At 40.8% G+C, this 256,357-nt stretch overlaps 5 protein-coding genes across 7 annotated transcripts; 2 read left to right on the top strand and 3 right to left on the bottom strand.

Annotated features, from left to right (window-relative positions):
• Positions 1-16,533: 16,533 nt before the first annotated feature.
• Positions 16,534-71,704, bottom strand: lrch4 (leucine-rich repeats and calponin homology (CH) domain containing 4). 2 transcript variants are annotated; one of them, XM_030076044.1, is made up of 18 exons: positions 71,298-71,704; positions 45,683-45,827; positions 44,615-44,744; positions 42,646-42,751; positions 41,270-41,516; positions 39,535-39,631; positions 38,640-38,754; positions 38,363-38,457; positions 38,202-38,254; positions 35,743-35,895; positions 33,598-33,666; positions 33,342-33,396; positions 33,169-33,232; positions 32,855-32,956; positions 32,668-32,765; positions 30,540-30,677; positions 30,027-30,104; positions 16,534-16,859 (listed from the first exon to the last, which is right to left on the bottom strand). In XM_030076044.1, exons 1-18 carry the CDS (start codon positions 71,467-71,469, stop codon positions 16,704-16,706), a joined length of 2,073 nt encoding a protein of 690 aa, XP_029931904.1. In that variant the 5' UTR covers positions 71,470-71,704; the 3' UTR covers positions 16,534-16,703. The 2 variants fall into 2 exon arrangements, with proteins under 2 accessions (XP_029931904.1, XP_029931903.1); XM_030076043.1 differs by lacking the exon at positions 16,534-16,859 and adding an exon at positions 26,309-29,398.
• A 10,001-nt stretch (positions 71,705-81,705) lies between these two features.
• Positions 81,706-84,032, top strand: LOC115377081 (histone H2A.Z). The gene is made up of 5 exons (XM_030076956.1): positions 81,706-81,836; positions 82,158-82,235; positions 82,971-83,084; positions 83,216-83,345; positions 83,688-84,032. Exons 1-5 carry the CDS (start codon positions 81,834-81,836, stop codon positions 83,747-83,749), a joined length of 387 nt encoding a protein of 128 aa, XP_029932816.1. The 5' UTR covers positions 81,706-81,833; the 3' UTR covers positions 83,750-84,032.
• A 20,382-nt stretch (positions 84,033-104,414) lies between these two features.
• Positions 104,415-162,417, bottom strand: mllt3 (MLLT3 super elongation complex subunit). 2 transcript variants are annotated; one of them, XM_030076680.1, is made up of 14 exons: positions 162,277-162,417; positions 161,136-161,316; positions 136,416-136,498; positions 135,965-136,108; positions 133,934-133,972; positions 132,071-132,199; positions 127,761-128,336; positions 115,321-115,390; positions 113,871-113,924; positions 111,881-112,019; positions 110,231-110,330; positions 108,746-108,814; positions 108,487-108,558; positions 104,415-105,467 (listed from the first exon to the last, which is right to left on the bottom strand). In XM_030076680.1, the coding sequence occupies exons 1-14, from the start codon at positions 162,286-162,288 to the stop codon at positions 105,336-105,338; spliced, it is 1,800 nt and encodes a 599-aa protein (XP_029932540.1). In that variant the 5' UTR covers positions 162,289-162,417; the 3' UTR covers positions 104,415-105,335. The 2 variants fall into 2 exon arrangements, with proteins under 2 accessions (XP_029932540.1, XP_029932541.1); XM_030076681.1 differs by lacking the exon at positions 113,871-113,924.
• Positions 162,418-165,149: 2,732 nt separating this feature from the next.
• Positions 165,150-233,311, top strand: focad (focadhesin). The gene is made up of 44 exons (XM_030076322.1): positions 165,150-165,267; positions 168,599-168,670; positions 168,911-168,985; positions 170,408-170,562; positions 176,707-176,805; positions 191,572-191,673; positions 192,541-192,766; positions 193,721-193,930; positions 194,682-194,769; positions 196,747-196,940; positions 197,631-197,891; positions 203,583-203,687; positions 204,638-204,739; positions 205,596-205,723; positions 208,004-208,130; positions 208,344-208,478; positions 209,824-209,874; positions 210,857-210,940; positions 211,359-211,494; positions 213,353-213,541; positions 214,434-214,555; positions 214,644-214,736; positions 215,028-215,116; positions 216,051-216,092; positions 217,822-217,930; positions 218,240-218,356; positions 220,124-220,362; positions 220,907-220,996; positions 221,514-221,661; positions 222,826-222,945; positions 223,517-223,639; positions 223,937-224,014; positions 225,126-225,197; positions 225,647-225,749; positions 226,151-226,231; positions 226,792-226,920; positions 227,000-227,115; positions 228,220-228,480; positions 228,953-229,042; positions 229,481-229,658; positions 230,571-230,668; positions 231,331-231,582; positions 231,981-232,056; positions 232,951-233,311. Exons 2-44 carry the CDS (start codon positions 168,614-168,616, stop codon positions 233,022-233,024), a joined length of 5,424 nt encoding a protein of 1,807 aa, XP_029932182.1. The 5' UTR covers positions 165,150-165,267; positions 168,599-168,613; the 3' UTR covers positions 233,025-233,311.
• A 10-nt stretch (positions 233,312-233,321) lies between these two features.
• hacd4 (3-hydroxyacyl-CoA dehydratase 4) lies at positions 233,322-240,034 on the bottom strand. The gene is made up of 7 exons (XM_030076323.1): positions 239,980-240,034; positions 239,140-239,246; positions 238,208-238,335; positions 237,994-238,103; positions 236,679-236,785; positions 234,611-234,742; positions 233,322-233,769 (listed from the first exon to the last, which is right to left on the bottom strand). Exons 1-7 carry the CDS (start codon positions 239,982-239,984, stop codon positions 233,687-233,689), a joined length of 672 nt encoding a protein of 223 aa, XP_029932183.1. The 5' UTR covers positions 239,985-240,034; the 3' UTR covers positions 233,322-233,686.
• Between the last annotated feature and the right edge of the window lie 16,323 nt (positions 240,035-256,357).

Here is a 256,357-nt window from a genome sequence, read left to right as displayed (position 1 = left end):
ATCTTTCATAGTCATTTTTTCTTCCATATTATGGGATATTGGTTACGGGGGTAGATCTATAGAAATATTCATGGGGGAGGTTACGGGTGGCAAAGAAAGAAATAATGAAAGAAAAACACAAAGAAAGAAGAAAATCATCACATTTGATTCCACAGTTTGATTCCAGAGCCACCAGCTTTACTGAGTTGTGATTATTCTACTTTCTTCCGAGTGTAAAGATCAAAATGAGCTTATTCTGGTTTTATCAGTGGTTCTCTCTCTATCTCTCTCTATCTCTAAAAATGAGAGGAATGGGACCTGTCACTATGGCATCTATTTACACTCTTGTAAGTTTCCAACCAGCAACAACACCTAAATTTTGCCCAAACTTGGGTGGCAGCTGGGGTGGCAAGGCTTATTTTTAGGGTGGCAGCTGCCATCCCATGACACCATTGTGGATCTGCCACTGATATATTTTTTTTTTTTTCCAAGATTTAGTTTACTTCCACTTAGTGTGAATCACTTACTGTTTACACTTTATTGCAATCTTTTTGCATCCCTCTTGCGTTTATGTACAAAGCCTTAAATTGTGGGGTAGAAAGCCACCCACGGCTGGTATATAATTCCAGTTGATGATATGTTTGTCAGACCCTGGAGAAGACTGAGAGTCGATACGCATTGGTCTGTCTGGTTGCCTTGCCAAGTTATAAATTATAAGATGTTTTTTTTTTTTTTTTTCATGGTTGTCTGCATCACCTACAGACTGATATCCAGCAAGACGTCCAGGATTCTGTCTGCCTCTGAAAAGTAAAAATACATAATGTGTCAGTTCCAAACTTTGTAGCTGCCCCTGAGTCAGAACAGGGTGACGCATCATCGAGTTATTTGTAGTGTGGATGCAGGCTTTGGGCCCAAACAAAGAGTCAGTGTTTTATCAGTAGCATCTCCATTAAACAATCGCCTTCCTCAGCTCTTCTCAGCCATGTATCACTGCAAGCCAATGAGGCAGGCCAGCAGATAAACCGGTGATATCAGTCCATTTCAGAGCGTGGGGGTTCATACCCGTCTTCAATTACATCCCATAAATGTCAGGCTGGCTCTCCAATCCCCGCTTCGGTTAGCAGTAGGCCTCACAGGGGCACCAGCTCAGACGTGAGAGGAATCTGACCAACGCCATTTCCATGTATAAGTGTGAGCATTCATTAAGTGTGTGAGTGTGTAGTGTGTGTGTCTTATCAAAAGGGAGGAGATAAGCCAGCAGCAGACGGTCCTACAAGGCGGAGCGTGATAGAGCAATTACAGTGATAGTCAATTAAGCCGCGCTACTAATTGACTCGTGATTAAAGCCAGAGCTGATTAATAAAGTGAAGGCCGCTCCCTTCCTCTTCCTCCTGGCTTTGATAGAGAGCCTGTATGTGGTGCTGCATAGAAATAAACAGGCACACAGCTGGGCTCTTGTGCTGCGCTCCATGCTTGGCACTTGAGCGGTGTTCAAGTGCAGTCAGGAAACCGCATGATCTGTTCTCATTTTTTCCCATAATTGTCATATTTTCTCCATCTGTAAATGGAGGGAATACACGCTCAGTTCCCTTGTTATTTGGTACACCAGTTGCACTCTACAAACTGCTCACTCCCCAACACAGCGAGTTACATATAATTACAAGTAAGCACAATTTTTACCGCCCCATTACATGTGCCGGGGCTCGCTGGGCCTGTTCAATCAATACCAATGACTCAACCATTACTTGGCTTGCTGCTGAGGTATCTATCTTTCACATCTCATGTTCCAGTCTGCACCGAGACCTGCTGGAGTGGTTGCAGCTCCTGCTGGTTGTTGATGGTGTGATAAAAGTTATAAATTACTTACTTAAAGGATAGGTTTGGTATTTTTTCAGCCAGGCCATATAATCATACAACCTCCCACTTGCTTAATGACAACAAACTTACCACTGTAGTGCAGCTTCTTGCTCGGCTTCAACACATTGCAGTAGGGTAATTGCTTTCAGCCTCTCAAAAATCATTATAACTGGCCTTTTTGAAAATGGGAAATTCGCAGCACAGTCAATACCGTCTTGATTTCAGACTTTTTCAGCCATTTACTGCATGTCATCTACCATTTTTTTTTTTTTTTTTTTTTGTGGCATCTTGTCTCTCTGCTGTCAGAGACACGTTTCCCGTTTTTGAAAGGAGAATTATACAAACCTTCACTCTACCAACGTCCAACTGAAAGCTGACTTATGCTTTAAACTTATGCTTTCAAACATCTGTCAATAATGTGCCCTTTTGAAATATCGTTTCAGCCAAGTACCCCTGACCAGTGCAAAAACAGCTTTTATGCAAAGGGTCAGACCAGCTCCATCAACAAGCTGATACTGAGGAGATTTGGTTGTTTCTGGCTTTGCTTCTTTTTCTCTCCTTTCTCCAGCTGTATCTCTGCTACGCTTTAACCACTAATCCATTTTCTGGATTTTTTTTTTGTCTTGTCTTCCCGGTCATAGTGAACAAATGTCCTCACTGGACAACCACGGCAGCGGATTTAAACCACAAAAACACACATCTGACACCTTCAGGAAACCCGGAGGGAAAACTGAATATATGCTTTATTAAACTTACATTTACATTTTATTATTGAACTTATTATATCATAGGCTAATTATTTTAGGAATTATGCATGACTCATATTTTTTAAATTAACCTTTTTTAAAAAAATCTCACGAACCAGATTCAGTACTCCAGTGTATCCCTTAGGGGTACACATACCTCCATTTGAGAAAGACTGCTTTAAAGTCTAAGTATACAGCATTCAAGGTTGAGAGGATTAGCTCCTGTTTGACTGACAGCTCTTTCACACCCAATAGTCCGCTGCTTTGGTCCGATTCAGGCGTTAAGTTGTTACTTTGGTCCGGTCAGTTGTTAACCGGCCATGTGTTAATCAGACCGACATTTGTAAACAAAGGAAATGCAGTGAAGCAGGTTCTCTACTTAGTGGACGCAATTTTTACAATGGAAACTCCAGTCCCTAGAGAACAGAGTATTGCAGCTACAGATCAATAGCACAACGATGGATCAACACCGAACTGCGATGGCAATCCGCGTATGGATTTAGTGTTTTTAAATAGGTTACATGCCTCTATATTTTAGGTTAAGGATATAGTACACGTCCTATAGTTTAGGGTGGATTACCTTCTCACATGAAACAAACTGTGACGTGGTTCAATTGCAACCAGACAAACCGCACGATCAGAGTAAACGCACCACGTCTGAGAGTTCGCAATGAATGGTGCAATGGTACCACAAATGAATGATACATATGTTCATGTTTGAACAAAGGGCATGCAGGCAGCTGCAGGGTTAGGTAAGCACTTTGTTATCAATATACTTTATTAGTCCCTCAAGGGGGAATTTAAATTTACATCATGACAGATATAAAACATAAACGTTATATAACGATATAGGACAAGATATAAGAGACATAAGATTTAAGGACATAAAAGTGCAAAGACATAAAGTGCAAGTGTGAGATTTAAAAATTGTCAATTTTTATACTGGTAAACTGACCATTTCTTACACTGTGGTTGTTCACCAGTCTAATAGCTTCTGGGATGAAACCAGACCTCCTCCTGTTGGTTTTACATACAGGGAGTCTAAAACGCATTTCTGATGGCATCAGGTTAAACTGATCGTGTAAAACATGTGAGGGATCATTTATGATCTTGTATGCCTTCTTGAGAATTTGCTTAGAATTAAACTGTGTTTGGGATCTTTGTGTTTTACCAATAATTTTTGAACCGAGGTTCACAACACCTTGCAGTCAGTTGGGAAAGGGACAAGAACCAGCATATAAACGAAAAAGTTAAAACACTTTCAGTAAAGGAAGAATAAAAAGTTGTCAGTATTTTCTGATCTGCCCCAAAGGAATTTAGCTTACGAAGACAGTAGACAGACGCTGCTGGGCCGTTTTTTCAATGACATCTGTCCTGTCGCTATATCTCAATCTGTCCCAGACTGATGAGATATACTGATGAGAGAGGCTCAAGCTGACAAGAAAACAGCAGCTCATTACAACAGCGGTGTAGAGAAGATCTCCCAACATCCACTCACAGTTAGCCCATGAACTCAGAGTGCTAATGCTGTCCCCTGTCCCTTATAATATGGAATCATCACTTAATGAGGAGCAACATGTTGCAATCTGTAATGAATCAGCTTGTACATTTGCTCTAGTCTCTATTTAAGGGATGAAAGTGAAAATAATACAGTTACGAATAATAATGAAAGCAGGTAATTATAAAATTGGACTGCAGGGTACATTTGATTGAAAACACCTGAGTTGGTCACTGGCAGCAGCTCTCTCTCTCTCTCTCTCTCCTCAGTAGTGTGTGTATTCACTCGGTGTGTGTTTCTTCACTGGCCATGTTACTGATATAGGCCTGGATTTACAGCTTCTCATAGTCTGTTTTAAGCATCTCCCAACACGTAACTGACTTTTTTTTGTTTTTAATACTTTATGCTGTCATCACAACAACATTCCATGTGCTCCAAACAGTGACAAAGTTTTCACTCCTTCAAAATAAAATCAAGAGGTCCCATACTGTTTTCATGGAAAAATAAAAATAAAATTACTGCTAGAATTCATGTTTTCTACAATAAGCCAGAGATCCATAAAAGCCAGGCTCATTCATCTGGCTGTTCTTCACACTTTCAGGATCAGTGTGTACCTGAACATGACAGCACCTGCAGACATGTGCTTCAGCCTGTTGGACTTCATCAGTTTTAGGACAAAGTCTCACTGCTGGCAGATGTTAGTAACCACTTGTAAATTTTCTAAAAATCATGTCTTCTGCTTCTCTAAACCCTCCTGTAAAATACAGCTAATTATAAAACGACACACTTACTTACATTTTAAGGGTGACAAATGTAAATTAGCACTATGGCTTAGGTGTTGTAATTCTCAGCAGCTCAGGAACAATATTTTTATGTTACTTTGGAGGTAAATTTCTAAGCACCAATTAGAGTCCAGACCTTGAGGTGGTGAGTACGGTAACTCCTCACAATTTTAGGAAGCAGCAAGTGAGCTCAGTTAATTGTGGCTTCCCCCTCTTCCAGGTCCTCCTGCCCCTTTGACCGCTGTTGCTTTTCCCTTTGCCCTTTTATTTCCCCTTTTTGCCCTCTTACTACTCTTTATTTACTGTTTTGCTTTGCCTTTATTTGCCCGTTTATTTGTCTTTTGTTGTGCCCTGTCGCGTTGTATTTGACATTTTGTTGCCCGTTTATTTTGCAGCTGGTAACATGTTATATATGTTTGGTTTCCAAATGAGTTTTTGTGAGTTCTTTGTTTCAGGAGTGGAGAGCCATATTGGTAAGGGGCTAGGCACCCGCGGCGAGGTCCCTTCACTTTTGTGTGTGAGTAGTTGCACTGGGACACCATAGACTGCACCATTTTTGTTTGAGGATTGCTTTGTTTGCTGTGCCCACCATGGTGAGTCATAGTAGCACCCCTAGGCACCCCTCTGTGTAGTCTGCCTCTCAACCAGTGGCCTCTGCTCAGTTCTTTAGTTTCTTCAGTTTTGCTTAAGTTGGGCTGTTTTACTTTTGCAGTTGGCTTTCTTAGAATTATATCCAGGCCTTTTTAATGTAAAATGTAAAAGTAATTTTATAATTGTCAGTTGTAGTGGTTTTGTTTGGTACTCTTCTTCCTTCTCAGCAGCACCAGCCCCTGCTTATTGCTGTGATTATTTTTCTTAATTTCAATAAGTTCTTTGTTTAAATTGTGACGACATGCCTCTGCCTCTCATTTGGGAACGAACCTGAGTGCCTCTCTATACTGATTGCAATACATTGCTTCCTGGGGTGAAATTCCCCAGGTGCTGTTGTCCGGCTCACTTGCTATTTTTCCCCTGTCACAGTAACGCCATCCCATCCAAACCTACCCTCAGCACATCTAGGATAAATGAATGATGACTTATGGCTTCTATTGCAATAAGAGATTTACCAACATGAACCCTGGTTTCTATTGTGATACGTTAACAACATGAGGCCTGGTTTCTATTGTGACACGATAATAACATGAAGCCTAGTTTTTATTGTGACACAATAATAACATGAACCCTGGTTTGTATTGTGACACAATAATAACATGAACCCTGGTTTGTATTGTGACACAATAATAACATGAAGCCTGGTTTCTGTTCTGACATGTCTACATCATGACTCCTGGTTTCAATTGTGACACAATAATAACATGAAGCCTAGTTTCTATTGTGACACAATAATAACATGACTCCTGGTTTGTATTGTGACACAATAATAACATGAACCCTGGTTTCTATTATGACATGTCTACAACATGAACTCTGGTTTCTATTGTGACACGATAATAACATGAAGCCTAGTTTTTATTGTGACACAATAATAACATGAAGTCTGGTTTCAATTGTGACACAATAATAACATAAACCCTGGTTTCTATTGTGACATTTCTACAACATGAATCCTGGTTTGTATTGTGACACAATAACAACATGAACCCTGGTTTCTTTTGTGACACAATAATAACATGAACCCTGGTTTCTTTTGTGACACAATAATAACATGAACCCTGGTTTGTATTGTGACACAGTAATAACATGAACCCTGGTTTGTATTGTGACACAATAATAACATGAACCCTGGTTTTTATTGTGACACAATAATAACATGAACCCTGGTTTGTATTGTGTCACAATAATAACATGAACCCTGGTTTCTATTATGACATGTCTACAACATGAACCCTGGTTTGTATTGTGACACAATAATAACATGAACCCTGGTTTCTATTATGACATGTCTACAACATGAACCCTGGTTTCTATTGTGACACAATAATAACATGAACCCTGGTTTGTATTGTGACACAATAATAACATGAACTCTGGTTTCGATTGTGACACAATAATAACAAGAAGCCTAGTTTCTATTATGACATGTCTACATCATGACTCCTGGTTTGTATTGTGACACAATAATAACATGAACCCTGGTTTCTATTGTGACATGTCTACAACATGAACCCTGGTTTGTATTGTGACACAATAATAACATGAACCCTGGTTTCTATTGTGACATGTCTACAACATGAACCCTGGTTTGTATTGTGACACAATAATAACATGAACCCTGGTTTGTATTGTGACACAATAATAACATGAAGTCTGGTTTGTATTGTGACACAATAATAACATGAACTCTGGTTTCAATTGTGACACAATAATAACATGAACTCTGGTTTCGATTGTGACACAATAATAACATGAAGCCTAGTTTCTATTGTGACATGTCTACATCATGACTCCTGGTTTGTATTGTGACACAATAATAACATGAACCCTGGTTTGTATTGTGACACAATAATAACATGAAGCCTGGTTTCTATTGTGACACAATAATAACATGAACACTTGTTTCTATTGTGACACGATAATAACATGAACCCTGGTTTCTATTGTGACACAATAACAACATGAACCCTGGTTTCAATTGTGACACAATAATAACATGAACCCTGGTTTGTATTGTGACACAATAATAACATGAACACTGGTTTGTATTGTGACATAATAATAACATGAACCCTGGTTTGTATTGTGACACAATAATAACATGAACACTGGTTTGTATTGTGACACAATAATAACATGAACCTTGGTTTCTATTATGACATGTCTACAACATGAACCTTGGTTTGTATTGTGACACAATAATAACATGAACCCTGGTTTGTATTGTGACACAATAATAACATGAACCCTGGTTTCTATTATGACATGTCTACAACATGAACCCTGGTTTGTATTGTGACACAATAATAACATGAACCCTGGTTTGTATTGTGACACAATAATAACATGAACCCTGGTTTTTATTATGACATGTCTACAACATGAACCCTGGTTTCTATTGTGACACAATAATAACATGAACACTGGTTTCTATTATGACATGTCTACAACATGAACCCTGGTTTGTATTGTGACACAATAATAACATGAACCCTGGTTTGTATTGTGACACAATAATAACATGAACCCTGGTTTTTATTGTGACACAATAATAACATGAACCCTGGTTTGTATTGTGACACAATAATAACATGAACCCTGGTTTGTATTGTGACACAATAATAACATGAACCCTGGTTTTTATTGTGACACAATAATAACATGAACCCTGGTTTCTAATGTGACACAATAATAATATGAACCTTGGTTTGTATTGTGACACAATAATAACATGAACCCTGGTTTCAGTTGTGACACAATAATAACATGAACTCTGGTTTCCATTATGACATGTCTACAACATGAACTCTGGTTTCTATTGTGACACAATAATAACATGAATCCTGGTTTCTATTGTGACACAATAATAACATGAACTCTGGTTTCTATTGTGACACAATAATAACATGAATCCTGGTTTCTATTGTGACACAATAATAACATGAAACCTGGTTTCTATTGTGACACATCTACATCATGAATCCTGGTTTGTATTGTGACACATTAACAACATGAGACCTGGATTCTATTGTGACACAATAATAACATGAACTCTGATTTCTATTGTGACACAATAATAACATGAACCCTGGTTTCTAATGTGACACAATAATAACATGAACTCTGGTTTCTATTGTGACACAATAATAACATGAAACCTGGTTTCTATTGTGACACATCTACATCATGAATCCTGGTTTCTATTGTGACACATTAACAACATGAGACCTGGATTCTATTGTGACACAATAATAACATGAACCTTGTTTTCTACTGTGACATGTTAAACAATGAAAACATGAACCCTGGTTTGTTTGGTTACATGTTAACAACATGAAGCCTGGTTCTTATTGTGACAAGTTAACAACATGAACCCTGGTTTCTATTTTGACATGTTAACAACCGGATGCCTTGTTTCTATTTTGACATGTTAACAACCGGATGCCTTGTTTCTATTGTGATATGTTAACAACATGAAGTCTAATTTGTACTGTGACACGTTAACAACATGAACTGTGGTTTCTATTGTGACATGTTAACAACATGAAACCTGGTTTCTGTTGTGACACATTAAACAATGAAATCATGAAACCTGGTTTGTATAGTTACACTTTAACAACATAAAGCCTGGTTCTTATTTTGAGAAGTTTTCAACATGAGGCCTGGTTTCTATTGTGACATGTTAACAACATGAACCCTGGTTCTAGAATGCTGTTAACAAGTGACAATTCAAAGGTTCTAGAATGGTGTTAACATGTGACAATACAACGGTTCTAGAATGGTGGTGTTGGTATTGTGACAACACAAAGGTTCTAGAATGTTGTTAACGTGACAATACAAAGTGTTTAAAACAGGTGACAATACAAAGGTTCTATAATGTTGGTGTTGGTATTGTGACACGTTAACAACATGAAACCTGGTTTCTACTGTGACACGTTAACAACATGAAGCCTGGTTTCTATTGTGTCACGTTAAAAACATGTAGGCTGGTTTGCATTGTGACACATTAACACATTAACAACATGAACCCAGGTTTGTATTGTGAGACATTAAGACATTAAGAACCTGAAGGCTGATTTCTAGTGTGGCACATTCACACATTAAAAATACGAAATCTGGTTTATATTGTGATGAATTGAAAACATAAGTCTCAGTTCCTGACATTTCAAGCTCACACATTAACAAAATGAACCCTTGTTTGTGTTGTTACATGCTAATATATTAACATACAGTGACCAAACATCCTGGTTTCTCTGGTATCATCCCAGTTTCAAGCTGGATGTCTCAAGTTTTGACAAATATCTGAGAAACACTTAAACATCAAGGTTTTCAACATTCATAATCATAACATCCCAGTTCTACACTAATTATAAAGACATACTTACTGATGTTTAAAGGGTGACAAATGTAAATTAGCACTATGACTTAGGCGTTGTAATTCTCAGCAGCTCAGGAACAATATTTTTATGTTATTTTGGAGGTAAGTTCAGTCATGCAACACAGAGCTGAGGAGGAAATGTTTGTGACAGCCCAAACCCTAACCACCAGTTATTTTTGGATGTCCAGGATAAATAAATGATGATTTATGGCTTCTGTTTAAATAAGAGATTTACCAACACAAACCCTGGTTTTTATTGTGACACATTAACAACATGGAGCCTGGTTTCTATCGTGACACTGTTATATCCTGAGGACTTCTTAACCTCACTTGCATAACATTACTGCTTGGACAACAACTGCTAGTTAACCATTTATTTAGCCAACAGCATACAGCCAAACAACTCAGCCTCACATGGCATCTTCATTTTTCATATCACTGTACATCATCAACTACGGCAACAATAAAGGACAAATACACCACAGACACGTTAACAACATGAACCCTGGTCTCTATTGTGACAAGTTAACACATTCAAAACATGAACCCTGGTTTCTATTGTGATAAGTTAACTACATGAACCCTAGTTTCTAATGTGACATGTTAACAATGAAAACATGAACCCTGGTTTCAATTGTGATACGTTAACTACATGAACCCTAGTTTCTAATGTGACACGTTAACACAATGAAAACATGAACCCTGGTTTCTTACAAAGGTTCTGGAATGTTGGTGTTGGTATTGTGACAACACAAAGGTTTCAGAATGTTGTTAACATGTAACAATAGAAAGGTTCTAGAATGTTGGTGTTGGTATTGTAACAACCAAATGTTTTAGAATGTTGTTAACGTGACAATACAAAGGCTTTTAATATGTGACATTAGAAAGGTTCTAGAATATTAGTGTTGGTAACGTGACAACACAAAGGTTTTAGAATGTTGTTAATGTAAAAGGAGTGGAAAAACCCTGACATTAACATGTGACAATACAAAGGTTCTAGAGTGTTGGTGTGGGTACTATGACAATACAAAGGTTTTAGAAGGGGATAATACAAAGGTTTAAGAATGTTGTTAACTTGTGACAAAAAAGGCTTTTAGCATGTGACAATACAAAGGTTCTAGAATGTTAACGTGACAATACAAAGGCTTTGAACAGGTGACAATACAAAGGTTTTTAACAGGTGACAATACAAAGGTTCTAGAATGGTGGTGTTGGTATTGTGACACGTTAACAACATGAAACCTTGTTTCTATTGTGACACGTTAACACACTGAAAACATGAACCCTGGCTTCTATTGTGACACGTTAACAACATGAAACCTTGTTTCTATTGTGACACGTTAACACACTGAAAACATGAACCCTGGCTTCTATTGTGACACGTTAACAACATGAACCCTCGTTTGTATTGTGACTAGGGATGAGCATTTTCAGTGATTTCACTATTCGCGTACTCTAATTAGCTTATGAACAGATTATATAAATCTGTTCAAATTATATATTTTACCGTAAAAAATAAATACAGGAAGTCCGTACTTAATGTTGGTTCCAATAGTGTGTCCAGTCGGACACGGACATCCCTGACATGGCCTATTGTTTAATAAAAAAGCAGACTTGTGGCTGTCAGAGAACATTACTACATCATACTTAACCATTTATGTGGATAAACAGCCAACACTGTAAACCAAGTACAATTCCAAATGCATTTATTGAACAACTGCAACAGGTCCTTAAATCACATTCTTGTAACATTCAGCTGCCAAATGTCACAGTGGTATGAACTTCTGCTCTGTGTTGCTTAACATGTAACTCAATCAACAGCTTAAATCATAAACACCAAGTTCAAATACATCTTTTTGTTAAAATAAATTTAAAAAATTAAACTTAAATTACGGCATTTAAGCCTACGGTTTCCCTTGGGAAAAAAATTCACACTTTGATGAGTCGTGAATAATAGCTTATACTCAACTTAACGATAATGATAGTAAAAATAGGCTAACAAACTACTATTAACAGCAAGATTCAAATAACTGTCCATATCTTTACCTTAGGCTTTTTAGTAGACATGAACTGGATTCATTTACTTACTCTTGTTTAAGAAAATAAGCATATTCACGTGCTCAGGCGATTTAGAATTAGTCCCGCTGTTGAAAATTCTCTTTTGGCAGGTACAGAGGTGGCAGGAATGCTCAGGTACTGCTTCGCCAGCAGATTGAGTTTCCTGTACCTGGTCTTGTTGCTTTTCCACCACTGCATGGGGTTTTGGTCAGGTGGGATGCAGGGCTCACTGAAGTACTCATCCAACTCGTTGCGATCGCTCTCTGCGCCGGCTGTGCAGTAATTCTCTCTGAAAAGTGTCAAGTGCTGCGGTGCTTGTGATTTGCGAGGATGTTGGGCAACTTTCCTCTATGTGGGGCAAGACATGATGGTTGCTGGTGGAGCTGGGCTGTTCGGGGACGACGGGGAGGCTATCATACACTATATTACCAAAAGTATTCGCTCACCTGCCTTTACTCATACTATGAACTGAAGTGCCATCCCATTCCTAACCCATAGAGTTCAATATGATGTCGGTCCACCTTTTGCAGCTATTACAGCTTCAACTCTTCTGGGAAGACTGTCCACAAGGTTGAGGAGAGTGTTTATAGGAATGTTTGACCATTCTTCCAAAAGCGCATTGGTGAGGTTACACACTGATGTTGGTCGAGAAGGCCTGGCTCTCAGTCTCCGCTCTAATTCATCCCAAAGGTGTTCTATCGGGTTCAGGTCAGGACTCTGTGCAGGCCAGTCAAGTTCATCCACACCAGACTCTGTCATCCATGTCTTTATGGACCTTGCTTTGTGCACTGGTGCACAGTCATGTTGGAAGAGGAAGGGGCCCGCTCCAAACTGTTCCCACAAGGTTGGGAGCATGGAATTGTCCAAAATGTTTTGGTATCCTGAAGCATTCAAAGTTCCTTTCACTGGAACTAAGGGGCCAAGCCCAGCTCCTGAAAAACAACCCCACACCATAATTCCTCCTCCACCAAATTTCACAGTCGGCACAATGCAGTCTGAAATGTATCGTTCTCCTGGCAACCTCCAAACCCAGACTCGTCCATCAGACTGCCAGATGGAAAAGCGTGATTCATCACTCCAGAGAACGCGTCTCCACTGCTCTAGAGGCCAGTGGCGGCGTGCTTTACACCATTGCATCCGACGCTTTGCATTGCACTTGGTGATGTGTGGCTTGGCTGCAGCTGCTCGGCCATGGAAACCCATTCCATGAAGCTCTCTGCGTACTGTACTTGGGCTAATCTGAAGGTCACATGAAGTTTGTAGCTCTCTAGCAATTGACTGTGCAGAAAGTCGGCGACCTCTTTGCACTATGCGCTTCAGCATCCGCTGACCCCTCTCCGTCACTTTACGTGGCCTACCACTTCGTAGCTGAGATGCTGTTGTTCCCAAACGCTTCCATTTTGTTATAATAGAGCTGACAGTTGACTGTGGAATATTTAGGAGCGAGGAAATTTCACGACTGGATTTGTTGCACAGGTGGCATCCTATGACAGTTCCACGCTGGAATTCACTGAGCTCCTGAGAGCGGCCCATTCTTTCACAAATGTCTTGTTTCACAGTCTGCATGCCTGAGTGCTTGATTTTATACACCTGTGGCCAGGCCAAGTGATTAGGACACCTGATTCTGATCATTTGAATGGGTGAGCGAATACTTTTGGTAATATAGTGTATCAAGTTGAGTCAGTCTCTCTCGGACAGCCACACAAACGGCTGGCTCCAGGAAACGGAGATGCTTGTGCCTGGGATCCAAAGCTGAGGCAATAAGTGCTGCATTGCCTATGAAAAATAAATTGTAACTATTAAAACTCAATGTGTAGACTAATAAAATGCAACTGACCCATCACATGATGAGACTGCATCAGATTCATTGCAGCCTCATGATGGCAACAGCACAGAAACAACGAGTTGGTTCACACTTGCTACCTTGAAGCCATCATTTATTGCAAGTTGGAGCGTGTGTGTAAAGCACGGGATCGATTCCCACTCTAGGAGACGCTCATTTGCTGCCACCATATTACTGGAGTTGTCATGCACACAAGCACACACCTTCCCCAACACGCCCCACTCCTCGGCAGCTGCTTTGAGGTGGTCCGCTATGTTTTCTGTGGTGTGCCGCTCATCAGTGCTGCGTGTCTGCGGACAGCGGTATGCAAATCCCAGTCCTGAATAAAATGACAAGTGATGGTAACATATGACTCCGTGGTGAGAGCTGTCCAAGAGTCTGTAGTAATAGCCAGCTTGTTTGACAGGTTGCAAATCAGCCCTCAATTCTGCTGTGCTTTCCTCGTACAACTTTTCTGGTTGCTGTTGCTCGCCGTGATGGTGGCTGATCCTAATCCTGGTTTTTATTCTGACATGTTAAGATCAGAAACAATATTTTTATGTTATTTTGGATGTAAGTTGTGTCATGCAACACAAAGCTTAGGAGGAAATGTTTGTGACAGCCCTCACCCTAACCATCAGTTATTTCTGAATGTCTAGGATAAACAAACAATGGTTTGTGTCTTCTGTTGAAATAACAGATTTACCATCATGAACCCTGGTTTCTGTTGTGACACGTTAACACATTAACGTTTTGTTAGCATAACCCTACAGAAACATAGGTATCAATGATCCATAAAAGCCAGGCTCATTCATCTGGCTGTTCTTCACATTTTCAGGATCAGTGTGTACCTGAACATGACAGCACCTTCAGACATGTGCTTCAGCCTGTTGGACTTCATCAGGACAAACTTCAACTGTGGACAGAGTCGCACTGCTGGCAGATGTTAGTAACCACTTGGAAATTTTCTAAAAATCATGTCTTCCGCTTCTCTAAGCCTTGCTGTAAAATACAGCTAATTATAAAAACACACACTTACTGACGTTTAAAGGGTGACATATGTAAATTAGCACTATGGCTTAGGTGTTATAATTCTCAGCAGCTCAGGAACAATATTTTTATGTTACTTTGGAGGTAAGTTCTGTCATGCAACAGAGCTGAGGAGGAAATGTTTGTGACAGCCCAAACCCTAACCACCAGTTATTTCTGAATGTCCATGATAAATAAACAATGACTTATGGCTTCTGTATAAATAAGAGATTTACCAACATGAAACCTGGTTTCTATTGTGACACGTTAACAACATGAACCCTAGTTCCTATTGTGACACGTTAACAACATGAAGCCTGGTTTCTATTGTGACACGTTAACAACATGAACCCTGGTTCCTATTGTGACACGTCAGCAACATGAAGCCTGGTTCCTGTTGTGACACGGTAACCACATGAAGCCTGGTTCCTGTTGTGACACGGTAACCACATGAAGCCTGGTTTCTATTGTGACACGGTAACCACATGAAGCCTGGTTTCTATTGTGACACGTTAACAACATGAAGCCTGGTTTCTATTGTGACACGGTAACCACATGAAGCCTGGTTTCTATTGTGACACGTTAACAACATGAAGCCTGCTTCCTGTTGTGACACGGTAACAACATGAAGCCTTGTTTCTATTGTGACACGGTAACAACATGAAGCCTGGTTTCTATTGTGACACGGTAACAACATGAAGCCTGGTTCCTGTTGTGACACGTTAACAACATGAAGCCTGGTTTCTGTTGTGACACGTTAACATCATGAAGCCTGGTTCCTGTTGTGACACGTTAACAACATGAAGCCTGGTTCCTATTGTGACACATTAACAACATGAAGCCTGGTTTCTATTGTGACACGGTAACAACATGAACCCTCTTGTATACTGTGACACATTAACATATTAAAAACATGTGCCTCGGTTTATATTGTGATGAATTAAAACATAAGTCTCAGTTCTTACATCCACTTTTGAAACTACGACCCGTGGCAGCTGGTGCCGTCATGTCCACCATGTCTGTTAGCATATCCCCACAGAAACGTTTTGCCTGACAAGCACTTTATGTGTGTCTTCATTCCCATGTTATTTGTCATGTCATGTGTTCAATGTTTTCTGCTGAACCTAATGATGCCAGGGTTGAAACAGCTGCAAAGAGAGCATGTCACGGCAGCATGCACTTGTCCACACTGACAAACACCTTGTGCTTTGTTTTGAAAGGTATTTGATGATCAGTACATACCGTGTATTACATTACACCAATGCAATCCTTGTGTTTTGCATTTACTAGTGGAACTAAGCATATCTCGAAGGTGGACAGTATCTGTCTTGTAAATATGCATGGCCTGCTGTAGAACCTATATGTTGTCATCTTTAAAATCATATGTATGTATTGATATTATTATTTCATTTGAATAGTTTTCCACGTTTCCCATGATGCACATTGCCTTTTTCTTTCAGTAAATTGAAATTTAACTGCTGCTGCTTCATATTTGCTAGGCATATTGCCATTCATTTCTTCTTAATGGCATTTTTGGTGGCACTGTCATTTTACTATGGCTCTGTCTAACCCCCATTTGCTCTTTTTTTATTACATTATATTCTCGTTTTCTGCATCATAGCGCTGTTATGTAGCTGCTACAACAATCCAGTTCTCTCACTAAAGTCTCACCTAATCAAATCCATTTTCATGAGTGACAAAAAGACGACACAGTTCCAAAGCTTTTCAGTCATTTACAGTAGATGCAGTTCAGGTTTACAATTTGGAAAATGTATATAGTATGCTGAAAACTAAATACAACATGACAATAACAAATCAAATATGAAGCACTACAAAAACAAACACTGACTGGGTGGTCACTGTCTTTTCATATGATACTGTTAGGTATAGGTATGCAGGACTAGCAGGGTGCTGAGCTGTCAGCTAAGGAGTTTCCTGCCTGGAAGTCCAGCAGGGCCTGGCGGCGGGGGGGCAGCTCCACCAGCGCCTGGACCATCTGGGCCAGCCGACTCAGACCCTCATCCTCCAAAATGAGCGTTGGTGGACACACAGAGTCCTGGGAAGGGAGGGAAGAGGGAGGTCAGAGAGGTAGAAGGGAATGGAGGAATACACATTCACCTCATGCAGAAACAAAAATGACTCTAGGTTAGACTGACATACGGAGCCAATACAGGGCTTTTATTAAAAGTCAGTGTAGCCCAGCTTGAATCTGAAATAATGATAGATATAATGAACTTTGGATGATTACATGCAGTACTTGTTGTAGAGATGATTAATACTACATGAGATATCTAATGGCAAGACCTTAACCTGGCATTTTATTAAGACTCCCTGCAAGTAAAGGTGAATATGTTGTTGTAAAATATAGGCTATGGTTTTTTTTTTTTTATACATGTTCTTTATTACATTTTTCATTCTTTTTCTTTGTTTTGTCCAACTGAGACTGTGCTCCCACAAAAGAAGACACAACAAACACTGTACAGTAGTTCCCAAGCAAATCGAGAGAGACAGCCACCAGTTTCCTGCAGTGCAGTACAGTATTTTGTCCATCGGGGGCAGTGCTGAGCACTTGCTTAAAAGACTAGAATTTATTGTGGACAATGGGGCTACAAAAAATGCTATAAAAATATATTTGATTCCTAATAGTTACCAGCACTGGATTACTTCTGTCAGTGTTACTGATATTTATAATGAAGACAGAAGTTGAATTGCGCCGGATCTTCTTACATCTTCAGAGATTGGTGGAAGGATACGTGTGTTCAGTGGTCATAATTCCACTGTTTAACTTCTCCTGAAAACACTCATTTTTTTTTAAATAAACGTGTGTTTCAAATGACTCCCATAGACTTCAAGTCTTTATGCTAAACTAACAGGAACTGCTACCCACAGGATCTGAACCACTGGACATACAGAGGTCCAACATCTGGTCTCAGTCTGGGGTTGTCAGAAAAAGGGGATTTTGGAGTATTCCTTTAAGTTAACCACATGGCTTTATCGTAAACTGTAGGATAAATGAAAGCGTCACCCTCTATGGCTGGATTGTGGACCATATAGAACCAGTCAAACAGTGGACGTGGATGTGATTTAGAGGCACATCTGCATGGTTCTCATTACAGGAGTCTGCAGGATTGTATGACAGGATTGTATTGTAGTTGATTCTACATGGTCCACGTTTCAACCTTAGTGAACATGACTTTAAAGGTGCTCTGTGAAAAAAAGCCAGTGGGCGACTGAACTGTTTGTTTGACAGTGTGTTCAGACCAGACACAAAGGCATAAATAGATGAGAATTGGTGCCAGGCGTCACAACTGACATTAATTGTAGCTCCTGTGAGTACACAAATGAAGCAAATTTTGTGTTTTTGCATGAGCTGAAATGTTTTAACTCAAGCGACAAATTTGTGGCTGTATTTGCGAATATTCACTTCGCAGTCGGTCTGAACACCATTAGACTCAACTGGAGGGAAAACTGCAATGAGCATGTCATCCGGTGCTAGAGTTCATGGTCCTCATTGTTGGACCCCGTTCCCGTCAGCTGGCGTTTCTCTGTTTTCGTCAGTTGAGTCTAAAGGGTCCTCACTTCAGTCAGCCTGTGACGGTTTTGCATAGTGTTCCTTTAAGTGCTAATCCTCCAACACTGTGTGTCAAAATGACTCCAAAGCAGCCTCCAGACATTCATCTTCAATTCAGTCTTTCTGAACTTGATGACAGTGTCTTGACTATTGCAACTTATGAATGCAAACGTTTCATGTGGCAGTGTGTCAGGCAGCATTTCTGTTGCCATGATGATGAATCAGCTTCTGCTCTCAGTGTTGAAGGGTTAGTTCATTTTGAGAAATGTGATATTCTTATCTGTTTCTTCCTCTCATTGTTACTGAGTGCTGGATACTGGCTGGATGCTCCAAATGCTAACTTTTAGTCCTCTGCCATTGAAGTGGAGTTCCCCCCAGCTAATATTCTGAAAAATAACCACCTTAATATCATGTCTTCAAAAGAGGTGAACTATCACTCTAGTTATATAATATGTGATCAAAAAATCCATCATATCAGGGATGGCCCACACTGACAGAACTTCATGTTTAACAAAAGACTGGATCACCTCCAGTTTATCACTCTGACTTTTGTCAAAATACAAGATAAACATGGACTTGTCTAATTGTCTACACTACAACAGAAAAGCAGCTGAACGATGGGTGGAATGAAGCTATGTAATCGCTGTGCTGAAGTAATGACCGTGAGAAATTCCACAGCAGAAGTGTTTCCTCTGTAGTGCCCATTCCTTTTCCAAGAAAAACACAGCAATCTTTCTCCCACAAATAGTCCCTGTCAGTGGCTCTCTTGATTGCCCAGTATCTGCGGCAGGACTGGAATCCAATACAGCAGCAGCGGGGATGAAAACAGTCGATTCAATTAACTTTCAGTTAACTGGAGAGTGGAGCTCTATCTTTTTGTGCAACAGTGATGCGGAAAACAGGATTGGTATGCAGTCCGGCGCTGCCTATCTGACATGTACTGTTATCACAGAGTGTTTACAGTGTGCATCACCGTGATCAGCAGTCCAGTTTATGTTAAGACTTGGAGCTGATCAGCATTTCAATGCTTCATTCACCTCCAGCCAGTAGTCCTGCCGCTTCCCGTCAGTTTCCTGTCTAGCTCAGTTGTAGAAAAACAACACCAGCAATGTAGGTTTCAATTCCCACATAATCTCTGATAATATTCTTTTCTTCTGAATCGGCCCAAGTCACAGCAGTGTCTCTTCAAAGTCCAGATGCTGATGAGAATATTGTGATTCTGGGCTTTTTTTCCCGCATAAATTTGATATTTTAATGTCAGAATTTTTTTGTTTTTTGTTTTTTTTCTCATCAATTTTCAAGTTTTTTTTCCTCATACATTCTGACTTTAATCTCAGAATTTCAGACAGTTTTTTTATTGTAAATTTACAACTTTAATCTCGGAAATTCTGAGTTTTTTTACTTGGACTATTACTCCCTCCCTCCACTGGCTCTTTTATCTGCCTACATTGGCCGTCCCTACATTGCTGTCATAGTAAATTGCATAATTTAAAAAAACAAGGGAAAAAAAGAAAATATTCTTATAACTTACATAATGTGACGTCACCTGCATTCAAAGGTCAAACTGTTAAAATGCAGTACTCATTCTGTATTTTCTTTTCTCGTTGTATTATTGATTGATTCATCATAGATCAAAGACTGACATGCTGATATTTATTTGACATGTATTGGCAGGCTGTTATGTCACCATTGGGTGGGTGGGGGTGGTGGTGTCCCTCCTGAAATCTACACACGTGAACAAAATACTGAGGTGCAGCCAAATGTTCCTGTTAGCCATCAACCAAGTGTTTGTCTGTTTTTCTACTCCTTGGTCTCTCAGGTTTTGTTCTTAGGTTTGTGTCTCAGCTCAAACTGAATGTGTGAACAGAAAGGGCAGCAGACTGGTGAAAGAGTTAAGCAATTACTGTATCATGCCGGCTCTATGCCACTCTCTACCACAGCATGTCATTTCAATCTCATCTACAGTGGAAACCCAAAGTGCACACACTCTCACACACACACACACACACACACACACACACACACACCGTCAAATGTTCTAGTTTTTACTGCCTCGGGGCCTGAAATGAAAACCCATCAAAAAAGATGCATTTCCACTTTGCCTTGGATATATGTAGAAAGCAGGCAAATCAAGGCGCAAAACAAAAGCCTTTACAGACCTCAACCGCCTGACTACAAACGGTCGCCCAAATATGGAATTCCTGATCCAACACACTTCCTCTGTGGGAGAAATCCATGAAATTTTCCACATCATCACCCCTGTCACAGTCTGTGAAATTTCCTTTTGTGTGTGTGTGTGTGTTTGATCTAGTTTCTTTGTTCAAGGACAACAACAGGAGTATAAGGAGGAGTAGAGTCACTACAACACCACTGCAGTGTTAACCACTCAGCTGTTTGTTTTTTATAACTGCACTGATAGTGTTCAGGTTTTGAAAAAATGTTTGTCCTTTAGCTTTGATTTCATCTGGAAGTCTTGAAAACCAGAGACAAATGATGATATCACCTCTAAGGCCTATGGGATTTTTGAATGTTATTCCAATAGGTGAATACTTTGTCATGGCAACAAGTTGAACAAGTCATGTCATTGCTACTTTAAGAGGAGAATAATCCCTGCAGCTCTGTGTGTGTGTGTGACTGGGTCATCATGGGTGTGGACAAAGTTTTAGCTGTCAGCATTTTTTCATTGATTGTGACATTTAGACATCATATATGTCCAAATGTCATAAATTAGTCTGAAGGAATTAGGAGAATCTCTTTAATTTCTCCTTTATATGATCAGTTTCAGATGTGGAAGAGTCAACAAGGCCACGCAGTGTCATAGATGAGAGGCACCCCAGCTTCCTGGGCATTTTTTAAACCATCAAATCTGCCCGCAATAAAATGCAGCCTCTCTGTTCACCTATGGAAAATTATCAGCAAAAAAAAAATTATAAATGCTGGAACTCCCAGCGTGGTACAATTTGTAATTAAAATGTTGTCAGCCAAATGAGCAGAATCTTAAATAACTAACTGAACAGAGAACTGAACACCTGTACATGGCTCAACTGAAAAGAGCCATTGTAGCTGGATTTTAGATGCACGTGGGTTTAAGATCTCTTCCACAATGACTGGGTGCGCTCCAAAACCTGACCGGCACACACCAGTTTTACCAACCTGACCACACAACACATACACTGAATCACTGTGACATTCGGTGTGTTTAAAATCACTTTAGTAATTGGGTTATGCGCCTGCCGTAGGTTGAATTCCCAAATGCCGTGTAAATAAGACAGCCAATTTCCATGTTCAGGATAAAAGATAAAGAGCAACTGATACAAGGCAGCTGGATTTCTCCAGGAGAAACCGCACGTGCAGGAGGAGAGAGGACATAAGGAAACACAATAAACGGAAAAACGTTCTGCTCCACATTCATTGAAGAATGTCAGCGTTATAGTAGTGAAACTGTCTGCTCGGGGCAATTTCCTGTACAGTGTTGGAGTTCACATGACGACGCTGGCTATTTCAGGTGGAAAACGTAACCTAGCGACAAGGACAAGCAAAATCTGGGGCTCGGGTCAGGTTCAGACGCAAAAAAAAAAAAAAAGGGGGGGTTGAAATCGGGTTCAGACAAAAACATAGAGCCCAATCCACACTCTAACATGTTACCCAGTTTCCTTCTGAATGCCAGTGACTCACAATTATGTGAATTTGTGCATGCAAGCACAGTAACTGTCTTTGGATCATAATGCTTGCAGAGGCAGAAAGATCATTATGGTTTTGATGAAGAGCCAATAATGGTGAATGGGTTTTGTTTTCACAGCTACAGCTAAAAGTATCTCCTGCAGCTCTGCCTACACTCCTTTTAAAAAGTTTCCACTCACCACTACATCAGATTTGGTGAGGGGCACGTCCAAGTGGAGTGCACCTGTAGCTAATGCCAGGGCGTTTCAAATCTGAAAATGCTCAAAAATCAGAGACAAATGACATGACTCCATATTTCATCTACAAGAATATCTGGGCCACCCTCAGGGGGCCACAATGACCCCCTTTACAACTTGCATTAAAATGTGCTTTGGGGGATCAGATTGCAATTGGACAGAAATGCACCGAAGACGCATTGAAAATAGATTGTGATTTGATCGCCCAAAGCACCTCCAGAGCTGCTCAGGGACGCAAGGTGACCACATAAGTGTAAATGGACATGCGCCTCCAATCCATATGCAACAGCAACAACTATTATATATTTCCCCCCTGCATTGTGGGAACCCCCACCTTTCTCCAAATCCCTCCACAACATTTCAGAGCCTGTCTCCTCTTGGCAAACTGATGTGGTGGCTTTGCAGCGACCTTAAAGTACAGATAGAGGTGCTTGCTGTGTGGTTGCTGTTGCTGCATTTAACACAAAACAGACATTTAGCAAAAGGAGACATCGTTGCTCACTCCAACCTCGTTATAATGTGCTAAGACATATTTCACATCTGTGAGTTATTACAGGCTCTAACCGATCACGTTCAGGCTCAGATTATTTAATTATTCCAGAGGGCCTGAGAGGGATGGGTTCTCCAGTCGGGTGGATAAATCAACCTTTAACATTTCTGTAGTATTCCTGTAGCAACTGCAGTGCTGTGGCCTGTAATATTTAGTTATTCAATTGCATTTAGGGTTAGAAAAAATGTGTTTATTTTAGCAAGGCAGCAAGTCTGAATTTTATATGGAGGAAAAAGCCTGCATATAGAGTCAATACATATAGATAATCTCAAATCATGTCTTTAGCGGAGCTCATGCCTTCTGAAGGGGAGCTGAGCTCCTTCTGACAGTTTGTGTTTTATTCATTAACCAGCTGCTTTATAGCCGACCTGCACTTCAGTTTGCATTTGATCCATCAGCTGACAGTTCAGCTGCACTGGGCTGTCAGGTGGAATATTTTTTTTCTGTTGGAAAAATGACGGTCTAGCCGGCGTGAGGACGGCAGGTGAGGATGGACTGACGTTCCTCAATGCGTCCTGGGGCACGTGTGTGTTTACACCTCAAATGCGATGCAGACAAAAGCATCCCAGGTCACCACTGAATGTGACCTGAGTGATCAGAGCTCAAGATGCATTGAGGACACACTGGGTGCTGTTCACACCTGTCCTTAGTGTTGTCAGCTTGTTGATCGGTTCAGCAGGGATGGATTTTAATTGCAGGTGGAAATGGGCCAAAGTGTCACCGCGACCCTCGTTTCCAAGTGTATGGCCGAGCACAAGTGCATGTCTCTCCTGGATAAAATTGGCTACAGTCTTTGGCAAAATAAAATCAAACGTTTGACACTCAGTAAAGGTGCCCATCACTATCCTCTTCCCCCAGTCTTGACTACATTCCATCATCCAGATCATCCTCCGGACAGTGGTGCTACCAGCCACAACTGGAGTAAAAGCAGGTGCATGAAACAGCATTCTCTGCTTTCGTCTTTCACGTTCCTGTTGTCGAAGACAGCTTCCTGACGTCCAGAGAGTCCAAAAAAGTCTATGCAATAGCTTGGCTTTATGAATAGCTACCTTGTTTTTTTTTCTTTCTTTCTCTTCTTATTTGAACCCGTGGAAACAAGAGGATTTGACGTTCAGTTGTTTGACCTGAACAGAGTAATCGGATGTCTCTTGGATCTGAGCTTGGACAATGCCAGGTGTGAATGTGATCAGGTCAAACCCATATCTGGATGTAAAGGTGGCCTTTGAGTATTTGAAACTGCTCTTGATGCTAAAATAGGGCTTTTTCAGGAAATCAGCTGCTTTTTTTTTGTGAATTACAGAAAATTTGCAAATGTCATTAAAGAAGATACACGTTTTTGACTTTAGTTAAATGAAACCTGGAATCCTTCAGGGAGGAAAAAGGCTTTTCCCTCCTGCTGGGTATGCAGCCAAACATCACCACAAAGAAATCCTTTGCAAGTGTCATGATTTTAAAACCACGGTTTGCCTGTAAGCCTGTAATTTTGTCTTCATTATGACCATTGTTATTATACATTATTATAGACATTATAGGCACTACTTGTAAACACTGGGACATTAACAGTGATGTTCATTTTGTAGCATTTAACTCCACTAGCACTAGATATTGTACTGCTTAGCAAATGGCCACCACTGCAGCTGATGCCCACGAAGACTGTAGGTCTACTCCTCTCATTATATTTAATTTGACTGATTTATCATTTATTGGTTTATTTCTTTTCGTCTTGCTGCAGTAAAGGCCTGTGGTCCCGCATTTTTCTCTCTCTAGGTTTTGGTTTCACTTTTAGCGGTGGCTCTTTGGCCCTGCACATTGAGATTTAACTCAACCAATGAGATTATTTCTGCCTACAGAGCAGTTCTGCCTCCAAGAAATGCTTTCACAAGTAAAACTCCAATCTGTCTGAGTAAATGGTTCAGAGATAATAAAGGAACCCAGTAGACCTCAAGTCATATTCAGGCTGAGCGCTGGAGCAAGGCACCAATTACATCTGCAAATACACTGACCGTATCAGTGACCTGATCCTTGCATCTCATTTTACCCGGTTTCATGAAATGTCATTCAACTGTATGCACAGTAAAAGACCATTGAATGTGATGAAACAGGTGAAAGTAGACCCGTCGTATAGTGCATTTTTGTGTTAAATGCTCAAGGCCATGGATTGACTGACCCCGTTTAATCAGATTTAGTCCCAGAGATCCACATGGGCAGATTGTAAGAGTTACAGAATAATGCGAGTCATTTATACCCACAACTTCCTAACACACTCTCCTACCTCTGCCGTGTGTATGAAGAGGAGGGTGGAGGATGAGCTGATGCAGACTGGAAAAAGCAGAAAGGCAACACAGCACAATTTATGGAGTGAGCCCGCTCCGAATGCGGCAGTACAAACCTCCAGGCCGAGCTGGGCCATTACCTCGACCTTGGCTGAACAAACTCACCTCCTCCAAGGCAGGGCAGCTAGAATTTACCTCGGCAAACCTGCTGTTTGGAGAGCACAGAGGAGCTTCTGAGGTTAAAGCGCAGGGCACAGGGGATCTGCACACTGCTCAAAGCCAAAGTCAAGACTTTCTAAGGCCTTTTTCATGCTAGTTGGAGTTTGAATTTCAAAGGATTTTTAAAGGGAGGTCTTTATATTTGCCTGGCTGTTACGTAGGACAGTAGAGGTGCTATCCTCCTCTTATTTTATTTAAAATGTTACTTTAATTTAAGAGAATAAAGGTTCTATGTATACAGTGTCCATTTTATACACTGCAAATAAAAACAAAACAAAAAAATCAGGAAAATAGCAATAGAAGTACTAGCAATAGTAGTAAAAACAAAATCATAATCAAAAAGTATATCAGTAAAAGATCTAGAGAAGTAAAAAAAAAAAAAAAAAAAAATCCTCTCATTGTTACTGAGTGCTGGATACTAGCTGGACGCTCCAAATGCTAACTGTTAGCTTCCCGCCATTGAGCTGGACTTCCCCCCCAGCTAACAGTGTTAAAAATAACTGCCTCAAAACTCAAGCCACAAAAAAAGTTGATTTTGATTGCACCACTACTGTTCTACAAAGCAGCTGGGATGGGGAGTGAAATAATGTCAGGTTTTTTTTTTCTTCAAAAAATGGGTGAACTGTTCCTTTAAGAGCAATTTATCTGTTTTGGTTGTAAATAGCAGATCCCAGTTGCAAAACTGTGGATGAGAAAATAAGAAATGACACCGAGAAGTTGAAGTGATTTCTAACTCTGACTTAAAAAAAAAATTAATGGAAAAATTAGAGACACTTAACTGGACTGTCTGACTTGGTTGATAAGAACTTTGAAAGGCCTTAAATTGAGATCATATTTAAGACTGAGTGACTTTCTGAGCACTTGCAGATGCCCTGTGTACAGTTGAAATCTTTGGCTGCTTTACAATAAGCAAGAGCACAACGGCAGACAAACACACAAGCAGACAAACAACATAATTGTCAAAGTGGCTTTTCCTTTTTTAATAATTTCTTTACAGAAAGAGGAAAAAAAGACCCCAAAACTTTACATATAGATTTGTATAAACTCAAAAATTATTCTCATTAAATACAAGGGTATTGTATAAATATTATAAAATACAACAGATTTTTTTTTTTTTTTTTCTGGTAACATCTTTTAAGAATATAGTTTGGTCTAAGCCAGTGGATGAATTACGGTGCTTATCCAGTTTCACTTTTATAAAATATACATTTTGATTTGATTTTTGAAGCAGTTTAAATTCCATTGTAACAGCAGGTATTTTTTAAAGGTGTTAGACTGGAAAAAAAAAGTTATAGCAGACAAGTGGATTTTTTTTTACAGTGACCATTTCTACTGGTAGGCAATAGCGTGGATGTGGACAGTGAACATGACAGAGCGCTCACTGATGGCCAGTGTGCTGTAAGCCTCATACAGTATGATGTGGGACGGGGGCACCTGTGAACTTCAGGTGTCTGGGTTTAAAATATAAACTGTCCCTTCAACAAAATGACTTTAGAAGAGGAGAAGAAGTCCTGCTTGGGTGACTGGAGAGCAAGGTCAAACCGATATCCAAGTATCTCAATGGTTTTTCGTGACTTGTCTCATATCGGCCACTCAAGTGTCGTCTATTTGAATATGAGATTTAAAGTGAATTCTTTATTTAAACATGTGGGGTGGGTCACAGCTGCCAACTCCAAAAGAACTGAGTTGCAGTGGAGAGTTTTAGCATCATATAGTCCTCATTCTCCTTCTGAGGCTTTTCCCACTCTGACAAGAATAAAGTTCTTGCAGGAACATTTTGAAATGATGTGGCTGTGAAAATAGTTAAATTTTAAGATATTGAATCTCTGCTAAAAATATTGGCTCTCTGCAGCCTCAGTGCATCAGCCTTCCAATAGCCCATCAGTCAAACCCTGCTTGAGAGTGTTATAATCAAATGTTAGTTACCCCAATAGATCCCTTGTTGCACAGACATTGACCTCCTCTGAGCAATAAGCAAGACACAGAATGTGGTGGAATAAGCAGAGGCCATTTGATGCACTATTAAACTCAGCCTCCAGGGAATCAATTATTTAACACAGCGAAAGATAAAACTTTTAAACAATCAATGTTATTTTAACTCTAAATAATTGAATATTGACTAAATCCAATTCACCTGTGCTTGTAATTTAAGTTGGTTACATTGATTGAAGAAGGCTACGGGAGGCATTAACTCTATGTGGCACACAGCAGACCTCTGCTCTTTCACCAAGCAACAAACAACAAAAAACAAAACATAATCCAAAATAAATTAAAAAAACAAACAAACAATAATTTAATTAGTTGTACATTTATACAGACATGAAGCAAAGTAAGCCGGTCTAAGTGACCAACAACAGCAAAAAGGACTTTATACACACAACCTCTGCAGGGTTTTGTACCGTCACTTTGACACATGACGCTGGGGGCTGATGGATGTGACGACATCGCCCCCTGTTGGACACAGGTAACATTGCAGACAAGGAGGGCAGTCTGTGCGAGTGATCTGAGTCTTCAGAGGCACTGTATCGTTTTGTCTCAGCTAACCATTTCAGCACCACATTGTGACATTACTGTGTCAAACTGAATCACATTAACATCCAGATTCCACATCTGAGTAACCTGCATCTTTCACAAGGCTAAAAACATTCACAGTTCAGTCTCTCCCAACTTCCACAGCTTTCCTCTGTCAGGACAAGAGGCATGCAGTGTTTTAGTTCTACCAACATTTCTCAGAGGCACAGATAATCTCCCTGATGGAGTCAAACTTCAGTGGGCGGAGCTAAATAAACTGGACAGGAGGCCAGTGAAAAAGACACAAAAAGAGGAGGCCAAAATATTCTGAACGGACCATACCAGTGATTTTGAATATCTGCTCACATTTTACGCTGCAACAAACCATCTTGCAAATCATATGGGGATACAACATATGATCACAACATATAATCAAAATCCCTCAATTTTCAATTCTGAATTTTTGACTGAAACGGAATACTGGTGTGAGGAAAGTCTGAAGTCACTGAAAGTTCATTCTCGTATTGTAGTGGAATGAATGGAAACCAGTGGCTGAATAAAAGGAAAAATGATACAGGAGTTCTGAGATGCAACTGCTTGCTTTAGGAAAAGATCAGCAGAAATATGAAGTTAATACACTGAAGATACCTTTCAAGCTGACCTGTGGCTGTTTGGCTCAACCAGTGAGATTATTACTGCTGTTTCTTGGAAATGTTGGCAAAGCTAAAACCACTGTGCTCCAGACATGCAGTGCGTTCCAGAGTGAAGGCTAAACAAGGCTAAGGCATTGAAATGTTCATCTGCTCTCATATATATCGTCATGTTTTTGTCTGTTAAGAGTTCAACTGTAAATAAAGGGCATGTGTTGTAGCTTATATGCTCCAGTAGCGTGTTTCCTAGTGTACTTTATAAAGGTGCTCTGCGGCGTGCTGTGTGTAGCTCCCATGGATTTAACACATATGGCTACAGCTGTTAAGTCTTGACACACACTCTTTTGTTCTTATGACATCTGCTTTGCGGGTTATGGATGTTCTGCATACTGAACACACACACACACAAACACACACACACACTTTGCAGCATATTGTCTGATATAGCAACTGTGGGAGCAGCTGACTTTCCTCAGTGTGTCTATGTGTGTGTGTGTGTGTGTGTGTGTGTATTGAGTTGGGCCTGCATTCCCCTATTAACCTCTACAAATGCGTGTGTGCATGCGTGACACTTTTAGGCACATTTGGACGTGTGTGTACAGACCAGTTAAAGCGCAGACATGTATGTGTTTGTGTGTGGCCGCTCTCTGTTGCTCCTCTAGCAGAGGAGGTGGCAGTAGATGGCGTACAGCAGGGCCATGGCCACACAGTAGAAGAGCAGGAAGCCTGTGGACAGCAGCGAGGAGGAGGAGGAGGAGGGGGAGGAAGATGAAGATGTGGACGAGGAGAGCCGGGGCGGGTCCTCCGCCGTCCCCCCCCTCTCCACGGCCAGCAGGGCCGTCACACAGCGCAGCACAGCGGGCAGCTTACACAGAAAGACATCAGAGCAAACACACACCTCCGTCTGGACGGGAGAGGACAGACAGCAAAGATGCAAGGAAGGAAACATGGAGGCAGTGTGAAATACAAGGCAGTTCTATAGTTAACAAAAAGAGAGCAATATAACAGCATGTAGAATTACAGAGCAAATGAGGGTTAGACCGATAAACAGGGCTGACACTGTCAGCTGCTCTGTGGTGGGTTTTTTTTTCTTCTTTTTTGGCTATTTTGCCAGCTGCTTTTTGCCATGTTTTTGAAGGAAATCAAGTGAATTTACTCTGGTTTCAAAGGGTTTTCCTCTCTGACAAAAATATAATACTAGGGTAATGCTGAATAATTGATATGTTTTAGCATGAAAATGTTCAGAGTTAAACATACTGAACATATCAGCTATGAGCAGCCTCAGTCTGAAATACTGGTATCAGTGTTTGGTCATACCCATATCGGTCGAACCCTATAGTGACAGCAACACAAATGAGCTTAAAGCACATGACAAATGACAAAGTACTTCTTTCTCACGCTGCATTATCAGGCTGTTTACAAGATGACAACATAAAATACAGAGGTAAAAATATATGAAAAACTCTAGCAAGTGTTCATGAGAAGAGCAAAAAGGGAAGAGAAAGGGGGAAGTGATTGGTGATGAGTTTTACCTCAGGGACTCCCAGCTTCCGACACGCCGTGATGAAGTTTTCCACATTGAGCCGGCACTTTGCTGTGCTCAGTTTTGGCTGAAAGAGTTAGAGCAAACACAATATCAGACAACCAGAGGCAGGTAATAACACATTATAGAAGATTTATTACTATTCTTAGAAACAAGTAATATATAAAATTACTCATTCAGTTTCATTTCTAATAATAAATTTACCAGTCAAGACACATACATCAGTACTTTTCTTATCACCCTCTTCAAAAAACAGCAATGTTCACTTTGTCTGGGTGGAAATATTCCCACTGGTTTGATTCTGTCCAGTACAAAGGTGATATTAATTTGTTTTGGTTTTTGAATACTGACTGACTTTTGAAGGGAAAAGACGACAGGAATCATTAGTTCTGGGGGTGTAACAGAAAGTTAGTGTGACAAACTCCTAAAAAAAGTGACTAATTTTAATAAGACTGTTGTCTTTGGTCGTCATCGGCCTCAGTTCATATGTGCCGGGACTCACCACTGCTGGGGATGGAATGTGGATGATTGACACGGAGCGTGGTCGGATCTGATTGGCCAGCTGGCACAGGATGGTGCCGTTGGAGAGTGCCTCACCAAGATCCTCCGGTAAAGTGATCTTGAGCCGAGACTCCAGAGTCTGCCGGGAAGAGGAAGCGGAGGGAGAGAGGGAACAAGAACCAAGTGCAACACTTGATGAAAAATTCATGACAACAGAGGTGCAGAGAGAAGACTGGGAGCTGCATGTGGTGAGCTCACTGAAGGCCGATACTGACTCACACAAGTACAACAGCAAACATTTGATGCCAGTATTCAATACTTCTGAATCTGGCCATTTTCACTAAGAAAACATAACAGGTTTTGAGTATTTCTGTATTCAATATGTCTCTGCTGTATTCTGAACAGGGCGGAAAGCCATACTTATGCATACTTGGGTACATGATGTCACAATACCAGAATATTGGTAGTTGATACCATTTCCAGTAAAATCCCTTGATTTGTGATACCTAATTTGACACCATTGGCAAGAACAGAAATTCCATTCAATTTACTGTTTTGCTTCGAGCAAAATTTAACTTTGTGTGTGAGTGTTGGGTCTTATAGTTCCCTGGGCGTGATATTGCCTGACCATCTAGTCCTTATTACTGTTTTCCCATCTCTCCATTACTTCCATAGGATACCAAAGTAGGTCACAGCACCCATTTTGTGTGTGTGTGTGTGTGTGTGTGTGTGTGTGTGTGTGTGTCTGTAATTTCAGTTATTTGTGAAAGTAGGCCTAGTAGGTTTTTTTCCTTCTTGGCACAAGGTTACTATATGGAGGTTTCCTATAGACACTCTCAAAATGAACTGTCTCTTCCCTTCTAGACAGTGACCTATTTTCCAACCTTGGAATCTTAGTTACGGATGTAAAACCTGACATATACTTAGATTTGTTTTTCTCCAATCGACCTCCCTGAACTAATCAATTAGTAGGCTATGTATCACTCTCCTTTAAACTAGCGGTGATTAAACCTCTTCTTAAAAAAAAAAAAAAAAAATCAGCCTTAGATCCAGGTGTTTCATTTAACTAGACTGATTTCTAACCTTCCCTTTCTCTCCAAGGTCCTTGAGAAACTAGTTGCCAAGCAGTTGTGTGACTTTCTTCATAACAATAGTCTATTTGAGGACTTTCAATCAGGATTTAGAGCGCATCACAGCACAGAGACAGCACTGGTGAAAGTTACTAATGACCTTATTGCTTCTGACAAAGGACTTCTCTCTGTACTAGCCCTGTTAGATCTTGGTGCTGCATTCGACATCACTGACCATCTGATCTCATTACAGAGACTGGAACATTTAATTGGCATTAAAGGCACAGCACTAAACTGGTTTAGTCCTATCTATCAGATCGCTTTCAATTTGTACATGTTAATGATGAATCCTCCATGCGTGCAGAAGTTCTACAAGAAGTTCTACAAGGTTCTGTGCTTGGACCTTTACTGTTCATCTTGAATACGTTCCCTTTAGACAATATCAGGAAACACAATTTTCATTGTTATGTAGCTGATACCCAATTATATCTCTCAGTGAAACCAGATGAAATCAATCAGTCAGCCAAACGTCAATCATGTCTTGAGGACATAAAGAGCTGGATGACTCGCAATTTTCTGCTGCTAAATCCAGACGAAACTGAAGTTCATGTAATAGTCCCTAAACACCTTAGAAATGCATTATCTAATCATACAGCTACCTTAGATAGTATCGCACTGGCCTCTAACACCACCGCAAGGAATCTTGAAGTTATGACCAGGATTTGTCACTTAACTCCCACATTAAACAAACTTGCAAGGACTTTTTTCACCTACACAACATTGCAAAAATTAGACACTTCCTTTCTCAAAAAGATGCAAAGAAACTAGTCCATGTTTGTTACTTCTAGGTTAGATTACTGCAACTCTTTACTCTCAGGCTGCCCCAACAAGTCTCTGAAGACTTTCCATGCTTTCCAAGGGCTTTCCATAGACAATCAATATCTAATCAAACAAAGTGTCATATCAAAGATGGATGATACTGACTGGATGTGATCTGATCCTTAAGAAAAGACCAATATTAGGCCTTTATAAGTCAAACTGTACTATGTGATAGGTTACCTTGCGTAGTTGCATGACCTCCGGTCTCTCTTCCTTTGGAGAGCGCAGCGTTGTGCGGGACTCGCTCCGCCCAGACTCGCCCAGACTGAAGCTCGGCCCTGACAACCATGAGGACAGGATCTTTCATATTCATCACTGTAGCACTGACAGATATTCTACATGTGTGTGTGTTGTGCTGTGTGTTTACCTGTGGTCTTGACATTGCAGCGGGAGGAAGTGCGAAACAGGAAGCTGTTGGGCTTCTGGGCCTGGCCAGGTGGGGGGGATGTCTTCGGTGAGGACGGGACTTCTGAAAAAGCACATGTGAATGCTGAAGGTGTGTAAAGAGTTTTACTTTTCCTGCAGCACATTTCTATGCAAACTAATCTGCAGGACATTATTTATTAGTTCATATAAATAGCGCAGTATAGTTAGGTTTAGAGATATCTGACACTTCACAATAACCTGGACACATACTGGATTTGTTCCTTTAGTAAAGTTAAATCAACAGATGTGCTGTACCTGATTTGCTGACAGAGCGTTGAAGAGGTGCTGGAAGAGACACACTGCTCATCTGATCAGCACTCTGGGAAAAAGAGAAACATTTCAAATGTACAACAATGGCAGCATACTGCACAGTCAACCAGCACTGCCTCCTACTCAGCACAGATTACTGAAACAGAGATACCACTCACTGCACATCGATGCCGCAGGCCACTGTGGTATTGACTGTTCTCTGGTGAACTGCCACTAGGGGGAGACACACATTGCACAATCAGTGAAGAAACCAAGCCTTTTACAAACCCCAAAGCTTCCCCCATCTTTAAATTTGGCACAGGCTGAGGAAATGCAAGAATAAATGGAAGTGAGTGTAAGTGAGTGTTCACTCAAGGTCAAGTTTGTCACCCTTTCTTGTTCTACTGTGTGTATTTTCTGTTCTGGGGACCATACCCTGTGCAACTTCCCGTCTGCGGTGCTGTGGCCATGTGACTTCCTGTTTTGGTGGATGACTTCAGAAAACTGAAAAAAATGAGAGTTTTGACATGGAGAGCATATAATTAAATATGAAGGAGACTTGAGTCTCCCACATGAGCTCTACTGCACCGCCTTTCACAGGCCTGAGAGCTGCTCTCTCTGACTGGCACAGAAACATCTGTGCACTTGGAGGCAACCACACAAATTTTGACAACCAGCTGCTGAGTCTAAAATTTTTCTGTCCCTTAAAGGGATAGTTCATCCATTTTGAAAAATCTTATTTCACTTCCCCCCTAGCTGTTATGAAGGACAACAGTGGTGCTATCTTCCTCTCATTGTTACTGAGTGCTGGATACTGGCTGGATGCTCCAAATGCTAACTGTTAGCCTCCTGCCATTGAGCTGGACTTCCCCCCAGCTAACATTCTTCAAAATAACTGCCTTAATCCACTCAAAGAAGATTTAACATCACCAAAAAGTGTGCACACGAATGATAGTTTTTCTAAAATGATTGTTCATAACTGTATTTATCCTGTTAATATCCACAAAGATCTGGTAACTTCTCTTCTTGTATCTCTCCACAACAGAGGAGCAGTAGCCACCACAGGGATGGAGGTAATTATCTGGAGTTTGCTATCATTTGTTTTCTTCATTGAACACATGTACGCATGTTGGAGAACAATAACTTTCTCCAGAGTCACCATGTATTATATCATTCCAGGCTGTAAAAATTCTGCTACACATGATTAAACTCAAACTCCACCTAATGTCCACTAAAGTCCACCTAATGGCAGGAGGCTAACAGTTAGCATTTGGAGCATCCAGCCAGTATCCAGCACTCAGTAACAATGAGAGGAAGATAGCACCACTACTGTCCTACAGAACAGCTGGAGGGGAAGTGAAATAATATCACATTTTTTTAAGATGGCTGAATCATGCTTTCAATCATTCATGTTGTGTTTATCATGTGACGTCTTGGTACAGCTGGTTCATAACACATCCACGCTTCCCTGAGGCAGAGCTAAACGCCGTTTCGCTCTGTTCAACCAACAGCTGGGAGTGTGAGATTCTGAAGCTCCGCATGACTCATTTCACATCACAAAAGTTCTCAACTGTTTTTCATTGGCATAAACAAATCATTTTGGTGTTTACACTACATATCAAAAACACTAATCAATGAAAATCTCAAAGTGTTAGCTCACCAATTTCAAACACTGGATGTTGTTTAAAGGACTATACACATGATTTTGAAAGTTTGGCCCGTTTACCAAAATTTACCAACATTTTACTCACATGTTACACTGCAAAAAACTATTTTGCAAATCATGCAGGGGTAGTAAAGTTTTCACAACATATAATCAAAATCCATCCATTTTCAAATTTGGATTTTTGGTTGAAACGCCCATCTTATGATGTTGTGCTGTGGCTAACAAAATTGTTGCCATTTAGTAAACCACAAAACTGATAATTACAGCCCAATTTCAAGTCATCCAAACACAACTGCGCTGCTGCTTTTAGGAAAACTAATGTGGAGGATTTTATTACTTTGACTGAATACTGGTGTGAAGAAAGTTTGAAGTCTCTGAAAGTTCATTTTCATATTGTAGAGGAATGAATGGAAACCAATGGCTCGATAAAAGGGAGGAAAAATGACATCTGAGTAATAAAATACAACTGCTTGCTTTGGAAAAGATTAGCAGAAACACAGATTTTACACTGAACATGCAAGATCACTAGTATAGTCCTAAGAAAGCTTTTTGTTCAAACCTGGGATGGAATGATGTTTTTTTGAGGCTGACACTAATTATCCTCAATTATCCTCCGACCTGAAATAGCTGATATGGAGATCAATTTTGATTAAGATATTGCTTTTTAAAGCTGATAAGAGCCACAGCTGATTGTCTTTTGATAGCTGATATGTCAGTCCAACCCTAGTTGAAATGCGTTGGGTTTTGTGTACCACTATAGACTATTTTTCCTCTGTTGTAGTAAATTAATGTTCCCAGGTCAGCCAAGGATCCCAGGATCCAACTCAAATCCTCCTGAAATCCCTTAAAATACTCCCAGAGCCCTCTCAAGGGCACCCCAGGGCCCCTTAGAATGCATGCGTGCATCCCTCTACCTGGCCTTCTCCCTCTGTTGCTGCTGCCTTTCTCTCTCCTGCCAGATAAGCAGGTTGCCTGGCCTCCTCTTTTCCTCCAAGGTGGGGCTTGAAGGTGACAAGGGGGATGAGGAGGTCGACGATGGCAGGCCCAGCTCCACCTGGAGACTAGACCTAGCAGGAAGAGAGAGAGGGAGGGTATTAATAGTAGTAAACTACATCATTCTAAAGCAATTCTATAAATAGTGATCTAAATAAGAACCTCAAAAGATGACATGACTGATGATTACAGTGCCGCAAGCCCAGTCATCATTAATTCAGCAGCTTAGATTGTTTTCATGAAGGGTTACAACAGTGGATGAGTTTGCTTTGTGATTTTTGGATGATGGGTTTTCCATTTTGAGCCGCTCTATTCTATTTTCAGAACTCTGGGAGGAAGAGCTGTGAGTCGGAGCATCCGCTGTTGTAAAGCAGTGTCTGTGCAGAGCAGCTGGGGGACTGTGCAGCGACTTAACTAAATTTCCTCAGTCAGAGGGAACAGACTCAGTTCCAAATCTACCTTTTAATTGCCAAGGACAGGCTTTATGAAGGTTTGACCAATAGCTGAATAACAAGAGTGTGGGCAAGGTTACAGTTAAAAAGAAAAAGAAAATAAACATGTGGAGCGGTGGACCGTGCAGCTTATTGCTCCAGAGGTCAGAAACAATGGCCCTGCACCACATAATAACCTCCAGCCAACAGGAATGCTGGGAAATAAAGTTTCAACAATGATCGTAGAACAACAAAAGAGGCATGCTGAGCTTCTGCAGCAGCAGCCAAACTCCTGACCCAGTTGGTGCCGAAGATCCACCACACTCATGAAAATGGGCTTGTGTGTGAGACTATTAAAAGGACAATTACAGTGTGACTGGAGTTTTTGCTTATTTCTTGTATTCACTTATTGGTCTGCATCACTGCATCACGTCATTTTTAAAAGTAAGTAGGAAAAAAAACACACAATCTGAATAATACTTATTTTCTCCGATTTTAACGTCTTGCTTTGATGTGTCTCTTGGCTTGAATGGGTTGTGCTTGACATTACCTTCTAGGTTATTATAAAGTATTTGTATTACCCTCAGCACTTTATATTTGTTTCTTATCTAACTTTCTTTTTCTCTGCTGCTCTCTGTGGTGATGACCCAGTTTCCCCATGGAATTCATTAAAGTTTCATCTAATCTACCATAAATGTGAGGACTGGGCAAATTAGAGTGTCAAGATTGATGACGGGCTGCGGTTACCAGACCAGTGTGGACAACAAACCCTGGTTTCTTTACAAACATGAGTTCATCGCTCTCCTCTGGTTCAGTTTGAGCGGCAGTAAGTGAGTAATACTGTAATGGGAACTGCAGTCTATTGACTTTTCCCAGCTTTTCAAATACACTGAAAGAGTGACCTTGTAAAACAAGGGGAGGGAAAGAGAAAGAAAAAAAGTGATAAAAAGTTATCCATCTTGCGGCCGGCTGCCTGTGTACACAGTTCCTGAACAGCCAAATCAGCCCTGTGCTGAATTCAGACTGAAACGTTCGCAGAAACAGGCTGAAAACAATTAAACATGTGACGCATATGATTTTCAAACGTGAAAATGTCATTGTCAGTTGGTGCAAATACAATGAACAAATGAAAACAGAGACAGGTTGATCTGTGGCCTATTTCTCATATAAGTGGTTTTGTTGGTTTTACTGTTTCTCCAGATTAACCCTTTGAAACCTGAACAAAATCTCTTAATTTCTATCCAAAACATGGAGAAAAAAAATCACCAGAATGTTAGTAAAAAAAAAAAAAATGCAAAAAGAATTTAAGAATTTAAAAAAAGAAACAAACATCTGAACACCACCTTTGAAACCTTACAAGGAAACAGCCAGAGTCAGTTACAAGGAAATGACCAGAAATAAGCAAAAAAATACAAAAAACTATCAAAAAGTTTGAAAAAAAAAAAATCACAGAAAATTTTTATATCATTACTGGGAAATTAATTATCATAACCTATATTACAATTAAATTATTAGAAAAATACTACTAAATGACAAAAAAAAAAAAAAATACCCACAGAATTTGTAATAAAAACAAAATTACAAAGCAGCAACAAAAAAATTCTGTCCAAAATTTAAAAAAGCAAACAAAGTCAATTTTGTTAAGGGGGTGAAATAAACCCCTTCAGCCTCCTGTGCCCTGCCCCCTCCCAGGCATCTTTGTCTTTATTGAAGAGGATAAAGAGGAACAAGTTTTTCCAGCAGCGTTTCCCTCTTCCCACCATCTGTCACAGGCACAAACCTAAGCTCTGATTTGGAACAACAGTGCCCTCTTCCTGTTTTATGCCATAAAGCAATCCAAAGCGTGCAAATTCAAACAATACTGGCCAGACTGAGTGTGTCTGCATATCCATGTATTTCTACAGCCCATTTAGAGTGTGAATATAAATACATGTGTGACATACACCCACCTGCGTGTAGATGAGTCCTTGGTTTGCGAGGGTGAAGACTGCACCTTCTGCTCCTAGAAATCAGTCAATGACACCAACAGTCACTTCCCTATTGTAAACTAATACTCTAAGCAACATGTTGTGTAAGAACTGGACAGCAGACAACTGACGGTCATCCATACCAGAGGAGGTGTAGCTACATCGGTCCTGCTCTCCTCCTCCTCCTCCTCCGTCACGCTGCTGTCGATGAAGTCCACCTGCTCTGTCTCTCCGTTCACTGCAAACAGGGAGGGACGGCGGGAAAAGAGAGATGGGGTGATGACCATGCAACACTTGAGGGGTCATTAAAATACAGATTCCAATTCCCAGCAAAGAATATAGTCAGAAAAGAAAGGATTACTCATTATGGCTATGAGTTTTTCTCTTATCGTGTGTGTGTGTGTGTGTCCCCTTCCTCACCTCCATTAGCTGCCAGAGGGGAGTCTTCCTCCTCCTCCGCCTCTTCCTCCAAGTTCCTCTGATCTCTGCTGACCTCGGCCAGGCGAAGGGAACGCTCTGAGAAGTCATCTGCTGACTAGACACACCGATCAAGAGACATTCATTCATTTATTCATGGTTGAGAGGATGCCCTTTTAAAAAATACAATACAAATACAAATCTGAGCTGTGGTTGGGTGTGATGCAGCTGGATTACAATTCAATTTCACCTGACTTTTACTGTTTCAAACCTGCACAAATTCACGTGATTTCTTTCAAAAACATGGGAAAAAGGCAAAAGGAATTTATCACAAAACTGCTGGATCAGTTTAAAAAAAATTACAACCCCCCCCCAAAAACAAAACACAAAAAAATAACAAACAGAAACTTATTTAATAAGTTAATTAATTACAAATAAATGTTTAAAACAATACAAGAAACCTACATTTTTAATTATTAAAATTAATTCATTTATTCATTCATTGTCAATCTGCTTGTGGGGTAAAGGGGTGCTGGAGTGCATCCTAGCGCAAATCAGGCAAAAAATATTTAAAAAACACATATAAAGCTGCAGTATTTTCCTACAAGGTGTTGAGGGTTAAAAGAACCCTCTACTGGTGGACTTCCCCCTTAGCTGAAGGGAAGATTAAGCGCCCCCCCCTTTTTTTTTCAAAATGGGTGAACTGTCCCTTTAATAAGGCCAAACAGGTTCCTGTCCAACTTTATAGCAGATTTGTTTTTTGTGCGTTTTTACACAATCCAATACCACTTCAGTCACCCATAACACATTAATGCCCTCATGTACCTTATGCTCATCTGTGTGTGTGTGTGTGTGTGTGTGTGTGTGTGTGTGTGCAGGAAGTGTACAACAGTTTTACCTCATTCCCAGACCACCGTTTGCTGCCACTGTCTACACTGTTGAAGCCAGAGTCCAGCCCTCCATACTGACCTGGGAACAGCTCCTGATCAGACAGACTGCAGGGACACATGGAAAACACAAATTGGAAAAGGTTAAACGTACACACACACACACACACACACATAGCTAACTAAACACCACAGTGTTTCTGGCAAACTGTTGCATGATGGTTCATTAGCCTAAAGAGCACTGACTCCTGTATTCCCACAAGCAGACTGGGTCAAAGTTCCCCAGAAAACACTTTCAAATGTTCTGCCACTTCTGTTATCCCTGTCTTTGCTCCCATACATTTCATGAGAATAGGCCTTGCAGGTGAAGGAGGGTGATCCATTACACTTTATAAATACTTGATAGACTGTCTCCCTCTTACTTAACATACCCTCTCTGTCTAATCTTTCAGAGTCCATTCCTTTTCCATTCTTTGCCCCATCCATCCCTTTACACCATGTTCATGCTATTCCTCTTCTTTTGTCATAAAAGTGCTTCCTCACCTGCATTTTGTGACTGCAACAAATGGCCTGTGCAATACTCACTTTGTCTCCACAATGACTAGCTGTAGTAGCTAGTAGTTCAACAACTATCAAATGGTTTTTGTTGGGGAAATTCAGAAATGCATTTGAGGCATTCAGCATTTTACTTCTTCAGCAATCCACTCTAATAAATAACTTGTATCTCGGATCAGCGCAAACAGTGCAACCTGTTTGACTTGACTGTAAAAAGAAATTATGAACATAATTACTAAGTGGCGCTGGCTTATTTGTATTGCCAATACAATCTATGGGTAACCCCTGTTGAGTTGAGTTGTGACATGGTTGTATCAGCAAAGTGATGAAAATGTAAATAAGAAGATAAATTTTTGGCACCATGGAACCGATAACTGCTGTAAAAAAAAAAAAAAAAAAAAAAAAAAAAGAATCACAATCTCCACACTGAATCAATTTTTCCATGTTACTTATGTGGAATGGTCCATCACTTAGAAATGACCACAAAGCAGAGTAACAACTGCTATGCAACCTTCTGGTTTGCACTGTTACTGCAGTAAACTGTCATCTGTCTACATAATGTGAAACCTTGCCTTCCTCTCCCTCCTTGCTGACTCACAGGTTTCCTCTAGATTTCTTTTTCTCAACGCCTTTCACCAAAGTGATCACTCTCTGTACTTGAAGCCACTCCCCAGAAACTTTGATGAAAAAGCAGCAGTTTAAGACAAGCAGAAAAGTGTGAACACAGCCTTTCCTTCCACCACCCCTTTCTCTACATAAACTTCCCGCTGTGATGATGTCAAATCTTCTGTGACTTTCCATATTAAGTAGAGCAGTTGGATCATCTAAAACATGTTCTTCCCCCCTGGTCCCACAGCTTTGAGCAGTCTACAGTTTTCCATGACATTTCAGAAGTTCCATGGCTTCTTTAAAAATAGAATCTGGTTCAGTCGGTGTCGTTCTCTGCTATGATGTGTCTGATGCAGTTTGATGTATTAGCTATCTCTATTTCATCTTCTTCACAGTTCATATCTTTGTCACCTCTCATTATTTCTCGATGTCCATGACTTTTCCTGTCTCTAACAGATCTCTCAAAATTCCATGAAACTGCAGAAAACCCCATGACCAGTGGAAACCCTGCTCATTCTACCAGCTCTTCCTCGTTTCCCCCTAATCTCCCATCCACTTCTCCTGTCTCCCAGTCTTCCTCACCAGCTGTTGAAGCCTGCGGGCCTCAGGTGTCTCTCCAGCTCCTCATGGCTCCTCTTGCAGGCCTCCATGTTGAGGTACTTGAAAATGTGGTATTTGCCCTTGGAGCAGATCTGTGCCGGCGGCATCTGCAGCGGGTTGCTGTCGAGCGTGATGCTCTGGAGGTGGCGCAGGTGGCGGTAGCACAAGGGCACGTGGGAAATGCGGTTGCATGACACGTCAAGGCGGACGAGGGGAAGCTCTGAGATTTCTGGGAGGTGGCAGAGAGAAGGAAAATTGTTGGTCAAGCATATTAGTAAGAATTTACGGTTACACACATGGGACTGGAATTATATGAGGAATTATCCCCATCCTCTGTTTGATGAAATGCTCTCTCTTGGGATGATGAAATTTCCTGAATAACTGGCACCTTCAATAGTAAGTCAAGATTCTGAAATCTGTGCTAGAAATGTGATTGTCCTTTTTAAAAATATTTTGTAACAGCACTTATTTTGACTCCGGTACTGTGGCTAACTACATTTTAAATCATATATGACAGTGTAATTTTTGCAGGCTGTCCATGAGCATTTCTCTGGAGGATGGCCAGTTTATGATGAATGAGGGGAACAAGGTGAGGAACGTCAGTGAGTGTCAGTAGATCCAAACCCATGGCCTTGGCCTATTTAGATTTACAGTTGTACAAGCTAGGAGCATGTTGGAGCATTACAGGATCCACCACTAACTGGATTATTCATCCTTTACTTACTTTATCCTTTATCCACTTAATCATTATCATCATTATTATTATGAATAAAAGTAAACTACTTTAAACGATGTCCTCTTTTCCTTTTGAATTTCATGATAAAGGTAATAAGTAATGACATTTTTTTTAAGAAACTGAGTTTTTATTGAGTACTTTTCAAATGAGCTGTTTTTGCTTTTTTACACATGTGCAGTGTAAATTTTAGGACATCCTCACACCGCAGACAAAATTATGCTGTTCCTCAGAATAAAAGGCCTCAGGTCTCAGGAAAACTGTCAAGTCTCATGTCTGGTAAATCTGGACATCAGACCAAACTCCCTCAGAGCAGGCTCCCTCAGACAAAACAGTAAAAATTCCCGACAAAGTTAGACACTGAAGCCTATATTCAGACTTTACAAACAAATCTCTTTAAGTAGGCATGACATGGAACGACTGTCATATTCTGCGTCAGCTGGTAATTACAAGCAAATGTAATGCCTCGGTTGTTTTCCATCTTTGTCTGTGTTAACACTGGTGTTTACACTGGCTTTGTGAATCGCTGGGATAAGAGTAATATGAGCCGAGGTAATCAAACTGGCTGCATTTTGGTGCAGACACTGTGAGGAGGTGAGCGGTCGAACATCAAGCATCTGTGTACCTTCAGGCAGAGTGGTGAGCTGATTCCTCCTCAAGTTCAAATCCCTCAGACACTCCAACTGGCCCAACTCTGCCGGCAAACACTGCAGGTCATTACAGCTCACATCCTGAGAGAGAAAGAGGGAGAGAGGGAGAGAGGGAGAGAGAGAGAGAGAGAAGGTGAGTCAGACACCAACCTCCAAATTGTGCTCCCCTTCCTCATAATAATGTGAAAAGATCTCATAAGGCCAAAAAAAAAGCATATTTCACCCTCCAAGATAAACCCAATATGCCTTTGTGCAACAGAAACCGCTTGTTTTTTTAATCTGTAATTTGGAACAGCCAATAGGAACCTCTGATGTGGCTCCTATAGAGATTTTTGGCCTTTCCCACGGTGCTTTGTTTTAGCAGATGTTCTGGTTGTAGCCTCCGCACATCTGACACACAGTAGTTATGGATGCTGTTGCTCAAGATGCATCATGTCAGACCACGAAAGACCGCCAAAAAGGAATTCAGTCAGGGTTAATGTACAGGCAGCTAGTCTTTGCCACAAAATAAACCCAGACAGGGTGTTCAGGACCTTGACATTTAAAGGCACAATGGGTAGGATTTTCCCCAAAAAACAATGTATTGCCTCATACAAAAAGAATCCCTTCTCAGTCATCACTTCTGAGCCACTACAAGTGTGTGTTGGCATGTTTGTAGGCAGACCCTGGGCATGGCTTTCGGGCAGTGGGTGTGTAGCTCCCAGCCAATCACAGCACAGCGCCAGATGGACAGCACCATATCCACGAGGAAGTGTGAAAATTGCAAATGTGGATCGCCGAAAAAAGGAAACGTAGCAAGGCAAAATGCCAAGCGGACAAAAGCTCAATCCACAACGTGAGTGAATTTGGGATTCACTTTCATCCGCCGGGGAGAACTGAGGGAGAGGTTGAGGATGAAGAGCTATACGGAGCTGGCCTGCTTTGTGTTGGGCAAGGAGGTGTTGGCTGACGGTGAGCTTAGCCTGGGAGCAGGGGCTTGCTGAGGGACTGTTGTGTTTAAAAACCAGCTCTTGGACGCAGCCTTTTTAAGCACAAGAATTTTGACGTTGATCAAGCATCGCTGATCTGACATTAACAAAACATGTGATAGAACAAAGGATAACGGAAACGGCTAAAATTCATTATAAAATTAAATGGCAGGGCGATATGATGATATATTTTGGGACAAGAGAAAAATGTCTACTGATACAAATTTTCCTCTATTGTTTCAATCGTTGTCGCAAAAGCTGTTTTAGGCTAGTCTTTTACATCACTGAGTCTGAGCTCCCACTTGTCTTGAATGCACCATTACTACATGTGGACTCCAATAACTAACACAGAGAAGCGTGACACAGAATGAAACTCCCAGCAGCACACAATCCGACAGGGACAAGAGGAACTGGTACCTAAAAAGCGGGGCGCTTCTGTTGCACAGACGGCGTTTGGATATAAGAAATCTGACATCAACCAGGAAACGATACTTTGTAGAGCACACCGCGGACCAGTTCCTACATCAGACTCCAATGCAAGAAACCCTCTCTACCTCTTACAGAAGAACCAGAAGAGGCAGTGCAGAGAGAGTAAAAAAGATGCGAGCTACATGGAAGGCAAGAGCTGACAGCAAAAGCAAAACTCAGTTCTGTTCAGTGTCACTTCCACATAAAAGGAGAAAAGACAAAGCGCCTTTTCATTCACATTTAATGTCCAATACCCAATTTGCTATAGTCAGAAGGTATTGCTGTCTGTCTGCAGGTTTGCCTCCTGGAAGTCATTGTTTTCAAAAACACATTAAAAATAGCTTGAAGAGACATACTGTTAATCCATCATCATGAATCCCAACAGGTTTTGCAGTTTTTTGTTTAAAATGACACACGAATAAAGCTAGAGCAACCTGTCTTCTGTAAAGAAACTGGGAAAGATGGCTGTGTGTGTGTGTGTGTGTGTGTGTGTGTGTGTGTGTTGTACCAGCTGTCGGAGATGTGTAAGCAAGTGTATAGAGGCGGGCAGGGAGGACAGCTTGTTGTTACTGATGATGAGCACTCGCAGGAGGGGCAGCTGAAACACCGACGGGGGTAAACTGGACAGAAGATTGCGACTGTGGAAACACACACACACACACACACACACACACACACACAGAAAACAGTATTAAAATGCAATATGGACCAGGGCTTTTTTTTCATCCTGAAAAAAATTTAATAACAGCACAAAACCTCAAAAAACAAGTTAACAGTGACTACATTGTCCTCCATGATTAGTGTAGATAGCCCTGAGTGAATTTTATTATTATTACATTTTTGTGTGTGTGATGTGTGGCATATGAGATATTGCTTCTTGAAGCTTGGGGACTTTCTGGCCTGTTGGTGGCGCTGTGGTGGGCCAATCAGTAGGGCATTTTCGATGATGTTTTCATTTTCAAGAAATGTTACCAATAAAATGCACTGTGATTCACTGAAGCACATGTGGGGAAGGTGAAATGCATTATGGGATGCTTTTTGCCAGCACTTTTTGGGCTTAGCCTCCATGTGGACTGAGAGGATTTCGGCAAGTTTGCCTGAGGGTGAAGTTTAGGGCAATGTTGGCCTAGTGGTGACACTGTGGTGGGCCATTCATTCAAATTTATATTCAAAATGTCAGCCTGGCCAGCACTAGCAGAGGCTGTAAAATCCTGCAGGATGGACACCAGCAAAGCCATAGTCCTCAATCATGGGAGGAAATAACATCCACACGTGTCCAAATCCACATGCCAGCACAGATTTATATGTGAGAGGGAGAGTTAAAAAATATGTGTTCAGGGAAGAAAACAAATTTATTTTGTTTGTTAATTACAGTTGCAGGTAAAATCCAGAATTAATCATCATACCCACCAACTGGATACTCAGAATAGGACAAAAAAAATGGTGCTTCAGGAGGTCTGAGACACATTTCAGACAAGAATGAAATACAAGACTACTGAGAGATTTAAGTCTGTCTGAAACAATATACCAAGAAACAAAAGTGACCCGCAGATTCCAGCGTACGGTGTTGAGGTACCTGAGGTTGAGGTAGGTGAGGGCCTGCAGGTTGCCCAGGTTGGAGGACAGCGAGCGCATCCCATTGTGGTAAAGGCTGAGCGTCTCCAGAGAGATGAACTGGCAGAGGTCCTCCGGCAGCTCACACAGTCGATTCTTTGACAGATCTGCAAACAAAGACAAACATCAGATCGGGGTTTCTCCTATATGCAAACAAAATTAGAACAGCTGCAAAAGTAAAGTGATTTTAGCGCTTGAACCTATAGGCCGAGGAGAATACTGAGGAAGTGACATTAGAAAGTTCACTTCAACAGCAGGAGGCTAACAGTTTTTTTTTTTTTTTTTAGATTATTTTTGTTGGCATTTCTGCAATATTTGAGAAAGAGAGAACATGCAGCAAATGGCCTGAGGAGATAATATCACGTTTTCCAAAATGGGTGAACTATCCTTTTAAGAGTAAAACTACTTCCCACCACCACAGCTACATTAACAAGCCAGGACAATATGGACAAAGACCATCTCAAGCAATACTGGTGTAGCAGACAGAAAACAGCATCTTCACTGAAATTCATGGTACTGAAATGGTATTTTATGCTTAATCAGGTCATATGGGTGAATCCACATGGAGGATGTAAACATGGCTTTTCAAAACCACCGGCCTAAAATGAACAAAAAGCTCAAGGCAAAAAAACACAGAATCTTGGCGAGGCGTCCTGTGGTCCATTTTTGACCACAGGATGGGTGAGAACTTCCAAAAATAGCCTGCCTTTGGCCGCTTTCCCTTCCGTTTCCACAACTTATCTAGGCCATTCCCATCCACCTTGTTGGATGGATGAGTAACAGACGACCATAATTCCCTAATTAAGAATCCCAACTGGGCAATGATATCAAATTCCAAAACGTTTGATCGGTGGAGTGCTTCAGTGAACCAAAAATATGTTTGTCAATGCTGTTTTTCAGTCTGGTTTCCTGTCTAGTTTTCATGAAAACTTAATGTAATGAATGTATCAAACAAGTTGGGAAGTTATTACTCTATATTTCTGGACGTTGATCCATTTGTAAAATTGTTCCTGATATCCCTAAAATTCCCCGATGTTCTCCGAGTTCCCTGTAGAGTCCCTGACATCCAGTGTGTGAATTATACCTCAGTCTTTTTTCTTTTATTACTTAATGCCACTAAAAATCTGCCAGTCAGTGTCAGCATCCTCTAACGTGATGGATCTTACGTAATTTGTTTATTCCCTTCAGTCTTCCATTACTATTCATTCCCTGGTTTTTCTCTTCCTCTTTGTCTTCTCACCCATCTCTCTCTCTTTATTTTTCTTCCTTCCAAGTGTTTCCTCTCCTTGCTGCTCTGCCCCCCCTTCCTTGTAATGACAGCGTTACCGAGCGTACTCCGTAAAGACCCTGTAATTAACATATCTGCTCTCCAGAAATACACCCGCCTGACCCTGACTATACACGGGGGCATGTGTGCCTATGTGAGATGCAGAAACGTCTGAGGGTGCACCAGACACAACAAAGCGTGAGCTTCTCCACAGACCTGCACTGCTCCCACAAAGCTCCATTAGCAGGAACCTTTCACAGGCGGCAGCATCAGACAGACTGTCAATGTTAGACAGCCCAATGGCCATTTATTGATTGATGTTGTACCAATGGGCTGGGGGAGGATGCATCTGCCTCTCTGTGTACAGGCCCCTGTGGCTCTGCGGGGACTTTTGAAGCTAGAATCCAGAATTGAAGAGGGTACTGACAATGGAAGTAAGCTCAGTCTCAGTGATGGGTGGAAATACAAACAATAGACAGGACTCTCAATTCCAGAACTAAGAAATGGGGTTGGTGGTACTTTGTCTGCAAGCAGAGGACCAATACTCACAAAGAAACTGTAAAGTAATTGAAAACAGTATTCTGTTGTATAGCATTAGACTGATAGATTACTGACAGGCTTGCCTTTATTATTAAAAATAAGATACACTTAAGCCACTGCGTCCACCTCCGATATGATGGATAATGCAGTTTGATTGGTTACATATTTGTTGTAGAACTGAGTGTGCATGGATTTTTGTTTTATTAAATTATTTTCGACTACAAAGGAGAGTTTCAGAGTCACACCATGACAGCCAAAATACTTTTTTCAGAGGCGAAAACTGGAAGAAAAGATGAATACTTCTAATTTTCTGGCGTAAAACATGGCCCAATTTAGAAATATTGAATATTTGCACAAAGTATTGTCTATCAGCAGCTTCAGTAAAAAAAAAAAAAACAACCAAAAAAAAAAAAAAAACATATGGGCATCAGCCTTCAAAAACCTGTAACGGTCAAACTTTAATCCATACTTGGCATCTTCAGTGACACACATTCCTTTTTCGATTCTCAGTAGCAGGAATATTTTTAGGAGAGCACGGGTTTGGTCAGCACTAAAGGGCCATGTTATATTTGTTTCTTTCTATGCATCGTCCCGGCTTGGATGTGCAGGTTTCAAAAAGTTTCTTTTGCTGGATTTAAGACATTTTTAATATTTTAATGACCTTAGATTTCGCTCACTTACGGCTTTTCTAGGCTATTAGAGGCCCTGCCTGTGTGTCGGCTTCTCTGTCTGTTCTTCAGCTCTGTTTTAATGTCTGGCTGACATTAATAAAAGGTGTTTCATTATCAGGAGGATTTCACGTGGCTTCAATAAACGCAGCGGCATGCTTCACTGCCTGCCAACACCCACAGCTTCTCTGTATGTGTGTGTGATTTCTTAGAATATGTTGGCTGTGCAAAATCGTACAGGTTTTTGTTTTGTCTGTGTGTATGTGTGTGTTTTCTGTATGTACAGTAGATATGAGAGAGCGCAGATATGCACTGGGACAATGAAGCCTCATCTCTCACTGCCTCCACTGTCCCATAGCTGGAGGGAGGCTGTCTGAACAATGGGTAGGGGGTGGGGGTAGGAGTGAGTGAGTGTGTGTGTGTGTGTGTGTGTGTGTGTGTGCACTGGGGGATGGAGAGGTGGTCCTGTCTCCATATCATCTGCTGAGAATTACAATCTTGTTTTGAAAAGGAAATGATGGTTTGCTACAAAACCTAGCAAAACTGAATTATATAATAAAGATGTGCACACACGCTAATTTGCACTTTGCACTAGATACCTACATCCCATAATGCCACCAGGCTACGTCCAGACAAAAACAGGCTGTCTTCCTGCTGTCTTGTTTGTTTTTTAAAACAATTATGTGTACACAGGAGCATTTCAACAATCTCTCTGTGCTAGGGGTGTAAAACTGAACTGTAAACAAATGAAATGTTCAATACACACTACAAAGTTCTCACCAGTGACGGTTGGACCTGACTACTTACCTGACCATAAGTGTTCATTATATTTTGCTAAAATGTTAATTCTAAAAATTTAGACAAAATGCAGAGAACATTTGAAATACATCTTTGCAATATGAGCATGTGCAAAGAAGCTGAGGGTGGCTGAGTTAGCTACAAATGTTAGAGCAAATGCAGTTCAAAATGTCTTCTCAGTGTCCAAAACTGCTGGGAAAAGGAAGAGGAATGATCAAAACAAGGCTGAGAGATTTATATGGACAGAGGAGTGGGCTGCGCTCCTCCTAAAAATCACAAATTGGTGAAAAGAAATGCGTAAATAAAGTGGTGCCTGCGTTAGGTCAGCGTCCCACTGTGAGCATGTGCAAAGAAGCAAAGAGGTGCCAGTGACATTAGTGCTAAATTTATTCATTTTCACCTGTCCACATGACAGTAGGACAAAGGTATTTTCAAAAATATCCTCTCTGGAGAGTATTTCCAAAAGCTACGTTGTCGGTGAACACAAGTATGTTTTCCTAAAGGCCAAAAGTAAAAGAATAAGTCTTGTTTAAAAAAAAAAAAAAAAAAAAGTGCTAATTTTGACCTGGTCTCTTGAAGAAGTGAGGACGAGTAAAGGTCCTCACTTTGGAGAACTGTCTTCATCTTTCCATCCTTATGAGGACATCTGGCCCAGAAATACAAGGGCACACACACTCCACAACAGCTGAACAGTCCCTGGCAGCTCTGGTCTCTCCCTGCCTTCGTTTAATTCCCAAGTGGCACTCTGCCCAAATGTCCTGGTAGCTGCTCTAACAAAGCCAGACTGACTCAACATGGGCATCATGGGAAAAGCATTTGTTGTGGAATGGGAGCTGAGAGGCTCTGATACATCCAGCATCCAACTGGCCTTCCACAGGGCAGCGCACAACAGGAGGCTGGCTTTAAACAGGCCTGCTCTGTGCCGCAGTGCCAAGTCTGTTGGCTCGGCATGGCCAACATGTCATAATGACCAGAACAGAAACTCCCCCCTCCCTCCTCCCTCCTCCCTGCAGAGGAGCTGATTCACAGTGTGACTAGGTGCTTCAGAGAGAGAAAACATGCAAAAACATGCAGGGTGTTGCCCCGCCCACTCACTTTTGTTCCACTGCCATTCAGACAAAAAGCAGGTTTTACAAATTTCCACCTATTATTGAGAGAACATTAATAACACCTCCAATAATCAGCCAGGACAACACTGCAGCCCTGTAAAACATAGACTTAAACACCAAGAAAATACCTGCGCTGACTAATCCAGAGCCACTTTAAGATGCTGGATTGACCCCTGCTCAGCTACCATGGTGACCGTGCAGATTTTGTGACAGGCTTAAGCACGAGGTCAACTGTCATTAAGTTGAAGACATGAGCTGGTTGATCAAACACACAGCATAAAACCAAACTGGAACATGGGTGTGGATGAAAGTGTTTGTGTGTATCTTCTCTCTACTCTGTCTGCACATTCCAGAAAGCTAAAGTTTTGATTTTGAAACCTTTAGAATGCGATCTCAAATCTAATTTAAAAGGTGACGCTTGGAGCATTTTCTAGGCATTAACCGAGTAATCTATTAAAGGGTTATACAATTTGCTTATGACTGTGTGATCTACTTATGTGTTCACCTAGATAGAAGGATAAAGGTACATCCTGTCTCAATCTGGGTGAGTCTGAAAAAGGCTATGTTCCCCAAAATGTTGGAGTATTCCTTTAAGACTTCTTCATCTTTTTCTGGAGGTGTGGATACTGTGTGTAATCATGCAACCTCAGACAATGTTGGGAAGATTTCCAAGACTCAACTAATTGAGGATTGGTCTCTCAGAAGAGAACGTTGTCTCTAATTACAGCTCAGGTTGTGATGGAGGGGGATCAGCTAAGCCATTTCCATCCCTGGTGACCCGTAGACCCCTGAGAGTACAACACTCTGGTCAACAGGGCTCCTCTAAGCCCCAGAGTCTCTTAATAAAAGGGCACGGACTCGTTCATACACAGCACATAGGCAAACTCTTGCACAGACACAAAGGCCATACTCACAAAATAATTAACTAAGTAAATAATGGCAAGATACATTTCAAAACTTTTTCCACAGCAGCCTTTTTTAACATGACATAGCAGGTAAACACTGGTGTTGATGATGACTTTAAGGCTCCATTCAATTTAGGTCTATGGAATGGAAAGTTAATAAATGTTATTAATAACACCTGTATGCTATTTCATGTCAAACTGGCTGATGTGAAAAAGGTCTACTCACTGGAAAAAAATTAAGGAAATACAGTGACAACAGTCTCATATTACAGGTTGTATTCCAGTACCTCAGGCGTGGCTGAGACAGTACAGGAAAAAAAATAACAGCCAAATCTTTACTGTTCCAAAGTCTGGTGTCACTTTACAGCAGGTAGTACGGTCGTACAAACACCAACTGCAAGCTCAAAAAACCAAAGCACTCTAATTAAAGCACTGCTGTGTGCTGTCCAAGCCAATTAACCCCCTAATCTGTTTGCAACCCTATTAGCTTTCAAGAGTCATCATATGACTGGCTTAGAAAACTGATTGTGTCATAAGAAGCTACAGTCTGCTTTGCCTTATGGTGTGCGGTGATGAAGGAGGTAGACTGCTACCTGGAGCTGTTGTTGTCCTTTAAAAGGGATGGTGGTGCTACTATCATCCTCTCATCACTGATAGCCGTGTTTCCATCAACATACTTTTATTCACATTTTAGAGTATCGCATTAGAAAAGTCTGATGGAAACAGCAAAACTGGGAAAGGAAACACTTTATCGCATAACAATTAAATAACCAGGATTCCTCTGTCAGACAGAAAACATGACAGTGGAGCAGAGAACTGCTGTGAGCAGGTGTTGTGTCGTGGAACACCTGACAGAGAACACCTCCCTTCCAACAGTAATCATTAGCCTATACATTTACCACACCTATCAAAGAGCCATGATAATATGGACCACTGATTTGTATTACTAACATCATTTGACTGTATGCACCATGCAGCAGCAAAGGAGGGAGGGGTTTTGGGCTCTAAATAAACCTGAATTTGAACTTTTCAGGATAATTTGCATAATGTAGTTTATGGAAAACGGCATGAATTCACCTTTTCTTTCATCGAATTTCCAAAGTTTTGCTACTCAGTTCTGGCTACGGGCTGGGTGCTCCAAATGCTAACCGTTAGCATCCTCCCACCAAGGTGGGCGTCCTCGTGGCTAACACTCTTAAAAATAACTGCATGTCTGTTTTTGTGCGCGCCCCTGGAGCAGACCACAGCTTTTTTTTATATTCAACAATATACAAGAAAAAAAAAAAGACACTTCAAATACATTTTTATAACTTTTCCACAAAGTTTTTCCATATCATTTTGATAACTTCTTCAACAAAATACAATTTTAGAATCAAACAACTTTTCTAGGTGTGCTGAGAGTCTAGGGATGCTGAAATGCAGTTTCAGAAGCTTGTCTACACGTTACAACTTGTCTTTGAGTTTCATGCCAGAAAGGAAAAAAAGACAAACATTAAGATAGTGATATCAGTGTAAAATATCAACTATCAGCATCTTAAGTCCAAGTACCGTGTTATCAGTCAGACCTTGCCGCTGCAATGAAAATAACATGTGTAGCTGCTGTGGTTTGTGGCTGGGTGTTTACCAGCGGCTCACCTGGATGACGTGGAAAATAAAGTCCCCTGGGAGCCACAAGCGGCATCACTGAGACATTAGAGGCCACAAACACGTTAATAACGGAGCTCTGTGTTCAGACACAACCACCTTATACCAAAATACTCATTTATAATCTCCTGAATGTCACCTTGGGTGCTCACTCCTTTGTCTTCTCACAGAATATCTCTACTAGCAACATATAAAAAGGACTGATAGCTTCTTCATGCATCCCTGCTGAACAGTTGTGACTGGGTTCTGGGCAGTGAGATGAAGAGTGCACGAGCAAGTCTGTATTTTTCCTTGAAAATCCAATAGTAAACAAGATAGGAAAAGGTCTGCTCTTGATCACATAGAGAGAAAATGACATTTTGACACGTGAGCAACTGCCCAGGACACAGGCAGAACTAGACAAAGCCAGAAAAAGAAAGAAAGTGCGTCCATGCTTTTCTGAGAGGAATAAAGATGACAAAGAAGAGTATTTGTGAGGATGGAGGGAGAGGGAGAAAAGCATGCCACCTGCCTCTCTCAGATGCCCACTGCCAACTCCACCCTCATCCCATTTATGGACCAGATTAAGCTGCTAAAAGCTGATTAGCCAGTATACATGTTCAGACTGGCACCTTCTAATAGGCTCTGACCTGTATCAGTTTGCCACATTTTAGGTGAAGTATCTGTTGCACAACCCTACTATATAAGCTGCTCCATTTATCTTTATGTTCTGAAGTGTGTACTTTCACAGTTTGGATGACCTATCTGATGAGCATGTGTGTGTGTCAGTGTTTGTAATTTGTGCCTCTGTCTGATCTCTCATGCTGTGCGGTGTTGATAAAGTCCAAAAAAACATTGAGCTTAGAAATTCGTTCCATTTCACGCAGCCAAGAAACTTCACACTTCACTCAGCCCGCAGCGTGACACTGAAATGCAAGAGAAGAGGGAACCTGGGCCTCACTGTGTGTGTGTGTGTGTTTGTGTGTGTGTGCTCACAAAATGAGACTGTGCTCATATCAGGTTCTGAAGAACTTAAAAAAAGAGAAGTATAGTGGGAGGGACAGAGTGGATGACTAACAGGCAGATATTACCAGGGGTGCATGGACAAAAGAATGGAGAGCAGCCAAAAACAGGAGGGAAAAAAGGAGAGGCCAACTGGGAGGATGACAACAAAAACACCTCGAGAGGTGACTCAACTCAGTCAGGGGTGGCTCATCGCAGGCTGAAAGCACGGGACTGTTGGCAGGACCTGAACCACACCTCAAGCACAGCTGCTTACAGAGCCTCTCAAGCCGTCAAAAGGACACCCATTTTGAGAAAATGGTGTTATTTCACTTCCCCCCAGCTGTTCTGTAGGACAGTAGTGGTGCTATCTTCCTCTCATTGTTACTGAGTGCTGGATACTGGCTGGATGCTCCAAATGCTAACTGTTAGCCTCCTGCCATTGAGCTGGACTTCCCCCCAGCTACCATCCTGAAAAATAAACGCCTTAAGCCACTCAAAGATTTAACATAATTTTACAAGTGTTGGAATATACATATAACTCCCAAGTACTCAGATAATAGTTTTGCTCAAATTACTGTTTATAAATGTATTTCTCCTGTTTTCAGCATCCAGAAAGGTCCCAAAACTTCTGCATTTTCTGCATCACATCACACCAGAGGAGCAGCAGCCACCACACAGACACAAGTAGCATGTACACGTGTTGGAGGACAAACATAACAACTTTCTCCCTAAAAAAAAGACAGCTGACACATTGTGGTTAGCTTCTTCTTTTCCTTCACTCCCCTCTATCACATGTTTCACATAACTTTCAGGTACCTGCCAGCCACTGATGCAACTGAGGACCAGCATGGAGAGCTTAGACCACATGAGAAAACAGCTATACCACATTTTTTTACACCATTTCAGGCTGTGAAAATTCTGCTACACATTAAACTCAAAATTTGTTTAACAAGCTGAAAGAAAACTGCTGCTGCTACCAGTAGCAATGGCTAAATTAATGAGTTGGGGTGCTGGTCTTAGGGGGGGAGGTGAAATTATATCACACTTTTCAGAATGAATGAACTATCCCTCGCATGTCACAAGCAGCAGCCCTATATCCACAATCGATTTATGTGCGGCTGAGATCAAGGTATTATGCACAAAAGAAAACATTGCAGCCTTGCGTCGATTGAGTTTGCCATCTTTTGTGAGGCTCCCAGCCACACCCTTGCCGCAGCAGTTACACATCCCTGGCCTGGGTCTGTATTTACAGAACTGGCGAGGCATTGAACACTGCTATCTGATCTGATGCTGCTCGGGTTTACTTGAGTTGAAAACATTGCCAGTGACAACGCAAGTCTCCAGCGAGGTGTTGGTGTAAGACAGGATGTGGTGTTGTCAATTCCTGTTACTGTGACAGTGGCAAGCAGTCAAGAAGCAGCACTGTAGATGTAGGCCAGGCACCATGAATATGTTAGTATGTGTATGCATTCTCGTATTCCAGTGTCCTCCTACATTAGGCTGTTTCTCACTGCTTCTCACCACTCCAAGGAGCTAAAGGAGTGTTTGTGTTTGTGTGTGTGTGTGTGTGTGTGGGTTAGACTGGTGCTGTATGTCTAGACTGACAAATAATGTGCACTAAATGATGTCGCTGAAAAAGTGATTAAGATGTGCTGTGACTGTGACTTTGTGTTGGGAGTCGCCAAGTGCTCTTGCATTTAAATCAAATCAAGGCAGCCATATTGGACAGTGTCATCCCTGGACATTTGTGGGCCCTAGGCACAACACATTTGGGGGCCCTTGGAACTGCTTTCATGCGTCAAAGAACAAGAACAAGACAGAACAAAAAAGGAGTAGAACAGCCACTGATGATTTACCTGCAATTTCTCTGCAATTTTGTGGTAACTGTAGAGTAATTGTAATACAAATTGTTTGGGTATTTTTTTTTTTTAATAATTTGAAAGTTTTGATACTTTTTTAGTAATTCTGTTTCTTAAGATTTTTTTTCTGTTAGAGTAGTTAGAGTGGAGAGAGGACAAGACAGGCAGGGGGATGACATGCAGCAAAGCACCTGGGTTCAGATTTGAACCCAGGGCCCTGCACAGATAATTTTTTAATTCTCTTTTACTTTTTTGTAATTTTATGCTCATTTTCAGCCTAATTTCAAATAATTTCTTGCTAATTTTCTCATCATTCTTTTCCCCATGTTCCTGAAAGAAAACAAGTGAATTTGCGCAGGTTTCAAATGGTTAATTTCAATTAAAAGGCTTAGGCTTAGGGTTAGGGGGCTCTATATTGAGGAAGGCAGGTCCCAGGTGCCTAGTGGGCTTGCCATCGCTGATAATGGGTAATAATACAAGTATGTAAATGGACAGGATGAACAAAAAGCTGTGGCCATGAGCACAGAGCCAGGTTCTGCACCATACAGAGGGAACATGCTTACTGCAGTGTCAAGTCAACTCAGGGTTATTTACTGACTTTATGTGCCACGCCCTCTTTCTCTGCTGTCTCTGTATTTTCAGTTGCTGGACTTCATAGAAAAAATACTAATTAGCGTGGATGAATCCCAATCTAAATAAGCAATGCATTTATGGGCAAAAGTGTGTGTGTGTGTGTGTGTGTGTGTGTGTGTGTGTGCCCTTGTGTCTGGGCTCTGTGCAGGTTTCACAATGCTGAAAATGCTGAATAAACCAGCATTACCTGAAAGTGTCAAGATTAAGAAACATAACACCAGGAAATGAAATGTTACAGAATATCAAGTTCAACTGTGTTCAGTGAAGCAGATAGGATACAAACCACACTACTAACTCTTGTCTAACTCTTGTCTGTTTTAGTGGACGTACGTGCAGCACAAAGGATCCTATTGTTGCATAAAACTTGAAAGTGCATGTAAGTGTAGTGACAAATTTTGCCTGTGTATGTCCTTAAGCTCAATATACATCTATATTCTGACACTCAGGTTCACCGGGAGCTCTGCTGTAGAACACAGATCTTTTGTTCATCGTCCACTTTTGCCTCAAAACATAGTTCTGGCTACAATCTGAACAGGTTACAAACATGACTCACATAAGGAGGCAATGGTCTACTGCTGAACTTACAACTGTTGAATTTACAAAATATAACTTTGAAAGTTTGAGAATGTGGAGGTTCACTGGATTTACATTATGGATTTTTTGTATTACTAAACATTTTCTGGTTGCAGCCTCACTTACTTAGAGAATACTGGATTTTTACAGCAGCTAATCAGATGACAGAAGCAATATGAAGAGCTTATTTGGCATCTGCTAACTTGAGATTGGCATTTCTTGTCATTTTTCACTTCTAACAGATGGAAAGATTAATCAATTAATTGAAAAAAGGATCAAAAGATTTATCAACGGTGGAAAGCATCACTAGTTGCGGCCCTAAACAAATGCATGGAATGCCAAGTATGAAGAGTGCATGGAAGACGAACTGAAACTTCTATTTGAACTCTATAATCAACATGATGAAAAGAGACCTTACAATATGAGCCATGATAAGACACCCATTTTGGTGTTTTTTTCAGTAAAATGGGCTGCTGCGGCAGATTTATGTTCTCACTGTAAACAGTATGGCAGGAACATGGCGTCTGGAATGATAAAAACAAGACATTATGACCTGCAGCCCCGGGACATTATTTCCATGAAGCTGTGATAAAATTGTATATCCCAGTAAAATATGAGGCCAATATTGTGCTTTGGAAAAAATGATGTAGCCATTCTTTGTGTGTGTGATGATGCCTCACAGACGGCTCACGGTGTGTATTCACAGTCAGGCTTGAGCCGGTGGAGCTTCAGACCCGTGTGACCCGCTGAACTCCTGCTGAACTTCTCAAATATTTGTTCAAATCTCTTTTCTAACACTCATACTTCTACCTCAAGGCGGTCTTTTATATTTTAGATGTTCTATTTTAGGCATGCAGCTGGCCCCAACTCCTCTTTGTAAATTCCTCTAAAATTACAATCAATCAAAGAAAATTAGGGAGTGCACGGGTAAATTTTGGCTTCCTTTACTTGTGATGACCTTGATTCCTTGACTTGAAAACAGTCAAGGAATCGAGGTCAGTGACACAGTCCCAACAACATGTGAACAGAGGTGATGATGCACCTGACACAAGACACAGCCAGTATGATTAACCCTTTGAAACATCACTAAATTCACTAGACTTGCTTCAAAAACAAGACATATTTAGAAGCACATGACAAGAAAATCAATAACAAAAAAAATTAAAATACTTTTTTAAATTACCACAAAATTTGAAAAAAAAAAAAATACGACAAGAATTCCCCAAAATGTAAAAGACCATACGATAACCATAAAAAACACACAAAATTAGTAAAGAGAGAGATGAGATGCAGTTTCAGTCTACAGGGGTATTCTGGTTGACTGCACTTGGAAAATCACATCCAGCCTGATTCTCTTGCCCTCCCCTCAGCTCTCTTCTTTCCTTCCTCCTAGATCAGTTTCTCTCCTCTCCTACTTGCATCTTTCCACCACACACACCCCCATCCCCCCTTCTTCAACTCCTACAGATCGCCTGTGGTTTGTTTTAGCTCTCGTATGCAAACATGCTCAGTGAGTTCATGCAAAAGTGTAGCTGCACAGCCGGCACACCGAGAACTCCGATATCTGACAGGAACACAAAAGCTCACACTTCTCTCTCAGCACAAAAGCACCGATTTAGAGCCGTCACATGCAGATCACAGGCGTAACTCGTCAATTTGTGGCCAAAAATAAAACCAAATGCAACTTTATTGTCTACCCAAAAAAAGAAATAAGTGTTCAAAGCCTGCTTCTGCCTCAGACAGTCCACAGACAAGCTAAAAGCTGCATCATGTTTTCATCCGCAGTGGGAGGTATTCTATTACAGACAGTGGTGTTATTGCTTTTCCCAGCAATAACATAAATAGTAACAAATTGCTATTTCAACTGGCATTAGTTAATCATAAAGCATGTGCTGCTTTTGTAAACAAAATATCAAATTGAAAGGGAGCTATCCAAACAACGTCTTCCACCCACACACTTTGACTTGTTTTCTTCACAGCTAGTCATCATCGCTCTCTCTCACTGAGTTGGTCACCATGAGAAATGGTGGTGAAGTCGACTTTCACTGGGTTGATATACGGCTGGGTATCATTTGACGTTTTCAATACCAGGACTAATTCTGACCTTTAATCCAGACACCTAGTCAATATTTTTAGATCAGCTCTATAAGCTGCAGGTGAAACTCACAGGAACACAGCTGGCTACAGGTGCACTCCATTTGGACCTGCTGGCTTGGTGCTTCTTACATAACAGGGAGGGCGGAGAAAAAGTGGGCAGGCAGAGTGATGGTGATGTATAGAACATGTGCTGTCAGGTCAGGTCGGCAAAACTGGTGAGTGCCGCTTGGGTTTTGGAACATACTCAGTTATTTGGGACACACCTCAATTCAACAAGCATGTAAAGTCCAGCTAAAACTGTGCTATTAAGCTGAGCACATGCACAGGTTTCTCCCTGGAGGTGAGCCTTGCCTCAGCATAATAAAAACTGACTTTTATTTCGCATTCCAATTCTGTTTAATGCAAAAAACGGTTGATTTATGAATTAGTCTATTTCATGACAACTTGCCATAGCTCAATAATGATGCTGCAGTGGGGTTCAGCATCACAAGTAGATGGTCCTTTGAGGTGTATTCACTCGCTGCAATTAAAATAGCAAATATGTGTCTAAATGTAGCCTAGTTTATGGTGGTTTCTACACAGATATACCTCAACATTGTAGTCTTTTAAATGTATACATTTATATTCTGATGGCCACACCATAAACCACAGTGAAACATTTTCAGCCTAAGTAATTGGGCACCCCACTGCCCTTAGTAGAAGTAGAGATGTTTTTCCCGGCAGCCATTTTTTCATGAATTCCAGCTAAACACAGGTGTTACTCGTCATGACATTAAGGTGCCATTGTATTTAAGTGCAGCAGAGTGTTTCCAGGTAGCCAGCATGCACACCACCAGCACCCACCTCCGTTCCTGCTATTTTGGTGAGAAACTGCAGAGAAGATGACCTTTTCTAGTTTTTTGTTTTGTTTTGTTTTTATTATCGAGCAAGAACATTGAATGTAACCACATCCATTCTGCTTCCCTGATGACAGCTGAAGCAACTGAATCCTGGTTTATGAAGGCGAGCAGAAATGCTAGATAACATGCGATAACACAATGTGCCATCTGGGTAATGATGAATAAAACAATCAAGCTCCTTGTAGTGAGTAACGAATTACATTTGTGAGCCAAAAAAGTAGCCCAACACTGCTCATCAGCAACACCGAAATCTGACATCTCAAACTCTGTGAGACCAGGCAGCAGAGGAAGAAATCTAACAGCCCTCAAATCACCGTAGCAACCGCATGAGCATGGCATTGGTATCAAAATCAGTCACAGCAGGGCAGGCAAAAACACTGAATGTTTGTGTATGTGGGGGGGTGGTTGCGTGTGTGAACTGTCAGGTCGGGTGGTGGTGGGGAGTATGGGGTATGTGTTCATTGCAATGGCAAACAGATGTTCTGCCAACACACACCCACACACACACAGTTTGTCTCTACTGTGTTTTGATCAAATACAGTTTATACAGGGTTAAAATGTTTACAGGGGTTTGGGGTCTTTTTGATGGCTGGGGAGATGAGGTTGCTTTTTTGTTTTTGTTTTTTGTTTTTTTACACTGACATGAATCCTTCCCTTCATTTCAAACCTGCCACTTGTGGAGGTGCCGACTTGCCAAAACAACCTCACTTCACAAAAATGTCCTCACTCAAAAAACTCTGGTTTTCACAAGAGCAGAAGTACAACTCCACACACACACACATACACACACACCTCTTCATTCCCAGCCCCTGCAGGCCCCCCTGCCTGGCTGCATGTATCTGGAGTCTCAGTGAATCAGCCATCTGGACACCAAACACTGCGGGAGTTAATGGATCTGCTGGGTTACATAAGGCAGACAGAGCAGTGCCTCCGCTTTCATTATTCACCAGGCAGTCCACTCCGCACCATTAGATTATTTGCACACACACACTCTCATACAGCGTTACACTGTGGTGAGGGACGAACACAAAGCAAGGAGCGTTGGCACAGAGGCCCATTAACTGATGAGTGGCCTGTGAAGCCTGGGGGAGACCGCTGCTGAGTAAACAGGATCTTTACCTTGGCATTGGTATTTGGCCCTCTTTGTTTTGAATCTGTACTTTGGCCAGTATTACTTAGTATTACATCAACATTTTTATTATTATTTTAATTCTAGCTCGTCTGTGCCCTCTGTTTGCTTCTTGAGTGCCTGTGGCAGTTTTGGGGATGTCTGCAACCTCAGCCTGAGGCTACATAAAAACCGAACGCCATGAGTGCTGAGAATGAGGCTGAGGAGGAGGAAGGCAGGACTAACAACACACAGCCTCAAAGAGAAAAGTTTGAAGAGGAACGCAAACTAAACTATGTAATTTTCCCATTCAAATGATTTTGATTGTCATCACTGGGTGTAGAAACCATCATGAACAGTGTATCTCCTGAGTCAAATCTCCTGAGTCAAATCAGCGGTTTTGCTGGTGATTAAAAGTTACTTTCACATGAGTGGGGTGATTTAATCAGAATGTGACATCAGTTTTTAATCCTCCCGTCCCAGTTTGACTGACAGCCTTCAGCTGCTTCATCAAACGGTCTTGAAGAACAGGAACTGTGAGCTGTGCTGTTCCTGGACAGAAATCCACCAAGATTATTTTACCAAGCTCACGTTCTATCAGAAGATGTGAAGGCTAGCAGAGTGCTTCAGTCTGATAGATGGAGCTGTGCCTCTTAAGCTGCCATGAACTTTCTCACATAAACTCTGCTACTAAAAGTTCAAGTGTGTAGCAAATGAGCTCTACAGCAGTGTTAGCTAAGAAAATATCAGCTAGCTAACATGTGATAGCTGCACTAGTAAAAGCTGCAGCTCTTTCAGTTCCAACAAGCAGGATATTTTCACTTTGCTGGACAGATGAATCGCCCTACAGGGGGCCACCCAGTCCTGCTGGAGGGATTACTGTAGGAAATGCAGACCAGAAAAAAATAACTCAACTTTCTGAAGATAAAATTCAAGAATATTACATCAGAAAAATCTATTTTTCTATCAATATAAGAAGTGTGGATGGAATCTGGGGGTCAAGGGGCCAGAATAAGCCAAAATGTTAATGTTAAAAAAACAAAAAAAATTTCCAAGGGAGCATAGGCCTGGACCGGACTGTTTGAAAAGGAGACCTCAGAGTTGAACTCTGCCCTCACCTCAGCAGGAAATGTCCATCCGAGCCGTGGCACAGCAGTGACAGGAGGATGATTCATAACAGATCATCAGGGCGGCACTGAGCGTTGACTAGCTTGATAATCGGCTGTGTGTGGAGACCTTCATGCCTTCGCCCAGCTGAAGGCTGTTGACATCCAGTTGCCAGACAACATGGTATTCTCCTCATGACTCAGCCAGGCAGCAGCCAAGGAGGAGAGCACTAACCCCCCCGCCCCCTACTCCAACACTGGCAACCATGCAGAGTTAAAAACAGGCTGGGAGCCTGATGGATGGGGCCTTGCTGTGTATGGTACAGTGTATGTTTGTTGGCTAGTCAAGTCCACTGGCCGGAATACCCAACAGCCTCTCTATATCTCTGTCTTTTCTCTTGTTACTTCCCCTGGGAGTGCAGAGGGATTCCCCCTCCCCACCATCTGCTGTGCTCTGGGAGAAAACACAGCACCAGGTTTCACACAGAAACACACAGCCACACCAGACTGTACATTAAATGAGCCAGGCACCCAGCCATGTATTTTTATGCTGTTTGCCATGTACAGAATTCAAAAATGCTGAATGGCAATGACACATTTTGATGGATATTTTTATATTTGTTTGAGCAGAAATATTTTTGACATTAGACAAGTGTTATTGTAAATAGCAAGGAAAATGCTTTGCTGTCAGACCATTAGCTGGTAGACTGAATTTCATAACTGTGTAGCACATATAAGGTATGAACTTTGGGCCAACATTAGCTGACACTTATAACTTGCTAAATACTAGGGTCAATCCATCTCTGTTCACCAATTTTAAAAATAAGTTCCCACCTCACCTTAGAGTTGTTTATTTTTTAAGGTATGTAACAAACAGCACTCAAAAAAAATCTTGAAAAATATATGGCCTATTATAAAATAGAAAACCACCAATTCTATTTTGGAAACTTCATAAAATAAGAAAGCTTGCATGTGATGGTATTTGACATGCCAAAAAATACTACTAGTTGAGAATCAGTGGGTGAATTTTGAAGTACCTACCTTGAAAAAGTCAACACAGTCAATAAGATACAAGGACATACTCTTGATGGTAATTTACATGTAAAATTTCAAGGCTGTATCTCAAACAGCTTTTGAGATATGGTGTCCCAAATACTGGATGCTGGAAAGGGGCGATGAAAAACAGTACAACCCGCCACCAACAGCAATTTTTTTCTTGAGTGCTATTTTTAAAATTACAACTTAAATATTAAATTCCATTTTCTTACAAAACCTACAGGGTCAGATGGGAGCCGTGTGTGTGTGTGTGTGTGTGTATTTACACTTGAAGAAATCCAGCTGACATTTTGTGTTTTTTGACATTTTGCAAAACGAGGTGGATGGCTGGATGAGAACATAATGACTGACAGAAAGTGTGAAGCAACCAGAGAGGCAGACAGTGAAGACTGAGGAGGGGAAGAGACAGAAAGCAGAAGTAGTGAACAGGCAGCCCACATCCGCAGCACAGAGGAAACACAACCCGGAGGGGGGTGACACACTGCACAAGACACACACACACACACACACACACACACACACACACACACACACACACACTTGAGATACTGCACCATTGTGCATGCACACACTCTCGTTAAATGACACGGAACACATGTAAACAACTGACAAAGAGTGCATCCATATGTTGGGCTTAGAATGTGCACAAACACACACACACACACACACACACACACACACACACACACACACACACACACTGACATACATACACACTCACACACTGACAGTGAACTGAAATCATGGCTTGCTCAACATCCCCATTAAATGGACAGTGTTGCATAGTTGCAATCAGCTTAGTCAGAGAGCACCCCAGCTACAGACATGCTCAAAGCAGACAGTTTGTTAACCCTTTCAAACCTGAGCTAAGTCACTCCATTTCTTTCAGAAAATGAGGAAAAAGGATTAGTGAGATATGAAAACTAGCAAAAATTACTAGAGACTGATTACAAAATGATTTATGAAAAAGAAAAAAGAAAAATATTACCAAAAAATGTACCAGAAAAGAAGATGGTTGAACTGCTACAAAACTGCCCCAAATATTAAGAAATAAAATGAATTTTGTTCAGAGGGTGAAATAAAACCTTTCAAGGTGTTAAAGGGTGAATGGGCATTTTCAGGGTTTCATTTCAAAGTCCTAAATGGACTGAAATCTTAATGAATGTCATTAGTCACAGCTTTATTTACCCTGTTATTTCATGTCAGAATGGCTGCTGTGAAAAAAAGGTCAGCTGTTGAGTTTGTGCTGTAAAAATGAAGAACAAAGAGTCTAAATCCGTGACAAACAGTTTATCCCTTTCTAACAGTTTTGAAGCATGGTGAAGGCTTGGGAAAGAGAGAGGTTTTGATTCTTTCACTGCTGAGCAGAGAAAGAAAGCCCCTGAGTTAGGGGTTTTTTGACATGTTCCATGTCACTCAGCTTCAAGGACACAAAGATGGAAAAGATTGTAAACTGTCATGGTAACATTTAATGTCCCAAAACGGCTCTTCAATCAAGTTCACACAAAATCCCACAACAACAGTAACAGACTGCCAAGAAGAGCTGAAGTGGGCCATCCCTGTTTCAACATGTTACAAGATGAACGAGGAGATAACATGGGACACTACTGGATTACACACCGCTGTTTTGGATAGCAATTTATCATTGTTTAGAACCGGCATAAAACAAAATGTATGAAAGATGAACAGAGGCTTTTCAACTTAACTTCCAAGTCTCTACTGACTCGGGTCAGACCAGAGAGTTAGGCTGATATTGCTGTTAAAAAAAGAATAGCCAGTCTGTGACAAACACACACAGACAGACACACCAAGGCCTATTGTAGGGGATTTTAAACGTCTGCTCTTTTCCAGCACATCCTTTGCTCCCTGGCAATCCAGCCCTTATCAAAAGATTGTTTGATTACATATTGATCACAGAAAAGATCAGTACAACATGGGTTATCAATGGGATAACCTTTACCTGGAGGAATTCTAGTGATATTTTGATCAGATTCCACACAAATGTACATGAATATGCATTAGTAACAGCATTATTCTGGTTTTCAATGGAGACTTTCAGTCTCCAGGGGTCTAAACTCCTGTTTCAGGGGGCACCCCAGTGGATAAGATAAGAGACCGGATAAGAGTGCATACCATGTGCCAAGGCTGAGCCCCGATCGCAGTATCCTGGGTTCAAATCCAACCTCAGGCCCTTTGCTGCATGTCATCCCCTCTCTCTCCATCGCCTTTCTTGCCTTTCTACTGTGACTGTCAAATAAAACAACAATGCCAAAAAATAATCTTTAAACTGCTGTTTCAGAAGCTTTTCAACCCGGACCAAAAAAAGAAAAAATTGGAAAACATCAGCACAAATTAAAGGTTTTGCTCCACTTATCAGCTAGCAGCAGTGTTAGGCCAATCTACCAGTGTTGGCAACGATCATTGTTCATATCGGTTTGGTGAGCACGGTTGGACTGATGGGGTGACAGACCATCTTTACCTAGAGGTCTGAACTCAGTGTGTGATGCTAACTGGATATGTGGGACAGAGACATGGAAACAGAATTCATAAATTACTGTGAAGACACACTGACAGCTGGACTTTTCATTCCGCCTGGAGGGAGACAGACAGAAAACATATGTAAGTGTAAAGTGAAAAAAGTTCTAGTTGTTGAACCAGCTCTGTACTCTTTCAGTTTTTTTTGTTTTTTTTAAACTTGTTGATCATTTGGTCCTGGGTTCTAATGAGCCCAGCCTTTGCCAACTCTTCAGCAATTTTGAGAAAATCAGATGACCAATTTTTTTGGCGTAATAGACATAGCATACTGCATTTAAGTTTTAATTTGTGTAGTGAGTGTGTGGTTGAGACACAGATGGTGAGGCTGGTGACCAAAGCAGAGTATGAAGTTTGCTGCATAGCTGTGAATGCAGCAGAGCAACATGTGCACAGTTCAGGCTGTTTGTCAGTGAATAAATGCTACAACTGCTCAAGACCCAAGCCAAGTTCCCGTGCTTCTTGCTTTAAGTGAACGGATTAAGCCCCAAAGATAGCAACAATGAGTTAGGCTTACATGACCAGGCTCACTTAAGGTGGACTGGCCTTTAAGGTGGACCAGCTGTTCTCTTTGCAGTCACAATTTCAGCCACTTCTAAACAGAGAACAGAGGAACATCTGGCATGACAGCATTTTATTTTTCCGAATTTGGATGATCCTTAACATTGCTTTGCACCGCACGCATAAACATAGGTAACATAACCTAACTGCCTATCAGAAGTAATAACACAGCTTAAGTTGAGGCCTGTGTGAAGTGTTGCCATAGCGTGAGCGTTTGTTCTGAGTGTCACACTTCGCCAATCAGTAAAACACTGGCCAACAGTGTCAGGGTTTTATTAAATGCACTAATGAAGCTCAGATAAAAACAGGAGAACCTGTGGCTGCATTCACTGAAACAAAAAGTAGCAATGTTTTAATTTATTTCTCACTGAATTTAGTGACACCTTGCAGCCTACAGAATTTGGAGCTGAGCTGGCACCATCAGAGCAGATAACACAACCTTCTCAGTTCCAGCCAGTTGACGAGACCTGAAAAGCGGCATCATGTTGACTGCATCAACCAGCAAAAAACACAGGAGTACCAAGGAGTCTAGGGGACCGAAGCAGTACTGAATCGCCCTACAGGCAGTTACAGTTTTGGAGAGGAGCAGTCAGCCCCAGCGGCAGCAGGAAGCCCCGGCGGCAGCCTCTGCAGGAACAACACACATCTGTGGTATGGCTACGGTGGCACTGCAACAGTAAAGTAAATAGCCTAGGTAACTGACTGAAGAAATGTTACTCCATATGGCGCATTCACAGCACTATGGTGGCCAGGGAAAAAAAACTGTGCCAGCATCAGGAAGCATGTCATTACACTTCTATTTTACTGTCATATTCTATATTTTGTTTACTGCTTCATTGAAAATTTGTATGAAGGTTCCAAATAAAAGGAGAAAAATAATCAAATATGATAAGTACATTTAATTTGTCAAGTATATAATTCAAAATGTAATACGAAATAAGCCTTTCCATGTGGTCATTTTATATAAACCATTTATTCATATAATTTACAGAAAATGTGGTTTATATCATTATATGTATCGTTATGGGGATATGAAATGACCTACATCAGGATATGAGATGTGGGCCTAGCTCAGTTGCTGGGCTGCATGGTTGTGGTGTGAGTGTTTGGCTCTCCGGCTTCCTCTCTTTCCACCCCCTCTGCCCTCTCCCAACAACAAGCTCTTGTCTCTCAGATCCCCAGGAGGTCACATAAGAGCGGAGGTCCATTTATTAACTTTGTGCCCGCTCCCTCTCTCCATGCACCAACATTTTGATTACTTCTGCTGGAGAAACGCTGGCTGGGCGAGGAGCAAAACAAAACTAAGTCGTCTAGATGAGCTTTCGCTGGCCCCGGTGAGGAGGCCTTGTTAATAATGTACGTTTCCTCAATATCTAGGTTATTGCTTGGCACAGACATGTAATGGACTGCAGATACTGACTTTTTAATAAAAATCAATTATAGGCTGGTCAGTGCTGGCCGCCAATTCCTCCCTGACCGCACAAAAGTGGCATTATATTTGATTTGCATGTTTTATTTGCTCATTTGAATTGTTCAATCATGGCTTTTCATTATTAATTATTCATTTAAAAGGCAAAAATGAATTCCAGAATTTCATTCGTCTTAATTTCAGTGGAGGCTTTTAGTGTCCTGTGATGGTCTACATGCTCTTCCAGAGGCTTTTCCATGCTTTGTAACACCAGCGGACCACCACAATGAAAATGCTCAAATGGAAAGGTATTGAGCACTGGCATATAATATCATCAATTGGCAACCTCTGTCAATTATATTGGCCCTCAAAATCCATTGGCCTTGAAGGGTGTGGGGGGAGCTGTGAATAACCTTTTTTTTTATTATTAAATGCCACTTTGCAGCAACACACAGATTTCGGGGTCCAAAAGTCACATGCAACGCACACAGCTGGTCTTTGTTCCCTTCAATAGATCTGAGCTACTGAAAAAACACTCTGGAGGAGGCAAGCCAAGTCTCTCTTTGTGTGCATATGTGTGTGTGTGTGCGTGTGTGTGTGTATGAACCTTTGACCTTCCTGAAGGGAAGCTGCTCCGGTGGGGAAGAAGTGGAGGGGGGCTGTTATGATAAGCACCGCTGGGCCTCCTTAGCCCAGTCTGCTCCCAGTTCAACCACTGCACTCATCTTTCTCCACAAGTCAACACACCTTCACTTATGCTACACACTGGACCTCGCTCTCTTTAAGACGACCCCGGTCCACTACATGCCTAAAATGTACGAAGACGGAGAGACTCCTTTACGAGTTCAAAGCAGAAAATTAACTAAGGCCAATGCCTCTTTGAAGTTGAAATGAGAAAATGTGCGACAAACAGGCTAAAAATAACTGCAGGCCGGCATCAGTGTCTCTTGTGAGCAACATCCAGACAAACAGATTACTAACTGAAGCAGAAACACTGAGCGAGTTCAGCAGAAGTTCAAGGTACTTGAAATGAGATTCACAAGGATTTGTGTACTCTGAAAATGCTGGCACTACATGGTAAACTATTATTATCAGAGAAAAATATATTACAGAATTTAAACAAGTTGCATGTTTTGTCAACCTGTGTGTAACTTAGAAACAAGGATGATGTAATGCTCCTTGCTCCCTTTGAGCTCTCTCTCTCTCTCTCTCTCTCTCTCTCTGGCAGCTGAGCTTGGTGTCTGAACAGGACAAACATGCCTCACACTGATCTGTGTAATTAATGATGATGCAGTAACCCCTTGAAACCTGAGGAAATTCACTTGATGTCTGTAAAAATGTGGGGGAAAAGGTGAAGAGAAATGAGGAGAAAATTACCGGAAAAAAAAATGTATCAGAAAATGAGTTAATTACGAGTAAATTAGTCAAATAATACCAGAAAATGTGCATTAAATCCAATTAAATTCAAAAAATATAAGTAAATTACTAAAAATGTTTCACCTGCAAAAAAAATTAAAACAGATAGGCTATAACCTGAATCTTATGAAGAGGGTGAAATAAAACCTTTCCAAATAAAAGCCCATCCATGAACTTGGGTTTCAAAGGGTTACACTGAAAGCCATATTGAAAGCCATATTCTTTTCTGTTTAATGACGACTTCATCTGTGCTTCTAATGGGTTCATCAACTGCTCTTAATGTAGGGCAGAGCATTTCAAGTAATGCGTTAGTGGAGTCTGAAAGCGTCCATAACATGTGGATCAGTCCACATGTGATTTCCCCTCTCAGACCCCACGACAACCAACACCAACACCATGCTGCCGCCAAGCCTGTCCTGCTGGGTTTAGCCAGACACGCCAAAACACACACACACACACACACACACACACACACAGAGGACTGGCAAGACCATACCTGATGCCCATCACTGACAATTTGGTGAATCACCTAGAACAGTCATCATCCACACACACACACACACACACACACACACACACACACACACACACACACACACACACACATACAGACACTGAGGGTGCAGAGGCAGGCATTTCAGACAGGATTTGTGTATCTCACAGTTGTTATAGTGTCTACGACATAACTGCCAGGTATCCAACTGAAACTGAAAGCAACTCATTATCGTAAATACCAGAAATTATCACAAAGTGTAGGTGCTGGAAAAACATGTTTTCAAAGCTACAATGACAGACCACGACCCTAGAATTAGAGTAGAGAGAATAAGACATGAGAGAACGTGAGCTGGTGTGAGAGACAGTGATGTCAGCAGCAAGTCCCAATTTTTCAACTGGAACTCCCCCAGGACACATGAAACCACCAAAAGGACAACTTCTATGGCATGGATCCCCATCAAAAAACTCCTGGACATCCCCAGACCCCACTTGAGAACCACTGGTCTGGTTTGTATCGGCTTGCTTGGCTGGATTAGTGGTTTATCCAAAAATCTCCAATTGCACATACACAGCCAAATCAAATCAAAGGGCATTATCCTAGGTATGGGATACATTCACCACTCCCACAGTCATTACTGCTGGGTTGCTCAGATGGCAGGTGTTTGCATGCGTGCTCAAGGCCTCCTCATCCCACAAGGCCTTGTCCTGGGTCAGTTTGAGCAGATGGTCATAATTACCAGAGCACAGAAAGCAGCGGTGAAGGATGGAGGGGGTGCTGTATTAAAACGCTGGGTAGCCAGATTGATTTCAGCAACCTGGATGGGGTAATCCTCTTTTCAACAAGGCCAGGCAAAGGTAGTTCCCCTTAATCCCCAATGCCATCCACACCTACATGTACAGCGCTCCTCTGCCAAAGTTTGACCCCTCTGCTGATGGGAAATGTGCATGGGATCAATAGGTTTCTTCAAAGTGCAACATGCACAAACCCAGAGATCAGCTTCAGGAGGCCCATCCAAAAGAGGCTGCCAGTACCTATGACTGGCTCCTGCCTCGTGACACAAGTTGTGAAAACTAACGTACTAACTTAGTTTTTGAGTTTTTAAAAGAAAAAAAAAACAAAACTGCAAGCCATACACACGATATATTCAAAGACAAGCTCTCAATGAAAAGACAAAGCATGGCAACGTAGACACCGTCTGCTAGACTTAAAAAAAAAAAAAAAAAAAAAAAGACAAGCTATCTTGAGGAAGAGGAACACGCTTATCTGACGTTACTTTTTCAAATCCGACCGCCCTTCTTTGATGCCAATTTACTAGCACAACAGGGAAGCGCACACGGATAGACCCCGTTCTAAATCCTTTGGCTTCATCTGGTTTTGCTTATGGGCAAAAGTTTGTACCTCACAGAATAGAACCGACGACCTTTTCTGCATGGTTAGGAACCACGCTTCCATTCGGCTCTGCTATAATCCATCATGGAGTAATTCATTCCAATATAATTCAAACTAGTATAACTGGTTCACACTACTCGCCAACACCTACCTCTGTTTTGGTGGGAACAGGCTGTCATAATAATTGCTATAGTTTTATTAATTTTTAATAAAAGTGGCAATTTGGTGGAACCGTCGTTTGTTGAAGCGCCGACAGTCTCCTGATAATTTAAAAGCGGTTTTAACTTATACTTTATGAAGTAACGTTGTGTACCTTTGCCAATAACCAAGGAACCATAAAATCGCCACATTTTATAAAAGAACTTTGGCCTGACGTTCTCTTGACAAAAGAACCGAGGAAAGGCTGTCGCCGTTTGTAAGCAAAGCAGGTGGCGATAAAACAAAAGACGGGCTCCGCAGACTAACAAGCAGCTCGCCGAAATTGTCTGCAGTTTAAAAGTGAAGGGGAAACGGTGAAAGGAGGACCGACCTGCATGTGTAATGTCGGACAGGTCGTAGTTCCTGGCGCTCCGGGGAAACTCCTTCAGTTTTCGGTTCGACAAGTTCAGAGCCCCGCTCGCAGCAGCCTCCTCGAGCGCCTTCTCCACGCTCCGGCTGGCCGCGACTGTGGCCGGCAGCTGGGCTCCATCCCCAGCAGCCATCAAACACACAGCTCTTCCTCCTCTCTTACTTTGTTTGAAGCGTCCTCTCCACTCTCATACCCCGTCGACCGGTATCTCCTCCAAATCGGCGCCCTTCCGGTAAACGACTTGTGAAAAGCGCAAAATCAAATCCCAGAAAAATCTGTTTTGCGAGTTTTGATTGCTTCCCTCACACAACGGGACATACCGTCTCCACTCCACACAGCAGATAGGAGAGAGCGCTGCGAGCTGTCAATCTTTCGGGAAGTTGCGTCAATATCCTCACACTCGGCCAGAGTAATACCGGAAACGGGCGGGTTTTCCCTCAAAATAAAGTGTAAAAAAAAAATGTCATTTGCAATTAAGATATTAAGCTTCTTTTGGCTGATAAATCATAATTACCTTTACATAATAAATCATAACTCACCCAATTCCCCCTTGGAGGTCAAGAATGTATTTCTGATTCTAGTTTCTGATTCTGATAATGAAAGAGCTTTTGTTCACCATCAAGTTGAAAATGGTAAAGATTGATGAATCAATAAATTAATGATAAATAAATGATTAATAAAAACACAACATGCAGAGTACAGACAACAATAACAGACATGGTTCCAGTGTGAATCGGGTTTACCAGTTTAGCAGAGTTATTCCATTTGGCATGGAAGACTTTTCATAAATATTCTTGGTTGCTGCAGAGGCTCTACAGCGTCTTCTTGAGGGTAGCTGGGTGTTGAATTCTTTAAAGAGGGGAGGAACAGGATCAGACACAATTTGACCGGCTTTTTGTTTCACCTGCATTTTATATTATTTACATCCCAGTTGTCTCTTCTCTTTCCCTGACTGGCCGTGTTCATAATTCTGGATAACCTGTTTTTTAGTCTTAGAGCCCAGATGCCCACACCATGCACACATATTAAAAGTAAAAACACTTTCAACAAAATTTCTGTAATCAGTCTCTAAAATGTCCCTGCTTATATTGTATGAATCCAGTTTCCTGATTCGATACAAACATGAGATACCAAGCTGGTAGTAGTTGTTGAAAATAGAGAACGTATTGGTTGGAGAGCCAGAATTGTCCTAGTTGTTAGTGTGTGTTAAAAAGAGCAGTAGTAAAGTTGTTCTTAGGGATCAGCCCAACCATAATCCTGAAATCACTCCCACTATTAACAATAACAATAATTCCAGTATGTAGGTCTTCCTGGCAGCTGTCACCCTGCAGTCACGACTGTCAAGGTGATGAAACAGAGGGATGGTACAGAATGTCTGTTCAGTGGTCAGCTCACGTTTGCTGACAGCAGCTCCTCCACCTGCCTGTCAGGAAACAAGGTGCCGAAACAGAGTTGCACTTCCTCATTATCACAGCAAAATGTGGTTGAGAGCATGTTTTTTTTTTTTTTTTTTTTTTTTTTCTAAAAAGCAGAATCACATGAGTACACCATAGGGTGCACAGAACAACATGAATCAAGTTGATTTATCATGAGCTATATTATCAGCTATATGCTCCATACTTAAAACATTATTTTTCATTGTTAAACACTGTCTCATGGTGGGTATCTATCTATCTATCTATCTATCTATCTATCTATCCACACATTTTTTCCTAATTTATTCCCCTGAAATGTAGTCTTTAATCTAACCCAAACCCTTTATATCAAACAAAACATGGACAATAATACAGCTTTTATTTTGAAAGTTGCAACCGAAACTAATCATTTTCATTTTCTGAGAATTGACAGGGGGGTTTCGGGCGGGTGCAGCGCACAGGAGAGCAGTGAGAGTGGGCGTGGCCACACACCCCGGGGGGGCGGGGCCACTTCCTGCATATTCATCGCTGCGTGGATTTCAGGAAACACAAACACGCTGATGCTAAAATAAACCAATTAGCACAAGAGCACTGCGGACGGCCTCAGTGTCATAATCACAGAGGGAACCAATCACCAAGCCGGGTTAATAACGTGCAAGTCACCATGAATGACATGAAGTGAACTTGCTTTGTGTCTTCACAGTGGTTTTGACATGTCATGGTACTGTTGCTGTAACCTATACAGTGTTGATTAGCTCTGACATATGGCAGGAAGCCAGTCTCTGTATCAAATATCAGTCACCAACAAAACATAAACAGAGTATTTTTCTGGGCACAAAGAGGAGCAATGACTGATGACTGTTTTGTTTGTGTAAAAGTGGATCAATACGAAGAATATAAGAAAAAAAAAAAACCTTTGCATACCCTATAAGAGTAGAAAAAACCTACTGTCACACTGGCTTCAGCATTATGGAAAACATTGATTATATAATATATAATTCATCTTGTAAGTATGCATAGAGAGTATGCAGAAACACCTTGTCATACCCACCTGAGTCTTGTAATATATATTTATTCTAATCCTGAGTGTGTGTGTGTGTGTGTGTGTGTGTGTGTGTGTGTGTGTCTGCATGCACACACGGTTCTCTAAAGTGTTAATGTGGCGTCAGCAGGATGACATTGTCTCCTCTTGCCTCCTGTGAGCTCTACCAGCCTTTCTCTCTTTCTCCCATTCTGTCCTCCCTGAAACAGATGACCCCCCCCCCCTCACCCCCCACCACCACCACCATTGTCCCCTTCTCTCCTCCATCCATCCTTCTCCCTATCCCTTATTCCCTCTCTACCTCCCTCAACACTGTCCCATTGGGCCATCTGTCAATGTCCTGCTGGACGCGTGGCCCAGCTGGGAGGCAGAAGCGGGGGGTGTTCACTTTCACTGCATATTGAACACACACTGAGAGCTTCCATTAGCAGCCACTGCTTAACCCACCCTGTCCCATCCAGAGATTAACAGGAAAACATAAACTTAGAACATAACACACAAAGCCATGTTGTGTCCTTGTGAAATGAACCAGTCTGTGACAGAATAGCACAAACTAAATCATGGATTGGAGCACTGGATGTAGAAATAATTCCATTGGATGAGCCGAACCTCACTGGGAGGAGCTAAAGAACCACCACTTTTTCTTAGGGCAAGTTAGTCATAACAAATAACCATAAATATTTTTCAAAAATTCAAAATAACAATAAATGAAGTTAATTTTGCAGAGGATGAAAAAAAAAAAAAACAGTTCCTGGATTTTAAAGAGTGAATTACATTTTTTTTCAGTCAGCACACTAAGTTTCATAATATTAGCGTGATCTTCTCTTATTCCTTTCTTTTTTCTCTGGGCTTCAGTATAAAGCTTCTAATTATTGGACTGAAAAGAAACTGCATGTATACCAGTAGTTATCAATCCAGTACTACTGTTGTGGCCAGGGACTATTGATAGCTGCTAAGGAGAGAATACTGCTATGCAGGAGGGTACATTGCTGAGGAGGAGGTGGTAAACTCCCCTGTATTCAGTATTTCAATAGCTATTAGGCTGATAGATGGGTGTAATTGCCAGAAAAAGCAGTGGGTAGGCTGTACTCCATTTACATGCATATATCTTCCATTACAGCACCGACTGAGGCCTGGAGTATTTTATATATTATAGTATACTGTATTTGTATGGATTCAACTCTCTAATGATCCTGAATACATTTTTAGTAAAAGCCTACATTGTTTCAATTTAGCAGCAAACTCGTGTCGGTCTAACCGCTGTGCACCACGGTTCATGCATGCCCAGCCAGTAAAATTCAGTTGTGCATGGGTTTAAATGGCTTGCAACTCCTAGAAACATATGTCCATTTGAACCTGGGAGGACGGCCAGCCAGGAAACCAACAACATCTCTATAAGTCACATGGGGAAAGCCAAGAGGATGGGACAGGAAGAGAGGGAGAGCTCAGAGGAGGAAGGGGAGGACAGAGAGCGTGAGAACCGCTGATGTCAGTTGTCCAGTGAAGACTCAAGATGAAGTGGACAGTGAGAAAAAAATGTGGTGGGAAAACGCTGAACAGAGGACTGGGTTACTAGGTCAATGCTTTTCAGAGACCCTAAAAATAAACAAAGGCTTTGATGGCCTTTTGAAGGACATGTTGGGATTCAAGCTGCTGATAGCTTATATGCTGCTGATATCCAGTAATCAGCATCTGACTAATTGAGGAAGGAGGTGCTAAATCATTTATGAATTATGAGTATGCTATAGAGTCCTCTGATATTGATTTGAGATGGGTAGTACTGATGTTTTTCCAATGAAGATGCCAATACCTAATATTTTGTGCTGTCATTCAATATTTTTAACCCATTGCACTCTAATTTTCCTATAAATTTACTTCCTATAAAGCTACTTCAATAGTGTTAAAGTTAGAAAAAAATCCATATTGTAGGTTACAGCATTACATTGAAACTCCATCACACTTATATTGAGTGAAATACTCAAAGCCAAGAAAGATGTCATTGTTTTATGGATGCAGAGTCACATCAAATAGAAAAGATCTACATGTCTTGTGCATCATTTTATACACATTTCCCTGGATTCAGCAGGACATATTTGGGATCTTTGGGAAACCTCAGGATCTCCACTGCAAATTTCAAACAAAATTCTGTGTATTTGAACAAAGCTAGGCCATGCAGCGATGGCAAATCCAACTTTGGGAGCAGCAGAGTTAAAGAGGATAAGTTTGACATGCAAAAATCCAAGAAATCAAAATATTCCATGTTTACCCTAGAACTTTATTTATCAGGATGAAAAAGCCTCTGCCAATAAAACTGCATCATATCCATATATCAGAAGTGGATAGCACTGACTGGACCAGATCTAATTTTCAATAAAACCGCAGTATTGGCAAACCAATGAAGTCTAACCCCTAACAGCTCTTACTGGTTTTGGTAGCCTAAATTGGGACATCAGGTTCTTTCAAATGGTTGCAGTGCAAAATCATGACATCATTGCAAAAACATGTGGGTCAATGACGGTCATGAATATTCACACTCATTAGCAGGAAGCCTGAGTTTAGGTCGCTGCCTCTTTTGTTTTCAACTCATGTTGTATTGGCCACAATGATCCTGTGTGTGTGTGTGTGTGTGTGTGTGTGTGTGTGTGTGTGTGTATGTGTGTATGTATGCGTGTTGAAGCTCATCCCATCAGTGTCAACCATCTTATATGTATTTCTGTATTCAAATAAAATGAAACTTTACTAATCACCATAGAGGCGTAGGACCAGGGACAGGGACGTTGAAAGACTCATTGAATAATATCAGGGGCGCTACTCATGGACTCCCAGCACCTCCAAATGATACATAGAACCTCGTCAATAACGCATGGAGCCTATTCAAGGCTGCCTGGAACACGTTCAAGGATTTCGGAACCCCTTAAAGAACCCTACTGACCCACTTCAAGGTTGCCTGGAACATATTCCAGGACCCTGAAGGACTCCTTAAACCACCTTGAGGACCCCTGAGAACTCCCTCAAGGACCCCTGGCACCTTTACAGTGATACCTGGAACTTACTCAGTGAGTTATTGAGCCCCTTCAATGATGCCTGGAGCACATTAAAGCTCCCCGAAACCCCCTTAAAGGAACCCTGAAGCTCCTCCATGACCCCTGGCACTTTTTGACCTTCTCAAAGACACCTCAAGGTCCTTCAAGGCTGCGTGGAACACATTCAAGGACCCTAGGGTTAGGGTAAGGGTTAGGGTTGCAAAGATGCTTTGAAAACACTTGCTGAACCTGGAATCATTTAAAGACCCTGGATGCCCTTGAAGGACTCACTCCATGATACATAGAGCCAACTCAGTGACTCATGGAGCCCCTTCAAGGATGCCTGGAACACATTCAAGGGTTTTCAACCCCACCAAGTACCCCTGTAACCTCTGAAATCCATTGGTCCCCTTGAAGGATGCCCGTAACACATTCAAGGACCCTGGAACCACTTAAAGTAACCATGAAGCTCCCTCAATGACCCCTGAAACTTACTGTTCAATCTGTCAAGGTCCTCTAGAAACTCCTAACACCAATGGGCCTCTTCAAGGATGCCCGGAGCACATTCAGGCACCCTGTAACCCCTCTAAGGAACCTGGAAGTGCCCTCATTGACGCTCAGAACTTAATTTCCAACCCTGTCAGGGACCCCTGGAACCTCCAAAATCCATTGAGCCCCCTCAAGGCTGTCCATAACACATTCAAGGACCCTGGAACCTCTTCAAAAAGCCCTCAAATACCATCTAGGACCCCTGGAACTCACAGTTGAAGCCATTGAAGGACCCGCGGCTGTGCCAGGACCCTGAATTTGAATGAGTGATTGAGGCAAGGTAAAGACTAAGAGGGAGTTTGAGGTCAAAGCATGAACAGATGGAGGAGTAGTGAAGAGCAAATAGGGAGAGAAGCTCAAAAACCAAAAGACTTTTGGAAAAAGAGCCTTGAAACCTTGAGGATAGAAGTGAGAGTTGATTGACAGTGACTGAGGGAGAGAAAGAGAGAAAGAGAGAGAGAATGAGAGAGAGAGGTAAAGGTCAAGGCAGAGAGAGAGTGACTGACTGCTGAAAGAGGAGCGTGCCTGAGAATGAATGGTATGTGATTTAGACGTGCCCAGCCCACCACCAGCTGTGCACGTCATCTAACACACACACACACACACACACACACACACACACACACACACACACACACACACACATATACACACACACACACACACACACACACACACACACACACACCCTGGCTGGAGCCTGTTACACATTAACACTGCAGTAAAGCTAAATGAGAGGGAGGCTGGAGTCTCTTCACCCACTTTCTCCAACTGTCTGCTCACGTGAAATCCAGCTGCCAATCACTTATCATTATAAAGTCCAAAAACATTACTATCAAGTACATGTAAGTACATCAAGTACAAGTACATGCTCATACATTATACATTTATATGTTTTACCCCTGTAAAACATTATTCTTTTATAAACTAAATCAGTTTGATACTACTATCATAGTGAATTTGCTTAACTGATGTACTGCATATCAGCCTAAAAGTTTTACTTTTCTGATCTGTTTGAAGGTTCAGAGAATGCACACAAGAATCAGTGTACTTTCTGGATTTTGATTTTCTATTTTAATATATTTTTTATTTTATTTGTAATGAGGCATTCCCTTTTCTCTTTTTTATTTTATGTGGAATATACTGGCTAATTAAAACAAACACAGTAACATTTTTTTTTCCCTTGTCTGTTGTTGCCGGTAATTGCTTCTAGAGAGCATCCTTCAGCAACAAACTAACATTTTAGTATATCAAAAATAATGTATAAATAAAAAGGGAATCCAAAAGATATGGAACAATTTTTTTTTTTTACTAATTTCCTGCTAATTTTCTGGTCATTTTTTGTTGATTCACTCATTCACTCGTCATCTTTTTCCAAGTGAATCAGCTGAGGCTGTGTTCAGACACCTTTCACAAGCATTTAAACACGAGAACTCTGATGTTGATCCAGCTTCACTGATCTGATATTCAGATATATCATTTTAATAATTATAAATATAGTTTTCTTGTAATAAAAAAAAAACTTCAGATAATTTCTTGCTTATTTGCTCATCATTTTGACAGAAATCAAGTGAATTTTTCCAGGTTTCAAAGTGCTAAAGTGCTTGTGAGAGGTGGCATTCAGCTTCTGGCTAAACAAAAAAGAAAAAAGTGAAAGGAAAAAAGATGCAATAGGGATGAGGTGTAATGAAATCAGCTATTTTGTAAGTGGACAAAGAGGAGACAGATGGGACAGGTTCCAGTAGTGTCCCCTGCATCACCGTGTCCCCTGTGCCCCTGTGGCAGCTCAAAGCAAGCTTGGAACTGCAGCTCCACCTAGTGAACATAGGCTGTAAATACACTATTAAAAAGACAACAGGGAACATGTTCCTCTCGAATGATGAATGATGCTGTCCCTATCTGGGCTGGGCAGACAGACACATGCCACCTAGTGGGACGGGACAGGCTGAAGTACAGGCCTCGCTCATTGGAACCAGGCCTTTTATTTAACCATTCACAAATCACAAGAGAATAGAGAGGAGGATAGTATACAAGTGTGCAGGGGAGGCTGAGGAAATCCCATGCAGCTTATCATGTGGTTTACAGCAGTCCTCCCATAAATCAGATGGTGAAAGAACAAAATCGAGGCCAAACACGCCAACAGTGTTATTCTCTCATGACTGCTGTCTCTGTGAAGATTAGCACCGCGTGGGGGGTCATGTTGTCACCCAGAGGAAATCTAGCCCATTGTGCAACTGCACCGGTTTTAGTGCTTGTGGTTCTATGATTGATTCTGGGTAGGAACTGGGTGGAAAACACTCGCTTAAACAAATGATGCAAAGGTTTAAAGAGGATCAGATTGTTGTTTTAAAGGGATGGCTCAACCATTTTGAAAAGTCTGGTGTTATTTCACTTCCCCTCTAGCTGCTCTGTAGGACAGTAGTGGTGCTATCTTCCTCTCAGCATTACTGAGTGCTGGATACTGACTGGATGCTCCAAATGCTAACTGTTAGCCTCCTGCCATTGAGGTGGACTTCCCCCCAGCTAACACTCTGAAAAATAACCACCTTATTCCACTCAAATTGTTAAATGTTTGGAGTTTGGTGATGTTTTACACAATTTATATAGCCTGAAATGTCTTGAAAAATGTCAGCCATTAAAAAAAAATAAATTGAAATAAATTAAATATCAACAGTAGAAGTATTTCCTTGTGTGGTCTGAGCTCTCTATGCTCATCCTTGGTTCCAACAGAAGCTGGCGGGTGCCCTCCATCACAGCCTGGCGACGGCTATCTTTTAATCTAATCAATGAAGAAAACAAATGATCGCAAACCCAAGCAATCCTCTGTCTCTGTGGAGGCTGCTGCTCCTCTGGTAGAGAGATACAGGAAGCACAGAAATTGCCGGATCTTTCTAGATGTTGATAACAGGACAAAATACAATTCTAAAGAGCACTTTGAGCAAAACTTGTGTCCATGTGCACTCACTGATTGCATGTGCATTTTAGTTCAGATTTTTCAATATGTGTGAATTGTCCCTTTAGTGCTTGAAATACCAACCTGAAATGAGTGGGGAAACGCATTTGTGCCAGACTAAAACACAGCATGCTTTAAAAGTATATTGGCTTTAGGGATTCAGACAAATTCCTTGCACTTCATTAAAAAATAAGTGAGAAAAAATTCATGTTACTTTCTAATTGCACATCACTAATCATGAGCAAGAAGCAGATCATTTGAATTTAGTTTTAGCTTTAGTCTTCTCACTACAATGCATTTTAGTTTTAGCCACATTTTGAATTCGCTTAATTAGACTACAATTCGCTTGTAGTCTAATTGATGTTGACAGTAACAAGAGTGAGGTTAGGAGTTGTGTTTTCTCTCATCTACTTCCGGCAGTTTATTTGTATTCATTGACAAAAATGTCAAGATTTTCCCCTCATAGTTTTTGTCAGCAAAGCTTCATTTTTGTCCAGTTTACATCTTATTTTCATCCTGGAAAAAGTTTCATTGATGAATAGTTTTTGTCATAGTTTTAGTCAACAAATTAACACTGTCCGCGAAAGAAATTTCAAGAATTATTGATTTTTTCCTCTGAGCTTGTAGCAGGAAGAGCGGCAAACACACACTATCTTTTATCCTTTACTTAAAGTAAGAACTGGTGACATTTTCAGTAAAAGAATGTCTGTTGTCTTGATGTATGATTCACTTGATTTCCTCTGTCTAGAACCTCACAAACTCATGTAGTAGTAATAACTACATATTTAAACGACTGGTTTCAAACTGTTCAAGCATTCGCAAAAAAAATTCCATGACTGTGCTACATGCCACAAGTGTCATCAACAAGCTTATTCAGCAGAAGACGGGCAGTTCCACTCCAGTGTGTCTGAATCACACTTCCCTGACCATCAAGTGTTTTGCAAGATCTGTGTCTTTGTATTACTTCACCCTGCTGGCTACAGGACAGTTAAAACACTAATTCCACCGTCTTTCTAGACTGAGATCCTGTTTAATTATTACTGAATTACTACTAAAACCATATGATGCAACTGAAATACACAGTAGTTGTGAGTTGCCCGTGGAAATAGTTTGATAAAGCACATTTTGCTCACCAATATATTAAGTCAAATAATGGAAGCATTTTATTAAATGAACAGCGACTTCATTTACAAAAGAGAAAAGAGCTTCTTCTGACCGCAAACCAAGGGGGTAAACAATTAAAATGTAAAGAACTACATTTCCCAGCTCAGTTCAGCCGCTGTGAATTGCTTTCCCGCACAATGGGCTCTTCGTGTCCTCATTGGCTAAACGCCACGCCAACAAACAAAAGACGAGACGTGACTGGCTGGAGCCCAGCCCCCAGTTACCCGGATGAAGCGGTTGTCTATATATCCCCGGCAGCTCGAGGCGGGTGTTGTAGTTCAAACCAAATAATCAGGAGGAAACTACCCGTTTTGCGCTGCGGTATCGGGAAACTACTTGAAGATTTTAAACATGGTAAGGGGTTCGCACATGTTAAATTACTTACCAGAATGCAAGACAGTTCACCAGAAGGAGCGGCTGGCGGTATATTATCGTGCATAGCCGCCAACGAACCAGAATGAATAGCCGCTAACGTTAGCTAGCTGCTATCCTGCCTTAGCACGCTAACTTAACGTTGCCTGACTGCATTGAGCAATCGATAGGATGGCTGCAGGTTGGAGCCAGACAGGGCGATAAAAGTAGGCTGCCATCTGCTAACGTTACCGGGGACTGTTCTGTGTTTTACCGTCCAAAACCTGTTGTGGCAGGCTAGCTAACAATGTTTGTGTTTTGCAGGCTGGTGGTAAAGCAGGCAAGGACTCTGGGAAGACCAAGACGAAGGCTATTTCGCGCTCACAGAGAGCAGGGCTGCAGGTTGGTCAGCTGTTTCATTCATTTTGTCTCGCTTGTGCTGAATTGCATCCAGTTAATGACTAAAAAAAAAAAAGTGTTGGGGTCGACCAACCAGCGGTCGCTCTCCACTTCCGGCCAGTGAACCCTTTGTTACCCCTCCTGTTATCTTTGGGGTCAGTTTGACTCTGTTCTGTGTTTAATACATCGACATACATGATGAATAGCGTTTTTACTGCATATTTCGTGGCCGTTCCCAATGTAATGAAATTAACATGACTTGTTTTCAGTGTCCTGTATCAACATTGTCCATACATTAGCTGTGCTTGTTCTGGATGACACTGAGGAACTATAACATGCCATTTCTCACAGTCAGTAAACTTCCCTCTGCTTTCTGGCCCTCACCTAACATAACCTCACCTGTAGTAGTGTGAGAGCCACTGAGAGTTACTGTGACATTTGGGAGGGAAAGCATGATTCCCACATGAACTATTATTCAAAAGGCTGTCTAGGTAGTCAACAAGATGCAAAGTACATGGCAAATGATCTTGGAATTTCCATTTAAAAACTTTCTGCAGGTTTAAATTGCTGTAATTGACCCCAGTTGATAAATAAATGTCAGTAAATTTGAAGGTAACAGGGAGCTTAACTACAGCCAGTTAATATTACTAAAGTATAGCGGCTGACCATCCTCCACTTCAGGCCAGTGAGCCCTTTTGTTCAGCTGTGTTTACATTCCTTCTCATCTCATCTCTGCAGTTCCCAGTGGGTCGTATACACAGACACCTCAAGTCCAGAACCACCAGCCATGGCAGAGTTGGAGCCACTGCAGCAGTGTACAGCGCGGCTATTCTTGAATACCTCACTGCCGAGGTAACTCAAGTTGACATGACGTTACCTTACACCCTCACCTTAGACCGGCCAGCCTCAGTAAGCAGCCTCGGAGGGCCGGTTTGCTATCACGTGTCCTGTTTAATATCTGACCACTTGCTTTGCGCCTCCAGGTTCTGGAGTTGGCAGGAAATGCATCGAAGGATCTGAAGGTGAAGCGTATCACTCCACGCCATCTGCAGCTGGCCATTAGAGGAGATGAGGAGCTGGATTCACTCATCAAAGCTACTATTGCTGGTGGTGGTAAGTGCAGGCTGCACCTGAGCCAAGCTGGGAGCAGCATTAAAATTGTTCTTTGGTTGGCTTATGTATTCATTTTCAATATTCAGTGTGGTTTATAGTGGTGTTCAGAATAGTTATTTGCAACAGGAACTATGTGCCACATTTAATACATTTCTTTGTTGCTTTTCTGTTCTATTCCATGTTTTTTCCCCTTTGAACAAACATTTTAGTTTTACAAGTAGACAGGACTTGTAGTTCAGTTTAGTTTCCCAGGCTTTGTGTACAGCATGTTTTTTGTCTTGGTGTTGCTTCCAGTTAAAATTAATCTTGGCTGCAACTGTCTGTTTTTTTTTTTTTCCCCAGGTGTCATCCCCCACATCCACAAATCTCTGATTGGAAAGAAGGGCCAACAGAAGACTGTATAACCTAAAATGCTGTGAAGTTGTGCCATCTCAGGACGAAGTCTGCATCAAATGGTTCAATGTCTTAGTGTAGTACACCTTTAGGAGTTCTTTGTATGGTTGAGCTTGCATTTACTCACCTGGGGTATTTTTTTAAAGTGGCTTCAAAGAAGCTCGTTTGTGTTTTTGCTTTTTTTTTTTTTTTTAATTTTGGTGCTGCAGTTTTGTGTGTTCTGTTCAGTTTGCTTTTGTGGCATTCCCATGTTAAAGTGGTGTGTTTTAATAAAACTCAAAGGTGTATGGTGCATTTGCAGTTTGTCCTTTCAGTCCTCATTTTCAATTTAAAGGTCACATTTTCATATGAACCTTTTCAGCTATTTTTTTTTCCCTTTTCCTCTTAAACACAGGCCTTTTTATTTTTAAGTTAGCCATTCTCATTCTTGGGTTTGTATATAAGTTAAGACTCCAGTTGATGGTGCACGTGTTTGGCATTAGCTGTTCCTTCAGTTGTCATGAACTCGGCAGATCAGAGGCCAGAGCTGCCAGTTGAAAGAATCCAATTTGGTTCAACAACAAGCAAAGGGCAGCCGCAGCTTGCATGTGGTAATGTCATTGCATGCTTTTGCTCCATCTTTTCAGTTGCTGTATACATGTAAAATCCACCTTTTAAACAGCAGCCTGCTGTGTACTGGGTCATTTAAATGTCTATTAGCATGAATTGCAAAGCATGCTCAGCATTTGACTATCACTGGACTGAAATGATTTGGGGAAAACACTACTGTAGTCACTTTTGGATTCTTCAATAAAGATGGCTGGCACAATTAGTCACCATTTTTCCTGGAATGCATCCCCAGTTTTGTACAGAGATGATGAAAGATCTAACAGTTTTAGACAGAACACTGTCAGTTTCTGTTCTGACTGATCTCCAACAGCATTATAGTGACTTGCTTCATCTGTGTTTAACTGGCCTTTCAACCAATAATGATGCATGATGATATACTGAGCTGAAAGTTTCTGAATTTCAATATCATTTACCTTCTGCAAAGAAAAGCCAGACATATACAACAGGAGCTATGAGGAAGGTAATATAGATGAGGAAATACTGAAATATGGTTCAGATCAGAGGCATTCTTCAGTAAGAAAATGTACCATACATTATGAACTTAATGCCACTGAAAAGATCATTTAGTAAAACTACAAAAGAAGGGGGCAGACTAATTTTGAATATTGCATCAGAAAGTGCTATTGCTACTAATTAAAACTCATTCATTAAAAATCTTAGGTAATATCTTTGAAATTATAGGCTATTACTAACAACAAAACCATACACACAAACCAGAAAAACATTACACATCTCTTGCAAAAGTAAACGATTCTTGCATGTTTTTGCATCCATCCAGCACACAAACCACCATTTGACTAAGCACACAAAGCACCAACTGCACGCGTGTATCAATGAAAAACCTCTTCCTCTTGCTTCTTCACCTCTTCCTCTTCTTCCTCCTGTAGTTCTCACTCCTCTTGCTCTGTCCTGTATTTGCCTCCAGGCTCTCATCTGGAAGTGAACTCATTATCTAAAAGTGCTGGTGTAGAGAGGCAACTGGCAAAACAGTGCAGCAATGTAGACACCCGTGGTTACAATTTTGCCAAAAGAGTGTTACAAAATGACCAAGCGAATGTGAAGCCGCTTTCAGTTTGGCCGCTTGGTAAACGCATCGGTTAGAGTTTCTGTTAATGTTTAAGCATTCAGTAATTAAAAAAACAACAACTTAGTTCATAAGTCAGCAAAGGGTTACACCTGGGAACACTGGATATCTTTGAAGCCAAACTCCTGTTTTCTTTCAACTGGCAACTTTTGTACCAGCCACTAGGTGACACTATAACATCACCACCGTCTCCAACGATAGATGGCCAACCATCACCTCAGCCTCAGTCCAGGATTAGATACAGGCTGTGTATCGTAGAACTGATCCATGGTTGTCCTTAGAAACTGATTCCAATGAGACGTTTTGACCAGCTTCCCCACAATCGCTCTTGTCATGATGATGGTGGTGAGAGTGATGATTAAGTTCAGTTGAACTCTGGTAGGATGTTGGGTTGTTTAATTATCTGGGTGTGATGTGAGTCCACATAGTGGGGAAACCTCCTCATTAGTTGCTCTGTGCTCTCCTGGCCTGCTAATCCAAAATACTGGATTTCTATCTCTGCATTCACTTCAATAGCCAAAAAAGCTCCCAACATAACACATTCAGCTCATTCACACAGCAAACAAAGTGAATTATGTCGATATAAAAATCAACCTTTTTTTTTTTTTTTTTTGAGGAAATTAAATGTCTCTTTTCTTGTTATCTACCTGTTTGAATTGTAAAGTAGATCCAGCAAGTATCATTGGTAGTAAACTTCTGCATGGTAAAAGGGGCACTGGGTCTTATTTTTAATACCGGCATAATCCTTTTTGTTCATGTTTGTTTAAGTCCAAGTGCCCTTTTTCTCATGTAAGTACAATTAGTGCTATCAGGCTGTTTCCTCATAGTGCAAGCTTACCATGCAGAAGTTTGATACAAATGCAGCCTGCCAGCTCTACTCATTTAAACTGATTTAAACCTGCACTATGCAATTTCAGAGTCTATTAATAATCCTGTAGTGTAATTATATAAAGCAGACAATGCCAAACTTGTGCAGACCAGCCATGCTGTCGTTTTCAGGCTGAGTATGATTCACAATAAATACAGACCCAGATGTAATCATGAAATTAGACAATACCTGACATCCAAAATCCAATCACATTTACTGGTCACCTCACTGTATCCTGCTGAAAGCAAATCACTGGTCACACTTGGGGACACAAGTTATTATCAGTCCCATGGTCAATAATAAAAACACCATTTAACCGTCCTGCTCCAGCTCATATGATATAACCGTAGCAAAACAATATTTTTTTTTTTTCAGGATCCAGGATTACATTGATAAACAAAAACAATCCACTTGTGTAACTTATGATTTTTGATGGCACTCTGGTATGATGACATGAAGTTGTTAGACGTCTGTTTGTTTGCAGACCATCTGTTGCTTTATGTATTAATCTTCAGTTTTTTATGTTTTATATGGTTTTAGTTATTTTGCTGTTGTTTGTTTTTCACTGTTATAGTGGTGGTTCCTGTCCTTATTTTAGAGCTGCACCAAGGTAAACTCCAATTGGCTATGTTGACATGGCCATAAAGTGTTGAATCCTCCAATCTTTGATCTGACAGTATGAATAATGTCAGTGACTGTTGCCCAGATATTTCATATCACATGTATATCTCCCATACAAAGGGGTCAAAGAGTCAAATTATGTTGAACAATACAGCTTCAGTCTGAATGTACTTCTGCCAACAGCAGCAGCCGTTTGGATCCAGTCCCAGGCCAGAGGACACCCAAGGAGTGAAACCACTGGTTTTCCTGCTGGTCGGGTGTGGCCTGCACAAAACACGCCCACATTCATCAGTCAAGACACTGAGGTTAAGGTTAGGGAAAGTGACAGGAGGGGGCACATGGCTTACAGAGCGTTCGGCAAATTTCACAAAAAATCTGGAAGCACAAAATTCACATTTAGCTTTCGGCTAATTTGCAAACGCGTAGCGACTTCAAAACTGAGCTGAGTGAAACACAGCTACTAACTGCATATTTCCAAGTCCAGATACATATTTATGAATCTCTGCACGCATTTGCAAATGTGATTATACATTCACAAACTCAAATACAGATTCGCAGATATGGACTCACATTGCAAAGTCTCAGTACACATTTGCAAATCTCAGCATGCATTTCCAAATTACGCAATTGCATATGTCAGTATTCATTGAACATCTGGGTAAAAAAAAAAAAAAAAAAAAAAAAAGCCAAATTTGAATACATAATCTCAGTGTACATTTGCAGACATCATGTTATACATTTGCAATAATTAAGTCCTGATTTTATTTCCAAACACTCCCTCTCCCATTCTGAAAATTCCCAGTGGTGGGATCCATGAGGCCATGGCCATGTGGGGAGAGGAGGCTTTGCAGAGATACTATAAACTTGTTGTTGCATTGGATGCCACCTAGTGTTCATGTGAAATGACATAATGCACATTTAAATATGTACTACTCAACTTTGCACTTTGGCAACCCCATGTGGCAGCAGGAGGCAAGTCTGGATATTTTGAATGTTGGAAGGACTTCTGCTGCGATCCTTTGTACACAGAACTCAGGAAAAAAACAAAACAACCTCCGAAACACAAAAGTGTAGTCATTCAAGTCAGAACTCCAGCTCAGAAACTCTTATCCACCTAGCCGAGTAAACACATGATGTCACAGCGAATGTTCTGTGAAACATGTTATAACCACTTTGCAGTTGTCATTTCTATTTCCATTTGGTTGATTTTGTGCCTGACAGAAGTCTTTGCGAGCATGCAGCATTAGCATCCCCTCCTTTCTCCTGCTAATCTGTCTAAACAAATTTCAGTGGCCATGTTTTCCAAAGCAGATGCACTGGGACATGATTTAGATCGGAAGTCGGAAATACTCACTGGGAACTATCGACTTCCGACTTGCAGTGGATTGCAGCATTACTTATCCAGAAGGTGATGTCATGCAGTTCTCCACTGACTGTTGAAAGTGTTGGAGACTTGATGCTCTCTGCAATTAGGTAGGAAATAAGTGAATATATCAGTACTGGCATCGGCAATTAGGTAGAAGAGTTGGAAAATATTGGCATATTGGATACTGGCAAAAAAAAAAAGTCCAATATCACGCATCCCTACTTTAAAGCGTGATGCTCCTTTGCACTTTTTCCATGTAGGAAGTCGTATTTATCCTAGTTCTATGTTCACTATGGAAGGCTCCATCAGTGAGCCACAAGTGGAGGTCGTGAAGAGTGTCCAACTTTTTTTGGACAAAGCGCTCACTACCTGCTGTTCAGCAACACTTTTGGTATTTCACTTTGCAGTTTGGATTCATCAATTCATGCATGCAGATTGCCCACCAGAGATTATATCAACACCTGCATTTAATTTGAGCAAAGCGGGAGAGTCTCATTTGGTGGCTGATGACAGTTTGTATTTCACAACTTTTAGTTTTCACTTCAAAACCTGAACACATGTAGATGAAGGCTTTTAGACCGGAGCTGTATAGTGACTCTTTACGCTTTTAGCAACATAATACAAAAGCCACAAATGAATATTTAAGCTGTTTATTTCAGCTTTTAGCCCTGAGTTTGAGTTTTATTAGGTTGATTGGAGTTCACCCACTTTTTTCTAATCAGGCCTCCAGTCAAGGAAAAGAACTCACCAGTGGTTTTTGCCAATCAATTAGGAAAATAAAATTGCCTCCATTTCGCTCTTTGTGTAATGGAAATCTAATTTGACACACACACACACACACACAAAAAAACCTTTTCAGTGTGACACAGAGTTGGCATGCACGAGGCACCGGATCTGGGCTTGTTGGCTTGTCCAGACTAATCACAGATGCAGGGGAGGCTGAAGTTCTTAACTGGACAAATGAGTCAAAACAGTGGCTGTGTGTGGGTGCTGGCTCATCCTGACACGCTGTTTGAAGGACTTGTTACTCTTACAAACCACATATAAGAAGTGACTGAGCGGCTGCATGAAGAAATAATGGGAGGAACGGTTGGTAATCTGATGCCATAGTCTGTGCTACAAAACCGTCCTCATTAACAATCCAACTCGGCACGTTTCAGTGCACGACCGAGGATGAGATCTCGCATGTTTTCTCCGTTTCAAGATGTAATGTAATGTCTCGGGCACCTCCTCTTTAATCTGAGGAGGCAAAGGTTTACAACGTGTCCATATAAACGGCTATAAACAATGACATCAGACCCTTTACAAAGCCAGTTAGAGGTTGGCCATAATTTATGATATGGCAGAGGAGGCAGGCTATTAATGATCATTCTTTTTATGTAAAAAAAAAAAAAAAAAAAAAAAAAAAAACTAAAAGGAAAGGGAGAATCAGAGGCCAAGTGTGCTTACATATGCAAGGAATTTGACTCCAGTTTACAGAATCCTCTACTACTTGCATATATCACATTCAGTAAATAGATTAGGTAAATGTGACTAATAAAATAGAATATAAAAAATAAGCAATAAAAATAAATAGGAATATGCATATTCCTTTTCCCTTCATTTTAATCTAAGGAAATTAAAGTAATAATGAGCAACATTTTTGTTTGTTTTATCTCTATTGATCATATAAGCCATTAGTGATTCAACGCTTGTTGTGCTTCTGCTTTGCTTGGAGCAGGCAGCTGAAAAGTAAGGATGCATGACAATATCAGCACGCCACATGGCCGATATAGGCTTTAAAATGAATATCAGCATATCGGATATAAGAAAAAAAATCAATATCGTGCCTCTGGAATACATATAAATCTTGTTTTGCCCAGGAAATGTGTGCATTTTGAAAAGCATTGTATTTTATAGTCATGCGCATCTGCCAGTGGGCCTTCACAATAAGAGTAGGCATAATAAAATGTGAATTCCACCACAGGAGAGACTTGTTGTTCACTGCAAAGAGGTGGAAAAAAATATGTGCATATATCCAACCTGATATCGTGCCACAGCGTGATATCAGGTTGTAAGTAAACATTAGCTTCTTTTATTTGGTTAAGGAGAGGTTGGATTGAGGTTAAGGGTTAAGGTTAGGAAATTTTAGCCAGCGACATTAGCGGACAGTTTAAAAAACACTTGTGCTTGGACATTTTTACTATGTTACCTTCATAAAAGCGTGCACTGTTCACGTCGAGGTGATGCAAAACGTCACACTGACACACTTTCCTAACATAGACCAACAGGTCTGTCACACACTTTGCCCTGACACTGTGGTGATATATCAGTATTGGCATCAGTAACGAGCATAGGCGCAAATCCCGGGGGGGTCAGATGGTCAGTGTCCCCCCCACTTTTGAGAGATGTCCCCTCCACTTTTCAAAGATGTCCCTCCCATCCATGAGTTAGAAAAAAATATTCATACATACATGAATGAATGTCAAACTTTTCCACTTCTGAAATAATTTCTCACATGATTTTTGAATTGTAATAAAGATATTATGAACAGAACCTGTGCCCGCGGTAATGAGGTACAAAAGTTGGAAAGTATTGGCACTAAAAAGTTCTTGGAAAATCTTTGGAAAAACCAGACATACGGTGGTTAGAACAGCAAAGTAAATATATATATATATATTTTAACTTGATTTGCATAGGCCTTGCAGTGTTTCAAAGCCTTTTTAAATAAAATACAGCATAAGACAAGTTTTGAGTTATGAGTGTGACAACAACAATTTATTTTTAAAATCACTACAACTGAATTAAGATTTAAAGGGACCGTTCATCCATTTTGAAAAATGTGATATTATTCCACTTCCCCCTAGATGTTATGTAGGACAGTAGTGGTGCTATCTTCTTCTCATTGGTGGACTTCCCCCCAGCTAACACTCTTAAAAATAACCACCTTAATCCACTCAGAGAAGCTTTAACACCAAGTGTCTCTTTCTGAAAGTAAAATGCTCTACTGTTGATAATTAAGAAAAAATATTTCAAATCGTCATCAATCATCACACTGCATCTTTGTTAATTTAACACTTTGACTGGATTAAAGTGGTTATTTTTCAAAATATTTGCTGGGGGGAAGTCCACCTCAATGACAGGAGGCTAACAGTTAGCATTTGGAGCACCCAGCTAGTATCCAGCACTCAGTAACAATGAGTAGTAACGAGGTAGAAAAGTTGGAAAGTATTGGCACTAAAAAGTTCTTGGAAAATCTTTGGAGAGACCAGACATACGGTGGTTAGAACAGCAAGTAAATGTAATTTTTTTTCTTCATTCCTTTACTTCAATATGATTCATACTCCTTGGACGCCTTTTCGCTCCAAATCTGACATGGTCAAATCATTTTCTGTCGTGATTGTATTAGGGGCAATATGGATCAAAAGACTGTCTGAGAGTAAAAACGTGTGCAATGAACTTCTGAAATGTGGTCGGCTGATCCGTAATTAACCTTTGGAGTCTTTAACAAGCACATTTGTGCGCTGGGCTATTGATGATTTGTTTTGTAGGCCTGGTGAAAAGCAGAGTGCTAATGAGGCTCTCCTCCCAGCTCCAGCCAGGCAGGGCAGCACTCAACCATTAAGTCAATTAAGAGCAGAAAGAGTGGGGGTCTGGGGAAGGGCGGGGGGAGGGGGCCGTTTCATTTGGTTCTAATTAAAGGCCAGGAAGTGAAGTGGTGCACACCTAGCTCGAGGCTGGAGGTTTCTCCCGGGCCCTGTCTGGAAGCCATCAGCACATCTGGCCTCACCGGGAGGATTTACCATTTATTGGCTTTTACAAAGCTCATAACAGCATGTCATCACAAGTTAGATGAAGAATTTACCGTCTGCGAAGAAGAGCGCCGCCTCGATAAGACCTTGTGCAGCTGCCACACTGTGTTGTAATGACACTTATTGAGAATTTTAATGTGCCTGTAATGCGCCGTGCTGACAAGATCACATCACATTATGGAAGCATTCATAAAACACAGATATAAGTGCAGAGATATAAGTTAATGTGACAACTTGAGAGATAACACAACATAAACATCCATTATATACCTGCCTTGTTCTTCTACATGATGTTTTGTTACAGGGAGGGAGAGGTGATGAAGAACAGCAGTAACCATCATGATCCCTGATGCCACATATACAGAGAGTTATCTTATTTCCTCCAGTGAGCTGCCTGCTCCTTTTGTCTTGTGCCTCCTCAAAACAAACCTTCCCAGCATGAAATACAGTGCACGGTCAGTTTTTTAAAAGGCTGCCAACTTCAGCAACAACTCCTCCACAAAGCGGCTATAATGCCTGGTTTGATAACACAGTTAGAGAGAAAATGAGGCGGACGCCGGGAGGCCTGGGAATTGAAGTGTTTTTTCCCTCTTCCTTGTTCAAGTTCACACTCGGGTCCATCTGGTGGCAGGTGGTTCAGAGCAGCTGAATAGGCAACGCTCCAGACTTTGCATCACACATGGCTAACTTATCAGAACAGACACAATGAAAGCAGCAACGACACTCACCGCGCCTGGAATCTCTGTCAGGGATGAGACTTTGATTTCAACACATTTGTCGACTTTTTTTTTTTCTTTTTTTTTTTTTTTGGTGTCTTACCCCCACCGCCCTCTTGTCTGTCTCCATCCCCCCCACCCCCCTTTCCTCCTTTCCTGTTGGGTTCTGGGGTGGCATTGTGTGAGTGTGCGTGTGTGTGTATGTGTGCACGCTCACACAGACGGGGTGGGCTGGCAGGGGTCACGGTTCGCCGGCCCGCCTAGATCAATCAAGAGGAACAAAGCAGGCAGAGAGAGGGAGAAGCGGTGCCAAGCCCCCTGAAATCAAAGACCAGGTTTGGGATTGGGATTCGCTCCACAAAGCTGGACCCATTTTGATGGTGCAAGAGTTGGGTGGGGTGGGGGGGTGGGGGTGGCAGGGTCAGGGTGCAAATGGGAGGGGTGGGGGGTGGAGGTTTTGCGCTAAAAACAATTATCAAATCCACCACAGCGTCTGACGACTGGGTGCAGTTGAGAGCCCCCCTCACCCCCCACCCACCCCTCTTTGAAGTCTGCTTGCTTTTGTCCTTTACATAACTTGATCTGATGTTTGAAAGGGTAATTTGTATGCATTTTGAGTGTGTTTGAGATGGTGTGTGTGGGGGGGGTGAGCCGAACCGCCACCCAGAATTCCACCGAGGGAGCTGACTGGAAGGTCAACGTGATTGGGCCACAGGGGTAAAAACAACAACAACACCAACAACAACAGCAGCAGCACAAAAAAAAAAAGCAGCGAGGCTGAGGCAGAAGCCAGGGAAGGCACATGATAAGTGCCTTTGAATTATTGTCACTCTGTGCAAATTTGATGACAATGGCAGAGCGGTTGGAGGGGGCGGGGGTGGGGGGCAAATCCCTTTGCAAACAGTGGCCAGTGTATGCTTTGGTGGTCTTCATTTTGCTGTAAGACCCCCCCGCCCCCCCCACCCTCCCCACCCCCAAACCTCTGCCACGGAAAAGACAGTGATGACTTGCAAGAGCAAATATGAATAAATACTTCAAAGAATCACTGACTTGGCTAATTTACATGAGCTTAGACCCTAATTTATAATCAAAAGTATGTATAACCATATTCTACAAGTATGCAGGTGGTGACAAAGTGTTGATTTGAATGTATTGAGAAAATATTTATAGAATCGACCCGTTTTGATCCGTGAATTCGGAAATACGGGATGAGTTGAAGTGAGAAGAAGAAGAAAGTAGATATTTGTCATCTATACATCTTGACCCAGAGATCATTGAAATGTATTAGAAAAACAACATTAAACTGTTTGGAAATGTATCATTTACAAAGTATTTACCAGTTGATGGTGCTGCATTAAAAAATACCAATAAACGTGATTTGGATAGGCCTTGCAGTGTTTCAAAGCCTTTTTTAAATGACATACAGCAAAACACAAGTTTTGAGTGTGACACCAACAATGTATTTTTTAAAATCACTACAAGTGAATTAAGATTTAAAGGGACAGTTCATCCATTTTGAAAAATGTGATATTATTCCACTTCCCCCTAGATGTTATGTAGGACAGTAGTGGTGCTATTTTCTTCTCATTGGTGGACTTCCCCCCAGCTAACACTCTTAAAAATAACCACCTTAATCCACTCAGAGAAGCTTTAACACCAAGTGTCTCTTTCTGAAAGTAAAATGCTCTACTGTTGATAATTAAGAAAGAAAAAAAATCAACATCTGTGACAATATTTCAAATCGTCATCAATCATCACACTGCATCTTTGTTAATTTGACACTTTGACTGGATTAAAGTGGTTATTTTTCCGAATATTAGCTGGGGGGAAGTCCATCTCAATGGCAGGAGGCTATTTACAAATTATCCTACAACCTGCAGAAACAAAAAATGAAAAATAAAGATTAAAATGACAAATTACCAAATTATGAATGTTAAAGTAAGAAAAAAAAAAAATTCATAAGAGGTATCAGTGTTTTAGGCAAATTAGCCATAATGTGAATGATGTGATGCAGGAACTGGATCTTCCCTGTGCATATCTGCAGCCCAGACCGAACAGATGAGTGTGGTGTGTGAGTGTGAGGCGCTGTGGCGGTGGCTGCTCTGTGGAGCAGCGTGCCTTCAGACGGGGCGGGGAGGTGAGGCGAGGGAGGAAGGAGGGACTTTCATCAACCTTGAGCTTTAATGACTTCCTCGAGGTGCTTTTTGACTGCCGTCCAGAGGCTCGGCGGGAGGGAAGCCTTTCTCCTCAGCCTTGGCCTCGTGCCAGGGTGACAATCAATGTCTCTGTGTCTCTTCTGTGGGAGATTATTTCTGAGGTCCCCTCCCCTCCCCCCTCCTCGCTTTTTTTTTATTGGAGGAAATGGTATTTGGAAGCTCAAACAGGATGTCCTGCTGGCTGGCCTGGACTCTGAACCATTCCAGCCCCCCCTCCCACCCCCAACCCCGGGCTCCATTCTTCCTCTCTGGTCACCCCCCCGCCAACAACACACACGCACACACACAAAACACACATACACACACACACACACATGCACATGCACACACCTCCTCCATCCTTCTCCCCCTCCCTTCGCTCCATTCTCTCTCAAAGGAAAATGGCTTAAGTTAATCCAGGAGTCTAAGCAGCCACTTTCTCTTTTCCTTGTCCTCCTCTCTCCCGTTTGGAACGGTTGTGAAATAATTCATGAGTGAAAACTTTCCCCCTTGTTCCGATGCCCTTGGTGAGCTCGCGGTCTCAGATTGTGTGGCTGCTGACGGGGAACTAGCACTCCTGTGTGAACAAACCGCTGTGGTCACATTTAAAGGGGCACTATGTAAGATTTTCACACCCCAACACTCGCTCCCCTCAGCTGCCCGGCGATGGAGGATGAGGAAAGAGGCGAACGGCTCTCGGCTCTGAAGGCTGAGAAAAGCTCATTTGCAAGCCAAAACAGCAGATGACCAGGCAGTTTTGGGATTCCAGTATTGAGCGTGGTGATACATCACCTCTGTAGCGGCTGTTTCTGTCTTACATCAAGGCTAATTAGCTTGCACACAGCAGCTCCTCCGATTCAAATGAGGTAAACGCGCTGACTCGAGGCTTTCCAGTCGAAACGCCTTGAGCCAATCAGGATAAATTCCAGTTGTGATGAGGTCACTGGAGTTAGTCTGCTATCACTGACTGACTGTTCACACTGAAGTGTATTGCTGAGTATCCTAGAATGCATTTCACACCAACCAGCACTGTAAATATGCCACTTTAATGAGGTTTTTTAAAAACAAATCAGGCGGCAAAGTAGCCATGTGGATTACCAATACGTGATCAGTTTGAAAATTTGCACCGGGATGCCATACAAGCTATCCACAGTACAAAATAAGCACACTTCCTGTTCTTTACAAAATAAAAGCTTCATTCACGAGTAACTTCTGGAATACTTTATAACCAAAAGTGGTGTTTTTGTTTTGAAGACAGGATGTACGTCTTTTTAAGCCGACTTCTAGCTGACTCGACACAGTAACATCATATGTAGTTTCAAGAAGTCAGCTGGCTGCCAGTATATTAATGTGATGTGACCAGTTGATATGCAAAAAAGCTTCGATTAGAGTGTGGATACCCAACCTGAGCCGACGGGTCAGGCCAGGTTCAGACAAAAATTTGGAATCATGTTCGGGTTCAGGTCAGGTTATGTTACGTTGGCTTTATTTTAGTGAACGTCGAGTGTAAAATAAATAAAAATGATGAACCTACTATCTGTGCTGGGTGATTTCCTGTACAGTGCTGGAGTTTACGTGATGTGCTGAAGGCAACATGTAGGCTGTTTCAGGTGGTAAATGTAACGCAGTGATGGAGGACAAGCAAAATCTGGGGCTCAGGTTGGTTTCAAGCACAAAAACAGAATGCCTGTCAGGTTCAGGTCGGGCTCAGTTACTATGCTCCTGTCTCGGGTCGGATTCAGACAAAAATAAAACACTCTACACCACACTGACTGAATCATGAGCCTGTTATACTTTGATGCATGATCATATTCAGGCATGGCATTTTAACATTTGGCAGCTTTATTCCAAAGTGTCAAATGATGCCAGCAGAAACTCTTGTCTGGGGTCAGACAGCCTTAAAGGACCATAACACTGATTCTGCATGTTTAGTATAATATCTACAAAATGTATACTTGTATATTTATGTGTCTGGGATTAAGTTAGGTTCATCAGTCTTGATCAGAAGCCACCCAATAAAAACCTGAAGTTTGCCAGGACTTGCTGCATTAGGCAATAAGACTCATTTTCAGATATCTTTCTGGCCAACTGTCAGTGCAAATACGTCTTAAATTAACTGACCGCCAAAGACATAAATGACATATTTCAGTTTCCCAGACCTTTAAACCTGTATTATTATTGCTGGTAGATAAACCAAAAATGCTATAAACAGGTTGTGTTTTGGAATATTGTTTTGCCTCTTCTTAAATGATTTACATGACTCTTAGCATTGTGTTGTTGTATTGGAATAATTTACGTTCATACATCACGTCATGATATGTGGTCAGGAGCCGTCATGTAGGGAAAGCTCTGTCAGCGTTGTTGCAATTACTGCTGGTCACATGGAGGTTCAGGAAGGTCATAAATTCATTATAGCACCTATAAAATCTCCTCTGTAATAAAATAAAGCAGTTTCATCTTTCATATGTCATGCATCCTAAATGGCCACATTTCTTGTCTATATAACAAACACTGATTTTAACTGTGGTTTCTGGACACTTGTGATGTGTATTTTCAGGTATTGTAAAATTATTTTCCGTTCCATTTCAGCCCAAGCTCATCTGACCAAAATCTATTCCCAGTAACTGCAGCTTTTTACAAGCGACCACCTCCCTGTGATACCTGTTTTATCAGAGTCCCACCTAAACCCTCTGCTCTTTGTCGGTGAGCTTTGAAATGTCACAGAAAATGAATTCCAACCGTGGAATATGTCAGGGCCGTAATGCTTCAGAGCAGGTGGAGCCGTGTGGTTACAGGGAAGCAGTTTGGTTCCTGCTCCCCTCTCTGAATACTAATTCTGTTGTCTTTTACTGCCAAAAATAATACGGCTCCACTTAGAATACATTTTGGAAGCTTGTTTATGCAACTCTATGATCAGATTCAGTACGAATTTAGATGTCAGGCTCCACATGTGTGCACTGCTGTATGGTGGTTGATTGATGCTGTTAATAAGTGGTATTTTTGCTGTAGTCTGTATTCTTGTCAGGATGGAGAAGCCTGTGAAACAGTGTTCTGATCACCACGGGGTACCAAAACTCCTCCTAACAGGATGGTAAACCCATTAAAAATGTGGATTTTCGTATTTGATATTACTCTTCTAAATCTGAAATTTGGTATCTTCGTTATCCTCCAGAGATTCAGAGTTCAATTCAATGTTATTTGTATAGCATCAAATCATAACAAAAGTTATCTCGAGGCGCTTGACAGAAACCCGACAGATATTGGCCAATGGTCCTTTAAGCATGTATTCATACTTAAACTAATATAGGAATCATGATGAGTTAAGGCATGTACTAATTATTAAATGAACTTACTATTAATAATCTTTGTTACAATGCACTAATTCCTTATGAACTAATAGTTTTAAGAGCATGAATTGATGTAGTCATTACTATTTAAGGACAACACGTCTACCTGATGAGCTACAGGCCTGTGCTGCACCAAGTAAAGTTATAATTATACACTGGCTAATGATTTGTAAACATGTAACAGGGTCCCATGGAGCCTTAAAAATTATTAAAATGTATTTAATTCATTAATGTAAGAATAAGGATTTAATAGAATTAAAAAGTCAAAATCAATCTCTTAAAAGTCTTGAAAATGCTAAGATATGGGAGGTAGGGCATCATTTTTTTTCTGGCATTGTAATGTAAAATCTCAAAACAATTGTTAACATTTCTAGGGATTTTCCAGCCCTGCTCTACCCTAGTAATTGATGTTCTTGTTTTTCTTCAGTTTTGGTTATTGTTAAATTTGTCTCAAATCTCATTCTGAGTGGCAGTAAAAAAAAAACAAACAAAAAAAAAAAACCTTAAGCTGTAGGTAGCCTGTGTAATCATGTCATGACTAGGCCTGAAATTGACCAAAATATGAGTGAAATCACAGCATGGCCAAGTGCAATATCCAAATTGCCAGAGTTTTTTGATGCTATATAGAAATGAGTTGACCTTCAAATTATATTATCCGGATGTAAGAATGCATGTTTGTCTGAGACTAACCGTGGCTGAAAATTCCTGCTAAAATCGTAAATCATATTGCAAATGCAACAAGCTAACAATGAGATTAATCACAACTTGATTTTTTTTTTTTTTTTTTTTTTTCAGACATATCCTTCAGCCCTAGCAGTGACTTTACTTGGCAGTGCACATCCCTGTGTCTCACCAGACAGATATACAGAGCCCAGCTGGAGCAGGCCAGCAACTCAAGCACATGCCCTTTAATGGTAATGAACACATCACTTCATGGTATTAACACCATTAGTTCATAAGGAATTAGTGCATTAAAACAAAGATAATTGATTGATGAATCTAATGTTAGCTGGGGGGAAGTCCACCTGAATGGCAGGAGGCTAACAGTTAGCATTTTGAGCATCCAGCCAGTATCCAGCACTCAGTAACAATGAGAGGAAGATAGCACCACTACTGTCCTACACAACAGCTAGGGGGGGATGGGAGAGGATGTCAATTTTTAAAAAATGGGTGAACTATCCCTTTAATTTGTACCATGAATTCCTATGCTAGTGAAGTATTTCTTTTACTATTTAAGACTCCTATTTATTTCCATAAGAATCCCTAATACAAGCCTGTGAATGCAATTTGTTAAACTGAGCCTGGTAGGTGGAATGTTATTTTTATGTTTTCACGTTTGAAGCAATTCAAAAATAAAAGCTGGCTCGTGCATTAAAGAGGCTCCACACGGCACTGGAATGCACTGGAGGAGCCCAGCTTTGCATCTCTACTAAATATAGCCAAACAGTGATGAACACCCACTAATTCCTCCACAGAGGCGCGTTTCCCATGCGAGCAGCGCTGAGCAGGAACAGGTTGTTCCAATCCACGCCTGGTGAGACGCATGACATGGAGGTTGATGAAAGGTTATGCATGATCCTTCCTCTGCTTGAGAAAAAAAAGAAGAAAAAAAAAAGCCCACAATAAATGGGGAGATTGGATATCGTCCAGCTTTTCTTCTCGGACCACCCACTTAGAGCGGAAGAAAACCCACATGCACTGCACAATTTTTGTCATCTACTAGAGGAGGGAGATCAACATTTTGATGCTGTGAGCAGGGATTTACATTTCCAGCCTGGTGCCGACCTTTTTCCCTGGGCAGTTTGTCAGGAAGACCCCTGTGCACTTCACAGTGATCACTGCCTGTAAAGTCAAACATCACTCTAGTCATATGCTGCAACATTTTCATATGAATAACTATCCATTTTGCTAGTGTCTCTGTGTTGCTGTAACAAAATAGTGATTCAAACTGGATGGAGGAGATGAAAGCTGGGACATTTGCTTTTCTTAGCTCCATCCTGAGAAAATCCTCTCACGCACAGGAAGTGATGCCTGATGTTTCTGGGCCTTTCAAATAAACTGAAGAACTGGGGAGTTCGCATGACGTGGGAGAATCACCGTGGCTGAGCACGCCAAGAAAAGAGCGCCACCTACAGAAGCTCAAACTCCAACAGAAATTCCAAGGAGAAAGACGCCACATTCCCGCCCACGCTGTTTGATTGACAGCTGATCTCTGGGCGGTGCAGTGCGGGAGCATCACAGCAGTGAGCTCTTGGTACGACAAGTAGAGACAAAACAAAAAGACACAGGATTTAATAAATCAGTGGTTTCCTGACTATGGCTCCAGACCCACTGGTGGCTCCCAGTTTTCTCAATAATGGGCATAGAACATAAATCATGTAGTTTAGGTCGATAATGTCAGGCAGCACAGTCCATCAGAGCCCCTGAGGCTGCGCTGAGTGTGCTGCTCTGTCACAGTGAGGCTGACTGCACAGTGCTCGACACAGTTTTCAAAATCACACTCAAATAACTTTACTGTAACTTTATTGGGCGTGAACAATGCGTTTGGCCTGCAGCTTCCTCAGGTTTGCCTGACAACATGAAATGGTCACATGACTATTTCAACATTGAACTGAAGACACAACTGGCAGAATGCATTGTTTGCCTCTAATTAAATTAGTCAAGTTATTTCAGTGTGCGGTGCTTATATATACATATATATATATACATATATATACATATATACATATATATACATATATATGTATATATATATATATATATATATATATGTATATATATATGTAGATATATATGTAGATATATGTATGTATATATATATATATATACATATATATATATACATATATATACACACACACACACACACACACACACACACATATATACATATATATATACATATATACATATATATATATATACATATATACATATATATATATATACATATATACATATATATATATATACATATATACACACACACACACTCAGTGGTCACTTTGTTAGGTCCATCTGTACAGTCTAATCTAATCCAATCCAACTGTTGTGCCATAAAGTTTCCTTTCCTGCTGCCTATAATGCTCAGGTTTTCTTTTTGTCACAGTAATAGAGGTGTTCATTCAATTCTATGTTTGACACTGAGCTCATAGTTAGTGCTGCTGTTGGACTGGACTGCATTTTCTTGAGCTGTTTCCACTATTCTGTCCCCCTCATTGTATATAAATAGGGAGGACAAAAAATTAGAAACACCTCTCAATATAATATAGTCCAGTACAAGACTTCTGCAAACTACAAACTCAGTAATGAACACAGAATTAAATTGACACATTCTCCACAATGTCAACAAAAACTGAACATTATAAACTTTGTTAAAAGGTAGATTTTATGGCAGAGCTGTTGACCTGAACTGCTTTAGACTGGACAGCTGGAGCTGAGAAAGTGGCCGCTGATACACACGGCTTATCTGTTTTTGCAGATAAATGTTAAATGTTACATTCCATGTGACCAAACTGGAAAAAAAAAAAAAATGTTGATTTGAAAAGCATCAGCATAAAAATATTGAGCTTTAAAACTACACACATATTATAAAAACATGTGCATGTATGTATATTACAGATAGTTTTCGTCTCATTTGGTGTTAAAGCTCAATATTTTGATGCTTCTCAGAAAGACATTTAAATGATAAACTTAATGTCCAAGTTTTTTTTTTTTTTTTTTTTACATTTATCCGCAAAAACATAAGCCATTCCTAAAAAATAAATAAGTTTTTGTTATAAAGCCAATATTTCCTTGCCTATTCACCTCCTTGTATGATTTTTTATTGATATCTTAAAAAAAAAAAAAAATTACTGTTGGAAATCTGTTTGTGGAACCAAACTCTTCAGACATTAAAGAAACAGCTTAATGATGGATGCAGATGCACTTAAAGCTTCAACATTTTGACAGCTTGACTTGTCGCTGGCTCTCGGGGTAAACGGTGCGTCCACATGTGAGTCCCAGTATGGAAGTCTGGGAGTCCCTGGAGGAAAAGCTCCTTTAAAAAGCTGCTTTTGTCCAGAGCCATGTGTGAGCGAGCTTCCTCAGGGAGCTGGTGGTGGCAGCAGGGACACAAACGCTTCATTATTCTATGGCAACTAAGCGGCGAGTGCAAACTGCAGGTAACGCAAGACTGATGGCATTCTGGGTAATGGAGTCCTCAGTTCAAACACTTACCTCTTGCTGGAGTTTGTGGCTTCCAGCGGCAAAGTTGTCTGGTTCAACTCCACTGCCTCTTTTCTTGCAGAATTTTCACGCCGTGCGTGACACATACAAACTATCTGACTTTAAAGGACCGGGCCAGTGATTTTGCATGTTTGGCATAAGATGTATTTTCTGCTAATATTGTCTGCTAATATGTCTGCTAATATTGACTTCAGACTATCTTCACACCAGTATTCCATCACTGTAATAAAGTCGTCCACATTAGTTTCCCTAAAAGCAGCAGCATTGTTGTGTTTTGATGACTTGAAATTGGTTTGCTGCCATTTAAAATGCAGGATTCAAAATCACTGGTATGGTCCTATAAAGTTAAAGATAAATAAATCAATACAAATCTGGACGGTCAGCATGCACCAAGAAATGAAAGAGCACTGTCAGTATCACAAAAAGTCAGAGTTTATGCGCACTTTAGCGACATATATTTTAACCAAAACAGACCAAACATCCTCAGGAAAAAAAAAAAAAGAATTTTGCACACTATGACAAAAAAAAAAAAAAAATCATTGTCAAACTGCTCATCCACAGGTTGCACATGAACTCATCTGTACATCATACAGAATATTTATTGTATGTCCGCAGAATACACAAGAAGCCATAAGCCAGACAAGGGCATGAAAAAGCCTTCAGGGTCAAATAGAAAGGACCACCAAAGTGTACCAAGTCTGAGAGTCAGCTTCAGTTTCTCAGACTGGCCGTGGGACAATGTGTCCTCCATTACAAACAAAACAAAGGCATTTCTCTTTGAAAAAAAAAAAAATAAAAAAAAATCAACGCTGAGCTTTGATTCGACAACTGAAACTCCAACAAAATAAATAAAAAGATCTAACATCTTACACCCGTAAACAGTACCCTTCTGCCAAAATCTGATCAGCGCCTTCTTTTTTTTTGCTTATTTGCCCAAAGGTGTAATCAGTAGGCAAAACATTTCACACTGTTTAAGACCAAACTATGGAACACAGGAGTCGTCTACCCATCTCTTTCTCCTCCTACAGGGCTCTAAAGACAAGACGAAAAGATGGTACTTTCTTTAAATCATGTGGACTAGCACCACATTTTGGTCGTATATGAAAGCAGCTGAAGTGAGTGTCCTTCAGGTGTGATAAGTGGCCCTGTAGAGGATAAGAGGCAGGTAAAACCAAGACAATGCTGGGTTTCAGGTGAGGGGAATGAACAGGCAGGCTCGAGCCGGTTAAAGGACCTGCTGCAGCACATTATTTTTGGATCTGTAGTACCTTGAAGTATTTGGTAAAAATATAGTTTCGATTGTACAATGGGAACATTCAACTCAGTGATTTGTGCTTAGCGCGATCCAGCAAGTACTCATGACTTACTTCATGTAGAAACCGAAGAATGGGAATAAAAAAGTAACTCACACTTGTGTTAAAAGCATAGGACACCTACTTTGGGAAAAAAAAGACATTTCACTCCCCCCCCAAGCTGTTCTGTAGGACAGTAGTGGTGCTAACTGTTAGCCGCCTGCCATTGAAGTGGACTTCCCCCCAGCTAACATTCTGAAAAACTTAATCCACTCGAAGAAGGCTTAACACTAGCAATTTGGAGCATCCAGTCAGTATCCAGCACTCAGTAACAATGAGAGGAAGAAAGCACCACTACTGTCCTACAGAACAGCTGGGGGGGGGGGGGGGGGGGGGGTGAACCAATATTAGATTTTTCAAAATGGGTGAACTATCCCTTTAAATGATGTGCTGTGCGTGTGCACTGCTCTCTTTCCAAGTTGAAAAGCAAAATGCATGTGAGTGTGCAAGTCAGGTCATGTAACAGCTTGTGGTGTGATTCCGCAGGAGCAAACTTGCTGGACATGTTCAATACTCAAAATAATTACAGCACATGACCAGGGAATTTTTTTTTTTTTTTTTTTTGCAAAAATGTGATGCACATTTTTATAAACAGTTGACTGCAAGTACAAAATACATCACAACTTTGAGTTGCACACATGAATTTTGCCTTTCAGCCTCATATTGGGGTAAAGATGTGCATGTTACCAGACTGCAAAATGATGTTATCACCTGTTCTGGAAGTTTCTTATTCCCACAGAAGATGATTTATTGGGCACGACATTTGATTGCGATTCAAGTCATCTTGGACAGAAGTCGGTGTCTCAGGTCTGCTCAACTGTCTTCACTGATTCAAAGATATGCCTGTTGTGAAGTGCTTACACAAAGTCTCATTCTGCTGTTTTTTTTGTTTTTTGTTTTTTGCCATTTCACATACGCGCGCACACACACACACACACACACCTGCAAATCAAATTCAATAAATAAGACAATGTCGTAAGGCAGTGTTGACCATGCATTTGTCACAATGAACAACAAATCCAAGAAACATACATGGTAACAATATGCACATTCATTAAGAGCAACACGGTCGCCACTTTCCCTCTTTTTTTTTTTAATAACTTTTTTTTTTTTTTTTATAATTTTTTTTCTTTTCTTTCTTTCTTTTTTTTTTTTTTATAGAATCAGCTGAAGTTTTCAAGGCTTTCTGGGTGACGGCCTGGTCGACAGGGCTCATCACCACAACACTTGGCTCTGGTCTCTGTGGTGGACGCCCAGTCCAACCAGCAGGCTGGACAGACAGCAACTGCACCAAGCCACAGCGGGGCTTTTGCATCGCAGCAAAATTTCAAGTAAAAACAAAAACAAAGGGTTGGTTAAAAACAACAACGAAAAAAATTTGATGTGGTGTCCTCTTCCACAGCAGCCAGCTGCTCAGTGCCTCAGGACAGTCCCGAGGTTTCCAGGTAACTCTGGAGTTTCCTCACTGTGCTTCTGTCCAAGGAGCAAAGATCAAAATCAAAAGTAGTGTTTGTGATGTGGAAGTGTCCCGTCTCTTCAATCAGGTTCACAATCTGCAAGACACAAGGTGCAACAGGTGAGAACCAGCTCTTGTTTAAGGTGTTTACTAAGATTATTCTCACCTTTTAACGTTTTTACCATGAAAAATGACTGAATATAAAAGATTTACATGAAGATTTCTTATGAATATCCACATGAAAGTCCCCATGAAATCACCTCACATGACTTCTACGTCCTGTAAAAGAGAGCATCTTCAACAGTGACATCATCCTGCACTGGTGGCGGTAAATTAAAAAATCCACCAATTTCAACTTCACAAATCTTTAACTATCCTCTCTCATCAACCTGCTCATTTAAATAAAATAGTGTTTCTCCCCCAAACTGATATCCTATTGGTTTACTGCACTATGTCCTGCCCAGACATCCTGTTTCAACAGGAAACCCATAAAATCAAGAAAGTAAGAGTCCATTTCATGGTGCCTTTAAACACAGTTTTAGTCCAAAAACTGATTTGGTTGTGGAAAGTCATGGGTGGAACCTCAGTGCTCAATGCTCAGTTGAAGCGAGCCGTTAAACAAGGTTGGAGGCTGTGGCCTGCAGGCTCAGTGTCTGAGCTCGACTCATGAGGAGAAATATTAGCCGACAGAGGACGAGGCTGGTGAATGGTTTGCAGCGCCCTGCAGAGGGAGTGTGGAGTGTGTGCTCTCATCCCCGACAGTGTACTGTGCCTCCAACATGTACAGTGGTGGAGGGTCAGTGTGGCGGGGGCTGTTATTAGTTCCAGACTCTGCACCAGCGGGGAAAAGGAAGCTGGGGGCTGCAGTCCTGCTGACTGTATGAGTCTTGATGGAGGTGCAGTGTTGGAGAAGAGGGACCCGACATGATCCCGTTCACACTACAAAGGTTTGTGTCCATGTGGAAAGCATTGTAGCCCATTGTCATGATGGAGCAGATTCAAGTCAGACGCTCGGCCGCCACCTCACTCCGACTTGACGCTGGTGCCTTGGTTTTAGCCCGCTGTGTGGGTGATTACCCCCGTTTCCGCATTTTGAATGCCATTTATGATTTGTTTCAACTGGCAACGGCTACCGAAATCTACGCAGTACACGACAGTCCTGAGACACGCCATCTGCATTAAAGGTTTCTCTATGATGTAAGATTGTTTTCCAATTTGTGGTTCCCCCCCAATCCCCAACCATGCAGGAGAGGCTGCGAGTTAATCATTTCCATGTCTTGTAGCAGAGGAAGTGGAACCAGTTGGTGAACTCTGGTGGATTAGCTTGATTACTGTGCAAGCTAACGCTGTGCGTGGATGATGCCGTTTTGGATGGGATTTCATGTTTCCCTCAGAGCCAACCGTCTCGTTGGGAGAGCGAGGCAGAAGTTGGCAGTCGCTGCTGGGAAGATCCATTAATGCCGTCATATGATAGGCCTTGAGAATATAAGCAAGGAACACGCAATCTCTTAGGTGGAAAGAGGTTAACCAAATAATTCATTGTTTCCAGATGAGGCCCCAGATTACAGAGGATTCTGTAACAGATCGCAGCTTCTCATCAAATCCGATGCAACAATATAGCTGACGAATAGCAGTGGCTCGCAGCGATTTTCTCCTGAGATCAGTGAAAACAGGGACGAGCCTGCCAATACATGCATCAACATCCTATGCTTTCTTCTTGGATGTTCTGAGACAGCTCCGTGTCTCAGTGTTTGGTACTTCTAACGTGGGTGGAAATGACAAAACATGGCATCATTCATGTCACTAATTGAAATACAAACTCATATTGTCTACAAAAAGAGAACAGCTTTCCATTAAAGAAATCAAGTGTCACAAACTCAAGTTCTGTGCATGAAATAAGTATTTTTGTTTTTGCATTTGGTGGATGAATCAGACAAACTGTTTTTACATTTTCTGTGACAAAAAATGCGTTTCATGCTGGAAATTTAAGGGGTAACAACTGGTGCCCCGTGGTTCTCTGGCGACTATCGCAAGTCATTCTGGGCATGCAGGAAATCCAGGGTGTCTACGGGTGTCCCAGTTATATTTAATGCTCTTTAAGACCATTTTAGGATACATTTTCACAACATTTAACATGTATAAAGACTGATTTTGGACAAATTATTTTGTACATGCCTTGCAGGTAAGTATAAAGTTAAATGCTATATATTTGGTCCAGTGTCAAAGTAAGATTTAGGCAGGAATATCCGGTCAGGTTTTCCAAACTTTTTCATGTTTTGGACCCCTGAGCTGACTGTCATTAAGCCCCGGACCCCCACTTGAAGTGATTCTGTCCTTGTGACTCTGATATGAAGAGATATTTTGGTTTGTGTTCATTATGGAATTGTCTAGGTGTCATTCTCATACATTCTCCAAAACATTCAAAGTAATAAGATAAGAAACACAATCACTTATGCATACTTTTGTGTCGTAGCACTGTCTAGTGAATTAATCCTTTGAAACTTGAGAAAACGCATTTCAAAACCTTGGAAAAAAGGCGACTGGCAAATTAGCCAAATGTGCCAAACAAATACCAGAAAATTAGCAATAAAATAAAAAATAAAAATGACAAAAAAAAACTATGCAACTACTAAAACTGTATATTGCACTGACGTCAGATTTCTTCTGTTTAAATGCATTTAAATTATAGTGAAATTAAACTATTTTGCTGAGGCCCCTGGGGGTTCCCACAACCCACTTTGAAAACCAGTGTGTTAGGTTACTAACTGAATGACTCTGTTATTTATGTTGCTTTTCCCCCCACAGGACATGTGACAAGTGAGGATTTTCTTGCACTCGGTTGCTCAGAATGACAGGTTTAACACGAGAACAACTTTAAGACTATTTAAAGACTATTAAGGACTAACATTTGTGAACTGTAATTTCAGACATGTTAAGGCTTTAAGGGGGTGCAGCCGGCCCGTGTGCAGTGGCAGGGGGCGAGGCAGCTCGAGAAGTGGCTACAGGAAAACAGTAAATTACAGCCCTTCATCACAGACTACCTTGTGGAATGCCCTGACCATTATACACTGATGATATACAGCAGTGAGGAGTAATGCTGCTGGGCAAGTTCTCACCTGTTGTAGTATATGACCCTCTCTTAGTGTCATCAGTCTTCTGTGCAGCTCCACCAGCTCATCCAGGTAAGCCTGAGAGACACAGCACATCTTTACCATTGAGTGCTCGTGTTCAGGCTGTTTCTGCAGGCACATTACTGCGCCAGGCTCCACTTCACTGAAACACTGAGCATGCACATTTCCCATACGCTACTGATGATACAGCTACTGTATGTCAGACACAAAGCAAAAAAAAAAAAAAAAAAAAAAAAAAAAGTACCTTGTCACAATCTAGATTTTTGTTCTTGTCCTGCTTGGTCTGCTTGGTGGGGCTTTTCACTTCCAATATCTGATGGAGGACAGAATAAACACACTGAGTAACAAGCTAGGTCCACTTCAGTATAGTTAGGATTGGATGATACATCGGGTTATGAATATTGGCCTTTTATGAAATTAGGGAGGCACTGGATTCACAGTTTTAGGATCCAGCCAGATCCTGATTCAGCACTTTAAGTGATAGGGTTCTTTCCCATGTAGTGGTATTTTCACTTCTGTATGCGTGTGATAGATCCTCCCGGTTTGACCCCTCAACTCCCTCCCTGTCCAGACAACATGTGCTTCACCTGGACTGGTCCTCTACAAAAGCAATTCAATGAAATGTAGCTGGCTCAGCAAAGAGCACCATTTTAAGCTAAAAAAAAAACTTGCTAACTGGTGAACTGACTTTCAGTTTCACTACAAAAAGGTAGGTGAGACTGTTGCATAGTGATACAGAAACAAAGTAGTTCCACTGGTTAGCAAGCCAGAAGTCTGTAAAAAGCATGATGATGAATCCTAACCAAAGGTGCATTGCTGTGCATCCTTCAAAACATTTTTTTTTCAGATTCGGGTCACTGGTTGAAATGGTGCTGTCTGCTGGTCCGGGTGGACTTGATTAATTTTGGAGTAGAACAGTCCAGGTGAAGCTCTCGTAACGACACGGAAGAAGCTGATGGGTCAAACTTGGGGTATCACTGTAACATCTGACTGGCTTGGATTTGGATTCTGGATGTCCTAAGTAAAGTACTTAAATGAGTAGAATGATTTAATACCATGACTTTGCATGGGCCCAGGTCATTCAGCTCCTTAGATACACTGAATACACAAACAAAAATCCACAAGCATTTGAACTGATCCATGGTTTCTTAACAAATGAGTGGTCTCCTCGTATCCAGTGAATTAAAGCTCTGTCCATGACAGAGCCTCCACCATCCTGCTTTCCACTTGCCACGTACCTCTCAATCACTTTCCTTTAATTTGTCGCCTGTCTCTATGTTTACATTTTATACAGGCTAGAGATTACGGTATGTCATAAAATGATTATCTGCAAGCTCATGGAATTGAACCATGTTGCTCTGCTAAATTAGCCCATAGTCTGTTGTCTTTTACTGTTACAACACATGCAGATTAGAGCGACATGTCTTGGTCAAATGGCACGTTTCACAAGAGTTTCCGACTAAAATGATCAGAACAAGTCATGTACACTGACACTGCAACAAAGATCTGGATCTAGACATTTTTTAGGATCTGAACTTTGACTGTCTTTGTACATTTTATTCATTAATTTCCTTGTTCAGTTATGGCTTTTAAAAATAAATTCTGCATTTTAAGGACTAATATGTATGAGCAGATCCCATGAACTATGTTTGTGTGGGTTCCCTGTGATATGCTGATCACTTTAGCCAACACACATTCACAGATTACATCATCTTATTCATCGTCTTACCTGGTTATTACTAGTCTTTATGAGGGGCGGGGCATCATTGCGGGAGGGCGGCGAGGGGGAGGAGCTGTTCTCACTTTCGCTGCCGTCACTCAAACTGACTCTACCAATATAGGATTAAAAAAAAAGAAAAAAAAACATAAGTTGATTACACATATATACAAAAAGAATGCACTTTTCTTTTTTTTTTTTGGAGGCTGAAAGACAACTCACCGACCAATCAGATTAGCTTTTGGGTGGAGAACTAATATGATAAAAGCTATAACACAGCTGCAAACAAGTGAGTTTCCATTGAAGGCTGTCAGTTTGGATTTACGGTGCCATTTTTGTAGCACTGATGATAGCTTTGCCAGCAAGTTAACTTCTTTTTTCCTGTTTTGTAAAGGAGAAGGTCAGCCAAAACTGACAGACACAGATACCTGAGGATTACACTCTGAGCAGATAGGCGAGTTTTTTCCCTTTCATTCAGGAATCCCAACTTTTTCTGACAGGCGAAAATTCGCCTTCGGACTAATTTTGTCGTACTCATATTAAACTCAGTGTAGATAGGATAGGATGCAAGAACACTGCAGGAATATTGTAGCTTATGCTGTGCCACCCGAAAGAAATATTATTCAGTCTAAAAGTCTGGAAGTTGGTGGTAGTTGTGTTGTAAAACTGGATAAACTAGGTTATCTGCAAACACACTTGGAACAGGGCGGTGGTCGTGTTGACACTGTTTTGTGATTTCCCTGTCAGTCCAGATTTTTCCAAACACTGCACTTTGTCACTCCAGTCTGACAGATGTTTTTTGTTTATTTTCATATTGCATGTGCTTTTTATTTTTTCCTTAGACTATGTTGCTTTTACTGATTGTTTAATGTTTCAATCCTCAACTCTTAGGCTCTTTTGTTCTACATATGTCCTAGTCTTTGTTGCTATATGCTGCTGTGACAACCCAAATGTCTCCATAATTAGAATGTCCATACCGGTGATTTTTTCTTTTGGTCAAAATATACATTACTGAAGGGTACATGAATTGTAGCTTTACAATTTACCCACATCTCACATGTCAACAAACCACTTTGCAAATCATGTGGGGGTACTAAAGATTTACATATTATCACAACAAACATATAATCAAAAGCCACCTTATAATGCTCTGCTTCTGTGACCAACAAAGCTGTCACCATTCATAAAGCACAGAACTAATAATTGGCTGTGGAAAATAAATGTTTCCCCAGGGACTATTTTCCTTGGCGGAGGGACTGTTTCACTCCACTCCAATTTCCAGTCATCAAAACACACAGTGCTGCTGCTTTTAGGAAAACTAATGTGGTTGACTTTATTACAGTGATGGAATACTGGTGTGAAGAGTCAAGTATGAAGTTTGAAGTGTCTGAAAGTTCGTTTTCATATTGTAGTGGAATGAATGGAAACCAATGACTGGATATAAGGGAGAAAAAAATGATATTGGAGTTCTAAACTCCGACTGCTCGCATTGGGAAAAATCAGTAGAAACATGAAGTGTAAAAATTTTGTAGATATTCCACTAAATATGGAAAATCACTGGTTTGGTCTTTTAAATTTTAATCTTGCAGTTTTTCTGACATGCAAATGTTTGTGTTGCTGTACTGTGTGATGTCAGCTGGCCTACTGTGACGAGGCACTAACCTCCGTTGGTGGTGTGTTAGATGTGTGTGCGCTGGGCGTTCTACGTCTGAGTCCATGTCATTGTCCTCATCATCCTCTGAATCCTCGTCGTTGTCGTCTGAGTGCAAATCCTGAATTATCGACTGCAGTGGACCCAGTACTGTGTGAGAGTGTGTGTGTAAGAGAGAACACAGCAGGGTGGGGGGCATAAAAATAAAGCTTAGTGTTGAGTCATGAACACAAAAACACATATCATGCACAAAGCAGCTGATCATGCTGTGCAGTGGGAGGGACGGGACGCGGCCCAGTGGAAAATTGGGGCTGGACCCCAAGGATCCCATGCTGCAGCCCGCAGGTTAGAAAAGGTTGCTGGTGTGATTCCAGAAAGGCTGGGGACAAACTTGACAATTTAACATACTCTGAAAAGACTGGAGGTCACACTACGGAATGACTGGCGTTTGTAAATTTTGTCATCTTGCATCTCAAGCGGAACACTCTCACTGAGGGGTTGAATTTAGGGAACACACAGACTGTTGAATCTGGGCAACACACACTTGTCACTTTGATTCAGGGAACACGTTCACTGGCCCACTGGATTTGGGGAACACACTTAGCGCACATGTTCAGCAACAATTTTCTCGGGGACCTCACACGCTCTGATCTCCTGAAATTTTGTAAAGTATATATGATACCACTGTTGTCCAGTGAAAACCATGCATCTTCAGAATATGAACTTTTCAGAGACTAAAAAAAAAAAACAGTCTTGATTTTAGCATGACAACTGTGCATTTTCAGTTAATTAATTAGTTTTGAAAAGGATTCATGAACCCAAGGCCTGTAGAACTTACTTAACCCATAGGCAAACAGGATAATCTTCAAATTATATTAAAACATCAAATTCTCCAAATTGAAACTGCAGGGTTTTCATTGGACAGTGACAATATGTTAAAATGCAAATATGTGCTCTGTGCAAGAAAAGGTGGGACAGATGTTGGCTGCTGTCACGTAATCCAATTGGCAGGGGAGAAAGTAATCCTCACTAAATTTTTGTCTATGACATGCAAACTGCAGCTACACATTTGGCAAAGACTGTTGTATTCACAGACCAGTTGAAACGTCAAAACACTTTTACAATAATGGTGACAGTGAGATCAGGAGGTAACAGATTAAGTTCCAAGTCCTCAACACCACACTGCAGAATGATCTCTTATGCTTGTTTAACCAAAACAGTTCTGGTTCTGGAACTGGCTCCATTAAGGATTCTTGGAACCAAGGTGCTCACTAGTGAACCGGTCCGCATTTGCACAAGTTTGGAGTGGAACCACTGTGAGGTCAAGTCGTCAGGTCACTGACTCCAGCACCACTGTGTCTGAATTCAGCCCCAGTCTGCTGGTTTGCTGCTCTATGACCCAGCACACCGTTGAGTTCATAACACTCCACAGTTTGGTTCTGGGGTCTAGCAGTCCCAGCCAGCACCAACTCTTCAGTGATCTTTCAGTTTTTTAGCTTGAGCTGGGAACCAACATTTTGGGTTCCAAACCAATTTATTTTTGGTGGAAATGCTCATAATCTTTCAAATCAGAATACTTCCAAACAAGTGGACCTGTCTACTTGCTCTAATCTTGAAGTTGTAATAGATAGATAGATAAATACTTCATTGATCCCGGAAATTCAGTGGTAATTTGTAATGCCAATTGCTGCTATACTTAGCCTAAATGCTGTTCAGTGTGTCCTCAGCCTCTGAGATCAGAAGAAACAACAGTGACCATGTTGCTTGTGCAGCAGTGATGGGACCTCTGAGCTGGTGACCAGAGGGTTACTGGTATCACATCCAGGATACAATACCAACCCCTTCTGACATGACCACAAGCAGGGAGATGCATGAATTTTCATGCAAATAGGCAAAGTTGGAACATATTCTCCATGCAGATGTGGCCTGGGTGAGGGCTGGGATGTGGCCAGTAGGCGTGAATGGGGCATCAAATCAAAAGCACGGCAGTGTAACTGTTACCTGTGTGGGTGGGGGCAGGGATGGCCACCCTTTTCCTGATGACGAAGTCCACCACTGCATTCAGATAAAATAAAATGCAAACACACAGGCAGGTCACCCCCGAGACAAGGAGCTCTCCTATGACCAAGGCATCAAGGCTGGGTTTCCCACTTCAAACTCTTAAATATTTTGTTTTCTGCATGTGATTATTCAGGTGGTTTTTACAGTCTGAAAGCAATCAAAGAAATGGGTCAAGAGAAATTTCTATCAGCACAATTTAGCCACCACTATTGCTAAATGACTGGATGTCATTTAACCCTTTGAAACTTCAGCAAATTCATTTGATTTCTCTTTGTGATGAACAAGAAATCTGTAGATCTGAAGATCTGAAATTTAGTAAAAAGACAATTCCCAGATAATGACCAAAAATGAGGAAAATATAAGGAAAAGAAAAAATATTGGCAACTAGCAAAAAACAAAAGCACAAAAAATGAGCAAAACATTACCATAAAATAGTAAATAGTAAAAATACTTAACAATTTACAAAAAAAAAAAATATCCATGATAAATATAATTAAAATTAACTTACAAGATTACTGTAAAATTACCATAAAAAAATAAACAAAAAGACCAGAAAACAATTCCACTCAGAAATTAAAAAGAAATAATGTGAATTTTTTTAACATGGTGGAAAAAAACCCTGTTGAAATAAAAGCCTGCCCACTAAGAAACTTATGTTTCAAAAATAGTAATTCCTGATTTTAACAGATTTGTTTAGTGCTTTCACTGTGAATTTGATATAATAACACACTGTCGATCACAACTCTTTACTCATCTGTGACAGTGAAATATTTCTTCTGTAATTAATAGAGAAGCAGGCAATGCATTATAAATGTACTTTGTCCTGAGATTATTCTAAGGCCTACTTGCTCTCTGTTGCATTAAAAAGCAGGACTTATGCTTTAACACCAGGATTATCTCTGTTATAAAGCCCATCAGTGTTACAAAGTTGATATGAAAATGCCTCTGGGAAACCCAGCCTTGATTCAGGATGGTGCTTCCTCAGTTTCTCCACAAACATGAATATAAAACTTTCAGTCATTTCAGTCTGTTTTTTTAATTACAGGGCTTGTTTGAGGGCTTTCCAGCTCCTGCATTCATTCAAATCTGGATTTAATCATATTTAAGATATTCTTTCTCCTCAGTGTTGATGCACCGTTAAGCAAGTCAAGTGAGTATCAATTTCCATTTCTTTGTTTAAATACAAATTCTTTGAAGCCACACACAAAAACAACAATTTGGAATAATAGATGTAGGACAAAGTTAAGTCATTTTTAGCAGGAATTTTTCTGCAGGAGCACATACACTGCCAAGCAAATGTGGACTGAAGTCAGTTGTTCCATATAGGCCATCAGGTATAACAGGTGTGTGTGTATGTCTGTGTGTATATGCGTACATGCAGACAAATCACCTTGTCGTTTGTGATGAGTGGGGGCGAAGCCTGAACTGGAGCTGGAACTGGCTGGACTGGGCTGTTCTGACTGGGAGGAAGAAGACACAGGATGGGAGGAAGAGAGAGAAAACAGATGAATCAGATTATGGTTCAACCAACATGGGTTTTGAAGGCCAACACCAGTAATTTTGGATTCAAGTTGCCAATAACTAACAGAGCAGATATTTGATATCTACAAATTTGCCATTTTTCAAGGCAAAAATGATAAATTGCAAAATAGTACCCAGTGTTTCCAAGAATGTTATTATAGTCACAATGGAAAAACATTTGAAACATAACTTAGATGACGCCGTACTAAAATTCTCCACTGAAACCCAGGATGATGAAAGCAACAACTATCACAGTAATAAAAAATATTCCTGCATATTTATGGTCAAAAGATGTCATTCCAGTCATTTCAGGTGAAGGGCTTCCCACAGATAACCATGTAGTGTTGATAAATTCTACAATAGCTAATATTAATCAAACCGCTCAAAATGTGTCAAAATGTGTCCCCGACCCAGCCATTTACTATGAAAGTAATGCAATTATATTTTTAGGCAGTTTCATGTACCTCAAAATCCAAGCACTTTTCAAACCTTGAAAGTTCCACATTAAAATTCAGGCGTTTTCAAGGATTTCCAGCACCCACATGAACCCAGCAATAGTCATCCCTACAATATCCTCACAATATTAATAGAGGTTATTTGGTCAAAAAATAAAGTGATATTTATTTTTCTGAGTCTAAAATAGTAACTTTTGTCTACAGGAAGCGGGGAATGCATTCGGCTGTTTTCTCACGGTCGACTATTCAGTGCAATCCAAATTCAGTGCAGTGAAATGATTGCTGGAGTGCCATCGACAGGAGCCGAGGCTTAATAAAAGTGGAAGATGAAAGCATCTCTGAGGTTATGAAAGTTACAAGTATTGATATATCACAATTTGCAGGATCAACTGGAAGTAAAACGAAGGAGATACTAAGTTTTTCATCCAAGCTAGAGCAGTGGTTGTCAAAGTGGGGTCTGAGCACCCTCAGGGGTTCTTGAGTGGCTTCCAGGGGGTCCTCAGCAAAATAAGGCATTGTTTAATTTCACTTATTCAATTCACTAGAAATTATTAGTCACTAGAATTGTCACTAGATGTTGTGCACAAAAAAGTATCAGGACTCATTTTGATACCTTCTCTCTGTGTTCAAGTATGACTTCTACACAATGTAACCCTATGAAATCTGCACACTTGATTACTTTCAGAAACATGGGGAAAACGGGAAAAGGCTGATAATTATCAAAACTACTGTTACTAACTATTACACAACACTAGTAAGAAAAAAAATGAGCCAAACATGTACACACACAAAAAAGGATTGATGTCTGATGTCTTGTATTTAAATGATTATGAAAGGCTGTGGTCAGATGCCTTTAACAAGCATTTAAATACATTTAAATACAAAAAAACTGAATATCTCAATATATGGGTCCCTGTTGACCTAGAGCTGCTCTACTCCCTGGCTTCATCTTGGTCAAATCTCAGAAGAAGAACCGGGCCTTTGCTTTACGGCTCGGGCCTCTGCTCCGAATCTAGTTTCTCATAAATCATTGAGCCTAATGATGTGCCACACACATGGCTCTCCCATTAACCAGGCTAAATTGCGACCACAGACAAACACGACACTGAAAGCCAAGTGAACTGACCACATTTAGTGCGGTCTGCAGAAATTCAACATCATTACTCATCGCACCATGCAGGGATCTCATGAAATGAAATACTCTGTGTAATCCAACATTGGGGGGTGTTAGGCCTTTGTTATTTGTGGTAATAGATGTATATCAGTAAGGCTTCATACATTAAAGGAGAACATACGTAATGGTTACATTTAAAAGCTGAAGAAAGTGCATGTCAAGAGTTATGAGTTGCAACTATGGAAGAAGCTGCCTTAGCTCCACTAATGAGAGAGTGGGTGTTTCCTGACCACGCTGGGAAGAACGGTGGTATTCTAAATCACATCTATGTAAACACACACACACACACACACACACACACACACACACACACACACACACACACACACAGGGCCAGGTACAGCAACATTCTCTGAAATTGCTCACACTTCTTTATTTTTCTGTTAAAGAGAGAACTCAACCAGCCAAATCTGCTCTTATCTAGGTGAATGATGAATCCTACTGGTTTGTAAGCTGAAGGCATGTGTCTGAGAATGTCTTATTAGTGTATTTAATGCCCCCCTAAACACCATACAGTATGAGGGCAGCTGTGGTGTCGTGTACAACATACTGGGAGATGCCACCAAAAAAGGCTGGAGGAAGGAAAACAACTTGAGCAGCTGTCATCAAAGTTAAATGACAAGGACAGATTCACGCTTCCACTGCAGAAACACTCTGAAATTCATTAACTCTGTTTTACTGCTTATCGTAGTCTATAGGATCTTGTTGCTATTCTTTCAATAAACTCTCCGAAGTCTTCATTCAAATATTCTTATTTTAATAATCCAATCCTTAATAATTATTGTAAAAAATAAAATCCTATCAGTGATTTGAATTGATGTTCGGTTAATGCATTTTTATGTTCCATTTGAAAAAGTATTTTTCCTTCCTGCATCTGGCCCACAGTCTCACCAGCATCTTTCCTTCAAACGGCACTGTAAACCAGAGTTATGCGTAGGCTTCACAGGAAATGTGCCATAGCAGGCCACCTAACATTTCTCTTTTGTGTTTTTGGATCAAGTCTCCAGGATTCAAGCAGATCTAACAAGATGAACCAGCACAGAATGTGAAGTAAGGCTCTCGAGATGCTCAAGGACAGGGAGGAGGAAAACATTCGGCAAATTTAGTTAATCCTGTTTGGAGACGGGCCCAAAAGGAAATCTGAGGAAGACATTAAAGTTAATTGGAATTAATTTGTTTACATTCCCCTCCGATGAACCTCAGAAGGGACCGACTCGGTCCAAGTCCAAGCAGCACCCGACTGCTGGAACAGTCCGGCTTCTTGGTCAGGGCACAAAGCTACGATTTGTGAGGCTAATGGGAAACGTTTCCCGACTGATAAGGCTGATGGCCAGTCTTCTTAATTCACCGGCTATAAAGAGACCACCAATTGTTGGGGGAGAAAAAAAAAAAAAACAGATGCCAGATTAACCCCTTGAATCCTGAGCAAATTCGCTTGATTTCTTTCAAAAAACCAACACACACATAGCCAGGCTGATGCTGGCTGTGTCGGGCAGCTCTAGCCTGAAGGTTTGCTGTTAGCTGTCAACACACACACACATTTGAAGCTGTTGAATGGCCTGACTTGTTCAGTAAGTTTGGAATAACGTCATCATAGCGGAGTAATCGCATCCATAGAACTGATGATCAGCTTCTACGTTTGTTTCTAAGGTAAGCAACATGTGCTGTGTGTAGCTCAGTTACCTTTAGTGATTAGCAAGACCAAGGCTTCAGGCTAATTTTTCCACTGGTGGCACTGGTATCTATGCCCATGCTCACAATATATTTTCTCTGTGTGTGTGCATAAGTAAATTCCACAAGAAAACACACTGAAAATAATTGCAGATGGTCAAATATGCATCCCATGTTGCCAACTCATCTGATCTTCCTGTCCCTCTCCTGCTGTTCTCCTGGGGTTTCATTTCCACCGATTTTCTCCCACATTTTGATATTTCAGAATCTGCCCATCCACTATATTTGTTAGAAATAATATCTATTGTTTTAGAGCAGTCAACAGAATACATGTGCATCTCAAAAAAATTGATTATGGAAAAGTTTTTTTTCCATAATTTAATTCAAAAAGTACAAAAATGTATTTTACATTGATTACACATAAAGTGAAATATTTAAGGCCTTTTTTTGTTTTAATTTTGTCAATTATGGATTACAGTACATGAAAATAAAAAATCTAGTATCTCAAAAAATTTGATTACATAAAACCAATCCAAAAAATGTCAACCTCCTGGAGAAATATGTTCATTTTTGCACTCAATAATTGGTCGGGGCTCATCTTGCACAAACGGCTGCATCAGTGCGGCGTGGCATGGAGGCCATCAGCCTGTGGCTCTGCTGAGGTGTGATGGAGGCCCAGGTTGCTTTGATATGCACCTATAGATTAGAAACTACAGTCTGCACAGGGTCCTTATTGGCAGGTCTCTCTTCAAATCACTTCCATCTCCACTGAAAAGAACACCGCTTCATTTCTAGATCTGCAATAACTGAAATCATTCTTATAACTCAGTCTGACCAGGAGAGCCATGCTGCCCCAACAATTAAATTATGTACTCAGTCCACACATTGGGCAGTTGTGTGTACTCAGAGAGAGCTAACAGAGAACTTGAATTTGAGTCTATACAGATATGGAGAGCAAGAGCTGCTGGATGGTACTACATCATCTGAAGAAATTACATAGTCTGCCTTTAAATAAAGACGTTTGCAAGGGATGGTGTGTAGGAGCTAGGGCTGTCTTTTTTTTTTTCCCGAAGTTCCAACAGTTGTTTGAATATCATGAAAAATTTAATAGTTTGAACCAGTTAAAATGAACAGCATGTTAGTGCAAAATCATTCAAAGTGGATATTTTGAATAAGTGACAGCACCAGTAGGAGCTTTAAAGCCCTGTATGTTTAACCTTGAGTAATCTCTCAGCTTCAACACTTCACACTCAAGTCTGAGGGGCTGCACACAGACCTGCCTGACCTTTTCAGCATAGGGAGTTTTATTCATGTTCAAGGCAGCAGGCTTACATGACAAGAGAAAATGTTCCAAAAATAATGGTCCAGTGCCTCTCTAACAGCTCATCAGCATTCAGAGATGCAAGTCAAGGCTTGTGTCATGATTTGCATTTATGTAACTCAAAAAAAGTCATGTCTTTAACATGACGTTTTGAATGGCCCTGCAAGACCTGTGGCTTGACTTGCTTTGACAGACTTGAGACTAGACTTGAGACTTGACTAAGACTTTAACTACAAGACTGAAAACAATTTTGTTGAACAGAGATTGGTGTGCCATCATTCTCTAAATGTCATTTCAGAGGTTTTACACCTGGACAAGAATAAAATGCAGCATCACATACACCAAAAATATCACAAAGTACTGAATCAATGAAAACAACATTTTCTCAGAAGGTCCTCTGTCTCTTTTTGTGCATCAAAAACACTCTTGTCGAAACCAGGCACTATACTACAGAAAATGTGGCACAGAGTTTTGTTTCAAATGAGCTCAGTGAAGGTCAATGGAAAAAAAAAAGAAGATGAAATGTTCATACACCCTGGCTTCTCCAGCACTGACCAGCCACTGCCTACACAAACACCTCTCACCTTCACCTCACCTTCCCTATAAAACTGGCATAACTGCATCAGAAATCATCCTTAAAGGTGTTGTGTTTAAGAGCCAAGTCTGCAGAATGTGGAAAGAAATGCTGCCATGGCTGTTTTCTTTCCCTTTCTCCGTCCGGGAGGATTTTACAGCCTGGTCGTCTGTCTGACATCAAATGCCTGGTCAGAGCCTTTTGGCTGTAAATTACACAGAGTCTCTCAGTGTTCAGCTCAGACATAAAATCAAACCAGACAATAGAGAATAGCAGCACTTGGAGAAAAAACTTTAAATGTATTTATTTAAAAAGAGAGATAAAATATAGAACAAAAAGGAAGATCAATTAGGCCTTGTTCAGACTGCCAGCTCAAATACGTTGTTTTGGCATATCCAGATTGATTGCCAAAATTTTGGACAACCAAAAAGCATATAAAACGCAATTTTAGTGAATCAAATCTAAAGGACATTTGGAGGCCGTTTGAAATGCGATTCCAGTCGGATTTGGACAAATATGTCTCAGTTCAGATACTCTGTCACTTGCAATGCGACAGACTAAGATGACGTCAAATCCACAGTGACAGAAGTGCATCAGAGCAGCTGAGCAGAATCCATGCTGCTGCTAGCACAGTGGCATGGAGGACAACACTGAGAACAACAGTCGACTTGACAGTGGCACTATGTGGTGGGTGAGATGAAAGGATCTCCATTTGTCATCCTTCCACATTGGAAAGTTGCATCATCAGCATACGAAGTGATGTCTATGCTGTTACCACAGCAACCCATGCAGATAGGTCGGTGATGTCTGGACACAAATCTGATCTGATCACTTGTAAATGACAGTGCAGACGGTCTCTATTAAAGATCTGATTTGAGAAACAAATCTGGTTTTCCTGCAGTCTGAATGAGGCTTTAGAGACATGACAATTAAGATTTAGGCAAGGACAAAGGCAAGGGATTTTTTGTGGAGGTGGCGTATTTTGAATTGGTTGTAATTAGTTTTGTATTTTTTCTTGTATCCTTTTTCAGCAATTACTATACGTTTGTCTTTGTATAATTTTGTGTAGAGTTTTAAAACGAAAAAAAAAAAAAAAGAAATCTGATGTTGATCCAACATCACTGAATTTGATGTTTAAGCTTTTGATCCCTTGGAGTCTATGGATTTTATTTTTTTTTTTTTTTTCAAAGGTTGAAAAAAATTCTCTTTTTTAGACGTACATTTTAGTCATTTTCTTCCAGAGGTAATATTATAGAAATAAAATTTGAGATATGCAATAAATATGAAAATAGGTCATTTTTTCTTTTTTTCTTTCTTTCTTTCTTTTTTTTTTTTTTTTTTACAAATTCTTTTGGTAATTTTCTGATCATTTTAATTAATTAATTATATTTTTAAAATAATAATTTAGGTTTAATTCTAATAATTTTTACTGTGTGTGTGTGTGTGTGCTCATCACCTTGTCCTGCATGTTTTTAATGAAATAATGTTGAATGTTCTCAGGTTTCAAAGGATAAGGGGTTAGTGGTTAAGGGTCAGTGAAGTCCAGTTCAATGGCAGGAGGCTAACAGTTAGCATTTGGAGCATCCGGCCAGTATCCAGCACTAAGAAACAATGAGAGGAAGATAGCACCACTACTGTCCTACAGAGCAGCTGGGGAACTAGCTGTGTGAAATATGCCTTTACCATATTGGACACAGACCCGTATGTACTGAAATCATTCATGATGGGCCATTTTCTTTACTTCAGTGCTCAGAAGTTCAGTTTTTTTCTGTACACAGAGGCATCACATCTGCTCGGTATCTGTCCAACAAGCTCTCTAAAGTCAACAACAGGGTGCCCAGGAATAACAGGAGTGAGTTACATCACATATTAGTGTTGTCACAAACCCACATTTGATACCGCTGTTAAAAAACAAATGCATTATTACACTCTGTAGATGTTCAAGATCTTTACCAGAATGGTAAAGTCACAAGTTAAAGGAGGAGAAGGACTGGAGTGGACACAGCATCAGGCTGGGTCTGAAGTGACCTGCACCAGTCAGAGTCAAACTAGCTCTTCATCTGGATCCTGGTCTGCCTGAACCGGTCCACTAACCCTGTGGCAGGGGAAAAATATAGAACCTCTGCACATATTTTTCCCCCTCCTAACTGCAGAGAACATCAAGCCTCTCCTGTAGTGGAATTAACTTATTTTGCCTGCTCTTATCATGAAGGCCCAAGGGCAGATGCAGACATAGAATATATTGCTTTTCAAAATGTAAACATTCACTGGGCAAAAGAAGAAAGTTACTTCAACTACGGTTATGTAAAACATGCCATATTTATCTATATATGACATTTTCTTACAAACAAAATTCTTCCTGCTTAAATAGGTTTGGGTGATGCTCTCCCTGAGACAATCCTGACAACAGCCACAACCAGGGCCAGTTTGACTTATTTCACATATCGGCACGTCGTTTTGGCAGACTTTTTCATTTCAGGCCAATGCCAATATTTCACTGTGAAACTAAAAACGGCCAGTACTGATGACATGTTTACTTAATGCCAAACAACATCAAAAACTCTAAGCAAAAGTTATTAAAAATATGGTAAGTTAGCAAATCTTGTCAGTGAGCACTGTTCTTTTTTCCCAAAATTCTGTTTTTCCTGTTTTTATATTTGGGTGATTTGGGCTTTGTGCATCTTGAATCATTTTCAATACAGGAAATTTGGTGCATCAACTGCAATGATGAAACCATTAGCAAAATGGAGCTCTGAGTTTACTTTAACTAAAGTGCTTGGAACAGCGTAGCCTACAAATAAAGGTGCATGAAATAAGTGGATTGTGTCAATTGTGTCAGAACAAGTTAGTTTCATGCTGCTTCTTAAGGGTTTCAGAGGCTGTCGGCTTATTGTTTGCTGGTGGCTTGGTCTGGTTTCTCTCTGTGTTTGAGGCTGTTTATGGCCAGCTGCTGCACAAAACCACCGACAGGATTTCTATCAAGGAGAGAGACAGAAGGTCTGCAGAAACACTTAATCTGTACACCAATTATAATGACTCAATGTTCACATTACTATATGTGTGAATTTAAGCATTTACCCCACACCAGTCCTTGTTAATATATGAAATCCATGTTTATGCCTTGATTTTTGCATCTGTGTTTTCTGAATCATGGATGTCACAGGGCGCTATACAGCAGTGGTGAATTTTAAGATATTACTCTGTCACAAAAGTCAAAATTCTTTTCTGCCACGCTGCACTGAGCAATAATGGCACCTAGATGTAATAAATCTCCCTTGTTAACCCATACTACAATGCTTCAGGCTGAGAGGGATGGGAATTCCATTCAGATTCCAGAGGCGTGTGAGCCGTCACAAATCGGAGGCGAGATAATCGCATCTCTTACGACGGGGATATAGCCACTTCATCTGCAGCCTAGTCTGCTAGTGTGAGCTTTTTCTCCCCCCAAGGCTCTGACACTGCATCCTTGTTGCAATTTATGAGCTTTTCCCAGTTCTAAAAGCCCAGTTTTAAGAGGAGGGGAGAGCTGGAGGTGACTCGGTACCAAAGTGATTACAGCATTTCACTGTGGAGCAAAAAAAGACGTTAACAGATCTAGTGATCATTTCAGCATGAATTTGATCTTTTCAGCTAAAAGAATTTTTGGTTTTGCCATAAGTTATGAGATAGCCTAGTACTTGCATTTTCTGATATAAAAACTGTCATAACAATGAGTGGGATTGAGAAGTCTGCTAGAATTTTGGTATGCTGCAGATCCAACAGGAGGCTGCAAAGTAGAGAGTAAAAAAAAAGAAATTATGGTGAGAAGAGGGAGGAGAAAGATGTGCAGATGAGACATGAGACAAAAAGAGAATGGAGGACAAAAGGCAGAGCAACTTCAATGGCTGTCAACTCCTGCCAACTAACAACACACAGCTGGTCTATTGGTTTATGGGACAGCTTCTTCAGAGTGCCATAAATCTCACCACCACTCTGTTTTAGGGCTTTTGTCCTGCTTCACTCAAAGCCACCAAAGCAGTCCTCTTCAAGGACGATAAACAGCCTTTAGCAGCACTTTGCCTGCATCAGCCCGGTCTCTTCTCTTAACTTGAGGACAAAAAGACAAAATGCCAGGAGACTTGGCCAAGCGGACCGAAACTTTTTGGTTTGCTCTCCTGATTCAGCAGGGGCTGAACAAACAACATCGTTTTAATGTGAATTAAGGAGCTTTCAGTTTGACGTTGTAGGTTCATTCAGACAAAGACAACTCGTTTAAACAGAAATGTTGTGGGTACATAAACACAAACATACTGTTCATTTGCCAGCTCTTGTTAACTTGTTTGAGTTAAGCTGTTTCTAGAGCAAGGTGGATAATGTCAAACTCTGAACACTCATCTTTACTGGGTTTAGAACCAAAATATTGCTAAGAACATAAAATTTATTACCTCAGATGTAAGAATTAACCCTTTGAAACCTGAGGAAATTTTACTTGATTTCTTACTTGATTTTAATTGGCAATTAGTAAATTAGCAGAATAAGCACTGTAACATTAGTAGTTAATTCACTGCACACTGCTAGAACACAAAAATATGTATTAGTCTTAAGTTTTAATTGCTACTGTATTTGACAAGTGTGACACCTAGACAATTTCAAAATGGGCACAAACCAAAATATCTTTTAATACTGGAGTCCAGAAAACCAAATCAATTCAAGTCGGGGGAGGGGGCATAATGGCCGTCAACATGGGGGTCCAGAAAATGAAAAGGTTTGGAAAATCTTGATCCGGTGGATTCCTAATACATTGGGGCTGATGTTTAAACAAACTTGTGCAGGTGACAAATCACTCAGTCTATGCCCTCATCCTTGAGCCAAACAGCCAGTCTGCTCAAAACAAGGTTCTCATGTGAACACGCCGGCCTGCTTTCCCTTCGTGTCATCACCTACTCCACATTTCCTCCCCTCTGCCGTTTCTGGCCCAGCGCTCGGTGGAAACACCCAAGATCAAACAAGCGGTCACATGAGAAGTGTGAGTGGGGCTGCAGGGCTGGCTGGCCGGCGCTCGGCCACCAGGGTTGCTAGCCCGGGGAGAATGAAGCACCTGGCATTCGTCTCCACTTGCCCCCCACCCACTTCCCCCCCACACCATCCCATTTACAACCGACTTCACCTTGAGTCCTCCTTCTGGGAAAACAGACCAACCGTAAAGACGCTAAAATGCATTTACATACAACACGGACAAAGCGCACACAGAAAACTGTTTCTGGTAGCCTGTAAGAGATAATTCCCCTGCCTTACTAAGCAGGCCCTAAAGAGAAAGACACACAAAGAACCAAGTCAAACCCATTACGTAAGTATTTGACTGTAGAAATGAACACACCATGGGCATAAAAGAAAACTGCTAAAAGCATGGGGAGTTACACAATGAAGCTTTCTGCCACAAATGCATAAGGTTCGCCCTTTTTCTTCTTACGAGCAAGCGAAAAGATTAAAGGGGACCTCTGAGCTATTCATTGCCTCCTTTCCCCATTCTCCTCAGGTGTTGTAAAACCATAAATCTTTCTTGTCTACTATTTCACTTTAAAAACAGGCCTTTTTATGGGGAGATTCTCCACCAAATGTGTGAGGACCTGGCAACCCAGTCAAAAGCCAAAAGCCTACTTTTGAAAAGGTCCTCTGATAAGCTTCTCATCCTTCTCTTGCACCAACACCATAATGCAATGCAGTGAGTCACTGCACAGTTAACAACTGTTACTTCTAACACAAAATGTCGTGCCTTTACAGAGGAAACGTGCTGCATCTCAGCCCAGATTTTGGCTTATGGAGAGTCAGTTCCACAACCACAAGCTAAACATTAGGGGAACACAATTATATCCTGTAACTGCTCCTTGAAACATTAGTGAGTGCTGTCTACTTCCTGCTTGGCCACCCAGACAAAGGCAGCTGAACACCCACCAGGTTTATTGATGCCCACACCTTCACCAAATCCCCCCCATTCTGTCCCCTGGAGCCCACCAGACCTCCAGTGAAGGGGACTCTCTCCCTGTTGGCCATTTGATTTTACAACCCCTCCATGCTGAGGAAGACTGGCCACCAACAGATCCCTGCGTCTTAAAAACACAACTGGATATTCCCACCAGCCCTTCACCTCGACTCTTTCCTCAGTAAAGCACCATGAGAGCTCAAATCAGGACATCATCCTGATGCAGTACAAGGGCTGCTTCATTAATGTTTAATTTTTTTTTTTAATCTTTTACAATATAATGTTATCGTAAGTTGCTTGTAATCTTTTCTTATAATCGTGTAAGACCCCACCCCCCATTTCTTGCTAGTTTGCCAATTGCACTTTTTCCCAAGTTTTGAAAAAATCAAGAAAACTTCATCAGGTTTAAAAAAGGGTATATGCACGTATTTAAAATGCATTTAAACACAAGAAATATGACACTGATCCAGCATCACTGATCTGATGTGCAACCCTTTGAAATGTGAGCAAATTCACTTGATGTCTATCAAAACATGGGAAAAAAGACAACGAGCAATGACCTGAAAATAGGCAAGGAATCAGTTTAAAAACAACAAAACAAAAAACAAGACTATTACCTGACAGTGAGGAAAAACAAATCTTAAAAAATTAAAACAAAATTGGCCAAAAAAATTACTAGAAAAGTAAAACTATGAAATTCATAAAAAGAAAAAAAAAGAAAGAAGCAAAACTATTGTTATTAGAATTATATTTTTCAAATTACATTTCAAGAAAATTACCCCCCAACCCTCACTGCCGGCAGTCTCTGCCATCAGCATGTGAATGTGTGTGTGTGTGTGTGTGTGTGTGTGTGTGTGTGTGTGTGAGCTTTCAAAATAAAACCTTGCAAATAGGCTCCAGGTTTTCCAAGGGTAAACCTCCACGATAAGAGCAACAATCATCTCCATCCTGCCCCCTCACACAGCAGTGACATCAGCTACTGTGCTCTTGGGACTTAATGGCACAAAGTTGACAACTGCCAATGTACATTATTCTTTCGTATTCCCCATAATTCATATAGCGGCTAAGTCTCCATCCTGCACCGTCCATTGCGCTAAAAAAATCTTTCATCAGATAACTATTACAACAAACGAAAAATAAAGGTGCTCCACTTACATCTGATTTGGTGGACATCTCCTCCACGTCAGAATCGTTGTCCACCAGCTCCTGAAACGGAGGGAGCGTCGACACTTTTCTGCGCTCGGCCTCTTCGCCCTCTGGCCGCAATTTGCCTGGCCGCATCTGCGATCTATCTTTCAACAGTTTCTTATCCGAATGCTGGGCATCTGACCCAGATGTCTGCTTCCCCGATAAATCCACATATCCCTTTTTACGTTTTTTGGTCACATGATCATCACTGTCAGGGGCAGAGGGGCGCTTGTTGAGCCCTGTCCCGTGGGAGATCCCCTCAGTTCGGTGCTCCTTGGACAAGGACTTGGGCTCTTTGAAGCCCATCTTAGGATTTACATCACGAAGTGGCTGGTTCTCTTTGGGTTTCCTGGAGGGTTCTTTGGGGGCTTTGCTGGGTTCCCAGCCACAGTCTCTGAAGGCACTTTTGGGCTCTTTCAAGTCTTTTGGAGGCTTCTCTTTGTGGTCCTTGGAGGGTTTGTGGAGCTTGGAGAAGCTGCTGCTGTTGGTGCTGGTGGTTGTGGGGCTGGTGAGAAGAGTGGTACTGCTTCCTTTGGAGCCATCCTGTGGGTAAAAGCCAACAAATTAAACTTGATGCTGTTAATGGAAGAACACATTCTAAATGATAAAGGACTGAAAAACAAAAGCTTCTGGTTTGGTTTTTATTTACTTGGTCATTTATTGCATTGCAAGCATGACTTACGAGCTGTATGATAGCATGTTGACAAAAGCAATAAGGGAAACCCTGAAAAAGGCCAAGACATTCTACCAACCTCTAAGGGAGCTGCAGCTAAATTAAACAGAACCTCACTGGGCATAAAATAAAATAATACTGAATTAAATTTAAAAAAAAAAAAAAAGCTAAAAGAATTATCACAAAGGGAAGAGGGAAATTCCACTTTAGAACAGCAGGCAAACTTGAGAGGGCAATTTCATAATTAGCCAGTAAAAAATGCCAATGTCTGATGAAGACATGGGGGTGTAGAGCTGTGGTAATTAAATAAGTGAAGCAAGTGGGGAGTTCCAAAAAATGACCCTAAAACAATTCTTAAAATATGGAAATACAGCTCAAGTACAAACAGGATGTCACTTTTGGTTGGGATCCTTTCATTTCTAATAAAAAGTTTGAATCTTATTTTACATGTTCACAATCAGTGCTTCCTGATTATATCATCACTTTGTAGTTCATATTGTGTTGTTTACACTGACATACTGCACTTTAAAATGGCAGTAAACTAAAAAGTACATTTTTTCATGAAATTTTTTTTTTCCAATTGTCATCGTTGGGTATAGAAATCATAATCCAACTATGAGAATCTGTGCAGAGAGAGGCTTGTCAGTTGATATCTACTGACTCAAACAAGCAGTTTTACTGGGGATTAAGAGGTAACTCTCACATGGAAGAGTGGGGGAAATACAATCAGAAGTCTCCCACCTCCACTGATTGACTCTTCAACTGCACCTGCTATCCTGAGCTAGCTTCAACACACTAAAGCCTATTAACAGTGACTGTTAGCTTGTTAGCACGGCACGCCGAGGATTATATTGGACAACTAGAAGTGGCGAGAGGTAACAAAGGCTTTAAATATGGAGCTGGATGGAGAAAGAGATGGATTTTCTCACTTGAATTCTTGAGCTGCAAGCCTCAAAATGTAAGATTTTAGCCAGTGAACTCTCCAGCAATGTTAACTAGGAAAACATTTTCTATCTTTTTGCTGCAGTGCCATTTCCAACAACTGAGTGGTTTTCACTACAGTTGGTTGGTCTTGCCAGAGTCATGATTATAATGTTACTCTAGGGATTACTCTACTGAAGAATATGCAGTCTTTAAAACTCTGTTTTATTACAGGCAGTGACTTTCAGGAACTCTTCAATCTTGGTGTATGATGAAGACAGTAGTCAAGAATAATACTAAATAATGAAAGCCCTGTTTTTAACAGGGTTTACCAACCCTTTAAACTTCGTGTAGAGCTTTTCAAATAGATACTCTCCCAACAGCAAAGTGACCAAAACCTCAGTAGCTAGGATACATGGTCAAACGAGCATTAATCCTCAAGCCTTTTACAAAAGAGAAAACGAGCACGCCACCCTGCAGTTCGGCATTACCATCTGTGGAAAGAGGTCCATTCTTGTAGATGAAAACCTAAAAGGGTGTTCCCGGTCTCTATCGATGGGCTTAAAGAGCAAACTCAGGACTTCTTTTGTCCGCCAATGTTGGGTGGGGTGGAGGGCCTTTTCAACAGCCACACATGTGCAATCTTAAAAGTGGTGCGAAGGGCAAGTGGAGATAGAGGAGGAAATGTGTTTGTTCTAACGACGGGGGTCGTTTGTCCCAGGGTCGCACCTCTAGCCCCCTTGTCAATATTTCATCAATGCAGTAAAGCCATTAAAGCAGTCTAGACGGCGGGGTGTGTTACGACTCTGCCCAGCCACCTCTAAAACCTTTCATTTTGCCTATCTGCTCGTGACCCCGGGACCTGCAGGATGTAAAGCTGCCGGCTTCACTCTAAACTCCAGCATGCTCCTCCACCTCAGCAAACCTTCAACTCAGTTCCCTCCCATGGCGGCCCAACAAAAAAAGCTGTTCATCTCCCAGAGGTTTAGTGCTCTGGAAGTGACACACAGCATCTATACAGCCATCATCATTGGACCGATCACAGACACGGCACTTTTATAACAAACCTTTCAGATACACACCAGAGGCAGGCTGCTAGGTGACCCGAGAACATGCAAAATCAGGAAGAGGCTTTAATAAGAACAAGCTGGAGTGGATGTGAAGGCCCACGATAATGACACACAAGCTGCTGCAGCTGATGCTGCAATGTCTGCTTTCTAGGAAGGTATTATTTTCAAGTAAACAATAGAAATGGACTATTAAGCCTACCACTAATTAGGAAGAGGGGTGAAAAAAATGATTCAATTACAGTTTTTTTCCTTCCAGGTTTTTATATTGGCATGCTGACCCTGAATCAATAGTGTGTCTTTAATCTAAGTCAAAATACAGATTAAAAAAAAAAAAAAAAAAATCAAACAATATAATAATTTTAGTATAATTCAGGTAAATTACAATACAATAGTTGCACAAAAACATACAGAAAACACATATAGTATGTGACATCCTACTGATGTCTTATTTTATTTATATTTCATTATCATTGTACATTATTTTATCTTTACTGTACTTATTCAATTAGTTAATTATTTAATGTTTACAATTTTATTTTTCATATTTATAGATGAATTACAATAATTGTAAAATATAAGTAAGTCCTGTACTTTGTCCAAAATTGCACAATATCGAATCATAATACTTATATAAACACATATATTAAATTTAATACACTGCATCGGCATGGAAGTATCACAAAATTAATCTTATTGGGGAGTCCCTGCTGATTCCAATCCACACTGCCGTCTTTAATGACAGTTTTTTAATACTGTGTTTTGTCACAGTGTGTAAAACCTTTCATTAAATATAATCTCATAATTCAAAACCACACAAAAAAATCCTTCAACATGTGGTAATGTTAGAAATTTACAGGAAAAGCGTAATGTGTTATTTTGCCATCGTGTAGTGTTGGACAATGATGCTAGAATAGTGCTGTGTGTGTGTGTGTGTGTGTGTGTGTGTGTGTGTGTGTGTGACCTCCTGCTCCAAAGGTAATTCATCACACAGTGTGTTTAGACTGGAAACTGTTTCCATGTGCAATGGGCCTCTCCTAACCTGGCTCTTAAATGACACCATTTAAAAGAGACTAAAAATAACATGTAATGGAAGCAACATGCCAGTTTATTGACAGACATGATTTAATGCTGCGGCAGATAATGCCTCAAGTCACCTAGCTGTGGTCAAGAAGACCAATGTTTTGCTTTAAAGCCTACTATCATGTTTCTCTCCCGTCTCTCTCTCTGCTGATTGTTATCTAATAACAACTGGAGTAATCCTCTCTGAGATTGTATTGTATGAAAACTCTTCCACATACACAAGGTTTTGGAGGGGCCTTAAATCAAAATTATGGGCGTCTAGAAGCCCACTCGCAGATGGAAATGCACAGCAAGTCTGTGTGAGTCATCGAAATAAGTGCCTGTGCCTGAGCAGCAGCCAAGACTCCGCTTCAGTCAAAGTTGAACGGTCTTTGAAATCCACCGAGTTTAAATATGTTGGATGTCTTTGAACCTGCCAAATATGTGGGGATTAGGGCCCAGAGACTTTAAAGGGGTAAAAAGTCTCTGGGGTGGACGGGAGGCAGCAGAGGGGGGTGTTCAGCTCCAGGCTGTACCTGGAAACTCAAACTGACCTTTGACCCGTGGAAGCTCTTGCTCTTCTTTGGGTCGGAGAGGGTGGATGGCAGTGAGCTGTTGGGGAGCGTAGGCAGCTTCAGGTGCTGGCCGAACAGGGAGGTAGAGCCCTCCTGCATTACCATCACCTGCCACAAGAACAACAACACACAAGCCACAATGACGAGAGACCGCTTTCAGTTTAACCACTTCAAAACAAGATGCATTCATGGATGTCGTCTTGTTCAGAATGACAACCACATACAGAGACCCCTCAAGAAATCTGTGAGCGATTGACAAATGTAAGCATTCACCAACAGGACCATCACAACAGTGCCTCGGAAAACGTGTGCATGTTTCATATTAAGAGCTCCCGTCCTGCTCTTTCAATGTCTTTGAGTTATCAAATGCAACCACTGCCAAACACAAAACCCTTACAATGTCCTTAGTTTTTACCTGAAAACATACCACACTTGTTAATAAGTACTAGATTTAAAGACTGAACCCCTAAATTTTAATTGAAGACAAATGACTTGACTAAATTAAGGTATTTTTCAGGGGAAATCTCATTCTTTGTTCTAACTGAGGGACAATCAGGGCTTTCCTTTCATATATCATTTCAAGGATGAGTGTAAAGTATTTAAAAATACCTCAACAGATATAGTGTGCTGAAAATATTTTACATCAACTGAACTTCTTGGGTGCATTTTAGTTCAGAATTTCTTAATCCATGCACAGAATCCCATTCAGATTCCCAATTAAGAATATTTTGAAGATGTAAAATTAAGGCATTCTGTTTCCTAATGCAATAATCAAACATATTCAGATTAAAACCAATGTAATTTATGTATTAAAATAACCTTGGTTATTTCAAGCAGGTACAGTATGAACTAAGAGTAGGTTTTGTTAGATTAAGGGGAGACTTAAGCAGTCTAATGGATTAACGCACTGCTGCCTTCAATGCCAAGAGCAGCAAATGTCTACAAAGCACACATTCAAACATCTAAATTTGCCTGTTATTGCTGGAATCCCTTACAGTCATTACATGGCTAGTATAATGGCCAGAATGTGCAAGTAAAGGAAAGACAACACAGCTGCCTCGATGGGTCTATATTTGAGTTCATGTCTGTGGTGGAACGAGGTGCACGAAGTTCAAAATCCCAGCCAGCAAAGTACATCAAGGCAGAGATGTAAGCACAGCAATCACGGCACATCAGGCAGTTTCCACCAACTTTAATTCTTTGAAGCCCACAAGCCCATGGGCAGATTTTTTGACCCTCTGAACAATATTTACTTGCTTTTTTAATGTTGGAGTTGGCAATTTTATTGTAATTTTTATTTTTTTTATTTTAAGTATTTTTTTAGGCTACTATCTCATTTTTTTTTTATTTAAGTTTTTCCAAATTTTTGGCTGAGTTTGTGGACATTTTCTTGACCATTTTTTTGTGCTCATCTTCCAGTGGGTTTTGCTAATTTCCTTTTCCCCAATGTTTCTGAAAGAAACTAAGTGACTCTACTCAGGTTTCAAAGTGTTAAAAAAATCTGATCATTGATGCTGAATCTAAGTATTTTTTTGTGTGGTTAAATGCTTGAGAGAAAAAAAAAAAACGTAGGGAAAAGAAGCCAAAAAAATTTAATAAATAAATAAAAACAAATTATTAAAAAAATAATAAAATTACCACACACCCCAAAAAATTAATTAAATTAAAATCAAATAAATATAAAAAATGAAGTGATTTTTGTTCAGAGAGTGAAATAAAACCATTCAAAACAAAGGCTCACCCACAGGCTCCTGGGTTCCAAAGGATTAAATATACAGTCAATACAATACATGTGATAAACGTGTTTCACACATTCCCCCCAAAGAACGTCAGAAATCTTACTTTTGAGTCTTCTGAACTTCTTTTGTGAGGATCCCGTTGCTGTTAAGAACAGAGACATTACAAGTCAAACAGGGATCATTTGCAGTTGAGATCTTTACCATCCTAGCTGGGCCAAGGAAACGCAGCTTTTGCCAAAGAGTCGCTCTTTAATTAAATGAAGTCTGAGTGTGTGTGTGCCTGTTGCCAAAAGCATTCACTCCTTTTGAAAACCCTTGAGGCAAATGTACAGTTTGTGGATACAGTCATGAACAAAGCAGTAACTCATCAGGTGCTGCTTCACTGTGACACACTGGGGGGAGGGGGGCAATATTCATGACATTGTACAGTACCAAGGCCATAGACCTTTAAGTAATGAGAATCTACCCCTGACAACTAGGAATGTAGGTTTCGACATGGTCTATGTCAGCACTTGAGTCTTCCTCGAGGCAAAGAAGGGGGCGGAGGGGAAAGTAAATACAGAGCACTTAGCTCCAGTCATAAAACCTTCCAGACTGCAGGGGTCCTCTGGCTGGGGGCCAACACACTGCCTGCACCCGCCACAGAGGTAGCAGCCAGAGGTAAACTGATACCACTTTATCAGAAATGGTAGGAGCATGGAGGACTTTTTTGAGTAGATTGGGTGATATGAGTACTGAGTTCCAAATGCTACTCGATATACAGTCATTCACGCTGACTGCCATGAGCCTGTAGAAAAAAAAAAAACAGAACAAGTGCATCGTGTTCTGACAGAACAATCCTCAATGAAATAAAACAATAATCAATGATGATGAAATACAAAACCTGCTAAATTCTTTTTCTTCTTTTTCAACATTTGTCAAACAGCCAAATGAAAGACTATTTAAAAAAAACGTACTCAGTATCGGTTATTCAATGTAGGTTAATAGATGAACATTCAGAATAGGATGAGGGACATTGTCGCTTGTTACACGTAGTAAAACAGAATGTCATTTAGTTTTTATAGTCAAGGCTTCTCTTCTAAACACCGGCTGTCCTGCAAATGAACTTCATGAATAGCAGTATTTCAGCACTTCCATGCACAAAAAACATTGCAAGTAGTGCCATGACAAATTGGTATTTTGGTGACAAGTTTTGCCCGTTCATGTGGTATTTTGCCTGTGTACCTGGCTTGGCGCAGAGGTGGGAGGAGTGGTGCACCGAAATGGGAAGTTTATTTAAATGAAAAAGTATAAGACGTTGCTTTAAAAAAAAAAAAAAAAAAAAAGTAATTGCCATAAGAGCCCAAGGACCACATCAAATCTCGGTGCAATGTCAATTCTGCCATTCCTGCATGACGCACGCTGGACAAGTCAGGTGGCACATTACAATACAGTGCTCTCAAAGTCAGTGTGTTCTTTGTACAATATAGGCTATACAGATTTTGCAGGATGCAAACAGGAGCTGTAAGCATGGATTACATCTTCTTTACTGCACTGGTTATGTTGGTAGCTTTTTTAAGAATAAAATTAATCATGAAATGCATGTCTACTAGTTTCATTCATCTATTCCTCTGATATAATGAATTCCAAGAAGATCATAGTTCATTTCCAAACCCCTGTATTGTATTCCACTACACCCAGCCCTGTAATGCTTAGTGCATGTGCATGTACACCCTCACTGACTATGCGCTAGGACACAGCACTAAGCACTGGTCTTTGCGATTGCTAACTTGGTAACTAAAATAAATAAATAAATCAAATTAAATTAAATTAAATTAAATATGACTACTATGCTAAATGTCAATTAAGGAAGTGCTTCTAAATTTGGGCTGGTGCACCTAAAAATTTGTGTTGGGAGCAGCGGTGCTCGTGGAGCCCTGACTGTGGTGCTCCTAGTGTGGGACTGTACAGGAGTTTAACAGAATGTTGCTGGAAAAAGCACGCAGCTCAGCCTCCTTTGCATAAATAAAGGTTAAAAGAGTGTTTCCTGCTTCAGGGGCTGCAGTGCAAGGCGTCTGTGTTGCATTAAGAAACGTCACTCACTCTCCATAGCTTGCTACCCCCATCTCTGTACGCCCCTACACCCCTAACCTACCCCTCCGGCTTTCAGCAGCTTCCTACGAAACTCCTCCGTCGGGTTGTTGAAGGTGAGCTTCTCGCAGCGCAGATGATTGACAGGCGGGTGGCCCTCCAGGTGGAGGAACAGGTCGTAGTCGAAGCGAACTTTCTTGGGTTCTTCCTAATGGCACCAGCAGTCCACCCGTAGAAGGGAAAGAGGAGGAACAGTCAAAATCCCAGGGCATCAGTATTTCACCATCATCAAATCGATGGTGAAATCACAATAAACAGTCCACCTTCTTTCACAATTCTCTCACATTTGTTCACAACACTATTCAACCCAATCCAGCAACAACATGGTCTCAAGCAAAGGTGATCCTAAAAATTTTTTACTGAAACATGATAATTCAAACTTAATTTGCATGCTTGATTGCTACATTGAACAGCAATACAGCTGGCTGGGTGTTTGGAAGAATTGTTAAATGTACCTTATTTCTGAAGTAAACTTCAATAGGCAAGATGAAGCCTGCGTATCCAGACTCTTCCACTTTGTAGGGTGGATCCTTGCACACTGCAATGAAAGAGAAGAGAAAATTAGCTATTCACTTGCATTATAAAAAAAAACCCCACCAACCTCCGAATCAAGGTGACTGATAAACACCAAAACTGGCACAATCTGAGCAAATTAATTCAGTTCTACAAACTCATAGCAGGTGCCAACAGCCTGATCACCCTTGAGTGTGTATTAGCAGTGTGCATGTGTGTGTGAATATTAGTGGTGTGTACAGGAGGAAGGGGGCTTTCATGAATACAGCATAATCAAGACCATTTTATCATGACATTTAACATTTGTGGAAACTGAGGCCTGCTGCGAACACAACCATCCGCAGACAGACCCAGCTCCGAAGGCAACACCCATTCATAAACACTAGACTTCTTTAAATACTTGTCCATGAAAATGAGCGGGGGGGAAAATGCATGAAAGGATATATGACTGCTGCCTCTGCTTCAGAAAAGTCCTTCAGTGTGAAACCTATCGTGAACAAACCTGGAGCTCTGTTCTCATGGGATCTCATTAAGGACGACTCCCATTTCCGTCTCCCATCTTGATGCATCAATACCAAAAAAAATTGTGGCTTAAATTAGAGCCAGAGATCTCAAAGCTTGGGAATCCAACCAGTTCTTGGCGAGATATCTTCCTTCCCAACAGGCCTTTCAAGACAAACAACCTGTACTAAAGCTCAGGTGCTCTTCCCTGGAGATGCCTGTCTGCCAGCCTTCATCCCAGAAGATTTTGCAGAGAACAGTACCAATTAAGTCCATGTATGTGGTGAATGTGTTTACTGATAGAACAGCAAAACAACAAGAGCCTTGCATCTATCTTTGTGTTCCCAATTCTTGGTTTTGGTTCACCTTCAGATAAACTCTACAATGCAACTTGCAAACAACAGTCTTACAGACATAACATTTTCATCAAATTAAGACGAAAACAACAGAAACACAATTCCTGACCTCCTCCTGACCTTCGGAAGTGAACAGACATATGGACAAACTATTTTTGATACCAAGCACAGTAGAACAACTGAAGCAAAATACAAGAAGCTATAACAAGGAATGTAGATCCATCTGTGTGTAAAGGCCACTGACAAATCAATTAATGAGGAATTTACAGAGGAAAAAAATGAAAAATTATTCAGTAAAATCAAAGTAAAATTTGGTTTTTATCAACTAACATGTCTTTTTGTTGAAAAAACAAAAACAAAAACTAGTCCAAACTTAACAAAATTCAAAATGTGACCAAAATTTAAATGCATTTTAGAGAAAAGACTAGGACTAAATCAAAATTGGCATCAGAATCAGAATTTAAAGTGCAACAGTGATCACAACTTGACAGTGTTGACTGAAAGGAGGCTGATATTACCAGGGCAGCTGACAATCCATTGGATGTTTGATTATAATCTTGAAAGGAAACAGCTAGCTAACAGCTAGCTAATTATTCATTAGGGTTAGACCAATATCGGTCTTTGAGGGCTGATAATAAAACACAGATGTACAAAAAAAAATAAAATTTCATTGCAGGTTTTACAGACCATTTTTCTGTAGCTCTGCTACAGTTCTGTAGCTCTCCTCAGAAGTGGACTACCTGACTGGCTGATATTTGACGCTTAATCAAATGCTAATATTGACCTCATAATATTATTCAACAATTCATATACTGATTAGCAAGAATGACATTTGAACATGGAATTAAGAATCTGATTCTCCACTCAGTGCACTTTGAACTGCAGTCGTTACCCCACCATTCAAGCTTTGAGTAACTGCTTGCAACGCCTCGCGAAAGATTTTAAACATATATTTTTAATGAGTGCGCCTACTTTCAAAAACAAGTATTTGAGTTTTTTAAGCCTGTAAAAATGGCATTCAGGTCAGTCCTGACGACTACTCAAGTAAACTGCAGATGCTCTAGTTGGACTAAACAGCGTCCACGGTGAAAAGAGACAAAGAAATGACAAAACTCCTTGGAGAATAATGAGCTCTTTGCATTGAAGAAGCTCTTTGCATTGCATTTGTGTGAAAAATCCAGATAATGAAAACAGTATTTTTCTTGCAGCTGGTCTAGTACAAAGTTAATTTTACCTCACCAAGACTTTACATCATGTTCCAGGCCAGTCTCATTCAATATGTGAAATGAAATGTAATGCTGCAAAGCTTCTACCTATATTCTCAGTAAATTACATGAATCAATATTTTATGAAGCAAGTGAAGCAGATCCATGTGAGGACGTGCAGTGGACCAATAAGCCAATAAGGACTTTAAGGTGGATATTGTGTTTTTTTTTTTTAAATCTACTTTGTGTTTTAATGTGTCAGTCATTTCTAAGTTTGCAACATTTTATTGAAAACCTGTCTTCTACCAATGCCAAAGAACTTGGAATTGTCCCAAGTGATCTTCAGCACCAACAAGACTTGACACTTCTGCTCAAGCTACATCAAGCTAACAGTCAACACAGGAAGCCATGATCTCTCATATTACACTTTGGCCCCGCCCCCTGCAAGGAGCAGGGATAACAGATGCCTGGGTTGGCTGCGCTGGGGTCACCCTCATCGTTGGGGCCACGGTGTCCAAAACCCAATAATGCTGAACAAATATTATGGGTCATGGCTAATTGTGGGCCTGGGTCAGATTCCGTTACACACAGCTAAAAGGGTCTATTCACCGCAGTGTCTTTAGACATAGCTGAGAGGGAGATGAGCTCAGCCACCCAAAAACACAAGAGAAAAAAAAAATCCACCTGCGAGGGTGATATTGGTTTTATACAGCATTTCTGCTTTATTTGACAGTAACAGTGGAGAGAGACGGGAAAGACATGCAGCAGAGTGTCTGGGCTGGACTTGATCCCAGGCCACTGCAGCCTAGCCTTGGTGTTACAGGTGAGCCCTCGTGTGCTCCAATTATGATTCTTGATTCTTTTTTTTAAACCATTTATTTGGCTCCACCAACACAAATAGTTCCCTCAGAATTCAAGCGACTGAAATGTTGCTAGGCGACACAAACAATTTCCAGACGGCACACTAATGTTAGCTTGCTACTTGGTGTAGGTCGACACATTAACACAGGCTTTTGATCATATACATTTATTTTGCCTTACAGAGAAGGCTTTATTTTGGCTTTTGTCCAGGGTTTGCTGATGTAATATGAACACACCTGGAGATATGTACATAAGTATGCAGGCTTCTTTGCTCCCCATCATTCTTCTCTGACAACCATTCATATTTTAACTCTAATGTTATTTTTGGAAATATGTCTATCTTTGTTCTGTCATGGTGCAAAGTTCGTTATGGTGTAAATCACAACCGTTCTTCAGCAAGGGTGGTCATTCTGTTGTCCTATGATCTATGCACAGGATGTGGAGCATCATTCAGCCTGTTCTTGAAAGCCTATGTCCTGCCTTCAGTTTATCCTGTGAGTGTCCAACTGTCACGTCCATAAACAAGAGGGGAGACCAGTGACTTGTAGACCACGATCTTCACACGGAAGCTGATGACATCGCTACTCTGCCTGCTGGTAAATCTTGTCATGACTGAGGTTGCAATACCAATTCTTGCTTTAATTTCTTTTGTAGAGCTCCTGTCATTACTCATAAAAACCTGAGGTATTTGAAATCCTACACTTCTTCCAGTTTTTGCTCATTCATCCTGATGCTAGTTGGCATTGCTGATTGTGGCTGTTGGGGAGAAAATTGGGGGAAATGAAACTCCAGGCGAACAGCAGGACAGAGAGAGAGTAAGAGAAAGAGAATTCTAGCTTCGACTGAACAGAAGCAATTTGCCAGGCACAAGTTAGCTTGCCTGGAGGTTTCCACACATGGTACTTTGTTGTCCAAAGAGCTGCCTGCAAGTCAACGCTTACAACCCCTCATCTTAACCATAGCTCTAACCACCACCACAGACTGGGAGGCAGCACGGCTCAACAGGCAACAGTCAAAAAATGCAGGAAGCAGCAGCATCCAGGCTTCTTTGCTCCCCCTCCTAGCCCTCTGTCAACCATTCATAATTTAACTCCAATGTTATTTTTGGAATTATGTTCATCTTTGTGCTGTTGCACTGCAAAGTTTGTTAGAATATAGATCATGGCAGTTAAGATAATTAAAGGTTATTACGGGTTTAAAGCGAAATGATACATAATAGTAAAATGTCAGAGAGCCGTTATACTCTAAATCAGCACTCATGGAATGGTACTGTGTAATTAAATCACTCAACAGGAAATATAAAACCCAATAAAATGTGTTGATCACAGTTTGATGGTCTTTAAGTGTGTCATGGTGTGAAGTGTTCAGATTATGTGAGTTCACTTCAACCCCTGCTGTTTTGTCTCATAGTCTTCCTCTCCTTTGGGTCTATTATTTATATCCTGCAGCAGTCTCTGCTCCATCTCTTAAGTTTCAGAGCACTCTACAGTGAGCATATCCAATTATTCACAACTATCATCTGACATGGCTTTTACTCCCTACACATATTCAAAACTGTAATAAATAACATTTTCTGCTTTAAAATACCAATAAAGAAGATAAATTGTACATTATCAGTCAGTGTGTGACCGTGTGTATTCATGCCTACACTGTGGGGCTGAAACAGCCTTTTAACGATCTTGGGAACATTCTGGGGCATATATCACTTGCTGTGTTTTTGTATGAGCTTGGCCAGCAAAGGTGTGAAAAAGAAAATGCTATAAACAATAACTCCTGTCATTTTTCAGCTATAGGATTCCCCAGAGTCATATCATCATCATTTCTGAACATGATTCTTATTTCCATTCTTACAGACACAAAGTTCTACTGTATGTTCCTGTAAAATCCAATGACTCACGTATCCTTGTCTTGACTGGATGACACCAAATAATCTCAGCTGCAGTGCCCCAGTCCAGATTAAAAACGAAAGGTGAGTGTGTTTTTGCCATCAGGGGCCTCTGAATTTCTCCAGAGAAGATCTGCCTCTAACTCAAACTCATACTAGAGATAACCCCAGAGGTTCTGTAATGCAACAGAAATTCAATTTTTCCTTTTCCAGAGACATCTGATGGATCTGATACAAAGAGGAAGACATTTTTTGTGTAGACACTAGATAAACCCAGCAACTGTGAAGCAGGAGTGGCTGCAGCGTCTTGGCTGTGGTTCAGTAGCTCAGGTTGAAAAGGTCACTGTTAGATGAAGGAGCATCGGCGAGGCAGAGATGTACAATACACTCATTGAGCTGTAACAGAAAACTTGCCAAAGATTACAGTAGCTGCGGAAGAGGAACAGGGGCCTTGCCTTTTATTGAGAATGGCTCAAGCCCCACTCCCCAGCCCCCCCACCCTCTCCCCTTGCTTTAAACCAAAATGCCAATCATAGAACAATGCCAGTCACAATGTATTTGCCTTTTTCACAGAGACTGGTTTGTAATGAGGCCTAGCCAGACGACAAGCTCTACCATAAAACAAAAGAGGTTGGAAAAAAAAAAACATCCTGATGGGGTCTTGAGGCTCAAATTCAAACTACTTGAAAATTGTAGATTGTTTGAGACACCCAGCAAGCAGCTGCCTCTGATGAAGACCATGTATGAAGAAAAAAGCTTCACAACTGCCTTCATGAGTTACATTCAGAAGAAATCCAGCAGCTGAGGACTGGCAGATGACTGGTCAAGATGTGGAGGGTAATTATACCTTCTTGAAGGAAATCTAAATATGCATGTCAACTCAGTGGTGAAAAAAGCTTGTGAATTTATCCTTTTTAGAGCAGATATCATTCGGAGACAAGAGTATTACATTTCCCTCTGAGACATGATCTCTTGTTGAAATCATTTGAGATCTGCTACTGCAGGGGAACAGGTTGGGGGGGCATTTCATTATATTCATTCCAATGCAAATGCAAATTCAGAAAAGCTTTTAAAAAAGGTGGTTTTCACTGCTCAGGAAATCAAGGTTCCGTCTTCAGCCGTGACTCAGCTGGTCACTACAATGCCAGTGACTCAGCTTCACATTAAAAACAATCACAGAGCGCCTGTAAAATACTAATAGGAATTTTTTAAATCAGATGTTGGAAACTGGGACATTAATAAACAAAAGTATTTTTCCACTTTACCTATTCACATTTACTCTTAACAGGAAAATTATGGCTTTAACAATGTCTGCTTTATGCTGTTAACACTCCAATGGCCCACTGGTGGGTTGGGCCAACATACTGTCTGTCAGAGGCAGGTGAGGACTCATAATGGTAATGATATTTGTATCATATGAAACTAGACAACCTAAGGATTCTATTGCCACCACTTAGGTTGTTGGCAAGAGGGTGGAATATTGCTCCAAAGTTTTGAAAGGGTTTTCTTGACCTCTGACGTCCAGATCTCTGCAAAGGGGAGAGCCGTGGCTGCCCGGAGAACCCATTTTCATAGAGACATGCCCACCTCATGCTAATCCCATGCAGTTTGGCCCACAAACCATGCAGTCCAAATGTGTTCTTCTGGCCTGTTGTAAAATGGTGTATTTGTGCAGACTGGAGCCTTAACAGTCTTGCAGTCGCATAAATTATTGTAAATTATTAGTTATTTTTTTATTTTTTTATATATATAGAGTGATTTGAGATCGTAAGGAAGGGGCAGCACCAGATAAGTGTTTTCCTTCCTTCTGGCCCTTCTTGAATGCAACATGTGTGTTTCCTACATGTCGACTGTTTGATGTATTGTTTAGTGAGATTTTTTTTGTATCCTACATTTGGTGATCATTTTGTTGGGTCTGTTGGGGAGAAATAAAAATAAAAATAAAATAAAATAAAATCATTTGGGTTTGATGTGTGATGATGTTAGCCCCTATAGTAGCCATTTCATTGTAGCGAGACCTTTTTTTGAAACTTGATGTCACTGTATAAAATGACCTATGGTGACCTCCAGGGTAATCACAGCTCCATGAACCTTTACATCCACAGACTAGAGAGTGAAGCCGAATCAGAGGATGTCTGGATGCAATTCGTACAGAAATCTCCAGAATTCAAAAATTTGACACCAAATCAAAGCATGCATTTTTTAAGGTGTTCTTCAAGGTCTTGGTGTCCTAATGTGGTATTTAGGAGAGAATTTTGACTGTGTTTATCAATTCTTGACTGGTCAAAAATGGTTACATTTTGCACCAAATCTGTGTTGTATCAACTCAAAAATTGAGCTTAACAATTTATGACACACAACTGAAAATGTTAATGCCTATCATATGCTTCAGTCATAATGTTCTAACCTTTATACACTCTAATTAAGTAAATAAATGGGTGCTTAACCAAAACACAATGTCTATTACAGATTTATGACCATAATAACTTGAGTGCAGAGCTGCATCTTAAATCTATCTTCAGGCTGCCAGCTTTCAGATGATGAATACCAATTTATGTGGCACCAACTGTTGGATGTTTCATCTCCCCCTAAAGGAAAAAAAACTACAACTGGTGGGTGGAGGTGCTGGATTGTTACCAAAATTTTACTCTGCAAATGCCCAGTGTCTCACATGTTTAAGGCACTTAAACATGTGAGACAGGTTTTGGAACAAAGCAGGAAAGCTTTGTTTTGGGGTGAATCCTGGTCTGGGTGATTCATGTCGTTGACAGGGCCATTCTCTTGTTTATACAGGCAATCTGTCACCACCGAGCAGGAAATGTCAAGAGTGGGAAAACACTGACAAAGGCACATTTGGATGACATCAGGATGACAAGAAATTACACATCACTTCTCTAAGTGAAGCACACCATATGTGCATCCTAAACTAAAACCACACAGGTGTGAAGCCACAACCACCTCAAGGGACAAACCACAGATGGGATGGGAATATTATTGGGGGAGGGGAAGATATAAAACAAAACAAAAAAACAAAAAGGGCGCTCCATGTTCTTGATGCCAAAGGTGCCATGGTAGCAGGTCTCAGACAAACAACACACTCAGAGGGATGAGGTGTTGCTGCCAGACTCCCATTCCTCCCAGGGGACTCGCACACACACACACACACACACACACTGTGTGTGATGTGACATTTACTGCTGCATCTTCTCAAATGTTGTTTCACAGGCTCAGCCTGATAACATGACCTGTCTCCCACTCTTATGAAAACAAGTGATCACCTCTTGCCTCGGTACTCATGTTTCTTACAAGGTGGAATGCTGATGCCAAATCGAGGGTATTTGAGCAGCTATGTGTACTCAAAGTGTGTGTGTGTACTGTTAAATGCTACTGGTGGACACTGTTGCTGAAAGGAATACAAATGTTATGAAAACTGTATTTCATAAGCTCAATATCGACACTGATGACCAAGCAGGTACAGGTAAATAGTAGCTAGGTTGAACAGTCTAATAAGTTCAGCAAATTGCATCCCTTCACTGCATTAAAGCCCTTAAATCCAAGAAGAAAACACTTACATTATATTACAATATAGAAAATCTCAGATGAGTCTTATATCACAATATTGATAGAACAGATATATTGCTCGGGCCGACATCAAATCCAAGTCAGATCAGGTCATTTCAACATTTCCACTCAGACTGCAGGGAAGAAATGAACTTAGCCTTTAATAATATTTATCCAGACTTTCGTTCAAGCCAGATGTCTAGATTCCCACCACTTCCTTCAAATAAAAATGAACTTGTCTTTACCTGCATTAAAAAGACAAACAGTGCTTCTGAAAGGCAGCCCACAGTATAGTTGTCCTCTGTCAATACTATTACGCTCACCGTTTTGCTCATCTTTACAGCAGGTAATAAATCCACTGTCAGCGCCGGCCAGAAACTCATCTGTCTCCTCTTCCTCCATCATGCTCTTCAGCCATAAAGCATGAGTGAATCCCAGCAGCTGCGTGATGTCTTGACATCCTTAACTGTTCTGAATGCAGTTTCATGCCGGCTTTCTATTCCTAGTGCCTATTCGAATCTTTTAAGTCTGCACATACGATGCATGAAAAACAAGAAGCAACACTGCTCTTTCCTTCATACAGAATAAGTCTCCCAACCCTTTCCACTTCCACATCTACCTAAATTTCAAAAATAAAATAAGCACACAAAACACTACTGTTAAAAAATATACATATAAGAATGTACAAAATTGCATCAGCACTGGATTGTGCTTCCCATCTAAAGAGGCAGCGACAGCCTTGTTGATTTATGGCAGGCAGGTCAGACAGAAACAGGAAAGTCTTTGGGCAAAAATCCCAGCTGCACATGACAACAGCTTATTTCTTTTTTCTTGATGCTATTATTGAGCTGGTGGTTTGTGGGGGATTTGTGACAATCAAGCGCCTGGTTATGTGTAGGGTTACACTTCTTAGCATTTGCCAAACTGACAACAGCCACTGTGGGATTTGTAGCCCCGCAGAACTGTGGAAAGGATTTTGTTTCAAATCTATCAGCGATGAACTGCAACCTGTGATGCCTGAGCCAACGAAACAGAATTTCCACAGTCCACAATGGTATGCCTTGCTCAGATGAATGAATACCTCATTGACAGATGCATATGCTGACTGGCATTTCCTAAATTGTAAGCAAGGGCAATGTGTTCATCCGAATATTTAGTATAAAATAATCACTAGGGAAACAATTTGGCACCAAAACAGCAAACAAACAACCAAACAAACAAACAAAAAACGAAATTAAGCAAAAAAAAAAATAAATAAATTAAAATAAATTGAAAAATTACAAGAAAGCAACATTTCTAAATCATAAAAATTATTTACTTAAAATGGTCAGATCAATTATGCTGAGAGGCATCTGAACAAAGCTTTGAAACTTCTCATGACCATCCAAACATCTACATATGGCGCTGATAGTGTGTGAGTGAATTAATTCCCAAATGGGAATTAATCATTAAGCCACAGGGTAACAAATGGTGACCACAGTGAGTGATTTATTAAAAAAAAAAAAAAAAAAAAAATCAGAAATGAAAAGTGGCAGATAGCTGTGGCACAACTTTAACCTTGTGGCTTTCACTAACGAAACCTTAGAAAATTGGAGCCCACAGACCTTGTGAGTTCTTCCTAAATATCCTCCAGTTTGGTTTCTATGTTTCTGGAGGTGCTGTAAAAAAAGAGCCAAATGTTTTATGGCAGGCGCGAGTGGGGAGAAAGAAGTGAAAGACCTGCCAACAGACAGCCCATATAAACCATGCTTCAATAAACCACTTCCTCCACCCTTCTTTCATTGACAAAACCAGGGGAGAGTGAGCATTTACAGCTCAGTTCCTGTTTTTCGGCGGCGGCTACCCCCGTCTATCTGCACCTCCCCCCCCCCCCTGCCCTCCTTCTTTCATGGCAGCAGCAGCAGCCTGCAGTCTTCATGGCTCTGGCTCTTTGTGTTCCACCTATACAAGAAGGTATGATTTCTGCTGTATCGTAAAACAATTACTGGCAAAGTCCTCCAGCTCTTTGATTTCTGGGCAGAAGCTGAAAGAGGAGGAGGATGGAGGCTGGGGAAACGCCTTACAGCTGCTGGTGGTGGTGGTGGTGGGGGTAAACTCATGAGCTAGTGGCTGGTGTCGAGAACAACCCCTTTCGTCCAGTGCCAGGAATAAGATCTGCCTCGGAGGGCAGTTTCGGGAAGAGCTGAAAGAGGAATGTTCGCATTCACCAACTGATCGAATGAATTATTCACAAGGAAACAGCATTTCGATGGCATCTTGCTTCCATAATTTGAAGGATTTCCAATTGAAACAGGATGCGGGGTTGGGACATAATGAAGGGAGGGGACTGCTCAAAACATTCCAGAGTTCAAAAGTGTTCATGCGCATAATCTTGAGCTTCACAAATTCTTGATTCTTTGAATATATAATGTCCAGTCACCAGGACACAACCATGGTGTCTTAGGAAAGACAACAGTTTGACTGGCACACCATGCTGCTGCTCTGTCTGACTGCTGGCACTTCATGTGTCTGTGTGCTGGTGGCCCTGCACACAGGCACCAACTAAGCTCAAAGTAATTGAACAGGATTTTGATATAACACGTTTCTTGGTGCTTGGGTGTGTGTGTGTGTGTGTGTGTGTGTTGGGGGTTGGAGGCATGATGCAAGTGAATGGAATGAAGTTGACTTTAACCCCTTAAACTCTGACTATCCCTTAAATTTCCACTTTAGTAGCTTTAACACATTTTCTATGTTGTAGGACAATGTCAAATCCTTATTGTGTATCTGCTGGTCGCAGCGCTTCACTGAAGCTACATCACACTGATATTGAGTGTAATAGAAGCTGAAAGCCAAGATGCCATTGTTTTATGGCTGCAGCATTACAACAAATCGAAAATATCTACATGTCTTGTGCATCATTTTAGACACATTTTGCTGGAATTCTGCGGCGCATATTTGGGATCTTTGAAACCTCCACTAGAATTTCAAATAAAGCTCTGTGGGCTTGAACAAAACGCGGCCGCGCGGCATGCATTTGTAATGACGAGCCCACCAGTGAGACTGGCAGAGTTGAAGAGGTTAAAGACTGATACAGTGTTGCTGCAACCAAGACTGTAACTAAGGCCATGTTCACACAGAGACAATTCTTTTGAAAACTAAACTTTACTTATGTGTTTAAAAAAAAACCCAACAAACTATCCACACAGGAGTGTTTTTCAAAAACATCTCTGTCCCCAGAGAATGCAAAAGCACATGTTTTTGCAAAATAAGCATGAGCAAAGATGATAAGGAGTGTTTGTGGCAGTTTGTTGAAATCCAAAGAGCTAGCTTCAGATAAAAGTCTAAATCCTGTCCAAAACTGTAGGGAAAAGGAAGTGGAATGATAAAAACAAGGCTGAGTGGTTTCTATGGACAGAGGATGAGGCTGAGCTCCCAAGTCAGAAATAAATACAATAAAAATTATCCATTTTATTTATAGAGTGCTTTTCATGGTACTCAAAGATGTTTTGCATAAGTTAAATAAAAACTGTTGAAAATAACTGCATGATCAAAGTGGCGCCTGTGTGAGGTTAGTATCCTGCGGTGAGCATGCACAAAGCCATGGTGGGCAAAGAGGCTGCATGATTTCATTCCAACCAAAAACTGATTTCACTGATTAGCTCCTCCTCTCTGGCTGACAGTAATCAGTGAAATCACCTGGTATGGGTTTTGGTTGGAATGAAAACCTGCACACCCTCTGCTCTCCATGGCACACGGTTGCCTTCCCTCGCTCTAAAATTCCACAAAAAAAAAAAAAAGTAAGTAAAAAGCCTTTTATTAAAGTGGCCTTGGATTTTATTTATTTATTTTTTTCCCCTTTTTTTGGACTTTGAGTATCTGAATTCCAAAGATCACCTCTCTGCCAGTGCATTTGTAAACCAAAGTACCGTTCATGTCTTTTGGACTTTGCTGAAGTTCTTCATCTTGCAAGGATTCAGACAGGCAACTCTGATCCACATTCGACTGCCATTCTGTTCAAATTATATTAACATTACAGCAGGCGGCCTGGTGGCTCTCCTGGTAGAGCGTGGACCACAATATCAAGGCTAAATCCTTACCACAGCAGCCTGGGTTCGATTCTCAGTGGGGCCAATAGCTGCATGTCATTCACTCTCTCTCCTGCCTCTCTTATTTCTCTCTACTGTCACTATCAGCTAAAGCAGAAATGCCAAAGAAATAAACAAACTCTGTCATAAAACTCTCATTAAATGAAAATATTTGGTTAAATTAACAGTTTGATGGTGTTACCTTCTGATACAGACTTAAAGAATTGTCCGCAATTGCCCATCACAAAGATAACAGTGGTAGAGTCTCGGGGAGCTCAACCCCTAAGATGTCATACTTAAACGTGCAAAAGTAATTGAGTAAAAGAAAAAAGTTTAACTGAAACAATTTGATTTAAATTAAGCAACTTCAAGGAATAATCCTGATTGTGAGAATAATTTAGAGAATTACCATTGCAATAGTCAGAATAACTGATAATTAAAACAACAAGTGGTCACAGCCTTATAGCAGAACATGTCTTCATTTCTTTTGCTTTTGTTATGCTATAAAAGGCTGCGTTTATATGTTATGTCTGGGTATGAAAGAAATTCAACTTGGCATAGTAACTACAGTGTTGAAGTCTTATTTTCTGCCACTGTGCTGGTAATTGTCTTGGCACTGATAAAGAATTGATCTCTCTCGGTTTGATAAGGCGGCTCAGTTTAGCTGTCATTTTGGTTGGCAATGGGACATTTTCAGTCCAGTTTCACAAACACATTTGGAAATGGTGATATCTTGTCAGTAGCCTTTTTCAAGGCTCTGATATGATGGGGTTCATCCTTATTTTACCGACCAGTTTCAATTCTAAGATGTCAATCTGCCTCACACTGCCTTAGAGAGCTGCTTAACCCACCTAAAAAATTCATTAGTCTAGCTTTCAGTGGAGAGTTTTAGTGTCCCATGACGGTAAAAATGCTGCGTCAGGCATTTCCAACCTGAAAATAATCATTTTTATTCTGTCTGGCACGAAAATGGTCAAATTTTAATTCCCTGACTGGAATTAAATGGCTAATAACCAACAATTATTTGTTCGTTGCACCTGATAGGATAATCAGTAACATTACTGTGTAAATGTCAAGAGAACAATAAAGCATAAGTTTAAACACTAAGTTGAATTTAACAAAATTCTCACTGTGCCATAAGGCAGCAATGAAATTCATATTGATTCAAGAGAATTTGTATGGCTAGAGAGCCCGCACGTCAAACATGATGCACTACACAACACACAGCATCCACATTATCAGATGTAATCATCAGCTGAAGCTCCATCATTGGAGCACTAACAATAATTTCATTTTCTCATTTACCAGATAATATATCCACCACTAATATATTGTGCATCTCTAATTTAAAGATTTTGAATATCAGTGCACAGAGTCCGCTTCCTGGCAGCTTCAATGCCAAAACATCAGTATCAGTTTTCAAAAGCCCATATGAGTCAAGACCTAGTTTTCCCCTCTACAGTGCCTCATGTTTTCACTCTGGTGCCAGCAGAAAAGGAAAGGCTCTGGCAGCAACCAAAAAAAATAAAAAATAAAAAAAAAATCCCTAAAATTTGCACTTAGACAGTGTAGCTAAGGCAAACGCAGGGAACTGAGCTCAGAGGCAAGTGTCTGTTAAAAATAGTCCTGAAACTCATACAAACCTTATTTTACTTGACAACCGCAGGGGTGAAACTCCAGCGTAACTACCTTGATTCCAAAGACTTTTGATATTTGAGAATCCTAAAGCGCAGTGCCAAAATACAAGTGAAAGCAATGCAGGCCTCTGCCCTTCAGAAAAACCTCTTTCATGTCAAAACGCTGTGACCGAACAGAAAATTTGTGGGGTATTCTAGTTGCCTAAAAATGGGTGGGAGGGATAGCGAAGAAAGACTTTAATGGATTCTTGGCAAGAAATCTGGAGCTCTGAAAGGTTTCCCCAGATATTAAGAGCTAGAAATGGTCCTCAAATGCAACGACACCAACAAAAAGAGAAGGAAGGAATTATAATACAGTCAATTACACACATGTGCAATGCAAAAGTAGGTGAACATCATTCAAGTGGCCACAAGTACCATATGTACTTTTTTAATTTTAAAATACTCTTTCAGGTGTAGAAAAGCAATCTACCTAGAGTTATGTCTGTGCCTTCACTAGGGCTGAACGACATGGTAAAGAAGTCATACTGCAATTCATATTACACACATTGTGACTGAATGGATTCATAAATTTAGTAGGATTAATAACTTTTGGATCTTATTTTTACCTTTATCAAAAAAATTGCAGCTCCGGTGATTTGGATATTGCACTTGGCCATGTTGCGATTTCAATAATATTTTGATTAAGTGTCCAGGCCTATCCTGCACCAGTACTGCCGATGTTTTGGAATTTTATTCAGAAAGAGACAGTGTTAATTTAAGAGAAAAATGACCACGTGTGTGGTCAAATCCATTTTATCACAGGTAGTGACATCAGTATCATCAGAGCTCAGTAAGATAACATTAGCAAAGCCACAGCAAAGAGGAAAGGAATGCATTGCAACTTCTGAGACATATTTCAGCCTGGGGAGACGGTATATCATGTACAGGTCACTGCAGCGACTTGACTTATGTGGTATGTGCACACAAGCCACAAATGAGCGATCAGGAAGCCTGAAAAGAGGACGAGGAAAAGTTAAAAGGTTTCATGCAAGAGCTCCACAGAAGCTGGGAGATGCCCAGAGGCCAACATGTTGGCCCAATCATGAAGACATCAATCTGCGTGTGTGTGTGTGTGTGTGTGTGTGTGTGTGTGTGTGTGTGTGTGTGTGTGTGTGTGTGTGTGTGTAAAATCACCATAAGGGGCTTATACTTTAGCCTGTCTGGTTAACAGAACGCTCTTTGGACTTCCACGAAAAAAAAAAAAAAAAATCCGCCCTCAGCTCATACTCTGATACTGTTAATTATCAAGATTCAGCTATGGAGCTACATGGTCTAGGACATGGTTCAAATGCTAACTGTTAGCCTCCTACCACATGTTCATGGTGGATTTTTCCTTTAACAGATTTCAACTTTCCTGTACCTTGCCTGTACAGAACAAACCACAAATCTCGGGCCCTTTTCAACAAGCTCACCCATTTCTTTCCCATTACACACTCTTACATGTTTCCATAAAAGTGACAATCCGCTGAAATATCACAAACACCTTTGAAGAGACGCCATCTCCAGTGTAGATTAAATGGCTGCCGAGGCACCAAATGAGGTGCTTAAGCAGCATGAGCCATTGCCGCCTGTTGCCAAAATAGCACCCCTTCACCGGTTTGGGAAGACTTCTTTAGCGCTGTTTGTTGAGACAGCATCGCCATTTGGCCGTCTCCATGGCAACACCTCAACGCTGGCCCGTTAACCGCATGGCGATAATGAAGCGCCGCAGCGACTTTACTGACTGCTGCGTCATTAATCTTAATGTGTGTCTGGCAGCTTCTCTGAGCTGCACAACAAATCATTGCCGAGTGTGGGAGGAACGCCAGGGGGAAGGCCCGAGTCGCTCTTTTATCGCTTTCCCACTCAAACTGCTTTCAGTGTTTGACAGCTGCACATTTTGTGTGTGTGAAAAAATCCATGAGAGTGATGACATGAGGATAAGAGAGAGAAGTCTCCGAGCAAAAAGGAAACAGCTGATGTGGAACAAGCGTTTGAAACACGATCAAGTGTTTGCCGGCATGTCATATGAGCCTACCTGTCATCTGCATCTTTACAACTTGAAACAAAGCAATGCTGGCACAAATGTAATCAATAGATGCTTCAAATGAGCCAAGTGGCGATGATGGATTTTATTGTGTCTTTATATGTAATGGAGGCTTTGAAATATGATTACAGCCTGCTCCTTTACCTAACACCCCTCACCCCCTTTTGAAATCCCAACAGGCCACCGGGGATCTGTGCTGCTTAAAACAAACTCTTTCCTGCTGCCATCCCAGCCGCAAAATCACGGATGCAAGGTTGAGGCACCCAACCCCACATTTATCAAAGCATTACTGAGAGCCCTGCAGGGGAAGATCCAGATAGAGACGTCCATGCAGACTGGGCTTGTATTCATGCTTTCAGCTCTCATACAAATAAAGAATAAAGAATAAGATGAAACAGTGAGGATCCCCGTGTGGAAAATGGGTCGCTGCTGCAGCAAAGCAAGAAGTACTCTGTTACAACAAAGGATAAAAAGCACAGAGTTCATGACTGGATACTGGTTAAAAAAAGTTTTATTTAACAAAATTCATTTTATTACTTGTATGGCTGTCCCGAATGCCTGCTTCTGGGCTTCAAAGCTTCTGAAATTATTTGATGGTTTTCGAAGCTTCCCAGTGATAGAAAGGGGGGGGGGTGTACTCAGACACTTGTAAATGAGGGATTTCCAGCACACTCAGACTGGACCTCGTGCATCACGGCCCACAGAGAGCAACTGTAGAGGTTGGCAATATAGACTTAAAAAAAATGGGGGTGGGGGGGGGTGTCCAGGGCCACGCTGCTATATGGAGGACAGGACGCTGCATCCAGCTTTGGTGAGGCGTGTGGGTGCACTGTGGTGGAGCTGCAGCGGATCTGTCAAATCTGACAAAATGACAATGCACAGTGGCCACAGTTTAAAAAAAAAAAAAAAAAAAAAATTAAATACTGATTTTGCCAAAGCTTTCAAAGCATACAAGTCAGCCTTAATTACTTTTTATATTAATATTGTTGAGGAGAAGTTTTCAGATTCTTTAAAATATATTTTTGGGGTACCTTGAACTAATTTTTTGCTCACTGGTAATTTTTTAAGCTTTTTGGTAATTTCTTGCTCATTTTCAGGTCGTTCACCTATTTTCCCATGTAGAAGTATTTAACCATAAGAAATCAGATGTTGATCCAACATCACTGATCTGGTGTCTGATTATATCAATTTAGTAATTACAAATATAGTCAAATATAGTTTTCTGGTAAAATTTAAATATTTTTTGTTAATATACAGGTTCTTTATTTTTCACTAATTTCCTTGATTTTTTTTTTTTTTTTTTAACTACTGTTCCGTTAATTTTTTGCTATTTGGCTTTCCTCCCATGTTTCTGAAGGAAAGGAAGTGTATGTTCTCATGTTTCAAAGACAATAAACAAAAACTGAATTTAAACAATTGTGTAAGCGATGATTTTTGGAAAAAAGTACAGAATGCAGTGGTACTGATGCTCAAAGCCCTACTACACATATTTGGGAAAACTGAGAAGTAGAGAATATTGCCAACATTTATTTAAATGTAGAGGATACAGTGCCCAAAAATTGCAGACATAAAGTCATGGACCAACATTTATCCTTGATGTACTGCCAGAGCTCCCTCTGACAAGGCAGGTGAAACGGGAGGAGGTAAAAACGCTCTACAGTGTTCCAGTCCATTTACTTTGAGATGGGCCTTTTTCCTCCATGTGTCGCCCCACTCCTCACAATAAATATCAGGTTTCTGAGTCTACACAGTATGCATCCAATCGCAGCCATTTTCCTAATGCTCCACAAACATTATTGTTTTCCATAAAATTCAAAAATTGTTCATCTACACGATCCAAATGGTGGCACAAAGCTGCATCGCAAACAGACAGACTTTATGACTCGATTCATTCTGGCAGATCTATTCGGTGCTTATGGTGCGTTTAAAGGCCTGCCGTTTCAACAGACATGGATGATGAGTTTCTCTATGCAAGATGAATTTCCAGAGCAAGGTGAGTGAGAGGCTTCCTGTCTGAGTGAGGGAGTAATCCTCAACAGCTGCAAAACGGACTAAACAAAACACCATGGCCAGAGACTGAAGAGAAGAAAAGAGTATGCATCCTTGGTGCTGACCTTGAGACTCCCTGTGTGTGTGTGTGTGTGTGTGTGTGTGTGTGTGTGTGTGTGTGTGTGTGTGTGTGTGTGTGTGTAGCCAGCTGCGCCCTTGTTGGACCACTCAGCAAGCCTGGTGATGCAACAACACACTACCTCCAAAGTTCACTTGCTCAGGAAGGGAAATATCAGGGTTTTTACAAAATTGTCTCACAGGAATTTCTGGTTTGATCACAATATTTTTAGCCCACAGCTTTTTTTCCCCTGCTTGCTTCTTCTACTCTACATATTTTTCATATGCAACTTTTTTGCACCTTTATGGTAGCCTTTTAATTGCAATGGGCATAACTGTCTATTGCAGTCCAGTTTTAGAATCTTACGAGTGCCTTATAATTGGCCTTCATTTGAGTAATATCAGCTATTTTTTTTCTTTGCCTTGTTCTAAAACGCACCCAGCAAAACTGTCTGCTATACAGGAAATGATATATTTTATGTTTCTGGCAGGCAGAGAATTAACAGAAGCCAAAGTGGGAAGGTATCTCAGATATCTCAAAGATAGTGGACTATGCTTACTCCCTGATATGACTGGCATTGTAATCTTCAGGAGGGAAACCATGGATGAAACCTGAAGTCTTGCAGAGCCTCTACTTTCCAAAAGCTTAAAGCATCGTACGTAAAAATCAGTGTTATGAGAAATGTTTAGTGTGAAGTTTGAGGCAATGGCAGAAGAGTAAACTGTAACAAAATATAACACTGTCTAATGTTAACTTTCAAAACAGGGGCGCTGCAGCAAACGAAGACCAGGGCGGATGAATCAGACAGGATTGGATAGTGATGTTAGGCAGGCATCACCATCCAATCCAGCTTCTAACAGTCCCACAAAGGCTGGATCCAAATGTCCAGACTTCCCTGCATTTATGGACCACCAGACATTATAGGCACGGTCCTGTGAAGTCTGTGGCTGCAGGGTCCACTTCCACATGCCATTAACTCTGCAAAGGGGCTCATACCAAATTCCAGAGAGTCCGTTGGGGACCTTACTTACAGGACTACCCAAAGTTCACTGCAATACGGATGTGAGAGTATAAAGACATTTATATAGGGAATTAGGCAGGGTGGTAAATCAGCAATCAGTGGATTTTTTATTCCATTAAACATGGTTGCAAATTAAATAAAACAGGGTGTGTACACAACACAGGATTTTTTTAATGTCCCCATACCATGACTTCCTGTACACCAGAGTTTTTTCAGTGATCATATCACCCTGCATTAGAGGATATAACTTAAAATTTCAAATTCTGTTTCTCTCCCACATCGTAAACGATTCCTCCCTGTACGGTCCCACCCAAATATCCTGTTTCAACAGGAAAAGCACAATATCAAGAAAGTCAAGAGTCCATTTCATGGGGTCTTTAAATCAACCACCACCACTGTTTTCATGGGATCTTATTGGATTTGTCCATGATTTTTATTTTTTGGGAGATTTTCTGGTAACTATCTCTAAATTTGTGGTAGTTTCTTGCTAACTGCCATTCTTCCTTATGTTTTTGAAACAAATCAGGTGAGTTTGTGCAGGTTTCAAAGGGTTTCTGAATGTTGAAATATATAATTTTAACAATTATGAATATAGTTTCCTTGTAACTTTACAATAGTTTTGCTAATTTTGGGGTTTTCTGTGTGCTAACTTTCTGGAAATTTAATTATTTTGCCAGCTTTTTACAAATACTCTAGTATCTTCTTGATAATTTGCTATATCACCTTGTTTCCTGTTTTTGAAAGAAATCAAGTGAAAATTGCTGATGTTGCAAAGGGTCAAGAATATTTAGCACAGAGTATACTCACTAGAAGAAGACTCTGCTCTGTTTAAACTAGATAGGTAACCAATGGGGTGTGGCCAACCTCCTCTGTGTAAAATACTGATAGCCAGAAAGGTCTGCTGGACAGGAGAGTGGCCATCCTCAGAGAAGGCTGATAAGGAGCTGTGTGTAACTGGCATCAAGAAGAGACATGCTTCAGAGGAGCCTTTGAAGAGTTTTGTTGTTCCACTGTCCATTTTCCCTCAATTGTTGTAAAAAGAATAATGTTAAAACTGGGGCTCTACCTTGTGTCATCTTTGAGTCAGCAATCATTTACCTAATTTGAAACTGCTTACTTATGTGGATTGATCCGATACCATTTTAAGCAAGGTTCAAGTGAAATGGTGAACTGATCAGGAGGAGAACAATGGGAGTTGGGAGTCTTACTTAAACTGTCCACATCAGTGGGTGCTGTTGTTGCTGAACGTGACTTTCCTTCCGGTTCATCTGGAAGGAAAATATGACAAAACTGAATACACTAATGCTACTTCCAAATCCATGTAAAAATCTAGTATCAGACAAAGCAAATTTCAGTGTTTCACATTGACTCACAGTAGCCTAAACAGTTTTGACAAGATGGAACATGATCGGGCCAGTAGTCAAGTTTTTTGGAAGTATTACAAAGTGCCGGATTCTCCTGAGCAGTCTGAACAAATGAAACCTCACAGTCATTCCTGCTGATCTATTACACTTAGGCTTTGTTTGAACTAGAAACCCTCAAAGGCCTTTGAAGACCCAATAGATCAGGAAGTACTTTGGCTTGCAATTTGTCACCATGGAAGAACACATGAGTCCCAGAGACTCCACGGGGATTGGAAAGATCTCATGGCATGTGTCATCCCGTAAGACTTATTGAAGGTTAAGTATCGTCCTGCTGGGCTTTAGGCCATATTCTCCAAGCAGCACGTTGCATCTATCAAGACTGGGCTGGAGGACAAGAGGCGCGGGAAGAAGGATGCGGTGCACATAAGCCAAAACTCATTTGGTATACCTTGTAATCAAAGGCCTTTTAGAAAATGTATTCAGCTTTGAAGGTTCCATATCAGGAGATGGGGAATTTGATTTATAGACTGCTTGGAGGCATTGGGGAGAATGAATATGGCAGGAAAGCTCAAGCCTGTCTCGTGACACCTCTTCTTCACATCTCCTGACAACTCTGAAGTCCATCAGTTTCTGGGCCTTTCATAAAACAAGGAGCAAGGTGATGAATATGGACCTTTTCCAACCGCACTCGACTTTTCAGCTGCATCAGGTGCTCCCAATGAGGCCAGGAAGATCATTTTCACATGTCTCAGGAATTCACTGTGAACCTACAGGCCAATAGGGACTTGGAGGCAACACTTCATACAGTCAGTGACTAAAATTCCCCTGTATTTATTTAGCAGCACAGGCTCATACTGAAGTGGGAGAACTGGGTTTCTCTTTGACCCATGCTGGAGTATGCAGTTTGCCAAGCCTACTCATGTTTGCATCATTTACTCAGGATGGTGGCTGACTTTCAGGCTCTGCCAAGCAAAGTGAACATTATTCCAACATACAGCACTTTGTGGCTTACAGCATCAGCCCACTCCTATTCTATATTTGTAGGTAGAATTTCTCTATTTCTGAGTTACCCATTTTGTGCCAAGTCAACAGTGCAGTCTGAGGGAGCAAATCACAAATGAAATATTTTTTTGCTGAACATTTTAGCATGTTGTTCCTTCAAAACCTAAGGGCCTGTGGCTGTTTAATTTTTTTTTTTTTTTTAATTTCACCCTCTTCACAAAGTTTGCATAATTAATTTTTATTTTTAATTTTTTGTGACACTTTCATGGAGGTAATTTTCTTGTAATTTTTTCTCTTTTCTTTTTTTCTTGGTAATTTTTTCGTGATTTCCTTCTAATTAGGCTAGTGACCTTTTTCCCCATCTTTTTGAAAGAAACTAAGTCTTTGACATGCATTTAAATACAAGAATTCTCATGCTGATCCAGCATCACTGATCTAAAATTTTAATTTATAATTTTAATAATTATAAACAAACTTTAGATATTTTCTTCCACTTTGCCCCAGGTAATTTTTTGTACTAATTTTCTGGTAGTTTTCTTGGAAATTGTTTTTGTTGTTTTTTTTCCCACTAATGTTCCTATAATTTTTTTTTTTCTAATCTTCTAATTGCCTTTTCCCCATGTGAATGTGAATTTGCTCATATTTCAGTGGTTTAATTCAAATAGCCAGAGGCTGAAATTTTTCATAAGATGATAGGGGGTTTGTGTCTAGTGCCTAAAGCTGGACTAGTACTCTACAGGCTATGGATTCACAAGCAATCACTATTCTACCCTCAATTTACAGGCAGCAATCTTCCAAGTACAGCAAATTGTAAAAAAAAAAAAAAAAAAAAAAAAAAACTTCAAAGAAAAAAAAGGTTCTTTCAAGCAAAGTGTGACAGTTTGTTCTTTCAAAACAATGTAGATTTATCTGAGAAAAAAAAATTCACAGAATAAATTGAGCACATTGCATAGATTAATCTGTCTCGAGCCACCATGAAAAAATGATTCAAAAGCCAACTTTTTTTTGGGAGGGGGTCATCAGGAAACAGTGCAGTTTTAGAGTATTCCAGCACCAAGAGTTTAAAGCTGGGTCTGGTTTCCAGGTGCCATGAGTCAAGTCAAACTCATTCACATGTAATGATTTTATTCCTGAGAGCATATAACATATTACCCATATCTGCTCTAACCTGGGATAATCAAACTACTGAAAATACATCCTGCAGTGTGCCTTGTAAAAAATGGCTGACAAAGCAGAAAAGGGCAGGCAAAGCACAAAATATGAGGATATTCAATACTTCTACTAAAAGATCGGAGAGAAAAAGCAAAGGGAAAAACAAAATATGTGGATAAACAGGTGGTTATGTCTCTATAACTAATCCCCTAATTAAAGTTAGGACACCAACCTGTAGCTACATCTACTTTGTAGGTTAAAATGACCAATGCTTTATACATTTAAATTTGACCATTTCTATGCCAAAAATGTTGAGTATTTCATTCAAGTCAGGGTGAAACAGCAGCATGCAGATAAGGGACACAAAAGGTCTCTGGGTTTCAGTGCACTGACACCCAGACCAAAGAGTTTCTATATGGGTTCTCAGCTCTTTAACGGCAGGCTGACCCACCACATTTACTGAATGGTAGGAGAAACTCTGAGACACATTACTGCAGAAAATCCAATTTCATGTCAGCTTTTCCAGGCGGTTTCTGTAGCTGTGGTCAGGGAAAACCTCCAGTATAATTCAAGGCCAATATCGGTAAACTGATATATTGGCCTTAACCTACAACAAACTATGTATAAAATCGAACCGCGCAAACTCGTCACACTGGAAGTGAGAAGCAGATGATTGGACGGTGGAGTGACCTTACAACTGTTCTCAATAAACTGAATGTTCTTCTGCAATCTGAGTCCTGTGTAATTACACTATGACAGGGTCTCTCTGAGGAGGCATCGCCGCTGGCATGCCGCCCGGTGCTTGTCACGCCAAACAACCCTCAAATTCACCAGAGGCTGAAGGGGGTCAGAAACTCCCAACCAGCAAATATTTTAATTGATCCCTTCCTTGCCAGACGCTCCATCAGGACCCCTTTACCTCACACACCCAAGCAGGCTAGACCACAAAGACTCTCTTTGGCCTTTTTCCACATCATGGTATTAACCCTATGTAGGCTACAGCCCTTGTTTCCATCCATGCAGCATGTGACAGTATTCATATACATCCGTTGTGCAGCGAGTAGAGTCTGCACATGTGATGCCTACATGACTCAGTCCAAAATAAAAATCAATTAGCAGCATCATCTTGGCCTCACCGTCTTCATGTTTTGCTATACTGCCGTTACAGCTTCACTGGCTTGACTTGCAGAGCTGCAGTCAACCAAAACCAAGTAAATATCCAGACAAGTTCCACTTGTCTTTCCTTGATTTATTCCGTCCATGCAACTTGCACCCCCTCAAAATCAAACAGCTCTTACACACAAGGTCGGCCAATTCAGTGGCCTAATATCTTACAGAAAAGTCAACAATACAAGTACTAAAATGCATGAACAAGTCCTCATTCATGTGCTGTTCCGTGCTGAGAGTCTGCAGGTTTTCATTCACCGTACAAATGATTTCAGTGGCTAGTTCCACCCCCACTGACTGAACCTGCCCTAGTTTGTGGAATCGGAAACCTACAGGCTTCCATAGACACCAGCAACATGTACAATTCACTGACAGCCATGCATCTGAACAATTATTTCTTGCATGCATATTATTTCTTGCACTAATAAAGACATGCTTGGCCAGTCCCCATAAAGAAAGTCTCTGCCCTCCTGCAGCCCTCCACAGGCAGGTCACAGGTCAGGTTCAACTACACCACCACAGCCCTGGAGCCGATAGGGAGTCAGTATTCTGCTCAAGGACATTTCAACAGAACCCTCATCATCTGTAGTTGAAGGACTGTCGCTCTAGCAGCTAGAGCACCTCTGCTGCCTAGTAATGGGAGAGTAAGCTTTAAGCACGGCAAACGTGGGTTCAAACAAAAAGCCAAAAAGCACCAATATCAGGCCTTACCTCTTTTTGGTCTAGGGAAGCTTTCGTGCAGGTGAAAAACAACCTTTTCCACGAAGTGCTGAATGTTGCTGTGCTCCGGTCCTCGGACGAACACCATCCAGTCGTGGGTAAAACCTTCTACAGTGGGTTTCTTTCTGACCTGGGCACGGTGACCAAGTTCTAGTTTCACCTGAACAGCACCCTGTGGCAAGTTCAGAAAATAGTCGAAAATAAATACATATACATATATAGATACTTGCAACTCAAATTCACCAAAACTAAATTAGAAATATTTAAAAACTGAGTGGCAACGCAGAAAATAAACTAACATATGGATTTTCATTCAGCCCAAAATGTCAATTGGATTTAAAAACTCAGAATTGTGAGTTAAAGCGACAGCAAGACAACACATTCACATGAAACCTGCAGGAGTGAGGCGCCGAAATTAAAATAAATCATGCAGTGGTTTTCATATACTGCTTTCACGCCACGTTTTACACCAGCTTCAGCCCCGAGACGATCCGTTTTCTCTCGAGTGATGGAGAACGGCACTCCGAACTGCGTTCAAAAAACTGTAAACTGGATGTCGTTTTAAGTAATGACTAACGTACAAGACCTGGTAAAACTGAATGCAAGACATTTTACTCGCAGGAGTCGGCTGTTAGTTTCGGCGTACATCTGACATACCGGGCAACATGCGTTTCAATAAAATTTAAACTTTTAGAATTAATGCACTCTGCACGCTATTTCCCATCATGGTGCACTTTGGTAGAAGCAGCTAGCGGCAGTAACAGGCGAGCTCATCAAAAAGTTGATAATATATGGACTCAAGTGCTGATTGATGCATTGCACGTATGCCGAAATGAAGAGTGGAGCTTAAAATTTTGAAAGAAGGACTTCAGTCTTGTTCTACTGGTTTGTTCCATTGTCCACAAGCAAGGCCATTTTTAAGTCCCAGATTTTTTAAAGGAGTTTAGCGTAGCGTCCTGTCCATACATGCCAGAGCGGCACGAACTGCAGCTAGCCAGCAGTAGGAATACGGCTTGGAAATCGTTGGCACGGAGTGCAAACCACCGGCTCCGGTGTGAGAAAATAGCAAAACAGCCCAGCAGACGGCACAGCAGACCCGGCTGGCTGGAGATTCTTCTAACTGGCTACTCACCGAGCTGGCCATCCTTCAGGCCCCACGTTACCGTTATTTCATGGAGAATTAGTTTTAAATGAGAGCAGAGATGAGTACAGTTTGCCTATGGCGGCAGACATGGTCTCTTCTGGACTGAACTCAGACTCGACACTTTCAAAGGCTGACCAGTTGTAAAGTTTGTCTCAAAAAACACAACACTTCCGGTCAGTACTTTCAAAATAAAAACCCTCATTGTTAGCAGAAAACCCGAATACCAACCTGCAAGTACTCTTTTCGTCCGTGCTATCTATAGCTGTGAAATTAAGATACTGTCAACGTATGTAACATTTGCAGTGCACTTCTATAGTATATAACTGAACTAGCTAATATGAATAAGATGAACAATTTGCATATCCCTGTTTTAATCATATTCCCGTATCTTTCACATTGTCGCGTTTGCTCTAATGTTCAATATATTTGTTTACAAAAATATATTTACTAGTATTACAACAAACCATATTATAATCACAATTTGTGTTGTTTAGGCTGCTTTCTATGTGTACTCTTACAAAATATCTTTACAAGTGATATTAGAAGTTGAACTACATGAAAAAGATACATAAACTGCATAAAGCATTCCTCATTGATACTGAAACACTTAATAATTGCAAACTAGGCTGTAAAAAGTGACCATATATGTACCTGCAATGTGATATTAATATAGAATCATGTGACTGCTAAAATCTCACTGATTAGGATAACTATGTCTTTAGCCTTTGCATTACAAGAGAATTGAAGGAATGCTGACTGTTTCTGCCACAGCTGCTTGCTTGTCAGAAACTACTCGGGATGAAAAAGTTTAATTACATGTGCCAGATGTTATTTATGGTTTTATTTTGAGGTAAATATCGTATAACTTCCGGTAGTTTCGCCGTCTCCTTCGAGCTAACTTGACGGTGTTGAGGTTGATGAGCCTGTACGACGCAGGCGCAGTCCGGTGAGCCCACCGGAGCCCGCAGACGGAGCACGGCAGGGTGCAAGCCAATGGAAGAGCAGCAGACACGCACAGAAAGCCAATCAAATGTCCGCAACCTTCCCATAATTATCCTGCGTTCAAGTCCCGTGGGAAAAAACTGTGGCGAGAAACGACTTTTGACGTCTTAAAAAGACGACCCGGAGGAGTTCATACGTTTAAGCCGCCAGACATCAGAATGTGACGTTTTCTGTCTAAACTGGTGCCAGTGCAGTTGAACTAAAACACGTCTACTTCATTCCTAATAGAGGTCGCCACATCAAACTTCAAGGGCTGAAAAAACACACTTGAGCTCTGTTATAAACTGCAACCAGGTCAGTTTTACATCCCTCCTCGGTGTCACAATCCTGAGTCAAAATCTGTTTTTTCTTCAACATGATTTTCCCTGTAACCAACTATGACCATTGATATCTTGGGAAAAATTAAAGTCTCAGCAGTAAAACTGTCCCAGTTTAATGTCCGTGACACAGGGGAACAGAAACAAGCACTGGTATCCTGGAAGTGTATGAAATGTGTTTTCTGATAATTCATCAGAGAAAACTGGAAAAAGAGCACTTTGGGAAAAATTTCATGGGTCGTATCTCCATGTGGGATAGGTGGCTGGTTAAAACAACGTATGGCAGATGAAAGGCCTCATTTGTAGCTGCATTTTGAGACCAGGCTCATGTTCTAACCATGACTCCTTCTGTGATTTATTGATTAATTCCCTGTATTTGGCCTAAAATACACTGTCTCCTGATACTGTAACTTAACATCTAGAGGAAACAGAATTTTTACTGCTTGCAACACATATGGACCTTATTGGCTTTGAAAAACGGTTCACATAATTACCTTGAGGTCCAATGATTACTCCTAGGAGGAACATTTGTGTAGATTGTATCTCTGGGGACAGAAATGGATGTAGCCCTGTTTCTGCTACTATTACTTATACTGACTGCTGCTATCGCTATTACTAGTGCTACTAGTGAATGAATGGATGAATGAATGCATGACTAGTAGTACCAGTACTGCTAGAACTGATGCTACTACTACTACTGCAAATACTGAAATTGTGTAATAGCTAGTGTAGAGTGTTTTCTAATTATGTTCCAGGCAACAGAAAAAAGGGAAGACATAGAATGCAGTGGCTGGAAATAGAATCCTTTAGGATTTGCAATAAATGCATGTTTCTCCTTCTCTCATTATTTGGAGGCTGGGGTCAGTAGAAGTCAGGGACGCTGAATGGAATAATAGCTTTATATCATAAGTATACAGCTGGCCCACCGCATCTCCAGCTACGTCAGTAGAATGTTTTTTCTCATGATCCTCTACATAACACATCCTTTGGGGTGTTATGTGGTGGTGGTGGTGGTGGTGCTCAACATTTTTTTTATATTTTTTATTTGATACATTTTGCCCCCTGTTCCATATGGTACATGGGACTGTGGGATTTTGTGTGATAGAAACGTTGACCTGTACAGTAGCTGCATTATTTTTGAAAAGTTTCAGTGTGATATTGGAACAGTTTCCCTCTGATATTTAATTTGTAACAATATACAGTACAGTGATGAATATGAACACTTGGCTTCTGCCCTCTGTCAGGTGCTATGCCGCTTATGCCAATACATATGCTCAGTTTCGTTAGAGCAAATGAAATGCATGTTGTTAGTTAGTGCAAGAGATCTACCATCTATCTTGATTTCTTAACCTAAACTTTGTCTTTTGGAACCCCCAGTTCTACCAGTGTTACCTGGTGGTCACACACACACACACACACACACACACACACACACACACACACACACAAGTATATATACACACAGATTCAGTATCTCTGTGTGTGAACACATCTTGGGGGGCCGGATGAGACATGCTCGTGGCCGGGTTTGGCCCGCGGGCCGTATCCCTCAGTTAGTGGCTTTCTTCAGAGATATTGTCGCATCCTTCTCTTTTGGTCCTCGCCGCACGCCGTAGTCGCATGTGTTCGGTACCGTTAAGCAGGGCTCTGGTGCTAAGAGGTAAAGTTAGCACTGTACTACAAGATTAAGGCTTTAGTTGGGTTAAAAGAGTCCGATAAGTTACTGTGAGAGCTGAACTGGATGGCACAGGACTTCTCTCGCAAACAGACGCAAATAGACGCCTGGGCGACTCACCTGTTGTTGCTAACAGAATAGCCATTAGCTGGTTGAGCTTATTACTCTAGACTGCTCCCTTGTATTTGTTGCACTGCCGATAATAAGGACCAGCAAGCAGCTTAGTTTTCAGTAGTTATGTAAAGCATTTGTCCATTTGTTTGCTAGAGAGTGCCGACGTTACTGGTTTTGGTGTGTGCGACACGTAGGCAGCATCAGGAACACGACTAGCCTCGTTTTCGCTCTCAGAAAACAATGCCAAAGAGCAGTGCAAAATTTGTGAATTTGACGTGACTTTGCTTTTTGGAAAGCGAACGCAGTTTATGAAAGACCATTCAGTTTCATATCGTAATCAACGGGACCCGCCCTTCAATTCGGCATACATATCATCCACCAAACAGCATGTATCTACATGAAATTGTTGATCTAGGAAGTGGTTCTCCTCTTATTCCACTAATAATTTTCTACCAAAACACACCGTGGTGGGTGGCATCGAAAAGTGTGTATCCACATTTTATTGAAGAGGGAACTGTTTTATTAAGTTTGACGAATGCCGAATTGAAGAGTGGCTCCTGATGATTCTTAAAACTGTCCAGTCATATTTTATGCAGAATATTATGAATAAGAAAGACCGAGTCCGCATTAAATTGTGTGCCTCGGCGTGACAGGTTTTGCACAGTGCTGGACCAAGACTAGCACCACGACATGATCATGTTTGTAATAATCATGTAGTTGAATCATAAGCATTCACAGTAGAGGCAAGTGATACAGAAAACCCTGGATGCTGTATCATGGCTATTTGTTTGTATTTGCATGTTTGGTCCATGCAACATTTCTGCAGTGAGGTAAATAGAGGACTTGGACTTTGGCATGAAGTGGTCAGTTTTTGTATATCTGTTTTATACCGAGTTTTTGATGCATGAGATATGGTCTGCATTTCCATCTAGGTTTTGCATTGGCCCTGTTCCCACTCAAGACACAAGTAAATGTAAATGAAAGGCAGCTCTGTCTTGCTATTCAGGTTTTCTCGGTATAGCGAGGTGGACTGGCCATCGGCGCTGTCCTGAATGCTTTGCTGCAGATGGGTTTCAGCCAAGTCATAAGTTACACAGCTGGTTTGCCAAGAGTGAAATGACCTCCAACATGGCTGGCAGGGACCCCGTTATGTTACCTGCAAGCCCTTTGTAGAAGCAGCTACCTGTGTGCCTGTCTGGCCTGTGTAGCTTGCAATAGCGAGTGCCATGCTGTAAAGCCACAATCCTGTCATTTCTAAAGCACTGTTGGCTCAACAATGTTCATTCATTGTCCTCTCTTCTATCACTAATGCAGAGCTAGCAGTACAGGCCAGCCCACATTGTTTTGCCAGCAAGGTAAATACTCTGCAGAAGCCACTGGAATAGTTTGGGGTATGGCCGCTCCAAGGGTTTAGCTGACCATTGCCAATCTTTAAATCAGAGAATGAGCTACATAATTTCCTGATTTTACTGATAAACACCTAAAACAGAAAGGTGGCAATCTTGGTTTGGGTTTGTCATACTTGTAAATTCATCGGAACATAAGTTTAGCCCCACCGTTCAGCTCATCACTCATCGCATAGTCTTTGAAACTCACGATTAAGACCGTTATGTGTAATCGCATTTAGGAATTGTGAATCACCATTATTATAAATCAACGAATCAGCCCTTTAAAAAGTTTTTTGGTGGCTGTTTTGTTGTTGTGGGCTGCAGATATATTCTGGCCAGTTGGAGGCTTACCTGTGTATGTGGCCATGCAGGTCGACAGCAATTGGATGAGAGAGCCAATACTGAGCGTGCAGGAGCCGGGTGGTGGACAGTATAGCAGAGCAAGCTGGCTTATCAGTTAGATGACAGCAAGGGGGTGGGGTTGGGTTGGGTGTCTCTATGTATTCGGAAGGGAGGGGGGGTTACATTGTCTCTCATATTCCCTGTGTTTATAGAAGAGTTAGACCGATATATTGCTTTGCAGATACTGTCCATGTTGCCACCTCTGATAGGATGAAGGTTCCTCTCTGACAACAGCTACTGAATGTTTTTATTGTTTTTATAGCTTTTATGTCCCGTGGCTGACCAGATAAATCATTCCAGTGTGGTGTGGGAGGATGTTACTCAGGGGTGTCAGTGTGTAAAAACTGCCTTGCCATGCCTGAGGTAATCCACTTAAAAAAAAAAAAAAATCATGAGTAAAGCTTTACGCATTTTTGTGTCCCACAATGATATGAATGTGGTTTTAGAGGTTGACAAGACGGATAAACATGAATACTTCTTGGATTTTTTTGTTGTTGTTGTTGTTGTTGGCCAAAAACGGTCAGATTTAAAGAGCAGCTGTCTGCACCTTCAATCCAAAAAATACCCTTATTGGCATTCAAAACCGCTCTGCAGTCAAATTCTAATTCACGGATTGCATTGGGCTCTGGCCAGTGGCCAGCTGTGGAGCTACCTGGACGGAGACAGCTGGTAGTCAGCCACTGTGGCATATTGTCATGCCTAATGAGACAACCTGAGATGGGACACTTTTCTGTTTATCAACCTGTGTGTGTTTGGACCTGGGGGTTGGGCGGAGGTGCATGTGAATAATTTAAAGCAAAATTATGTCATGGTCACCGGCCAAGAGTTTGAGAATACATAGTGGGGTCAGCTTTCAGCGGGGGTTAGGCCCTCAGTACCTCCAAGCAGTGCTTTTCCTTGGAATGCCTCTGGTGCATGAGTGCTATAAAGCAACAGGTGGTTGCAGTGTTTACATTACTCAGCTTTTGTTTCATAGGGCGATCACCACTTGCTGATATATGATATACTCCAGTTAAATGGTAGTGCAACACTAAGCTCTGTCCATGAAAGCTTTTGTTTTGGTGGGTTTCTTCACCGTTTTTCTCACAGCTCTCTAACATGGTTTTGTTTGACATAACTTAAAAGGATAGTTCATTCATTTTTAAACATTTGATATTATTTCCCCTCCTTGTGAGCCGTTCTGTAGGACAGTAGTGGTGCTATCTTCCTCTCATTGTTACTGAGTGCTGGATACTGGCTGGATGCTCCAAATGCTAACTGTTAGCCTCCTGCCATCGAGCTGGACCCCCCCCCAGCTAACATTCTAACATTCAGCTACATGGAACATGTAATGTATAATATTCCTGCTGTCTTCTCCTTTTAAAGTTTTGCAGCTTCATCTAATGAAGTTCTGTGTGTCCCTCTGCTCTCAGGCATGAACAGCAGAGATGACTGAGAGTCTGAAGACACGATTTGACTTTCCAAGTCCCATCATACAAGCCCAGGTGAGCAGCTGACAGACACTTACCTGGGGGGATTCAGCCTTGCTGAGACTGATGCTACAATATGGTTGCACCATATTTAAAGGCAGAATGAGTAGGATTTGTTAGTTGTGGTTTGTAAAAAAAACAGGCAGCAAGTTGATGTTCTCATCACGTAATGACTGAGCTGACCGATGGCAACATTGCACCAAAGCCTGGTGTATTAAGCTAAAATTTACTGTTAGGCATACTTTGTGTTTCCAGACGGTGAGAAGTCTTGTGGCTGCTGTGCTTAAAGAGAAAGGGCAAAATGGGCAAATCACCCAGTCCTCTAATCAGGTGAGTGTCTCATCTCTAATTACACTGCTTTCTTTTTGTTTTGGCATAGTAAAGTGATGTTAAACGAGTGAGACTGGACACTTCAAAACTACCTCTAATTTCCCAAACAGCATTGCATATCTCTAATTAATGTGATATCACTATTGTGGAGGGTTACACAATAAAGGACTTACAGGTGATGAAGGTCCGCAACATGGCTGTTTGTGTTTCTACACTGGTGTCATTGAAAATAGCCAGAATGTTGATATAGAAAACCAAATGCCAGTACTTGAGAGTTAGTGTTTCTAACTGAGACTTTCAGTTGTTATGACAATAAGAAGTAAAATAATAAGGTTTATAATTTTTGTTGCAATTATACAGCCCAACTGCCTTCTTACTTTCCTGGAGGATGTAGTTTCAACGGTTTTAATAATGCTTGCAGTGTAGTACATGTTTAGAAATGATGACGTGGGGCCCAACTGTGGAGAACTAATGAAACCTCACATTTGCTGTCTTAGTTAATTTTTTAGATCAAGGAGCTCCAAGGAAAAACTGTGACATAGGAATTTTACCCCACTGCTAGACATTTGTTGGGAGCAGGCTATGTAAAAGCAAGACACCATAGGTGAAGAGGCCATTTAGTCTGGGCTTCTCAGTGTCTGTTCTAATGTTTTGCATCCAGAACTATTGTAGTTTTGTAAAACTACAACTACAAAAGCAACTACAAATAGTTCCTATGTGCTTAGACCAGATATGTCAAGTAGACCAAGCACAAGGTTTTTTAATTGCCTTTTTGTCAGGATGACATAAAAAAGCAGGAGCCGGCAAAGCACTGTTTATGTTGTGTTAATATATAAAATTGTATTATTGACGAAAGGATTTTCTCCCTCATTTATTTGTGGTGACTCACCTCAAGCAAAATTGAACTTAGGCAAAGTGTTGGGCTGTATCGTTACCTGAGCATTATTTGAGTCCACATGGTGGTAAAATCAATAGTTGCTCTATGCCCCAGTTGGCTGCTAATCCACAATACTGTATTTTTGTCTCCTCATGCACTTCCATAGCAAAAACGTCCCAAAATAACACTTTTGGCACATATGGGTACAAGTAGATTTGGATGGTTAAGAATGTTTGGGGAATCTGCAGTTGACTTCTCTTTTTTATTCTTAACAGAAAAATAAGAGAAAATCTAAGAGAAATTGAAGAGAATGTTGCTGCTGTCATTTGCTTGCAGCATTGTTGTCCATTTTTAAGCAGAGGACATTGCGAAGAAGCATTTATTTCTGAAACAGAATACAGGCTGAAAATTGAATTTCGACAGCCAAGAAAGTAAATTTTAAGTCATTTTACACCACTGGACATCCAGTATCCTATTTAAGACATGTTTTGAAAAAAAAAAACAATGCCGTCTCTTTCCCTGACTGAGTTGGTTTTGTGCATCAGGGTCCAGCCTTGGAGGCTCTGTGGGAGCAGTGCTGTAGCGACTGTGCTGCAGTGCGTTCAGCCTGCTGTGACGCTCTGGTTCTCCTGGTGGATCAAGGCCATGCAGACCTGCAGTATGTCCTCAACAGCGTCCTCAACCTTCTGCCCTCTGCCAGGTACAGAAAATACCACTCATGCCATGTCTGATTGCCCCAATGCCACCATGCCCACAAATCCTAGTTCCTTCTGGGTCACCTTATTAGTCTGTGCACTCATAAATAGATATAATGAAACGACAATGGTGTTTCCAGAAACAAGTGTCTTTTCCTGCTCAGGATATTTTTACTCACTAGCAAAGACCTTTTCCAGCGATTAAATGGTCTCATTTAGTGCTGAAATTATTTATTGATTAATTGACTGGCTGGTTGACCAAAAATTCATTAACTTTCAATAATTGCGTCATTGTTTGTCAAATTCATTAACTTTCAATAATTGCGTCATTGTTTGTCATTTATCAAGTAAATATTCCCAACATTTGCTGATTCCAGCTTCACAAAGATTGCTACAATGCTAATATCTGCATAATATTCTGTTTTTGTTACTCCTATTATTCCTTTACTTATTTTCTTTGTCTTTTTTCTTCTGCCTATTACTTAGTGTGATATATATCAAGTACTACAGTCAATTGGCATGCTCAGACCAAATGCAAAGTGAATTGTTGCATTGAAATATTTCAACTTCTGTGAATACGCAAATTTTGCATGTCATTTGTTATGCAGAAATTTGCGTTGTTCTTATTGCACAAATTTGCATCTATTCACGTCTTTGCATTGACTTTGTGTGTAATTGTTCTTCTATATGGACACCATGAAACACTCCGTTATTTGAAATTACAACCGTAGCAGTCAAGAAACACTGGACATCATGCATCATGCAAATCAGAATCAGAATCAGCTTTATTTGCCATGTATGCATGCACATACAAGGAATTTGACACACAGAGATAGACATACAAGCATGGTAAACAAACAGTTTATTGCTATGTACAGATCTAAATGTAAATACATATCTATGTAAGGATAAAATAGGAAACAAACTAATCAAAAAACTACCAACTAATTGAAAATGTGAAGTAGAAGACAGTAGTGCAGTGGAGCAAAGACAGTGCAAAGAGTGGAGTGGATATGGAGTAAAAAGAATATACACAGTATATACAGAGTGCTAAGATATGTATTGACGATGATGTATTAAGAAACTGTTGATATATTAAGAAACTGTTGAGGCTATTACTATAAGTAGAATAATGTACAGTGGATGTTACAGGTTATTGCACAGGAATCATTCCTGAGACTATGAGGCTGATTAAGTGCTGATTAAGAGTGATGGCCTGTGGGTAGAAACTGTTCCTGTGTCTGGCGGTCATGGCGTACAGTGTTCTGTAGCACCTCCCAGAGGTGAGAAGTTGGAACATGTTGTGTCCAGGGTGTGATGGGTCTGCAGTAATGTTTCCTGTGCGTTTCCTGGTTCTGGAGATGTATACGTCTTGAAAGGAGGGCAGCTTGGCGCCAATGATTTTCTGACTTTCCATTGTAGTCTGATCCTGTCCTGTTTGGAGGCCGATCCAAACCAGACAGTGATGGATGACAGTATTATTCCAGAGTAGAACTGGATCAGCAGGTCCTAAGGCAGTTTGAACTTCCTGAGCTGTCGCAGGAAGTACATCCTCTGCTGGGCCTTTTTGATGATGCAGTCTATGTATGTATTTCATCTCCTGAGGTATAGTCATTGGTGTAAAGGGAGAAGAACAGTGGGGAGAGCACACAACCCTGAGGAGCGCCAGTGCTGATTGTCTGTGATGTTCCCCAACCTCTACTGCTGCTTCCTGTCTGTCAGGAAGTTTGTGATCCACTGACAGGTGGACTTTGGAGTGGAGGATTTCTGGGAAGTCCACAAACAGAATCTTTGCATATATCCTTGGGGAGTCAAGGTGTTGCAGGATGTAGTGCAGTCCCATGTTAACTGCATCATCCACTGACCTGTTTGCCTGGTAGGTTAACTGCAGGGGGTCCAGCAGGGGGCCTGTGATGTCCTTCAGGTGGGACAACCAGTCTCTTGAAGGATTTCATGACCACAGATGTCAGGGTGACAGCCTGTAGTCATTCTGTCCTGTGATGGTGGGTTTGAGTGTTTGAAGCAAGAGGGGACTACACACAGCTCTAATGATATGTTGAAGATCCGCGTGAAGATGGGGGCCAGCTGGTCAGCACAGACTTTAAGACAGTGTGTGACACGCCATTTGGACCTGGTGCCTTCCTGATCTTCTGTCTCTGCAAGAGCTGGCACACATCCTCTTTGCAGATCCTGAGTGCAGGTGGCGGTTTGGTGTGAAGGGGTGAGGCAGTGGCAGGGGGTACTGATGGTTGAGTAATGTCTGAGCAGGTGAGGGGTGTGAAAGTGGGTTTGTCAAACTTGCAGTAAAACATAGTTGTTGGCTTACTGCAGTGTGGGTGGATGTTCTCCTGTAGCTGGTGATGTCCTGCAGGCCTTTCCACACTGATGCAGGGTCGTTGGCTGAAATCTGTTTTTTCAGCTCTTTCTCTTGGCTACCATGATCTCTTTAGTCAGTGTGTTTCTGGCTCAGTTATATGTGACTCTGTCCCCACTTCTGTAAGTCCCCTCCTTGGCCTGATGGAGCTGCCTGAGTTTTGCTGTGAACCAGGGTTTATTGTTGGTGTATGTGCAGAAGGTTTTGGTCGGCACACACATGTCCTCACAAAAACTGATATAAGATGTCACAGTGTCCGTGAGATTATCCAGGTCAGTAGCTGCAGCCTCAAAAGCCTCTTTGATCCATCTCTTCACAGTCTTGACTACAGTCTTGGCAGATTTTAGTTTCTGCCTGTAAGTCGGGAGAGGTTGAACCAGACAGTGATCGGAGAGTCCTAAAGCTGCACAGGAAACCAAGTGATAGACGTCCTACAAAACTGTGTAACAGTCGTCCAGAGTGTTTTCGTCTCTGGTGGGACTCATGTCTGAGGTTTGCTTTGTTAAAGTCCCCATGAACAATGAACAGGGATTCTGGGTGTTTATGTTCCATATTTGTTAACTGGTCGGCCAGGTGCTGTAATGCCTGAGTAACGCAGACCTGAGGTGGGATGTAAACACCGACCAGATGAACAAGGGAAATTACTGCGGTGAATAAAATGGTTTACAGTTTATGAAAATGGACGTGAGGACTGCATAATGTCTTCAACACTGACATCTGTACACCAGCCTTTGTTAATATAGAGGCAGATTCTGCCTCCCTTCGTTTTCCCAGTTAGCTCAGGTAGACGGTCCTCTCAGAGGAGTTGAAAGCCCGGCAGATGTAATGTAGTGTCCGGGATGCGTTCATCAAGCCAGGTGTCAGTGAAGCACAGGGTGGCGGATCTGTGAAAGTCCTTGTTTGTTCTGTTGAGGAGCAGCAGTTTGTCCATCTTGTTGGCCAGAGAGCTGACATTTGCCAGGAGTATTGCCGGGGCGCAGTTTGAAATCCCCGCTGCCACAGTTTAGTGAGCGCTGTGGCATGCTTCCCTTCCAGTGTTGTACCACTGCAAGCTAGGGCTATCTTAGAGCCAGAAAGTTCCACTGTCCTGTCGATGATCCTGTAGTCTTGCCCTGTAACCAGCCCATCACATGCCGCCTCGGTGTGAATGCATGTGCATGGGAAGTAGGAAGCGAGTGGCAAGTTTGCATACCTGTCACCTACTAACCACTGCACCTACGAACAGGTTTTTTCAGCTTTTTCAGTTTTTCGTGGACCTGCCCCATTGTGCATTAGGTCCCACCGCTGCCAGCTCTTCCACTATATATCACATCCTCATTTAGGCAACTTTATCCTCTGCCCAGATAGTGAACAGAGCCCTAATGTCCTCGTTTGACCAGGACTGCCGGTTGTTCTACATTTTTCTTTTTTATGATATTTTTCTGCTACAAAAGAGAGCTGTTGCACTGACACCTGTACTTATCAGCTGCACTGTCTCCCTGCCCAAAGCCAGGTAAGCCCCACCCATGAGCCTTAACTCCGCCTAAGACCTCGGTTAGCCCTGTCTGGCCCATAGGGATTCTCTGGACCATTAGCACCTGCAAGCTGGCCCTAACAACCCCACCAAGACTCGAAGTGAAAATGGAAACGCAACTGGCATTGGCGCACACTAGCACGCCAGTGTTTGGCATGACAGAGAAAAGCCGGCTATTAAAATTTGTGAGGTATTGCAAATTTATCTACACAACAATCTGGGGTTTGGGGCTGTTGCTGGCATGCACGGTCTCAAGTCATATACCCTGCATACGCAGGTATGTCTTGGACAGGTCCCCATTTAACGAGAGATATGTAAGTGAAGAGGTAACATTCTGATTCCCTGGCATGGGACACCAGACTATCTAGGAACAGGACACAAAAGAGAGGGGGGCTATTACAGAAGAATCTGCAACTAATGAAGATGGCAACTAAGGAATATTTTCATTGTTGATGGTCAGTTGATTAATCAAAAGATAATTTCATCTATAAATATTAAAACTAATGACTAATTGTGATGGCAATGTCAAACAGCTGATGTTAAAACAGCTGATCATCTGCGTGGTAAATGACATGTAATCACGTTAGTTTACAATTTCATACAAATTCATCTATACCTGACCAATGTCTCTGACAGAAGTTCTTTTGCAAATAAAATCAGGAAGCTTTATTACTGTTATTTTTGAAATGAGTGTTGTTGTTGCTGCTGATATGGTTGTTGATATTGTAGTTGCTATGGTGATTGTTAGTATGAATGTACTCACCATTTTGTGTTGGGAAAGATGTCTAACTAAATAAACAAAACAAAAATATTGTAATGTGATAATGCCTGGAAATGAGAGATGTCAATGATGAATATTACAATGAAGTGAAAAAAAAAAAATCTGGAGGCTTTACAAGTTACAGCCGCAAAAGCAACTGATTCTTAGCATTTGTGATGCTATAGTCCGCAAATAAATGACTTGGTAAATGAGAAAAATTATTAATTGATTATTAAAATGAATTCAGTTTTTGTTGATCAATGTTTCAATTCTAAATCTGTACACACTTGTACGAGCCGAAGCAAACTTTTGAACTAAGGAATCTACTCCTGTACCCTTTCACCAGTAAAGCATCCGGAGTGTTATCATGGTTATGTTGTACAAGGGAGCTGTGCACGGGTGTGACAGTATCCATGTCACCTTGGACTGTGGAAAATTGTGATCAGCAGTTTTCACCATTTTCTGACATTTTATGGACCAAACAACTAATTGATTAATTGATAAAATAATCAATCGTTTAATCAGTAGTGAAAACAATTGATAGATGAAGCTTCAGTGGGCATAATAAAACCTTAACATATCTGGTGAATCATTGGAATTGTTAGCTTTGACCTTGAAGCCAAGAGATACAGTTAGCTGCAATAGAACTGATGGACAAACACAGAAACCTTCCCACAATGTGAGACATAGACACAAGTTTCTGACATAGAAAAATAGCCACGTGTAATTCAAAATGTCAGTGTGTCCCCATAACGCTGACTAGCACAAACTGAACTGTCTCATGGGACAGGGATGATGTAAGAGACTAGATGGAGAACTGTAAAGTCTTCTGCAAACTTTAAAATTTATGATAGGGAAGTAACTATTAGTAAAAGTGCTTTTCTGTATTCCATTCACTTCCCATCTTCCAAGTTTATAACAGTTATTTATGGCTCAGACTAGGGTTTGACTTATATGTTTTTTTTGAAGGCAAATATTAGTATTGATTTTGTCATTTAGTATGCCAAGTTCATACTACACACTTTCAATGTGATCAGACTGGTGTGGTGTTGAAACAGCAATCTTTGAGTCATGGTTTTCACGCCATATTGAATCAGGAATCTTTGAGTCATGGTTTTCACGCTAGATGACTGAGCCGTGACAGGGGTCGCACATCACTACTCAGTATCATTGCTACTTTGGCCCATGAGGAGGCCATTTTTTCTTGGAAAACAGCAACACTTGTCTAATATGTATATAATATATCTATCTATATATGTATGTATGTGTTTTGATTGTTTTTTGTAAAATGAGTGCCATACTCGAGTTTGTCATTTCACACATTGTTAAAACAACAATTAAGATATTATAGTAGACTATGCATATATCGTACACCCCCACCTTGATATGATTCTAAAAGGTTGTTATCCCATTGTAAATGTCATCACTTGCATATTTTTGTCTGTAGCTTGACTGAATTCTAATGGCCTTTTGTTGTCTTTCCTTACCTCACCTGTAAACAGAAATGTCCAGGGGCTGATAAAGGTCATTGGAAGGCTGCTTCAAATCCAGACAGATCAGCAAGACAGAACAGCACCGTTCATCTGTCCTTACTCCATCAGGTCAGTCCTTTTGAATATATTGAATTTGTTGTCCGAAATCAGAGCGGAGGGGTCTGGATGACTATGAATTGGCATGCGTCAGTTTGTCTGTTTGTCCATTCGTTCGTTACTGTGGCATTGCTTCCAAAATGATGCTCAGAAGTGCCTCACCTTTCATGCATATTGGTCAAAAGGGGGCGTTTTAGTGGGCATGGCATTTCATGAAAAAGGCTCAAATTCTGAAGGGATTCATATGTCAGCACAAGTCTGACCAGGTATGTCATGGGCAACAGAAGCCATGATTAACCTTTCCGGCTTGTGAGTCAAAAGGGGGCGTGGCAACAGGCAGGGCATACCACAAAAAGTTGCATAACTTCCCAGTGGATAAGCGTTGCATCTCAAAATGTTGACACAAGGTTTGTCCTGGGCTAAGGACCAACTGTTGGGAAAGTTCTTAAATGAACACGGAGTCACCAAAGTCAAAGCAGTTGGTTTTACATCTCATGCAGCAAGGAGACAAGTCAGTACAATGTAACAGAGTCATCTGTAGGAAAGGTTGAGCATGTGAGTCTTTATGTGCATGATTGTTGTTCAGTCAGACATTGTTGCCCGGTCATACACGTCATTGTTGCTATGGAGACTCACCTGCGAGGGAAGTAAGATAAGTGGGGTGCAGTGCAAGATGCTATGGTGTAAGATGCTACAGTTGCGTTCTGTGGTGAGAGCGAACATGAACAACAAGAAGATACATGAGAACGCTATGTTCGAACATTGTGCACTGACACTCTATTCTCTCTTACTTAGTGTAAGATAAGCAGCACATTTTTCTAACACCAACATATGAACTTTTCATGCTGATCGGTCCATGCCCACTTCCTTCAAAGTCACACCCTCTTTGGTTTTTTGCAGTTTCTCCAAAAGGTGCCTTTTGGGGTGTCCTCTAACATGCCATGGGCTGCTAACAGTCGACACATGGTCCACTTCTGGTTATGCTCTTTATTACAAATTCTGGACCCAGAGGTATTAGCTGTACTGACTTTCTGTTATTACTGATCAAAGCTGAAGGGTGTTTATGTTTACTTGTTGATATTTTAAGGAGCGCACCAAGGGTGTATTCAAGGGTTGGAAAAATTTGCACCAGGAGGGACTACTTTCTGTGTCTCGATACAAAGTGATGATGGGTGACGGAGACTTTGGACCCCAGCTTACACACAGTGCCAAGCGTGACCCAAGTGTGCTTGTTTCCAACCAGCACAGTTGTCATTTTCCTGTCCAGTGGCCAACACTTGTGCCCATCTGAGCGTTTATGGGTCTGCTAGTCTTAAATTGAGGTGGCCAGGCATATTGTTGGTGCATTGCTACCTTGAGGCATTTGAAAGCGATTGACCGATAAAAATCAGGTCTGAAGTCAGTGGTGTAATTTTAATTTATTTAAGGGCACATTGTCAAGACAGTAATGCTTGGTTACATAGGCAGGTGCACAACATGCATCCACCTTGCTGTTCTACACACAGGGACGCCTGCTTCACCTTAGTGAGCTTTGATGGAATCCTGCTGTTGCCATAGGTGATCTGCTCATGCACTTTTACTTTGTACATGAGCAGATCTGTTTCCTCTGCAGAGAGGCCTTCCAGGCTTTTAGAGGGAATGGGACTTGGCACTCTAACTATTGCATGTTACGGCCAAAACACACCCATTAATTAAGAGAGTACATCCCATTTGCACCATGCGCCTGGTGGAATGAATTTTTGTTCCACTGTTAAAATAGCAAAAGTGGACTTGGGCACACCCTAAGTGCACTTGTGTCATGCTGTTTAGACTGTGCGCTTAGATTGTTAAAATAGAGCCTGTTGTACAGGTCTATAAACTATACAAAGCTATTACTTCATTTTTAACATTGATGAATCTACACAACATGAGCATCTAACAATTATAATAATGATAAAAAAAAAACACTAACCTTCTTTTGCTACTGAAAGGTCAGTCTTCTTACTTAAGATAATTCTAGTAGTATGCATTATAGTAGTATACTCCATTAGTATGGAGCACCTGAATCAGTAATCAGGAACCTCTTTTTGACCTGGTTCTTGGATCAGATCCATTTGGGACTCATGGAACCAACGTCCTAACTAGTGAACAGCCCCACATTCGCACCAGTTTGGAGTGGAACCATTGTGACGGAGGTGTCTCCAGGTTGCTTGCCACAGACTCCAGCATTGCTGTGACTGAATTCAGCCCCACTGACTTGCCCATCGTTTACTGGTCCATGACCCAGCACCAATTGTTTTTAGGTTGAAGTGGTCAGAATGCTTCAAAATTAGATTCACGAACCAGAACGGAACTGGTCCCTGGTTGGCTGAAAAGGCCTGTATGTGGGACACATGGTTGATTTTGATTTATATTTCATCATTTTCATCTTTTTACTCCGTGTTACGCTAGTTGCTCATCACTTAACACAGTGTTTGCTAAAGTGGACATATGGATGACTTAGTGTCCTTCTTCTTATCACTTAATAGTTGATTTTTTTTCCAATAGGTCTATAAATTGAAGTATTCTTTTTAATGTTATGAAAGAACCCAGATGCTATATTTTGCTCTTGGGTAATTACCAAGTTACACGGCTTCACGCCATCATAAAGAAACAGCCGGTGACTTTTATAAACACATTCAGAGTGTATACCTTTTCTACGTGTTATTTCTGTTTCTGTCTGTGCATTCCTAACAGCATGAAAAACAACTCGCAGAGAGGCATAGCTTGCTTTAAAGGTGTACTCCATCACTACTTCAAAGGAGGCTGCAGTTGAATATATCTAACACCTTCCTGGGAAAAATGCTAATATTGCAATTAAAAAAGAAATATCTGATGTATTCATATATCTTTAAAGCAAGTAGTTGTTTTTATCCCTTTAGGGTATAATGGGAGAGAATCCTGCCGAGACAGTACAGATTGTCTGTCTTCTTACTTACTTACTATTACTACTGAGCTGAAAGTGTGTGTTATGCTTTAATTGAAAATAGGAGCCTTTGTGTGTTGACATATTATGTAATCTCATATTGTGATATGACAGTTGTTGATAGTGTCCTTCTTTGATATCAGTCATAGGCATTTTGCCCTCAAAGTGCTCTATAGATATAATAAATGCAGCAGCCAGTTGAGGCTTTATAGTTGATGCTTGTTTCAATTTAATTTCAACTGGAAATTTTTGAATATGCTTAAAAGACTTTTCATGACCATATGTAGATTATGTAGTTGAAAAAGAGTTGCATGATTTTCTTTTGTGATTGCGTTCATCTTGGCGGTTTCTGTCTGGATGAAAGCTGGATGAAGTCGTAGTGTCTTGAATCATATTCTCTAACCTCAAGGCCATTTCTGTTATAATTTCCAAATTGACTCATTGAAACTTTCATTTAAACTGACATCAAAAAGAGCTTTAAGGTATTTGATTCTGATGACACTAGGACACACCCTGTTCTTGTTTGAAAGACATTTCGTTGAAGGCTTTTGTTACTCATTTTCATTTTCAGTGCAAAAGAGAACCGTTATGATTTGATTATGCACACAGTGTAGTTGCTAGTTAGCGTAGGGGAATCCTTTCTGATGCAATTCAATCCTACTCCTCTGTGATACCCTGAGGCAAATACACTATAGTCCTGTGCTTTTTGAGGGGCCTGGCAAGAAGCTCCCCCTCCCCCAGGCTTTGATGTGCACCTCTGCCAAGATCCTGGGGCCCCCTTAATCAGTTACAGCGGGGGATAAAAAGACTGAGCTGCTGTGTCTTTTCTCTTGTGCTTTTACCCTTCTCCTTCTTTCTTCATGTTTCCCGTTCTCCCTCCTGCTCTCCTTGTTTTTTCTCTCTCTATCTCTGATCCCCTTCCTCCTCCTCCTCCTTCTTTATTCACTTTTCTCCCTCTTACCCTTTCTCTCTCCATGTCTCTATCCCCTCTTTCTTTCTCTCCTACAGTCTGCTCTTCCTTCCCGTTGTCCTTTTCTTTCTCTTTCTGTCTTCATTGCTGTCTAGTGTCTCTGCTGTCTGTGTCTGTCTGGCGGCCTGAACCTCCCTGGTGGGAAGATGAATGTGTTGAGGGCAGCAGGGTGGCGCCGTTGGCCTGGGCAAACTGGCCAGCCATTGGTCGGCGCGCCTGGCACTGCCGGGCAACTGTAAATGCTGCGGGATTAATGGAGGATGCACACTGGTGCCCATTGTTGACCGTCTGCCCACCGCTGCCCCATGCAATCTGCCACCGAGACACTAAGCAACTTAAGCGCTCAGCAGGATCAGGGAAGGTTCAGGCCTTGGTCCGGCAGACCGGCTCATTTCTCACGGGATGTTAGTCCCTCTCTAGTATTGTTGTCCATCCTGTCCCTCCCCTGCAGGGTTTCCCACATATTGATTGCTCAGGTAAATCTAAGTATTGCGCTGCTACATTTTTTTTATTGTGCTGCACACTAATATAACACAACAGTGAATCGACCCATCGCCAGGTCATGAAAGCTTTTACATTTACTGTTTTAAACATGTTCAAACATGTGCGGAAGCTTTGCCTGATATTCAGACTGAATGACCATTCCTTTTCCACTCCATGTCCTCGTGTTAGCCGATTTCTGTAGGCCGAGGGATTTCAATTCCGTTAACCAATTACTAGTGACAAGCGCTAGTGAAGTGCCCACCCACTGTGACATAGTTTGTAAAAATTTAGATGAACAATTCTAACAAACAGATTGGGAATCCTTTCCAGTGTGGCTAGTTGATAAATTAAATTGGTGTCTCAGAAATGCCTCCAGCTTACAATGCTGACTGGTTTTAGTTTTTATTTAAAAGGTTGATAACAGCGTCTATAATGTTGTCATCCATTTTCTTGTGTTGTGAACCAGTGTTAGCTAATATGCCGTGATCTCTCTGGCTCTGGCACAGCTTGATTATGCCACCCCACAACGGCACTGATTGGCTCTGTCAGTTTTTCAGCTGAGAAATCGCAGTTAAATTTCTGTTAACAGATCCTAAATCCTTATCTTAAATCCTAGTGCACACAAAGTGATGTGCACCATGTTTCTGGTCTGTTTTTAATCAATAGAAGTAAGAGCTAGATAATTTGTGATAGCCACCATGGCTGCACAAACAAAGACAAAATTTGAGTGTCTGCCTACAGACACTCAAATTCCATCCAAGCAAAAAGATGTTAAAGATGCCCACACTGTTTGACTGATGCGTGATCTCTGGGAAGTGCAGTGCAGAAATAGCCCAGCAATTAGTGCTGAACACTAAAGATGGAGACAAAATCAAGAAAAGATTTTGCGAGTTGCCGGTATCCCGGCTAATCAAGCAAATTTACTTTTGTGGGATTTTTTTTTTTTTTTTTTTTTCAGATTCCATGATTATGCTTGTGTTTAAACCTGAGATATATCATTGACTACATTTACATGTACACTACAAAACCAGATTGTGAGTAGCCAAGTTAAGGTACAAAATTTGATAATTCCAAGACCCCAGTTACCCATGAAGTAATCAGCCCCTTTTGTGGCAACTTCCCTGAGCTTTGTCCATCTTGGTGAGCAGCAGCAGATAGGCTTTTATACTATCCTGTTTGTTGGTTTTTTAAAGATTTTTTTGCATTTCCACTTGATAGTTACAGTAGAGAGAGACCTGAAATGCAGGGGCTTGGATTCGATCCCAGGCTACTGCAGCAAGGACTCATCCTAGATAAATAGTATGTGCTTTACCAGGCAAGCGACCGAGGCCCCCCTTTTCACCTACTCCTACTCTGAAGCACATTTCCTGCACATGCAAACATGTAAAAAGACATGCCAGAATCTGTTTAAGGAGTTATATGGTCCAATGATCAGGTTTATCCAGCAGAAATCTACCTGTGTTAACCAGATGTCTCTTAATCCCGTAAGGTGGTTATGGAAACTTGATTTCTTGTTGGAATGGCAGTTTAGAAATCAGTTAACCACCTTACCAGAGGAATAACTGACTCATGTATTGTGTAAAACAGAGATTTAAAGCACAGAGAGCATATTAGAGAACTAAAATGAACATAGTTAATTGTATCTCAGATTCAGTGCATACTCTTGCCCCAACAGTCAATGTCATCTAGAGCCACTCTGTGTCTAAAACTGAGTACAAAGGTAAAGTTTGTCACTTAAACAACAGCCAAACTGTAGGAAACACAGCTCTAGAGGTAACTCAGAGCAGAGCTTCCTTGGTCTCCCTGTTGTCCAGCTGATCTCACAACCAGAGTCCTCGACTGTGGCAACATGGACATTTGAAAAAGTCTTCTCGCAGCAGTGTTTTTATGTTAATTAAAATATCAACGCCTAATTCCATCCCTCAATACCATAGCTAAAGTTTGCATTCCAACCTGAATCTCATAAACATTCAATAATGACTTCATTTCAGTGTCACCTTCAGAGGTCCTGCCTATCCACCAGCTCACCGCTGTGTGACATGATCCCCAACTAAACTGGGTGACAGAACAGGTTCCACAAGCCAAATATGGGAGGTTGTCCCTTACCTGACTTGTTTATATCAAACCTTTCGATTTTAAACTTATTAGGGGTGCACCAAAATGAAATTTGTTTTTTATAAAATTATATAAAGGCCAATACCATTATCAAAATTATTTTATTTAAAAATCCATAACATTTAATCCCAGTGAAGAAAATAAATGAACCATTTGTTGTACAATTAGGGCACCCTGGTAGAATTCAAGCCCAGACCCTCTACTGCATGTAATCCCCTCTCTCTCCTCTGCCTTTCCTGTCTCTCTCTACTGTCACTATCAAATAAAGCAGAAATGCCAAAAAAATAATTATAATTTGTTGTACAACTGGACAAATATTGGTATAGATTTTTGCTTTTCAATGAAAAAATAAATTCTTCAGCTAAAAAGGTGTTAAACAAGTCTTTCATTCAACTATTGAACATTCAGTCCTTTCCAGAGGACATTATTAGACAAAGCACAATAACTGAAAACCTCAGAAAAAAAACAAACAAACAAATGGCATAAGATATCAGAATATGCCAACTTTTGGCAAGTAAATCCAGTTTTCATGAGAAGCTACAATCTGCCAAGGAGGCAAATCAGCGATTGCATCATGGTTATAGTGGCATCTCTGTCTGTGGTTGTTGTATGTTTTGGGTTCTTGGCGGGAAAAGTTAATCCTTTCATTGGCCCATGACATTTTTTTAAAGAAAAAAAATGTGTTTTGGTTGATTGGAAATGAAGGTTCTTTTTTCTGTTTTGATATAGATTTAATCTTGCCTTTGATTATGACTTAAAAAATGTTTTTGTTATGGTTGGTAATGTTTTTTTCAGCACCATCCTAGCTATAAGTGTGAACCATCATTTTGTCAATATAAGACATTATGAAAGTTCTAGTGGCATAAAATGCAGGAAAAATGTAAAACCTGTTCTATAAATACAAAAATCTTTATTGAAGTCATAATCATCCTAACAAAAGGTTTCAAAAAGGTTTTCAAAAAAATTTGTGTTTTCTCCTACTTGTTTTTTCCCCCCTTTTTTTCATCTAATAAGTCTATTTGTGTCATTTCTGGACAGCTCCTGTCTGAAATATCACCAGAGCGTCACATGATACCTCCAGGATGTGCTGACAATCTGCTGTTCCTTACTCCTGCATGTGTCACATTATGAGTGGCCAAAAAAATCCTTTTTGCCTGGATTGGACTACTTTTAGATGTCCTCAGGATCATATGTGATGCTCTCCCTGACAGTGTGAGCCTCCAGCTGCAGTGCTGTGTGCTGTGAGGTGAAGCCCCTTGCTGTGTTGTCAGCTCTGTGTTGTGTCTCTGTGTCAGCGAGTGCAGCTCAGGGTGCAGGATGGAGCTTGTAATGAAAATGTCAATAAAATGAAGGAGCGGTAAACAAAATCAACATGATCTTCTCTGATGAGCTGAGCAATAGCTGCTAGTAATAGCTAACCTACACATTACTGAATTACTGGTTACCGAAACTGTGTACCTAAACAAATGCACCCCTGCCACTATGCCTAATCTTTTATAGCTGGGCACAGTTTGCCTCTCACATATATAGCCAGCCTACGCTTCCCCATCTAGGCTACTTTTTAAGTGATAGTTTGGATTTTTACACATGTGGTGGTGTTTAATAGTCTATGTGAGTGTAACACAGCCACAAAGTTTGGTCCATTAACTCCTTCCCTGTCACAAGAATGAGCGCTTCAGCAGGAGTGTGCTGCTCCAAAATGAATGAAGTAGATACAGACCAGAAAACAACACCATATTGAGCGGCGACACAAAGTTGAAAAAATGTTTTTAAGGAGGGACAACAACCCACATTTGTTTTGGGTTCACTTTCAGCTCTCTTTTCAGCCCCCTGCTTCACAAAATAACAGAGTTATTTTATGGCAGGAAATAGTTCCCCAGTACAATCCCGGTGAAGCTCTTGTCATCTCAACACGGAAGGACTTGATGGACTAAGCTTTGTTGTTGAATGTGTTAAATTCTGAACTATCACCTTAAACAGTGTTGGTTACTGAAACAGTTTGTCGAAAAACAGGCACACAATGACTACCTTACACTCAGTCCACACAAGACCTCAGGGCAGGGCCCATTGTCCAAGGCTTTAATCTTAAATAAGATACCTATCGAGCCTAAATGGAAGTATTGCTTGCCTTGAGCATGCATCAGGAAAACAGGAGGTCAAAGAAAGTCCTTTGTAAAATTCCAACATGATCAATAGACACTGTTTAGCTATTTTTGAGTCGGCACATTTTGTGGGTTAAAACGTAGTATTAGCTTGATTCTTTAAGTGTTCCTGAGAAGATAGATACCGAGAATAGTCGGATTGTAATTCTGATTCAAAAGTAAGAATACGCTTCCCAAACTCGGGAACTGCTATTGGAGATCGCCAAAATGGGTGCCATTTTGTGATGTTTTGAAATGATACAAAAGGGCTGACACCAGTCTATGCCGGAGTTTCGCAATTTTCAAATTGAGTTATGATATGACCAGATAAGCTGAAATATCACTTTATTAAACAACTTGATATTTTAGTCAGCTCTTCCTTGGCTCAGGACCAATCTTTCAAAAAATCAAAAAATCATGGATAATTTCAAATTTTGGCCCTTTCTTTAAGCACAGAGTAATCATGCTTGCATGTATCAGATTGATGACATTGTTGTTGACCTGTTATTTTATCAGGCTTAAACAAATTATGTCAGTCAGCTTGGGAGAACAAGTTAGTTAGTGGAATAATTCCCCATTCGATTACATACGTATGTTCTTGTCATGCATAAACCTTGTTCTTTAGGAGGAGTAGCAACAAAAACTTTAATTATTTAAGAGGGCTGTTCCTTCTAGGCAGCCATCTAATTGGTGAGCAGTTCCACTTGTCACCTGCCAGGCAGCTGGGTTAGCTCTCTTGGAGAATCTTGTCAAACATGTCTTTGAGCTCTTTTTTGCTGAGTACCTCTGTGCTGTCCACTCCATGTCTATCATTATCTGGCATTTCCATCAAATTTCACTCTGCCTGGATTATTTCTTGCACATGCTGCCGTTTCCCAAAATCAGTGTCATGATTCTTGAATTGAGGATCTAGCACTCGCCCACTTGTCCTGAAAATGGTGAAGATATAGTGATGACTCATCTGACCACATCACTTTTCTCTGCATCTCTGTAGACCATTGCCACGCAACTCCCAGCTCCTCTCAACCCCCCATCTTTAATGACAGCTGTATGCACTGCAGCTCGAGTATCATCTCCCTCTCTATGTACAGGATCTTTTAGAAGGATGGTGAACCATTCCTTCCAGAGACTTGGAGAATCTATTCCAAGGAGCACTGAAGCTGTTCTGGCACCTCATGGTTGCCCAACACATTACTAAAACACTCAATGTTGGTTTTTCCTTTAATTTGTCACCCGTCTGTTGCATTCACTGGTATGCTCTAAATGTTGCAGACAGGCCATAATCTCCTACATGTATAGCCAGGAATCATGTTTGCTCTATGAGGCTTTCCAGCACATAATAACTATCATTCCAGTTCGCTGATACATCCTGCTGAAGTCTTTTTGGTGGCATTCCATCTCTGTGTAAAGTATGTAAGTATAAATAGGCAGATAGGCAAGTAAGGAATGCTTAAAGTGGGCCACAGTTTTTGTGCCTGCAGCAGTGATACCCGATATGCTGTGTTGATTTAACGCTCCCTCATTGACAGCTAAATGGAGTGTATAGGCTGTGCATGGCAGGCTTCTCAGTCTGCTGTCCTCCATTGCCTTTGCCATATGTCTTTTGTTGTCCCTAAGATTAATTAGTGTATGATTTTTTGCCAACATGTTGATGAAGGTTTCAGAAATGGCTGCTACTGTGTGTGACCCTCTAACCTCGAAATATCTTGAAAAACCTGAAATACCTGTCAATCCACTGAGCTGTCAGACTGTGCACACTAGCTGGGCTGACATCACAAATCCAACCATCCATTGCAAAAATGAGATCTAAGATGTCTGCAGTCAGGAGCTCATGTATATGACAGCAACGTTATACATGGGGGGTGGGAATCACCAGTGACTTTATGATTCAATTTAGTCTTGATTCTTTGATTAATCCTGATTCGGTTATTAACTCACTAATATGTGGCACTTGTGTGTTTACAGTCACGAAGGCTGCAAATTCAAAAGCACTAGCCATAATACCAAAATAAATGAATAAATAAATAAATAAATTGAGTAATTCAGTCCAACTTCATTTTACTTGTACAGATCAACAGAAAAATCGCCATACTCTTTGTTTTGTGGAATCAATCAAAATGGGCTCACAGATCTACTCTAGGCCTTAATAGGTGCAATTAGAACAACCTAGAATGTTAAGCCTAGTTGTGAAAAGAAATTGTGTGACAAATGTGAGTTCTTTAGCATTTTCAATACAATCTAATGGTTAACATGAATCAGTTCAAATAGAACAACTGTTTGACTGAATTGTAAAAGGAAATTATGAACATGAGTGGTAGTTGGCGCTGGCTTTTTTGTATTTTCAGTACAATTTATAAGGGACCCTGTTGGCTTTGCTCAAAGATTACAGGATTTATACTTCTTCATAAAGTGGTGACATGGCTGTGTCAGTGAAGTGATTAAAATGTAATGTACTGTATGGAAATGAATTGGTAACTGTTGGTAGAAAAAGAATCAACCCCTGCCACATGCAAGTCTGGTAGACCGTATTTGGTGATGTTCCTGCAAAATATCATCAACTAGGGACTATGTACTGGGGTTCAGTATATTTAATAAACATAAGAAACCTGACATCTCCATCACAGAAAATGGTTGGTCACCCAAGGTGATGAATTTCATGAATGTCCTTTTGCTTTGGCTCTGTCACAGCCAAATTTCTTTGCATTCTCAAAGAGTGCTGCCACACATGAGTCTGCTGGGAGCATGGATTTTTTTTCTACTTGCATAGCATTGCTTTGGTGAAATCTTTGGTGAAAGTGTGTTGTGGATTTGTTCCTTGGCATTTAACCCCATCTTAATATAATAATCTTTATAAATTGCTACCCTGCTGTCTACCCTGGATTAGAAACTGCTCCATTCTGCTCCAAGTAGCTCCATTCTGCTGAAATGTCTCTTTGTGTCCAATTCAGACTTCACTTCAGTAGTCAGTGTAACCTGCAGGCAGGTGAGCATTTCAATAGAGGCTGTACCTGACCCTTCTTTCAGCCGGTACTCTGATTCAGCAGTGAACTTGTCGTTGAACAACAAGGAGGAAGGTCGCTCCCTTCACTTCCTACCTCCTCCATTGTCTGGCAGTTGAAAAGTAGGTAACGGTGTGAGAGGTTGATGGATGAGAGCCGCATTGAAGCTGAGGGATTGGAGACAGCCACAGGGAACCTGAGGAGGAGGGAGCGAGATGGTCAGACAGATTAGACCATGTGAGGAGTGGGACGAAAGAGGAGGAGGGGGGGGACAAGCCTTTGTCTAGCCCATGTTTAGCTCCTGCTGCAGGCTGTCGCAGGCACAGGCGTGCTCAGTCATTAAACTTCCTTCCTACTTTTAGTAATGTGATGATTGATGCAGAACATTGCATCAACAGCAGTGTCTACCCCCCAACGCACCAACCCTGTTGTTTTAACCTCTGCCCTGTCTGTCGGCTGAAATCTTAACAATACCCAGACCTCACCTTGGATTTGACCCCATTGTTTTGTATGGAATGGATGGGCTGCATATTCAAATTCTGCTCAGAGGTAATGGATTTGTTCATTGTTCATGGGCACATTTGGTAAAAGATGGCTAAACTTTGCAATGCAATTCACTAGCAAATATTTCCAATGTTAATGTTAACACTTGTGTTGAAGTATCCCTGTAAGTCATTTTTCCTTTTTTGAACAGTTTTAGCCAACATTCAATACATATTATAAACCTTGTTTAATACAAGATTGACTCTGTGTGTATGTGTAGCCTATTACAGACAACAGATGAATGTTTTTTTTTTTTAATTTAGGGAGTTTTTTTCATTCTGTAAATCTTTTTAATCTATAGAAACTGTTTGTGCAAGACATTAAAAATGAATAGAGATGAAATGATGCTTTGATGGTACACCATCAAAAGATTGCATTTATCCCCACAGGGAGATTTTACTAAAGTACATCATCTTTTGTTAGGTATCTGTACAGATACAGAATCAAAAATATGACGTAACTAGTTCAGTATCTCTATTTACAAAATAGTGTGCAGAAGTGTGCATTTTAAGGTAACCGCCATAGATAACGCTTCTTTAGAATTACAGTTATTGCATACCATGTTCTAATGGTGTGCAGTGTTTTCTTTGACAATTTAATAAAAAAAGGTCAAGCTTAAATTAGTTATTCACTCCATCTGGAGATTCAGTGCCCAGAGTGGGTATCCATAAGTCCATTCTTTGTAGAACTTATTGAGCAATGTCGCCCTCATTTCTATAGTACCTACACAGATTGTGTCTTGATGGTTGTTAGAGTCCTCCCTAATATCCATCAAATTGACTTTCTCATTTTCTTTCTAGTGTTATGTCATTGTTCTCTATGATATAACAATGTCCTCAAAGTTACTATGGCAACAACATCATGACTGTTGTCTCTGGTAATTAACATAAGATTTACTCGTTGTCATGGTAGCACTGTAAAATTTCAATTTAGGTGTTAATTTACAACTTTCATGAAAGAGAGTAAAACTTTACTTGTATAGCATCTTCGTAAACTATGTGTTCATTATGCTAAGTGCATCATGCTGGGACATTGCAAAATTAGAAACACATAAAACTGTTGAATACTAAACCATGTACAGTAAAACATTAAAACATGGAGAACACATTTTACATTACATAAAAACATCAGAGATGATCAAAGATCCGATAATAAAACCAATAATCAAACAGTTTTTTAAGACTATAGTTGATTTAAGTTAGCTATCACTAATTGGTAGGCTGGTCCACAGGGCAGCAGCAGCAGCACACTCTTAACTAAAAGTTGTAAAGAACAAATCGCAGAAGTCCACGCAGAATGATGCAAAGCATGAATAAAATGGAATGTCTGATTTTCATAGTTTTTCTGTTGGAAAAGCATGACTGAATTATATATATATTTTTTGGTTTGTTTAAAAAGTGGATCACCAGCCAAACCGAAATCCTTAGACTTAACAATGGATACAAGAGGACCAAGAAATTACTGCATTACACTAGAAATATTTTCAGTTGATAACAATAACCAGCAGCCAGAGGACATCTTCCTGTCCTTAATAGCCATAAGACATGAACAAGGCCAGTTTGCAGAAGTACTTGTGTTTAAAGGCATATGTCATCAGCATAATTATGAAAATTAATATTAAATCGATGTATTATGTGACGCAAGGGTAGCATACAATATATCTTGGGACCAATAGAACAATATTGGCCCAAGGATAGACCCCTGAGGCACTCCACATGTAATCAAAGAAAAGGATCAAGCTTTCACCAGTAGACACTGAATTTTCTCTGCTGATGACATATATGATGAAAACCAGGTTAGAGCAGCCCCTGATATGCCAAACCTTTGCTCCCTAAGATGAAAATGCCATGATCAGTTGTGTTAACATCTGCATTAAGCTGCAGCATCACAATGGCACAGTCAACACTATCAGCATGCAATATAATGTCATTTGTAGCTCCCAGAAGAGCAGTTTCTGTATGCTGCTGGTGACAGCCTGCCCATTTTTTTTTTTTTTTTTTTTTTTTTAAATGTTGTTGCTCTCCACCATCTGTAGGAGCTGTTTAGGGACTGCAATTTGGAAATGTGTCTATAAGTGATGTTTAGAGATTGCTTAAGGCTAAAGTAGTGGAACATGACCAGAAATAAGGGGACATCCATGTGGTCGAAATCACCACTTTGTAAATACCACTGTTTATTTTTAAATAGCATTTTAACTGTAGGGTTTAATTTATGCCATACTGTTTTTACTTTCACAATTTAATTTCGATTTTGTGGTATTTTAGTCATTGTGTTACTTGTATCACCTGTCTGTAGCCACTTTGCCTTGCCTGCCAGGCAAGTCCACCAGACCGCAATGGAAAGAAGTCATTTGACTTTATTGCATTATCCTGATAGGTGAAGTGCTGTACGGAAATGTGTGCTGTAGTTTAATTTATTGGATGAACTCAGCTCAACTCATCAGATTTGAAAAATTGTGACTTGTTAGTGCTCACACTGATTACAAAACATCAAATCTGTGCCACGTTAGGGAATAAAGTATGACAAGGGGCACTATCAGCTGTGGTGTGAACTTGGCCTTTGCTCTGTTCTGTTGTGTTGCAGAAGCAGCCCCCACCCATACATCACAGCTCTGGAGAACCGAGTGGACTGCTGGCCAGCTCTGCTGCTGGAGATTGATGACTTCATCCAGCAGGCTGCTGACAGGCAAGGTCCCCCTCCTTCCATAACCATGCCCAGCAGAGACCTTGAACCCGTCGTAAAATCACTCCTTCCCTCACTGCATGTATTTGAAAGCCATCTGGGAAAAGCACCCCATTTGCTGCACCCTGTCCGAAATAACTCATCAGTCCGCTGTCAGCTGCTGAGCAGTCATAGCAAATACATGCAGTACATGGTACATAGACATACCACAGCAAATACAGCACAGAACATAGATCATTTTTGTTTATGAAGCTGGTTTGAGCTTTACCTTGAAGATTAGCAAAGGTGCAATGTATGTTTTTGAAGGCTGATAACAGTATTTTTGGACTGAGGACAGTATTTTGTAATAATATTGTATGCACACATTCATTATTTATAAGTTTGTCTATTTTCATGCAAAAATATTCCCCCAAAATATTAAATCAAACTATCCAGTATTTTCCCCAGAATTTAACTCTTAGCTATGTGGAAAAGCTCCTGAAAACAGCATTTGGATCATCAGGAGACACTTAACCTCTCCATTCAAACTAATAATGATAATGATGATGACATATATGAAATATTCTACTCAAAATGTTTCATTACAGTCAGTTTAGGTTTAGGTCTTCCCTTTGACATTCAGTGCGGTATTAATCATTAAAATATATATGTAATCGATCAAGTGGCAATTCCAGTTACAGGCTCGGGCCAATATCTGAGAATCATGAATATTATATTTGTGTCATCATATGTGATGTTTTTATTGAATATCGGGTGAATCCTACATACACACACATGCACACACACTTACACTTACAGGAGTGTGTGTGTGTATGTGTGTGTGTGTGTGTTGCTCATTAAACATGCTGTATATGCATATATGTTATACAGGAATGAGCCGGCATACGTTGCCATACTGGTTCCCTTCCTGCGCTACCTGTACTGTGAACCTCAGAGGCAAACCCAGTACGCTCTCCTCAGACACAGTCTGCTCAGGGTGCTGCTGCCCACCCACTCAGCAACTGGAGCAGTCAGCCATGACAAAGACCAGGATAAGATGTCGCCAGTGTCTGACAGCCTGCTACGCTGTCTATGCTGTCTGGTTCCACACATGCAGGTGAGACCAGTTGTTCCAGTTGGAGTGAGTTGACTTAAAGGGATAGTTCACCCATTTTGAAAAACATATTATATTATCCAAATCAGAAACAGAATCAGAATCAGAATCAGAAATACTTTATTTATCCCTGAATCGCAACTGGGTCAGTTACAGCTGCTCAAAGATAAGAATATATAATAAGCATAACTGAAATTATAATAAATAAAAAACTAAATAAGAATATAAATATATGTGTACTAGAAATTTGTAAATAATACTAATAATAATACATAAAAATAATAATAATCATGATATATTATCATATTATTTCCCTAGCTGTTATGTAGGACAATAGTGGTGCTGTGTTCCTCTCATGGCTGTCTGGATAATGGCTGGATGCTCCAAATGCTAACTGTTAGCCTCCTGCCATTGAGGTGGACCTCCCACCGGCTATCATTCTTAGAGATAACTGCCTTCAGTTTGTTAAACAATCACAAATAATCACAAGTCACTGGAGATGCAGGATAATGGTGAATGGTGATCTGTCTTGGTTGTCCACTTGTGATTAGACCTAGGCTTGGGCAGTATCTATTTTTTTGTACCTTCATGAAATCATGTAGTTAATAAACTGCTTTTGTAGCTGGAAGAAGTCATCTCAAGTTAGTTATCCCAAGAGGCATTTTTCTTTTTTACTAGTCCTGCAACATTGTCCCCACCACTCACACTAGCCATCTTTCTCAGCTCAGCTGCCTGTTCCGCTCGTAGAGACTTACCTCTGGTGGTGTGTGCTGTGCACTACAGTACATCACCTCAATACAACATCTCTGTATCAGGGGATTTCGGGATTTGTGAATACCCTGGTGTACCGTAATACCTTGATACTGCCAGAGCCAAATTAGACCACCCAAGACAGATGTTTCTGCTGGTCTGAACAGGGCCTAAGGGCAGTCAGCATCTTGTTCCCTGTGATGACAGGTTGATGGTGTCGAGGCTGTACTGGAGCTGCACAGCTTCATCGATGCCTTGCTCCAGAGGCTGTGCAGGGCTTCTGGGGAGTGCTGGAGGACTGAGAGAGTCAGCCTGGTCCTGCAGTTGCTTTGTGCCTGCCAGCTGTGCCTGAAGTTCAGCGGAGACTGCCGGCCCCTCCTCTACTTAATACAGCAGTTCCTACCTACCTGCCAGGAGGTGAGACAGCAGCCTGTGGCCTCAGCGCCTGGAATTTCCTGTTGCTTTTTTGTATATTTCTCATATGTTAGCAGTGATGATGGCAAATCTTCTTCATTCCACTGTTCACTTCAGGTTGACGCTGTCTGTGTATAAACAGGAAATGCTAAAGTGACACTCGTCATAGTTGATAATCTATCCATGTAAAAAATTATTTTTCTGGTGCTTTTAAGTTGGTCTTATTGATTTTTGGAAAATGAAACAGTCGTGTGGGGGGCTGGTAGAGAGTGGAGATAAAACTACTTGCCAATCAACTGCTGTCTTGTCTGCAGATGTAAGTAATGTTATCTATCCATGTTGGTCCTACACAGCCAATTGTCAATTGCCAATTGACTTACTGTAAATTAAAAGAATGATAAAAAATAATCATACAAAAGTAATTAATCAATTTTACCATGACCAAGTGTTTGCTCCACTTAAATAGTGTAGTGGTAACTGGCTTGTTGTGGGGAACAGTATCACCTTATCCATACACATTTTGATGGCATTACATAATACCATTTTACTGTGTTGTGCATTTTAATTTGAGGGAAATCCTCCGTTACTGTTGTCCAATTGTAGCCATGTATTGGTCTGCTAACCAGTGCCAGTGTTTCTTACATGCTGTACACATTAGTATACGATGCAGTGCGTTGTATGTACTATATGTATGCATACATATTAACACTGTCTGTATTGTGTGTCTGATGCTGCATGCTGTTGTGTGTTGCAGGAGTTGCCAGTGGACGAGCTGCTAGTGGGTGTGGCCTTGCTCCTGCTGGATGCCCCGGCAGCTCAGCAGACCGGCCTGCTCAGTCTGGGTAACAACTTTGCTTTAAGAATGTAGCGGTGGCTGTTGCTGGACAGCTGAGGGAAGACGTCCTGTAGTGGACATGTCCCAATCTGACCTGCGTCTTTCTGGCCGGGTGCAAGACACATAAACTGCACCTTCACTTGAGAAAAAAAAAAAAAAAAAACGGATTCAGTGGGTCTTCTATTGTCCGGTTCAACTGTGATTTCTCAGTTGAAAAACTGACTGGGCCCATCAGAGCCGTTGTAGGACAGGACCAACGCTGTTGTCGTAATCAAGCTGTGCCTGAGCCAGAGAGATCATAGCATATTGGCTAACACCGGATAACACCAGAAAATGGATTATAAAGCTATAACTGCTGCTATTGATGTTATAAAAAAATAACTAAAAACACTCAAAGCAGAGCAGTAAAGGCATTTCTGAGAGGGGAAGATGTTTTTTATGTTCTGCTGCTACTTGACAAAACAAATGTTTTTCATTGGCTTTCATTGGCTCAGCAACAAATTGCGATAAACGGTACAAATTGTCAACACTGAGTGACATTTTTATATGTAGCCACAGTTGCTGAGTTAGACTCATGTGCAGTCGTGCTACAAACTGGCTGAAGTGGCTACCAGGTCAACTGAAAACTAGTTTACAGCAGCTGGTATGCAGGATTCAAATCCGTCCCCTTACAGAAAATAGCTAAGGGGAGGGCATTTTCAGACTGAATTATAGACCAGACCCATCTACCTTTATATGTTAACCTACCACACACATTTGAACCTCTCATTCAGTCTGAATATCAAGCAAGGTTCTTTCCTTTTTCAAGCAAAATTTGGATGACTTAGCATTTAATTGGCAGTTTAATTTGCTTCACTGTAAAGACACTTAGATCTTGTTTGCCAGGATCTGCAGCTCTTTAAAATGGTCCTTACTGGTGAACGGATACTCCCAAAGTCAATCCTAACATGATTTTTCAACACAGCACAAAATTCATTGTTGCTTAGCAGCTCACTTGGATGTCCTAGATATCTGACTTTCCGACCAGTGCATGAGCCCATAATAGTCATGAACAGGGGGTGTCCCAATAGCTCACCTCGTAGAGTGAGCTATTATCAAATAAAGCAGAAATGCCCCCCCTAAAAAAGTCATGGCTAAAAAGTGATAATTGACCGCTGAAGTGAGCTTCCAGTTCCAAATTTACAAAATTCCTGCTTCATACTTCGTCTGAAACGAGCACTTGCTTGCTTTCTTTGAATTTAGCACACGTCTTTATTTTTTCACATGGTGTGGAACATGTTTTTAGCTGCAATGAAAAAATCCGCAAATTGCTAGCTTTATCTAGCCCAGAATGACAGTAGTTGACACTGAGGTAAACGTCCCGGGACATGTTTCTGGTACTAAATGATACTAAATATATATTCAAAAATAGATTAAGTCGCTAACCTATAACAGATCCACCCTGTGGTATACGAGCTGTTCACCAGATTTCAGCCACATCTGTTTTAGAGATATCTTACTAATAATCTGACAGACGTTTTCATCATTCTGATATACAGCATGTCTCATTATTCATATATTTTCCATATCTTGGGAGTTTTTCAACTTTTCATTTATTGTCACAGTTAATATATTTCATTTTCTGATGTTGTCATATTTTACATGCCAGGATTCTAACTCATGTTTTGTGTCAGTGTGACCTGCTTTTATGTTGCATGCTGTTACATGCTGTTAGTCATGTGTCATACTTTTCATTCTTTGACAGTTGTTCCACTTATTGCGTTCTGGCATAGTAACTGTCAGTCATGTTTTGCTTGAATACCTCCTAGTTGCTCTACCCTTAATTACATTCCGTTGTTTTGTGCTGTTATCTTTCTCATGACCTAGTTTCCCCACATAGATCAATAAACCATTCCATACTGTCACTATCAGCTTAGTTTACTTAATCTTTTTTTTTTTTTTTTTTTTTTTTTTTACTTTTTTCCCCTCTCTTTCCTCTATGCAGCACTGAGTTTAGTCCCTGAGCAGTCTGACTTTGTCCCCTGGTCAACTCCCGTCCTGGTGCTTCCCCTGCTGCAGCTCCTGTCCTGCTCCGGCCTCACCGAACCGCTTACCGACCCCCGGACACACAACCTCAACCACAAGCTGGCCCATAGCCTGCTGTGCAGCACCAGCAAACAGACCAGTAAACCCACGCAGGTAACCCCGTTGCCACGAAGGCTCAGTAATAATACTGAGCCTGCAACATTTTCATTGTTAGTGTTTCGATGAATCAGCTAATCGCTTTGTCTAGAAAATGTTAAAAATAATGACAGATGCTCATTAAAACTTACCAGGACCAAAAATAACAGTTTCAAAGAGCCAAAAAAGAGCAAATATAAATGGATAAAAGCAGGCAAAACTTATCACTTGTGAAGCTGTAAATAGCAAATGTTTCGTATACTTGCTTGATAAATTGTTAAAGCAATTAACTGATTATGAAAATCATGATTAATTTTCTCTCGATCAACTAATTGATTTATCAGCTAATCATTTCAGCACTAATTAAAGGTCCATTCACACACAACGCGACAATTAAATTTTCACGAAAACTGCTAGGTGTTATAAATGTGGATCAAAACTATTTTGGTGCTGAACAGCTGCTGAACTTGTCGGGGAGATGAACCCACGTGGCCGTGAGTGACTGAACACTAGTTTCTTACGCATTTCCCTGGAATCCAGCAGGAAATATTTGAGATCTTTGAAAAACCTTGTGATCTCTGCTAGAATTTAAATCAAAGTTTTGTGGGCTTGAACAACTGTACATTTGTAATGACGAGCCCACTGATGGGACCAGCAGGGCTGAAGATTTGAGCATTTATTATCCCTTGTGTGTCTTTTTTCCCTCAGCCTGGTCCACCATTGGCCCTCCCTCTCAGTCCCTGGTACAATGAGCTCCGTATGACACTGTCCATACTGCAGAAAGTGGTGGATGATCCAGCAGCAGCCAGTGATTGGCTGCTGTCAGTCAACTCGGCCCTGTCCTCCAGCCAGCGCCTGTCTCCTTCCCTCAGCCTCATTGTGTCCCATCTCATCATCACTGGTCAGGAAGATGTCTGCCAGCTGGCACTGACCACCAGCCAGGCCATCGCCACCACCGACCCCTCCCAGGTAGGCTTTCTCAGAATTTGACTTTGATTATTTTTTGGGGGTAATGGCTTAGTGTAATTTAATTTTTTTTATTGAGGTTCTCAATAAAATTCAGTATATTTATAATATTTAGTAATTATTTTTTAATTCATTTTTTTCTAATTTATTCCTGTAACGTTTTACTAATTTTGTAATGATTTTTGGGACAAATTTTCTGACAGTTTTTAGTACATTTTTTGTAAAATTTTTAAAAGAACATTTTTATGGTAACATTTTTTTGTTCTTACAAACATTGCAGAGTCATTATATTTCTCATAGGTCTCACATCTCACTCAACTAAGGGGACAGCCAGTGATTACCAACAATAAGAGCAAGAGAAGAGACGCTCAGTTGTAGTCAGCCCCTGCAGTGGAAAGCACTGGTTGTAGTCACTATAGGTTCCAAAGTTGAGACACTTTTTGGCATGTTCTAGACAAGCCTGCCTCTTCTCATTCTTTGCTTGTGTTTTCTCTCAGTTGCTTCATCTCACTACCTTAGTTGGCAACTTGCACAGTCAAATAATGTTTTACTGTGTCACAGTAATTATCGTCCATGCCCTCCACTGTCCACTATATACAGTTCTATACAGTGGACTTGTGATCATCCATCTCGGGGACTGCTAGATGAAAGATGGAACCACGACTCATGACCATGGACATTTGTATTGTTGTTACATCCCTACCATCTGCAATGTCCTTGATCATCATAAACATTATTTATATTGTACCTTTGTGAAACAGCAGGGTAAAATGGTAAAGAACGGTGGAACCAACATAAGAGTAGATCTTGATTAGATCTTATTTTTACAGATGACATATTTTGATCAAAAGAATGGGTCAAAAGCATTCAATATATATATTCAATATATATAGATCCTTCAAACTGGTTCTTTGTTTTTTGTTCTATGTTTAATTCTTTAATACGGGCACTTCAGTGATTATGTTTGAGACCCCTGATTTACATGATAGCATTTATTCATCTTTTGGACATCATGTTCTCTTTACACAGGCTTTGAAGTGCAATATAGAGTAGCACCTTGTGCTGCCAGGGCAGATATTTTTAGAGGCTTCTGCAGCTCAAAGAAGAGAGGATTAAAACCTACAGACATTCCTATAACCCTCAGGGACTGCAAATGGAGTCACTTGCTCAAGAAGATAATTTGAAATATCACAATGTGTTATAAGCTCCTCATTACTAGAGCTCGTTAGACGCCTCTAGTATTCCCCGGCTTTTCTAATTACCCCCCGAGTGCCACTTGCTCTGGTCGTTTGATGCTTCGGTAGAAGGTTATTGGCACATTTAAACACATTGGATTTCCCTTCTCACTGTAGGTTGTCACCTCACATCTGCCTACCTAGCTTGCACACTCTGAAACACCACTGCTTTATGGCTTGATTAATTTCTCTCAGTGCTGCAACTTTGCAGTCCCATCCCCCCTGACCCTCATATCTCTTCATAACAGTAGATGGAGGTAATAATAGTGTTAGCCGCTGCGCCACAGTGTTTGGAGACAAAAGTTTACAGACAGATACAACCGCAAATTTATGCACCAAAAGCAGTGCAAATCTCTGGCTTCACCTCAGCATTTGCAGCAGAACTCATTTTTGTTTATTGTGGCAGATTTTGTATGATAGTGAAGCACTGAGATTGTGGAAGTGGAAAGGACTGTTGGAAGACAAAAAGGAAGAACAAAAAAACATGTAATAAAATGAATAAAATAAAACGAAAGCCCAATTGTGCACCTCTAAGGAAACAGAGGAAACCTTCCCATATCTGTTTTGATTCTTTATCATAATTTTCACATTTTCTGTTTAACAGAATTTCATATGATGTTGCCTTAATCAGTAAATGCAGTCATTCACTAATGCATGGAGCCTTAGAATGTTGCTGTGTCCATTGACCACCCTTAATGTTGTAATACCCATACATAATATTTTGAATTTTGTCCTGTTAACACTAGGGTTGTCAAAGTTAACATGCTAATTTATGTGTTTAAATTAGGGATCTCCACAGGCAATTAAAATATTAAAGACACAATGTTGAGTTTGACCCATGTTTGACGGTTAAACCCACGCAATATCACACGACACATCGCACGCTGCCAGCAGCAAGACTGATTACTGTAATAGACGAATGACTGAATGAAATGAATGACAAGACAACCTGTGGCCTGCAATGAAAAGTTTTATTTCAAGAAGTTTCCCGATGAAATGGACATACTGCAACTCTGAAATATCATTCTGTAGGAGCACAACCCCTTTATTTCCAAATATCATCTAAATGCCAAACATGCTTCTGCTAGAGCTTCTAATTGTAGTCGTAATGTTAGTGCTACTAGCAGCAGTGCTGTCAGACCACACTTGTGGGTAGGCAAGCAAGTAACTTTATACATTTTCAATATGTGATTAATCTTAAATAATCCATGACTACCTAGTGATTAACGGCATAAAAAAAAAATGCATCACCTCACAGCCCAAATAACTCCCTTTACTTCAGATTTGTTGGCTAAAAAGCAAAGTCTAGGTGACCTGGAAACAGGAAAACCAAGACTTTCTTTCCCACCAGTCATGGTTTTATCCCATAAGGGATGCACCACATTACACTCCCATAAGGAATTCACAGGCTCACTTTTCTTTTACTCGTCTCCGCAGGGAGGTCTGAGGTCAGGGTCAGCTGGTAGGGATTCACTGTCTTGCTCAAGGACACTTTTGGTTGAAGGACAATCTTCTTACCCACCGGGCCACCTTGCTACCCAAACAATCCGTGAGAAACTTTCCAATTTCTAGATTTTTGTCCTCCCTCCTCCCTTCAAGCCATGCAGGTGAAGGGGTTGCTATGCAACGGCTAAGGTCCGGGGCAGCAGTGTTAAGTACCTCATGCTAATGAAGGTCTGTTACAGTGCAGAGCTGTCGACTACACAGGGCCAAAGACCCCAGACTGGGGCTTTTCTCTTTCTCTTTTTTTTAACCTCGACACTCTAGGGAATGACAAACTATTAACCCTGCACTGTCCCTCATTTCAGTTTCTTAGCTTCATCTATGGACCACAGAGCTTGTTAATTGACCAAAGTGCATTCAGTAGGAATTGAGATGGGGCTCTGACACGCATGACCAGGGGTCAGAGGATACATTCTGTCACAACAATCCACAGTAGTGGGTTGTTAAGCCAGTTTAGCTCAGTTTAGCCATTATTCATCTACCGAGGGCAATTTGGTGGTATATATGCAGAAGTATTCATATGTGGACTTATATATAGTTCTTGATAGCGCAAGAAAACAGTTCTATAGGCTTGTACCACTGCAGAACCCCTCATAATGTTGTAAATAACCCTTTCTGAAGGCTCTTTAGTGCCTTACTCAAATGCTTCCACATATACCTTTTATAGTGCTGCAAAAAAACATTGAATGAGATTGGAAATATTTGAAACAAACATTATTCAAAGAACTGTTTTTGGAACCACACTGTTTTTATACTGCTTTATCCATTTTTATTACAGTATTTAAGCAATTTTGAGAGCAGCTATAGAACTGTTACCCTAACATAAGAACCATTGAACATTATAGGATGTACCAGTGGTTGGGGTCGAGGCAGGTTTTGAATGAACCAGAGCTATTTAGTGACTCTGGACAGCAAGCTACAATTTAGTTCCATTATCACCATCAGATAACCGCCAAATCAGAATACATTTACAGTCTATTTACATCAAATCAAATATGAACAAACTGCATGGAAGTATAAAATATTCACAAAGATTTTTTTCATAAAAAGTATTCACACAAAGACTTCCTCTGTCACACAGCAAACATTGATGAGGAGAAGTTAGCTCACTAATGATGGTATTATCATTAGCCAAGGCAATGCTACTGAAGCTACACCATAAATACAAGCTGACGGTTTTCAGTTATCATCATGGACTTACATTTTGTCAGCAGCTGATTGCCATATTAGTGTTTTTTATTTTGCTTATTTGTAGTTGTTATAGTTTTATCATATAGTTCTCTGTTCTTGGACACCAAAAATATCAGCAGCTTCATGTCCATCCTGAATGCCGATTCTGGTTCTTTTAAGTATGATATATTGGACTCAGTGCGAAGGAGTTCATAAATGTGTTTTCTTTCATTTTAAAATCCTTTTGTGCATTTTTCTTTTGTGCTAAAAATTTGGACTTTTTGTGAATACACCTTCAGCAGAAGAATCTGGCCTCGTTCTGTTGATGTGGATCACTTTCCAGCAACATGAATATTTGGTTTAGTAAAATAAAAGTTAAATTCTTGTGGAAACACTTTATACTTTTTGGTATTAAAATGGTCAAATGTAACAATATTGAATAGTAGCAGCAAAAGCCAGCTATCAGCAGATTTAGTGCAAATCTATGGGCCTTCAGCAGCATGTATCAGATGAACCTTGGTGGACATCACCACTGGGAGCCACTTCAAAGCAGATCCACTGCAGCCCAGTGCCTCTTACTGCAGGAATGGTTGGATCATGGTAGCCTGTATCTTAATGAAGGACAGAGGAAGGAGGAAGAGGAAGAGGTGTGTGTTGTGGACATTAAGACATCTACAAAAATACCAAACACAATTAAAGTACACATAGTGGAGGCTACATATTCAAAAGCTCTATTTACACAAGTTATTATTATCTGTGGGATTGCAGTGTTTTGGCTGTACTAAGAGTACAAAAAGTAAAAAAAAAAAAAAAATTCCAGGCCAGTTTGGCCGGCATATTTTGGTGACAGAGCTGCAACAGGGAGATAAACTGGGCTTCATGGGTAATCCACATCATCAGAATCAGTGTCTCCATCTTGTTGTCATGAAAATGGAAGCAGTGGTGAAATTTATAAAAGGAGGTTCTGAACTTCAAGTTTGGCTTTGCTAAAATAGAAAATGACACATCCTGACCTGAACCAGTTATATCCAGTGCAGTGGTAATTTCAGTGCATGTTATTCATTATCCAGTGCAAATTGCCCAGAGACTTGTAGAAATGTATTGTATTGCATTGTATATTCAGAATTTATATCTATCTATCTATCTATATGTATATATGTGTGTGTGTGTGTGTGTGTGTGTGTGTGTGTGTATGTATTTATATATACATATAGATAGATAGATATACATAGATATAGATAGATAGATAGATAGATAGATAGATAGATAGATATAAAAACCAGTCAAATCAAGATAAAAACAAAAGGCTACTCATTTCTGACAGTGTAAATGAGGTCACGCAATGATGATTAAACCTATCGCCCACTGATAAAATTCCATTTAAATCCATGGGGATGCTACAGTTTCTGCTGGACTTGTGTTATTGAATTATAGCATGGATAACTACCTCCTCCGATAATTCTATGAATTTTAAGTTTTTTTCTCTCTGTGCAATTGAAGTTAGACCGACCTGAAGTGTATTTTTTTTTTTAGCAGCGTTTTATTTACTGCCACAAGAGGGAGGCAAATTGCAAGGGGTATGAGGTAAACATGCAAATGTGAAATGTTTCAGTTGCAGGGACAAAAAAAGAAACACAAAACACCTTGCATTAATTGCACACCTTTTGATTAGTGTTTAGCAGCAGCACGTTTATTTTGAGTCTCCAGTGACTGAGCACATCTGGATTCAGAAGTTCTCTGTATACCTTTGGTGTTTTCTGACCTCACCTTGTATGCCTCCATGTAGGTGCCATCGCTCATCCCCGTTCTGTTGTTCAAGCTGGGGAAAGAAGGGAGTCCAGCCCTGTCCTACGCTGTGCTGAACACTCTGCCAAACTATGGGACCCATAAGGTACCGAGCATCTCTGACCTTCCCTGTCCTGCTGTGCAGTGAGAACAGCCTTGGACATGACATGAAATACAAGCCTCTGCAAGGTCACCTACTCTCTACTTTTTGATGTTCACCTATCTGTTCCCTTAACCCAGCCTCTGTGTGTGTGTGTGTGTGTGTGTGTGTGTGTGTGTGTGTGTGTGTGTGTGCGCGCGCGCACACTGTGGAAATCCGCACTAGCTCATTTGGTTGCACACATGATAGGTTTTAATCTTATAAATACCGTTGGCTTTCCACTGGGGATGGGGAACAATTGATCCAGTTACAAATTGCAATTTGTTTGTTTGTCGATTTTTATATTGCCATGCTGACCACAAATCAATACTTTGTCCTTGTTTTAGACATATTTTTATTTTATTAAAGGTGGAAAAAAATTGGGTCTCTCATCGTATTGTAGGAATCAGCCTGTCATCACAGGAATAAGAGACTGCAAGAAAAAAAGAACATTGGGGATTATGCTACATATTAAATCAAAAGTCTGGAAAAACTTTGGCCTTAATCATTTAGAGGGTAAAGACAGGTTGGGCATTAGCACCTCTGTATGAAAAGGCAAGTATAGTAATACCACCAACATGCAGCCCATATTACCCATATCATGTTCAGATTACTCAGGAAAAGACACCACATGCTTTTTGTTTTGCTGCTCGCGTTCTATCTTTAGGCCTGCAGTAAATGTTAAAAGCGCAATGTCAATATGACTGATGAGGTCATGGTAATTGTCTTTGGAAGCATGACTCTGTATTCTTTGGTACTGTGTTTAAAAAGAAAAAGTAATGTAAAATCACACAATACTGTAATATAAAATCGCAATACATGCAGAATTATTGTGAATCATATTGGAAGATCCCTGCCGATTCCCATCCCTAGCTTTTCTTTAACATTAACATCCAGAATGTGTTTGGCTGTGCCAGCTATGTGTCCCCCAGGTGCTGCAGACTCTGCAGATGCTCGGTAGCGCCCCCAAGCTGAAAGCTGTGGCGATGCGCCTTATGACCACACTCTGGAAGAAACAGGTCAGTGAGTTTCCCTTCACTGTGTAGACAGGTTCACTTTAGCTGAGTGTGGTTTAGTGTCCGCCCTGATAAAACATAGATGTGAGGTGATAAAAGCATAAATAGAAAACCAGAGAAAGAAAAATGTGTCTGCGATTAAAAAATCCCAAGGGTCTTTAAAAAAACATTTTACCTTGGGGGAAAAAGACATTTCAATAATATCTGTCAGGAAAATGAGATCATTGTCGCAACACGCACTTATGTAGTAGGTAAGTATGTACGTAGTTATATAGCACTTTTTAAAACACACAGTTACAAAGTGCTCATAAACTTTCTTAAAAGGTAGAATTTATGGCAGAGTTGTTGCATTGAACTGCATTAGACTGTACAGGTGGACCTAAGAAAGTGGACCCTGTAGAGTGTGTGTGTGTGTGTGTGTGTATAGACCAGAGGAAATGACTGGCATGAAACACAAAGTGTTGATTGATTGGTAAATAAATATAATTACGTTATTCTGATTATTCACACTCACTTTCTACGAGTGTACCACGAGGCATGTAGCCATCAATAATGCCACAGTGCCACAATCTGTATAACGTGGTATTAACAGTCAAAATGAGATGTAACAAAACTGCTATCAAAATTATTTTTTATAAAAGTTTAAGTTGATATTGCAACACTTATTATTCCTGACAGTTCATTAGATCATAAAGGGTGCGAAAGATGAAAATTTTAATTATTGTAGTATCAGTCTGAATATTAGTGATTGATTCTTCATTTTTAAAGCTCCTGCAGACTCCCTGACAACCATTTGTGTGGACTGTAGCAGGTTTACATGCAGTGGCCCCTACTGACCTTGTTGATGCTCTCCCATAAGGACCGAGTTTACCCGGAGCTGCAGCGTCTGCTGGGCCAGCAGGACTGGAAGGTGGTTGTTGGGAGGGACGCCCAGTGGGAGCAGATCCTTGCCAGGGCTGCCTGCCTCCGGGACATCTGTAGAGAGAGGTCAGCCCATGACCCACTGCCAGGCACTTAGCTTTACACTGACTAGACTGGACTAGACTGGACGGGACTGGACGGGAGTTGATTTGAAGTGACATAATATAACATGGCTTGACTGAACTGTGACATGGCTTGGTATATCATGACATGAAGATGTCATTTGGCTGGACATGATATGATTCGGCATAACTCTATTAACTAACTTTATTTTCATGGACTTAAATTGATGATACAATGTGACTATAAGACATATGTGGTGGCCCAGCCCACCTCTGACGGTGGTTGATTTGATGACGAGGCGTCTTCAAAATGTTTTGAGTACATTCAGACCTGTATTTAGCACTGCCCACTTGTGAATTACTCACCCAGGACTGATGTTTATGCCAAGTTTGAAATACCGTAGAAATTTGATGGAACGCTATGCTATGACATTAGTTGAATGTTTACAGCTGTTGCCATGGCAAAGTGAACCACCTGCAAATACGGTGATTTGCCATGAACCAAAGGACAGTTTTACCCATTCAATTTATATTGTCTCATCACACATCCAAATTATTAATAAGATTAACAAGCAGACCTGTGTTTGTCTGAAGGTAAATCATTGTCTTGGATGTAAAAAACAAAAACGAACCAAGAGTTAACATTCCATTTTCAGGCTATGCTAATGTGACCTGACCCTTATTGGAGCCCTGTTTTACTAGCTAAGTGGTTAGCTGGACAGTTTATTTAGCGTAGCTTACTCTTACCCTAATGTGTAGCTGCTGACACCATTAGATCCACAATTTAAAAGTGACTGAAGAAAATTCTGGAAATTACAGTACCTATGGTTATTACAGTACCTGGGTGATGTTAGAGGGATGGATCTTTACCCTTTTGCATTGGGACTGGTATAGTATTTGTGCATATACACTATATTACCAAAAGTATTCGCTCACCCATTCAAATGATCAGAATCAGGTGTCCTAATCACTTGGCCTGGCCACAGGTGTATAAAATCAAGCACTCAGGCATGCAGACTGTGAAACAAGACATTTGTGAAAGAATGGGCCGCTCTCAGGAGCTCAGTGAATTCCAGCGTGGAACTGTCATAGGATGCCACCTGTGCAACAAATCCAGTCGTGAAATTTCCTCGCTCCTAAATATTCCACAGTCAACTGTCAGCTCTATTATAACAAAATGGAAGCGTTTGGGAACAACAGCAACTCAGCCACGAAGTGGTAGGCCACGTAAAGTGACGGAGAGGGGTCAGCGGATGCTGAAGCGCATAGTGCAAAGAGGTCGCCGACTTTCTGCACAGTCAATTGCTACAGAGCTACAAACTTCATGTGACCTTCAGATTAGCCCAAGTACAGTACGCAGAGAGCTTCATGGAATGGGTTTCCATGGCCGAGCAGCTGCAGCCAAGCCACACATCACCAAGTGCAATCAAAAGCGTCGGATGCAATGGTGTAAAGCACGCCGCCACTGGCCTCTAGAGCAGTGGAGACGCGTTCTCTGGAGTGATGAATCACGCTTTTCCATCTGGCAATCTGATGGACGAGTCTGGGTTTGGAGGTTGCCAGGAGAACGGTACATTTCAGACTGCATTGTGCCGACTGTGAAATTTGGTGGAGGAGGAATTATGGTGTGGGGTTGTTTTTCAGGAGCTGGGCTTGGCCCCTTAGTTCCAGTGAAAGGAACTTTGAATGCTTCAGGATACCAAAACATTTTGGACAATTCCATGCTCCCAACCTTGTGGGAACAGTTTGGAGCGGGCCCCTTCCTCTTCCAACATGACTGTGCACCAGTGCACAAAGCAAGGTCCATAAAGACATGGATGACAGAGTCTGGTGTGGATGAACTTGACTGGCCTGCACAGAGTCCTGACCTGAACCCGAGAGAACACCTTTGGGATGAATTAGAGCGGAGACTGAGAGCCAGGCCTTCTCGACCAACATCAGTGTGTGACCTCACCAATGCGCTTTTGGAAGAATGGTCAAAAATTCCTATAAACACTCTCCTCAACCTTGTGGACAGTCTTCCCAGAAGAGTTGAAGCTGTAATAGCTGCAAAAGGTGGACCGACATCATATTGAACTCTATGGGTTAGGAATGGGATGGCACTTCAGTTCATAGTATGAGTAAAGGCAGGTGAGCGAATACTTTTGGTAATATAGTGTATGTACCCAGGCTGCTGCGGTAAGGCCTTAGACTGGATATGTGGTATTCACTCTACCAGGTACCAGTTGAGCCACTGGGGTGCCTGTTGTATTAAAACTTGGTTGCTTTATCTGTTCCATCTCAGGCCTTACCAGCATGGAGGCGACATGTTGGCTGCCATCACACAGACTCTGAACCAGTGTTCCAAACCAGATCTGGCAACCCCCGCTGCTCTAGCCCTGCAGGGACTGCAGGAGCTCTGCCGGGCCGAGGTCAGCAACACACACACACAATCACCACCTATTGAGTCACTCCTTCAGAGTTACATGGCTAAGCTCTCTTTTTACAAGTCAGTCTTCGTCTCAGCCCTCACTTGTGGTCACAAGCTTTGGGTAGCATCTGAGAGCATCAAATCACTATCGTAGAGCCTGCTCACTCCCTGAATTGAAACATAGTTACTGAGATTTATGGGGCTTATTTTACAGGTGGTGGACATTGTCTCAACATGGAGGACCTTGGGGCCAAAGCTGAGCTGTGATTCCCGGCAACTGATGGTCAAAACCATAGCTGAGCTTCTGGCGCTGGTTCCCCAGCTGACCGTCAAGTCAGAGGACTATGAGGTACCTGTTCTTCTTTATGAAAGTCAGAGTCCAGAGATCAGAGAGGTTTTATGAGTGATATTAAGTGTTTGTTTCAGTTTGTGAATGTTCAGATGAAGCAGTAGAGGACAGGCTCTGTAAAACTCCTATACATGAAGTACAGTGCAGGAGGACAGGTTCTCTGATGTTTCTGTAAACAAGCATTAGATGGTCTGCAACAGAAAGAGCTTCTAGATAGAGTTTCTAGATAGCGGAGAGCTTCTGTTGCCAGTATTAAAGGACTATAGCAGTGATTTTGAATTTCTGGCCCATTTACTACAATTTTCTCACATTTACTCGCACAGCCATTTCACTCCACCCAATTTCAAATCACCAAAACACAGAAGAAATTATCCATGTGTCGATCTATAGTTGTGCAAAAGCACTGATATTTTAAAGTCATCAAAACACAACAGTGCTGCTGCTTGTAGGAAACTAATGTTGATGACTTTATTACGGTGATGGAATACTGGTTAGGAAAGTTGGAAGTCTATGAAAGTTCATTTTCATATCATAGTGGAATGAATGGAAACCAATGGCTGGATAAAAAGGAGGAAAAATGATATCAGGGTTCTAAAATATGACTGCTCACTTTGGGAAAAGATCAGCAGAAGTATGTACATCTTGTAGATATTACATATAACATGGAAAAATTATTGGTATGGCTCTTCAGTGGGTGGCAGTTGTGTATTCATCAAAGCTCTGTGTATTGTTGAAGACAAAGCCAAGATATCGGAAGCATTCCATCAAAGGAAAAAGAAAAATCCACCCTGAAATTCTGTTAAAAACAGCTACTGGCATTGTACCTTCCATTCTTGGGTACTGTTTGTAGATTGATGGTGCATATTTCTTATTCCTTTTGATAAGTGGCCAAAAGTAGATAATGTTACATTCACTTGGGGACATTTCCAAGACAAACACAATGGACTTTGATACCTTATAAATATAAGGTTTCTCATAATCAAAGAACAAGAGCTTCTTTCTAGAGCCACCATTTTGCACTGATATTCAATAAACATATAGTGAGAAATGCATTATTGAGCTGCCATATATCAGTTTCTCCACTATCAGTAACCTCAATGGACAAGCTGCTTTTAAAACAAAACTTTAAGAAAGGGGACATAGCTAGTTTGGAGAAAGAACTGTTATTATCCCAAAACTTTAATTACTTCAGTGAGTAACTTATCAATATTAAAGCCAGTCACTGACTTTTTTGATATCTTGTAGCATTTCTTGTTGCCACTCCCTTGATTTATTTACATCTGGATTTGTGAAAAGTAAAATGTTTTTGCTGCTGTAAAATTCTCTATATATGTGTTTTCCACAGAAACTGAAGGAGGAGGTGGTCAGCTTTCTTTGGAATTATGCTCTAAGCAAGGTCTGTGTCGACATCACATTGGCTGTTGTACTGTACAGTGTGTGTGTGTGTGTGTGTGTGTGTGTGTGTGTGTGTGTGTGTGTGTCTGTTTGTGTGGGTGGGTGTAATTCTTGACCATTATTTGTCAGGTTTTTCCAGTGGAGGTCACCAAATACCATGGAACTTAATTATTTAACCCTCCTATTATGTTTGGGGTCAATTTGACCCCAGCCAATATTTAACGTCTCTAAATAAATGATTAACATAATTTTTCTGCTTCATATTTAATGAGTTTTCCTAATGTAATGGGCACTACCGGGTAAACATGAAATTCACATGATGATATGTTTTCAATGTCCTGTATACACTTTGTAACGCATCAGTTATAAATAACAAAAATCTGTACTTAGAAATAATATAAAGCCATTAAAATATCAAAAAGATATTTCTTTCCTCTGTTAGGTCAATCAGTGAAATTTTATGGTGATTTTCATATTTGCATATTTTTCCATAGTCGTGTAATAGGAATACTAGATGTATAAGTGGGGGTGGGGGGAGTTATGTTTTATTTAAAGGGCTATTTAGGTAGTCAACAAAGAAACATAAAGTACCTGACACATAAACTTTGGTAACAATGTTAGTTATAATAATTTTGTGGAGGTTTAAACTGCTGGGGTCAAATTGACCCCAAACATAAAAGATGTTAGTAAATTTGAACATAACAGGAGGGTTAAAAAAGACCCATTTCACTTCAGAACAACATCAGTCAAAAGACATCTTTTTGATTCAGTAATTAATATTATTAAATTGATAATTAATCGCACTTTATTACATCATAGTCTATTTTAAAGCTCAGTATGTAAAGGCTAATATTCTCTGAAAAACAAAATAAGTACAAAAAAACTATATCTCCTACATAATATTATCATGTTGGTGTGTGTGTGTGTGTGTGTGTGTGTGTGTGTGTGTGTGTGTGTGTGTGTGTGTGTGTGTATTCTACCAGGATCCAGAGGTGGCCAGCTGTGGCTACAGGGCTTTGGCAGATTTTCCTGAAGTGGTCCACAAATTACCTCACCTGCCGGAGGCGGTAAAAAAATCTCGACTCTCTCTCATAATAATGTCTGTTTTACACCTTTACACTCTGCCAGGTTGAATAGTTTTTTGATGAGCTGGCTTCCCATGCAAATATTTCAGTGCAAAGTCTGATGCAATTGAACTGCGTAAGCTATAATGGTAATGGCAAGCTCCAGTGCAATTTCCCTAGTTTTGCAAAAAAAAAAAAAAAAAAAAGTTTTTACCAGGATCTTTCAAAACTCTAAAAAATGTTTAGAACACATTAATTAAATTTAAGTACTTGAAAGCATTAAAATGTCTTAAAGTAACCCCCAGCAGTCTGTTACCCTTCTTTGGATAAAGAGATGGTGCATCTGCAGTCATGATGACCTGTTTAAATCACTAGTTCCACTACTGGATCTGTAAAATCTGTTGTTGCTGCTGTGTCCCAGGCCAGACCAGCCATGAAGCCTCCTGAATACGAGGAGGGCGAGGAAGGGAAAGAGGCAGAGGACGAGAAGGACATGTCCATCCCAGGTTCATCTTATGTGAAACTCATGGGTCTCACTGCCTTCCCCATCCTGCCAGGTAGATCACCTGCCACCTCTGTTAACTTTTAATGAGTTAAAGCAAAACTGAATTTTGGTAGCGTGCTGGGTTGCGTAGTTCCCTGGGTGTTTTACGAGTCCACATGGTGATGAAATATCCTCATTAGTTGCTCTTAGCTCCCCTGGACTGCTATTCCATAATGCCTATCACTTCCAAAGTGTGGCAAAATAGCTCCCAAAATAATACTAGAGCATAACCAAATGCCAGCAAAGCATATTATACCAATACTGGAAACTTACTGGTAGCCAGAGCTGCCCCTGGCCAAACTGGGGCCCTAAGCAAATTTTGTTATGAGGCCCCCGTAGTGTACACTCCTGTCTGCTAAGTGTACAACAGGTACACATTTGTGCATAAGAAAATGCCATTTAACATAACAATCTTTGTTAATAAGAGCACACAAGATCTGAAATAACAAATAAATTAGGTCATCAATTAATAATAGCAAACAAAAATTTCAACAGCAGATGTTATCTGAAGTGTATGCACAGCAGGTTACTACAAGCTGTAGTTATGTTTAAAAATTAAGTGACCTCTAGTGGTTGCGTCAAGAACAATGTGGTGTCATTAAGTGAGCAAAAACTCCTACACTGAGAAGCTGATGTGGTGCTGAATGGGTAAACCAGTGTGACTTCCATGCAGGTGACCCGCGTTTGAATCCAGGCTCAGTAGTGTTTAATTTTTTGGTAACTAATGTTAAGCAGCTAATACTCACTAGTCATACTTACGCAAGCATCAGTTTTTTAAACTGTTAAACTGTTAATATCGCTTTTTTCTTAACCCTAACTCTAATCCCAACATTTTCCTCACCTTAAACAAGTATTTTTAGTGGCTAGCTGACTAGCCACTAAACGTCTCATTTTTTGTTTTTTTCCCTATTTGAACTGGAAAGTAGATCCGGCAACTTCTACATAGTAGCCTTGCGCCACGAAGAAATATAGTACTTTCACAAATACAGTAATTGTAATTGCACAAAAAAGACTGGTACTGGGATTTGATGTTTTTCATATTGGTATAGTCCACTTTGTTCACATTCCTTAATGTGCTCAAAGTGTTATTTTGGACCCTGTTTTGGACTGTGCTATAGAAGTGAATGGAGAAACACAAATACAGTATTGTGGATTAGCAGTCCAGGGCAGCATGAAGCAACTAATGAGGATATTTCACCACCATGTGGACTCATATAACCATGCAACCCAACACGCAACCAAAAGTCAGTTCTGCTTTGAAGGATTTTTGGTATGTGAACATTCAGTTTATCCTGGTGTTTTCTCTTTGCAAGTGCTGTAGGCAAAATTAAAATTCCACTTTGCGTGCCCACGTCAAACTTTTATTTATATATTACATTTCATGGCCAGGCAACTGAATGTGCTTTACATAAAAAATAATAACAACAGTAACGACAATAATAACAAATAGATATATTAAAGATCCAGAGGCAGCTGATCAGCTAGGGTGCCAACAAACTGATCATTCATGAATAATAATTATCAGTAATTATAATCATTCATTAGGCCTATATGTCCTTGTGGGAATAGGCACCGTATATGTAGCTCTGTGCCACTTAATTCTAAAATAGAAAAACAGCGGCAATAATCACTTCTTTTAACAATGGCCTCCATTTTATTATGTCTGTTGCATTTCTGATCACATCGTGCAATGACGGACAGCTGCCAAATGAGACAGAGCTACATCACTGCTGTAAGGTGAAAATTTCAACCACTGGATGGCAGCAAAATCTAGATCTGCTGCCTGGGTTTCATGCCCCTTTAAATCAAGTCTTGTGTGATTTTCTAACTCCTCCTCACAGTATCTGGTCTTGTAACCCTTTTCTTCTCAGCTTATGAGCTCTTCTTGACCTCACTGGTGAGGCAGGAGATGAGCCAAATGCCGCGGGGTGTGTATTTCTCTGCCCTGAGGGGGGGCAGCCTGCGTTCAGACCAGGGTAAAACAGTGGCAGGGATCCCGTCGTTCATGCTGAAGACCTACGAGAAGAACAAGCAACCGGGGCTGAAGCCTGGACTCGCAGGTGACTGACGAGCACTGTCTTCTCCTTCCTAGAAATGTAATTCAATTTGTTTGTCAAAGACATTTAGAGAGCCGTCCTCCACTGGTCTGAATCAGGTTACATGGTTCTATTTTTTAAGGATTGGTTGCGTTTTACCTGCTAAAATTTCAAACAAACCATAGTCCAGCAACACACACCACCTTACGAGCATTAGTGGAAAAGTATATGAGAAAAGATTCATCCTTTTTTTTAAAGATTTTTTTTGGCATCATTTATTTATTTGATAGTGGCAGTTGAGAGACACAGGATGAATTGATTGTCTGTGATTAAAGCGTGGAGCTACTCTGAGTGTGCAGTATATTTCGACTTTTTAGATTATTTTCTCAGGCCAGCCTCTTTTGTAACTGAAGACCTGCACAGAGAGCCTAAGCTGCACAAGAAAATAGTTCCACTGATGATAGTTATTTATTCATTTTTGTTAAAGTGGTCAACATTTTTATGCCATTTCAGGGTATAGAAATCCTGCTAAACATCATCAAATTCAAATGTAATGTGTTTAGCAATTTCAATGGATTTTTCAGAATGTTAGCTGGGGGGAAGTCCACCTCAATGGCAGGAGGCTAACAGTTAGCATCTGGAGCATCCAGTCAGTATCCAACACTCAGTAACAATGAGGGGAAGATAGCACCACTACTGTCCTACAGAACAGCTAGGGGGGGAGTGAAGTAATATCACATTTTTCTAAATGGGTGAACTATCCCTTTAATTCATTTGCAGGGGAGTTAGTCATTATCTATCTGACATATTGTTCAGGTTAACTGAGCTCAGTCTTGCCAAACTACAAATCACAGTATGTTGGAGTAGAAACTACAGGATGTGACAGTGACTGTGTGTGTGTGTGTGTGTGTTGCAGCTGGACTTCTGCTGTGTTACGAGCTTCCCATCCAGACGGATCGCGACAGCAAGCCAATCAGCCGCTTTCTGGTCAGCCGCAGCCGCAGCTACCAGCAGACCCTGACCGCCCTCATTCATGAGGTAGGCTCTGTGTTGACCTCCTGGCTGTCACAGCCCTCCGTCTGCCTGCTTCCCAAACTCAGCAGCTCTTGTTCTCTCTACTGTCCAGGTGAACATCCAGCCGTCCGAGTGGCACCGCGCCCTCCTCCTGCCCCAGGCCTGGCGGGGGTTCATGAGTCGAGCTTTCCATGCCGTCTTGCAGGTGTGTGTTTCTGTGTGGGTCAGACCAGTATGTCACTTTATTCATATAGGAGACCAATACTGGCAGTTAGTAAAAATCAGCAAGCCATCAGTCAGTGTTATGCACCTCTGATATGAGCCAGTTTGATTGATTAAATATTTGTTTTAAACATTTGTAAAATAGCAGTATTGCCCCTCAGAAACCTCTATCAGAATGTCTTCATTTGAGTTTGACAGGATGATATTTTTGGTTGTTATGATTATGTGTTGTTGTGGTGTTTGGTTTTGTGGCTGACTGTGTTTGTGTCTTCAGGGACGGCGTGCAGATCTGGAGATGCAGCAGAAGCAAGGCAAAGAAAACCCTGAGGATTTGCAGTACAAACAGCACTGTGCCTGGCTGTGGTGAGGATATATGTGTGCACACACACACACACGCGCACATGCACACACAAACACACACACACACACACACACACACACACAGATGTAGGCATGTGTGTACATGCTCACATCTGCGTCCTGGAAAACCTGGAATTTTATAGAACATTTATAGTTTTCCAGTCATGTAAAACACCTGGAAAGTGTGAAAAACAATAAAGTATATTGGAGATATTAGTGAACTCCTAGACAAAATTCTAAAGACTGGCAGAGATTACATATTTAAAGACTTTCCGTTGGTTGGTTGGTTGGTTGGTTGGTTTATTTAACCATCTGAGCAAAAGTTCCTACATTTCATTTCAGAAATATTTAATCTGCTAATATGATCTATGAAAATGCATTTTTCATGGAACACAGTCTTATCTAAAAAAAAATAAATAAATAAATAAATAGTCTTCAATGATTATCTAAACGCTGTCTCAGACACTTTGTTTTCATATTCCAAGATTTTGAATATTGGCTCAAAATATCAGCCGCCTGCAGCTTCAGCACAAAGTATTGGTACCACCCTTCAAAATCCCATATTGGTCAAACCCTAACACACTCACACACTCACACACACACACACACACACACACACAATAGTGGAAACACAGCAGGTCACACATCTTACTAGGGGCAACCATCTGCCGTGGCAACAAGGTGACTGATGCACCAGCCTGAGATGAAAAGAGCGTGTGTTGTGTGTGTGTGTGTGTGTGTGTGTGTGTGTGTGTGTGTGTGTGCGTGTGTGTCTGAGTGCACACCGGTGATCATACATCATTGCATGAGGAGATGAAAGGCTCCCTCCTTTCATCCAGTGATGAATTCTATATCACTGTTTCTCTCTCTCTTTCCCTCTTCCTTTCATCTTCTCTCTTCCTCTGCTCTCCTCTTCCCTCCATCTCTTCCCTCTCAGGGCCAGAGACCAGCTGACAGACACCATCAAAGCTGCTACAAAGTGAGTCTCTGGCTACGTTGGCTTCTCTATATATATGAGATTCCTGACATTTCCAGTATTGCACATGTTGTACCGTAATGTGCCCTGTTATGATTCAACACGGGACAGTTAAAGACCAGCGGGACAGTTTAAGACCAGTGTCTGATGTGCAAAGGAGATAGAAACAGAAGAAAACTCCAGCAGTTTGGGAACAAAAATGATCAAATATACAACAAAACTATGCTTGGTTCAAGTGGAGAGATGAGACAAAATTGACTTCATTTCTTTGTGTTTTAGATTAATTTTGTGGTAATTTTATGTTCATTGTCATGTCATTAAATTTTAAATTAGATTTTTTTCCTGCTAATTTGCTCATGCTCTATTTGATCGGAGCAGATAAAAAAAAAAAGGCAGAGCAGTAGCAAGAAATACCACGGCATTAGCAAAATAACCCTGAAGAAGTAAGTTAAAAAAAAATTAAACATTTACAGTCATTAAAATTCTAAACATCAGATCAGTGATGCTGATTCAGTGTCACATTTCTTGGGTTTGCTTGAACCTAACAGTCACAAGTATTTAATGGCATCTTGCTTCCACAGTTCCAAGTATTTCCGGGTGAAACAGGATTTTCCGCCATGCAGTCATGACATTTTTTTAAACCAGTTTTCAATTTGACTGCTCAGATAAGCTAACATAATCAATAGATGAACCACGGTGGTAGTGCGTTCAGACCAAACGCAAAGTGATTCTCCGCATCGTGGACTCGCGCCAATATAACCACGAATTTTTCACTTGTGTTGAAAACTCAAATGAACAGCAGTCAGTATGACTTTCTGCAAGAAATTATCTTTTTTGTTTTTTGTTTTTTTTACTGTGCATCGCTGAAAATGATGAGAAGATGGTGAAGAAGATACAAATTTCTATGTGCTTAGATGAATGAAATACAAGAGGAAATTTTCTGAAACTGACATAATTATACAACCATGGATTTGCTGACAGCTTATAATTCTGTCTGCATTATAAATATTGGGACCATGCAACAGTGACAGTAATAGTCCAGTAACTGGAAAATAATTTTAGCGTAGTGATCATTTTATAGCATTTAGCCCCATTAACTGCTATATAATCTACTCTGTTTAGCAAGAGCTCAGCACTGCCCCTGATGGACAAAAGACTGTACTGCACTGTTTTCTGTCCTAGAGCAACCTGTGGATGTGGGCTTTGGTACAACTCTGAGGGAAACACTGAATTACCTTTTTAATTTAATTTAATTTAGTTTAATTTAATTTAATTTTCCTGCTGGCAGGGGAGCCCTAAGAATATCTGTGCCACTCAGTCCGCCTCTCCCTCTGTCCGGCTATATTTCCTTTTACTTTTTTTACTTTCTCCAGTGCAGGCTATCTCAAAACCTCTTTGTTGGACTGATGTAAAATGGTTTGCACATTCATACTACCTAGAGCATGCATCCTGTGAAGTTTGCTGACCTTATGACCTTTACTCTAGAACCACCATCGGGCCAAACATTTGATCTTGGATCTACATTAAGCACCCTCTGCTCAAGTACTTCTGCATAGAAGGCTGGTGGGGCCCCAGCAGTAAAACTCATGGTTGCTTTTTTAAGGAAACTGGAAAAATATCACCCAAAAAAATCTTTAGCAGTTTCAGTCCAAAAGTAACAACATTGGCCTTTCAGACACCTGTACTGGTTAGTTGCCAGGCTGGTTATAACGATTTTGTGTGTTGTGTTCAGGGACAGTCCAGTGGTTCAGGGAAACTCCATTCTTGCTCTGAGTGGCCTGGCTGCCGTCCTCGCCAAATATGAGAGCAACCTGCCTGCCGATACTGATGGCAGCCTGGGGGTAAGAGCTGTTGGGTTATTTATTGTACTGATGTTGTCATGGGAAAATCTCATGACTCTGACTTTGGGGATGTTCATGTTTTAATTTTAGGAGTGGCTTGGGGAAAAATATACAATTCTTATGTGGCAGAAACTGTTTCAAACCCCTGTAGGATAAACTCACAGGATGTTTTTTTTCCCACAGTTTGACATGTCTGATATACCTGACAGCTGTCATGTTTTGCTTGACGATACATTGCAGTCCCTGTAAATGTTCAGGGTGGCTGTAGATCCTTATAAATTGATAATTTCAGTTCTTACTGACTTGCAGGCTGGACCAGAGTTTGTGCCCACAGCCAGCTGGTTGGCCATGGTGCTGGACACTCTGCTGGGCATCATCAGCAGCAGCTACAAGGCCAGAGGACAAGTCTTCCCATGGTTCCCACATGTAAGCTTCATCTGTCTTTTGCTCTCTGTTTCATGGTGTCTTTGTGTCTCTCTGTCACTTAATCAGCTTTATTTCAAAAATGCCATTCTCAGCACAGAGTGGCCAAGCGTATGAGACATGAACAGCCTGCACACCCTGTCAGAATTTCTTCCCATGAATGCATTTTACATGTAAATTCCTTTTTACAAATATTATTTTTCCACTTTTACATTAGAATTGCTTTTACACCGCTTTTACATTTGCATTGCTTCTGCTTTGGCAAAACCACAATCTGTGAGAAGATTGGATTTAATTGTACATGTCTGTAACCTTTCCTCACAAATATGAACAGGGGGAAAAGTTAAAAAGGGTACAAAACCAGTGCCAGTGACTATATAGCTGTGGATATTCAATATTTTGTGCTGATACACATACATAAAAACATACACATACATATACACATTTCATTCCAATAAAAAAACTGCACAAATGGTATAGAGAGGGAAAGTGTCATCTAATGCCATCTGCTGGTTGTGTTAAAAGAAGAAAAAGACTCCAAAAGGGGATTTTTAATCATTGATTATGACTTAAAAACAGCTTGAAATTTCAAGTATCTGTTTTTTTGCAGCACTTACGCACATCTGCTATGAATGACATGAAACAGCATATTCTTTTTGCAAAGGCATAACAGGAAACAGATACTTGTGCAAAAGAACTACAACCACAGCCTTGTTGCTGCACTGAAATGTATAACTGAGTCACATCTTGAAAATGCAAGAGAGCAGTGAAGGCGGTGTAGTGCTGTGTGCTTGATTGCTCACATGCATCTGATGTAGATAACTGGAAATACACATTTCTGAGGGACCAAAGGGAAAGCCAGCTAGTGAACATAGGCATTTTTGCTTATTGGAAATAGTAAATGCCATGGCCTCTGGAGCTAAGTGCACTAGAGTTATTAGGAGTAGACTGTGGCTGTGACATCAGAGATGCAACAGACTTTGTTGTCTGTTTGGAAAGATCTCAATAAAAACTATAGTGTTGTCTTTTGCTGCCAGATAATCTACAACAACAAAATAGCAATCTGTTTAAGGGGAAGTACAGTTGTAATCGCACCTCATGTTGTATAATATGAAATGTACAAACCATCCACTTTCATTTAGTTCAGTTTAAAACACGAACAGCAGGGGGTGACATCACCACTGTCCCTCCCTATTGTTCTTAGCAGGGCTCTCTATAAGCCTGTGGCGTCAAGTCCTGTGCTTTTGAAGTGTCCTCAGGTTTTCGTTCTAACCAAACTCTATTGGAATTTCGCAGACATCCATGTTTCTCACTGAAATTCAAGGAGGCTATGATTGTAATCTACCTGCTGGACATGTCCAACCCACACCTTTGAATAGAACGCTGCATTTGTATTTCCTCTCTGGGTGAAGATGTGTCAATGAATTAAATGAGCAGCCATCATGTTGAAAAACAGCAGACTGCAGCACTGTTTAATGGGTCCTACTAAACACCCAACAATTATCAGAAAGTACCCAAACGTGTTGTTACCCCATTGTACCCCAAAGTTACACAGTGGTTTCCCAGAAGTGCCCCAAAGTGCTCAGTTACCCAGTTGTACCCCAAAGTACCCAAAAGTGCTCAGAGACCCAAAAGTACACCAAGGTGCTCCAATAGTTACCCAAAAGTGGCCATTTTGCGGTACTTTGGTGTACTTTTAGTGACGGGTAGGACCCCTGCTGAGTAGCATGCTGTGTCACATATATTTTACAAACTACTCTTCCTCATCAGCGCTCCTATTCAGGGGAGAACACAGCCAGTGCTATCGCTCGTTCCTGTGCCAGCCTGGCGTTGTCCTTGCTGGTGCCTGTGCTGGTGGTCTGGCAGCGGGACGGTGTATCCCAAGTTCTGTCCACACTGAAGGCAGGCTTGCCCGGCTCAGCCAGTGCTGACGACTCCCAGGCCGTCCAGTTCCACTCGGGCCTCGCCCTCGGCATGGTGCTGTCCAGCCTGCATCACCAGCGCCTCAGGTAGGGTGTGTGCATTTTGCAGAATAAAAGACATCATGTAGAAGCAAGTCAAAGAATGTAATTGTGGATTTTTGGAGTCTTGTAGGTAGACTGCTGTATCAAGGCTAGTTGGTGTACATGTCAACTTCGCTGCTTATGTCTCAGTCTTAACAATCAAATTCATGTAAGCAAAGCAAAGTACAGACATGTGACAAATTAAAAGAACAACCCATATGGCCCTCACAGTCACAACCAGTCACAACAGTCTCAAAACCAGTTAAACTCAGATTTTTGACTGATATGTTCAACAGTGCTCTCCACCAAACGATGGAATATGTTTTGGAAGAATGGAGCTCAATTCCTCCAGTACAGATCTAGAGACTTGGACAATCTGTGCCAAGCAGCATTAAAGCTGTTCTAGCGGTCCATGGTGGCACAATGGCTTGTTATGACACATGATGTTGTTTTTTCTTTAACTTGTCACCTGTCTGTAGTGACGTACTATGGACAGGACTTTACTGAAGGTACACTTGTTTTTCCTTGTCCCTGTGCCTCTGTCATCCAGTGACGTCTCTGTTCAGAAGGACAGTGACCTGCTGCTCAGTTATCTGGACGCCTTGGAAAGTTGCTCCTTTAACCCCAACTTGGAATACAAGTCAGTGCTGTGTGTTTGCGTCTTGACATTTGTGTAGATCTGTTTATGTCTTTAAAAAAACAAAACAAAAAAAAAAAAACAAATGGAACAAGTTCTCTGTAGTTTAAAGTTTATTTAAAGCCCTTAACTAGATTTACAGTCTCAAAGGGCTTTACAGGCCCACAGTTCATGGAGTTGCTACTGGAGTTTACAAGGGAAACTCTTTAGTAATAACACTGTCTTTAAATTATTTACCTTTCTGTTGCAATATGTATAATCTGTACCTATGATATTGGCCAACATATACACATGGAGCAGATGTGAATAGTAGGTCCTCATGTCCACTGTCAGATTTTATTTGAGCTATCCTATTAGTGACATTGAAACATTGCTAGGGACGATGAAGAACTAACCTACTAAAGTCTCCTAGTGGTGACAGCTGAACATTGTCAGCGACAGGGTCCAGCAAGCACAGCCTTGGCTGTTTTAGTGTGGAGTTTTGCCATTGCTTACCCCAGTCTTCTTTCCTCTCTCTCAGTACTGGTTGTGTGTTGGGCTTGGGTCTGGTGCTGGCAGCGCTCTGCAGTAGTGGCAATGTGGAATACCGGGTCCAAATCACCCAAACCCTGGACAAACTGCTCGCCAACTTGCAGGACAGCAGTGGCCATGGACGCATGCTGCTGGAGGTACAAACCAACTCAACTAACAATCATTGACTGCACTCAGAAAAAGCAGATGATGAGAAAAAAGAGAGAGAGAGAAAAAAGAAAAAGCAGGGTTCTTTGAGGATTTTGTTTGTCAAGTCTGTGGTTTTATATCAAAATGTCTTGAATTTGATTTTCTGTAGTTTCTATAGGTCTGTTATGTCCTTCAGTACTGTTGAATGCAGCCTCTAGTCAGTTCAGTTTTAGAAACCTGCTGTGTTTCTCTTGATAACCATTTTGTTTACTGCAGTGGATATACCTACGCTGCTGTAACCAGCTGTCAGTCTAATGTTCCTTCTTACTCTCGTGAATGAGACTCCTAGACACTCTAACTCTGTAACAGAACTGCAATACCTGAGTTAAAATACACATGTATAAACATAAAATTACTAACCTGAGTTACCTTAGCAATCCATCGCTAGTCCCATAAGAAATGGCCATCATTTATTATTAGAACTTGACCACAAGTTACAAGTTTCATTTGTGAGGTGTTTTCGGTAGTTCGTTATATCTTATGGAGTACAGTTGCTCACATCTTTGACTTGTCAGAAATAAGCAATTCTTTTCACCCTCTCCCAGTGTTTCATTTTATTTTCTTCTGTCTGAATTCAGTATATGCTCATATGCCTGTAGAGTGACAGTGTCTTATCAGCCCTGACACACTATGCATCAATTGAGACCATTCTACAAGCAGCAATCATTTGCCCAGTGCCCTTTCACTGCCGTTCAGCTGAGCATGACAGGTCACGCTTGCCCAGGAGAAATCTCTGCCTGCAGCAACTGAAGCGACGTTGCTGTCAGCATAAATGCACACGCTTGTCATCCTTGTTGGTTATTGTCACCCACCCTAAAACACTTGGACACAGTAAATGCAACATCTTGGATTTGAGTCCAGTGCATGGCCTTCGTTGGTGTGTTCGTTGTATGTGGCACAGCGGAATTTTCCCACTGAAAACTTTACTGTGTCTGAATCATCACAGACGTTCAAGCATCATATCTGGAGAAATCCATCACAGAAGAGATTCCAGTTATTTGGACATGTTTTCATTACAAAATAACTCCTGGAATGCGTCACATTTCACAGACTGATGATATGTAACAGCTTAAGGGTATTTAAAGGTGAATTTTTTTTTTCCATTTCTGAAGGTCTTGGCATACTCCGTGGCATGTGTGGGCGTGTCAGCCTTCAGCGGAGGCCTTATTGACGCCAGCAAGGCTGATGAGATCATGAACACTCTGCGCACCTTGACCGAGGAAAGTCAGCAGGTCAGCAGAGAGATGTGCTGTGCTTGGCGGAGGGAGAGGGAGATGTTTGGTTTGGATTGAAGCTGCTGATAGCAGATAGTTTGTGCCATTTTTCAATATATTGTTTCAAACATCTTCATGCCCAAAGCGTCCTCACAAGCATTCAGTGATATCCTCCAGAATGTTTTTTTTTTTTTTTTTCTTGTCAGGGGTAAAGGACTCTTAAACAGCATGTATAACTGGATGCAAAAACTTTCCATTGACAGGAGACCATAATATTTTTGCCTGGACCTTGTTACATGTTATCACTTTTTCTCTTGTCTCTTCACTTGTCTTAAAAGCTAAATGACAGTTTTCCATTGTAAGCCATTCTAATGAGATTCTTTAACATTCAGCAGCTGCGTAAGAGTATTATTGGCCTTATTTACTGTATATCAGTCTAATTCATGTTTTAAATGCAGTGTATATGCTTGTTTTTGTTATGACTATTGGTTGCACACAAACGTGTGTGTGTGTGTGTGTGTGTGTGTGTGTGTGTGTGTGTGTGTGTGTGTGTGTGTGTGTGTGTGTATGTGTATGTGTGTGTCTCTAGACCCCAGGCTTCTCACTGGCTCTAGGCTTGGTGGTCCATGGTCTGTCAGCCTGTGGTCACGGCAAAGCAGAGGATATCCACCCTCGTCTTCTGGCTGCTTGGATCAAGATCCTCCTGGCTGAGGTACTGCCACAAAATAGTTCCAGTGTAAAACTGCTGTGGGTGCAGTTTTTTTATGTTAAAAGCCAGCTGTTTTTTTTTATTATCTGTCTTTATTAAAGCGGGGTTGCAGCCGAGAAGAGCCCCAGTGGGTTCATAGCTGACACAGATGAGCAAATCTGTCACCCCATTAGCATAAACCTTCTGGATGATTAAACTTACCAGTGTGTTTTAGCTCGAATGTTGGTGATGAAGCCTGGTTGTGTGTGTGTTTGCAGCCTATGCTGAGTGATCAGTAGCTGACTTTGCTTTCCCTGTCAGGGTTGTCCCACTATGCAGCGTCTGGCTGCCGTCAACGGCTTGGTGGCCTTGGTGGGATCTGAGAGTTACCTGGCCCAGGTAAGATGTTCAGAGGTCAGATTGAAAACTTCAGCTTTACTCATTTTAAATGCTTAGAAAAGCTCCACCTGTATTCCATATATTAAATAATTCATTTATATTTGATATCAGCATATTTGTAATATGCATTTTTACATTACTTTTAAATTACTTTAAATTTTCAAGTCCACTTATACTGGGAATATCACTGGCATCCATTTACCCTTTGCTCACATATAGTAAAACATTCATTGTCTTTCAGTATCTTCAAGAAGAGGCTTGTCTGATCTAGCAGTCTGATATGAGACCACTGTAACCCTTGTGGACATCAGTTTGCATTAAAGTGGAAATGTCTTGGTGATCCTTATCTTGCATTATAAAATTATTTTTTGGAAATAAAGTAAAAGCGCACACTCACACTTACTTACACTACTTAGGTTTATTTCACCAGCATGTCAGACAGAGCCTTACTTCGTGTTTGCTTTATATTATAAAATTATAACAGTTGATCGGAAAAGGCTTCACTTTTTGTGCATGGGTTTAGAGACCGAGCATTGTATTATAAATCACTTTGTTTTTATGTTTTGATTTCTTTGAAAAACATGGAGAAAAAAGGTGAAGAGCAAATTAGCAAAAAATTACTGGAATGTTAGAAAAAAATAGCAATAAAAACTGTAAATAAAAAAAAAAAAAAACGATCAGAAAATGACCAACAGAATAACAAAATTCTTAATAAAAGATTACCAAAAAGTTAGCAAAAACATAGCTAAAATGTAAAAGAAAAGAAAAAAAATTTACAGTAATTATGGTTTAAAGCAATAAAATATGTTGACAGTGTCACAGGGTGAGGACTGCTTAGGGTCTGAGATCTGCCCCAAGGTGGTGCCAAACACACACACACATTTCCATCAGCTCACACTCGTCTCCACAGCAGCTTCCAGTGAGCACAACAGTAAAATACATATTGATTCCTAGATCAGCAACACTGCCAGTCAATGCCAAATTCTCATATCAGTCTCATATCACAGCAGAGGACTACCTGAGCTCTCAGTTTTGTCTCTAAGGGTGCTATAAATGATTAGTATTGTCTGTTTATTGCTGGTTTCATCGCGGTCTTTGTTCTGTGTTGCAGCTGAAGAGTCAGTCAGAGCTTTCCTCCCAGCAGCAGAGCCGGCTGAACGAGGTGATTCGTGCCATCACACAGGTACATGAACACTGTCCTCTGTTTTCATAGGTTGAGAGAACTTTAACAGTATTATCAGCAGTAATAGCATAAATTATATTATTTGGCTGGGCTATTTTTTAAGAAACTAAACTCTTTTCTTGTTATTTTCCTATCTGAATTGGAAAGTAGATCCGGCAGGTAGCGTCTGTAGAAAACTTCTGCATAGTAGCATTGTACCAAGAAGAAACAGCCTGATAGTATGTGCACAAAAAATTATGTGATGTGAATTCATGATGAAAGACACAGTGAAAGACTTCCTTAGGCTAAAGGCCTATCTCATTTTATTGAGAATTCATTGCTTATTTTTGCTGATCAACCCAACGAGAGCCTGAATCATTTGTTTTGGTTTGCTTCTTTGGATACTTGTTGGATTGATATGTCTTTTTCTCTTTTTTGTGCTGTGGACTAATTTGTCTCTTTTTTTGTAGATCATAACATTCTCAGGAGCCATTGGTTTGCAGTCCAACAGTGCCTGCCTGGTGGGTCATTTGCATTTGGCCCATATGTCCACTAGTCACAGTCACACAGCAGGTAAGCACAGCAGTGAGAATAGACATTATGCGACAAATGGCATTAGACTTGTATTTGTTGAATAAATGATGATGAATGATGTATATCAGGCTTGGCATAGCTGATTAAACTTCCATTGCTGCAGTATCTACCATGAATAAATGTCCATTGTGGCCATTGCCCATTGTCGCTTTTATTTATGAATTAGTTACCCAATTATAAAAGTAGTAATCAATTCTTGAGGGAATCTTTCTAGCTGTTTCCTTGATGTGTTTTTCTGACATTCAGGTGGTATTTTTTCCCTTCAACCCTGATGGAAACAGCTACAGTATTTCAGAAGTGCACTTGAGAACCTATTTGAAGTGCTGTTTTGGTGATAAATGTTGCTCTTTTTCTCTACCCATGCCCTATCATCCTCTCAGTTCCTCAGGACTTCAGTTATCTCTCAGAGAAGAGCGTCCTCAGATCAATTGTTGACTTCATCACAGAGGCAGGAAAGAAAGGTTTGTTCGGTCAGCCCTCTGTTTCCATCACTTTTTTTCAACCACTACTTCCGTGCCATCCCTCGTTAAATTATTTCCTCTGTCAGATTGCCTCAACAGTTGTCAGTTATGTTGTATTCATTCGAAAGGGGAAGCACACAGTGGCAATGTTGTGCCCAAAGATCAAATCACATTTATTTAAGTCATAACATTAAATTGAACATAATAATTGAACAGAAAAACTGTAATGCTTGTTGCCTGCTGTATCTTTTTGGCAATAAATTTCTGAATATATTAGTTTGTGTCATTTGAATCTATGTAGTGAATCCCCTAACCTACATAATCATTATTTTTACTTCTACCACAACACTGAGGAAATTATATAGTCTAATGTGAACCAGTCTCACAAATAGAAAACCAAAAATTCAGCTGCATCAAGCTATATTGACATAAAATGTCTGTAGAAATATATCTTAGAATTGCAGGATTAAAGTAATTATGCTCCTATTTTCCATCTAAATGTGTTCATTTAAATGATGTTTTTTCTCATATGAAAATATCCTCCATTGTCTTACACCCAGGTCCAGAATTTGCCCATCCAGCACTGGTTAAGACTGCTCTGGCACCCCTGGCATCAGTTGGAGCAAGTTTCCAATACCCACCCATCAACTGGAATGCAATCCTGTCACCTCTGATGAGGCTTAGCTTTGGTAAGAGCACTTACATCAACATACAGTTGTATAAAAACACTGGCTAGATTCAAACCATCAACATATTTTTTTTCCACAGGGGAGGATGTTCAGCATCAGTGTATAGTGCTGGCAGCGTGTCAAACCCAGTCTTCTCAGAGTGCCTCTCTCTTTCTGGGCTCATGGCTGTCCCCTCCCCTTGTGCACAGTCTTAGTGTAAGTTCTCCTTTAATCTTCAAACTGTCTTCGGTGGTTCAAGGTAGGTGATGGATGAACCAGGTTAAAGACCCCTGTATCAAATTCCAGGTTCCAGATCAGTTCTGTCAGTGTCAAAAATGTCGCAGCATAATGGTGTGATGAATAAGGACAGTCGATGACAACACACTGGTGCCCTGGTATGTGTGGTCGAATTAGTAAAGCAAGTCCTCAGTTAGCATAGAATATAAGCACAGTGGGAAAAAGGGCAAAGGACACAGGATGTGGGAGAGGAGACACAGGATATGGACATAGTGTGTAGGATGTAGTACAGGGATGTTGTACAGCAGTATAAGGATCACAGAATGCCAAACACGGCATAGGATGCAGTATAGAAGACAGGGTGCAGGACACAGGACAAGATGTTGAACATAGGACAGCAGATGTAGGACACAAGATAAAAGATGACTCAAGATGTAACACATAACACCGGACACATTATATTGGATGTAGGATATTGGATGATTGGGATGGAGGACCCAGTGCGTTGCATGCAGAAAGTAGGATGTAGGACATAGGATCTTGGATGCATGATGGGAGATGTTGGATGATCTTGGGCATGGGATGTAGAAGACGGGGACATGAATGCAGGATGGGAGGGTGTTGGCTGTGGGACCTAGGGTATGGGATGAAGGATGTTGGATGCAGGATGTGGGATGTAGGACACAGGATCGTAGATGCTGGATGAAGGACATAGAACACAAGGTCCTAGATGCAGGATGAAGGACATAAGACACAGCATCCTGAATATAGGATTTTGGATGTGGGACGTAGAACACAGGATATTAGATTCAGGATAGAGGAAGTAGGACATAGGGCACAGAATCTTGGATGCAGGTTATTGGGATATCAGATGCAGGACATGGGAGGTTAGATGCAGGATGTATGATGTAGGACATATGTCCCAAGATGTTGGATGCTGACTGTGGGATGAAGGGCACAGGATGTTAGATGCAGGACACAGATTTACATGAAGGTTTGAACTTGTCACACATGCAATAAACCTAGTAGATCATCAAAGTCACCCAGTCTGCAGTGGCTTTACTGTCGATATTGTTCCCTCAGTATCGAACACGGGGCCACCTGTACGAGACCCTGGGCCTATGGATGAAACATGTTGCTGAGGACAAGTTCCAGGTCTATGTGGAGAGCTTGGGCCTGCAGCAGTTCCAAGAGGATCTTCGAGCACAGCGTCTGGCCCTCTGCCAGTCCCTGCTGCAAGGCCTCGCCCAGGCCATGGCCCTCCCAAACCCCCCCAACAACTGCTGGACCATCCTCTGCTCCACCACTGAGAAGATCTTCACCCTTTTGCCCAACCAAATACAGGTACAGGGCAAGGTTATCCATCAGCCAAACTGAAGTGAATGCAGAGACATCCTGAAGGTCATAAATACACACCAGACATGCTTAAGTGAAAGAGTACAAAATTGATGATGGGGTAAAATGGTTTTCACTTTTTCAGCATGTTCCATTATTGCCCAGATTTTTGGGCGTAAGCATCCCAGTTATGCATATCTAACCAGTCAGCACCAATTCAGTTTGTGCTATTTTACATATTCATAATGATAATGGAATAAAATACAAATGGCCAAATGCAGTTTACACTAAAAATAACAATAGATATATTTTCATTTTTTACATACAGAAATTCCTCTGAATGACTACAGCTGACACACTGCTTTTAGGTTAATTAATACACTTCATCCGTGAATTCATTATTTCCAGTAATGGCTCAGGAGATTTGAACTGTACTTGCAGGAGAACCTCTTTCTACTGATCATTACTTCATTTTTTGTAGGATAATGAAGTGGAATTGTACGTGGGAATTGCCAAGTGTCTGTCAGAGCTGTCAGACACAGAGATTGACCGAATCGCTCAAGTCACAGAGGTATGATATGACAAACACACTCAGACACAAATAATCAAATGAACTATAAAGAGAATTCATTCAGATAACTGTCACTCACAGCTTTAGTTTTCTGTTGTGTATTTGTTCATTTATTTTTATTTTGCTCTCATTTTTGCATTAATTAATTTGACTGCCTGCAAGGCCAATGGAAAAGGGTTTTCTCAAGTTGAGAGAATTTGAACTTTTTATTGGATATAATTTTTTATAAGTCTACCTAACACAACAAAGCAGAGGTAGGATGTTCTTTGATATAGGCACCTGGCAAGCAACAACAGCAATCAGAATGAAAACTGAGAAAGAGGCAGTGGTTGCCTAACTTTCTAGCACACAGCACATTGGGGCTTTACTTAAATACAAAAGTCAATGTGCATATGTAGCTGGATATGATCAGCAGCTGCTCTGCACTCTCCTGTTCAGGCTGAGATGGAGAAGACCTGCTTTGTCTTGGCCTACTTGACGTCCCAGGGCAGAGTTCCTCTGCTGAGCCTCAATGATGTCATCGCTGCCGTGCTCCGTGGATGGCCGAGCCACAGAGTCGGCTGGCTCCTCCTCCAGACTTTCTACCAGTGCCGTCTGGCTGCCAGCCCCAATACAGGTCAAATAAGAAACTCATCATGCTCTACAGCCAAGGAGCTTCAATGCTACATCTACATCGTATGGGAAAGATTATAGAAACAAGTTTAATTTCAGCTTTCAGATAGGAAAAAAGAAACCGATTTCCTATCTTTCCAGTGGTAGATACTATTTAGGAACCTGAATCCATATTGCAGAAATGTCCCAACCTGCAAACCTTAACTGTTGGCAAGTTGGATTTAGGAAAAAAACATTACAAATTCACTGTTCCTAAATCAATGTTGGTATCCTAAGTTAAGTTTGGATTTGTTTCTGTTATACAAAATAGGGAAAATGTCTATCTCAGGCTCTTCCTATCTTAAGTTTTAAGATACTTTTTGTAATATAGCCCCAGGGGAGCAGAGATCAACCCAGATTTCCCACACTCAGACCTGCAATAACGCCTACTAGGAAATCCTGGCAATCACATGTAGGGAATATCGTTGCCAGTCATCAATATGCAAAGCAAACCTTCTGGGTTCACACTGCAGCATAAGTTCATCAGAAGCGAATAGTGACCAAAAAGCCTTTCAAATGAGTTTGACCACAGGATTTTTGATCTGACAATGATTCCTGTAAGATGTGAATGTAATGTAAGCCTCATTACTCAGTTACTAGCACACTTCCATAGACAAATCTATTGATTCATATATGCCTATCTCTTTGTTTTTAGCAGTCTTTATTTATGTCACGTTTTTCTGCACTTTAGCACCATGAGTGAGAATATTTTTCTCTCTTACATCTCGCATGCCTCTTGTTTGTTGTCTCATGTATTATTAGGCCTTATCTGTGTAGTTGTATGGCCTTCACTGTATATGCAGCACATCAGACATGTTTTTTGACCCCTTCCTGGATGAATCCACATGCTGAGATGATTTTTTTCTCTGCGTCTCAGGTGTCTCCAAAAGGATGGAGTGGCTCCTGGAGCTGATGGGACACATCCGGAACGTCGCCTATGGGGCAGCCTCCGTCACATGTGGAGACACCAAACTGGTATGTTCCCGAGCCAGTGCTGGACAAACGTGACATAGGATTTCCAGGCATGTCGGTGTGTTGTTGACACATGCCACAAATGACAGTGCATATGTTGAGAAGTCTGTGTTTCAACATGTAGGCGAGAGTTGAGGGTTCCCCGGGTGGAATGGCTGTCATTCCTCGGCTGGTGTGGAATGCAGCTGCAGTCTGGTTGGGTGTGTTCATGTGCAGGCAGGTTTTATACTTGAGCTTGTTGTACTTAGAGGCACTCAAGCACCACAATGCATCAAACAAAATACTTTTGCTATGTAAACTTAGTGTTAGACTGATATATCAGATCAGAGTTTATTGCATAATAAATGCTACAGTGGTTGTCTGTGAGAAACCCTTGAACTGATAAGGAAAGCCTTCATTTTAACAAGATACCAAACAAATATGCATGAATAGGAATTTTCAACATCATTATTAGTCGTAGTAGCAGTGGCAGTAGGATTGTCTAAATGTCGTTGCTATTGGATTGGATTGGATTTTTCTTGCATGAAACTGCAGATATTGAAAATCTGCATGTATTAGCAATCAGTGTATCCCAAAATCTTGTCAGGATCATCACATTTCTGTTGACTCCTACATACAGTATTATACATAAGAAGCTGGACTTCACTTCCCATGCTCCTTTGCAGGCCACGGATTTCCTCCTACAGATCTTTGCTGGCGCTGTGGTTTGCTGGGCCGACCAATCCATGCCGCTTCTCCTCGGCATCAGGGCCCAGTGGTTCCCGTGGCAACCCGGCTCCAAGCCTCCCGCTCTGCAGCACAGTCTCTACGGCGGAGAGTCACTCACCGACCTCACCCCGCCGCTATGCATGCTGGGATTGTCTCACAGCTTGACCAAACTTCTGGCCAAAGAACCTTGGAGCAGCCAGTCACAGAAGGTCAGTTTCCATCTTCATGCTGTTAGCGGGACGATTCAAAACTGGATGGAGACCAGACTGGAAAATGACCACAGCAATACAGGAAGGAAACATTTTGACGCCATGGAAACGCTTTGACCTAGTTAGAGAAAATCAAAGAAAAATCATTTTTTACTACAAATTTTTACTACAAAAGGAACCCTTGCACCCCTTTTTTTTAAAGTGTGGCTTCCAGATAGATTTCCTGCAATTCAGTTCTGTTTAGACTAAGTTTACCTCCCAACCGAGCCACCCACCCAGTTTTATCACAGATCTTCCTGCAGAGTATGTTTGCTTTGTTAGAGAGACGCAGCATGATGACAGTATGTGTTTTGTGTGTGTGTTGTGTGTGTGTGTGTGTGTGTGTGTGTGTGTCTCAGTTCATAGACTGGCTCCTCAGCATTGCAGAAGCTCCCGAACAAAATGTTTCAAGCACTTCCATCAGCACAGCCAAAGGTGACAAACACAAAAATGCTGTCCATCTTAAACATATTACACAACACTATCTTTTCTTCTTAAAGGTAACACTGATTGAGCACAACCAATATGATTATCTGCAACTCACTTCAAATTATTCATGCAGACACACTCCTCCACTGATGACGTGAAAAATACATGCCAGTGTGGTAAATCTCAATGTGCAGTTTCTTTACAAATTCGGGTAAATTGTGAGAGATGACATCAAAAAGGCCAGTCATTCTGTCAAATCTGAGGAAGAGTCCTTCATTACAAAACAAGAAATTCACTGCAAAAAAAGAAAGGGAAAGTTATGGCCATGGATATATTCATGTCCAGGCATTTGTGTATGTGGAAGTTAAGAAGTCTTAACTCGAGGGCTCAGACAGTGAAAAACACCAACACATACTGGCCTGTCTGTCACGTTGCTGCACCAGTGTTTTTAGTTTTAACTTTCAAACCCACACTGTGCTTGGATTTATTACATGTTTGTGACAATAATATTTTCCTACTTTCTTTCCACTGCAATTCCTGGCCTCCCAAGACATCTATTTTGTAGCGTCAGGCTAATGTGTTACCTGATATACTGGACTAATATTGTTCTTTGATTAAATAATGTATTTTGGCCAGGCAGAGGTCCTTCACCTCTGCTAAGATGGACGTTTCTTCCTGACCACAACTGTAACAATCACCCCGTAGAACCTGCAGTGACCTTTGTACATTTTATGTATTCTTAAAAAAAAAAAAAAGTGTTAGTCAAAACATATTTGCTTCTACTCAGGACGCATTCATTGCAACAACTAGAAGTTTATTTCTCTTCATTTTAAGCTGAAATTCTAATTGAAGTTCTGGTTTGCTTTTCTAAGGCTCTTTGTGTTTATTGTTGTGTTCCAGCTGCCTTGCTGGCCTTGAGGTCCTCTGCAGAGTTCAAGAAAAAAGGCGTATGGACGAGAGCTTACGGCTGGTAAAGGTCCCTCACCAAAACACGGCTGGACTGTTGCCTGCACACGTTTTGCCTGTCCTCATTGGAAATGGAAATGGAAGACGGTTGGGACATCCAGTGCTGCCATGGACTTTTGAAATGAACTTCCGGAGACTGATTCAGTTTACAGCTGCTTTTCTCGCGTGTATATTTTGCATTTACAGGCTGAGACAGATACAGCACCGCCATTTCTGTCAGCTTTACAGTGGCATTGTCAAAAGGAATGTGCTTTGTCAAAACATTATATTCCCATTAAAAGTACCTCAGAAAATATGTGGAGAATTTTAATTTGTTGCTCAGTAACAAGGTGTCAAGAGAAAAGAATTATTATTCTACATAATATCTTCATCTAAGTATACCTTTAAGTGATTGTTTGTACACATTCATGATTAGTGATAGATATATAGATGCAAAGTAACAGACGGTGATTCATTTTTATTTTTACAGTTCTTCCTGATATTAAAAACTCCTATAGCAACAATGAGGAAACTACATAGCACAACAACACTTTTTAATATCTTGGCAACATTTTCTGCTGCTATGGCACACATAAGGTCTTCTGTAATCGTGGAAAGCTGTGATTCTCCCGTAATCACAGCTTTACTTCACTGGATGTCCTGTTGTTTGGTCCATTCACTTCTTTGAGTGTCACTTTCTTTTCAGCTTCTTGTTCCATTTCTCCAGGTGCTGTTTTCTCTCTTTCAGCAGCTGCCAGACTGTGAGAGAAGCCCCTGAGAGGATAGTATTTCTGTTAGCATGTTTGTCTTTGGAAGGACAGGAGGGACATGACACAGGCCTTTTTTTGTGCAGGTGCAGGTCAAATGTGAATCCAGTTTATCAGGGCAAAATGTTCAGTTCCCAGAAAAAAGCCAAGAAATCTAGCATGTCTACTTAATTCTGCTATGTACGTCTAGAAATGCATTCACTGTCCACTGTTCCAAGAGCTGAGGACCTCCAATATGGCTGTCAGGACATGCCACATCACCTGAGAGCCCTCTGTAAAGGCAACAACAATTCAGCTCAACCCTTCCTTTCATGTGCAAAAGTTTATCATTTGGTGAGTTTTGTTTTCTAGCTGTGCAAAACCAGCCAAACTTACATGAATTGAATATTCAGAGAAAAAAACTCGGAATTTCAAGGTTAAATTCCAAGATTAGGGTAAAGTCATACATTTACAATTTAAAAAAAAAAAAAAAAAAAAAAATAGGGCCCTAATATGCCATCGTAAATTTCTCCACCAACTTTCTCTGGACTGGAAAATCTCTCCCTCACTTCTCTATGTTGCTTTCTATTGCTCACTCCACCTACTTGTAAAACTCACAGCTAAAAGTCTCAGGTACACATTGCCTTGGGGTTGTTAAAGGCATGAGGCTGAGAAGTGCAGGAAATTGCTAGCATAAGTCACCAAGGCAGGTTGAGACACAGTGTTTACACCATAACGCAAAAAATAACTGCTGAAATGCATTTGCCACGCGGTAGTGGATTTTTCCTTTGAAGTCTTGTAGAAAGTACTTCATTGTTGGAGTTGGTTTGTGGCGGGACAGACCTCAACAGAAAAACATATTATCTTACCAGCTGCCAGAGCTGGTAGGAGGACCAGGAGGACAATGGGAAGGTGGATGTGGGCTGACACTGGCACAGTCAACTGGATGGAATAAGAGCCCATGGAGTCAAAGTACGGCAGGGCCTGGTACAGAGTCACACCTGGAAAAGCCACAGCAACATGAATACCCATCAGCAGAGAGAAACCTCATGAGATGGGAAAAGGGAATTAGTAACGGCCCCGCCCCCACTCCACCACCACCACCAAAAAAATGCAAGGAAATCACCTGAAAATTAGAAAAAAAAGTAAAATACCTGCAAAAATATGCAAAAAAAAAATCTTGTGTTTAAATGATTGTCCAGGTGTTTATCCCTTTGAAACCTGACCAACTTCACTTGATTTCTTTCACAAACATGAGGATACATGTGATAAGCAAATTAGAAATAAATGACCTGAAAATTATTAAGAAATTACTCAAAAAAAGGTTGCAAGAAAATTACAAAAAGTAAAAAGATTACTCTCAATCTCTGTAGAATGAATAAATAAAAACTACAAGGAAATTACCAACAAATTCCCTGAAAAAAACCAAAACAAAACAAAAAGAAATGAAGTGAATTTTGCTGAGGATAAAATAGCACCTTTCAAAATAAAAGCCTGTCCATGTTCTCCTGGGTTTCAAAGGGTTAAAACTGAAAATGGTGTTGACACATACATACATGATGCTGATGGCAGCTTTTGTCCGTGCATGCTTATCTATAGACTTCAGCTGTGCGTTGTGTTTGGCTCATTTCACTGAATGTGCATGCTGCTGCACACGCTCGGCTGAGGCTGGAATGTGCTCTCCACACACACTTCCTGACATGTTATCACTTGTCGTGTTGCCAACCCACTTCCTGTACGCTTGCTCGATTTTCCTTACAACATATGAGTCTTGTCACAATAGGAAGGCTGGTGTTATGTGTCTGTCAGGCCCCGCTCACTGTCATTATCTGCCCAGATGTAGTACGAAGAGGCTGAGGAGGGGTTAGCTATGTCCTAGGGATCGATTGTTTTTTGGAAACTGGTGTGTTCTGAATACCTTAGAAAGAATGGAGTTTAAAGGGATATTTCACCCGTAATGCCTAAGTTTTGTATCTAGTACAAGGGGGAGAAAAAACAAACAAAAAACCTCCAAGCTTCAAATGGTAAATTTACAGGAAAAAAAACTCTGAAAAATATTTTTTCTTTTATTTTTTGGCTAAGGAAGCATATGGCTTGACTTTGCAAGGTTGGATCAGCCACACTACAGAGACTGACACTTGCTGAGTATCAGGCCTGCAGCTGATGGCCTCATCAAATTGTACTTTGCAATGGGATTTAGTAACAAGGAAAACCTGGTGATTTTAGCCCAGAATCACAATATTGTCTTCTTCTGAATAGGCCCAAGTCACGGCAATGTCTCTTCAAAGTCCAGATGCTGAGGAGAAGATTGTGATTCTGGGCTCAAATTGCCAGGATTTCATTCTTACTAATTCCCATAGAAGAAAAACTTTTTTCATAGTTTTTTCTCATGAATTTGAGACTTTATAATCTAAGAATTTTCAAGTTTTTTCTAAAAAATTTTTTTTCTCAAATTTACAAGCTCAATTCCAGAATTCTTTTTTTCTCTCAAATTTGTCACTTCATAATCATTTTTTTCTTATAAATTTGTCAGTTTATTTACATAAAATTGAGTTTTATCTCATCGATTTACGACTTTTAGCTCAGAATTTCTGAGTTTTTCATTGCAAATGTGTGGCTTGCAAAGTAGAATTTGATGAGTTCATCAGCTGCCTGATACACGGCAAGTGGCAGCGTCTGCAGTGTGTGACTGAACCAGCCTCGCAAAGTCAAGCCATTTGACTCCTTGGCCAAAAAGTAAAAGAAAAAAAAATATTTTTCCAATTTTCATTCTAGTTTACCATGAAGGCTTGTGAATAAACCTGTCTTTGTCGGAGAGTGAAGGCAGAATACGGTGAGCAATTGACACAAAAATTATGTGTTATGGGTGAAATACTCCTTTATAAATCAAAAGAGTTTAAACGAATGACACTGAAATACACTGATTGATTTGTTCACCTTCTGTGACAACTGACAAGATGTAGATGGGGATCCACAGTGTGTAGCGAGTCCACAGCATGTCGAAGGAGGGCGTGTCCATAACACACAGCAGCTCATGTGGGTACCTGAGAGAATCAGTCCATATCCACATGTTAACTGAGGCTTCACTCAAAGATACATGTACAACAAGGCTGCAACCAGCAGATACTCTCATTACCAATTAATCTTTTTTTTTTTTTTTTTTTTTACTATAACAGGCTATTGTTTGATGAATGAATTGTGTAAAGCAATGTACTCTTGGAGTGTGAAGTGTTTGGCAGACATGTCAGTAAACTGTACAAGTTATTGCTGTGAATAGTGCTAGTATGAGGTTTAAGGAGCCTTTGTGTTATAAACTAGTTGCTGTCAAAGCAAAGGGACAGACATTGTGTTTCTTTAATTTATATTGTATAGTGTCCTGCTTCAAGCTTCGATTACCCTCCCAAAAGTCCGACAGATTAATGCCATGCTCTGTTAGAGAGCTGTTGTAAGAAAAAGACCCCAAATTATTTTGTGTGCTCTGCTCCTGTATTTATGATCAGGCCACATACATGTAACTTTTCTCTCTTCCTTGAAGAACCAGTGCTAGTTCCTCAAATATCTGTTACTGTTTTTTTTTGCAGGTCTTTGAGACACCATTGAACCATTTAAAACAGTGGTGGGGAACCAGGTGAAGTGGAGGGCCAAGTGGCTTCATGTTCTCATTCCAACCAAAAACTCCACCAGGTGGTTTCACTGACTAGTTCCCCCTCTCAGCTTTAAAGTGATGTAACCAATGAAATCACCTGGTGGAGTTATTGATTGGGATGAAAACCTGTAGACTCCTGGCCCTAAATGGCACATGGTTTCCCACCTGTGATTTACGGAAATGCCCCCTTTAAAGAACCATGTTCTGAAAGGTTCTCTGTGGAACCACGTAAGAGTCTCCTATGGCATCACTCTGAAGAACCACTCTAGGTTCCAGTTGGCACCTTTATGTTTCTCTGTGTGCAGCTGGGCAGTTTGGAGTTTAGACATTTTTAGCTCACCATGGTATCTGGTCAGGTAGTCTTCTAGACCAGACTTGGCACACAACTGCAGGGGCGCTATACTGAGGTCAAACAGGGTAAAACTAACTGCTGGTTCACTTGTGGCGTGCTCTTGTGGCATTTGTCAGCACTAAAAACTCACCAGCTGTCCCTGTCTGATGGAGCGTTCTTGTAACATCTCATGCTTGCTATGTATTTAAAGCATGGACAAAATGGATCAACTGAATTGAAGCGATATGCCTTGTGTAGTACTGAGAAGTGCATACCGTAGTAGATCTAGAACATTCCACAGGAAGAACTGCACACAGACAACTGGTTTACTTTGGACGTCCTCCAGCATGATGACCATGACCAGCAGGAGATTCCTCTCTATAACCTGAAAAAGAAAAAGCATATTTTTAAGTAGTGACGCATACACCTCCACCTATTTCACATGGACAAAATAACATGACAAAGTTAGGTCAGGTGTTTGGTACACACTTGGACCAAGCGAGGAAGAGGCCTGGCCTTCTCGATGCCATCTGCGATATGGAAGAGCTCCAGGATGGACAGCAGCTGGCAAAGACTCATCACAACCCCAACAGAGTAAAATGTGTCCGCCAAGGCATCTAGACATTAAAAATAGGTCATATGAGCAATCAGCACCAGCTGCTGCAGGCCTACGCAGCCCTTTCAGTTGTGCTATACACAAGCAAAAGGGTTCTCTATGGAACTAGAAAATATTTCTTTGAGCTTGTACCAAAGCAAATACTTAATGTTGCTGTCAAAACACACAGGTCCTCTACAGCTCCATGTTCAAATGCATTTGCAGTGATGTTTCTTAAAAATGCCTGAATCACACCACAGCCTTTTACAGAATCACACCTAGTTATGTTTCAGGATTTTAATTTTAAAAAATCAGAGGGTTCCTTGAGTCATTGCAGTTCCATATAGAACCACTATCCTTGCAAAAAAATCTTTAAAAACCATCCTTTTTCCTTTTTTGGTGTAGTTACACAACTAATAAGCAACATTTGCATTTGCTCTACAAATATGTTTATTTTGCTACTCTGTCACTGCTGGATATCACTCAGTAGTGATTCAAGACAACTCATGAAAGATTTTAAATTTGTTGTTCTTAACCTTAAATTTCTTTTCTCTGGTACACATGAAGTAATGTGTTTTATGTTCCTGGTTTACTTGGAATAAACAGAGCTGGGCAGTTAGCATAAGCAGTGATAGTCACTATGACTGAAAAAAAGAGCGCTGTCTACAGAAACACAAACTTCATTGATAGAAAATCCAAGGAAAGAGCTGTCACGAATGGGAAAAAGCAAACACCAAAATGGAGATCAAAAAACAACTCATGGAGTACCACTTTAAACTTCAACATGTGATTTGATTTCCTTTGACAGCCTCTGATGCAGCCTCACCTCGACCAAAAGTGAGAAACCTGGCCATCATATTTGCCAGTATCCATGTGTGACCACAAAACTGGAACAGGTTGTACGTAAAAATGTAGGCAAGCCTAATGCTGAGCCTGCAAGAAAAAACGAGGAAAAAACAACAGTGTATTAAACATATGTTGTCATATATTTTCAAGTCCAATATGCCAAATAAAACAAATTAGACTGCTTCAAAAGATTTTCAAAACTGTGATGCTCTAAATGCTAACTATTAGCCTCCTGCCATTGTGGTGGCTCCCCCCAGCTAACAGTTAGCATTTGGAGCATCCAGCCAGTATCCAGCACTCAGTAACAATAAGAGGAAGATGGCATCACTACTGTCCTACGTAACAGCTAGGTGGGAGTGAAATAATATCACATTTCAGAATAGGTGAACTGTCCCTTTAAGTACTGAAGTTCTGTGCTGTGAGTGTGAGGAGCTAATAGTGGTGGGAGAGAAACCTCACCACTGAAAGAGTGCTATTCTCATGCATTCTTGGAATCATTTCTAACTTCAGCAATGAAAATACAAATGAAAGTCTCCCTCCTGGCTGGGGAGCCCCTGGAAGCCTTTCAAAAAACCTGAGAACCCCCTCAGGAACCCTGGAGGTCCCCGGACCGCAGTCTGAGAACCAGTAACGATAACAAACTGACTGCCTTCCTTGCTTATAACTCCTCTCCAAGTCGTCATCCCGCCCTGAGAGCGGGCTCCAGCTGCAGCAGCGGGCTGCGGCAGTCCGTGTCTCTCTCAGCCGTGCGCGGCACCGGGCAGGCCGCTGCTCTCAGCTCCGGGCTCCGCTTCCACCGAGCCTGCTGGCGTGCCCTTACCTCATCCTCCCTCAGACTGCAGCCAGCAAAACAAACACACTCCCGTCCTGTCCGGCTCTTCCTCAGCCTCAAGCTCACTTTTCTTACTTCAACTAGGAAGTGTCAGTTTCGCCTGACTTCCTGCCGCGGGCTGGCAGCAGCCTGGCCGATAGGGAGCACAGCAAACGGGCTGTGGGACAGACAGGACGGCCCAACCGGCCTCCGTGTGCCTGGCATATTATTAAATATACAAATATACATATATACATACCACTACTATTTCTACTACTACCACTACTTCTATTAATAACAACAGCACCAAAAACAATAATTATAATCATTATTATTAGTAGTAAAAATAACAATGATAATCAATGATATTATTATTATTATTATTATTATTATTATTATTATTATTATTATTATTATTGTTGTTGTTGTTGTTGTTGTTGTTGTTGTTGTTGTTATTATTATTATTATTGTTATTATTACTGTTGTTGTTAAAATTAAGCACTGGCTGGTAAAATAAACATACACACTCAAATCAGATTTCCTGCTAAGACTCGCTCATGAAAAGGCGTCACAAGGCCCTAAACTGACTTTGTTTGTTATTTATTTATTTCAGTTTTTTGTTTGCCTCTTTTGGTGTGTATTTATTCCTGTACTTTTATTTACTCTGTGGAAATCGTTTGAATGACAGCCAGTTTCTTTATTTCATTATTTACTGATGCATACTATTGTGTTCAGTTTTGTTCACCTGTCCCAGTAGATTCCTTCTGGATGATGGTTGTCCTTTCACTGCCGTCACACCATAAAAATTGTTCACAAAAAGAAGAAAAAAGATAGATCAATCCACTGATTGAGAAACAGATCTAAAATCTCGAGCCTCCTGTGACATTCTGTTTGTTCTCCATCACTTTGAGTGATATAGATCTATCATGGAAAACTGTAGAAATACATATATATATATATATATATATATATATATATATATATATATATATATATAAAGAGAGAGAGAGAGAGAGAGAGAGAGAGAGAGAGAGATGAGCTGCAGTTCTCATAAGCAGTTATCAATACTGCCCTCTAGTGGTAGCTCTTACTGAGGGTCTATTCTGCAGTTGTTCTTTATCTCTTGTTTGTACGCTTTGCTGGCAGCCTCTGTGTTTTATCTGTGTGCTGCTGCAGGTCACACTGCAGAGAGATTTTGAACCAGATGTTATTTCAACCTAGAGGTAATGTACTTGTAATTTTATTTTAAATTTATAATTATAATAATTGTTAATCTGGTTTTCAGGAATTGGTAACTGTTTTTTTTTCCTGGTGATTTCTGGCAGGTTTTAATCTATTTCTCTCCTTATTGTGACCTTAACCAAGTGGTTTTGGTGCCTAAACCTAACCTTGTGAAAATGACACACAAAAGCCAGAAAGGTACATCAGAAACAAACATAACCCTCGACACAAAGCCTCACTCTAAATGTAACTAAGAATGCAGTTCAGTTGTATAGGAATGTAATTTTTGGGGACTGTGTTGCTTGATTCAATCTGTGTTTTTTCTACAAAGTTCAACTGAGCAGGTTTTTCTCAGAACACCAGCATCTTATCACTGTCTACTGTAAGCAGACGGGTCAGTTGCTGGCTCATTTTATGATTTAGTCAACAACAAAGTGTCCAGACGAGAACGATGCATAGTATCTGCAAAGTATTTTAGAAGTTGCTGCAGGAGTTTCCTTTTGAGGTATCATAAAGTGAAGTAGAATTACTGCTTTAAAAATACACTGAAGTAAAAGTAACTCATGTAAATTGCTGCTCAGAGTAAAAGTTACTGAGTTCCTTGCCAGATGTGATTTTTTCTCTGCAGTTCTAAAAGGACAAAATGACAAAGTTCAAACTAGATTCCTGTCACTGTAAATTTGGAAATGACAAAAATGCACAGACAAATTAAAGCCAGGTTGTTCTTCTTATCTCCTCTGACTGGTCATTCACTGGGAAGGATTTAGTTTATGGTGGTTCACATGCTGATGTTCACAAAACTCTACAAAATTCTACTGTGTATTGAATATTAAAATGTATTTAAGTAAAAATAAAATTACTTACTGACTGAATACTAAAAATGTACAGACAAAAAATGTAGACAAAAAAAGCTACATTAGGCTGAGTTAAGGTGATTAGCTGCTTTCACCCCAAATGAAAAACAAATGCAAAACTTTAATAACACTGATTATTAGTTCAAGGGAGGAAGTGTGTGTATATGTGTATGTGTGTGTGTGTGTGTGTGTGTGTGTGTGTGTGTGTGTGTGTGTGTGAGATGGGTTTGCAGGGTTAAAGGGCACTGGTTGGGGGGCTGGTGCTGGCTATCACATGACTGCAGCAGTTAACAGTATTGATGACAAGTCCCGACTTCTCACATGACATAACACATTTTAAAGACACAGACACTCAGATTCACCTCATACAGGCACAAGGTCCATTTAGAAAGCCTCAGCAGACTGTGAGTCGTACAAGAAAGATAGGCATTATAGATCTAGTCATGAAAAAGTAAAGACCTGATGAAACTTTGCAGCAGCACTTAGTAATAGCAAAAATAGGACAGGAAAAATATAAATGAGAAAAGAACAAATGCATTATGGTTAATAACATATTAAACATGATGTAAACACCAGAATATACAAGCTTGGTGTACTAGTGTGAAAACAACATTATTATGAGGTAGTGCAATGTGACAAAAGTGGAACTCATTAAGGCAGAAAAATTAATGAAAGTTTTATTCCATGAAAATCTACCAAAAAAATCTGATATACAAAAAAAAAAAATCTGCTATATATCCAATGAACAAAGTGACATGATATATAGCATTGAGGAAAGTCAAGCCCAAATCTATTTTAAAACCTGTACAAATTTACCTCATTTCTTTCAAAAACGCAGAAAAAATGTGGTGAGAAAGTTTGCAAGAAATGTCAAAATTACAAGATTATCAGGAAAGGAAATACATATATATACATATTTGTTTGATTGTTTTTATTCTTTCTACTGTTCTTACTGTTTTGTTGTTTTATTATCATTTGTGTACAGCACTTTGTTTCAGCTGTGGTTGTTTTAAAGTGCTATATAAATAAAGCTGAGTTGAGTTGAGTAGATATGTGTATAGAAATACATACACACACACATATACACACACGTATATATATACATATATATACACACACACACACACACACACACACACATACACATATATGCATGTGTGTGTGTGTGTGTGTGTGTGTGTGTATGTGTCTGAGTGCATGTGTATATGTGTATAAAAAAAATGACAAAAATTTACTGGTAGCTTAGCAACAAAAAATAAATGAAAAAATTACCATAAATATATATTATATATTATAAATATATAATAATAATTATAATATATTCAAAATTAAAATACATGACAATAACCATAAAATTACCTCCAAAATTTGAAAGAAAAAACAGAGATTACAACCTCCCCTTGTGATGTTCAGCCTATGACCTCTCCAGCTCAGCACAGAGCATTGTGGGAGTCTGGAGGATTGAAACACCACGCGAGTCAGAGCAGCATCACTCCCACATAAACAAGGACATGAAGCACAGCTGGAGCGGCAGGCCTGCTGTTTACTGAGTGTCTTGCTGGTGATTTGTGCATTATCCAGCTGTCAGCACCATGTATACAACTGACAAAGGAAACTCCCTCTGCTCTCATATGTCAGCAGACAGACTGCAAAAACATCAGTCAATAACTGCAGGTATGGGAGCAACAGATTTCCACTGAGATCACGCTTTATGGTAATAATACACATTTTAAGATCTAGTGTGTAGAATCCGTTTTCCTGTAGATGAACAAATGTAAACAGCCATGCATTCCAGCCTGTCAGCAGCCTCCGCTCTGTGGCCCTGCAGGTACAGGACAGTAAGATGGACGTCTGGATGCTTGACACGACAAAGAAGTTAAAAAAGGAATCGGCGTTGGCAACAAGATATTTTTAGTGGACCACAGCCCTTATAGTGAGGGGACTGCAAGCATAAACAAATGTTTGGGAAAAATATTTTTTTATTTAACTGCACAGAAAAACACATTAGCAGCTACTAGTATCTCAGTATTTATATTAGTAATGTACTTCTATCCAAGTCTGTTTGGTCACGATAAAGTGTATCTGTGGTACAAAAAAGTGAACTTGTTGGCATTTTATTGTACTTGATGGTAATTTTAACTCTGCATTATTACTATATGGAGTGTATGCACCTATTTTATTCATACAGTGTGTCTAGAGCCATCAATGGTGAGTTTATAGTTATCTTGTGCAAGCTGATTGTATTTATCTCCAATGGTATTGCTGTAATACAAGGGGTAAGTGTTAAGTTTGTGGCCTAAGTTAGATCAGTTCCACAGTTTTCTATGAATTTGCAAACAGTACACCTTGTTGATTGACTACACACAAAGTTTGAAGTTATTAACTTGAGTTATTATTATTATTATTTTTTTTTTTCATATAATTAAACCTTGAAAGTCAGAGGTCGTGTAGGTTCTCAGTCATCCAGGTCAAGGTTATCCATGTAGATTTGAGTTAAGGTCAACTGGACTGTTTAGACTCTTGTACACGCTTCACTTCTCATCCAAGAAGATTCTTCAGCTGAACTGAAAAAGCTTATTGGATTAAGTGAAATATCTTCAGTCCAGCTGACTCAACTCTATGTTGAAAGTCAGTGGTTCCTGAGAAAATTGAAAACAAAAGCCATCGTACAGTCATCTGCTACCTCAGTCTCAAGGGCTTGACACCCAGGGAGGTCCATGAGGACATGGTGGTCACACTAGGGGAAGATGGCCCTTTGGTTAAAGAAGTGAGCTGCTGAATTCAAACGTGGCAGGGAGAAGATGATGGGTCTCCCAGTCACCTTCACCACGCAGGAGACCATTGGCAAGACTCATGACATCATCATGGCAGACTGACAAGTAACGAGCATGACGTTGACAGAGCTGGGCGTCTTCCAGGAACATGTTCATGCAATCAACTGCAACAAAACTCCAAATGTCCAAGGTGTCAGCTCACTGGCTCCCAAAGCTCCTTGGAGCTGGTCAGATACAGATTTGGCACATGCCAAAGGACAATGTTGCCATGTTTGAGTTTTCTCGGACAGTTTGCGTCTTTGGATGAGAGCTGGGCCCATCACTTCCAAAAAAAAAGTGTCACACTATCGACCGAGGCCTACTACGCCGATATCGTGAGACAACACCAGGAGAAAAAAAGAAGATTCAGTGTGGAAAGCTGACAAGAGGGGTGTTCTTCACCAGGACAAAGCTCCAGGCCATATGTCCACAGTGGCCATGGCTGCCATCCAGAAATGAGGATTGGAACTGATCATACACCTTCCCAATTTTGCTCATTTGGCACCCGTTGACTACGACCTCTCTCTGAATATGAAGAAGAATCTTGGTTACCACAAAACAAATATGACCATGTTGGTGAAAATGCGACTCCAGCAGAATTGTTATTGCTAGTGTTTCTCCAAAATGTCTGCTTTCTCCACCCCTAATGTCTTTGGCTTTATTGAAGAGAATGATATGTTGCAAGTGATTTTTCCATCAGCCTTTGCCATAAACTTCAAGTAACTTTACCTCCATCACCACTCTAAGAAAAGTGCCCTTTCCTGAGCTGTAAAGCAAAATGCATTTGTGCCATAAAGCAATAAATCAGATTTCCTGACAAATCTGAGTGTAGCTGGTCAACGCTGCCAAACATCTCAGTGGTGACCTTATTTGTTTACGGTCACTGTATTAATGCCTCAAAATGAATGTGGTAATGATTTATTGATGTTAAAATGCACATAGCACCTTCAGCTCCTTCGACAAAACAGGCCCGTAACCTTTTGCTCTGCACTATGCTTTGGAAATCCCCTCACTCGGCATTATCTCTGTCCCCTGTCGGTTCTGATGAGACGCCAGGGACAGATGGAAAAGAGATTAGACTGGTTACAAGGTCTCAGCACCTCGCCTGGGTGTCCACATACAACTATTATATCCCCTCTGATATTACAGGCCGGAGGTTCTGCGTCGTCTTCTGTGTCAATTTCTGAGCAACAATTCCACTCTACAGTAACATCACCAGATCTTCACGACCAAATCCTGGGACAGCTGTGATTTGCTGACAAATCCAAAAACGGGGGAACCTTTTAACATAATTTCAATATATATATTTACTATAATTATAAATAGTTGTCTTGTAATGTTTTACTCACTTTTGCTAATTGTCTGGTAATATTTTATGCATTCTCTGTATTTTCTATTAATTTTTAAATTAATTTTTGGTAGTTCTCTAGACATTTCTGGTCATTTCCTTGTAATTTTTCACAAGTTTATTGCCAATTTTTGTTTTTATTTCTTTTTTTTTTTTTTTTTTTCATTTTTTGATCATTTGCTCCTCAGTTTTTCCTCATGCTTTTTGGAGAAATCAAGTGAATTTGCATTTGAAGGACTTAAACACAAGAAATGTGACATCGATCCACCATACCCACACACACACACACACACACACACACACACACACACATTATGTTCCGCTATGTATATTTATTTATTCATTTATAAAAACCAAACAATATTGCAGCTTTAGCAGCCAGGTTTATTTCTGGAGCTATTTTTTGGAGCTATTGTGCAGTAGATTTAAGCTGTTTGCCTACTACTCGCTTTGCCCATCATATTCACTTTCTTTGGAAAGCAGTATCTGCTGGACATGATTTTTGAGTAGTTCATGTAAATTTGACCGGTTCCCTGAAGGCTTGGGCAGCTGAATTCGGTGCTGAGGGATGCAGAGCATGTCAACTGTGTCAGGTGTAGTTTGGAAGGCATTTTTCAAACATGTTGCTCAAATAAATATGCTAAAACAGTATTGATGTAGGCACTGACTGAACCATGACCCTAACCTTCAACATGTGGGCGTATCTTTCCCAGAAGGGATTCATAACCTCATAGTGCTCCTTAACTAACCTTGATAACTGACTAAGCTTGACTAAAATTATTTTAGCATCTATGTTCTTACCAGTTGTGCACATTTTATAGTAACATAAATATCATGTTAAACATGAATGTCAGACTTGCTGTGGCACTTACACTGAAGCATTTATACGTGAGGTTGTACAAACTGGAACTGATGTGCAGGTTGTTAAATTCCCATACACAGATACCCCCTGTGATCAACCAATCAGAGTGTGCAGCCTTACCTAGACTTAAAACAAAACTGAGCTTCACGGGTGGGTACACAGACCTTTCATTATTGTTCAGGGTGTTAGCTGGGGGGAAGTCCACCTCAATGGTAGGAGGCTAACAATTAGCATTTGAAGCATCCAGCCAGTATCCAGCACTCAATAACAATGAGCACGTTTACATGCAGACCTTATTCCTGTATTAACCGGAATATTCGCAATATTCCGGTTGCGCACGTGTCATGTAAACACGCACCGAACCCGATTAAGGTCATATTCCGGTTGGAGAGAATTCCGAATAAGCCCCCTGGAATATTCCTGTTCCAACCGGAATATTGGGGCTTGTAAACACCTTAGTCGGAAAACTCCCCGAACCGGAATATTCAGTCACGACTGCGCATGCTCGACTCACAAGGCGTCTGTGGCGTCTTTGTTGCTATGGTTACCTGCTAGCGGGGAAAACGGCAGGGCGAACAGCAGCAAGAGCCAGGAGACTGCAGTCCACCTTCAGCTAATGAAAGACTTAAATATCACAGAGGATATCGATGGGAGAAAACATAAAAATAGCGACAGAAGAAGAAGAAAAAGTAGAAGAAGACGAGGAAGAAGACTTCTTCGTCTGTTTTTCCGGCAGACCAGACGCCTATACGCGTACTGCTGCCCCCCGCGGCTGAGTGTCGCATTACGTCAGAGAGTGGAATACGCCGAAACACAGGGGCATGCCAAGTAACATGTAAACGGAATATTCCAGTTGCCGCGGCGCAGTTACCTTAACCGGAATATTGAGCCGAACCGGAATATGGTGTGCATGTAAACGTACTCAATGAGAGGAAGATAGCACCACTACTGCCCTACACAACAGCTGGGGGGAAGTGAAATAATATCATATTTTTGAAACTGGGTGAACTATCCCTTTAATCACCAAGATGATCAATTTGTCTCCTTTAAACTCATGTTTCCTTTTAACACAGGCATTCTCAGAGGACACTGGTGGCTCCCAAAAATGGTTCTGGTGGCCCGTGATGTGTTAACCTTTTAATCTTCACCAGTGTTTCTGCACCCCTCACACTTTTGAATTTGCTCCAACAAAATTTTAAGCTGACTTCATCAATACCATTGAGACAATGTTATTCATTTATCTCACTGTCAATTCCTAGACTTTTATTTTTTAGCATTGCTGACACCATGTATTGTTCTTTTATTGCTATTTGATTTTAGTTGTGTCTCTATGTTTTGTATGGACCTCAGCATCATTGAAAATTAAGGTTCTCCTTTAATGTGTTTTCTGAGGCTTTAAATCAATAAAATGGTGATGATGAATAATGATGGTCGCCAGTTTGGTTGATGAGGATTGCCAGGCTACATTTTGGCGAGGGAAAAACTGGCTTAGCCATTTTCATTGGGATCCCTTGACTTCTGACCTCCAGATCTCTGAATGAAAATGGGTTCTCTGGGCAGCCACGCCTCTACCCTTTGCAGACATGCCCACCTTATGCTAACCTCATATAGTCTGGGGCAAAAACCCTGAAGTTTTTTGCAACCTACATCAAATAGTAGTTTGCTGTTTTTAGAGAGGTAAAGCTGTACTACCCGGGCAAAGCTGTCAAGTTAGAAATGGTGGCCATCAGAAACATCAGGAGGCACATCAGGAGAAGAAGAAGAAAATTGCAGGAGAAATGGAGCAGCTCTCACTTTATTATACGTCATGAGTTGGATAAAATGATGTGCCTAATGTGCAAGCAGGTGAATGCAAGGAGTTAAACATAACGCGCCATTATGATATGAATCATGAAATGTATGAAAAGCTCACAGGTGAGGAGGGCACAGCTGAGCCTGAACAATTTCAAAGAGGGCGAACTGCCAAGCGGTCAGTTTTCACAAATCTGTTTTAGCCTCATTAGCTACAAAATGTGTTTATTTTACATTATAGGCTGCAAATCATTTCCAAAGTGTGGACTGTAGACATGCACCTCTGTCATTAAAACACCTACAAACGGACAAATGGGATTTTCTTCTCCTCCAGAAAACACAACATACATTTCTCACATGATTCACAGTTGGCATGCTTTTTGGTCTCGAATAGGCTTTTAAAGAAAAGATTTCCCATGTTGAGTCCCTAAATTGGCCCTCAGTCATCAAAACTTTGAGAACCCCGAGCCCTCCAAGCTTAACCGGCCACTGAGGCTGTGGTGCTGCTGATTAATGAAGATGAGCTGAAAGTGTCGGGAGGAGTTTTTATTAGCTGCTAAAGAAGACGTCTTGCCATGCCAGGAGTAATGGATAGCTGTTACAGAGTATTTCATAAGACTTCTTATAGCATGAAGCATTATACTGCATAGATGGCATATGACTTAAGTGTTAATGATACACACTCGCTTGTGTTTGCTGTGAAATTTAGACTATGAAACACAGTAGGGAAGAAAGGGAGCACAGTGAAACAGCTGAAAACAGAGGCTGGAATAAGAAGAGAAGCAGTTTTTTTTATGAGCGCAGAGTCTCAGCAGCTCCTCGTTAACCACTTCTGTCGGCTTCTTAATCCTTTTTGACTAATGGCACAACATTATTGGCCGCCTGCTGGTTTAATGGTGACTCCAGAGGTAACTGTATCTCCTCAAGACCTGCAGTCACCAGGCTATCTAACGAAAATAGTACGCTAAATATATCCTGTTTGTGCAGCTAGGTTTACAGTAATTCAGGCCCAGTCAACTTTTAGAAGTTATCGCCGGCAGGCAGCAAGAATCTGACCACATTTAGCCCCTAAAACATCATCTGGGATGGCAAAATTTATAATAAATTGGAAGACGTTCCATGGCACAAGCTTGACCTACTAAGGTTGCGTCAAACCACAGAGATTCTCCCGTCAATAAATGGATATCAAGTAAATCAGGTTTTCCCAAACCACATTTGGAGGCACTGCTGAAGGTGAAATCAAGTTGTCAGAAAAGTCTTTAAGAGCTTTGAGTGAACTTACTACATCCATCATCAGGATGAATTATGGTGATCCTGCAATATTTGAAGTATTCATTTGCAGAAACAAAAACATTTTTTGTTTCTGCAAAGATAATTTTTAAAAAACCATACAAGAAGCATAGGCAATGTTGGCTTTTGCAACAAGATTTTGGATTCAGAAAGAAAGTGAAACAAGAGCAATTTGTTTTCAGGAATGGCATTTGATCTGATTTTGCAGCAAATGTATTGTTATTTGTAAGACAACATGATATCTGAAAAGCATCAGCACCAAAATATTTCACTTTAAAACTCATAGCACGAATCATTTATACATTCTCTCTCCATTATTGCAGTGATACAGGCTTCCCACGACCCACCTGTCAACACACTGGGACTCACCAGTGGGTCGGGAACCATAGTTTGAAAATCACTGGTGTAAATGATACAAAATGCCAGATTACACTTGATGGTGCAGCTGAAAAAATTGGTGCAGCTGAAAAGTTTTATGATTTTTCACCTCGCATGTAACTGATCTGATGTTTTCTAGTCAGTTTTTTCCAGTTCGGATCAGGTGCACATGGATTATATATGCTACAAAATGTCATCCCAAGGTGTGCAACATGTGACATGTACTAGCAAAAAATGGAATTTGTCAGTCCTGTCAAGAATTTCATTTTGGTGTATTGAGACAGGAGCAGTCATTTGCAGTTGAGCATGGAGGCTGCGGTGTGAATGCAGCCTGTGATACAAGCAGAGCAGAGTTTCAGCCAGTGAAGCTCGGCTCCGGCCCGGCTCCAGTTTCCTGGCTGCTATCTACTGTATTCCACTGTTGGCAGGGGGTGGCGTGGGGGGTTTGTTGCCCACCAACGGCAGACATCACAGCCCCTCCAGGGCCCGGTGGTGAGTTCAGGGTCTCTGCCAGTCATCCGTCACCATGCCCTGTTATTCATTCCAATTAGACTGGCTGCCCTGACACTGACTGATTCCTTCAAGCTGCAGTAGTGACACCAGTTACGCAAAATGTCTATGTCATGTCCTATTCAGACCAGTGGTCAAATGATTTATTCATAAATGTATCAGTTTGCAGTTTGATTATAAGAGCACATTTTTAATTAGATACAGTATTTGATATTGATAGTTCTCTCTGAAACAGTAACATTTAGAGACAAATGGTACTTCATTACCATTATTCTTTCAGTTAAATGTTTCATAGAAAACAAACAAGGCTACAAAACAAGCAAAAAAGTACAAGAAAATCCCTTTTAAACTTAAAAACTAAATAAATGAAGTGAATTATTCCTCCCACCATCCAAAGACATGCAGGTCAGGTGAATTGGAGAGGCTAAATTGCCCCTAGGTATGACTGTGTGTGTGAATGTCAGTGTTTGTCTGTCTGCCCTGTGATGGACAGGCGACCTGTCCAGGGTGTTTCCTTGCCTTTGCCCTATGTGCACTGGGATTGGCTCCAGCACCCCCCCGCGACCCTAGTGAGGATAAGCGGTTTAGAAGGTGAATGAATGAATGAATGAATGAATGAATTATGCTCATTTGTTCAGGGGATAAAATGAAAAAAAAAAAAAAAAAAAATGGGGCCTCCCACAGATACACAGTGCAAACGTCAGCTGGTTAGTATTAGAATTAGTATTAGCATTAATATTAATAAAATGGCAAAAAATGCAATCATGTTGTATTAGCAGAGGTGGGAAGTAACGAAGTACAAATACTTCGTTACTGTACTTAAGTAGATTTTTCTGGTATCTGTACTTTACTTGAGTATTTAATTTTCTGCCGACTTTTTACTTTTACTCCCTACATTTGAACACAAATATCTGTACTTTCTACTCCTTACATTGTCAAAACAGGCTCGTTACTTCTCTCTCCCTCTCTCTCTCTTTTTGGTGGGGGCGGGCGGGCTCGTTACCACCAAGAAAAACATTACAACACCTGCACCGGCACCGTACGAGAACAAAAGGCAGAGAAACTTTCCAGGCTACAGCAGCGCACTGACATAGATTGTGTAACAAAGTGAAGAGTCGCCACTCCGAAATATTTTCACTGGCTAACAGCAGCACACTGGCTTAGCTTGTCTATTCAGAGAAGAGGTATCACTTCGGCTTATTTTTCATTCTATGTTATCACATGCATACTACTGCTCATTCACTGGTTGTTGAATTGTTATGTCTGTTTGATAAGTAATTTACATTTTTAAAACAAATAATAATTTAACATATTGTTAAATTATTGGAGTCAATCTTACTGGTAAACATCTACTCCTTCAAGATAATTTATTATGTTCTACAACTCATAAACATACACTAACACTACATACTGAGTGTTTGAGCAGCATATCTCCTCTGTGCTACAAAAGATCCGTGGTAAAAATTATTAACATTAACGCTGAAGCCCTCCCCCACAGTTTCCAAAAATCCTGGAGGAAACCCTGCACAGAGAGGGAAAGGGAGAGAGGGCGCGGGGCGTGAGAGCAGTTAAGAAAAGAAAACCATAAAGAGAAATCTGGAGACATGGAGGAAGACAGTTGCCAGGGAAGATAACGTTAGCCGACAAAAAAACAGAGTCAGAGAAGCAAGAAAAAATCTCTTAAAAGTCATATATGTTAGGTATAGTGTTGAGAGTACCAAAGCTATTATCAAGGTACACATTCAAGACCTCTGGGCAGTTCAGTCCTGATTATTGTGTGAAAGTGGGCTTGCAGCAAAACTGTACCAGCACTTTGCAGGTTGTTAATAAAAGAGGAAAAGTTCCTGTTTTGTGTGCCCTGAACTTTTTTCGTCAAAAAGTTATCGAAAAGGTATATGTATCATTAATGGTAAAAAAATCATTTTACTTTTTACTTTTGTACTTAAGTACATTTCAGAGCCTGTACTTTCTTACTTTTACTTGAGTAAAGAAATTGAAGTGGTACTTCTACTTTTACCAGAGTCTTTTCTCACACAAGTATCTTTACTTCTACTTAAGTACAGAATGTCAGTACTTTTGCCACCTCTGAGTATTAGTGTAGTATTATATGACCAAGTATTCATATTAATATTAGTAACCCCAAACCCCAACCCTTTACTGACACCACACACACACACACACACACACACGAACACACACACACACACACACACACACACACACACACACACACACACACACACACACACAGAAACCCATTCAGGCAGGAGGTAAACGTTCCACAGGACTTTTGCTGCATTCAGGTACTGTTGGAAATATCACAACCACAGGCTTGTGATCCACCACATCCATGACTGGAAGAGTGGGAGGAGTTTTTTCCTCTGCCTCGCTTTGAAGCCCCGTCAGCACCTGATGGCACAAATGATGTATTATTACACGTCATTGGTTGACATTCAGTGTAATGAATCAGCAATAAGAGTTCAGCTGTCATGAATTTATGGTTTTAATGAGAGTGTTAATACTACTGATGCTAACATTACTAATACGAATATTAACCCTTTGAATCCTTAGAGAATAGATTTATTTACCCAATTTCCCCTGAGAGATCAATAAAGTATTTCTGATTCTGATTTTGATTCTGATGATTTAACCCTCTAAACAACATTCATGTTTTTGTGTTTTTAATTATATATATATATATATATATATATATATATATATATATACATACACTATATTGCCAAAAGTATTCGCTCATCTATCCAAATCATTGAATTCAGGTGTTCCAATCACTTCCATGACCACAGGTGTATAACATCAAGCACCTAGGCATGCAGACTACTTCTACAAACATTTGTGAGAGAATGGGTCGCTCTCAGGAGCTCAGTGAATTCCAGCATGGTGCTGTAATAGTAATGTAATAGGATGCCACCTGTGCAGTAAGTCCAGTTGTGAAACTTCCTCGCTACTAAATATTCCACAATCAACTGTTAGTGGTACTATAACAAAGTAGAAGCGATTGGGAACGACAGCAACTCAGCCACGGAGTGGTAGGCCACATAAAATCACAGAGCGGGGTCAGCGGATGCTGAGACGCATAGTGCGCAGAGGACGCCAACTTTCTGCAGAGTCAATAGCTTGAGACCTTTAAACTTCATGTGACCTTCAGATTAGCCCAAGAGCAGTGCGTAGAGAGCTTCATGGAATGGGTTTCCATGGCCGAGCAGCTGCATCCAAGCCTTACATCACCAAGCACAATGCAAAGCGTCGGATGCAGCGGTGTAAAGCACGCCGCCACTGGCCTCTAGAGCAGTGGAGACGCGTTCTCTGGAGTGACGAGTCACGCTTCTCCGTCTGGCAATCTGATGGACGAGTCTGGGTTTGGTGGTTGCCAAGAGAACAGTACTTGTCTGACTGCATTGTGCCAAGTGTAAAGTTTGGTGGAGGGGGGATTATGGTGTGGGGTTGTTTTTCGGACGTTGGGCTCGGCCCCTTAGTTCCAGTGAAAGGAACTCTTAATGCTTCAGCATACAAAGACATTTTGGACAATTTCATGCTCCCAACCTTGTGGGAACAGTTTGGAGCGGGCCCCTTCCTCTTCCAACATGACTGCGCACCAGTGCACAAAGCAAGGTCCATAAAGACATGGATGAGCGAGTTTGGTGTGGAAGAACTTGACTGGCCTGCACAGAGTCCTGACCTCAATCCGATAGAACACCTTTGGGATGAATTAGAGCGGAGACTGCGAGCCAGGCCTTCTTGTCCAACATCAGTGTTTGACCTCACAAATGCACTTCTGGAAGAATGGTCAAAAATTCCCATAAACACACTCCTAAACCTTGTGGAAAGCCTTCCTAGAAGAGTTGAAGCTGTTCTAGCTGCAAAGGATGGGCCCACATCATATTAAATCCTATGGTTTAAGAATGGGATGTCACTCATGTTCATATGTGTGTGAAGGCAGCCGAGCGAATACTTTTGGCAATATAGTGTATATATTTGTGTGTGTGTGTGTGTGTGTGTCTTTTATTATTTATTATTTATTTTTAATTTTTTAAATTTATTTATTTATTTATTTAATTTACTTTTTTGCTGGTTCTTCTGTGGTAATTTTGTGATATTTTTCTTGTATTTTTTTTTTTCTAATTTTCTTGTCATTTTTCTGGTAGTTCCCTTGTAACTTTTTACTAATTTCTTTCCAACTTTTAGGTCATTTCTTGCGCATTTGCTAATTGCCCTAATTTCCCCTTGTTTTTGGAAGAAATCACATTAACATGCTCAGGTTTGAAAGGGTTAATATCAATACTTGATTTTTAAAATTACAGAACAGCAAAAAAAAAAAAAAAAAAAAAAAAAAAAAAAATCTTACACTTGGGTGCATTTTCCAGTTGTTCAGTCACTTGAAGGCACTGACAAATTGTATTTGGAGCCTCAGAAGCTGTCCAGGCGTGCGGGACAGCAGCAGACAGAGGCGTGTAACGCACCGAGGACAAGCCTCTGCTGAAGTGCCTTTAGCCAAACCCGTGGTGCACCAGGCCTGCTGGCAGCCCGCCCGGCTCTGCTCTATGAATATGCAGCTGTCATTCAGGAATGGGATGGTGATAATGTATAGTCATCAACACTAACTATCACATGACACACACACACACCAGGACAGTGGCTTGAGCCTCTGCCACCCGTACACATGAAGGATAAACTGTTGTGCCAGTCCAGTGGATCCCATCCAGGAGCCAGTCAGCTCTTTCCTAACGAGTTCCAGTTTGGGAGCTAAACACTGAACATTATAGAGAAAATTAAACCCTGACCTGTTTTCATACGTTTTTCATGTGCTGGACACCCAAGTTGATATTACATAAGATGTGACCCCCATTTGAGGTCATTTCAAGGGATCCTTATATCAAGAGATTTTTTACAAGCATTTACAGACCCAATGAAAGGGACACTTTGTTGATTTGATGTATTTCCTGTTGAAGCAGGATGTTTAGGTGGGGCTTAGGGAGGGCATGGAGGGATCCTTCACAAGTGTAAACCACTTGGATTGGACGAGAAATACAATTTTATTTTGAAGGGACAGGTGGATGAGAGAGTGTTTCAAAATTTGTGAAGGTTTTATTGGCTGAAATTTATATTTACAGGCACTAGTGCAGGATGATGTCACTGCTGTTTAAAATTTGCAACAAAATGACCAAAAAATTATTGAATGACTGAATGTAGAATGATTAAAAATACATATATAAAGGATATATTCACAGCATTTAAACAATTTCTCATTAGCTGAGGATCCCCTGGAAGACCCTCGAGGAACCCTGGGCCCTACTTTGAA

This window comes from Myripristis murdjan, chromosome 18, assembly GCF_902150065.1.
Source record: "Myripristis murdjan chromosome 18, fMyrMur1.1, whole genome shotgun sequence".
Taxonomy (NCBI): Eukaryota; Metazoa; Chordata; class Actinopteri; order Holocentriformes; family Holocentridae; genus Myripristis; species Myripristis murdjan.
The sequence above is the reverse complement of the archived record's forward strand: the minus strand, read 5'-3'. Positions and strand labels throughout refer to the sequence as shown.

Coding starts and splice junctions, on each gene's coding strand:
- lrch4 (XM_030076043.1), bottom strand. CDS start 71,469: ATGGCTGCTGGGGATGGAGCCCAGCTGCCGGCCACAGTCGCGGCCAGC. Junction 33,233..33,341: donor GCCTGCGGCATCGATGTGCA/GTGAGTGGTATC, acceptor TCTTTTTCCCAG/AGTGCTGATCAGATGAGCAG. Junction 30,105..30,539: donor ACATTCCATCCCCAGCAGTG/GTGAGTCCCGGC, acceptor TAACTCTTTCAG/CCAAAACTGAGCACAGCAAA.
- LOC115377081 (XM_030076956.1), top strand. Junction 82,236..82,970: donor CACAGAGAGCAGGGCTGCAG/GTTGGTCAGCTG, acceptor TCATCTCTGCAG/TTCCCAGTGGGTCGTATACA. Junction 83,085..83,215: donor TTGAATACCTCACTGCCGAG/GTAACTCAAGTT, acceptor TTGCGCCTCCAG/GTTCTGGAGTTGGCAGGAAA.
- mllt3 (XM_030076680.1), bottom strand. Junction 133,973..135,964: donor AGCTGCTGAAAGCCGGAGGG/GTAGGTTAGGGG, acceptor TGTTCTTAACAG/CAACGGGATCCTCACAAAAG. Junction 108,559..108,745: donor AAAATCTAGATTGTGACAAG/GTACTTTTTTTT, acceptor TGTGTCTCTCAG/GCTTACCTGGATGAGCTGGT.
- focad (XM_030076322.1), top strand. CDS start 168,614: ATGACTGAGAGTCTGAAGACACGATTTGACTTTCCAAGTCCCATCATA. Junction 203,688..204,637: donor CAAACTATGGGACCCATAAG/GTACCGAGCATC, acceptor TGGCTGTGCCAG/CTATGTGTCCCCCAGGTGCT. Junction 217,931..218,239: donor ATACTGATGGCAGCCTGGGG/GTAAGAGCTGTT, acceptor ACTGACTTGCAG/GCTGGACCAGAGTTTGTGCC.
- hacd4 (XM_030076323.1), bottom strand. Junction 238,104..238,207: donor CTCTTCCTCGCTTGGTCCAA/GTGTGTACCAAA, acceptor TTTCTTTTTCAG/GTTATAGAGAGGAATCTCCT. Junction 236,786..237,993: donor AATGTTCTAGATCTACTACG/GTATGCACTTCT, acceptor TGATTCTCTCAG/GTACCCACATGAGCTGCTGT.